This window comes from Zootoca vivipara, chromosome 1, assembly GCF_963506605.1.
Source record: "Zootoca vivipara chromosome 1, rZooViv1.1, whole genome shotgun sequence".
Lineage (NCBI taxonomy): Eukaryota > Metazoa > Chordata > Lepidosauria > Squamata > Lacertidae > Zootoca > Zootoca vivipara.
In genome coordinates this window covers 119,723,240-119,952,797 of record NC_083276.1, presented here as the reverse complement: position 1 = coordinate 119,952,797, position 229,558 = coordinate 119,723,240, and the positions used below count along the sequence as shown (strand labels likewise).

Genomic DNA, 229,558 nt, shown 5'->3' with positions numbered 1-229,558 from the left:
CATACATTTAAAGTGCATTCCCCTGCTCAAGAACCGTGGGAACTGTAGTTTGTTAAGGGTGTTGGGAATTATAGCTCTTTGGTGGATAAATGACAGCTTCCAGGATTAGGGTGGGTGGGGAGAGAATGTGCTTTATATGTATTTTGTGTACACCGTCCCATGTTTTGAGGAGGTAATACTGTGTGTGTCCCCCTCCCCCGTTAAGCTTAAGCACAATCTACCTTCCATATTTTTGCTGGTGTTATAGATTGGGGAGAACCCCTTAAACCAGGGGTCAGCAACCTTTTTCAGCCGTGGGCCGGTCTACTGTCCCTCAGACCATGTGGTGGACCGGACTACATTTTTTTGGGGGGGGGGAAATGAACGAATTCCTATGTCCCACAAATAACCCAGAGATGCATTTTAAATAAAAGCACACATTGTACTCATGTAAAAACACCAGGCAGGCCCCACAAATAACCCAGAGATGCATTTTAAATAAAAGGACACATTCTACTCATGTAAAAACACACTGATTCCCGGACCGTCTGTGGGCCGGATTGAGAAGGCGATTGTGCCGCATCCAGCCCACGGGCCTTAGGTTGCCTACCCCTGCCTTAAACCATAGAAATTAATAAATGGTGGAATTTTGATTAATTGAGATATTGATGAAAGCAGAAGCTGTAGAACACGCATAGGCAAACTCGGCCCACCAGATGTTTTGGGAGTACAACTCCCATCACCCCTGACCACTAGTCCTGTTAGCTAGGGAGTAGGTGAACAAACCAGATTTCTTAAAGCTACAACAGTCTCTGCCGTGTCTCAATTATCTGAAGGAGTACAGGCTCTGGGTGAGTGTCTGGAATGCCCTGGAATATTGTAGAGAGTGGGAGGTGCCCCCCAAACCTTTGTAAGACTATTATTAATTTCTAAGCTGCCTTTCAGCCCAGGAGGTGAAGAAGATGCTTAAAGGGACCCCTGACCGTTAGGTCCAGTCACAGATGACTCTGGGGTTGCGGCGCTCATCTCGCTTTACTGGCCGAGGGAGCCAGCGAACAACTTCGGGGTCATGTGGCCAGCATGACTAAGCCGCTTTTGGCATACCAGAGCAGCACACAGAAACGCCATTTACCTTCCCACCGGTACGGTACCTTGCACTGCATGTAATTCGAACCGCCAACCTTCTGATCGGCAAGCCCTAGGATCTGTGATTTAACCCACAGCGCCACCCGCGTCCAGGAGGCGATCAAGATGCGTACAACCTGGTTAAGGCACCACAATCTTATAAAATTAGCAGCAAAAATTCTCCTTGACTTCAGAATTGTAGAAAAGCTTCCACATTTGTCTTTGCTGCCTACCTAAAAGCAAGCATTGATGGGCCCATCTCCCAGGAGCCCATTCAAAATCTTGGCCACCTCTGAAACATCATGAAGGTCTCCCTTCCAATGGCTGGCAAGGGGAATGAAGGACTCTGGTCCTCGGCTGTTGCAGATCTTTAAAGGTCAAAGACAGCAAATTGGACTGAGCCCAGGAGCAAATTGGTAGCCAGAGAAGCCAACAGATGATCTGCATAGGCAGTTGCATTGCAGCAGCATTAATCTGGATCAAACATTCAGACTGCCTTCAATCTAACCTTTGGGGTTTTTTTTCCAGTGTCTCTCTCAGTGCTAGAAGTATTTATTTTCTGTGAAAATGCTTGATCTATTTAAAAAAATAAAAATGCTGGAGGTGGCAACAGAGGAGGACAGGAAAACTGCTTTGACTGACGGCAAGTGTGGCTCTGAACTCGAGAAGTGGGTGTTTGGCTTAGCAGCCAGTCACTTAGATCTCATCAGTTCCCCGGGAGCCTTTTTAGTTTGTAAGGCTGATCATATAATTCTCCCCCTCCCCTTGCGTGTGGGAGAGCAATGCACACTGGCGTGAAGGTTCTGTAGCCCCTGCCTTCCTCCGTATCGTGTGCACGCGCAGAGTGCAGTCCTTGTGTTAACTACAAAGTAACTAAGACATAGACAACAATCTTCTCTTTTAACTGTAGTCTGTATACTAAGGTAAAGGTAAAGGGACCCCTGACCATTAGGTCCAGTCGTGACCGACTCTGGGGTTGCGCGCTCATCTCGCATTATTGGCCGAGGGAGCCGGCGTATAGCTTCCAGGTCATGTGGCCAGCATGACAAAGCCGCTTCTGGCGAACCAGAGCAGCACATGGAAACGCCGTTTACCTTCCCGCTGTAGCGGTTCCTATTTTATCTACTTGCATTTTGAGGTGCTTTCGAACTGCTAGGTTGGCAGGAGCTGGGACCAAGCAACGGGAGCTCACCCCGTCACAGGGATTCGAACCGCCGACCTTCTGATCAGCAAGCCCTAGGCTCAGTGGTTTAACCACAGCGCCACCTGGGTCCCTAGTATACACCTAGTCTGTATACTAGGGGCCAGCAAACCTTTCCATCAGGGGCCAGTCCACTATCCCTCAGACCTTGTGGGGAGCCGGACCATGGGCGTACCCAGCGAGGGGCAGGGGGGCAGCTGCCCCCTCCAGAAGCAAAAAAAATTACTGTCTTTTACGGACCAGAACCCGCACTTTTCCCCTCCGAAAACTGAAGGGGAAAAGTCGCTGAAATCGGGCTGTTTTCGCCCCCTCCACGGCTGCAGCCAGCAACGGGAACCTGGGAGGGGGGAGGAGCAGCCTGAGCTGGGGGGGGGGGCGGACGGGAGCTCCATCCTTCCTTCCCCCCTCTTTCTTTCTTCCTTTTTCTCTCTCTCTCCCTCCCTCCCTCCCTTCTCTCTCTCTCTCTCTCTCCTCTTCCTTCCTTCCTTCCTTCCTTCCTTCCTTCCTTCCTTCCTTCCTTCCTTCCTTCCTTCCTTCCTTCTCTTTCTTTCTTCCCTCCCTCCCTCCCTCCCTCCCTCCCTCCTTCCTTCCCTCTCTCTTCCCCTCTCTTGCCCCCCCCCCAGTTTGATCCTGGGTACGTCCCTGAGCCGGACTATATGTTCCCATGATTATGACCCAATTTTTTTTGGCAAAACCCCATATTGGGACCAACCCCAACGTTGCCCAAATGTGATTTTTTTTGGGGGGGGGGTGTTCCCTCATACACCCACACTGCTTCCTTTGCGTTTTACACATTGACAGCTATTATTTCTCTCGTAAGGCGGGGAGGGGGCTGGGGGGGGGGTGAGGTAAGCGCTCCATTTCTGTCAGGCCTGGAGAGCCTTTGCACATGCGTGGGTGAAGGGAAAAGTCATTGGCCACGCTAAATCAGGCCAGCGCCACTCAAGCAAAAATGTTCTTTTCCCTGCGTGAGGGAAGATGAGGCGGCAGCGGCTATTTACCTTTCCATGGCTTGCACCGTGTAGCTAACGAACGGCCTCCCCTTCCTGAGGTCAGTCGCCGGCAGCTCCGTGGTGGAAATCCGAACTGTGGCTCCTTTTCCCTCTTCCCCACCCCTTACCCTGGAAGAAAATATTACAGCTCATGCACGACGGGTGAAGAAGGGGCTTGTCTTGAGCAGCCACCTGCCTCACCTTTGACCCCCAACCCTGGCTGAGTCTCAAAAACCATCGCGCATGCGCGCTGTGCCGGCTGCCTGGATTCCCAGACCATCCGCGGGCTGGATCTAGAAGACAATTGGGCCTGATCCAGCCTTAGTTTGCCAACCCATGTTGTATACTAAGATGGGTGTGAGCTGTGACACGTTTGTTTGTTTGTGTGTGTGTGTGTGTGCTTCTGTGGCTTCCTCTATTACTCTTTTAAAAAAATCCTCACTCCAAATAAAGATTCTTTTTGGCCTTTTTCAAGATACCACTTGTGTGAATCTTGACTGTAACACTCCTCTGCGTTGGTGTTGTCAAAATCCCAATTCTAAGGATTTTCTCCCACTCCACGTGGGCTTCTAAATGTCATGGAACATGACTCTATGCAAGAAAGCATGTCCCGCATGCACATACTGTACAAAGAAAATCATAGAATTGTAGAATTGTAGAGTTTGAAGGGACCCTGAGGATCATCTAGTCCAACCCCCTGCAATGCAGGAATATGCAGCTGTCTCATTCAGGGATCGAACCTGCAACCTTGGCATTATCAGCACAGGTCTTTACAGCGATGCATGCTTTGCTTGCAAACTATAATCGCATACCACTGCTTTTTTTAATGTTCCTTTTCAAAAAGCCCTGCCCTACAAACCATGTTTTTAAAATATCATTTGCATTTTGCAAAGGCCACAGCAGTTTGCACAGCATGGTTATTGCAGTCCTAACCATGTCTACTCAGATGTAAATTCTACCGAATTCAAAGGGGCTTACTTCCAAGAAAGTGGGGATAGGATTGCAGCCTAAATATTTGAGAACCTGAGGCGTTTCCACTGTGCTAAAAACAGGATTGTTTTCCCTTTGCAAGGTACGGTAAGCTCAACAACTTTGAGCTGATCCTCAAAAATGGAACTTTCCCCCTTTGCAAAAAAGATGCACAACTCTGAGCTGACCCCCCCCCAAAAAACGGGGCTTTTCCCATTTGCAAAAAAAGCTGCACAACTTTGAGCTGATCCTCAAAAAAATGTAGCTTTCCCCCTTTGCAAAACAAGCTTCCTCAAATATTTAATGGGGGGCAAAGGCACCTAGGCCTCTAGGAGTTGGCTGGTATGCCTAGGACAATTCAAGAAAGCAAAATATTTTTTTACCTGTTTTCCTCCTCTAAAAACTAGGTGCGTCCTATGGTCAGGTGCGTCCTATGGAGCGAAAAATATGGTGTGCCAACAGTTATGCAGAGGGCAGGAACAAATGAAAGAACTCTGGATTTCTGTAGACACCTTTTCCACCACACTAAGTCAGAAACAGCCCATGCATAAGTAGATGAGGTTTTACATTTCTATAACAGCACTTTTGGTCCGAAGCCAGAATGCCTGTCTGTTCAAAACCAGCTAAGTATACAAAGAAAGTGAGAGGAGGTGTCAAAAGGATTGGTGTCACTGTTAGATTGCTATTGTCTGACGGCAAATATATATGTTATAATTAGGGGAGATTGTGGGAAGATTATTATTTTTATAAGTCACTGAAATCCCAAATGTCAGCAATGCAAAAGGTCAAAAATGGCAAATTAACCTTCCCCCAAAAGAGCTGGAACTCTTATATACTAGAAATGGCTGTTTCTGGGTACCATTTCCAATTGAGCCAATGGCACTCCAACAGTGCCCTGTTTCAAATGGTGATACTTTGATTTTTGATTATTATTCCCCACCCTTTCCTCAAAACTGTACTTATGTTCCTCTAGAAAGAGGACCTTGCCGACAAAGGTCCATATAGTTAAAGCTAGGGTTTTTTGCGCCCTAGGCGAGATCACCTTGTGCCCCCCCCCAAAGAAAATAAAAATAGAAAAAAGAGAAAATAGAAATAGAAAAAATAGAAATAGAAATGAAAAATAGAAAAAATAAAAATAGAAAAATAGAAAAAATAAAAATAGAAAAAATAGAAAAAATAAAAATAGAAAAATAGAAAAAATAAAAATAGAAAATAGAAAATAGAAAAAGTAGAAAAAATAAAATGAAAAACAACTGAGAGGCGCGGGGATGTGGTCCCAGGATCCCCCTCCCACGCGCCTCCAGAGCTTCCTGTGGGAGCGCGAGTCTGAGGCCACCTCGCTGCGCCTGTCAGCTGTAGCCTGTAGAGCGGCTTCAGGCCACTTTCCGGAGGCACGTACACTGCTGACAGTGAGGTTGCCTCAGACTCGCACTCCTGCGCGCTTCCGGAGCTTCGCGGGAGGAGGCGAGCCTGGGGCCGCCTCCACTGCACCTGTCAGCTGTAGAGTGGCTTCAGGCTGCTCTCCGGAGGCACGCACGCACCTTGGGATCCCGGCCTGAAGCCACTCAGCACCGGAGGGCAGGGGGCGGTGGGCAGCAGGCAGGCTGGCCAGCTGGCCAGCGCCCCTGCATTATGTCACCCTAGGCAGCTGCCTAGGTTACCTGAATTGACGTGCTGGCCCTGCCTGTAGTGATGTATGGAAGTGAGAGCTGGACCATAAAGAAGGCTGATAGCCAAAGAATTGATGCTTTTGAATTATGGTGCTGGAGGAGACTCTTGAGAGTCCCATGGACTGCAAGAAGATCAAACTTACCCATTCTGAAGGAAATCAGCCCTGAGTGCTCACTGGAATGACAAATCCTGAAGCTGAGGCTTCAATACTTTGGCCACCTCATGAGAAGAGAAGACTCCCTGGAAAAGACCCTGATGCTGGGAAAGATTGAGGGCACAAGGAGAAGGGGATGACAGAGGACAAGATGGTTGGACACTGTTCTCGAAGCTGCCAACATGAATCTGAAAAAACTGAGGGAGGCAGTGCAAGACAGGAGTGCTTGGCGTGCTCTGGTCCATGGGGTCATGAAGAGTTGGACACGAGTAAACGACTAAACAACAAGAAAGAGGTAGAATATATACCGTATTTTTCCATGTATAAGACTAGGTTTTGTGTTTTTTTACCAACAAAATAGGTGTAAAATTGGGGCTCGTCTTATACATGGGTAGTGCTGAGGGGTGTTTTCTTAATTTGGAGTCCCCAAAAATAGGAAGCGTCTTATACATGGGACCGTCTTATAGACAGAAAAATACGGTAACTTTGGTTTTGACCATAAGTATTAAACTGGGAATCCACAAAAGGGAAAAGTACTAAATGGAATTGAGGGGTGCAAGCCCTTATGTTGTTGTTGTTGTTGTTGTTGTTGTTGTTGTTGTTGTTGTTGTTGTTGTTGTTTAGTCGTTTAGTTGTGCCCGACTCTTCGTGACCCTATGGACCAGAGCACGCCAGGCACTCCTGTCTCCCACTGCCTCATGTTAGTAGCTTCGAGAACACTGTCCAACCATCTTGTCCTCTGTCATCCCCTTCTCCTTGTGCCCTCAATCTTTCCCAACATCAGGGTCTTTTCCAGGGAAAGCCCTTATATAGACTTTGAAATTGCCCACCCTGTAGTTTAAGGCCACCCCCCCAGAAACATCACACATACATCACAGAAGGGATGTAAATCTGGGTGTGTTGTTTCTTCCTTTCTGCCAGGTTACCTGATTGGATTACCTGTAGGGCATCCTGGCCATTCTTTTGTTACTTAATTCCTGAACCCAAGTCACAGGTCACAGGCTCACACCCTATTCAGATCTAAAATGTGCCCTTAAGACAGGATTTGTGAAAGAGACCATGGGGAGATTTCCTATTTCCTTCGACCTTGCAGATAAATATTTGAGGTCATTTTGGGAGAGAGAAAATGGTTTCAGGACTTTTCTGTGGGTTTCAGACATATTTGTATGTATTTGCTTGGTACATTTATGAACATCTACCTGTATTTTATATATATAAGACCTTGAAATTCTTATAACAATGGGGATGAGGACCATGTTGGACCCAGAGAAATGAGGTCCTGGTCACTAATTGCCGTGTGAAAGGCTCAAACTGGAATTTAGACAGTGTCCTTCAGCTATGAGCTAGGATTTCTATACTGTACAAGTAATCCTAATCTTCTAATCTATGAGTAGAAAGAAAGAAGCCACCATGACTCAGGTCAGCATCATTATCTTGCTTTTCCAAATTTACTTGTTTGCCTTCGTTATGCATACTTTCGCTACCAGTTCAACATTCAACCAGCCTAACGAAATATCAGAATGAGGCCACGTGAAGCAGCTCTTCGGTGCTCGCCAGTGGAATAGAAAGTGGGTCTGTTTAGCAACAAAATTCCTCCCATTTTTCTCCTGCAGGCTTCCTACAGTCTCCAAATAGCTTTAGCTCAGGCCCAAACACCACAATCTAACCCTTGAGGGGGTGTTAAAGAGAACACAATGTGTCATGCTGCTATATTTACCCTTGGTTAATTGTTGGATTTGCATTGGTCACTGGAGAGGAAGAGAAGGGCCCAAATGGGTCATTGTTAAAAATGTCATGAGGAAAATATCCCACGAGGATTTCAGTGATAAACAAGAGCAGCCTCAGTCATATAAGGAGCACAGCATTTAAAAAACCAACAAGATGTCTACTGGTGGATTGAGGTATATCGTGTCCTCCCTCAAAGAGGTGCGACCTGGCAACCAAGCCCTGTGTTGTGGGTGGGTACGATTGGATAGCCACAGCACCCTATTGGTAGGTCCATTGATGCTGGGTTAATCAGGCCAATGGGACGCTAGCCAAACTGATCAAGGACATGACTCAGAGCTTCCTCTTTCGGTATCGGAACACCCGCCCACCTCTCCCTACTTTTAGGGCTTGCGCGCTTGACCTTGCTATGCCGTAGTAGTGTGTCGCCTGTCGTTGGGACAGGGGCACGGCAGGAATTTCCCCCACTTGGTTGATTGGCTGGTGCCACTTGGGTTTCGCCTGCCGCATAGCAAATTGTCACAACTTGTAAGGTTGCGGATAGGCTCTGGTTCAGGTGATAGGGATGGGGGAACGCTCTCGCCATCCCTATGTGAAGGGTATTCCGTTAAAGGAATCCAGGGACTCAATGATTTGGTCAACTCTGCAAGGGGTTGTGCCCGTGCCTGAGTCCAGGGGGACATCTGGGTAGTGGACATAGCATGTCCCTGGCTTTCTGGCATTCCAGGTGTTCACTCTTGGCTGACCTATGCTGGTGACCTGCGTCAGCGCTACCTGCAACGGTGCAGGGAGCTAGTCGAACCAGAGCCTATGCAACCACTCACCTGATTTAATCAATAAAGTTGTGACCTAAATTCTGCCAAAAAACAAACCAAAATTTGAGTCTTGTCTGAATTTATTTATAGGGATGGGTTTAAAGGTCTAAACACGCAACCGTAGATTGCATATTGGCTTCTCAAACATGTAGTTCTTTAAAGCACAATCAAAGCACATTCTTCTCCGTAAAGAATTCTGAGCATCGTAGTTTACCCTTCATAGAGTTGTAATGCCCAGCAGCTTTGAACAAACTACAGTGCCCACAATTCTTTAAAGAATTTCCCGCATCCCAGAATGGATTATAAATAATTGTAAGACATGATTGTGGCACTAGCTTATCCAGGAAAAGTACTACAGTATTGAGACTTTCCCAAGCTCTTGTCTCTTTCATGACAAGTTTCTTGCTTGTGGTGCCTCTCCTATATTTTGATATAAGGATGAATATAAAAACTCAGACGGAATAAATCAATTATAGCTTAGCCTGCTCACTGCCACGCATCTCTACTGGGAACAGAAACTGTCGCTAGAACAATTAAGAGAAAATATTCAATGAGTAAATTATAGACGAATCCCTTTTAATAAAGGGATGAAGAGGGATCCGTAGAAACAGGCAAGGAACTACAAACAGGAAACTTTTAATTAACTGCTGAGCCATTTGAAAATAATAGTAACAAAGCGTTCAGAACGCAAGATGTTCTGAACTTAAACTATGGGAGAGGAAGGGGCTTCGGAGACTTGAAAGTTCAATCAGACCCCATATCTACTGTTTGGCACATTGTTGTTGACCCACACAAGCTGCTGCCACACACACAATAAGTCATCCACAGTCTCTCCACCCAATCCCCCCCTTTAATAATAAAAGTTTATAATAATAATAAATGTTTATTACAGAAAGAGAAAGAGTGTTTGCTGTTGCGCTCTCTCTGTAGCAGAGTCACGAAACAAATACTAAGCAAAATCACAAAGGGAAATTCAAAGCAGCAAACACAACCTCTCGCCTGCCTGCGTATCATATGAACTGTGCTATGAACTGTTTGTAGGTGTGACCTTCTAGTGCAGTATGAGCTCTGAGCATGCTCAGAACAGAAGTATGAAGTAGGCAGGACAACTCATCTGTCAATCATCTGTTGTATACCCCTGCTGTACATAGAGCATGGGTAGGCAAACTAAGGCCCGGGGGCCGAATCCGGCCCAATCACCTTCTAAATCCAGCCCGCGCCCGGTCTGGGAATTAACACATCAGCAGGTTTTGCTGCTGTAGGTCGGTGTTGTAACCTTACCTTCCAAGTTCCGGACTGCAGAATCCGGGACCGGCAGCCCTGTGACACCGGAAGTTGCGTCGACGTAACTTCCGGTGTCGCTTTGCCCTTCTATGGGCACCAAAAATGGCCGCCGCCAACACCGGAAGTCGCGTCTATGCACTTCCGGGCATGCGTAGATGCAACTTTTGAAGCCGGCGGCGGCCATTTCTGGTGCCCATAGAAGGGCAAATTAGAAAGAAAAAAAATGGCCGCCGGCAGGAGAAAATAACAGAGAAAAACGGGAGACGAAGTGATACGGGGGACCACTGGGGAAAGGTAAGTAAAAACAGGGGTTTCCCGGGGAAAACGGGGTACTTGGCAGCTATGGTTGTAACAGTGGTGCTGCCTCAAAAAGGTTTTAATAAAAACACAGACCTCTTCTCAAAAACAGAGCTTGATAAAAACCTACATCTAAGTTCTGTACAGTATATGCTTATTCTAACTACCGTAGTTGATCATGATTAACAATTTTGTGTGTGTGTGACTAAAATGGCTGTTGTTTACCACACAGCTAGCTCCACGCAGCGATTCAGCAGTTTCCTCATTTCTCATGATCTTCATGTTCTCCACCCACAGAATGCCCACTGGAAGATGTTCTTAAGCATCACTTAATAAAAAACAAAGAAGGAATAAGAAGAGCTACGTTTCAAGCAGGCTTTATTCCAAAACAGCAGAATACTGAATATGACAGTGCATGAAAATAGCTTATACAAGAGTCTGTGCTAACCTATTATATCAAACAGATTGGGCCATTTGCAAAATCTCAATTTTCCCATACCTATCTCTTTATCTAGCTGATTGTCTTTATCCAGGTGATTCATGTTTCCTGTTACACAATCAGCCATACCCTGCAAGCATATAATAGAAATACCAGCAGTTGCTAAACAACATATTTAATGTCTGTGCCATCTGCAATCATCTACATAGACTCTAATCACTTCTTCGGGGCTCAGAAAGACAAAGAACACTTGCAAAAGCTGGTGGAAAGTTTCAATGATGACATGGCATCCAATATCGGAAATCCCACTGAATCGTGCCATTACTGGGGGTTTTTCTCTCCCCCCCCCTGCCCATAACTGTATATTACTTAGGGCACAGCTACATTAATACAGAAACAGCGATTTGAATGGACTATAAACATGCAACACCAGATGGCACCAGAGAGCAGTAAATTTTAAAACATGGTTTTCCATAGAGGTTTTTTCTTTTGTTGTAAAAGTCTAATTTCTGACTTAATTATAGTGTTGTTTTTTCGTGTTTAGATCTACTCTTACTGCATGTGATTTTCTGGGTGCAAATGTTTTATGTATGTATGTATGTATGTATGCATGCATGCATGCAGTGCTTTTTTTCTGGGGGGACGCAGGGGGATGCAGACCCCTAAACATTTTGTGAATCTAAGTTTGGCCTCATTGAGGGTCAGTATTTCAATATGAGTAGGAAATTGAGAGTACCCCTAAACACTTTTTTTAAAGGAAAAAAACCACTGTATATATGTATGTATGTATGTATGTAATTAACACTTTTGGGCCCAGAGACTCTCAAAGCAATGAACAGAGCTGAATTTTTAAATTCTTATAGCAAAACGTTTCAGCTTCCACCTTCATCAGTTGCTCTGATAAAAAAAATGATGCTGTTTCCAAGGTGGATGGAATGCTCAGAAGGGCTTAGAATCATAGAACTGCAGAGTTGGAAGGGACCCCAAGGGTCATCTAGTCCAACCCCCTGTAATGCAGGAATCCCAACTAAGGCATCCATGGCAGATGGCCATCCAGCCTCTGCTTGGAAACCTCCAATGAAGGAGAGACCGCCACCTCCCGAGGGAGTCCATTCCACTGTCAAGCAGCTCTTACTGTCAAAAAGTTCTTCCTGATATTTAGTTGGAATCTCCTTTCCTGTAACTTGAAGCCATTGGTTCCAGTCTTACCCTCCAGAGCAGCAGAAAACAAACCTACTCCATTCAACAAAGCTGAGCAAATCCTGGTGCTAATCCTGTAGGTTGGCCAGCCCAATACATTGTGGCACTACTACTACTACTACTACTACAACAACAACAACAACACCGTGCCCATCTGGCTGGGTTTCCCCAGCCACTCTGGGCGGCTCACAGCAGAATATGAACAAAAAAGTGATAAAACATCAAACATTAAAAACTTCCCTAAACAGGGCTGCCTTCAGATGTCTTCTAAAAGTCAGGTAGTTGTTTATTTCCTTGACATCTGATGAGAGGATGCCAATACTGAGAAGGCCCTCTGCCTGGTCCCCTGTAACTTCACATCTCGCAGCAAAGGAACCGCCAGAAGGCGCTCGGAGCTAGACCTCAGTGTCCAGGCTGAACGATGGCAGTGGAGATACATCAGAGGCAAAATACAAAATGCTTCCCACCCCCTGTTCAGGAAAGAAGGAGTGGGTGAAGATCTATATTAGGAACCGGGTCGGTGTGTGTGTGTGTGTGTGAATATCTACATTGGGAATAAGGGTGGAAGGAGACCAGCAGTGACTCCTATTCATCAAGAGGCTGATGTAGAGGTTGCCTGGGCAGGGGACTGCTGAGGATATGGCAGATCCAGCCATCTGCTGCCACTTAGGGAGCAGGCAATGCAGGCCAGATCTGTTGCCCTTGTAGATCCTGCCGCCTGAGGCGGTTGCCTCACCTTGCTTTATGGGTGGAACGGCCCTGTTTGAGGCCATTCCATGCCCGGCAGTATGTGCATCTCGGAATTTTCCCTTTTGGCTAACACATTTGGATCTGCTTTCACCTCTACAGCAATTACTGACAAGTCTGACAGGCTGTGGTTCTCAGTATTAAAGTGTTTAGCCTTTTTTTTTTTGTCGAAATCGCTGATTTGCCGTTTCTAAAGTGTGTGTGTAGGTCGGTTGTCATTTTACCTATATACTGGATATGACAGCCTGGGGTTTTCTGCATTCAAGGATATAAACTATATTGCAGGAACTGAAGGTGTTGTCCTGTTTGATGGAATATGTCCCTATCTGCCCTGGTGGTTTTGAAAGTAGCTCTCTCTCCATAAGATACACGCAGGTGATAACAGCATTTGAAATTACAAGGATGAGATCTCTGATAGATAGCTTATCAGTGTTTCTCAACCAGTGTGCCTCCAGATGTTTTGGGACTGCAACTCCCATCATTCCTGACCACTGGTCTTGCTAGCTAGGGATGATGGGAGTTGTAGTCCCAAAACATCTGGAGGCACACTGGTTGAGAAACACTGTAAGGCTTAAGTATAGCTCTCAACAATGGGTTGTGTAGATTTGGGGGCTAGTGGAATGCTGTAAAAGTAGTTTGTTGATGGGCAATTTCCAGGGTGGTAGTTAAGAGACAGACAGACAGACAGACAGACAGACAGACAGACAGTAGAGTCCAATAAAATGTCACACATCAATCAGCAAATATAGGGCTGCCATAAGTCTGGATTTTCCCAGGCATTACTGGGATTTCAAAGGCGGAATTGATATCTGGGCCAGGAGGAATTTCCAAAAGGCGGTGTGTCAGCAAGTAAATAAAAAAAAAATTGCTTTTTGGCATTTCTGTAAGAATTTTTTTTCAAGAATTTCCTGGGTGGCCTGGTTTTTACTTTTTGAAATATGGTAACCCTAGCAAATAAAAAATATATAAGACAGCACAATTGCAACATAGGAGGGCCGAAAGGGACCTTCTCCAAGCCAGCTGCTCTTGCCAGCCATACATCCCAGCCACTTAGGGACTAGAAACTTGAACAGACAATGAGAAATACTTTAAAAAACCCAAAGAGAATAGATTGTGGCGGCTGCAGTTCTCCCTCAGTCCTTTTGCTTCCAGGGCTAAACCATTGTTTGGTTTAGTGTTAATTTGAGCTCATGCCTTGTCTTTCTCTGAGAAACCACAAGTGGCAAACCAAGAATGAGCATTTTTTACATGTTCTGGTTTGTCTGGAACTAGACAAACCATCAGTCTGGGTTTGCCACAGGTAGTGTGACAACGGCAGGAGCAGGGAAGGTAAGCAGCCATTGCTACCCTCTTCTCTGAGAATCTGCCTGTTTGCTCATTCTTGCTAAAGTTTGGCTTAGCATTTAAATGCAACTCGGGTCATAGTAAATTATGGCACAGCTCACTGAAGGCTGTTATGGTTTTCAGAAGAAGAGAAACACTCGTTATTAGCACCGCCACTTCCTCCTTCAGGATTAAAGCACTAGGTGTTAAATAAAATGGTTCGTGAAACACCGCAAGGACAAAACTGCAAATTTCCCAAACGTGATTTCACTACCAAGAAGCTGATACACGACTGAGAGTGGGTGGAAGCAGAGGGTTGGACAATCAGCATTGTGTTTTCTTAGTGAATATAAAAGAACAGCCAGCTAGGGTGATGTAGTGGATAAGGGAATGAGCTGTAAATCAGAAAGTTCTTGTTTCAAACTTTATCTGAACTATGAATTCAGTGGGTGGCCTTTGGTGAGTCTTGATCGCCCAGAGCCACTATTCTTCCCTGTAATCAGCAATATGGAAATGCTAATACTGGCCTATCTTAAAGGGCAGTAGTAAGGATTAGTGACATCATATAGAATAGATTAAGCGCTTTGAAATCCTATGCACATCTGTGTAAAAGTCCCAGGGAGCTCTGTAGGGCTTACTCCCAGGTAAGCTATGATAGGGTCAGTGGCATAACATGGTGGCGGTTGCCACAGGGGTGGTTGCCCCAGGTGCAAAATTGTTAAGGGCACGAAATTTCAACACCTGGTGCTGCCTCAATATAGCTGCTCCTTTCGGTCGCTGAACTCCGTTAAAAGTGCCTTCTCCATGCGAACAAGGAATTTACCTCTCCAGATGCCAGAACGACTCTTCTCTACTTATCTCTATGGCTGCGATCTCCTGGGTGACACAGGTGCCATTAGGCAGTTGAATGTGCATGTGTACTCCAGCTGTTTCCCTCCCTCCCACCCTCTGTGTGGCCCCGTGCACTAGCAACCTATGCTACGCCACTGGGTAGGTTTGAAGCAACCCGGGGCTAACTTCCAGTTGTGCAATGATGGCATTAAAATAGCACACAGAGCTTTGCTGTAGCATTGCTAAGTCTGGCCAGAATGTGCTGCAGAACTGTGATACTGCTTCTCCATTGTTTGGATGGATGGAAACATGTACAGTATGTGTGTAGAGACCTTTGATTTATATGTGGCTAGAACAGAAATAGCATTAAGAATAGCATCAATCGGTTCACCCACTTTTTTCTCTGGCCCTGAGCAGTGCTGGCATGTGGCCCCCAGAATGTTCCCAGGATGGAATGTGGACTGGTAAAGATTCCACCCCTGTCGCCGACACATTTGTAACATCAACAGGAACATTACATTCAGCACAGATGCTTGGATATGGAAGCCTCACTTGTGAAAATTCCCTTAAGTCTTTTCTAGATAACAATAAAGTATCATGATTAGAACAGCCAGTGGTAGAATTATTATTATTATTATTATTATTATTATTATTATTATTATTATTACAAGGGACCCAGGTGGCCATAGCTGCCAAGTTATCCCTTTTTTAAAGGGATTTTCCCTTATGCTGAATAGGCTTCCTCGTGAGAAAAGGGAAAACTTGGCAGCTATGCAGGTGGCGCTGTGGGTTAAACCACTGAGCCTAGGGCTTGCTGATCAGAAGGTCAGCAGTTCGAATCCCTGTGACGGGGTGAGCTCCCGTTGCTTGGTCCCAGCTCCTGCCAACCTAGCAGTTCGAAAGCACGTCAAAATGCAAGTAGATAAATAGGAACCGCTACAGCAGGAAGGTAAACGGCGTTTCCATGTGCTGCTCTGGTTTGCCAGAAGCGGCTTTGTCATGCTGGCTACATGACCTTGAAGCTATACGCCGGCTCCCTCGGCCAATAATGCGAGATGAGCGCGCAACCCCAGAGTCGGTCATGATTGGACCTGATGGTCAGGGTCCCTTTACCTTTACCTATTATTATTGTTGTTATTATTATTATTATTATTATTATTATTATTATTATTATTATTATTATTACCCAGCCCATCTGGCTGGGTCTCCCCAACCACTCTGGGTGGCTTCCAACAGAATATTAAAAACATAATAAAACATCAAACATTAAAAACTTCCCTAAACAGGGTTGCCTTCAGATGTCTTCTAAACATCAGATAGTTGTTTATTTCTTTTGACATCTGGTGGGAGGGCGTTCCACAGGGTGTGCGCCACTACCGAGAAGGCTGGTTCCCTGTAGCTTCACTTCTCGCAGGGAGGGAACCGCCAGAAGGCCCTTGGAGCTGGACCTCAGTGTCCCGGCTGAGCGAAGGGGGTGAAGATCCTCCTTCAGGTATACTGGACTGAGGCCATTTAGGGCTTTAAAGGTCAGCACCAACACTTTGAATTGTGCTCACATAGCCCATATCCAGCTGTAACATGAAACCATGGTTTGCTTTAGCACATTGACCTGACCATGGTTTCTTTGGTGCCAGCAAATTGGGATCTTGAAGTCAGAGTTTGAAGCTGGTTTGCGAAGCTCAGCTTCTGCTAGGCATGGTTAGTTGCTGTTATGACTGAATTCCTGGACCATTGAAAAGCCACGTATGGGGCCATTGCTCTGCATTCAAGAGGCTGCCACACCAAGGAGCTGGGAGGGAACGTACGAACTTAGGAAGCGGAATCCTGAGCAGATCTGAGAGAAACAAAAGCAGACAAACAACTGAGAACGAGAAGCTGTGGTTTTGTAGTCATTAACTAGTCCAGTCTTGTAGATACTCCCACAACATTTACCAGCCCCGGGGGTGGGGTGGGTGACTAGCCTAAGTGCCTAAGTGCCCCAAGTGTCTGTGCTAATTGCAACCAGCATGTAAACCAATCCAGTTAGCATAGGAGCAATGGTTGTATTTCCAAGCTGGGTGTGACATAAGAAACACCCTCTCCTCTGTGGCAGTAGGATGGCAGGACAAGGATGGAGAACTCTACCCCTCCGTTCCCAGGCAGCCTGCTCACCTGCACAGAATTTCCTGTTGCCTATGGGAACCCGGTGAGACAAAGATTTATATTGTTTGATTGCCTTCTGAAAATATTCAATTCATTGTTGAATAGCGACACTAGCTGCTTTGGGCTTCCTTGAGGAGGGGAAAGTGGGAGCCATTGAGGGGTTCCCAATCTCCCCACTCCCTCCTCATCCCCCCCTCACTGCAATGGACAGGCGATCAGTGGGTTCTTTTGCGAGGGGACAGACGATAGGTGGTTTTTTCGACAAGTGTGAGTGGCAGCGTAGGTCAGGCGGATGAGTGGTTTTTGGCAATCTCCCCTTAAAAAAAGCTCCACAACTCTGGGCCATCCTCCTCCCCAAAAAGCTCCACAACTCTGGGCAATCTACCCCCATTTTTAAATTTTTGAGTCCCCCCAAATAGGGGGGGGTCTTATACATGGGGGTGTCTTATACATGGGGGGCATCTTATACACGGAAAAATACAGGTAGGTAGCCGTGTTGGTCTGAGTCGAAGCAAAATAAAAAAATTCCTTCAGTAGCACCTTAAAGACTAACTAAGTTTTTATTTTGGTATGAGCTTTCGTGTGCATGCACACTTCTTCAGATACACTTGAAACAGAAGTCAGACCCAGATGCCAACTTTGCTGCCACATACACCCGGACAACATCATTACTGGCCCCAACAACATCCAACATACCATCTCAGGACCATTTAATTGCTCATCTTCTAACATTGTGTATGCCATCAAATGCCAACAGTGCCCTTCAGCTCTCTCTATTGGACAAACAGGCCAAACCCTACACCAAAGCATAAATGGACATAAATCTGACATCAGGAACCACAAGACAGAGAAACCAGTAGGAGAACACTTCAATCTCCCAGGACATTCTATACAAGATCTCAAAGCAGCTGTTTCATTACAGAAAAATTTCAGGAACAGACTGGAAAGAGAAGTTACTGAATTGGAACTCATTACCAAGCTTAAAACCATGGAGCCACCTGGGATGAACAAAGACATTGGATTCTTATCTCATTATGCATGATCAAGCTTTCGTTAGCGCCTCAGCCCTTGCTTTTCCCCCGCAGGACCAATTGCAGTCATCGGCAGTCGTTAACAGCCATCTACAGGTTTACCACTCCCATCAGCCCATCACCCATTCCCACCCCCACCCACCCTCTGTATATACATAAGGGTCTGACCTCTGTTTCAAGTGTATCTGAAGAAGTGTGCATGCCCATGAAAGCTCATACCAAAATATAAACTTAGTTGGTCTTTAAGGTGCTACTGAAGGAATTTTTTTTATTTTACGGAAAAATACAGTAAACGAAGACTCTGAATGTTGCAAATGATCAAATGCCAAAGGACAACCAAAGACTTGCCACAGCTGAAAATGAAACTCAGCATTTCTTCCAGCTTCGACTGGAAGGCGCCCAAGCACGCGATGGTGTGGGAACCTCACTAACACCAACATTATTCCTTCGCTCAGCTTGAGAAGGAACCCAGCTTTGCAGCGGCTTTGTAATAAGTCTTGTTTTATTGCGCTTATAAAAAGAAGATGCTCTGATAATTACGGGCGGAATAAAGATCAAACAACGCCACGGGCGCTATTCCAGCAGCCTCACATTCTACCCAGCACAGAGCAGGAGGCAGAAGCAAAACAGAATCTTCCTCGATAACCAATGCCAACGTGTTTTGCATGTACAGTGGTACCTCGGTTTATGAACACAATTAGTTCCGGAAGTCTGTTCATAAACTGAAGCGTTCATAAACTGAAGCGAACTTTCCCATTGAAAGTAATGGAAAGTGGATTAATCCGTTCCAGACGGTCCGCGGAGTAACCGTTCATAAACTGAAGCGAACTTTTCCATTGAAAGTAATGGAAAGTGGATTAATCCGTTCCAGACAGGTCCGTGAAGTACTTAAACTGAAGCGTTCATAAACTGAAACATGGGTGTAATTGGTTCCGGAAGTCTGTTCATAAACTGAAGCGTTCATAAACTGAAGCGAACTTTCCCATTAAAAGTAATGGAAGTGAATTAATCCGTTCCAGATGGGTCCGCGGCGTTCATAAACCGAAAATTCATAAACCGAGGTGTTCATAAACCGAGGTTCCACTGTACCTACTTTACTAGGAAGGGCGAGTGTTCCACTGGGTTGCAAAGCTTCGTCCAAGGAGGTGAATCATGGTTACCCAGGGAGACCATGGCTGTGTTGGGATTTGAGTTACAGGTAGGTAGCCGTGTTGGTCTGCTGTAATCGAAACAAAAACAAAAATTCCTTCCAGTAGCACCTTAGAGACCAACTAAGTTTGTCATTGGTATGAGCTTTCGTGTGCATGCACACTTCTTCAGATACCAAATAATGATCTAGATAAGTATGACAGGGTGTTCCAAATTCTGTTAGGTTTCCTTGCCCCATTCTCACAAAATTACAGTCCCCAGGGTTCCTTGGAAAGAAGGAATGATTATTAAACCCGTTTATAGCCTTTGGCAGTGAAAAATTGCCCTTCCTTTGCTGCCCCAATGCTCCCCCCCCCCGGTAAATTGTGCAAGCAGAAATGAAGGGTGTGTTTGCAATTGTATAAATGAAGTATGGGACTGTACTATCATGGCTCTGATTTGCATAAAGTTTACATCTAATTTGCATGGTGTGTGAAGGAAGTTCCCAGACTGGGGGTCCTGAATATGGTGGTGCTGTGCTGAGACCCATTCAAAATTGGCAGGAAAAAACCACATGCAGATCATTAAAAGGAAACTGAGTTTAAATTTTCAGGTTGCGGTGGGTGGCTGGGAAGGGATACACAGATAGACCCCAACAACAATTGAGTCTAGCTCTCTTCATACATTATAAATTTGTATCTGTGGGGAAAGCCCTGCCCTTTCTTGCAATAAGCAAGAAACTTTAAGCACATTTGACTAGGCACAATAGAATTTCTTCTGTGATTGGAAACTGATTGCTTGGCTTGGAGGAGAAATTCGATTCCGTTCACAGCAAAAGGCAAAAGACCTACCTAATTTGCACTTTTGGATACAATATATAAAGTGAAAGATGGTTAGCCTTCAAAATTCTCCAAATTTTGCAATGCAATTCTCTAGCCAAGTACAGTGGTACCACGCTTTACGAACTTAGTCCGTTCTTAAACCAAATCCGTTCTTAAACCGAGGCACGCTTTCCCTAATGAGGCCTTCCACCACCGGTGCCTTCCAATGTTTGGCTTCCGCTCGGAGACCGAGGTAAAGTTCGCAAACCGGAACACTACTTCCAGTTTTGCAGAGTTCGTAAACCGAATAGGTCGTAAACGGGACTGTTCGTAAAACCAAGGTGCCACTTCATGTGCGCAAACCAGCATACAGTCATACCTCGGTTTAAGTATGGTACGGTTTGAGTACTTTCAGTTTAAGTACTCCGCGGACCCATCCGGAACGGATTAATCTACTTTCCATTACTTTCAATGGGAAAATTCGCTTCAGGTTAAGTATGCTTCAGGTTAAGTACGGACTTCCGGAACCAATTACACTCATACCTCGGGTTAAGTACGCTTCAGGTTGTGTACTCCGTGGACCTGTCTGGAACAGATTAATCCACTTTCCATTACTTTCAATGGGAAAGTTCGCTTCAGGTTAAGTACGCTTCAGGTTAAGTACAGACATCCGGAACCAACTGTGTTTGTAAACCGAGGTACCACTGTATTAAGGTGTAAGTACACACTAAAATGCATACAGTCATACCTTGGTTTCCGAACAGCTTAGTTCTCGAATGTTTTGGCTCCCGAACGCCGCAGACCCGGAAGCGAGTGTTCCGGTTTGCGAACTATTTTTGGAAGGCGAATGTCCGATGGGGCTTCTGCTGCTTCCTGCAGCTAATCAGAAGCCACGCTTTGGTTTCCGAACGTTTTGGAAGTCGAACAAACTTCCGGAACAGATTCCATTCGACTTCCAAGGTATGCCTGTATATTTGTGAAATTACACACATGTATTCTATTGGAGAAATTGCTGGGGGGGGGGGAATGTGAAACAAAAACATGTATTTTGGGGGGGGGATCTCATTAAGATGCTTGTGAATTTTCATAACGACTCATTTAAGAATAACAATAACCACAAACCAATGTAGAGAATTGAACTTAAGATAGCAAGAAATGAGAAACTGAAAGAAACCAAATTGGATAGAATTGCCGGCCCCTACGGATTGTACAAATCCATGCACGTGGGAGATTATAAATACATTCAAGTATACATTCAATGCACACTTAAAATCTCACTCCAGACCTTCCTGGTTAACCCAGGGTACAGCAGGTGTGAATGGCTCTTGCTTCGAATTCAGAATGGCTGAAGTGGATTTATCTGTCTCTTTAGTTAGTTTAATATTATAGCTTGTATACCCTGTATATGGTTCCTGTTTGGGGAGGGCCTTGCGTGTTGTGGGAAACCCCTGAGAGTGGAATGCAGTGTCAGAAATCATGTATGCAGCAGAACAGTTGGGAATGAATTGTATTGCGTTCTTGGACTCCAAAAATATTCCTCATCCCTGGACCTCTTCCTTGGAATGAATTTACCCCAGGGGAGATTGACTGAACAATTATTTAACTCTATATAAAAGAGAGGGGGGGGGGGAGATTTCCAGATAAGATCTGTAGGGAAGATTATCTCGTGTAGCTAATTGATCTCAGGGTTGGGCTTGTTTTTGAAAAAGAGACAAATCACTGCTTGTCCGACCTTTGGCTTGGAAGCCCTTCCTGGTAGCCATAGATAAGGGTGTTATATGGTCTTGGTGGCCACTCCCAGTCACTAGTACAGCTGCTGCATTCTAGATTAGTTGCAGTTTCTGGGTCACCTTCAAAGGTAGCCCCACGTAGAGCGCATTGCAGTAGTCCAAGCGGGAGATAACCAGAGCATGCACTCTGGCGAGACAGCCTGGGTACCAGATGGAGCTGGTAGACAGCTGCCCCTGAACACAGAATTAACCAGTTACCCCATTCGGGACCAGGGAGTCCTCCACACCCACCCGCCCCCCATCCCCCCAAAACAGTACTTCTGTGTTGTCAGGATTCAACCTCAATCTGGTAGCTGCCACCCATCCTTCCACCGCCTCCAGAAGATCTACCACCAGGCAAATATATGGTAAAAGGTTAAGAAACGGATCCCCGATTGCATGTTTAGGTTAAAAGCGGTATAGAAATTTGTGGTTTGCTTGTGTAGTTTTCTGGTTTTGTGCAAATATTAGGAAACAAAGCGGAGGTGGGGGATAGATTTTATTTATTTATTTATTTATTTATACCCCCACCTTCCATTCAAAGGGGATTCTTAGGATATATCCCATATGTGCTTAAGTCGTGATCTACCTCAGAAATTACAGAAAGGTGGAGAGCGCGAAGTGCGATCTATTTTGTCCCGAAGACATAAATGCAGTCCTAGCTTGTTTATCTTAGCCTTGACAACTGTTCACATTTGTGTTTTTTTGACAGCTTGCATCTCAACTGATGCATTCTGTATTCATTTACGGAATAAACCAAAATAATTAGCTAGTCTAATCAACAACACACAGGATTTGGTTTGCTACCAGGCTTGTTTTCTTTGCTAATTTGCTCTCTTGTCTGCTGCTCTCCCTTTCCTGCCACTGTCACTCAGACACTTTATTTTTACTACGAATTTCCACAGGTAAAGAAAATAAAAACTTGTGAGAGAGAGATTGCCTCAGTTACCTCTTTTGGTCCTCTTAACAGTAAACGTCTCATGAGGGGCTTACATTTTCTCAAGATACTTAAGTAGTGGATACACCGTTCATAAAAGATCTAATATCTTCCTCTCCTACTTTCTTTCAAATGTCTTTCAATTTTAATAGGCACCTTATTTCCAGTTTTAGTTCTGCATCTATCAATTTCTGAACCATGAAATTTGGTGGGAGTGTGTGAATCAAAGGGGGGGAGAGAGAATAAGAGTGGATCGTACACAGAATTAGAAAGCTAGACATGCAAAATATGTGGTACACGTTTTGATTTTTGTGGATATGGAAACAAATTCTCTCCTGCTGGGATTCCTAATTCAAGGAGTGTGGTGGGCACGCTTTGCTGAGGCCAAACACATATTTGAGGCGATAAAATTGCAGGACTGCCTTTTATGAGAGACAATTGACCTTTCCCTTCTGCATCCTCCCAAATTTAGTTGACTAAAAGGCATTGCACGCCAAGGAGTACCTTTGTACATTTTGTGTCCTTTGTATATATTTTTTCCCCTCCCCCCCCATAATTTTTATTAAATTTTATGTTTTACATTTTAGAATATTCATTTAAACCACCTAAAAATATCAATGACTTCCCTTCTTCTCTTTCCATGGTTCATTTTACATAACATAAATCCCTGCATATTTTATATAAATTAAACCATTGAGTATTCCATTATTACATCCATTAAAACTCATTTACACTGTTGAATTTATCTTAATGCTGCCCACGTTTTCAAATATACACTATTCCCCCCCCCATATATTCAATAGACATTTCCCAATCTTCTTTAAACATATGTTCTTCTTGTTCTCTTATTCTATATGTCAGGTCCACAAGCTGTGCATATTCCACCAGTTTAAGTTGCCATTCTTCTTTAGTTGGGACCTCAATCATTTTCCATTTTGGGGCTAAGAAAACACGGTCCGCAGTAGTGGCATACATAAATAGCCATTTTTGACACCTGGGAATTTCCGTCTGAATTATCTCCAACAAAAAGGACTTTTTAACCTGAGGCTCTTCTGACCTTCCATCAAAACGAGTTTCTCTTTCTCCCTCTGCTGGTCAGATGTGCTACTGGTTATTTCTTTCCTAAAAACAGAGGGTGCAGTCCCTCAAATGTTAGCCCTAATTTTAGCAATTCAGTGTACCATTTGTTGGCAATAAGCTCTACTGAACTCAACTGGGATTTCCTTCCATGTAAACACATGTAACCCCAGGGGGCTAATTCTCCAAACTCACAGCAATATCTGTCTGTATGTCTGTCTATCTATCTACAGTGGTACCTCGGTTTATGAACACAATTGGTTCCGGAAGTCTATTCATAAACTGAAGCGTTCATAAACTGAAGCAAACTTTCCCATTGAAAGTAATGGAAAGTGAATTAATCCGTTCCAGACGGTCCACAGAGTACTTAAACTGAAGCGTTCATAAACTGAAGCGAACTTTCCCATTGAAAGTAATGGAAAGTGGATTAATCCGTTCCAGACGGGTCCGCGGAGTACTCAACCTGAAGCGTACTTAACCCGAAGCATGGGTGTAATTGGTTCCGGAAGTCTGTTCATAAACTGAAGCGTTCATAAACTGAAGCAAACTTTCCCATTGAAAGTAATGGAAAGTGAATTAATCCGTTCCAGATGGGTCCGCGGCGTTCATAAACTGAAAATTCATAAACCAAGGTGTTCATAAACCGAGGTTCCACTGTATCTATCTAGTGATTTTTTCTGGGGAGACACGGAGGAATGTCTAAACATTTTGTGAATCTTTGTACTTTTCTCCATTTACTGTATTTATTTCCCCCGATTTGAACAATAAAATGGTGATTTTCTTGAATCAAAATGAGAGTACCCCTAGACATATTTTTTTATTTTAAAAAAGTACACACACAGACAAATACAACACACTCTGAGGTCAGCTATACATTTTCTGTTCAAACAGCAAATGAAATGATAAATCTGTTCAATTGTGGCACTTCAGGCTACACCAAATTCAAGGATGGAGGAGGATATCCCAAACTGAGAAAAGCTGTCCATTAATCCATTTCGGTTGGGGACCAAAGGAAAGCCCTGTCTTCTAAAGCAGGAACATTCTGGAACAGCTGCAAATATGGGGGGAGAGAGAAGTTCTTGGTACCTGCGAACATGCCTGTGGCATTTTCTTAATTCCTGTCATGGCTTCTACTGTTCATAACATCGTTGCCATGACTCCCCTGTGGCTCCCCCCCCCTCCCAAAAAACCTGTTCTGATGAACCAACAACCCCAGCGGTAATTATAAAGTATTATTTCAAAATAACGGAAAGTCATTATTGGCACTTCATGAGCACAAAAAAAGAGGCCTACTCTCATCTCAGAGAGGTTGACAGCTTCCTTTGAGCATGTCGTTAGGCTACCTCAACACTTGGGGGCTAAACTATAATTCTAAAAAAAATAAAGGACATTTTCCAACTGCAATTATCTTTCCCCGTCTTTAACAGTGTTAGGAATGGAATTTCCAAGCACATGCCCTCAAATTATCAACAGCAACTACTGACACAGACATGACAATAATAAGCAGCTACAATTTATTAAAATGCAAATGTGGAAGTGCAATGCAGAGAAAAGAGCAGATATGTGTCGAAGGAAGAGCAATGTTGTGTTGAAGAAAGACACACACATAGCAAATCCCAGTGAGTAGGCAATGTTGATTTAGATTTGCTTGTCAGATGGAAGAAGAAGAAGAAGAAGAAGAAGAAGAAGAAGAAGAAGAAGAAGAAGAAGAAGAAGAAGAAGAAGAAGAAGAAGAAGAAGAAGGGATACATATGATAAAAATGAAGCATGTATTCTTGGGACACCGTATTATTTTTGTCACTGCTTTCAATGGATGCTGGATTTCGTTTCATCAGTGCTCCCTGGAAGAGATGACTGGCAAAGACGTTCTGCCTCAGTCATTAACTAAGGTGCCAGTCTGCAGGTCCAAGAAAATGCATGCATAAATGCAATAGCTGCTGCCAGGTTATTGGTTGCTAAAAATTTGAAATCGGAAGAAGTACCATCAGTGGCAGATTGGCAACATAATTTTTTTTGAAATGATTGAATTAGCAAAAATGACGGCAACAATTAGAAGGCAATCTAACCAAAATCTCAAACAGGAATGGAAGTGTGTAAAAGATGCTCCAACAAAAAATTATTGATATGCATAGACTGATCTCACAAAGTGAATTTAAATAGATATACAATAATGTATGTTTAATTATTAAGATACAAGAATACAATCACAAGAACGAAGTTATTAAAAAAAAAAAAGGAAGTCACGCACGGGTGGAGGGAAGACATAGGGTAAGACAAGAAGTAAGTAAGATATGACTAAATGTTGATACATAATGATATGAAAAATGTGAATTTACAGCTTCAAGAAAAATGCAGAAAGCAAAACCAACCCCTGTATATGGCGTTTATTTTCCTGACTAAGGCTTTTGACACTGTAAATTGTAATGCTCTGTGAACTGTCCATCTGAAATTTGGTTGCCCAGATAAATTTGTAAACATCATTCGGCTTCTCCATGATAATATGACAGCAAAAATCACAGATAACAATGGCTCTCAAAGTGAACCATTCACAGTGGGATCAGGTGTTAAACAGGGTTGTGTTATTACTTTTCATTATTTTCATTGCCATGATCCTACACTTTGTCGAAGGGAAACTCCCCACCGGAGTAGAAATCATATATCGAACAGATGGAAAGCTCTTCAATCTGAGCGGGCTGAAAGCAAAGAGTAAGGTTACCGTAACTTCCATCATAGAGCTTCAGTATGCTGATGACAATGTAGTGCGCACACTCAGAGGATGACCTCCAAACCACCCTAAATATCTTTGCAGAAGCTACAAAAAGCTTGGCCTATCACTCAACATCCAAAAAAATCCAAGTGCCGCACCAACAAGTACAAAATAACCCCTCTGCAGCGCCAGAAATCCAACTCAATGGTTTAACGTTGGGAAATGTTGATAACTTCTCCTACCTAGGCCAACATTGATGCCGAAATTCAGCATCGCCTGAGCTGTGTGAGTGCGGCTTTCTCCCGATTGAAGTGCAGAGTGTTTGAGGACCTGGACATTCGCAGGGAAACCAAAATGCTTGTTTACAAAGCTATTGTACTACCAACCTTACTATATGCTTGTGAAACACAGACCACTTATAAACACCATCTCCAACTCCTCGAAAGATTCCATCAATGGTGTCTCCAAAAAAATTTACACATCACTTGGGAAGACAGGCAAACTAATATCAGTGTACTGGAAGAACCAAAGATCACCAGTGTCAAAGGAATGATTCTTCAACATCAACTTTGTTGGACTGGTCATGTTGTGAGGATGCCTGATGATCATCTTCCAAAGCAACTACTCTATTCCGAACTTTAAAATGGAAAGCGTAATGCTGGTGGTCAACAAAAGAGGTTTAAAGATTTTTCTCAAGGCAAATCTAAAAAAAATGTAGTATAAACACTGACAAGTTGGAAACACTGGCCTGCAAGCGCTCCAGTTGGAGAACAGCCTTTACCAAAGGTGTCATGGGTTTTGAAGACACTTGAACTCAGGACTCAAGGGAGAAACGTGCTAAGAGGAAGGCACGCTTGGCAAATCCACACCGTGATCAACTCCCGCCCGGAAACCAATGTCCCCACTGTGGAAGGACATGTGGATCCAGAATTGGCCTCCACAGTCACTTATGGACTCATTGTTAAAACCGTGTTTATGGGAGACAATCTTATTTGGCTACGAGTGATCGCCAAAGAAGAAAGAATAAAAAAGCATATTTATATATCCTTTAACTTATCATAAATTCATCATAATCTTTGTAGCATATAACATTGCAGAAGTTAATCAAAGCATGTCAGAGATTTCAAATGAGAACAATGTTCTTTTAAATATAATCTGGATAATTCCCATTCTTTGTTGAACTTTTGTCTGTCCCTGATTTTTCCTGTCATCTTTGCCAATTCTACATATTCAAATAATTTCACCTGCCACTCCATTTTAGTTGGTATTTTCTCGCCCTTCCACCCTTTAGCTATTAACATTCTCGTGGCAGTAGTTGCATACATGAATACCTTTTCTCTGTTCCTTCGAAATGTCTGCAGCTATGATGCCTAAAAGAAAGGCTTACGGTTTGTTGATAAAAGTTAGTTTGAATGTTTTTCTTTAGCTTATTATATATAGTTTCCCAAAAGCTTTTTTATCTTATTACATTTCCGCCACATGTGTTACATTGTTCTCTCAGATTCTTGGTGTAATGTACCATTGATAAAACAACTTCATGTTATTTTCTTTTAAAGTATAGCAAGCTGTGAACTTCATTCAAGCCCTTTCTCCAAAGTCTTTCCCAAGATGCTATCTGTATCTTATAACCAAAATCTTTAGATCACTGGATCATCACTGATTTAACCTCCTTCTACTAGAGAACTCTAGAATTCAGTTACAAGCCAATCAGATTTAAACACATAGCAATGCGTACAAGCATTTACAATTTCAGTAAATTAAATGACTATACAGTCATACCTCTTCTTGCAAATGCTTCATGTTGCGTTTTTTTGGGGTTGCAAACGTGGCAAAACAGAACATGTTTACTTCTGGGTATCACCACACGCGCAGAAGAGTTCTGAGCGGTTCGCGCATGCGCAGAAGCGTTCTGCACACTTCGCGCATGCACATAAGTGCTCTATCGCACTTCGCATATGCACAGAAGCGCCGCTCTGGTTGCAGACTTTTCGGGGTGCGAACAGCACCCCGGAACAGATCGTGTCCGCAACCAGAGGTACCACTGTACTGTACTTAACTGACTTTTTGGCAGGGAGAAGAAAAATGGGGATCAGAAAGGTCACTGATCCACTTCCCATGATCAAGGAGCTGGCACAGATTTTTTTAAAAAAGTCCTTGGAGGTATTGTAGTCCCGAGCCGTTTAAGGCTTTATAGGTCAAAACCAGCACTTTGAACTGGGCTTGGAAACTCATTGGTAGCCAGTGCAGTCGGACCTGGATCGGTGTAATATGCTCAAACTGTCCTGCGCCGGTGAGCAACCTGGCCCTGAATTCTGCACCTGCTGAAGTTTCTGAACCATCTTCAGAGGCAGCCCTACGTATAATGCATTGCAGCAATATAACCTTGAGGTTACCAGAGCATAGACAACAGTAGTTAGGCTATCCCTGTCCAGATAGGGGTGTAGCTGGAGAGGCACAACAGTCGTGGAAGGCAATTTGTAAGCTCCAATGCTTCAGCATTCTGCGGTTGTGCTTTTCAAATACAGTGTTGGCCTAGCTACCCAAGCACTATAATGGACTACATCATCAGGGGTTAACAGAAGGAAGGAAACAGAAACAAGTGAAGAGAGAACCATGTGCCATCTGAAAAATGCTGCATTTGCATACAAATCTTTAGTGGAATGAATAGAAGCTGCCTAGGCCCAGGGCTTCATGGCTTCTATTCTCACAAAACGTTTTACAACCCATTTCAAAACTGCTACATTGCTCAGCTTTCAAATAACCTCTCATTGTTCTGCTCCAGCATTTTGCAAGGGGGGGGGCAGCATCAGCCCACCTGAGTTATTACAGTAGATAGGATAAATGTTCCCAACAACAGAAGAGTCTTCATCCTGGTATCTATTAATGTCAAAGAAAACATAAAGTTTAGCATAAGAATACTATAAGGGTAAGCACAGCTGCCTATTTTCTTGTAAATTACCCTGTGGTTTTCCCCCACCCCCAGCAAAAGGAACATAAAAAGCAAGCCCTGCATTATTTTATCAGGAAAATATTTCCCTCTAACGTGCTTCTCAGCAAGAAATTAACATATTGTGAAATTACTTGGCCTAATTTTAACTCTGACGTTCAACGCAAGTCGGTTAACATTCCACATAAAAGGATTTGATGTATACATATCATCCATACCGGTAGATACACACACACACACACACACACACACACACACACACACACACACACACACATACACACACACACACACACACACACACACACACACACACACACACATACATACACATACATACATACAAGGACTCTCTTTTCTATTGCTTAATGCTACTTATTTTGAGAGTTTCATTCATAGAATCAGGATATGACAGAATGAATCCTCTCCCTGAGGTTGGAGGGGGATCTGGAAGGTGATTAATTACGGTACCAGGTAAATTAATTACTGGTAAATTAATTACTGGTAAATTAAAGCAAAACAGCAGCAGCAGCAGCAAGAGATTTGATTACTGGTAGGTACTGGTAAGTGCTGATTCCAGTGCCCAACAAGACCTTCTTAGTTGTCCTTTACTCTTTCCTTTTCAGGAAACCAAATATTAAGTACCTAGGTTACAAAACTGCTCCAAAAAGTCAAGCCCACTTCTTTTGACGTTCACCTCCTACGAATGACACACAATCTAACACCCACCTACCAACCCTGAGAAACATCTATCAAACCTGCATCCACTTTCCTTCCAGCCAAAGATAAAACGCCCCACAGCTCACAAAGCAAATATAACGAGCGCTTACGTAAAAAGGAAAAGTGGGGGGGGGGAGACCAAGAGGGAAAGTCCTTAGTCATCGGGAGGCTATGCAGCAATTTCTCTCGCTTTTGTATTATCTGTTATTACTTGCTTTCAAACGCTAAACAAGGGGCGATATTTCTTTTGGTGGGAGAGCCGGGCTGAAACCAGAATGGGAACGCGCAACGGTGACATAAATCACTTTACATACTTCGTTCCAGAACATACCATCCATTTAGCTGTGGCAAGAATCGACTGGCTAGGCTCAGGATTCAACAACATATTAAGAAAAGAGGGAGATGGGCAGCTCTCTTTTGGCCAAAATGGACCAGGGTTAGCTTGGTTGTGATGGCAGTTCAAGTTCCCCAACAGCCGACCAAATGTAGCATCCTGTTCCCCACAGCAGCCAATCAGATGCTTTTTGTGGAGCCCACTAGGAGATCACGAGGGCAATAGCCATATCCCATTGCTGCTTCCCAGCAACCGGTATTTAGAGGCCTATTGGCTTTGAACCTGGAGCTTACATACAGCAGCAACCCCACAAAACGAAGTGAGGCTGGTAACTGCAGGGGGAAAGGGTCTTTTCAGTAGTGGCTCCTGAGTCGCATCTGGTGTCATGGAATCATAGAATTGTAGGGACCCAAGGGTCATCTAGTCCAAGCCCCTGCAATGCAGGAATATCAGCTAAAGCATCCATGACAGATGGCCATCCCACCTCTGCTTAAAAACCTCCAAGGAAGGAGAGTCCACAAGTTCCTGAGGGTGACTGTCAAACAGCTCTTCCTGTCAGAATTTTTCCCCCTGAATATTTAGTCGGAATCTCCTTTCTTGTAGCTTGAAGCCATCAGTTCAAGTCCTATCCTCCAGAGCAGGAGAAAACAAGCTTGCTCCCTCTTCCATGTGACAGCCCTTAAGGTATTTGAAGATGGCTATCCCAGTCTCCTCTTTTCCAGGCTAAACATACCCAGCTCCTTCAACTGTTCCTCATAAGGCTTGGTTTCCAGACTCTTGACCATCTTGGTTGCCCTCCTTTGCCTGTCAACATCCTTCTTAAAATGTGGTGCCCAGAATTGGACACAGTACACCAGCTGTGCTCTGACCAAGGCACAATAGAGTGGTACTATGACTTCCCTTGATCTGGACAATACTTACTAGATTTCTGTTGATGCAGCCTAGAACAGAGTTAGCTTTTTATTTGGTGTCGTATTTATGGTCCTTTTAGCATCTGGTCAAGATGCTTCTGTTCAGCCAAGCTCTTACTTTACTGGTCTTTAAAGATGCACAGTGAAGAAAATTTTGTTTCAATGGTTCTTGTACTTATTTATGTCTTTTAAGCATATTTACTAGGAAATGTGCCCTGTTGAAGACTGTGTAACATGCATAGGATTGCATTGTTAATTGTTTTACTGCATTGTTTCTGTTTAACTGGAAATGTGTTTAATATTTCATTTTATTAAATTGTCTTTAAGGTGCTCTGAGCACCTTTAAATAAAAAATAAATCAGAAAAGTGGAACAGGAGGAGGATACATAATTCAACTTGCAACTGTGGCAGATTAAGCCCGGTGTGAGAATTTCCTTATTTATATTCCTGTACTTTGAAGTCTTCATTTTGAATACTTGGAATAGACTTTGTTTTACTTCAATGTATCAGCTTCCCGGGCAGCTGCCTTCTTTAGATAAGTGTGTGTCTTACTTAAGAAACAGGGTATGCGGGGAATATTGATTTAAAAATATATTATTCCAAACCAAGTTATTTTATTTTACTAAGCAGGAATGAATAATAATAATAATTTTACTATTTATACCCTAAAGTACAAAATAAAAAGGAAATAGGTACAGTCACATAGCATCATGACACTGTTTACATTTTGATAGCAAGCCTTGTCTTTAATATAGGTTACAGAAATAATAAGAGGTTATTCCAGGTATGGCTCCTCACCTGTTGAATGCCAACTTATCTTCAGCGCCAGGTAAAGAAAAGACCTGGAAAAGACCCTGATGTTGGGAAAGATGGAGGGCACTAGGAGAAGGGGACGACAGAGGACGAGATGGTTGGACAGTGTTCTCGAAGCTACGAACATGAGTTTGACCAAACTGCAGGAGGCAGTGCAAGACAGGAGTGCCTGGCGTGCTATGATCCATGGGGTCACGAAGAGTCAGACACAACTAAACGGCTAAACAACAACAACAAAGAATTACCTTTTTCTCCAAGCCTTAGATGGGCAGTGCTAATTCTGTTATATTGTTAGTGTGCTGCCCAGCTATTATTATTATTATTATTATTATTATTATTATTATTACCCACCCTTGTCCCTGGATGAGTTACAGCAATTTAAAAATTCTGCTTATGTTTTTAAAATGTAAGTCATTTGGGGACCTTCTAGGTAGCAAGCAACTAATAAGTCTAATTATTATTAATAGTAACAATAGCAACACGTAAAAAATATATGATGGCATAACAGACCCACAATCACAGATAATTTTTCCATAAAGATAAAACAGTAAGTTGCAATGCATTTTCCAAATGTTATCACATTTTCTTTTTCATGTACCAGCCTGATTACAATTAATGCAGCAATTTTCTTTTACTTTGATTAAGCCCATATTTTTACCATTAAAGTGGGGTAACTTTAGCAACATTTAGTGGAGACAGATAAAATACAAACAATTGCTACTTTAGAAACCATATGTGGCTAGACGTTGCAAAGACGTGCGATCAAAATCTCAAGTACTAATTAATTATACTTTCTGATATGTGTTTGGAATAGAGTGGAATTTCACATTTCGCTCGCTTTGAAAAACTGGCTCGTGAGTTTGAAAATAGCTGAGGAGCTCTGAGTTGCTTATCTGAAAAGAAGAAATATTGGCAGAAGCAAGAACTTGCTGGTCTGTCATGCTAACTGTTTCTCTTTAACAAGGTCAGAATAAGTATTTCAAAGCTTTCATTATTTGTTCAAGAATAGACGCTGTGTCTGGTTTGGGTTTAGGGGATTTGGGCGTCTGAGTTAATCTGACACCTGCTTTGAGACAGTCGACCATTTTCCTGCCAAACAAGCTGGAAAAACCTGTCACACAACATACAGAACAGCTTACAAAAACAAAGCCTCGCCCTGAATACATATATATATATATATATATATATATATATATATATATATATATATATATAATTTTCCATAGAAAAAATTACACTCACATCACAACATATTATATAAAAAACAGGATTCTCATGAGTCCTCTGAACTTCCCTCCTCCCCTTTGTGGTTCTTTTTGTTAAACCTTTCCTACTGCATCCTTTAATAGTCCAAAATTTTATATCCTCCATTATATCCGTAGTTCTTGTCAGTACTTTTTTCTGGGGGGACACAGGGGGATGCCGACCCCTAAACATTTTGTCAATCTTTGTACTTTTGTCCATCTACTGTATTTGTTTTTCTCAATTTGAACTATAAAATGGTGATTTTCTTACGTCAAAATGAGAGTACCCCTAAACATTTTTTAGAAAAAAAAGCACTGGTTCTTTGTTACATTACAAGTGTTATTGCAATCCCCCTAACAATTTTTTTAAAAAGACAATTTATTAGATTTTCCAATTAAACACATTTAAACAAAAACAAACCATACAACTTCAAACACAACACATAAACAAAATAAACACATTTTTTTTCATCTTAACATCTAATCAATTATTACAATTTTCTTTGCTATGCCGAGCTTTGACTTCCCTCCTTCCCTCCAATCGGTTTTCTTATCCATTCCTATCTCACAGTTTCTTTATTCCTTCTACTTAAAGTCAATTCGTAGGATTTATTTCAGTCCTGCAAGTGTCTTTAGACTTCTACAGTTCTTCATATAGTCCACAAATTTACTCCAATCCTTTTGGAACTTTGACTCTCCCTGGTTTCGGATCCTGCTAGTCAGTCTTGCTAATTCCGCATAGTCCATCATTTTCGTCTGCCACTCATCAATCGTCGGTAACTCTTGGGTGCAATCCCCCTAACAATTTCAACTGTTTACAATGGTCTTTAAGGTAAGTTATATTTCCCCCATTCCTTATTAAAGCTTTGGTCTTCCTGATTTCTGATTTTTCCGGTCATTTTTGCCATAGTCCATCAACTTGATCTGCCATTCTTCTCTCGTAGGGATTTTGTCTTCTCCCCCCCCCCCCTCTCTCTCACTGAATACACATAGCTGCCAAGTTATCCATATTTTAAGGGATTTTCCCTTATGCTGAATAGGCTTCCTCGCGAGAAAAGGGAAAACTTGGCAGCTATGTGAATACAGTACTTATATTTTAACTTATAAGAGCCCCTTTCTTCCAAAATGGTTATTATTTGCTGGCAATAGCTTGCTGGCTTTTTCTTAACCCCCATAACCTAGTTGGACTATTCTACAGGTTAAAGTTTAACACAGAGGTGAAGAACCTGCAGGTGCTTCAGATGTTGCTAAACTATAGTTCCCATTGCTCTTCACTATCGGCCAAGCTGGCTAGGCGCTAATGGGAATTAGACTCCAATGAAATTACTGTAAGAAAAACTGCTCCCTTTCCCTTATGGGGTATTCCAGAGCCTGTACAGAGTCCTTAATGAGTTCCCTACCGGTAGGAGAAAACAACAGAGGCCAACCAGAGTATATTGAGAAGCAAAGCGCCTAGTAAGCCTGATCTTTATTAAAGGAAATAAATTGTTGCAACAGGGTCTGCACTCACCACATGCAGGAGGGAGGAGAACCCTGAACAATGGTGTGCAAGCCCTTATATAGACTTTTGAAATTGCCCGCCCTGTAGCCCAAGAGCCCCCCCCCCTGAAACATCATATGTACATCACAGAAGGTGGCAGTCTCCAGCAGAAATCCTGCCCGCCAGGATACCTGATCACTGGTTGTATTACCTGGGCAGTCTGCCCATTCTTTTGTGATGGATTTAGTTACTGAATCCAGGTCACAGGCTCACCCTATACATACACAAATAAAGTGGTACCTCTACTTACGAATAACTCTATTTACGAATGTTTCTACTTACGAATGGAGCTCCGTCGGCCATCTTGGATACAATTTAGATAGGATTTTTTCTACTTACGAATTTTTAGATAGGGTTGCTTCGACTTAAGAATTTTTTCTCCCAATGCATTCCTATGGGATTCGACTTACAATTTTTTTCGACTTACAAATGTGCATCCGGAATGCATTAAATTCGTAAGTAGAGGTACCACTGTATGCCCTTAAGACAATGGGAAGGCTTTCCCCATTTGTCTCCCTTACTGCAGAGCAATATTTGTGGTCATTGGGAGAGTCAAAATAGCTTCAGGATTGCTCTCCCATACCATTTCAGACATATGGTCCATAAATTTAGATATGTGTGCATTTATGAATATTTATTCTATATTTGAGACCTTAAAATTCTTATAACAAAATATAGACGTCCACAGTTCCACCACCTCTGTCAATATAGGGATGATATAATAGTGATGTTTTCCCTCCCTCTTAAATGGGTCCCTTACTTTCAATAAACCTGAAAGCACTCTGCCTTTTGAGAGAATGGAGTAAAATATTTAGAAGTAAATAAAAGAAATTTGTCAGGAAGAACCAATTAACTGCAACAGTCAGAAGGAGGCTTCTGGTTTGTTAACGAGGCTGAAGAAATGTAACTTCAGTGACCTAATCATTTGGCCTTTATGTCCACCTCCTCAAATACACTTTTATCATGATTTCCCCCTCAGCATTTGCTGACATGAGGGAAGTGTTATTTTCCGACACCCGTACAAGTACCGTGGGACAGAATGCCAAAAGTTCAATATGTGGGGGATATTTTTGTATCTCAAAGCCTTATGTTCACCCATGCAATTCAGTAATGTCGGAAACGTTTTGGGCCCAATTCAATGCACCCTTCAAGTTTGCTTGCTTTGTTTTTACAGCTTGCAACTCCTGACATGGGAGCACTTCTGTCGAGCGACGCTGCCTCGCCGTTTTTTCATTCCTAAATGTTTGCACTTTGCTATCAATGCGATCTGCAGTAACTGTCAGAGCGCTGCAGTTTGCTTCTCTCAATTAAGAGGAAAATGTAGCTCTGGGGGATGGTGGCCTATCAAGAACGATTAGAAGCCTTTGCCTGAATCCCAAGGAGGGAGCTCCATCAAGCAGTATATAATAGCTATAGGGAACTGGCTTGTGTCTGTACAGAGTTACTTGATAAACAGGCTTCTAAAAGTAGCAGGGGAGCCTTAAGAGTTGATTCTTCTCCAACAGGAATGGAAAACGTTTCAGCAGGGACGAGGGACTTGTGGCCTCTCAGAAGCCGTGGAACTACAACTTCCATCACCCCTGGTTCTGGATTCACAGCTGTCCATGGAGGTGCAGGTCAATTGTGTCCAGGGCAGCTGTCTACCAGCTCCACCTGGTACGCAGGCTGAGACCCTACCTGCCCGCGGACTGTCTTGCCAGAGTGGTACATTCTCTGGTTATCTCTCGCTTGGACTACTGCAATGCGCTCTACGTGGGGCTACCTTTGAAGGTGACCCGGAAACTACAACTAATCCAGAATAAGGCACCTAGACTGGTGACTGGGAGTGGCCACCGAGACCAAATAACACCTGTCCTGAAAGACCTACATTGGCTCCCAGTACGTTTCTAAGTACAATTCAAAGTGTTGGTGCTGACCTTTAAAGCCCTATATGGCCTTGGCCCAGTATACCTGCAGGAGCATCTCCACCCCCATCGTTCAGCCCGGACACTGAGGTCCAGCGCCGAGGGCCTTCTGGCAGTTCCCTTGCTGCGAGAAGTGAGGTTACAGGGAACCAGGCAGAGGGCCTCCTTGGTAGTGGCACCCATCTTGTGGAATGCCCTCCCATCAGATGTCAAGGAAATAAATAACTATACAACTTTTAGAAGACACCTGAAGGCAGCGCTGTATAGGAAACGTGTAATGCTTTGTTATGTTTTTATATATGTTGGAAGCCCAGACAGCTGGGTGAGGTACAAATGATGATGATGATGGGGCCTGAGGCAACATCTGCCTCAGATTTCCCAGCTCAGCATGAGAGCTTCAATAGCAGTACTCTCCGTTTTCCATGTAATATGGACTTAGGAGTGCCGTTCCTTGGTGGGTTAGTTACTTGCACATCTTAGACAAACACTTGTGCACAAGAAACGAACAATTGTTTCTTCTTGTAGGTTCTGAACTGGCCATGCCAGAAGCAGATGTTTATGATTTCTAGAGAAATCGGGTTTTAATTTATTATGCCCTCAAATAAATGCATTTTTTAAAAATGTGTAAAAGACCACAAGTTTTCCAACCACCCTTTCCTTGGAAGCTTTTAACACACGTTGCTTGTATGAGAGGAGTACAGTGATACCTTGGTTCTCAAACACCTTGGTTCCCAAATGCCAAAAACCCGGTTCTGGTTCTTGAATGTTTTTCAGAAGGTGAACATCTGATGCAGCTGTCGGCTATTTTTTCTTGGGTGCCTGCACCAATAAGAAGCTGTGCCTGGTTTTCAAATATTGCAGAAGTCAAACGGACTTCCTGAACAGATTAAGTTTGGTGCTTTTGTTTTTGCTATTTATTTTGTGTTTTTGTTTTTGACGCTTTTCCGGTTAATTTGTTTTTGTGACTGTGTGGAACTCAGTTCAGTTACTGATTGATTGATTGTGTAACTGAGGAAATGGATAAAATCCCCACCCCCATCCAAACAATGACTATCAGCAGTGCAGGTAAGAAAAAAAAATAATTTTAATTTTTATAATCTACAATACTGTCTCATTTATTTTAAAGTACAATACATTGATTATTGCATTCATTTTATGGATCAATGGTCTCGTTAGATCGTAAAATTCATGTTAAATTGCTGTTTTAGGGGTTGTTTTTAAAAGTCTGGAAAGGATTTATCCGTTTGCATTACTTTCTATGGGAAAGAGTGCGTTGGTTTTGGATCGGACTTCTGGAATGGATTAAGTTTGAGAACCAAGGTACCACTGTACATTTCTTGTCCATTGTAACTATTTTGAGTTTTCGAACACCTGGCAAAAAAGCTCTTTATCGCCCTCACCTGGTAGTTAATGGAAGAGATGCTTGGGCGTCTTCATTGCACATTGCACAGCAATGAGTGACTCATACAGCCTCTGATGAGGAGGGATGGTGGCTAACGGACTGAGGTTGAATCCTGACAATACAGAAGTACTGTTTTGGGAGGACAGGGGGTGGGCTGGTGTGGAGGACTCCCTGGTCCTGAATGGGGTAACTGTGCCCCTGAAGGACCAGGTGCACAGCCTGAGAGTCATTTTGAACTCACAGCTGTCCATGAAGGCACAGGTCAGTTATGTATCCATGGCAGCTGTCTACCAGCTACATCTGGTACGCAGGCTGAGACCCTACGTGCCTGCGGACTGTCTCGCCAGAGTGGTGCATGCTCTGGTTATCTCCTGCTTAGACTACTGCAATGCGCTCTACGTGGGGCTACCTTTGAAGGTGACCCAGAAACTGCAATTAATCCAGAATGCGGCAGCTAGACCGGTGACTGGGAGCGGCCGCCGAGACCATATAACACCAGCCCTGAAAGGCCTACATTGGCTCCCAGTACGTTTCCAAGCACAATTCAAAGTGTTGGTGCTGACCTTTAAAGCCCTAAACGGCCTCGGCCCAGTACACCTGAAGGAGTGTCTCCACCCCCATCGTTCAGCCCAGATACTTAGGTCCAACGCTGAGGGCCTTCTGGAGGTCCCCTCCCTGCAAGAAGTAAAGCTACAGGGAACCAGGCAGAGGGTTTTTAGAAGACATCTGAAGGCAGCCCTGTTTAGAGAAGTATTTTATGCTTGATGTTTAATCGTGTTTTTAATATTCTGCTGGGAGCCAGGGAATAAATAATAATTTATTATTACTGGGCAAAAAGTTCGCTGCATTGCAGGGGGGTTGGACTAGATGACCCTTGGGGATCCCTTCCAATTCTGCATATTCTATGATGAGGCGGGCCAAAGGTCACCCAATGAGCCATCAGAGGGGATTCCCCAGGTCCCGGAAAGGAATTTTCCGCCCCGTTTCCCTGCCTCCCTCTCCACTGCCTCGGGCCGCGTTTAATTTCATAGCCTTGAACTGCTTTTCCCAAACTCCCACTGCGGGGTGATATCTCCTCCTACCTCGCTCGAGGAAGCGCCTTGATCTCCTCCGCCTCCTCCAGCCCCGGCTAGCCGATCCCCCATCGCCAGGGCGCCACCAATGCGCAATTGCGCGCACAACACAGGCGCCGGCCAAGTCGGTACTCTCCATCCAGGCCTCGGCCGCCGCGGCTCTCGGCGCTTCCCGAGGCATCGCTTTGTTCAAACAGCAACGGGCAATGCAGCTGGGATCCGGCGCGACCCGGCAGCGGCTGCCGCCGCATTTGGCACGCCTGCTGCTGCTGGTGCTGTGCGCCCTAGCGGCGGCCCGGCCGGTCCGGTCCAGTGGCGCGCGGGCATTGCTAGCAGGTAAAGCGGCTTGGAGGGCAGCGATCCTGAACGGCGTTTCTCAGCTTCGGGTCCCCAGAGGTTGATGGACTACAACTCCCATCGTCCCTCACCCCTGGTCCTGCTAGCTAGGGGTGATGGGCGTTGTAGTCCAACAAAACCTCTTGGGGACCCAAGGTTGAGAAAGGTGGTCGGATTTACCCCTGAGTAAACATGCATCTGATACCAGGGCTAGGCTGCAGTCCTAGGACCATAGGAGCCAACTCCTAGGGGGCTGAGGTCCCGTTGCCCTCCCCCCAAGTTGATGGGCCTTGCCATTCAAATGGTCAAATGGTGTACTTGTGCTGCCTCATGTTCAAGAGGAGCAGGGCTTATCCCAACAATAATTGTATCCAAGTTGCCACTCCTGCCTATGACTTTGGGGACGGGAGAATCTGTAGTGCTGTCAGACATTGTTGGACTAATGGGGGTTGGACTAGATGACCCTAAGGGTACCTTCCAACACTATGATTATATGGTTCTGAATGCCCATAGGTTCCCCATACCTGCTACGGCCATTCAGTAGGGATTTATGTAAGTTGTGTAAACATGGGATAGGCTTGTGTGTTTACTTTTTCTCTCTGGTAGTGTGTTCAGTACTTTGTCTTGGCAGTTATTGCTGCCCATAAATATTCTAGATGTGTGCAAATCTCAAATCAACCCTTGGCCTGTGATCCAGAACACGGGAGACTAAATAGCTTCATGTATATATTGCAGTAATACGATATATGTACATGTTTGTGCGAGGCACCATGTGATCTCGCAATCCACAATACTGACCCGAAGCTCTGTTAACCGCAAGCCTTGTATCCCCTCAAAGTCTCTCCCAAAGTTTTGTGCTGGTTTGTAACTTTGAGATTCGGTTCTGCATCATCAGGTGCTTCAAAACAATTCTCAGGGCACAATGATCTTGATCTAAGATATTATGTGTCAACTTGCATTTCTTAGTAATGTGTGGTGTAGTGGTTAAGAGCGGTAGACTCGTAATCTGGGGAACCGGGTTTGTGTCTCCGCTCCTCCACATTCAGCTGCTGGGTGACCTTGGGCTAGTCACACTTGTCTCAAGTCTCAGCCTCGCTCACCTCACAGAGTGTTTGTTGTGGGGGAGGAAGGGAAAGGAGATTGTTAGCCGCTTTAAGACTCCCTAAGGGGAGTGAAAGGCGGGATATCAAGTCCAAACTCCTCCTCCTCCTCCTCCTCTTCTCCTTCAGAAAGTATTGATCTGATGTGTAGAGATCTTTCCTATTTTAATTATAGAATCATAGAGTTGGAAGAGACCGCAAGGACCATCCAGTCCAACCCCCTGCCAAGCAGGAAACACCATCAAAGCATTCCTGACAGATGGCTGTCAAGCCTCCGCTTAAAGACCTCCAAAGAAGGAGACTCCACCACACTCCTTGGCAGCAAATTCCACTGCCGAACAGCTCTTACTGTCAGGAAGTTCTTCCTAATGTTTAGGTGGAATCTTCTTTCTTGTAGCTTGAATCCATTGCTCCGTGTCCGCTTCTCTGGAGCAGCAGAAAACAACCTTTCTCCCTCTTCTATATGACATCCTTTTATATATTTGAACATGGCTATCATATCACCCCTTAACCTTCTCTTCTCCAAGCTAAACATGCCCAGCTCCCTAAGCCGTTCCTCATAAGGCATCGTTTCCAGGCCTTTGACCATTTTAGTTGCCCTCCTCTGGACACATTCCAGCTTGTCAGTATCCTTCTTGAACTGTGGTGCCCAGAACTGGACAGTACTCCAGATGAGGTCTGACAAGAGGAGAATACAATGGTACTATTACTTCCCTTGATCTAGTTGCTATACTCCTATTGATGCAGCCCAGAATTGCATTGGCTTTTTTAGCTGCTGCATCACACTGTTCAAGTTTGTAGTCTACCACAAATTCAATTAATTCAAGAGGGTTCTGGAAGCTTCTCTGTGTGAAAGAAACAAGCCAAAGGTTCGTGATGTTTGTGGTTATTCCTTCAGAGAAGCTGAGTACAGCTGGTTTAAACTGGTTCTCTTCTTACGTTTCCTGTCAAGGTCATGCTGACTATAAAAGTAAGGCCAGAAGGAGCCTGGGTTTCACTTCCTATCGCGTTTCCTTCTGGTGTGGTGTTCTGTACATAGTATGCTTAGTGTTAAGGTTTAGATTTATTGCAAGTTATTGTAAATTTAAGTTAAGTCTGATGCAACTGGATTTCTTATGGATGGTGCCAATCCTGAATTTATTGGATTTGTGACCATTATGCTCATTTGCCTTCAATAGCAGTAAAGCTCTGCTGAAGGAAATATTAATTGCCTCTGGTCTATTTCTTGGGAATCCTGCAACGTGTTTAAGGTTTTTACTCTGCTAACTATACATTGGAATCTACTCTGGATCAATATTGGGTAGAATCCCATGACAATATGAACTTGTGCCCGAAAAGGGTTGGCCGATGTTACGGAAGACTTAGAGCAGTGGTTCCCAAACGGTTTGGTACAGTGACCCACAAATCCAAATTTACCTAATATCCATCCATTTATTGTCACTTGAAGTTAGACCTTAGGTCTTTGGCAGCTGCTGAGTTTGTGCATTTTAGCCACGAGCTTGCCTGTTTTTAAGCAGCATGTGGGGCACTGAAGCAAAACAATTATTTAATGGCCCTATTAATGTGAAATTTGTCGAAATATTTACAGCCCTTCCAAAGTCATTTACACTTTTGTTTGTGCGGTGGGTGCTGCGTTTAGGGGTACTTCTCAGCCAAGGAGAGCAATTTTAAAAGTAACAATCCCTTCTCTAACGAAATCAGTAAGATAAGATCCAAATATTTTAATCTGTTCAACTGCTGTTTCCAGTCATGTTGCAGTAGAATCATAGAATCATAGAGTTGGAAGAGACCACAAGGGCCATCCAGTCCAACCCCCTGCCAAGCAGGAAACACCACCAAAGCATTCTTGACATATGGCTGTCAAGCCTCTGCTTAAAGACCTCCAAAGAAGGAGACTCCACCACACTTCTTGGCAGCAAATTCCACTGTCGAACAGCTCTTACTGTCAGGAAGTTCTTCCTAATGTTTAGGTGGAATCTTTTTTCTTGTAGTTTGAATCCATTGCTCCGTGTCCGCTTCCCTGGAGCAGCAGAAAACAACCTTTCACCCTCCTCTATATGACATCCTTTTATATATTTGAACATGGCTATCATATCACCCCTTAACCTTCTCTTCTCCAGGCTAAACATACCCAGCTCCCTAAGCCATTCCTCATAAGGCATTGTTTCCAAGCCTTTGACCATTTTAGTTGCCCTCCTCTGGACACGTTCCAGCTTGTCAGTATTGTCACAGTGGCCGGAGTGGACTACTTCAGAGTAACGACGCTACACAGCTCTGCATTTTATTCTTTTATTGGTGCTGCGTATTTACAGTGCTCAAGTCATTGCTATTTACACGGAGCGATGTTGTCAGTCGGTTTCAGAACCTCCTAATGGCTTTTGGCGCGTCTTTCTCCAACACAAAAGCTTTGGCAGACCCATCCTCTTGCCCCTCCTCTTCCTGCGTAATTCTGGAGTTGGAGGGATGGGTCTTCCCCCCTTGCTTGCCCCTTCCTGTCCCACCTGGGACCCTGGCTCCTCTACCTTGCCTGAGCCTCGGACACGACTTCCTGCTTCCCCACTGGAATCGGAACTCTCCCTGCTTTCCCCTTTGCTCGGGGACGGGCTTGAACTCAGGAGGGGAGGGACTTCGCGATATCCCCTGTCCCTCACATCCACCCCCCTCCCAAGCTCTCCTTCACCCCTCCCCAGGCCCCCCCCATGTGTCGGTGACGACTGGAAGCCTAAGAACTCAGTGCTCTCCGAGCCCGTTGGTGTGAATACCTCCCCCCAGTCCTGCGAGCCCCCCCCTTCCGCCTGGGCGGACGGGAATCCCAAAAAGTCCGTGGCGTCAGAGCTGGTGGGGGTAAAAACGTTCTGCCAATCTGCTCCTTCCTCTGACTGGGTGGATCTCGGTGACACCCATACCTCATCCTCTGGTTCCTCAAACTCCGCTTCCCAGCGCCATGGTGAGCTGCTCTCCCGTGCCTCCTCCTCCTCCCCCTCCCTTTCCATGTGCCAGGGCTTGGGTCTGTGGGGAAAGAGGGCGTGAAATTCTTCCACCAAGAATTCCTCCTGTATCTGAGTGGCTGGGACCCATTCATTCTGGGACGGTGGAGCATCCTCCCATGCCATGAGGTACTCCAGTCCCCCCACCCCCCACCTTGAATCCAGGATGGCCGTGGCCTCATTGAGTTGCTCCCTGCCTTCCCTCTCCCCCCCTCCCTCGGGGGTTTGTTCGCTGTCTCGGAGCCTGCTGCTTTCCCTGTACGGCGACAGCAGCGATCTATGAAACACTGGATGCACCCTCATGTCCTCTGGCAGTGCCAGCCTGTATGCCACCGGGTTTACCTGTTGCGTGACCGTGAAGGGGCCCAGTCTTTTGGGTGCCAGCTTTTTGCACCTCCCTCTGGTGGGAAGGCCCTCCGAGGACAACCACACCTTGTCCCCCACCCTGATGACCTCCCCTTGTCGCCTGTGGCGATCTGCCCCCTTTTTGTACGCTTCCTTGGCCCTCTCCAAGTGTTCTCTGAGCTGCTGGTGCACCGTCTCCAGTTCCTCTGCCCAATCCTCAGCCTGTGGGCCCTCCTCCTCCTCCTCCTCCCTCTCCCTCTCTGGGAAAGATCTGAGGTCGCGCCCGTAATTGGCCTTAAAGGGCGACACCCCTGTGGAGACGTGCACTGCATTGTTGTAGGCAAATTCTGCTAGTGGCAAGCGATCCACCCAGTCCGTTTGCCGCTGGCTGACGTAGCATCTCAGGTACTGCTGCAGAATGGCGTTGACCCTCTCCGCTTGTCCGTTGGTCTGCGGGTGTCTAGCCGTCGACAAGCTGACCTCCACCTGCAGGAGGTTCATGAGCCGCCGCCAGAACCTGGAAACAAATTGGCGGCCACGATCCGAAATAACCCTTAAAGGTAATCCATGCAGTCTGAAAATGTGATCAACAAACAGTTTGGCTGTCTCTTCTGCCGAGACTGCCCTGGCACACGGTATAAAGTGACACATTTTGGACATGAGGTCCACCACCACCAACACTGCAGTCTTACCCCTGGACGAAGGCAGATCTGTGATGAAGTCCATGGACACCACTTCCCACGGCCTGTGTGGTGTGGCTAAGGGCTCCAGCAACCCTGGTGGCGCTGCTCTGACCACCTTCGCCCGCTGGCAGGTGGTACAGCCCCTTACATAGTCTCGAACATCTTCCCGCACCCCTGGCCACCAGAAGTGTCTCATGACTAGGTGAGCGGTTTTGTCCCTTCCAAAATGCCCCGCTGTAGGGTTGTCGTGCATCTGCTTGAGGACCGTACGTCGAAGCTGGGTGGTGGGTAGGTACAGCGCACCCTTGTAGAAAAGCAGCCCTCTGCGTTCTGCAAAGTCTTTTGCCTGCTCCCTCCCCCCTCTCCGTTCTCTGAAGATGCGGTTGGCAAATTCATCCGCTGCCGTCAGTGCTGTGAGTTCTGCCTCGCTCACCACAGCTGCTCCGCAGGACCATGCCGACGGGGGGAAAATGTGCCTTGGGGCTGGTGGCGCCTCCTCCTCCATGTACTCTGGCTTGCGGGAGAGGGCATCCGCCCTGACATTCTGCTCCCCCGGGATGTAGTGGATGGAGAAGTTGAAGTTCGAGAAGAACTCTGCCCACCGTATCTGCCGCTGGTTGAGCACCCTGGCAGTTCTCCAGAACTCCAGGTTCTTGTGGTCTGTGCACACCTGGATGGGGTGCTTCGCGCCCACCAGGAAGTGTCGCCAGTGCTGGAACGCAGCGTAGATCGCAAGAAGTTCCCTATCAAACACTGTGTAGTTGCGTTCAGGCTGTGTCAGCTTCCTGGAGAAGAAGGCACAGGGTCTCCACTCCCTGTTGGCGTCCAGTTGCAACAAAATTGCGCCCACAGCTTTTTCAGAAGCATCTGTCTCAATGCGTAGGGGCGCGTCCTGCACCACATGGAACAGGTTTTGGTCTGAGGCGAACACTCTCTTGAGGCTTTCGAACGCTGCTTGCGCCTCTGGTGTCCACTTGAACTTCTGCTTGCCTCTCAGGCAGTCCGTGATGGGAGCCGTAACGCGAGAGAAGTTCTTGATGAACTTCCTGTAGAAGTTAGCGAAGCCTAGTAGGCGTTGGGCATCTTTGCGCGTCCTGGGGCTGTGCCAGTCCAGGATGGCCTGCACCTTGTCCTTGTCCATCGCCAGCCCCTTGTCTGACAGCTTGTAGCCCAGGAAGTCCACCTCTTTGGTGTGAAACTTGCACTTCTCCAGCTTCACATACAGGTGGTGCTCCTTCAGGCGTTGCAACACCTCTCTGACATCTTTCACATGCTGCACTGGGTCATTCGAGTAGATAAGGATGTCATCTAGGAAGACCAAGCATTTCCTGAAGAGGAGGGACCCCAGGACGTGGTGCATGAAGGCCTGGAAGCATGCTGAGCCCCCTTGCAAACCGAAGGGCATCACCAGATATTCAAAAGAGCCCAGAGGCGTGAACATCGTGGTTTTCCATTCATCTCCTTCCCGGATCCTGATCAAGTTGTACGCCCCCCTTAGGTCCAGCTTGGTGAAAATCTTGCCCCTGCGTGCCGCTGTCAGGAGATCATCCACTCTGGGCATGGGGAAAGCCACGGGCTCTGTCACCGAATTCAGCCGTCTAAAGTCCACCACAAGACGGCGCTGTTGCGTGTCTTTCTTGTCCACCCAGAAGACCGGGCTGCCCCCTGCTGCCTTGCTTTCCCTTATGAACCCCCGCTTGAGGTTCTTGTCGATGAAAGCGCGCAGATCCTCCAGCTCCTGGTCTGACATGGCGTACAGCTTGGCTGGGGGTATCGTCGCCCCTGGCACCAGGTTGATCTGGCAGTCAAAAGGCTTGTGCGGGGGTAGGTGGTCGGACTCCGCTTCGCTGAAGACCTCCTGCAGGTCCCAGTACTGCTTGGGTATTGCCTCACCCCCTTTGATATGCATGGTGGCCACCGTGGCTATCGGAGGCCCCTCCCCTGGTTGGTGCTGCATGCAATGTTCCAGACAAAAGTCTGACCCAAACGTGATGCACCTCTGGTGCCAACTGATGGAGGGGTCGTGGCGCGCCAGCCAGCTCATGCCCAAGACGATGGGGGGGTCTGAGATGGTGGTGACGTTGAACGCCAGTGTCTCTGAGTGCCTTCCCACCGTCATTCTCATGGGGGGGGTTTGATGTGTGATGGCCCCTCCCAGCAGCTCCCTGCCGTCAATGGTTGCTACGTGCAGAGGAAAATCCAACTGCAAAAGCTGGATTTGGTGCTCTTCTGCAAAGCTTCTCGAGAAGAAGTTGGCGGACGCCCCACTGTCAATTAAGGCGAGGACCGTCAGGGGATAGCCATTTGGGAGCGTTAGCGTCACTTCTAGAACCACTCCTGCTCTGGGAGGGGTGGGCTGGCTCTGCACCTCTCTGTGCGGGTGGGCGGGCTGGGGCTGTTGTCTGCTGACTGTGCCTGGCTGCTGCCCCTTGTCTCCTGCAGCCAGGCTTTCCCGTTTCCCTGCTGTGGTGCTGCGTCAGTGGGGGAGGGCACCACCGTTCCCGCCTTTCCTTGCCACTCCCTGCGATGTGGGCAGTCTCTGACGAGATGCTGGGGTGAGTTGCAGAGAAAGCAATTCCCGCCCCTTCCCTCCTTGCGTCTTGGCGCCGCTGGGGTTTGAAAAGCCCGCGCGCGCGCGCTATCAATCTGCATGGGCTCCTGGTCCTGGCTGGCTCCAGGCGTGGCCTGAAAGGGTTGTTGAGGGAGTGGCTTCTCCTGCGACCGTGGGAACCAAGCCCGCTTTGCGCGCGTCGCTTGCTTGTCGTTCCACCGGGATTCCTGCCTCACCCCCACCGCCAGAGCTGCTTTGCTCAGCTGATCCATAGTACTGGGCTTTGGACCTCTCGAGAGTTCATCCTTCACCTCCTCGCTCAAACCCAAGTAAAACGCAGCTTGCATGGGAGGCGAATCCAAAACCCACCCCAGTCTGTGCACCAGCATGGTGAATTTCGCCCAATATGCGCGAACTGTCATATTTCCTTGGCGTAAATTATGCAGTTCCTCCTTAGTCTGGTCCAAATGACTATCGGACGAATACATCGTCCTCAAACCTTCTAGAAATTGTTGGACATTTTTCATGCAAGGATTCTTGGTTGCGATTAATGGTCTTAGCCACTCCCTGGCTGCTCCGGTGAGATGTTCCACAATAAACGCTACTCTGTGCTCATCATCGGGGAACTCATTCTGGTGCAGCTCAAGAGCATACACGATCTCAGTCTCAAAGCCCTGAAACTCCTTCGGGTCTCCATTGAACTTGCTTACAAGGGTCCCTGCTCTCCTTCCTGGCAGCACTTGGACTTGGGGAGCCCCTCCCGCCTTGTTTTTCTCTGCATCCAGCTTGTTTTGGAGGTCTACCGCCACCGCCCTTAAATGCTGCTCTTTTTCCTGGAGCTCTCTCACCTGTTCCGCAAGTTGTAGCCGGTCGTCCTGGACCTTCTTAGTCTCCTCTTTAGCTGCCTTCAATTCTCCCTGCGCCTGCAGCGACAGCTGTTGCAGTTCTAGCTGGGCTTGCTCAGCGATCTGCCGCCACTTCTCCGCCTCGGACACGCTCATCCCGGCAACTCCGAAGTAGCCCAAAAATGATTAGGAGGTTGCTGTCACAGTGGCCGGAGTGGACTACTTCAGAGTAACGACGCTACACAGCTCTGCATTTTATTCTTTTATTGGTGCTGCGTATTTACAGTGCTCAAGTCATTGCTATTTACACGGAGCGATGTTGTCAGTCGGTTTCAGAACCTCCTAATGGCTTTTGGCGCGTCTTTCTCCAACACAAAAGCTTTGGCAGACCCATCCTCTTGCCCCTCCTCTTCCTGCGTAATTCTGGAGTTGGAGGGATGGGTCTTCCCCCCTTGCTTGCCCCTTCCTGTCCCACCTGGGACCCTGGCTCCTCTACCTTGCCTGAGCCTCGGACACGACTTCCTGCTTCCCCACTGGAATCGGAACTCTCCCTGCTTTCCCCTTTGCTCGGGGACGGGCTTGAACTCAGGAGGGGAGGGACTTCGCGATATCCCCTGTCCCTCACAAGTATCCTTCTTGAACTGGACACAGTACTCCAGGTGAGGTCTGACCAGAGCAGAATACAGTGGTACTATTACTTCCCTTGATCTAGTTGCTATACTTCTATTGATGCAGCCCAGAATTGCATTGGCTTTTTTAGCTGCTGCATCACACTGTTGACTCATGTCAAGTTTGTGGTCTACCAGGACTCCTAGATCCTTTTCACATGTACTGCTCTCAAGCCAGGTGTCACCCATCCTGTATTCGTGCCTTTCATTTTTTTTTGCCCAAGTGTAGTACTTTACATTTCTCCTTGTTAAAATTCATCTTGTTTGCTTTGGCCCAGTTGTCTAATCTATTAAGGTCATTTTGAAGTGTGATCCTGTCCTCTGGGGTATTAGCCACCCCTCCTAATTTGGTGTCATCTGCAAACTTGCTCAGGATGCCCTCAAGTCCATCATCCAAGTCATTGATAAAGATGTTGAATAAGACTGGGCCCAAGACAGTACTTTCCCCTAAGCCCAGATATGACGAAGCTGAATGTTATTCCACAGTAGCAAGAGCAATGCATCTTCTCATCTTCAGAAACACACACAGATCTTATGGCCCCAGGGATCTTAAGATTGTAGCCTGAATAGTGTAGCATGATTTCAAGTTACAACATGAAAAGCCAGCTCCCGGTTTACTCCCAGCCTTATAGTGGGGCTGCAGGCCAGGCAGTTGCACCAATGCAGTTTTTCGTGGGCTGCATGCCTGCAGCCTAACACAGTCAAGCGCATTCATCTATTTTTTGCTGAGACGGAGAAGTGGGGAAAAACTGGAATCATATTATTCTGGCCACCTGTTGAAGATTGGACAGGAAGAGTCACAACAGCTTCTCTGTTGGAACAGTCTCAGCGGTAAAAATTTGGGGGCTTAGCAGTGGATTTTGCAGTGCCGGCATATCACACTTATTAAAAAATACGCTGCCTATCAGGGTTTGTAACTGGGGAAATCGGTGTATACTGCATATTGCAGCAGAAAAATGAGCGACTTGCATGCATCTCCAAACTTTGTGACGCCCTCTTCTTTCTCCGTCTAGAGAATAACTGTAGGCACTTGGAGATGACGGACGACAGCCGTAGTTCAGAACTGGCTTGCTACTGCTATATTCCGCATGGAAAGATACAGTTGAAAAATATTTGGTCAACTATTCAGGTACAGCCCCAGTCCTTGACTCATTTATCCCAAGGGAATGTAGTGACTGTTTTTCTCCCTAAAGAATACAGTTCTCACAATGGAGACTAATGTATTGGAAGACAACTGCCACATGTTGGCATTCGGAAATGCCAGAATGGGTGTTGTGTAGGAGAATATGGGAGGTGAGCCGTGCTTTCCTTTCTGTTGTGGGTAGGGAACTTTAGTGATGAATATCAACACCTTTCTTTTGAGTGGGCCTCTTTGCAAGACAAGCGCAGGAACAAATGGGAAAATCAGCGACAGCATAGGGTATCATAAATATTTCTCAGCTGCGAGTGTCTCTCTCTAACAGCAAAACAATATATTGAGAGGAAAGGCGGCAGCAAGAATCTTGGTACTGTATTCTATCCCAACCAAAGTGGAATGGCAGACATAATTATTAGAATTTACAGAATTAGCAAAGATCACGGGAAGAATTAGAGGTAATACAGAGCAAACATTTATTAGAGCAGGCATCCCCAAACTGCGGCCCTCCAGATGTTTTGGCCTACAACTCCCATGATCCCTAGCTAACAGGACCAGTGGTCAGGGATGATGGGAATTGTAGTCCAAAACATCTGGAGGGCCGAAGTTTGGGGATGCCTGTATTAGAGAGTGGGATATTTCCAGAAAATGTCTTAAAGATGTGAATTTGTAAATATGTGAATTCTCTGGCAGGCTTAGGAGGACCCCTGTAGAAACATAGAAAATCTTATAGAATTAATGATACGGGATAAGACTGGAGTGATAACGGAAAGTGTGTTACATAAAAGTAACCCAGAACCCTCGATGGTGAGACTGGAAGTCATAATAGAAGCTGTGTTGTAAGAAATCTACTTACTTTTTGGAATTTGTATTACCTTTTGGGTTTTCATTAGTTGACTTTTATCTTTTTTAAAAAACTAATAAAACAATAAAAAAAAAGAGAGGAAAGGCAGATGTACAGCTAAATCTGCTTTTGGGAGTCTGTGTTGCAGGTCAGCGAGCAGATTCCAGTGGAAATTTTGGACAATGGGATTTAAGGCATTGTGTTTGATGGGACTTAACTTCCCAGTATTCTGGTACGCGTCTTAAGGCGGAAATCCCAAATACTTTCCTGGGAGGTCTCACTGCACTCAATAGGACTTACCTGAGACTAGATATGTACAGGACCGCACGGCATGTAGACATCTCCACTGCAAGCCTAGGTTGATTTTGTGCTCAGAATCCTTGGAATTTTAGTTTAGGTAAGGGAAATCTGCCTCGTGCCGCAGACCTAAAGTTCCCAAGCTCCTCTGGAGAGACAGAATAACCGATAAATCAGTTTGTTGCATAGATCCGTCCCTCTGGGCTCAGTCAGAGTGCCTTCAACACAGAGACTTTCTGAAAAGAGTGGGAACATGGAATAAGTAGCTCCCACTTCTGGGTAATACAGCGATGTGGCTCTCCAGATATTGTTGGACTCCAACTCCCATGAGCCTCTGGCAGGATGGCCAGCGATCAGGCATGATGGGAACCATAGACTAGCAACAAGCGAAGAGTCACAGTCTAACTATCCTTGCTGCGAAAGGCGATAGCTCTCCACCCCCAAGGTATTTTGATCCAAGGTTCTCTTCTTCAGCTCTGCTATTTGCGTTAAGAGATAACGGCTGAAACAGAAGGCTGATAAGAGTGTGGCTTAGCATATTTTAGCTCGGAAATCAAACCAGCTTATCCTGGTCCCTCGCAGAAGCCCTATTGGGGCATGCTGCTCGCACATAGATCCTACACGTGAGCAAGGAGAAAGAAGCACCTGAAGTTGCTCCCCCTTTATTGCTATTCTCCTCCTGCTCCACAACTTGGAAGCTGAAGTAGAGCCTCCACGACTTGTGGAGCAGAGACTCCATGCTTCAGATTTTTCCCTCCAGTCCTTGGAGGTTGCTGGGAAAAGTGGCAGGCTGTTGTGCTCAGGGGTTGTGGGGCTTTCCAGAGGCATCTTCTTTGGCGATCACTCGTAGCCGAGCAAGATTGTCTTCCATGAACACGGTTTTAACAGTGAGACCGTAAGTGACTGTGGAGGCCAGTTCTGGATCCACACGTCCTTCCACAGTGGGGACATAGTTTGATCACAGTGAGGGTCTGCCAAGCGTGCCTTCCTCTTAGCTCATTTCTCCCTTTCATCCTGAGTTCAAGCGTCTTCAAAGCCCATGGCACCTTTGGTAAAGGCTGTTCTCCAATTGGAGCGCTCGCAGGCCAGTGTTTCCCAGTTGTTTGTGTTTATACGACATTTTTTAAAGATTTGCCTTGAGAGAGTCTTTAAACCTCTTTTGTTGACCACCAGCATTACGCTTTTCATTTTTACGTTCAGCCATGTGGTTGGCCACTGTGAGAACAGGCCGCTGTTCTCGATAGGCCACTGGCGAGATCTAGCAGGGCTCTGTTTCTCTTTTATGTTCTGCTTCTCTCTTATTTTGCACCCTCCAGCTCATGGAGGGCAATGGAGATAGCAGCATGTCTACCTACCTACCTACCTACCTACCTACCTACCTACCTACCTACTTACGGTATCTATCTATCTACAATTCCCATCATCCCTTGTCATTTGCTGCCCTGGCAGGGAATGATGGGAGTTGGAGTACCAACATCACCTGAAAGGTCACCGTCCCTGCTATAGGCAAAATTACATTGGAAAAGTTATCTCAGAGTTTCCCAAACTTGGGTCTCCATCTGTTTTTTGGACTACAACTCCCATAATCCCTGACCACTGGTCCTGCCAGCTAGGGGTGTCGGGAGTTGTAGTCCAAAAAACAGATGGAGACCCAAGTTTGGGAAACCCTGAGTTATGTGATTGTTGCTCATCCCTGCTCTGTTATTTCCTCCTGTCCTGAGGAATAATTCAGGTATCTTCTTTACAGGTGAAGATTAGCAGCACCGAAACATTCGAGGTGATGTCCATCCCAGAGGAACAAAATTGCCAAAGCTCTGAAAATCTGCTTGCCTTTTTCAAGTGCCTGTTTAACAATATTTGGCAACCGGGTGTGTCTAACGAAACCACAATATCAGTGAGCCTGTATGGAGAGGAAACCTGTTTCTGGGTGCAGCCTATGAAAAAAACACCCTACACTGTACACACAAAACTAAACAGTGAGTCACTTTATTTAATCTGTTCATGAAGTGCGCTTGTGTTATCGGAAGGATGCACAATAAGGGGGCAACTTGCTTTAAAATGAAGCAGCTTGGACTTCCCCCTTTTTTTTTTTGTTCTGTTCTAGTGTTGGATCGGACACTCTTTCTGCTGTTTCTCACCGGCGTCCTTCTCTTTCATTTTGCGCACAATCTGAGCAGGTGAGAGCCAGCTCTATTTCACTGGGTGTATCCCTTATGACTTTAACTTGCTGTTCACGAAAAAAGTGGTGCTCTGTTGGCTGGAAGAAAAGCACGGGTTGCGGTGGGGAATAGGCTTTAGAGACATAAACCCTTGTTAGTGGGCATAGGGGAAGGTTGAGGTCTTCTCCCCAATGCACCACTTTTGCTCTGAAAATCCAACCACTCGTCTCTCACTGTATATATATGATCAGGGGAGACCTGTGCCTTAAATATGTTGGCTTCTATTGCACAGAGTTTGATCCAGAGTTGCAGGAAATCTGTTTGCACAGACCTTCCCCCTTCCATCGCACAAAATCTGATCCAAGAAACATATCGTAGCCGTGGTGGTTTTTGAAACCTTTTTGCAAACAGTGCGCCTGCTGGGGAGAGACAGCTAGACAGCTCATCCATTAAGAAAGCGAGAGATGAGAGACAAAAAAAGGCAGCTAGCCTCGGTCTTTGGCTTTCCAGCCTTCCCATGTTGAGCAGGGAAAGTCTGAAGGGGGAGAGTTCTACCTGTTTGCTTGAACACAGGTAGAAGGCTCTGTACGATTGGGATCCTTGCACGGGATGGTTGGAAATGGAGAGGGTGGGAGTGGTGAATTGGAGTCAGAGGCAGCCAGTCACCCCATGCCTCTAACTCATGTTAATATTTCCTGAGCAGAGCTTAGGAGGAAAAAAAGGGGGGGTTGTGAGCTGAGACTATGCAGGGCCCAGAGAGAGAGAGAGAGGGAGGGAGGGAGGGAGAGACAGAGAGAGATTGAGGGTGCTCCCTATATTCAGGGAAGGTCAGATAATGTGCTATGTATAGGTATCCTCGCCCATAGGCCTCTAAAGTTTTAGTAAAATTGTGTTTTTGCATTTCTGTGTGTCTGAAGCCACCTGCCCATCCAGAAAAGTTCTAACAGCACCCCTCTGCTCTCAAAACAGGAGTATCACATTCTATTATTCTGCTGGAGTCACATTCGGTGTCCTTTCCACTCTAGTCTTTCTCCTTTTGATGCTTAAAAGATTTATTCCCAAGGTAAGTGTACCACTGATAACATGAAACAGGCTAGAAAAGTGTATCGATGCTAAACTCTTCTTTTCAATGTCAATTTGCTTTTCAATGTCAGTTTGCTTTTCAAAGTCAATTTGCTTTTCGTCTATTCCCGGGCTCCTGAAAGAAATGATGTTATTGACGTATGATTCCTTTAAACAGCAACACGTCACAGCCAAATTTCTGACCTTATTTGTGCAATTAATTATTCTGTCCTTCCAAGAAGCTCCACTGAAACAATGGTTCTTTATTTCGTTCCAACCTCTTCTTGGAGGAACCTGTAGCCCTGCAGACTTTGGCGGACTTCAACTCTCACCAGCCCTGCCAAGGTAGCAAGTCATAGAACTGTAGAGTTGGAAGGGATTGAACCGGCAACCTTGGCGTTATCAGCGCCATGCTCTAACCAACCGAGCTAAACGATCAGGAATGATGGAAGTTGTAGTCCCTCAACGACTGGAGGCCTTGGCTTAGTGGGTGAGTCTAAGGCAGGAGCAAGTGGTAAATGAAGCCTTTGTATAATTCTTGACATAGTTTTCTTTTTCATCATGGGACAAACGATTATGCAAACAATAGCCTGGTCACTCTAGCCCAGGGGTCAGCAACCTTTTTCAGCCATGGGCCGGTCCACCGTCCCTCTGACTATATTTTGGGCTGGACTATATTTTGAAGAGAAAAAAATGAACAAATTCCTATGTCCCACAAATAAACCAGAGATGCATTTTAAATAAAAGCACACATTCTACTCATGTAAAAACATGCTGATTCCCAGCCCATCCCCGGGCCGGATTTAGAAGGCGATTGGGCCGCATCCGGCCCCCGGGCCTTAGGTTGTCTGCCCCTGCTCTAGCCTGGAATCCCAGTGTGTGCTTTGCCCTGAATCCCAAATCCCTGGCTTCACCTATTCCATCCTTCAACTTCCTGTGTGGAGCAGGAAGTTCTCCTACAATCCCCCTTCAGAGCTTCCCACACAGGGTGGAAGGATGTTCAGAGTAGGCTTTGTGCGTGCAGCTTTACCTCCCCCTTCACGCAACTCCCAGCAGCCCACAACCGGCATGGCCAGTGGGGCAGAGAAGATGGGAAGTTGTAATCCAGTAGCATCATCCTGGCACTGGGGAATAATATTAGCAAACTGCCAACATATTTCACGTGTGACTTAAAGGGAAACGGCAGCAGGAAGTTGCACGAGAGACGTTAGAGGAGCTTTGAAAAATTATAGGGGTGTTGCCGTACCTTGGAAGTCGAACAGAATCCATTCCGGAAGTCCGTTTGACTTCCAAAACGTCCGGAAACCAAAGTGGGCTTCTGATTGGCTGCAGGAAGCTCCTGCAGCCAATCAGAAGCTGTGGAAGCCCAAGTGGACGTTTGGCTTCCAAAAGAATGTTGAAAAACTGGAACAGTCACTTCCGGCTTTGCGGCTTTGCAGCATATTTACCTGCTTCAGGCAAAGCTGCGACTCTTGCATCCGGTTTCCTCCACATTCCAGGCCGATGTGACCCCTGCGCCCCAATTGTGTTAATGTGTCGACAAGGGTGCTAACATGATCATGACAGCTCTGTCGCACATTCGCACAGCCTTTAGGAAATGTGATAAGACGTCCTTGTTCACTTGACTTCTGATTTACGAGACGGTTGTTTGAAACATACTGTCGGACGAATGGCCTGCGTTTTGTGTCAGGTTTTGGAGGGGGAGGGGGGGAGATTGTCGTATCTAGGAAATGGCGGGCCCTGTGCGCATGAACCTATATGTACACTAGTGGCCAAAACTGTGGAAACCTTTTGGAGAAAGTGTATTTCTGAGGTTTGATGGCTCATAACACCGCATTTTTTGAAGTAATACCATAAAATTACATATCAATGGAAAGATAATTTAAGGAAGAATGTAAGGCAACAAGGTTTGTTTAATTATCTGTATTCTATCAAAAGTTATAGCCAAATAACCAGAAAAAGGACTGTTTAGAGAGAGCCATCTTGTTTTGGCAATGATGGCTTATAACACCACTTTTTTGAGGGGGTAATACCATAAAATTATATATCAATGGAAAGATAATTTAATGAAGAATTATATATCTTTCCATTGATATATAGTTTTATGGTATTACTCCCCAAAAAAGTGGTGTTATGGGCCATCAAACCTCGGAAATACACTTTCTCCAAAAGCTTTCCACAATTTTGGCCACTAGTGTATGCACAAACAAACAAATTGCCATTTTTGTTCATCCTTTTCCCTTTTTATCTTCTCTCTCCACCCGTCCCCATCATTATTAGGTAAGCACTTTCTGGATTTTAATGAGCGGCTGCTGGTTCTCTTCCCTCTACTTTCTTTACACGTGGAAAGAGGATCTGAAATGGCTGTGGCATCACTGCCCACACTATGTGCTAGGTAAGAGAATGGACAGAAATAGAAAACTGAAAGTGAATGAAAAATTTAAAACCCCTCTAAGGTTTTAAAGTTGCAGCCACTGGCTTTGTTCACCCGTCATAGTTAATGGTTCCTTGTGAACCCAGCAATCTTGCTTATTTTGCTCCTTGCCGCAATATCTGAGAACCGTAAGAGAAGTTCTCCTGGCTTGGATGCAAGCCAGGTTTGTTCACTAGGGCAAGATGGTTTGAGCATATTCCACCGATCCTGGTCCGACTGCACTGGCTACCAAATAGTTTCTTGGCCCAATTCAAAGTGCTGGTTTTGACCTATAAAGCCTTAAACAGCTCAGGACCACAATACCTCAAGGACCATCTCTTTCCATATGAACCTACCTGGATCCTGAGATCATCTTCTGAGGCCGTTCTTCGTGTGCCTCCTCGAGAGGTCCGGAGTGTGGCAACACAAGAACGGAGCCTTCTCTGCAGTGGCTCCCTGTCTGTGGAATGCTCTCTCCAGGGAGGTTCGCCTGGCACCTTCATTATACACCTTTACGTAGGTGCAAGGCAAAAATGTTCCTTTTTAACCAGGCCTTTCGTTGATCTGTTTGACATCCTATACCCTTTTAAAATGTGGCTCTTTTCCCGAGGGGGGTGGGTGGGTACTATTGGGTTGTTGCTTTTATTCTGATTATATATGTTGTGATCTTTTTTGTGAACCGCCCTGAGGCCTCCAGGTATGTTATTAATAATAATAGTAACAACAAGTTCAGCTCCAGGTTTTCACAATGGCCAAACAGAGATCTATGGGAAGCTTGTAAGCAGGACATGAGCACAACTATACTCTCCTCTAGTTTAGCACTACATCTAAACTGAGGGTCATGGTTTTGTTTCACAAACCACGACCTGTAACCAAGGTTTGCACTTGCCTTACTGATAGTGGTTTGTTTGGATGTAACACTAAGCCAGCGATCATGGTTTGTTTCTCCCTGGCAATAGCAGGAAAGAGCAAAGGGGATGAGACCAATAGGGTCACAGTAAACCAGGGGTCCCCAGACTTACCCGGCTTTGGGCCAGTGCCCGAGGGCGGGGGAGGGCGTGCCCGTGCACATGCGCACACACACTTACTGGCGCGGTGGTGCGCTTCAAGGTCGGAAAAATCGCCGAAAATCGTTTGTGCGCATGCGTATGGGCCTCCCCCGACCCGGAAGTGCACCAGAAATGACCTCTTCTGGGTTGGGAGAGGCCCATACGCATGCGCACAAACAATTTTCAGCGCTTTTTTCCGATCTGGAATTGCGCCACCGCGCTGCGCGCCGTAAGAGCAGGCGGCGGCAGCGGGGGTCGTCGCGGGCCAGATTGGGAGGCCAATTGGGCCGCATCTGGCCCACGGGCCGTAGTCTGGGGACCCCTGCAGTAAACTATTGTCCAAAGGGACGCGGGTGGCACTGTGGGTTAAACCACTGAGCCTAGGGCTTGCCAATCAGAAGGTTGGCAGTTTGAATCCCCGCGACGGGGTGAGCTCCTGTTATTCGGTCCCAGCTCCTGCCAACCTAGCAGTTTGAAAGCACGTCAAAGTGCAAGTAGATAAATAGGTACCCCTCCGGCGGGAAGGTAAATGGTGTTTCCGTGCACTGCTCTGGTTCGCCAGAAGCGGCTTTGTCATGCTGGCCACATGACCCAGAAGCTGTCTGCGGACAAACACTGGGTCCATCGGCCTGTAAAGTGAGATGACCACAACTGCACTTAACGGTCAGGGGTACCGTTACCTACTATTGCCCACGGTTTACCGTGATGAGCAGGGTGCCCGATAAACAATGGCCATTGTTGTGGGACATTGCGATTAGGCTGAAATCCTGTGCACACTTACATTGGGGGTAAGCTCCGCTGAAGGCAATAGGGACTTGCTTCAAGTAAATAGGGAAAGAATCACGCTTTGTAATTGAGCTCACTTCAGTTTCTTTTTTAAGTTTTGTCCAAATGAGATGCTAAAATCTTCCCTTAGGTTTTTTTTAAAAAATGAATTGTTGTTTATTCATATAAAGGGGTTACACCGGAAACCGAATGTGTGAACTTGCCTGCAGGGGTCTCTTTATTCCACAAGATGGAAAGCAGACTTTGCAAAAGTCATTTCGCCTGGTCTCCTAGAACTGATTCTTAATAGGGCAAGGGGCAATTGGCTAGCTTGAAATAGGCTAAGGAAGTAGAGTTTCTTCCTTGTTGATCTTTGTATGGATTTGTCGTTTGCTTTTCCAGGGTATTGCCTGATAGTCGGATCCATCAGTTTTGGTTTCTGTTACAAGCATGGGCCGCTCAAGAGTGAACAAAGTATGAACCTTCTGATGTGGACGCTACAATTTATAGGCTTGGTTTTTATTTATGTTGGCATTTCCATACCAGTGGTTGCCTATGCAGTCATCGTCACCATGCTGTGTTCAAAAATCCTGCATTATCCTCTTAGAGGATTCGGCTACATTGGCAGGTTAGTATCCTTTGGGGCTGCTAAACCATTGGATGAACAACCCCCTTTAATGGACATGTTTCCTCCCACTGTGTATGGAATACAAGATCCGCCCACATGTGTTGGCTTGGATCATGCCACTTAATATTATTTTTATTGGTTCTGGAGAAAGCATGGGTTGGAAGGTGCCTGGGTGGGAGTTTGTCATGGTCATACTTTAATATGGGCCTCCCTCTGTTACATTCGATGTATTCCTTGGCAGAACAGTACGCTTCTCTTGTCGATAATACACAAGATTGCACAGACGGCGCATTCTAAAATAAATCACAAGCGCACCTTTTCCAGCACATCTTCCCTTTGGTTGTTAAGTGCAGCTGCTTTCACAACTCGCAAGAAGGGACTGTTTGTTTTCCATTCTGCCTTTTAAAGAAGGTGCCCAGCAAAGGATGTCGTGAGTGGTTTAAAGGCAGGTGCTATTTTAGGAGCACACATATAAAAATAGGAATATTGGGCAGGAGTCAGTGAATAAGTTCCATGCACAGAAGGACCTTGCAAGGACCTTGGCTCCCACAATGGGGCTTTCCCTCAACTTCTCTGGCCCCTGTGCCTTCCCCAAATTGGCTCCAGAGAGGAGAAGAGGACTTACTCCATTCAGATGGAATGGCCAACATAGCACCATGTTGAATTCCTCCCCAAAAGTAAAGCAGTATTTTAATTTTTATCAATTTTTTATTATATTAATTAGATTAAAATATAATTTAAAAGTTAATCAGTGCTTTAATTTGCAAATGCAGGACTAAGGAGAAGGGAAAACTTGGATTTTTTTCACCTTGTAGCATTTTTATTTTTTATTTTAAAACATTCCTTCCTTGTTCCCTAGTGTTATATACAGTAGTGCCTCGACTTGCGAATTTAATCCGTTCCGAAGGCACCTTCGTAAGTCGAAAAATTCGTAAGTCGAAAAGCGCCATTGGAACAGCGATTTCCCATAGGAATGCATTGAAAATTCGTAAGTCGAAGCAACCCTATCTAAAAATTCGTAAGTCGAAAAATCCCTATCTAAAACTGCCACGTTTTTTTCCGGATGTCGAGACATTCGTAAGCGCACGGCCATTACCCCCATTCGTAAGTCGAAAAATTCGGTTGTCGAGTCGTTCGTAAGTCGAGGTACCACTGTATATGGTCTGCAGCCTGATGGGGACAACACTGTCTTGTTTAGGATCAATTACAGTGCGGCTACCAGCAAGTTCTAATTCTCCATTGTCACACGCTTTTTTTGCATTTCAAATCCACAGAGCAGCTTTCGATCTGCCAGCTATAGCCTTTTGTTTTCTCCTTTTCAGAAAAGCCAGCCGGCTCTTCAAATCAGGAAACTTGGAGGTTCGTTACCTGACTGAAGAAGAGTATCGGGAGCAAGGTGAACAGGAGACCCTCAAGGCCTTGGAGGACCTACGAACCTTCTGCCGTCGCCCTGATTTCCCCTCGTGGGTAGCAGTGGTGAAGCTGCAGTCGCCACAAAGGTAGGAACTTTCTTCTTCTTTAGGCCAATCAAAATTTCACAGAATAGCATGCCAGCTTTTGAGTTCCGCAGAACTCTTCATCAGAGTTGCGCAGAACTCTTCATCAAAGCAGCAGGGGAGGTGTAAGTGTGGATCTTAGCTGATGGCAGTGCCACAAGCCTGCAGCTGGTGAGAGTCTTGAGGCAGAATTTATTCACAAAGTAGCTTTCTGAAGGAAAGGGGTGGCTTTCCCCCCAAAGCGAGTCTGTATGAGAAGGAAGTTAAGGAAGCATTCGTTTGCTTTAGGCCAGGGGTGCGGGGAAGCTGTGGCCCTCCGGATGTTGTTGGACTACAATTCCCATCATCCCTATTGGCCATAGGGCTGGGGCTGATGGGAGGTGGAGTCTAACAGCACCTGGGGGCAAGGACACTGGTTCCCCGTCCCTGGTGTAGGCTGAATCTAGGTCCCGCTTACTAAGCTGAGTTGTTGAGTTTTAATCAAGTTATAAACTGCCCTTCTGCAACAGGATTATTATTATTATTTGGGGGGTGGTGGATAAAGTTATATTGACTCTTTTCACATTGCAATAAAAGACAAACTAATTACACACACACACAAAAAGCAAAAGAATGAAAGAACAGAGAAAAGGTACGGGAGTAGAGACAGGTAAGTAGGCAGGTAAGTACAGAATCTTCTCTCACAGATATATCTTCTGTCCAATACAGAAAAGGGTGTGTCCTGCCAGCTCATAACAGTCCATTTCACCTCTCAGCCTCTCACCCCTGTTTAGGGAAATTTTTAATGCTCGATTTTTTTATCGTGTTTTTAATATTCTGTTGGGAGCTGCCCAGAGTGGCTGGGGAAACCTAGCCAGATGGGCAGGGTATAATTTATTACTACTACTACTAGTACTGAGAGATTTCCCCTTCCCTGCCGTTCACACAGGGGCCGTTACATCACCTTCACCCGCGTGCAATTCTTACCCAAATTCAGTAAGATAAAATAATTAACAAAACGGAAAGAGATGGAAAGAAGGTTGAGAGCAGGCATCCCCAAACTTCGGCCCTCCAGATGTTTTGGACTACAATTCCCACCATCCCTGACCACTGGTCCTCTTAGCTAGGGATCATGGGAGTTGTAGGCCAAAACATCTGGAGGGCGGCGGTTTGGGGATGCCTGGTTGAGAGCAACTTCCTACTATCCATCTGTTAGTTGTCCCAGCAAGTATTCCTCATCGTAGTCCAGGTGTAACTGGCAACCAGTGCTGAACTCATGCTTGCTTTGCGCATTTCCCCCCCACTTGAAATGTGCTCTAAAACGTGTATTGAAAGATGTGGGGAATATTGCCGGTGCTAAGAACGCAGTGGGTGTGGTGGACAAGAGTTTCCGAGCGGCACTTTTGTATACAGCGCTTTATAATCTCTCCTGCACTAGATTTGCAAAATTTGTCCTGGGGCTTCCGCATGTGTCGCCTGAAGAAGCGGCCGCCCACGATGAGCAGTACGGCTTGGGAGGGGCCGCCTTAGAAGAGCAACTTTTTAATCCAGAGGCCGAGGCAGAGCCCGACCGCCAAACAGAGCCCTGCGAGGTGGATGAAAACCCCAAGGAAGAGGAGCAAAGGCAAAACTTTTTCAGTAAAGACGTTCTCTGAGTCACACTCTCTGGAGGTAGTGAGGGCACTGCAGTTTTGCAAGCGGGTGAGAATTCGCAGAACAGACTTTGGAAGGTTCTGCTTTCTGAACTGCACGGCAGGGGGCAGCCAAGATTTTTCCAAAGGAGTCTCTTCTGCTGCTTCAGGTCTCTTTTTGCAACCTTTTAAGGTTGCAGAGATTTATCGGAGAACGCATGTGCTCCCCAAAGGTACTGGGTTTAACCAGAAGTTCAACAAGACTTTTGTTTTTTATTCCGAATCAGAGGCTTGCAGGGAAATCTCCTCCCTGCTGACACCCCCCCCCCACTTTTATATGGTTTTATATGGTTTGTTTGCCTGCTTGTCAAAAGACTCAACTTCTGAGGTGTTGAGCTGAGAAAACCAGCAAGAGGTTAAAGTCATTTTAAACTAATTTTCGAAAGGCGAGGGTGAACCAAAGTTGTCAGTCTTTGGTTTTAACATGATGCTGATGTTTAAGAGGGAGCCAATTACACCCATGCTTTGGGTTAATACGCTTCAGGTTGAGTACTCCGCGGACCCGTCTGGAACGGATTAATCCACTTTCCATTACTTTCAATGGGAAAGTTCGCTTCAGTTTATGAACGCTTCAGTTTATGAACAGACTCCCGGAACCAATTGTGTTCATAAACCGAGGTACCACTGTATGTGGATATGTAATTGATTTTATTTTTATTTTTTTGTAATTTTATATTGTAAAAACAAAACAAAAATAAAAATGATTTAAAGAAAAAATATACACTGTGGCGTACAAGCGCACAGCTTGGTCTCTGCTTCATCACAAGTGGTGTTGAATGTTTTATTTTAAATAAAACAAGCCTGTTTGTATATCACATGCATGATGTGTTTTAAATTCTCTTAATGTACTTTTAATCTTTTGCTGGAAGCAGCCCAGAGTGGCTGGGGAAACCCAGCCAGATAGGCAGGATAATAATAATAATAATAATAATAATAATAATAATAATAATAATAATAATAATGATGATGATGATAATAATAATAATGTGATTGCATGGAACCAATGGAACACTCTGCAAAGGAGCATTTGATATGGGTTAGGAGAGATTCTTGTAGGGGTGGGGTGTGCGATTTTGAGAGCTGTTGATCCCTTTATTTTTCCTTTCTCAGGTGGATAAACCTCACAAGGATTATTTGCAAAGCTAAAAAAAAGGGGGGGGAGATATAGTTAAGTACATCCTGAAATCTTGGGAGCCTGGGGAGGGGGAGAGGAGAGAGAGATCACAGCCAAGATTCAAATCCGTACGAATGGCTACACTGCTCATGCAAGACAGCTTTTAAAGCTGAGCTCGACTGCCCAAGGGGACTTCGAAAGGCAGGAGCTGCTCAGGCACAATATTCTCTTAAAAGTAGAGGAAGCAGAGGCATGAGCTGGAAGACTCCAATGCTGTAGCCAGGGGGGGAGTCTTGCAAAGAGCATCTGTATCCAGCAACAGCCGAGGATGAAGAGCAGCGAGATTTTGAATGGGCAAGGAAGCGGAGGTTACTCCCACTGATATTCTGCCCGCTCCCTGCAGGGAGTTGGGATGAGTAAATAGTGGGTCTGGAGAACAGCAGACAAACCATTTTGTGTTATTAAATACCAAGGGTGAGCAAAATGGCTCCCCAATAAATCACTAAGATTGTTTATTGCAGTAAGGTGCCTCTATGAGTGGTTTTCAGCGATTAATGAATTTCTGGTGAATGAGGCATAGGGGTGCTAACTATAGGGGGCTCTAGGTACCCAAGCTCCCACAAAATTTTCATTGTGGGTGCTCAGTCACGTCCGAGGCCTCGTGAGACCTCGGAGATGCTGTCCGAGACCTCGGAACCTGACTTCTGGTGGCACTGGAAGTCGGGTTCCAAGGCCAGGGGGCACGTGTGATGCCATGACATCACATCACAGTGTGACATCATGACATCGCAGTGTGACATCATGACATCACGGGCACTCATGATAGTTATTTGTGCCGACTCCATGCAGTTGTATGAGCCTGGGCATAATAATAAATGAGCAGTGCCAGAGATTGTTTTACATATACAGTGAAATTTTATTTCTCTCACTACATCTTAACAATTTTCACAAATACGAAAACCCGTGTACGGTCTCATCACCTGCGTGTAACGAAGGAACAAGTTCAACAGACAATTCAGACGTGTAAACGTTCACGCGTAAGCTCAAAGCGTCAAAACGCAGCTGCTGCATATTCAGGTGTTACTGGCAACATTAGCCATGTGAATCTCTAAGAATTAGCTAAAGAGAGGGTTTAATATTTTATTTTAAAACTGTTTTTAGCCTGTCATCTGCTTGGTTGTTTCCTAACCTCCACACACACGTACCCTAGCTGTAACATAATAAATACGATTCTGATTCTCTCTCTTTTAAAGGACACTTAAACAAGTCATTAGAAATTTACAGTACATTTAAGTGGAAGTGCAAAAAAACAAAAACCCAACACTTATCAAGTACTCTCTGTTGTTTGGTCCCAGGTGTCCACATCTAGATTCTGTAAGGCTTATTATGCATTGGGAAAACCCCATAGTATTCCATGCAAAAATCCAAGGGGCGAAAACCAGCTCTTTTGCCTTCCACACGACCTAGCTTGAGGTATTCTGTTACGTGGTCTGCATTCATGCCAAGTGTGACCCCCCATGCAGCTTTGCTTAGAACAGATCTGAAAATCTGACCTGCTTCCTTGCAAGCAGCCTTCGCCAAGTTCGACTACGTTCGGGACTAGACAGTTGTGTGGTTTGCAGAGGGAGCACGGAGGAGCTGTGTGTGTGCTGGCAGCAGGGAGACACGCTGCTATTGCCGGGACAACCCTCTTGGCTGCTTGAGCCAAGGAGGGAAACCAGCCAGTTTAGAGAGACCTATTTCATGCTTTTTAGCGTGAAATAGAAGCACTCGTTGGCAGCAGAAGGAGAGATGCCATCGGTCCGTAGCCAGGTGCCAAGAGCTACTGCGTGAGTACGTTCAAGCCCCAGGGGAGAGATGACCCAACCCCAGGAGAGTTTTGTTGTCCCGTTTGAGAGGCTGAATAGTCAAAACTGGGGTACCTGGGCAATTAAAGCCAAGGCGTGGCTAGCTGGGAAGCGTCTGTGGGAATGTACCCTTAATCCCTTAACCTCGCCTGCTGCGGGAGCTGCCCAAGCCGTTCTTGACAGGCACGAAGCTGCCAAGAGAAAGGACCAATGTGCGGTTAGTTCCATAGTGCTGGGTTGGGTGATTCTCAGCTACCCTACATCCAGAGGGTGGAAGATGTGCACGGGGTCTGGCAGGCTTTGGAAGGCGTGCACAGAAGAACCACAGCTGGCACAAAACTATACGCCACCCGACGTCTTTTTGAGCTCAAATTACAGCCGGGAACCAGTGTGACTGAACATGTTGCTAAAGTGGTTGCTGTGTTTAATAAGCTGCGGCAGTTGCAGGTTACTTTTGAGGAAGATTTTCAGGCGTGCATCCTTTCAAGTTCCCTGGACAAAAGCTTTGAGCACCTATGTCTCACTCTAGAAGTTTTGCCAGCTGGAGAGCTGACGCTGCAGTATATACTGCACTGAAGAACCTGGAACCCCGAGCATTTCTGCTAAAGCACCGTGAAGGAATTCTCGACAGAGACGGCCAGAGAGAGGGCCAAGCTGCAGATTGAAATTGGGAAGCTGCAAGCGGAACTTGATGAGCTTGCAAAGAGCTACAAAAAGGAAGATGGGGAGTTGTCCACATCTCAGGGCCGCATCAAGGAGCTGGAAGTCCTCTTCCATCGGAGCGAAGCAGAAATCATGGTAACCCTGACAGAGAAGCACGACCTGGAGGTGGAAGTGGCCAACCTGCATGCGCAGCTGGCCAAGTCAGAAGATGATCATGCTGTGGCAAAGCAGCAGCTAGAGAAGGAGACTCTAATGTGGGTGGACCTGGAGAATCGCTGCCAGAGCCTGCAAGGAGCTTGACTTCAGGAAGAACATTTTTGAAGAGGAGGTGCGGGAGACACGGAAGCGGCACGAGCGCCAGTTGGTGTGATGGCCTGGGATTCGGACTCAGATGCTGAACCTGAGGGGTCCCAGCCTGCACAGGGTTCCCTGCCTCCAGAACCAGCTGAGCCGGGTCTAGGGCATGAGCCTAAAGGGCCCTCACCTGCGCAGGATCCTCAGGTGCAGTCATCAGCCGAGTCTGCTCTGGGCCCCAATGTGATGGAAGGCCCATTGCCTGAAGCTGCTCCACTCCCAGCCCCGTCAGGGGAAGCCGAGGCTGCCCCTAGGTCAAGTAATCCACCAGCCTCTCCTGAGCTGCGGAGGCGAAGGGCAGAGAGGCGAAGGGAACTAAGTTCTTGCAGCAGGAGTGCTCGCCTCCAGGACAGAAGGAGAGGAGAGTCACTGGAGGATCAGGGCCTCCCCATGCCTCGGGGCAGATAAAAGCTGGCCAGACCCAGACCCAAGTTGTGTGAGCAACATAGTTGCTAACGTGAACCTGCCCGTGACCTCGTGCCTGTTCCTGACCTGTACCTTGCCTTGCTTCCTGCCTTGCTCCCTGCCGGACTGACCCCTTGCTGGACTCCTGGACCTAGGACTGGACTTTGACCCTGCTTTACGGATGAACCCATAGCATGTTTTTGACCAATGGCTACCTGGCTAGACCCATGGACTGTTTCCTGATTCTGCTTTCGCCCAGCCCCTGGACTTGGTTGTCTCGCTTGGACCTACCACTGTTGACCCGGACTGTTGACCATGCCTCTGCTCGGCCCCGGGTGAGTTTCTGGTCATCCCACCAGGTATCCACTGGGCTGGGCACCCCCGGGGCCAGCACAGTTGGTGGAGGTGGATAGCAACCGCCAGCAGGAGTGCGAGTCCAGACTCTCTCAGATGCTGGAAGACCTTCGCTGGCAGCATGATGAGCAGGTCCGGCTCTACAAGCTGGAACTGGAGCAGACCTACCAGGCCAAGCTGGAGAATGCCAAACTCTGCTCCGACCAGAACGACAAAGCTGCCAGTGCTGCTCGGGAGGACAATTAATAGAAGAGCAACAAGTCACTTATAGATTAAAGACATTCGAGGAAATAATAGGATTCGATGTGGATAGGTGGCAGTACATACAGCTTTTAAGTATGTTTAATGCTGATTTTTAAAAAAGGGGGTTCTCAAAAGAAAATTCTAAATTCTAAAGTGATTCAAAATAAAAAGAAATTATCAAGAACATATAATCTGCTTTTAGATTGGGATTTAATGGATGAGGAGGTGAAGGAAACCATGATAAAATGGTCAAAGGATTTTGATTTGGTAATTTACCTTGAGCAATGGGATAAACTTTGGAAAGAAAATATTAAATTCACAGCCTCGTATAATATTAAGGAAAATTTTATTAAAATGTATTACAGATGGTACCTAACGCCAATAAAGCTTTCTAGAATATATAAATTGAAGACCAAATTGTGCTGGAAATGCAATAAAGAAGCAGGAACGATGATGCATATGTGGTGGATGTGTGAGAAAATCAGAATCTTTTGGCTAATGGTACATGATGAAGATAATGATGAAAAAATCAATAACCAAAAAGCCTGAGGCATATTTATTAGGCTTGGTCAAGCTGAAATACTGTCCAAGTCAGAAGAACCTGGCAGATGGTTTCACGAAACCTTTGAGCTTCCAAAGGCATGGGGAGTTCTGTGAAGGGTTGTGTTTGGGGTAAGTTGTGTACACTTACTGTTCCCCCAGTGGTACAGGATGAGGGGGGGGGTGCTATGTGAACCAGAGCTTATAGGGTTAAGTGCTCTGCGGAAGTGCATCCTGTGAAACTGGGGAGTGTCTGTTCACTGTCTGTAATGCGAACTGCTGTGTTTTGGGTTTCGGTTTTACCATGAACGGAGAAGCACAATGCCGTGCCTTTCTCTGGGATGAACTGTATTGCTGCTGCAAATAATAAACGCTTCTTAGACTAGAATAAGTATGTTTTCCGTGCCTTATTCCTCCTGCATACCACACATCTGCTGCATGTTGTGTGGGGGGGGGCTGATGGGAGATGTAGTCCAAAACACCTGTGGACACCAGGCTGTACATTTCTGTTTGCCTTTTAAAAGGATCGATCGCCTGCGGCCTTCTCTTGATTACATGGAATGTAATGTCTCTCCCCGTCCTCACCCAAAAGCCAGTTCAGGAAATTAATCTTAGTATACAGGCTGGTCTGCCCAGGGGTGTAAGTGCCACATCGCTTGACTGCCAGAAGACAACCGTGGTTTGGTGCTGTGCCCCCTTTCTGTATGAGGGCAACCCTGCCCTTTTGAAGCAGCAGCTCCACACGAGAGAGAGCTTTTAGCAACCCTCTTGAGCCTCAGGGCTTCGGCCTGGAATAAATAAGAATGTTATTATCTATACCCCACCTGCCTGGCTGGGTTGTCCCAGCTGCCATAACATTTCTCAGCTATAAATCGGGTTTGACTAACATTTGGGAAGCAAGAAAAGAAAAAGAAGCCTGAATCTGCCAGTGTATTTGACAAGCAACACAAAGTGTTATTGCGACAGCTCAAAACGTACTTGTGCCGATTTTTCATTTACTGTACATAGGATGGCTCTCCTGTCATTCCAGCTGTGTTTATATTAATGATTTCACATTTTCCTAACCAAAAATCGTTAGGATTTGTGTCCCACCCCTTTTTGGCAGCCCACAGGCACTTTAAATGTACCCCACACATCGAGTGGGGAACTGGCAGTCTGCCGCCCCAAAAAAATGTTGGCAGGGGGGCTGGTGGTGGAGGAGGGGGGTGGAGGACAAACTCAGCTTTAAAATGGACCGCCTTTGACTCTCAACGCCTACGGGTCCTACTGGTGGCAGAAGTGAGCTGGTGGGGGGAAGGGAGGATGGAGGGACGGAGTATATATACTATGCTATGTTTTAAAATAAAAAAATTCCTTCAGTAGCACCTTAAAGACCAACTAAGTTTTTATTTTGGTATGAGCTCATACCAAAATAAAAACTTAGTTGGTCTTTAAGGTGCTACTGAAGGAATTTTTTTATTTTACTTCGACCCAGACCAACACGGCTACCTACCTGTAACCAAACCTATGCTATGTTTTGTTTTTGTTTATATTAAAATCAATAAAAATTATTTTTTTTAAAAAAAAATGTTGATGGACTCCAGCTGCCATCAGCCAGAGCCCCTGGTCAAGGATCATGTTATGTGTAGTCCTAGCAACGTCTAGAGAACCGCAGGCTCCTCACCCCTGCTATAAATAAATATAACCGCGCCTCCCAATAAAATAAATTTTACACTATCATGAGATAAAACATATTGGCCCTGATGTAGAGGTGCAGCAGGATCCCCTCTCTTGCACCAAGCAAAAGGTGCTGTCAACACAAACCACATGTGAATCTTGTTATGGGTATTCCCTGGCAAGACCTGGGGGTGTCCCAAAGTCCAAAGAAGGATTCTGACATCCTATGTGAGCTAGGAGAAGAGCCATAGGTCCCAGATGTGCATATGTGTCTCCTGCCTATCAGCATCCATGCAAATACCCCATAGCTGACTGTAACAGGGGGGTTGGAAAGGAAAGATTCACCTCCACACACAGTTTCTCCCCACGTTGGGTTGGGTCAACTGGGTCCCATATTCTCACAAACGGAACAATTACAGTCAAGGGTTTTTTTTATGCATGACGCCAAACCTACACAACACAAACACAAGCCCTAACCCACAGCCTCGTAAACAAAGGGTTGTAGGCGGCCGAATAGTTTTGATTCAGTCTCAGTGCCCTTAGCAATGCCCTGCAGCCTGGCCAGAGAGCAGTGAACAGCAACCTGGCCAGTTCAAAAGGATCCAAGAGTCGTTTTTAACATAGAACTCAACTGGCCCAAAGCTATTCAAAGTTCCTGAAAAGTCTTTACAAAAGACAGAATTCTCAGCCACTCCTTCATTTAGGTATTTAACTAGCGTAGTCTCTCTATAGAGTTTCAGTAGTTTATGCATCTCTCCTTGGGAAACTAATATGCCTCCCAATAAATTAACATAAGACTTAGGGTGGGTGGAGAGAGAAATACCTATGAATTCTCTTTTCCCCTTCCCTAAGAACTGATTTTAATAATAATAATAATAATAATAATAATAATAATAATAATAATAATAATAATAATTTGTCTCAAGCAAGAGAAAATGCAATGCAGCATTCTGCTTTCGGAACCGAAGCAGACTTTCCTTTCACAAATTAAATCCACTACCAAGTTAGATTTCCGTTTTGTTTACGCAGAAATGGACCCCAAACCTCGTTCCCGCAAAGGTTGAAGAGCATTTTGTGTGGAATATTTTAACTCCTCTGCTAGTTATTTTGACGCCGGCCTCTTCTGGCCTAGCCTTCCTAGGTTTTTAGTCCTTCCTGCCACAGGCCTATTGGGCTTTGACACAGAAAAAGGCCTTAAATATTTAAAAATGTGTGCTGTGTCAGGTTACCATCGCCGAGATGAAAGGAGCTGCAGTTTCGAGCTTTTCGTTTCAACATTCCTCTCAGCTCCCCGCAAAGAGCAGGATCCGGTGCAGCAAGATGAAGACAGGCATCCCTATTCCTGCCCTACCTCGGGAGGCTGAGCGCTGCAATCTGCAGGGTCTGGGTCTGGATCGGGGCAGCCTGGGCTGAGATGGGTTTCAGGAGCTGCCGTAGGTACAGAAGTCTCTGCAGACGCATCACTGCTTTGATTCTGTGTGACGCCTGGTGCAAATTCATGACTATTGTTGGCTTTCTAGGAAAGAGAAAGGACCCTGTATAAAAATGTATACTTGTGGTTTCCCTGCTGCTCAGGAAAGCGCACATATTCTTTCACTGCAGGTAAGCCAGGCAGCCTTGTCAGAACAGCAGCAACGAAAAAAATCATACACGGCACAGCACATAAGCATTAAAAGCAATTAGGGGGGGAGCGCTATCATATCCAGGTAAAAACGTCGGACAGCAATATGTCAAAAAACTTACCTTACTTATTATCTTTTCCTAACTGCTCTTCCCCAAGAAGCATGCATGAAAAAAACTTGTTGTATTTTAAGGCAAAAAACATTCTCTCAAAATGTTACATATGCAATAACGCAGCACATCCCTATGGCTTGTTAACACATTTTGGTGCTCCTGTGCACAAACTTTGCTTGACATATTTTCCGTGTAATCCTTCGCATTAGCGCCACAGAGAGTTAGGGTTTGCTATTTCTGGAGCCGAGCTATGAATATTTCAGGAGACTGACTAAGCAGCAGGCCATTTTCCTACTCATGAAAAAAGTGGGGGGGGGAGAGATTGTAACATTTTCTCAAATATTTTTAACGAGTTCGTTTCTACAATATGCAAATATAAAGCTAAAGCTAAAAGTTAACATGATCCCCCAAAATCCAAACACTAAACAAATCCCACAAACCATTATGGCATCAGGCTTGTGTATTCAGATCTCCCTGCTACCCTGTTTCTCCAAAAATAAGACGTAGCCATAAAATAAGCCGTAGCAGGATTTTTAAGCATTCAAGAAATATAAGCCATACCCCGAAAATAAGACATAGTGATAGGCGCAGCAGCAATGCCGGCCACGGCAGGAGGAGGAGGAAAAAAATTTAGACATCCCCTGAAAATAAGCCATAGTGGTGTCTTATTTTCGGAGAAACGCGGTAGCTTGGGTTGCAAACGGGCCATATTCTTTCCTAATGTGGCTGACATTGAGATCCAGTGCCGAGGGCCTTCTGGCGGTTCCCTCCTGGCGAGAAGTAAGGTTACAGGGAACCAGACAGAGAGCCGTCTTGGTCGTGGCAACCCACCCTGTGGTATGCCCTTCCAACAGATGTCAAGCAAATAAGCAGCTAGCTATCCTATTTTTAAAAGACATCTGAAGGCAGCCCTGTTTAGGGAAGTTTTTAAATATTTAATGCTGTATTGTTTTAATATTCGATTGGAAGCTGCCCAGAGCGGCTGGGGAGACTCAGCCAGATGGGCAGGGTACAAATATCAATTTTATAAGCTGAGATGCTTATTCCCGGGTGCTTTAGATAGTAGTGGAACAGATTATTGTGCAAAAGTATCAAAGAGCTATCATTAGTGCCAACCTCTGAAGGGACACATTTAATCTCATTTTTAAGACAGCTGCTCAAGCGCCTGCTTTACGAGGCAGAGACTGCTCTTGATGGCAAAACTCATAATTTTGTCATTAGCCGATTAAGCTGCTTGTGAAGATCTTAGTGGAAGTAAAGGGAAATGTTGCTTGAGTGTAAGAGCACATTAAAGAAGTACAGTTAGTACAGCATACTTTCAGGCAAACACACACCAGGTTTTTCAAAAGTTTGTATTCAACAGTGTTAATAGGCTCCCCCACTGCCTTACAACAATGTGAATGTTTTCCTTCTTTTGTTGCTGAAGCACGCCTGCAAATTACCGTACTAGTGGAATTTAGTAATTTTAGACTCTGGCTTTGCAGAGTGAGGGGAGCTCTATAGATAGCAATGTCTATTTGCTTATTTCAAAATGCAATGGCCAGCCCTGTTGTGTTTGGGGGGCCCTTATGCTTGGGGGGCCCCCCAGGACTTTTGCTCCAAATTTTGGCCCCATGAATCACTGCTGCAACTCACATAGGAGGCTGGCTACACCTTGGTCCAAAGTGGGGCAATGAACACTGTCAACAATCCAGTTAATTTATCACAAATATGTACCTGATTAATCAGGAGATTCTTATTAGTTTTTTGGGGGTATTCTTTTTTAAAAGGCAAGTTTTTAAAAAGTGATAGGTGCTATCTTATTAAGAAGCAACCTCTCCAATGTTGAGAAGGGAGCATGCCTTTTCTAGGGTGGTGATGGCCATGCACATCAATTAAAACAAATACAGGCATACCTTGATTCTCGAACACCTTGGTACTCGTCCGTTTTGGCTCCTGAATGCCACAAACCCAAGAGTGTGCGTTTCAGTTTGCAAACGTTTTTTGGAAGCTGAATATCCAAGGCGGCTTCTGATTGAGTGCAGGAAGCTCCTGCAGCCAATCAGAAGCCGCTCCTTGGTTTTCAAATGTTTTCGGAAGTCAAAGGGACTTCCGGAACAGATTCCATTCGAGAACCAAGGTACGACTGTAATGCTATTTTCTTTGGATTCTTTTTCCTTGCACACAAATGCATTTTAAGATTCAGTGAATTAAACATCATACATATATAGAGAGAGAGCCCTTATTTAAAGAGAACCCCGTGTGTGTGTGTGACAGAACCTTCTTCCCAAAATCCAGGTACTTATAAGACTGACTTTGTTTCCAGCCTTGCTCTGCATCGGATTGCCGCAAATATTTGGTGCTTAGAGGCTACATATAGCTGTTGTGGCTAATTTCTACTGATTATCTGCCCTTTCAAAAAAACAAAAAAACCACACACCAAAAAACCCACCCTTGTAAGATAAACACATTATCTCCTCTTGTGGTAAAGCATTCCGTAGATTAAGTCTGTGGGTGCATGAAGCAGAACTCTCTCTAGTCAGTATTCAAGCAACAGCTAATACCAGTATGTTTTGTTGAATAATCGCAATCGGAAAAGCTTCCATGTTGCATATGGAGACAACCCGCGAAGTTTGAGGGCTCAAGCCCCCAGATGCAACCTTCTGGGGCTTATATTGTTTACCTCAAAGAAGATAAAAGCACTGCAAGCCCCATAATTCTTCTCCAGAACCCAGCGTACGCCACTCCCAGACTGCTCCTAAACTGACAGATCTGCGTGGTTGAGATACCCCCACTGCTATTTCTTTTGGAATGCAAAGCTTAACAGCTAGGAATTCAGGGAGGCTTGCAAGAGACCTTCTCCTGTCAAAACAGGAGAATAGGCTAGGAAATGAGTTGAGCTGTTTCCCGCTTTTCGCAGGAGGTTGCCCACCTCTAACCGCGCAGAAGCCTTATTTGCAACCCATTTCTCTGCTGTCAGTTTGATTGCACGAACTAAGAAAGGGATGCCAGGCTCTAATGATCACGTCCGCCCCGAGAACATTTCCTTGGTACTCTAAAAACCTTCAGCAATGAGTCATATCCGCTCTCTCCTCCTAAAAACACCTTTTAGGCAGCAAAGCGCGGGTTACCTGCAGAGGCTGGTTCTCGAGCACCTGGTTGCTTTTGGAGAGCTGGACCATTTCCTTGATCTGATAGAGAGCATAGGCGAGAGTGACCCACGGGGAAGAGCTGACACTCCAGGCAGGCTTGTTGACGTCTTCTTGCTCTTCCTGGTGCTTTGTTTTCTTGGGAGGAAGCTTGGGCTCTGGGCGAGGCATGATATCTTCCGTCTGCTGCTGTACCAGGTCAATGGTAGCTATGGGCACGGGACTGGAAGGCACTGGGATCCGTTCGGCCAGCATGGTTTTTTCTGTAGTTCGAAATAACCATTTGAAAGGTCAGTATTTGTTGCCCTGCAGCAGGGGTCGGCAAGGTTTGCCTCGCCTGGGCCGGTTCACTCCAGCCGAGATTCCTCCGTGGGCCGGATCGCGCACGTGATTTCTGGAATCTGCGTAGATGCGATTTCCGGTGTCTGCACATGCACAGACGCGGTTTCTGGCGCCACAGAAGCAATTCCCCACATTGCGCGCAGGGACTTGCCAAGTGGGTGGCTCGGTTCAGGAGCAGCTCGTGGGCCGATTAAACGACCCCCGTGGGCCACTTGTGGCCCATGGGCCTTAGGTTGCCGACCCCTGCCATACAGGCTGGATAAAAATCAATGATAAAATAAGTAAAAAATTTGATTTTTGTTTTAATTTAAATCGGATTTTTAAAATAAGATGCTTTTGGAGCAAAAATCTTTCTAAAGGTAAGTTTTCTATTTAAAATTAAAAAATTCCTTCAGTAGCACCTTAAAGACCAACTAAGTTTATATTTTGGTATGAGCTTTCGTGTGCATGCACACTTCTTCAGATACACGTGTATCTGAAGAAGTGTGCATGCACACGAAAGCTCATACCAAAATATAAACTTAGTTGGTCTTTAAGGTGCTACTGAAGGAATTTTTTTATTTTGCTTCGACTCAGACTGTAGCAGGGGCCCAAAGGGCCCCAATTAAGGTGATAATGTAATTCCCTATAAATCCTGGAATATGCTTATAATAGTGAATTATGGTAACTTGTTGCTTTAAAGAAACTGATGATTCAGCAAGAAGCCGTCCCTACTGGGATAGAAGGTCAGCTAATACATAAATCACAAAGAAGCAATTCATAAGCTAGAACACAAATTGTTATATAGTACACGTAACACAGGTTCCCAACACGCATACTATCTCACAATGTAACATCTTATTGAGAATCAGAGGCCTAGCTAGCAATCCTTGGCCTAGTTAGCAATGCTTATTGCGCATGCGTATTAGATTAGGTAATGACATACGTATTAAATATGAAATGAGATGATGATGAATATTAAAATATTAAATGATGTAATGCTTTATGTGATTGGTTAAATCAAAATCCTTTGTCTGAAATGTTATAAATTCCTGCCCGACCTTTGGGCGGGGTTCCAGTATTCCGAAAAGATTCGACTGGAACCTTATTGCTTTGCAATAAACATAATGGACTCCTAACTCCTCTTGTCTCTGAGTTTTATTGGCTAACTCAGAAGATAAGCCATTTTTTGGCTTACAACAAGACCAACACGGCTACCTACTTTTTCTATTTAAGTTACATTACAGTCCAAAGGCTATTAATCAGGAAATAAGGATTTCTTTGAAGTTTGTGCTAAAACCCAGTCTTAAGGGTTGTTTTTTTAAAAAAAAAAAAAAGTTTAATTGCATCAGTTTCCAAACATGGATATATATGCTATAACGTTATTGTTTTAGTTAAATAAATTGTTTAAATTGTTATTAAGGAAATAATTATTTTTCTCCTTCCAATAAAGTACAGAAGAAAAGTTGTCCAAATATAAACAGTTAACTTAATAAACCTCACAATAATTTCATAATGATCGGTCTATGTATTTATAATAGTATAACCAAATCAGTAATTTATGATATAACTGCAAAAACGACTCTGAAAATTTATTATTCCAAAAATAAAACCTTCATCTGGTTGTAAATATTAAGATTACACTAGCAAGAATGAATCTTTCTGTAAAAAAATATGATTTAAATCAAGTCTTACTGATTAGTGATTTAAATCGTCATTTAAACCAAATCCACCCTGTTATACAAAATTTACTTCTGAGCAATCAAGGCCACTTTTCAGAATCCCCAAAACCTCAAGCCCTGAATGGAAAAAATAATAGAATCCACTGTTCTATGATTCTTGTTCTATGATTCTAGTGTAACCCCCTGTTATTGTCGGGGACTGGGAAGAAGAGGAATGGTGGAGACCGCCTCCCCATCCTGACCCTTCCAGGGAGGAGGAAAAGGAAGACAGTTTTACAACAGGGGGCTGAGGAAGGTCACAGAGGCAGATGAGGGGAAAAGTGGGAAATAATGGGAGAGGAGGAAGCACCAGGGGGGTAACCAGCTGACGGACACAGTGTAGATTACAGTTGTAGTAGTCCAAAACACCACAATGGCTTCCCTGGGTCCACTTGCTGCTAAGAATAACTCAGAGAGCTAGTTTTTTTTTACTGCAGCCCAGCTTATCAAGAATCAGCTCATGCTTTAAAATGAATTATACGTAAGGCTTAGCTGCCACGTATCCCGTTTTTCGCAGGAAACCCCTGGATTTTAATCCGTTTCCTGCTGTTCTCCCGAATGGAGAAAAATCCTAGAAATCGCCTGGATTTCCTACCTGCCAGGGAGCCTCCTTTTTGGGTGCTGCTCTGCCCATGTGTGGGCACCGGAAATAGGGCAGAGAGGCACCGGAAGTCCCTTCTACGCATGCCCGGCGGCCATCTTGGTGGTGGCCGCATGACGGTGGCCGTCACCAAGATGGCCGCCACCACGCGGCCACCACCAAGATGGCCGCCGGGCATGCGTAGAAGCGACTTCCGGTGCCGCTCTGCCCTATTTCTGGTGCCCACACATGGTCAGAGCGGTCCCGGAAGTTGCTTCTACGCAACTTCTGGTGCCGCGCCGCTGCTGATCCCGCATTTTTCAGCGGGAGACTTGGCAGGTATGACGTAAGGTAACAAGACAAATTCAACTATGGGGGCAGTGCTTATCCTTAGCAAGCTCTTTCGCTCCTGGACCCCCAGTCCCAGAGACATTTTTAAAAAAATCTCCAAGTGCTCCTGTCTTTCCCTTGTCTCTGGATCAGTTTGTCTTGTAGATAGAGGACCCGGCATTTTTGCTTATTAAGGATGTCTTCTACTGAAAAAGCCCCTGTGTGCCCAGCGTGGAAAGTTCTGCTTTAAACAGAAGAAAACACGAGGTCAATTAAAAGTAAGCCCAGCCCTATAGCATTAAGGTTATGACTCGAGTCAAATGATCAATGAGACTAAATGGGCACGAGAGGAAGAGAGTGCAAAGCAGATGAGGAGATCACCCCAAGAGGCAGAGGAAAATGCTGTTTGGTTGGATGCCTATACCTACCTTCTTTCTCATCAGGAACTGCCACCCACTGGATCAAAGCAAAAAGCAATAGGATCACAAGACAGGCCATTCCTATCCCTCTGAATGTCGAAGCAGCTCCTGTGGAGAGAAACAGGGAAGAGTGAGACCCAATTCAATCATGCAAAGAGTGATTTCTAGCCAGACTTGTAATGAACTAGATGGACCAAAGGTCTGGCTCAAAAGTAAGGTATATATATAAATTTGTCTTCTTATGCACCTCTGAGTAGACATACACAGGATTGCACTTTTAATGTGCTCTACTCTAAGTCAGTTAGACCACAACCTCTGGATGAAAACATTAGGAGAGAAATCGTAGAAGCATTTAAAACACCATGGCTTGAATTTAGAGTGGAACCACGGTGTGTCTAAGGATGCGGGTGGCGCTGTGGTCTAAACCACTGAGCCTCTTGGGCTTGCCGATCAGAAGGTCGGCGGTTCAAATCCCCGTAATGGGGTGAGCTCCTGTTGCTCTGCCCCAGCTCCTGCCAAACTAGCAGATCAAAAGCGTACCAGTGCAGGGAGATAAATAGGTATCGCTGTGGCGGGAAGGTAAACGGCGTTTCTATGTGCTCTGGCTTCCATTGCGCCAGAAGCGGTTTAGTCATGCTGGCCACATGACCCAGAAAAGCTGTCTGCAGACAAAAGGCCTGAAAGCGGATGAGAGCCGCACCCCATAGTCAATTTCGACTGGACTTAACCATCCAGGGGTCCTTTCCCTTTCCCTTTGGCATGGCTAACTTAAAGTGAATAAAACCTGCGCACAATGCTCAAAGCATTGAATTTATGCTAACAACTGGCGGGCAGGCTTCCTCCTCTGACCATGCATGCATGATTAAAGTCTCTAAATTATTGCATGAAACCCGAAGAGTACTCGGCAAGGGAAAGATGGAGAGTTGGGGGTTGATGTTTAGAACCTTTGATGCGTGCCCAAATTGGGTTCGCCACACCTGTGTGTATCGGGACTTGCAAGTATTTCAAAAGTATGGGATCATCTCCCGTTCTGTTCTTCATTTGTATACAACTGTTAAGGCCTTCTTGGTGGTGGTGCCTGCCCTGTGGAACACCCTCCCATCAGATGTCAAGGAAATAAACAACTACAGTGGTACGTTCACCTCCGGTTATGTATCCTTTGGAATACGTACGCAGCAAACCCGGAAGTATTTTTCCGGGTTTCGCAATGCACATGCGCAGAAGCTGCATCTCCGATTGCAAATTCCTTCGGGATCCGACCGGAGCTCCGGAACGGATCCCGTGTGCAACCGGAAGTACCACTGTATCTGACTTTTGGAAGACATCTGAAGGCAGCCCTGTTTAGGGAAGTTTTTAATGTTCGATCGCTTTATTATTATTAATATTCTGTTGGGAGCCGCCCAGAGTGGCTGGGGTATAATTAATAAAATAATAATAATAATAATAATAATAATAATAATAATAATACGTTTTGAAGATGACAGGTAAAAGAAATGCCTTAAAGATACAGGTACTTCTAATTTGGTGTGTCAAGTACCCACACAATTTCATACATAACCCAACCCTCCCCCAAAAGAAAACACAAGCATGATATCAACATATGGCTAACATAACTAAAGTATAGGGAAGGGAATGCCTGGGAAACATTTAATAAAGCAGCACCCAAAATGCATGAAAGGAGAGTAAATTGCTAATGGAACTATCCAACATGTTTCTCTTACCGAAATAGTTGACCAGCACTCCTCCAACCATTGCTCCGCACCCTCTGCCCAGGCCAAGGTGGAGACCCTGCAGAATACCCTGAGCGGAAGTTCTTAATTCGGGAGGAACAGCAGCACTCAGGTAGGAAATGCAAGCTGCCCAGATGGCTGCATGGGTCACACCTGCAGAAAAGGAAGATGTTTGGGAATTCAGTGCCTTGTGCTCCTGGAAAATGTTGTTTTTCTTCCTCTTCTTCAGCCAGATTCAGGTTGTCTTGGATGACATGGATTTTAGGCTGGGCTTCAAGGACAGAAGTTGCTTGCAAAATAAAAAAATTCCTTCAGTAGCACCTTAAAGACCAACTAAGTTTATATTTTGGTATGAGCTTTCGTGTGCATGCACACTTCTTCAGATACACTAGAAACAGAAGTGTCAGACCCTATATATATACAGAGGGTGGTGGGGGTGGGTGGGAATGGGAGATGGGTTGATGGGAGTGGTAAACCTGTAGATGGGTGTTAATGGCTGCTGATGGCTGCAATTAGTCCTGGGCTGAGGTGCTAAAGAAAGCTTGATCATGCATAATGAGATAAGAATCCGATATCTGAGTTGCTTGGTTACTCTACTGGTCTGCAGAAGATCGTGCTGGCAGATGACCTACAGCAGTTATGCTATGGACTTCCCCACAGAGGTCCATTTTATCGCCGATTCTACTCAACTTCCACATGAAACTGTCATGAGTCTGGGGGTGTGAGGTGAGGCATCATTAGGATGCAGGGGGCCCCAACTCTATACTGTATCTCTCTTTTATCAAATCAGGAGAGACAGGGGCTGTTTTGAAACAGTGCTTGGGAACAGAAGGACTGGACTGGTACGGTTAATGGGAGGTTCATCCGCCTACTTAGGCGGCAGCCTTCAAACTGTTATGGATGGGGTTGACACAGTCCTCCCAAAGAGGGGTGGTTAACCTTTGTTTTGTACTGAGGGCCACAATGACCATGGTGCCCCCCTCGGGGGGGGGGGTTGTCACATGGCAAAGTGTGTGTTGCCAAAGTATAGAAGTGGCCATGGTAAGAATCGTAGTCCTCAATGCTGCCATCCAAAAAACACATTTTCTACCAACTGTTCTACACTATTTTAATTGTTTGAATCATCTGTTATTAAATCCAGCAAATAAATAAATAATACAAATTTCCAAACGGTGTGTTTTTTGGGAGGGGCTGCTTTCTCCTTGTTGCAAGGAAAAGCTACCTTTAATCGTTTTCTCCTTTTTTAAAAAACCAATTTTAGAAAAGGAACTATTTCCTATTTTCGAAACTGCAGGATCAGAAAGGCTAAACAACAACAACAACCCACAATTCGGTTCCAATCTCATCAATATTGTAAAAGAGCCGCGTGTAATCGGTGTGTACAGTAATTTCAAATCAGCACTGCCAAGCTTCAGCTGCCTGCGATTCTCGTTGCTAGAAGGGGGGGGGGGGGGAACCAGCTATTATTACATTCTGAAATGCATTAGATGCAAACTAGAGTTATCAGGGTTTCTAATTCATTGATTCTGAGAGTCAGGTCAAAGGCTGCCAAGGCATGTCTGCTGCTGCCTGCAAGGTGACACACCTTTGATCTCAACTCTACTAGTTAACATTGTACACACACACACACACACACACACACACACCAAAAATCTGCAATTACAGCTCTCCCATTAAAGTTTACTGCCTCGTTTTGCATCACCTGTGCTTTTAAGTTTACACATCGGGCTGAGCAGTTGCGCTTAACGTGGCATAGGCTGCTTTCACACAACTTGAGTTTATTGAGAGCGCCTACAGTTTCTCTTCTGCATTCCAACCTTCATTTAACAAAATGTCAAACATGTTAATGTCATGATGACAAAGCATGCTGCTGCTGCTTTGAACCAGATATATTCAAGGAACGCCATTCATTGGGCGAAAACCTGTTCCGACTAATCATGTCTTTACAAGCTGTCTTTACTTAACTGTCAGGTGACACTGCCTTCTCCACCCTTGGCGCTGGCAAAGGTCCCAGGTAAATATCTACTTTGGCCGTTAACTATCTGTGGCCTTTTAGAAGCAGGTGGGATGCATTTAATGCATTTTTTCTTTCCTCTTGGTTTTAAAAAGGGGGCTTACCGTCCATTTGTATGGTTCTAGTTACAGGTAGGTAGCCGTGTTGGTCTGAGACGAAACAAAATAAAAAAATTCCTTCAGTAGCACCTTAAAGACCAACTAAGTTTTTATTTTGGTATGAGCTTTCGTGTGCATGCACACTTCTTAAGATATCTGATGAAGTGTGCATGCACACGAAAGCTCATACCAAAATTAAAACTTACCGGTAGTTGGTCTTTAAGGTGCTACTGAAGGAATTTTTTTATTTCATTTGTATGGTTGTTATATTGCTTTGGATTGCCAAGGGCAATATAAAGCGAGGGACAAATTTAAATAAAAACAAAATAAAAAATACTTCTGTGTCACAGATCCTGAGAGACTTGCATTGGGTCCCAGTACGTTTCCGAGCGCAATTCAAAGTGTTGGTGCTGACCTTTGTATGAGGTACGTTTTTTCAATGTAGTCGAAGCAAAATTCCAAGGATGGTTGATACTTGACCAATAAATTATTCTATTCTACTCTACTCTACTCTACTCTACTCTACTCTACTCTACTCTACTCTACTCTACTCTATTCTATTCTTTAAAGCCCTAAATGGCCTTGGTCCTGTATACCTGAAGAAGGATTGCGCAGAGGTGTCAGACTTTTTTGGGGGGGGATTGCCCAAGGTTCTTCAGCTTGGGGGGTGTGCTCAGAAAATCACTAACCCTAAAGACAAGAGCTCAGAATCGCTCGCGTTACAGAAGCAGACAAGCGTCTGCCCGTTCACAAACAAAAGCCAGAAACTGAACACCCAATTGCCGCAGCGGCAGACAAATCTTTGATGCAGTCTTTGATGCAGCAACCAAATTACACAGTCTTTGATGCAGCAACCAATCACCCACCAAATCGCCGCTTACAAGCTGCAGCTCGCGGCTGCAACCAATCACCCGGACCCCCAGTGCACTGCCCATGTATAAGACTAGCCCCATTTTTAAACACTATTTTGGAGTACAAAAAAAACACACCCTCATCTAATACATGGAAAACTACAGTATTTTTTCCCCAGCCTAGCCTATTGCAGTCTGCTTTGACCAGCAACATTTCTCCTGGGTCCCTGGCAAATGTGCCCCCCCCCCCCGGAATCCTTGAAAAGTGGCGATAACAGGGACTGGACCTGAATGCCACTGAGCTGCAAGACTACTCCTCCCCTGAAATCATTTGAAAAGGCCCTGCATAAAGTGCTCCAGTCCTCATAGCTGCTTCTCAAGGGCATCTGGAAATTGTATAGATGGCATCATTTGGATCTTGCGCGTATTAAATTACATTTCATTATCTGATTGCTTCTGCCTGAACAGAATGTACCTAAGAAACGAAAGGGAGGCAGCAGTGAAGGGAAGCGGCTGGCTCTCGGACACCAACTGATTTCATAAGGAGCCCAAACGGCACGCTCTGTTGGCATAAATAAAGGGCAGCAACTCAAAGGAGAACTGCTTAGGGGTTTTAAAAACGAATCTGGAGCCATATGCATCTCCTGGATATTATTGTCACTACCACTTGAAAAGAAGTAGTCTCATATCCAAGAGAAATGTTCGTATCAAGTTCAGGAGAAAATTATTTCTATTTACAAGGCCAACATCCTTAGCTGAAGGCTCTCTCTCTCTCTCTCTCTCTCTCTCTGTGTGTGTGTGTGTGTGCGTGTGTGTGTAAGACAAAGGCATCTTCTGCCACAAGGGATTCAAGAAGGAAGGACACATTACAAGGGAAAATATACTCATGTGTGTGGGCCCCCGAAACATAACCCCCATGTTATGGGGGGGGGCAAGCGCCTGCATTGAAAAATCAGGGCACATATTAAGGGCGCGTCCAGACTGTTGCCATTTTCAGGTGAGATTCTATCACATCCTGGCAAATTCAGGTTGCACAATTAAAGCTGATTTAATGCTCTCAATCAACAAACCTGCTACTCCTCCCAAACAGAAGTAAGGCATGCCATGTAACATCAGTTGCCCTGGGAGTGGGATTCCAGGGGAAGGGGAGGGGGAAAATAAGCTGAGATAGCAGGGGAAGAGAGGAAAATAAGCTGGGATTCCAGGGGAAGAGGGGTGGGAATGAGACAACCACAGGCACCTGCTCCTTCAAGGTGGTCCTCTTCCCCTCCCTCCTCCCACCGCCAACTGGGCCATCTCCCACCAAGTAAAGGTAAAGGGACCCCTGACCATTAGGTCCAGTCATGACCGACTCGGGGGTTGCGCGCTCATCTCGCATTATTGGCCGAGGGAGCCAGCATATAGCTTCCAGGTCATGGGGCCAGCATGACAAAGCCACTTCTGGCGAACAAGAGCGGCACACGGAAACGCCGTTTACCTTCCCGCTGTAGTGGTACCTATTTATCTACTTGCACTTTGACGTGCTTTCGAACTGCTAGGTTGGCAGGAGCTGGGACCAAGCAACGGGAGCTCACCCCGTCACAGGGATTTGAACCGCCGACCTTCTGATCAGCAAGCCCTAGGCTCAGTGGTTTAACGCACAGCGCCACCTGGGTCCCTCTCCCACCAAGTGCAATGTCAAAAAGATGCCAGGAGATGGAGGGAAGGAGGGGAAGACAATGCCTGGCACCTGCTTCAGTGTGTTTCCTCAGATTATCTGAATGATCAGCTTGCTCTGTGCAGGGGTGACCTGCCCAGAAGGTTTCTTGGTCCCAAATTGTTTAGGTCTTTGAATGTCAGCAGCCGTACCTCGAACTTGGCTTGGCATGCCAGTGCAGATCTGTCAGCTGTGTGCATAAAGTTAGGCACTATTAGCTTCGTTTTACAATAGCTGCAGCTTCCAAATCAGGTGCAAAGGTAGTCCTACATGTAGCTCGTTACTTGGGAGGTGACCAATGCATGGACCACCATGGCAAGGTTAGCTGCCACACAGACAAAAGTTGGAAAACGGGGGTCCTGAGCGACTGAGATCCACTTCTATTCTGGTTTTGTACACTCCAGCGTTCTCAATGCACAGTAGATAATAAATCTTGAAATAAAGAAAACAGTGACATTGATTTAGGCAGTTTTCCCCAACCTTGGGTCTCCAGCTTTGGGTTGGTTTTTTTTGGACTACAACTCCCATCACCCCAAATCAGCAGCACCAGTGGTCAGGGATGGATGGGAACTGTAGTGTGAGAACAACTGAAGATCCTAGTTTGGGAAACGCTGATATAGTCCCAAAACAGCTGGAGGGCCAAGTTTGGCCATCACTGGTCTAAGCGCAAGCCAAGATCTCATGGTTGGAGAGGAGACCTGGAAAGTGCAGTACCGTCTAGAAACTCAGAACCAAAAGTGGCGGAGTGGGGGGAGCAGCAGCAGGAGTCAAATAAAGGGTTCCTGTAGCCAAAAAGGGATGTGTGTGTATGTATGTGTATATGCACACACACACCCAAGGCCAAGTTCCTGCAACCTACCCCATATTTTTCTTCTTGAGTCAAACACTCTTCCGTTCTGGCCCTCGCTCCCTTAACTACAGTCGTACCTCGGGTTACGAACACCTCGGCTTGCGAACAGTTCGGGTTACAAACTGCGCACCCCCGGAAGTGTTTTCACCGCGCGTGCACAGAAGCGCCGTGCGCTGTCTGCGCATGCGCAAAATGGCGCTTTGCGCAGCGTTCGGGTTACGAACTGCGATCCGGAACAGATCGCGTTCGTAACCCGAGGTATTACTGTACAGTGGTACCTTGGTTCTCAAACTTAATTCAATCCGGAAGTCCGTTCTGAAACCAAAGCGTTCCAAAACCAAGGCACGCTTTCCCATTGAAAGTAATGCAAAATGGATGAATCCGTTCCAGACTTTTAAAAACAACCCCTAAAATAGCAATTTAACATGAATTTTACTATCTAATGCAGGCATCCCCAAACTGCGGTCCTCCAGGTGTTTTGGCCTACAACTCCCATGATCCCTAGCTAACAGGACCAGTGGTCAGGGATGATGGGAATTGTAGTCCAAAACATCTGGAGGGCTAGATGGGCCGAAGTTTGGGGATGCCTGATCTAACGAGACCATTGATCCATAAAATGAAAGTAATAAATAATGTACTACAGTCACACAATCAATCAATCTATCTATCAATCAATCAGTAGTTGAACTGGGTTCCACACAGTCACAAAAACAAAACGAGCTGCGAAAACAAAAATGGAAAATTAATAGGAAAAACAGACAGACCTCAGCTAAACACTCAAAACAGAAGTGTGGCACTCAAATCGGAAGCGTAACACTCAAAATGAGGCATGTTCAGCTTCCGAAAAAGTTCGCAAACCGGAACACTTCCAGGTTTGCAGGGTTCCAAGTTGTTTGAGTACCATGGCATTTGAGAACCAAGGTACCACTGTTTTTCTTGTCTAGGTTGGTTTCAGTGTTCATGATGACACGGTTGCAATTCAAACGAAAAGATGGATTAAAGGAATTTGTACGAATGAGCACTGATTATTCTGAGCACTGAGTTTTGGGATTGAATGTCTGAGTGCGATTTTTGGGATTCGCAACGAGTTTTGGGATTCGCAGCACGTGAGTGCAAATCTAACAAGGTTATGTTTATAAAACGTCAAACAGCAACTCATGTGTGAAAAGCACCATTAGACAGTCTTCCCCAACCTGGTGTCCTCTAGATGTTTTTGGGCTAGGCCTCCACATCCTCACTGACCCCAGGTTGAGGAAGTGCTGGCAAAATATCTTCAAAGCACAAGCCTTTTTGCATCCCTTTGCATACAATCTGTCCAATTATTTTCCACGCCAGTCATTTCTTTCCAGACTTCATTGACCTTCATCCTGATTCACAAAACGCCACTGATAACTGGGGAACACTGAAGAGAACCGGTTATTCCGGAACGTTTACCCGGGTGCGTTTTATTTTTTTAAGATCTGATGCTAAAAAGCAATGGCCTCCTTTCTGTTGCACAATGTGAGAAAATCAGCAAGTTTCAGGGATTTGAATGCCTTATAGACAGGAATAGGCTGAAGTCTGCCAGCAACAAAGGGTTATTGGCAGAAGGCACAAGCTTCCGTTTGAGCTCCTGTCCCCTTTGTTTGGTTATCAAGGTGTGTTCTGCCATTTCACTGTTTGCTTAGGTGAAAAGCCACAGAATTAGAGGTCAACTGAAGAAACCACCTCCAGATATTAAACTTGCACAGAGCTTTAAAAAAAGCATCCCTTGGGTTATTTACTGATAGGTACAAGAACATAGAAAAGGGACCCAGGTGGTGCTGTGGTTAAACCACTGAGCCTAGGGCTTGCTGATCAGAAGGTCGGCGGTTCGAATCCCTGTGACGGGGCAAGCTCCCGTTGCTTGGTCCCAGCTCCTGCCAACCTAGCAGTTCGAAAGCACGTCAAAATGCAAGTAGATAAATAGGAACCGCTACAGCGGGAAGGTAAACGGCGTTTCCATGTGCTGCTCTGGTTTGCCAGAAGTGGCTTTGTCATGCTGGCCACATGACCTGGAAGCTACACGCCGGCTCCCTCGGCCAATAATGCGAGATGAGCGCCGCAACCGCAGAGTCGGTCACGACTGGACCTAATGGGCAGGGGTCCCTTTACCTTACAAGAACATAGACGGACTTTTAGTTCATGCAACCCAGGATCAGAAGTCCACCACCGTCTTACCTTGAAGAACTTCCATAGGCAAAACTGTCCAAGCATTTTCCAGGTAGGAGATGTAAATATAACGAGCTGTGTTACAAGCAAGGCCGATATACAGGACTCTAAAGGTAGGAAAGAAAGAAAATGACACGGGCTAGTTTAATGTTTGCCATGTCTTGCACATACTAACTAAACGAACAAACGAACAGTTACTAGGCTGGCTTAGAACTATTTTACTGGCAGTTTTATACAAGGTAGAAGTTTAAATAAATGAATGTACTTGAGTTCTAATTTCCAGCTACTGCTCTATAACAGTTCTTCCCAGATAGCTCCTTTTCTGAGTTATTCGTTCATTGTGCTTCCTTGCATTAATATGGACCTGGCCATTTTCAAGTTAGGAAAAAATAGGGGGCAGGCAAACTTCAACGTTAGTGCTGTCTCCTGCCCCCACCTCCAAGACTCTTGTAAAAAAAGAGGCTGCGGTGCTTCATGTACCGAACTGGAGGAAGGAAACCAGGTATCAACTTAACCATTATGCAAGGGGAGATGCGTAGTTCTATACTGGGGAGGGGGAGGAGTGTACAGTCTGCAAGGACTGAAATAAAGTAAAATGAAGCATGAGTGTCAAGAATTGTTGCAGGAAGGGAAGGTACCTTTCCTAGACTTCCCATCGTTTGTTTCTAAACTTGCGCCATGAAAGGCTCCTCCCACAAACTAAAATGAAGATTATAACTTTCAAAAAGTATTTAGAGCCCAGTATGGCACAATGTTCAAGCGGAAAGACTGGGATCTGGGAGAGCAGGGTTCAAATTCTTACTCTGCCATGAAGCTCAATCTGTGACCTTTGGTCAGTCAGTGTCTGTCAGCCTAACCTACCTCACAGGTAGGTTGTTGTGAAGGTAATATGAAGATTGGGGAGAGGCATGTACCTCCTCTGAGGAAAGGTGGGCTTTGATATATAATAAATAAAAAGTTAGAAGGCAAGTATTGGCACTGAAAGGGGAGTTGCGAATACCTGGATCACCTGACAGAAGAAAAACAACAGCTAATGTGAAAATCTTTAATAACAATTTTAAAAACACAACAACTTTTAGCCATTACGTGCTGACAGCTGGTTGGCATGGAGAAATTGTATTATATGAATAGGACACAAATTATCCAGTGAAAAAGTACAATTAAGCATAACCAGTTATGCAGGGTTTTTAAAAAATGTTTTGTTTAAAAAACGTTTCATAAAATGTATTTGGGAGGTGGCAGAATGAAATATTTTAAAACCGTTTCCAGTCTTTAGAGACACTGTTTATGGCATTCACATGCTATTTACACAGCTCTGGTAGTCTCTAAGTTTATAGCATCTTAAGTGTCTAGTATAAACAACAGACTAGGAAGCATATCCCATATCCAACCAGTTACTCAAGAATGGACTCTTATTTGCTTGTACTCTTTGTTAACAAAGCCTTCCGAAGAAGACAATAAAACACTTAGCAAAATTCCTGGCTAAACAAGGTGAATAAAATAATAATTTTATCAACTGAAATTAATTATTTTCACACATTTCATAATGTCTCTTCATTAAAAAAACAAGACTTATGAAGTTAATACTGGAATACTCCAGAATACTCAGACAGCAGCCACTGATAATCACAAGAGCTATGAATAACTGCCCTGAGACCTCTGGGTATAGGGTGGTATATTATTAATTATTAATAATAATAATGGGTCAAGTCACTTTTAGATGTATGCATGCTGAACATCACTGCCAAGACTACCTCCCCTTTTTGTATACATTGGCCCACTGTGTGCAAGAGAGCTTTCAATCATTTTTTAAAAGCACAAAGTTTTCTTTGGTGATATGTAGTTCAAATATTGTGAGAAACAGAGGATGAATTATCGGCATTCACTTTTGCCCCACCCCCAGTGTCATTTCTGATTTGTGTGCATCCCATAATACCCTTGCTTACTCAGCTCTTTTCTATCTGCAGAATTCGAAGGGAAGTCCATCCGAAGAAATAATTTATACACACAAAGGAGAACAAAGCAGTCAGTCAGATATTACTCTGTGCAATGCTATTCTTCCAGAAAAAGGAGTGCTGGAACTCACGCCTCCCTTGTTCTCTTATACAGTGGTACCTTGGTTCCCAAACGGCTTAGTTGTCAGACAAATCGGCTCCCGAACGCCCCAAACCCAGAAGCAAGTGTGAATGTTTTTCGGAAGCCAAAGCTCCTGCAGCCAATTGGAAGCTGCACCTTGGTTTTTAAACGGTTCTGGGAGTCAAACGGAGCCCCTGAATGGATTAAGTTTGAGAACCAAGGTACCACTGTAATGCCATTGGTGCCCACCTGAGAGGTGCCAGAACTGAGTTCCGGCTGGAGGGGAAAAAAGCCTGTATTCCCAAAGAAAGAAGTGGCTATTCATTGTTGTCCCTTGCCTCTTTGAGAATCTTCAGAACTAAAGATTCACATTCCATTTCCTGCAGACCCAATTCATTAGCCGTATCGCACGGCTACCTTCTTGGCGAGTGATCCTCTCCTATGTCATAAATAACACTACCCCCACCGATACTGTCAAGTGTGACACATGTGTGCATCCTTATTTTTTTTAGATTTTAGGCAAAATATATTGAGCTGTCTTTGTGTGTAAAGGGCATTATTATACCCGCACAACTCGTATTTCTGTTACTTTTCCATTGCAGCTTTTCTGGTTCTTCTACATTTCTTTTGTACAGTCAAATCTCGGGTTACAGACGCTTCGGGTTGCACATTTTGGGGTTGCACACCCCACTGAACCCAGAAGTACCGGAACGGGTTACTTCCGGGTTTCGGCACTTGTGCATGCGAAGCGCCAAATCATGACCCGCGCATGCACAGAAGCAACCCGAGCATCCACTGTATTAGGATAGCTTAAGTGTATGCAAACACCAAGTGTGACATGATTTCTAAGAGGGCATAATGACATATGCTGTATCTATCCCCATTTCCAAATAATTGATTTTTTGTGTGCCATAAATAAATAAATGTGCTTTTGTTTTTCCACATACTGTGCTTTCTGGCTTCGCACTCTATCTTCCCACTGTTGAGCCATTTTCTGAAATGACTCCAGGCCTGCATTAGAGCTAGATTTTGAAATATTGTTGTCATGAGAACATTCCAATATGTATTTGTTTTCTAGCATACATACATTCCAATACGTATTTGTTTTCTAGCATACATTTCCTACCTCTTCCATCTTGGAACATGTGGAACTGAATGATAATTGGGCAATCCCTATCCTTTTTTTTTTGGCAACTTCAATATGCTTTGAAATCGTGGCAGCTTTCTGCCCATGTGCTCTACGTGGGGCTACCTTTGAAGGTGACTCAGAAACTACAACTAATCCAGAATGCTGCAGCTAGACTGGTGACTGGGAGTGGCCGCCGAGACCATATAAAGCGGTCCTGAAAGACCAGTACGTTTCCAAGCACAATTCAAGTGTTGGTGCTGACCTTTAAAGCCCTAAACGGCTTTGGCCCTGTACACCCGAAGGGGCATCTCCACCCCCATCGTTCAACCCGGACACTGAGGTCCAGCTCCGAGGGCCTTCTGGCGGTTCCCTCACTGCGAGAAGTGAGGTTACAGGGAACCAGGCAGAGGGCCTTCTCGGTAGTGGCACCCGCCTTGTGGAATTCCCTCCCATCAGATGTCAAGGAAATAAACTACTATCTGACTTTTAGAAGACATCCAGCTCTACAATTCTATAATTCTATGGTTCCCAGGTGGTCTGCCATCCAGGCAACTAGCAAGGCCCAGACATGTGTGCCATCAAACCATAACCAAAACCGCTACCTCATTCATTTCCCTTTTCAGATCATGAATGGGAAAAGCAGAAACATAAAGCCCAATGCAGATATATGTGATAGTCTTAAGTGAAAAAAGAATGCAGCTCGCCATGTAGGAACATAAGATGATGTTTTTCATCTAGTTCACTGTACTGACAGCGACTCTGAAGGGTTTCAGACAATGAGATATTGCCAGCCCTACTTGGAGGGACCTGGGATTTTTCCATGCAAGAACATAACTCTACCGCTGAGCTACGGAAACCCATTTCAACTATGGCGTGGATTGGTGCAATCTTGCTATTTGCTTGGTTAACAGCCAACAGCGTAACCTCTTAATGAAGATCTGCTATGAACAGCAAACTTTGAAAAATGCACGTATCTCTATAATGACACTGAAGTGAAACTGCATTTAAAGGAAGGAAAAATAGAATTCTTGCAGTGGGGCAAACTTTTCATAGTACAGTACCTTCAATACGCCAATCACACACTTTCTCCGATGCTAGAGTTAACCAGACTGGAAGATTATTTTATATTATGTTGCTACCAATAAAATAATATATATATATTTATATATAAACATATAAAAATATAAAAAATATAAAAAATATAAAAATATATAAAATATAATAATAAAATAAAATAGCAGCGAGTGACCTACCTCTGTGTCACAGAATATTTTGTTACCTAAGGCAGAAAATCTTCCTCAATCATTTGGCAAAACAAAATGGTACACATAAAATAATTCAAAGATGAAAGGTCATAAATATATTTCCTGGGATGTGGGGGCGGGTGTGTGTGTTATGTAGCATTTGGGAATTTGAACAGGAGCAGGTGAATTTTGTGGACCAAACATTTATACTACCGGTACATCAGAAACCAAAGTTCTTTTAAATCAACCTCCCAAAACTGGGTTTTCTTAAGGGTGGCATTGCTTTAAATGCATACTTGTGTTTTTTCTCCAAGCAAAACATGCAGAAAATTACAGTTTGGTCATTAGTTTTGCCAAGACTTTCCCTTGAAAGGTACTCTTATTTCTTTTATTTAAAAAATCCTTCCAGTAGCACCTTAGAGACCAACTAAGTTTGTCAGCGTGGCAGAGAGATATTGAGTCTATGTGATGTCGCCCAACATTACAGTGCTGGCCGAGGCAAAGTCACAGATGCCGAATATTTCCCCTGTGGCAGCTTTTGAAAGATCATCTTTCAAGGTTAGGCACTGGGAACTCTATTCGACCCCACTGACGGTTATTATCCATGCTATGGAGAACAATGCATTTGCGCCAGTTAAGATCTAAGCCTGAGGCTATAATCCTATACCCACTTTCCTTTGAATAGGCTTTGTTAAACTCAATGGGACGATTGCAAAAGGGCTCACTTTTGAGTACTGTACAGGTTTGCACTGTTAAGGTACAGGTTGGCTATATCCAAGTGAATTACACTCAGGGTGGGGCCCACTGAAATCACACCAAATATGACTCAGTGGGATACAACTCAGGCAATTCCAGCTGGTCCACTCACGGTCTTACTTAATAGCTGGTTTGCATGCATGCATTTGAAGGTCCGAATCATTTGCCCCACCCTGTTCAAAACATCTCCGCAGTGTCTGGTTTTATGCAAAAAAAAAAACCCCAACCTTTCTCATGCAGTTTCTTGAACTGGCTTCAGGCTGACAGTTGTCATGCAGAGCAATTTATTAATCTGTAATCCTAACAGTGGCTGGTACCATGTTATGTGGGAGAAATGAAACCATCAACAGGTTAAAATGTCTTTTAAATAAAAATAAAAATCTAGAAAATACTGGGAAAATCCAGAAAATAGCTCCTCAAATACTGACGTATCTAATAGATCAGATATAATAATACTGTTCAGATTTACATACAGTGGTACCTCGGGTTAAGAACTTAATTCGTTCCGGAGGTCCGTTCTTAACCTGAAACTGTTCTTAACCTGAGGTACCACTTTAGCCGCCGCCGCCGCCACACGATTTCTGTTCTCATCCTGAAGTAAAGTGCTTAACCCGAGGTACTACTCCCGGGTTAGCGGAGTCTGTAACCCGAAGCGTTTGTAACCCAAGATACCACTGTAGTTCTTTTAACCATTCAAAGAATTTCACAGGTATATTCCAAGTATAACCCTTACAAGAGCTCTTTAAGGTGAGTTATTATTATGCTTCAAATTGCACATCAGAAGAATGAAGCTTAGAAAGAGTGGCTTTCTTAAGACCACCTAGTGCGGTTTTGCCACATGTGAAATTTGAACGAAGGACTATCCCGATTCACACCTTAAGCTATGTACACACCCACCAATAATTTTGGAACTGTAGTTTCCCCCAAAAGAGCTGCAATTCCCAGCACTCTTAAACCACAGTTCCCTAATTCTTCCCAGATGAGGGTGGGACACAGATGTGCTTTAAATACATACACAGCTTCACTCCCCTGAGCTGCAATCTTAAACCCACTTACTTGGGAGTAAGTCCCACTCACTTTAATATAACTTGGTTCTTTGTAGATATGCTTAGGATTGCACCGTTTTGCCATCACAATTCTTTTGCACTTTCGGATGCGGCGGCAAATCTTTGGCTCTCCAAATGATCCAACCAACTCCCGGCAGCCCCAGGAATCAGGACTGATGGGAGCTCTAATCCAGCAACACATGGAGGGCCAAAGTTTCCTTGCACTGTTAAAGTCGTACCTTGGATCCTGAACGCCTTGCGAGTCGAACGTTTTGGCTCCCGAACGCCACAAACCCGGAAGTGAGTGTTCCGGTTTGCAAACATTATTTGGAACCCAAACGTCCGACGGGGCTTCCGATTGGCCACAGGACCTTCCTGCAGCCAATCGGAAGCCGCGCTTTGGTTTCCGAACGTTTTGGAAGTCAAACGGACTTCCAGAACGGATTCCATTCGACTTCCAAGGTACGACTACCTATTCCGGCGTATAAGACGACTGGGTGTATAAGACGACCCCCAACTTTCCCAGTTGAAATATAGAGTTTGGGATATACCGGCGTATAAGACGACCCCCGACTTTTGAGAAGATCTTCCTGGGTTAAAAAGTAGTCTTATATGCAGGAATAATACGGATTTTATCAGTATTATTATCACTTTATGTATGTTAAATTTTAAGGAATGAGATTATTAACTTATTTTTATTTATTACCCCCTGCTTATTTGGTTATTATTATCTTTCTCCTTGTCCTGACCATCCCCCTGTGGCCATATTCACAATCTTTCAATTTGGCTGGGCCCTACACTTAACTAGCCCGGAACAATCTACCAGAGAGAAGGTCGCCGCCCATGGGACAGAGGGACATTGATGAATGATAACCCAGCTTTTACCTTGGGTTTTAATAGGTTTAATAGGTTTTATTGGTAACCATGTATGTAATGTATTTTTGTTAGTGTTTGTCCTTTTGATGCTATGGCCTGTCGGCTACGCAAATAAAGTTTGATTTGATTTGATTTGATTTGATTTGATACAGTATATATCTATGTTTGGTGCAACACTGACAACGGCTAGTCAACCACCACCATACTGTTTGCTTACCTGATGTGTCCAATTAGCTCGATCAACTTGTGGCTGAAGAAATACGCGGTCAGTTCGGACACGTGACTCAGGACGGAGCAGACCCCGAAGAGCGTGGTGGTGCCGTTCAAGTCCTCCAAGTGCCAGTAAAGGAAGGTGAACACAAATCCGTACCCAAAGCCCATGAACCAAGCTACAAAGAGCACGGAGCCATATTGGATACTGCAGAGCAGCTTTATCAAGTCCCAGAAACTAAAGGAGGGCGACTGGCTTGTGTCACTCGGGGTGTCATTGGAGGAGTCGTGGGAGGAGTTCCTGTCCACCTGGGAGATGTCCCCATCTTTGCTTTGGTTCTCCTCTTGCTTGTAGTGGTTGTAGTGGAACCGGAACTGGGTGGCCACAACCAAGGAGAGTGTCATTAGCACACCAAAGACGATGAAAACAATCCTGTAGTTCTTGTATTCCGGGGCTTTGCAGCCTTGCCCTTCGATGAGCACATCGATACGGGTGGCGTCGATGCCGATTCCTACCGAGAGCATGGCCAGGCCCCAGCCCAGAGAGCCCCACATGCGCTGGAGCCCGTAGCGATCTCGGTGCTTGCCGAGGTACTGCAGGGTGATCGTGTCCACAATCGTGACCGACGACGCGCTGAAAAACTCCCCTATGATAACAACCATCAGGATGAGCAGGAAGATCGCCTCCACTTCCTGGTGATCGTAGACGAGAGTGGCAGCCCCGGTGGTGGCGGCAGGAGGCACTGTCGGAGGGGTTAAATTCCCCAACGATCCGGCAGTAACGATGCCTTTCGGAGTACTGTGAGTAACCACGCTCTCTTCGGACCTCAACATGTTCCGCGTGGTGAGAGGGAATGTGGTTTCAGGAGGAGCTGAGCTCGCCGCCACCAAGCTATAAGAAGAAACGTCTCTTTTCCTCCGGCCCTCTGGCGACGCAGCCCGGGTGGTAGGAATCGCCGAAGGGAGGGAGACGTTTTGCGTGGTTGCCGTCGAGAGGTGGCTGGCGTTGGTAGGAGAGACTGGCGGCAGGAACTTTGGTACGCACCTTAAGGTAGCCGGTTTGACGAACCCGATTCCCAAATTGAACAGCACCCAACACAAAAGGGAGAAGAGGAGGACGACTTTCCCTTTTTTGAAGCGGTCCGCCACCACACCCCAGAACGGAGCGCTGCAGAACTCAATGAAGTACCTGATGCCCACCAGCAGCCCGCTCTGGCTGGGCGTCATGCCCAGCTGCTTGTAATACACAGGAAGCAGTGGGTAGAGCGAACCGTAAGCAGCATAAAAGAAAAAATAAAAGACTTTGGAGATCAGGAGATCGTTGTTCACTTTGACACAGTGCTTTTCGAGCCAATCCAGTTCCTCGTCCGGAATGGTGGTGGTGGTCTCTGTCGAAGGTGTATCGCTTTGGGTTTGGGGGTCTGGCTCCTTGGAAATCCCGTTGAAAGGGTCAGCGAGCACATACTTCCTCTTTTGCTCCTCTTCGTCGTCGGTTAAAATAGCTACTTTGTCGTCGGCTGCCATGGCTTATTGTCAGCATGAGCTATGTGCCCAGATCTCCCAACTTTAATTCAAGTAGTCTGTGGAAACACACAAGAATCACCACGGTTAAAACACCATGCTTAAATATAGGCTAAAATATAGACCAGGGATGGAGAACATGGCAATGTTCAGACGTTGCTGGACTACAACTCCCATCAGCCCCAGCCAGAATGGCCAACAGTCGTGGATGATAGGAAATATAGTCCATTAATTTCCAGGGGGCCACAGCCTCCCCATTGTAATATACTCATTTCCTATGGAATAAAGTATGTATTTTATCATTTAAGGTTACAGCTCAGGATCTCAAGCATGACTTAAGGCTGAACACAAACTAATTAGTCCTTACTTAGAGAGATATGGCAGCAATGAATAACTCCATTTTTTACTAACAACCTTGATCCTTCCTACTGTAACATAAGACCCTTGGAACATCAGTAAATACAGAACTAATAAACCAGATGTAAAAGAAATAAACAACTATCTGATATTTAGAACACACCTGTAGGCAGCCCTGTTTAGGGACGTTTTAAATGACTAATGTTTTAATGTATTTTTAATCTTTTCTTGGAAGCCGCCCAGAGTAGCTGGGGAAGCCCAGCCAGATGGGCGGGGTATAAATAAATAATTATTATTATTACTACTATTATTATTATTAGCCAAGAAATCTCCAGTTCTTATTACCGGTATATGAATGACAGTAGCTACTCCAATAAGGAAAGGACAAAGGATTATTAAAGACAGGTACCTGAAGTGTCTCTGAGAAATTAATGCCAAAGTTTATTTATGCATCATTAATTACTTATTAAATTTCTGCTTGCCCACCTTCCTTCCAAAGGAGCCCAGCGCAGCCAGCAAGAAGGGATAAAACATTAAAAGCACCATTAAAAAATGTCTTCTAAACAATTTCCGGAAAAGTTATTATTCTAAAAATGAAACCTTCATCTGGTTGTAAATATTAAGATTATACCAGCAGGAATGGCCTTTCTGTCAAAAAAATAAAATAAAATTTAAATCAAGTCTTACTGACTAGTGATTTAAATTGTGATTTAGGGCTTTTCACCTCAGGGGAAGAGGGCAAAAGAGTCAGTAAGCAGGCAGCTTTCGCGAGCTTTTTACAGTCGCTTCCACAAGAGGAATTCATCCTTTCCACATTCTTATACAAAATGACAGGATCCGTACTTCTTGGACTTTGGGGGATATCAGAAAAATAAAAATGGGAGACAGCTATTCAGCACGCCCTAGTAAAACAGCGTCACAGCCTGTAGCACTTCGTGCAAATATATCGAAAAGATAGAATCGAGAGGCAATTAAAAGAGTTAACAGAGGCAGAATCACACTGCGGTTTCTTTCACTGTACAAAGAGTGAAGATAGAGATACGTTTAGTAGATGAAAAGTCGAACAAGGTCTGGGTTCAAATGCCACTCTTTTGTTGGGCTCGGGGGCAAGTTGCATTTATTTTCTGCACACAAAAAAAAGGGGAGTGTGCCCATAGGAAAAAACTTCCTGTTATATCACACACAATTACTATCCAAAGGCTGTGGCAAAACCATGAAGCCTATACTGCTTCTTTTTAGATTAGATCTATGTGTTTTAGGCAATAGATCCTTCCTTAGTTCTTCACAAGGTAAAGGTAAAGGGACCCCTGACCATTAGGTCCAGTCGTGACCGACTCTGGGGTTGCGCGCTCATCTCGCATTATTGGCCGAGGGAGCCGGCGTATAGTTTCCAGGTCATGTGGCCAGCATGACAAAGCCGCTTCTGGCAAACCAGAGCAGCACATGGGAACGCCGTTTACCTTCCTGCTGTAGCGGTTCCGATTTATCTACTTGCATTTTGGCGTGCTTTCGAACTGCTAGGTTGGCAGGAGCTGGGACCAAGCGGCGGGAGCTCACCCCGTCACAGGGATTCGAACCGCCAACCTTCTGGTCATCAAGCCCTAGGCTCTGTGATTTAACCACAGCGCCACCTGGGTCCCTACTAGTATTTGAGCCATATTTGACTGATCTGTTGGCCTAATCTTTATTGACCAATCTTGTGAGTTCTTCACAAGATTGGTCAATAAAGATTAGGCCAACAGATCAGTCAAATATGGCTCAAATACTGGGTCAGGTTTTTTTAAGCATTAATTTTATTAGAACAGCAACAACAAAAGAGGGATTAGTCTTCAAGGGCCTTGGTATTTCTGCCAACTCCTTAATAGTAATTTGAAACAATCAAATTAGCTTTTATAACATCATAATGTAGGGGTATCATCCAACTGGCAAGCTTTCTGGAGACAGGGTTTGTATAAATTAGCTTAATAACTAAAACAAGAACTGATTGCAATCTCTTCACTTGTATTACTGGGGATATGGGATGGGCAAAATGAAGGCAAATTGGATAAAGTATTGATTCTATTACTTTTTTTGTTAGCTGCTTGGATGTTTATCGCAAGACATATTTAGAAGAGCTAAATAAGGACGGTGAAATCTGGCCCATGGCTACTGATGACAAATTAATTCAAAAATTAAGATATAGTAGAGTAGAAACAAAAAATAATATTCAATTTCAACAACTAGGCAAAAAACTATTTTATGACAACAATGTTTATATGCCTCCAGGGAAATATGGCACTATTTGGAATTCTTAATAACTCTTCAGCTTCAAGTGAGAATACAGTGGTGCCTCGCAAGACAAAATTAATTCGTTCCATGAGTCGTTTTGCATAGCAAAAATCTCGTCTTGCGGTTTTCCAATGTAAAAGCAAAGCAAAAAAAAAAATGCAAAAAAATCGCCTTGTGAAGCACGGCCATAGAAAAATTCGTCTTGCGAATCAACAAAAAGATCGCAAAACGCTTTCGTCTTGCGAGTTTTTTGTTGCGCGAGGCATTCGTCTTGCGAGGTACCACTGTATAATAAAACTCTGAGGACAATATCCTGATATTACAAATAAAACATTTTATTTTTATTTTTAGAAAGGGCATACTACTACCCTCCAATATCAATAATTATCCTTCTCCCCAGTGGCTGTAAATGCAACAACCCCAATTTGTATGGTTTGGATATGTTTAATTTTAATTCAATTGTATGTTTCCTACTTTGTATATGTTATGGGTTACAGAATATGTTTCGATTAAATAAAAATAAATATTATAATGAATTCTTTTTTACTTTCAACAGTGCTAGGAAGATTTCTATAAATGCTAACCGAACATTTTTATTTTATACAGGAACACCAGGTCAATCTATAGTTTCCCAACCAGAGACTACAATTTCCTTTAAACCCATTTTTGCACAGCTATGTCATGTTTGGACTAATCAGAGTTGTAAGTACAGAAAAACTTCTGTGTGCCAGGTTGCAGAAGCCTGACCTATAATTACATGTTTTTAAAAAAATGAAATTAAAAAAGAACAGAAATAAATCAAAATACAGCAACCATTTTAAAGGAAGCTGAAAAAAGCTACACCATGGCATTCTTGGCTTTGTAGAATATTTGCAAAGACTGCAATCAGATATTAAGTAGTTAACTAACTGTTCAACCGAAAATATTTGACTGGTCAATTGACCAAATAAAATTCCTCCTATAGATTCTCTTAGAAAGCTAAAACTACTGAGAGTTTTGCTCAACTCTTCCAGGAAACCACACGGTTTCCATTTCTTAACATCTACCCCGGTTACCGATGACAGTGTGGTTTTCTACATGCGCTGAAATACAACTCCCTAAACCTCTGAAGGAAATTATGATTTCTCAGACGTTTCTGTAAAGGTAAAGGGGCCCCTGACCATCAGGTCCAGTCATGTCCGACTCTGGGGTTGCGGCGCTCATCTCGCTCTATAGGCTGAGGGAGCCAGCGTTTGTCCGCAGACAGCTTCCAGGTCATGTGGCCAGCATGACAAAGACGCTTCTGGTGAACCAGAGCAGCACACGGAAACGCCGTTTACCTTCCCGCCGGAGCGGTCCCTATTTATCTACTTGCACTTTGATGTGCTTTCGAACTGCTGGGTGGGCAGGAGCTGGGACCGAGCAACGGAAGCTCACCCTGTTGCAGGGATTCGAACCGCCGACCTTCTGATCAGCAAGCTCTAGACTCTGTGGTTCAACCCACAGCGCCACCTGGGTCCCTGTAAAGGGACTTAAAAAAATTAGGGGAATACTGCTGATATTGGATTATCGAAAAACCATTAGAAGCCTTGAGTAGAGACACCCCTGCCTTATTTTAAAGCCATTATACATTTGTGAATGAGCTCTTGCTGCTAAACCTATGTCACTAGTTGCTTAAATAATAAAATAATAATAATAATAATAATAATAATAATAATAAATAACAACAACAACAACAACAACAACAACAACAACAACAACAACAACAACAACAACAACAACATATTTATACTCCGCCCATCTGGCTGGGTTTCCCCAGCCACTCTCGGTGGCTCCCAACAGAATATTAAGAACACAATAAAACATCAAACATTAAAAACTTCCCTAAACCTAAGGTGAATGTCAGATACAGAGAGGGAGTGAGGTTACCGAGTTGTCTTAACGCTGGCTGTGCACACTTCTCTTTGCAATACATGCATTTGCATAACTCTGTGGGTTTTTTCAGTTTTAATGAAAATTCAGGATTTGTAAGGATGAGTCAAGTTTAAGTGCTGGAACAATCTTATTAACTGCAAATACGGTGATACTGAAGTTTCTGATTATATATAGTTGTATTTACTCTGGAGCAAGACCATAGTGAATAAGATGCTGAGTATAGGGCCTCAACCCATCCAGCCTTATGTCACATGATCTTAATACAGCAAAGACCCTTATTAAACAGAGGATTATAGATATAGAGAGACAGAAGGATTTAAGTAAAGTACCTCACTTTCTAATTGAGGAGGAAAGGAGATACTTGGCCCGCCCAGCCAGATATTTATTCCACCTGGAAATACCCTCTCATAGAAGAGCATTCACTTTGGCCCGTAACCGCATGCCTTCAGCAGTTCTCCAAGGGAAGTACAAACGGATCCCCTTATGTGAGAGATGCTGCCTGTGCGGATCAGGAGAAGTGGAATCTATCGGCCATATACTTTTGCGATGCTGCTTCTACATGGAGGTGCGAGGCGAGCTTATCCACACTATACTGGCAGAGCTACCTGGACGCTCGGATAATTTCTATATACAGTGGCTTCTTTCCGACGCTAACTCTAATGTGTCAGCGAAGGTAGCCAAATTCTGTGCTAGAGCCATAAAAATTCGGTCTAATCTAATTAGCAGTGTCCAAATATCTTCAGGACTAGCTAAAGAGGATCCAGTGATATTAACAGCTGTAGTCTACCCCCCTAAGTAGTAACACTACTTTTAATCATTTTCTTTTAAACAATTGTTAAAACTTATACTTATTGCCTATTTTTAGATTGTTATTGTTTTTCTTTTATTGTTTTTATGTACTGCATATTTATGTGTGTGCTGGTCAAGAACCGTAACAATCAATCAATCAATCTATAGTTGTATTTATTTATTTTATTGCACTGTATCAGAAGGTGATTTTTCTTACATTCTAAGTAAAAACCAAACCATAGCTGTCAACTTTTCCCTTTTCTCGCAAGGAATCCTATTCAGCATAAGGGAATTGCCCTTAAAAAGGGGATATCTTGACAGCTAGGAACCAAACCTTGCAGTCACTTTCACCACAGGCAATGGGTGGGGGGCTGGGGAGAGGAGAATGCCCACCATCACCCATCTTCACCCTCGAGATACTAAAGCAGCAATATCTCTTATCTACCCCGATCGCCCTGAAGGTTAGGGCAGGCTGAACCGGGCAACACAAAATCCACAGTCAACAAAGTATGATTTGCCCTTTGAACCTATCGATTCCCAGGTGCCTTCCAGGCTTACAGGTTGCATGCAGATGAGCTCCAACAGAGATCTTAGCCCCACCACCACCAACACACGATACTGTCCCTTGCACCTTTCAGAGCTGCAGACGTCACAGAAACCGAGGAATCCAGATGAACAGCAGCTATGGAAAAACAACAACCCAGAAATGGTGCTGTTTAGCCAGCACACCTGGCCGTAAGCTAACCCACAGATTCTTCTGCAAGAGTAAGCAGTGAAGAAAGAACTAAGCTGAGCAAATGAAACAAGTGTATATTACTAAATGTCAACCAGGCACTGACATCTACTTAATAAAAGGGAGCACGTCTTGCAGTATGTGTAGATATCCGTACGGAAGGAGCAAAAATGGGGACCGGATTTAGGTTTGATGAGGCCCTAAGCTACTGAAGGCAATGGGGCCCTTTATATGTCCAGCTGTCCTTTGTCAACAACAACAAATGGTCGCTGTTTTTTTTTTGTGTTGAATATATGCTACATGGTAATTTGTGGACCTACAGTCGTACCTTGTTTTGCGACTGGGATCCGTTCCTGAGCCCCGGCCGCTAGCTGAAAAGGACGCAGGGCAAAGCGCCGCGTTTGCGCACACGTGTGGAGTAGTTTGCACTTCTGCGCATGCGCAAGTGGCAAACCCGGAAGTAACCCATTCTGGTACTTCCGGGTTTGCCGCAGACATTCGCCGGAATGGACTCTAGATGAGGCGGACGTTCACGGAGGTATTGCTGTAATAGGTATCTACCGTAAAGCCATTTGCACGTGTTGCCATGCAACCAGTCCATGCAGAATGTAGGCACCCTATATATAGAAGTGCGCAAACCAGTGATATTTTAGGGAGCAGGCTAGCAGCTAAAATACTTGCATCATAGGAGCCTACACAACACAAAACACTGTTGCTGTATCTAGGTTTTATTTGTTTTTTTATCTTATATTTTGGAAATGTACATCATTGTTTTTTCTCTTTAAATTTTTTTGGGGAGCCCCAAGAGAGTGTGGCCCTAAGCTAATAGCTTGTTTAGCTTATACGTAAATCCGGCACTGAGCACCACCGACACTTAACAGAACCTATTATTCACATGTACCGGCTGGTCAGTTTTAGACGATCCCTCAAGGGACTTGGAAGCACAACCTCGTTGACTCAAAAGGAAGTCCCTCCAAGCTCCGTGGGGTTTTTCTTCCGAATATCCGTGCTTCAGACTGAAGCCTCGCTCAATGGAAATGATTATACCTTTGCTGCTTACAATGGTAGTGTAGCCTCGCTGAAAGTCAGCACGATCACATCAGCACAAATTATCATTCTTAAAGAACCCGACCTCCACTGGGGCTTAATTCCTAACAAATAAAAGAGTTTAAAAGACAGGTTTATGGGCCGCTCGGCTTTTAGCCTTCCAGAACAACAAATTCCCCATCTGAACTGCCATTACGAACGGTCTGCGTTACAAAAGCACTCCTATTCATTAGCGCAACCATGTGGGTCACTAGCAACATATACAAATCCACAAGTTAAGTGTTTCAATGAAAGCCTACCTTAGCTTTGACTTCTTCGAGCCACCAGTGTCTGAAATTTAGTGATTTGCCCATCGGCCAGTACTGTGACATCTATTATTATTACCTCACAGCCCACCATCTCATCCCCCCATTTGCCTCTGGTCAGTGGGTACAGGTGACTTGTCAAGTTGTAAGCCAACAGCCCCTTAGGCAAGCCTGACCTCCAACTACATGAACCACAAATGAGATGATCAGCAGGGAATAGGATTGCAGCCTGAATAAATGTTGCAGCTTTACTAACTAGATTTCGGAAAAGCATCTCTCTCTCTAAGAAAAGCTTCTCCGTTTTATTCAAAAGGGGGGAAAAACAAGGGTTTAAAAGTGGCACAAGATAATACTTTAACCAGAGACAGGAACTGGAAGATAGAAACTATCCCTGGGGACAAATGCGACATATGTCACACCGGGTTGGATATATTTTACTATATTGCTGCTAGATTGTTTTCGCAGCCTACCTAGGCTTCGCATGGGATTTTTACAGCATTGGTGTGAAATTAAAGTGAGAAACTTCTGGGAACTCGCAGGTGGGACTAGGTTATTTTCTTAACCACCAGTTTTCATCCTAAGGAAATGCTTCGAGCTAAATCAAGATAAGAAAAGAGCTCTTCCCTCCCCATTAGGAAATTCCTAGACGTTACAACACAGCCAATGGCGCTGCCTCTAGCATGACTGGATGGAACAATTATGCATGCAAACCTGCCAAGGGTTGAAGAGAAAGCTTGAGGGAAATTTCCCACCCTAAACAACAACATATAACATAATCCTAGCAAAAAGGCTCATATTATGAAGGGGTGCGAAAGAGGTAGATCAGAATTAAAAGCATCCATTTTTAAACCATTTAAAGGTCCAATTTAAACCAGCATTCGGTTTCCAACAGTGACCAACCAGTGTCACAAGCCAGCCAGCAGAATATCACACTGATCAAGTTGGAGTTAACTTTATTAGCAAGAACATGATCTGCACAGACTGGGTGGAGTGTCATGCCTAATGAGCACAGCAGTTCATCTCCAACAGGTCTTGCCCCCATGAAGCAGTTGCTGAGAATGAAAGTCCCCGCCTACCCACAACCGTCTAAATTCCCTCCTCTCCGGAGCTTTTCCCCAAGCAATCCGAGACTGTGCCGGCATGTAGCCAACCTCTTCTCCACTCTTTTCATGCCTTTTCTGGTTCTGGGAGATCACAGGGAAGGGAGACACCCGTGAGTCTTCACCAGCCTGACTCATCTCTGCTTCTTGGCCTCTCTCCTCCCACTTCAGCTTCTGCCTCCGATTCTGGACTTCTCTTTGCCACAAACTCTCATTAAGCCTTGTTACCTCTTCAGCTTCCAATACCCCCTCCCATTCTTCTCCCACTTATCACATTATCGTCCCACCACCACATCCTGGGCTGTTAGGAAACAACGCCCTGTTTCCCTCACAGAGCTACAATTCCCTGTGAAGAGGGGCCGGTTGTTAAACTGCAGTGATGTGAATGGAACAGCACTCTCCTAACAACTCACAGCACTCCTAAAAAAAACCTACATCTCCCAGAATTCTTTTGGGGGAAGGCCAGAACTTCATCAGAACATTTTAACTAAATGGTCCAGACAGTGTTAGAAACTGAGATACCGTACGAAAGCTAGGAGCCAAATGGCACCTTAAACCTAGTTTATGGGCGCAACAGCGGAATGCCTAGGCGCACATTTTTAACGGTAAATAACAAAAATACAAAGCTGAAAATGAATGAACTTCAGCCAAACTATTATGGTCATTTTTCAAATGGTCTAGTCCTTCCCCTGCCCCCCCACCCCCTTCAATATTCTTAAGAGGGTCTCTTCTCCAGTCAACAGAGTAGCTAGAAGTGGGGAGGCAGAAAAAGGTCCTCTTCTCCTTCCACTCTGAAGTTTTAATCTGAAACTGCTCACACTAATGAGATACCCTGTTGCAAAAGGCAACCAGAACAATGGGAGTTTTGAACACTGGGTGCAGATGTGGCCTTAGCCTTCAGCAATCTAGGATGGGTGGTAGCTACTTTGGGAATAATATTTGGTGGGAAAACTGTCCACCGTTCTCCTTCAAAACTTTAGGCTACAGGTGGGGGATCTGTGGCTCTCTAGATATACTGTAGCTAGGATTCCAGTTTTCTAGTGTTGTCTGTCCCCGGCGCTTGCTTGGGCCACATCCCATAACTGCAATCCAACAACAGGTAGGTAGCCGTGTTGGTCTGAGTCGAAACAAAATAAAAAAATTCCTTCAGTAGCACCTTAAAGACCAACTAAGTTTTTATTTTGGTATGAGCTTTCGTGTGCATGCACACTTCATCAGATACACTGAAACAGAAGTCACATACATAAGGGTCTGGTGACTTCTGTTTCGTATCTGATGAAGTGTGCATGCACACGAAAGCTCATACAGTACCAAAATAAAAACTTAGTTGGTCTTTAAGTTGCTACTGAAGGAATTTTTTTATTTTGCAATCCAACAGGTATTGACAAAGAGATTCTCAGTCTCCAGCCTCTCTCCTTCGAGGAAAAAAACACCATTAATAATAATAATAATAATAATAATAATAATAATTTATTATTTATACCCCGCCCATCCGTCTGGGTCTCCCCAGCCACTCTGGGTAGCTTCCAATAGAGATTAAATACATATTAAAAACTTCCCTAAACAGGGCTGCCTTCATTTGGCAAACATCCGGACTGAAATGCTAATTCAATGAAGTTGGAACCACAACACTCACAAATGTGAACTAACGCGGCCAGTTTGGTCAGTCTTCCTAGTCATTTTTTTTTAAAATGTTAATTAAAAGAGATACATCCTCCTTTCAGCCTCACCTGCTTGTTTTTAAAACGCTCACAAATGACTCTAACCTATTGACTTCCGATTCCCTGCTGAGGGGCAGGGGGAAAGCCATTCAGCTTGCTAAAAATAAAACTCATTAGGGCCGACCTATTTGAACGTTGCGGCAATTAAAAAATGCTACAGTGACTATTATGCAGCTGAAATAAAACCAAGGTGGGTGGGTGCAATAGTGAGAATGCAGACAAAGTCCCAGGAACGGATTTTACCTTTGTGCACAAAAGCCCTCCGATATTTTAGCTGCTTTTACAAGCAACAACACCAATTTTGCAAATGACACCAGTAACAGCAAGGATGACAGAGAGAGATGTTGTTTCCTTTTAGCAAATGCAAGCGCACGATTGGCTGCCTCTCTCTAACTAGCCCTCTCTTCCCATGTTAACCGCCCAGTTGCTTTTGCAACGTTTTCTCTTTCCACTGGCAATTAGATTTGCGGAAGTCCCCTGCCGGAGAACGCCAGCAGCTCCCTGGCACATCACAAAAACAAACAGGAGTCGGGTTTATTAACAGCCCCGCCGTCCCTCAAACATCCAGAGGACCTGGTGGAGCGGTGGGAAATTATGCCCGTCTGATCCTTGTCTTGTTAAATAATTTAATTTTGGTACTCATTTAATGTTTTGTTTTTTTAATTCTCCCTCTGCACTTAAAACTTAAAGCACCTAAAACAGAAGCAGAGGGCCAAGGATGACAGCAGCAGGAGCAATAAGCCAGAATTCAGGCACATGGAGCTTGCATTGTCATTATTATTATTTATTACATTTGCATACCGCCCTTCATCCAAAGATCACAGGGCGGTTCACAACGGAAAATGACAAAATGAGAACACAAATTGTATGTAGAGCGTAACACCAGGACTGTACACACTTGACACTTGACCTGGAGGCAGGTCCCACAGAACTCGGATGAGGTTTCCTTCCAAGGATACAGTGGGCAGGCTTGATCTATTGAAACGGATCAAATATTTTAGGGGGGGGGGACAAAGACCCCTCAGGCCTTAGGGCTTGGCTCCTATGCACCCATCTTCCTTCCAAACCACAGGAGCCAACTCCAGGGGGCTGTGGGTGCTTCACCACGACAATATATTTGTGGGGACTGGGACCCTCCCAAAAAAGTCAATGGGCAAAGTTGCAGGCACCCACAATCTTTGGCATGGGGTGGCACCTATGTTCCAAACCCACAGAAGGAGCTCACCCTGAATATGCAGGAGAAGCGACTTTGAGGAGATATGGAAGGTGTTTGTAGAATTTTGTACTGTTAAAACAGAAAGGGGTCAAACCATCGCAAGAGGTGTTGAAATTTTGGGAGGTTGGAAAGCTCCAATGGAATGGTCTCTCAGGGGTGGGCGTGCACATTTTTATTCTTATTTATTATTGCTTTGTCAAAATAACGAAACAAAACAAAAAGGAGCCCATCCTAGAATTTGCCAGGAGTCCCTTATTGGAAGGTATGGCCTCCCCAGATTACTATTTCTCTTTCACAGGAGGGAGAGAGAGAGAAACATTCAGGTTCCTCGACGCCACGCCTCTGCCGTTCTAATAATAATAATAATAATAATAATAATAATAATAATAATAATAATAATAATAATAATAATAATAATAATAGCACCAGCAGCAAGCCAGCCCTGGCAGCAGCGGGGGAGCAGCTCCACCCACCCCCCGGCAGCCCTTCCCTCAGCCTTTTGTTCCTTCTCCGCAAGGCGCGAGGGCAGCGCGCGCCTCTCCGCGCTCGCCTTCGCCTTCCCCGGGGAAGAGGAGGCGCAGAGGCGGGGAGCAGCGCGCGGAGGCAGAGACTCACCTCGTCTCCGCGAGGGGGGCGCTAGGCTCGCGCGGGGAGGCGCCGGCCGCGACTGCAGCTGGGGGTTGGGGTTGGGGCGGCGGCCCTGGCGTCTGTGCCTCGAGTGCTGCTGTTGCTGGACGGCGGCGACGGATGGCGAGCGTGGCGCACCATCTCTTGCTCGCCCCGGCGCGTCTGGCTGGCTGCCTGCCCCCGGTCGCGCCCCAGCACACCGGCGCCCTGCAGGGCCCGCCTCCCCGGGCTGCTGCACGCTGGTGCTGGAGGAGGAGGAGGAGGAGGACGCTTCGCTGGCCGCCGGAGCACCGCCTCGTCCGCCAGTCTCTCGGGGGACCCGCCGGGGAGGAAAAGGCAGGACCCAGGCGCGCCAGGTGCAGCCCAGCAGCGCTCCGCCTTCGCCGCGCCTCTTCCTTGCGCAGCTTTTCCTCCTCCTGCCGCTGTTCCTTACCTTCTTCTAGCGACTCCTTCTTCTTCTTCTTTGCCTTTTCCGGGTATTTATAATATTTTTTCATTCGTCCTATTTCACGCCCAAGGCCTTATTTAAAGGCACCACATCTCCACACTGTGGTTTATAAAGCTTTGCTTGTTGTCATTATTGACGACATAGTCCGACTTGGCAGGTAACGCAGAGGAGAGAAAGCGGTACTGATGGGTGTTTGCATCCCTTCAGATAGGTAAAAAAGCTATGCTTTCTTTCTAAAGGTGTTGTGGAATACTGGACTTAAAAAAAAGCATTTTTTAAAAAACATCTTTATTGAAAGTTCAAAAAGTACATAATTATATGTGCACTAAGCATGGTGAGATGTAAATGAAAGAAAAGGAGAAACAGAAACCATTTTTTTTAAAAAAATACAAACTTAGAGGTTTGTGGAATTACAAAAGCTGCAAGGCCTCAAAAAGACAATAACGTGAGTTTTTCCATGGAAAGCATTCCATAACTGGGGGGCCACCACTAAGGAGGATCTCTAGTGGCAACACATCTCAGATACATTAGTCCCTCCCCACCGAAGGTCTTAATGTGTGGAGACAGATGGTTCTTTGAGTATCCTAACCTGATCTAAACCATGAGTAGAATCATAGAATTGTAGACTTGGAAGGGTTCCCAGGGGTCATCTAGTCCAACCCCCTGCAATGCAAGAATCTCAACACATGGTAATTTAAATGTTTTTTTTTCTTTTTAAGTTTTAAGCATTGGACCGAGAAAAGGACTGGGAGTTGTTGGTATAGTACAGAGGTAACATGTTTAAAACACAGAGCCCCTCAGTTAATCTAACAGTTGTGTTCTGTAGTAAATGGAAGTTTCTGAACTGTTTTCAAAGGCAGCCCCACAACAGTGCACTAGAGTAGTCCAAGCTGCACATGGTGTGTGTGTGAGAGAGCATGTTGGAGAGGTAATGACAGTTGGCTGGTAATTAGAAGCATAAGGTGCCCGAGTGGTATCATTAAGTGAGGAAAAAATCCAGGTACTGTACATAGCTTCCAGCTTCTGTTTACTGAATGTTTGCATTCAAGGCTTCTGGTAACAAAAAAAAATGAATCAAGTCACACCTGCCCCCAAGCTGCAGATCTATTCCTTCAAGGGACATGTAGCCCTATGTAGCGTAGAATGAACACCATGTGCGAGGACAGACGAACCACCCACCCAGAATATATCAGTCTTGATTGGATACAGCTTCAGGTTACTGGCTCTCATCCAGACTACAGCCTGCCCATTTCCTTGTGCCTGGAATCGTGAAAGCAGGTGGCATGGAGGAATGTTTGGGTCCTCAATTTTATTCCATTATTATTATTATTATTATTATTATTATTTATTCCCTCCACTTTTGAGCCATTTTAGGCGAACTGATGTTCATGACCATAGGGTTTTTGTTTTTTAAAACAATTTTTTATTAATTTTTCTGTTTAAAATATCAATGACTTCTCTTCTTTTTCCATGGTTCATTTTGCATGGCATAAATCCCTGCATATTTTACATAAACTAAAGCGTTCAGTATTCCATTATTACTTCCATCAAAACTTATTTACACTGTTGAAACTATCTTAATGCTGCCAACGTTTTCGAGTGTACACAATTCCCCCCATATATTCAATAAACATTTTCCAATCTTCTTTAAACGTATGTTGTTCTTGTTCTCTTATTCTATAAATTAGATCCACAAGCTGCTGTGGTCTAAACCACTGAGCCTCTTGGGTTTGCCGATCCGATGGTCGGCAGTTCAAAGCCCCACAACGGGGTGAGCTCCTGTTGCTCTGTCCCAGCTCCTGCCTATCTAGCAGTTCAAATGCATACCAGTGCAAGTAGATAAATAGGTACTGTTCTGGCGGGAAGGTATATGGTGTTTTACCTATTCCATCAGTTTAAGTTGCCATTCTTCTTTGGTCGGGACCTCACTTGTTTAACATTTTTGGGCTAACAAAACACGGGCCGCCGTAGTGGCATACATAAATAAACTTTTTTGACACCTTTGAATTTCCATCTGAATTACCGTAATCCCAACAAAAAGGACTCTGTTTTTTTGTTTTGTTTTTTTGGAAATGTGCTTTTAAACGTTTTTTTTTTCAATTTGTTATGAATAACCTTAGAGTTTCTCCCTGCATTTCCCCCTGCTCCTCATTCTATACTAATAAAAAGTGTTTTTTCAGTCTCATTTGTTCTTACTTCAATGAACCAGCAGTGAACTACTGGTTTGGGAAGATGCATGTGCACAATGTTGACCACAATCCATATCTATCCTGTTGTTTCTTAGGAGGAAATACTACATTTTTCTGCATTTCCCCCGAAACCAGCTCAGCTTTGATCTAAATTGAGAAAATATAGACCCATCTGCATTTTGCTTCTCACAAGTCCTTCTGTGGATAACATGTTTTTAAAAGTTATGCTACAAAAATAATATAATGTTTTTTAGTTTCCTTTTTACAGTGCTTCAAGGCTATTGCTATTTGGGGGTGGGATTCAGCTCTGCACACAGGCAAATTCAAGTTGCGCAATTAAAACCAATTTGGAGCTCTTTCACAACAACAACAACCCCCACCCAATTCACCCCAGACTTTTACAATAAGAAAAGTGACAGGAAAATGCACTGGAACGTGCAATATAACAATTGCTTAATGCAATGTTTATCTACTTGCACTGGTGTGCTTTCAAACTGCTAGGTTGGCAGAAGCTGGGACAGAGCCATGGGAGCTCACCCCGTTGCGCGGATTCAAACCGCTGATCTTCCGATCGGCAAGCCCAAGAGACTCGGGTTTAGACCACAGCGCCCCCCCCCATGTCTCGGGAGTAGCCATGTGTACTGTACACATGTACGCCGGAAGATAAAACGTATCATAACTTGCTTTTTCTCCCACTGTAATCTCAGCCCATGGGCACTCAGACACCATCTTCTCAGTCCATTGGTGGAAGAAGTTGCAAAACATAGCACAATATACAGAGGGGTACCAGTTGGTCCTTAAAGATACCACTAGACTGACACTCTCTTTCTCTCTCTTTTCTGCTACAGACTAGCTCAGGCATCCCCAAACTGCGGCCCTCCAGATGTTTTGGCCTACAACTCCCACGATCCCTAGCTAACAGAACCAGTGGTCAGGGATGATGGGAATTGTAGTCCAAAACATTTGGAGGGCCGAAGTTTGGGGTTGCCTGGACTAGCTCTTCTGGAATTTGTATCTGAGGCAGGGCAGAGTTCGCTCTATTTGTGTAGCAAGGGAGAGACACCCACCCTTACTAAATAAACGTTGGGAGTGCCCTGGTTGCCAAGGAAGGGCGGTTGCTGGTTCCTTGCCTACGATGTTGGGTGGTGCTGTGAGAAGCATAAAATAAGCTTTGTTTTCCTGGATAGGAAGTGGCTTTGTAATACTGGGTGGTACGTCAAATGAAAGTGTGCTACACAACTGTGGGTTGTACTCACAGAGCATCAGCTGCCAATTGTGGTGCTCACATAGAAGCCCATATGTCCCGTGAGGTGGACAATACAATTGTTAATTCCTCCACTTGAAGCTGAAATATATCTATCCTTTGTAAATGTGAGGAGATGGCTCTGCAACAAGGATGGCGGGGGCGGCGGATTGTAGTAGTCAAGGTGATTGCATTCTGTAAATCTTCAAACGCTTCAAATGTTAATGAAATATGAAGGCCAGTTGGTTTTTTTTTTAAAATAAAGAACTGGGTTGTACCAAACTCAGATGATTAAACCCCACATAAAGGTATCATTTTGCCCATTGTAAATGTTATGTATTCAGTGGTCTCTGTTTGCCTGAGCTTGAGTCTGGACCAAGGAATCTGAGCTCCTGTGTTCTGATTCGATACATGATGTCCAGTCACAGAACATTTCAGGATTTGGGCCTCTGCCATTGGCCCTTAAACTCTGAGTCATGAGTCGCAGCTTGGAAGTTTAGAGAGCCAATCACGTTGGAAGTGGGAGGGGCCCAGGCCTTCAGAAACTTATATAAGCAGTTGCTTTGCCCCTGTTGTCCAGTTGTGTTAGTTCAATAAAGGTTCTTGGTGTTATCACTGGGTCTTGCCTCATGGGAACCCACCTACACTTCAGTAAACATATTTTTATCATACAGACAGGGGACTTAGCTGCGTAGATGTCATACATGTAAAGCACATTGCTTTCCCCAAAGAATCATGGGAACTGTAGTTTACAGAGCTATACAGAGCTAGAGAATTCCATACCACTCTTAAACTACAGTTCCCATGGTTTGGGGCCAGGAGGATGTGGTTTGAATGTGCTTTAAATGTATGGTGTGTGTGTGTGTATACAGGCATAATTCCACTCCTGGGTTTTCTTGCTGCAATCCCTCTTTGCCATTTCTCTAGTTGCTCTTACCAGCTCATATAACTACTCCTGTTTCCATGCAAGAGAGGCTCAGGAGGAAGGCTGTGGAAAGGTGGCCAGGGGTCAGAGCTGGTGTGTGTTGGCAGAACTGGGTAGGAGACTGCTCCACTTCATTTACCGTAGCTCAAATCAGTCCTGTTCATTACTCATGCCACTGGCATTAAATTAGCAGGTGGCACTGTGGTCCAAACCACTGAGCCTCTTGGGCTTGCCAATCAGAAGGTCAGCTATTTGAATCCCCCAATGGGGTTAGCACCCATTGCTCTGTCCCAGCTCCTGCAAACCTAGCAGTTCTGGTGTTTAGTTCTCTCTGACTCAGCTTCCAAGAACTACTGTTCTCCCCAAAAAGCTGTTGGGGTGGGGCTAAAAGCAGCAGTTTCAGGGGAGCTATTCCAGCAGGGAAAGAGTTAAAGAGCTGCAACCCCACCCTCCAGTATTCCAACTTATCCTCTGTTATAGCAGGTTGCTTTTTTTGCAAAGCCACGAAATCTGTCACAGATTGCTAAGGCTGCACATAGTTTGGTCCTTAGAGAAGTCTGAAATTCAGGTTCGATCCTCGTATGAGACAGCTGCATATTCCTGCATTGCAGGGTTTTGCACTACAGGGTCCACAGGGTCCGTTCCACCTCTACAATTCTGTATGATATAAACTTGTAGATTTGGGCTCATAACACAAGCTTTCTGGTGTCAAAAGCAGAAAATGCCTTTTGAAATATTAATTTGCTCTTATTGATTACATCTTTAATGGATGTCCCGGTTTATAATTATAGAAGCAAACTGAGAGTTGCCATGAACCCAGGATTATGACATCAATGAATGACTCAGTGCAATCCAGTGCATGGATCCTCAATAAGTCATTCCCATTGAGTTTAACGATGAGGCTTACTTCCCGGTAAGTGGAGGAGGTGGGACTGCAGCCTCAGTTACAGCAAAATTTCACTGGTTAAAATCTAAAACTTAAATGTTTTAACTGTTAGGTTTGCCTGCCACCTACCCCCCCCCCGGCAGGGCTCCTGTGCTATTAAAAAAAAGAATCATTTGTCATTTATTTATTTTTGTAATCAGGAGTGATTTTCCCATTGAATTTATCCAGGATCTAGGAACATAGATGAGTGCCTGGTGCATAGCTGCCAAGTTTTCCCTTTTCTCGCGAGGAAGCCTATTCAGCATAAGGGAAAATCCCTTAAAATAAGGGATAACTTGGCAGCTATGGCCTGGTGTAAGTGAAATTTAGTAATATGGGTGGAACTTTGAAAAGGGGACGAATTTGTCAACTACCAGGGCATATGATTAAATAATAATAATAATAATAATAATAATAATAATAATAAATGTATTTATATCCTGCCCTCCCCGGCCAGAACCAGGCTCAGGAATACATCTCTTTCAAATATTTTAAAGGAAATCGTATTGTAAAGGAGACATTGTGACAAACAGAATTCTGCAAGCTAACAGGACTCAAACAACAAATTCTTTTGAAACCCAGATTAAGGAGGAGTATTATAAGGGCATATGGGTTATTACTAACATTAAATCAGAAATAACATAAATTTATGGGGCAGTGGAATAAGGACAATTTTGGTACAATATTTGTTTCACATTTTATAAAAAATGTGAATGTAAAGATTGCGTTTAATCCCATAGAGCAGTGGTTCCCAACAGGTGGTCCGGGGACCCCCAGGGGTCCGCGAGCTATGCCAGAGGGGTCCTCAAGATCCTATTAGAATAAAAAATATATTAACTATATTTCGTATGAAAACAGATTTTTTGTTTTGGCCGCTTCCTGCATGAGCAGAGTCTAGCGCAAAACTAGAATTAGATAGAGGCAGTAGTTCTGCTGTATGCCGCAAGGACTACAAGAAACTTGGAGATGAGGCAATGAAAAAGATCCTTCCATTTGCAACCACATATCGGTGTGAGCAAGCATTTTCTTCCATGTGTTTCATGAAAAACAAATATAGGAATCGGCTCGACATGCGGTCGGATTTCAGAGTGAAAGTTTCAAGTTTGGAACCTAATATTTCAGAAACAATGGACTCAAAGGACAGATTTAACTCATCTCATTAAGAACTGAAAATTAAAACTAACTGTATACTGATGGAGTACTCTGTTGTAACTGTAAAAAACGTATAAATATAAAATATAAAAAGACTCTTAATTTGGCTCTCACTTTTTAATTTTAGGATTAGGAATTAATGGGGGTCCTTGTCACAATAGCGGCTCGATGAGGGGTCCTCGAGAAAATTTTGTTGGGAACCCCTGCCATAGAGGATAAAAACAGATGAATTGCTGGAAAGCTGTTAAAAGGCACAGCAATTCAGCAAAGAAAAGGTTGGCAACCCTGTTTTTAAGTTGCAGCTTCATTTTATGGCACCTGTTTCCCTAACCATTTCAGCAATTGTGCTAATCCTAGATACCATCAGAAAAGATCCTATTTCCAGAATACAATGCAACTTTAGAACCTGCCTAGCTAGTTACTTGAAAACGCTCCAGACAGACAAAATGTAAACAAGGCAGAAACAGGCTATTTTTGGTGAAGTGTGTTTTTCCCCCTGACCTAACTTTTTAAATTAGGTTGGTGAATTATAGCTAGAGGGTGGGCTTTGTTCCTACAAAAAAACACATTTGACTCTCAGTGGGAAGGAAACAGGACTACGTCCTTTGACATAATTTCAGTGCCTATACAGCCGTACCTTGGTTGATGAACGCCTTGCTACTCAAACGTTTTGGCTCCCGAATACCGCAAACCCAGAAGTGAGTGTTCCGGTTTGCAAACATTCTTTGGAACCCGAACGTTTGACACCACTTCCGCAGCTTCCGATTGGTTGCAGGAGCTTCCTGCAGCCAATCGGAAGCCGTGCCTTGGTTTGCAAACGTTTTGGAAGACGAACAGACTTCTGGAATGGATTCTGTTTGACTTCCGAGGTACTACTGTATATTGTAAACCACCCTAATCTCTGAGCGCTGTGAGATTCCAGGGGTCCTGGACGCTTACCTAGGGTTTTTTTTCCTTTTGGAAATGACGCACAGCAGAGACTGTGGTGTCTTTATGATACATGGTTTATTTACACATATACACCACCTAAGCCTACAGTGGAGGGGTTCACAGCATTAACATCTCAAAAGGGTCTTGTTTCTCCCATAGATGCAGCCTTGGATTCAGACAGAAATCAAACATTGTGCTCTTCCTCTCCAGCTTTCAGCCCGTAGCTTTTCCTCTAGGTCAGTGTTTCCCAACCTTGTGCCTCCAGATGTTTTGAGACTACAATTCCCATCATCCCTAGCTAGCAAGACCAGTGGTCAGGAATGATGGGAATTGTAGTCCGAAAACAGCTGGAGGCACAAGGTTGGGAAACACTGCTCTAGGTCACATTACAACCAACTCTCAATTTTGGCTTTGTCCTATCGAAAAGAGAGGAAGGACGAGCCCCACCCATTCGCTATCTGGTACAGAGTCCCCCTTCCTCATAATGTTGTTGTTCTTTGAGGATCTGTAGTGGAATTTTCCACACCACTGGTAGATTTTAATTCCTTTGGCCTCATTCTGTTGTTTCGCTGTTCACACCCGTCGGCAGATTATGATGGGGTGCAGCCATAGTTCATTGAATCCGCCCCACATAACTAGTTCTGTTTGCTGAGCATGCACATTGCCGAGCGTTCCATATACTTTCCCCCACTTCTTCTGCTTTTCTTCCATTAAATAAATAAATAAAAATAGTCACCCACCAAGACCGCCGTAGCCAATCTTCCCCTCCAGCTTTCCAACTGAACTCCCTTTCTTAATCACATTTGGCCTTGCAAATTGTACAATGAAGACTTCCTCTAACTTTGCCCCCGTAACATAGGGTTGCCATATTTCAAAAAGCGGAAATCCAGACACAAAAGTTGTTGAGCTCTTTTTACAAAAACTCCAAAAAATGGAAGTTTTTGACCTATTTTTAAGGAAATTCAGTGAAAAATCAACACTTCCAACACGGGTTGCCATACGTCTTGAGTTTTCCCAGAAATTTTTCCTGATTTTCGGAAATTCCACCTGGAATTTCCGAATTTCAATGGCTGAATCCCGAATATGTCCAGGAAAACCCAGATGTATAGCAGCTCTACCAGTGGCAACTGGTAGAGGGATTTATGGAACACTACAAACCCAGAAATAAGTGTTCTGGTTTGCGAACTTTCTTTGGAAGCTGAATGGGCTCCGTTTCGAGTGTTACGCTTATGATTTGAGTGTTACGCTGACTGAGTGTTACGCTTAGGTGTGTCTCTTTTTGCGATTTATTTTGCGTTTTTGTTTTTGTGGTTCTTTTTGTTTTTGTGACTGTGTGGAACCCAGTTCAGCTACTGATTGATTGATTGTGTGACTGCAGCACATTGTTTATTGCTTTCATTTTATGGATCAACTAGTGTCGTTCAGCCCGTTTAGCAAACGGGCGCTAGAGGATATGTGAGAGGAGCAGCAGGGCCGCAGCCTTCCCTCTCTCTCTCTTTGCGCTCGGCCGTGGGGCGCGCCGGGAACGCAAGTAAACAAACTCGCTCTCCTGTCGTGCCCTGCAGCTGAGCGCAGAGAGGGAGGGAAGGCCACGGCCTCGCCGCTCCTCTCACAGGCTCCTCCGTCGCTGCCCATGGAGGCTGCCCCCCTGAGGGCGAGGAGCTCAGGACGGGCAGAAGCCAGGGAAGGTGAGGCACGCTCGGCCCGGGCGTCGCAGCACACCAGCCAGCGTCGGGCGGCACAGTACTGTGCCGCGGAACAGCGGTTGAGAAACGCTGTAGTAGGAGATCACAGTCAGTGTTACCTGTTCATTAATTACTTATCCTAGGCCAGGGGTGCCCAAACTTTTTTCAAAGAGGGCCAGATTTGATGAAGTGAACATGTGTGAGGGCCAACCAAAGTTATTGAGCTTTTTTAGGATTGAAGTTGTTGAGCTTTTTGGGGGGATTTTATGCCAGGAAATAAACTGCCACAGGGGCCAGATGAAACTGACTGGCGGGCCGGATTAGGCCCCCCCAAATGGACTTTGGACATGCCTGTCCTAGGCCATGCTTCTGTACTTTTTAACAGCAGCCTCGCATGCAGAAATGTAGCAGGTGAAGCTTTTCCTGGCATGGAAATAAAATATGGGGCATAGAATTAGAGGGTGCCCTACGAAAATTGGTGACCATGTTGGGTAAGCAACTTGCCTACAACATCAGAGCATTTATTTAACAGATGATATATTTACAGGTAAGGGACGGTTTTATACCTGCCATATACCTGGAGATTCTAGAGTGGCCAGCTGCAAAGGAAAGCAGGCCTCCTGTACATGTAATCATTATGTAACTAGAAGAGTGGCGAGGCTCCGCGAGCACGGCGAGTTTCTTTGCCCAATTGCTCCCAAGACCCTACTCTTCCGTGGGGCTTTTTAAGGGGGGTGCTTAACCCTGGCACGCACCCCTGTCGCACAAAATGCCCAGCAACAGTCATCTCTTAGTCAGACAATCCGCTCTGTACCATTTCCCTCCGCAAACCAGAAGCCTCATCTGCACAAACGTTTTGAAATATGAAAGGATAGTCGCTAAAATGTGTTCTCCCCCAGTCTCAAAAACAGAGGACTTTAAAGGGTCCTGTACCCACTTGCTTAAGAGCAAGCCCAATTGGGACTTGTTCCTGAGGGGATATGCATTATAAGTATCCCATCTAAAGCATGATAAGCAACTGGGTTTATAAAGCTGCAATCCCGTCCCTGTTTGCTGGAGATTAAGTCCCATTCAAGTTATTGGATTTCATAGTACTGTATGCATAGGGCTTGCCTGTGGCATTGCAACGAATTGATTTATGGCCCTCAGTAATAATAAACCTCTGTCGTCCCTAAAGCTCCAATCCTAGGCAAACATATCTGGGAGTAAGCCCCAATTGAATGCAGCGGGACTCCTTTCTGAGTAAACATGCATAAGGTTGCGGTGTCAGGTGTTGTTATGTGTATTCCCTTGGGAGTTGGCACCAGATAATTCAGCGGGACGTAACTTCTGCTGCGTCGGTGTGCACAAGATCTTACTGTAAGGAGAGTTCATTTTTCCAACTTGCCTTGTGCTGTTCTTTATAGCTCTTCCCACACACCCTTCAACAACCTGCGGCTTTGTTTACAGAGAAAGGGAAGTGTGAGACACTTCCGATGGTGGCTTGCCTGCTTGGGGTTTGGTTTTGGGATTAATATTATTTGCTTGGCCCTGTTTTTGAATCAGAACACAGGGGCTCAGAATCCTTAATCCAGGCTCAAGCTCAGGCAAACACAGACCACTGAATACATAACAGGTGTGATTCAGGGACACATTCCAGCCAGGCAAAATCACCTCAGGGGATGCATAAGTTCAGGGCTGGTGGTGGTGGTGGGAACAGCCCAGGGAAGAGTCCTAAAAGCCAACTAGGGGCCAGGAGGGCTGTGAAATCAAAAACCCGCTCCTTTCCCCAGCTCTCCTTGCTGGTGCTAAGTTTTGGACTCTTCTAATTTGGCAGGGTTGTGGTGACCCAGGGTACATTTCCAAAAGAGCTTCAGACAAAAAGCATCCTAATTGTTCATCAGTGTGCATTTATGCTTATCGGTGGCCAGCTAATGTCAAGCAAGCCGAGAGAGAAGGGGGGGGGGTGCTCTGCAGCCTAGAACTGTATGAGTCACAACACGGCAGCGGCTGTTCCGAAATGCTACCAGGCTAAAGTTGGGCAAAGATCCAGGAACAGGATGCTGCAAGGCAGGGCGTGACAGAAATTCTGCCAATCAAAATTAGCAAAAATAAATAAATGTCTGCATACATTTCTTCCCTTATTCAAAAGAATCATTGTTGGGTTTGTTTGTGATTACATTTAGATCCCTCTTTTCCTCCAAGGAGCTCAAAGCTGCATCGGCATTTTATTTTCAGAACTCTGTAAGGTAGATTAGGCAAATAAAGGGAATGTGACTTGCCCAAGGTCACCCAGGGAGCATCATGGCTGGGTGGGGATTTGAACTCTCGTCTCCCAGGTCCGAGTCCAGCGCTCTAACCACTGCACCACACTGGTCTCCCTCACTTGTTCCTTCCTCTCTTCCCAATTCCTGTTTCTGTTGTGTAAGAAGAAAAGAAAAATAAATATATACTGTATATATATTTAAAAATAGTATTAAAAAGGAAGGTTGTATATTGAACTGTTCATCACAAATGTGTAACTATTGTGTAACTGTGTAGCTATGAGCCAGCCCCAGGGCTTGCCGATCGGAAGGTCGGCGGTTCGAATCCCCATGACAGAGTGAGCTCCCATTGCTCTGCTCCAGCTCCTGCCAACCTAGCTGTTCGAAAGCACTCCAGCGCAAGTAGATAAATAGGTACTGCTGTGGCGAGAAGATAAACGGCATTTCCATGCACTCTGGTTTCCGTCACGGTGTTGTGTTGCGCCAGAAGCAGTTTAGTCATGCTGGCCAAATGACCCGGAAAGCTGTCTGTGGACAAACGCCGGCTCCCTTGGCCTGAAAAGCGAGATGAGTGCTGCAACCCCATAGTTGCCTTTGACTGGACTTAACTGTCCAGGGGTCCTTTACCCCAGAGTTGTCCGAAAGTGGACCTAACTGTCAGGGATCCATTTACCTTTTTACCCCCCCCCCCAAAAAAAAATTGCACTGCTGACAATATAGGCCAGATCAAGGCTGGGGCAGGAACAGTTGTCTCCACTTTATCAATACATTGTCTAATTTCAGGGTTTTTATACCAGCTACCATGGGAGACTCATTAACAGTAAAATCCTTTTCTGACCCGAGCTTCACCTGCACAACTGATAATCTGAAACTGTGGCACAATGATACCAAACCTACTCTCTTTTCTGTGAGAATGATAAAAGAATGCTAGCAATGGCTGTGTTGAATTCTACCAAAGGGTTTCCAAATGAGCCAGACGGAGGAGCTCTGTTTTTAAGGGAAGAACAAGGTTGCCATCTGGGGTTTTCCCTGAGCATTTCCGAGACATAACAGCTGCTCGAGGTTGTAATCAAGCAGAAGTTTAGGATTTTGGTTCTGGTTTTGATTCTTCTTCCCGGCATGTAGATACTATTTGGAAGGTGCAATTTTTGTGCCCCGGATGGGTAAAATAAATATCAGAACCACATAGCTACGAATTTTTTAAGGGAATAGGACCAGCTGTGTACTGTAGAAGTAATGCGGGATGTTGCCTTGCAGTGTTTTGGTCCTTCAATTTCACAACCTGTTCCAGAGGGAGTCAGTCATTAGGACTTTGTAGGTCCAGCCCCAGGAATTATCTAGTAGGGTGTTGCAGGGTTCAATCTCTCTTATGCTAACTAACATTGGTAGATGAAGTTGCTGGGCTGGATTCTCCAGATGATTGAAGTGTGTCATCATCGATGTTCCAATATAGCACGCCCAACCCTATTAAAAATAAAATAAAAGTTATTTTTCCTATTTTTCAATTTTACAATGTTTCTACAACAAAAATTAAATCTAAACAAAAACCAACCTTCTTTACTAATTCCCTCCCCTCTGCGGTTTTTTATTTACTGCATAACTAATTCCAACCTATTTGTGAATTTAATCTTTTTACTCTCTATAAGTTTTTTTTTTACTGCTTGTGTTTATGTCAATCCTGCCAACGTTTTTGATTGTTTACAATTTGTCTACATACATTAGACAATTTGCCCACCGTCTGTTTAAAAAGGTCTCTCATCTTGAGCTCTTATTCTTCCGGTAAGTTTCAACATCTCTGCAAATTCCATCAGTTTTAATTGCCAATCTTCTTTTGTTGGGACTGTTTCTTATTTCCATCTTTGGCATAGAATTCAAATGAGACATTTGATGGTACTTCTCTTGATAAGGCAATATGGGAGTCGTCTATTCTGAACGGCTTATGCTAAGGTTACCAGATGTCCCCGTTTCCCGGGGACAGTCACCGGTCCCCATACAAGATCTATTGAAGTTGAAAAGTGTCCCCGGATTCATTGGGGGAAAAAATATCTGGTCTGGTAACCTTAGATTATGCAGCACTTGAAAGCTTTTCAGTTTAGCTTTTTTCATATATCGGTTTTCAGGGGATGTGTGATTTAGGAGAGCTGCTGGATTCTGATTATGTGCTGTGGACAGGAGTGCTTTTTCCCAGCTCAGGCCGGTATGTTAACTACACTCTTTGCTTTGATAAGAGATCGGCACATCCAATTTTGCCCCCTGAGTTGAAACAGGAATGTGCCCCTCCTGCCACCACCGTCCCACCGCTTACTGGGGTTGTGCGAGAGAGGTCTGCAAGAGCTGCTCCCTCTGGTGCTCTGCCCCATCCCCACCATAAATAGGTCAATAGCTGAAAAGCCTCTTAAAACCCTATTCATGTGTATCATACCTACAACCTATGTCAGCCATTAGCAACAGTTATTAATAGTACATACACAGATGTACTGTATGGTTTTTAAGCTCTGTGTTGAAGCCAGCAGCATTGTACACACTTCATAAAAAGATACATTAATAAAATAAAAGCATTTATGTTCTCCGGTGTATTGTAATCTACGGAAATCCCAGCACTCGTGCATACAAACACACACACACACCTTGTAGGATACCATTTGCATTTAACAGCTGTGTTGCAAGCAGAAATTCAGCAGGTGCAACTTTCTTCATCATTGCAAGATGGGAAAGACCTGCTGTTGAACTTCTGATGCTATGCTACAGTTAAAAAATACAGTATACAGTAGCTTCGGGGGGTGGGGGGAGACGACAGCCCTTTCAGTCTGTCCACGCAACAACTCTGTGACTCAAGTGTTGCACGCACCATCCATGGGCACTGCCAACGGGGCAACAGCCGAGTGGTGCAGCAAATGAACCGCTAGCTTGTATTTTGTTGGTGGTGAGAGAGGTTGGGGGTGACTTAGGGTGTGGTTGGTTGTCTTTGGTTGGCTGTAGTGAGAATTGTTTTTGACAGGAAACCCCACACATTCACTAAGTAGAATAATAGAAGCATAACCCCCCGACCCCACCCAACTTACCATTTTCCCTCTCCCTGTATTTCCCCCTTTTCTTTCTAATGGTTTAAATCAATTCATGAACCAATAACCTCCTTTTTGTAGTTGACCTCCTTTGTAATGCTTTATTTTGAAATCTTTTAAGATAATATTTTAGTTTTCTGTTAATTATATACACTATATTTGACTTTCTTCAGATTGCTTTATTGAGATTCTGTAAGCAGCTTTGAGATTTAAAAAATATAAAGCGATATAGAAATGAAATTATTATTATTAATAATAACTTATACATTGACCACTAATAATGAACCATATGTTGTAGATATTTATTATGCTATTTTTGTGATATACAAATTGTTGTAAGCCAAAAATGGCTTATCTTCTGAGTTAGCCAATAAAACTCAGAGACAAGAGGAGTTAGGAGTCCATTATGTTTATTGCAAAGCAATAAGGTTACAGTCAAATCTTTTTGCAAAACTGCAACCCCGCCCAACGTGGGGCAGAGGAATTTATAACATTTCAAACAATGGATTTTGATTTAACCAATCACATAAGTCATTACATCATTGTATATTTAATATTCATCATTACCTCATTTCATATTTAATACGCATGTGCAATAAGCATCACTAACTAAACTTTGATTCTCACCGTGATCTGTTACATTGTGAGTTAGTTTACATGCATGGGAACCTGTGTTACGTGTAGATGTAACAATTTATGTTCTAGTTTATGAATTGCTTCTTTGTGATTGACGTATTAGCTGACCTTCTATCCCAGTAGGGACGGCTTCTTGCTGAACCATCAGTTTCTTTAAAGCAACAGGTTACCATAATTCACTAATATAAGCATATTTCAGGATTTATAGGGATTTACATTATCACCTTAATTGGGGCCCTTTGGGCCCCTGCTACAAAATTACACAAGAAAACTTGGCATACTTATCTGTATAACATTATTCTAGTTTATAAACCCCCACCCCCCAAAAAACCTCTAGCACATTTGCAAAGCTAAGCAGGGGCTGATATGGTTTCAAATTGGATGGGAGACTGCATTGTTGAGAAGGTGTACTTAGATGACCCCTGGCTTCCCTTCCAACTCTATAATTCTGGAGGCTGGTGGGGGGCAGGAAGGCAGAGAGTCCTGTGAGGCGGAGAGGGGAACCAGTGGGGAGAAGGGAGACAGTCGTTTATCAGAGAGGCCTCCAGGTGGCGCTAATGCCAAGAAACAAGGAGGCCTCCCAAATCATAGAGAAAGGGAAAGCAGGTGATGGAGAAAAATGTTTCTACTCGCTTCCTCAACAAGTAAGGCATTGTTCCAGTTTCCGGTTTTAGGGAAAACACTTCTGCATGCAGCCGAACTCCTCCGATTTAGGGCGGGGAAGAATAATTGATTCGGAAGGGATCCCCAAAGGCCATCTAGCCCAACCCCCTGCAGTGCAGGAATCGCAACTAAAGAGTGGGCAATGGAATGCTGCAATCTAATGAGTGGGGTGGGGTGTTTTTTGTGGGGAGAGGGGAGGGTTTTGGATGGAAACGCAAACAAACCTCTGTATCCCACCTGTAGTATGAGCAGTGGGCTCCATTGCAGGGCCGTCGTGAGCCTCTGCCTGTCCGCAGCAACGTGGAGGCAACAGCACTGGCCTACACTGAAGGGTTGTTGTTGCGAGCAGTTTCCCGTGCAGTCTTATTAAGCGCAACTGGGTTCAACGGGACCTGGTTCTATGGGAGTGTGTGTGTGTGGGGGGGTTGCAGACAGCCCGACCCCAAACATGTAGTGTATTAAGAATGGAGTACACGGCAGGGTTGTCGTAAACAGTTCCTACAGTCACGGCCAAACTCACTTGCAAAAATATTTAAAGACTTAAAAAAATAAAAAATAAAAATTCGCGCAAAATAAGACCCATTGTCGCTGTCCAGTCGCAGCTACGTCATAAGGTTCTCCCATTGATACTTATGAGCAGCTCTCACGTTCAGGGGTGTGTTGCCAAAGGGAACTCGGAAACGCCGCATCCGGACTATGAGATGCTGTTCTTTCCTTTCACTTGATCTCTTGCTTCCTTTCCTCCACCTGAACCGTTCCCCGGCTTCTCTAGGCCGCGCGAACTCTGTGCTCTTATAAGTTTTCCAGACCGTTGACGAGCTACGACGAGTCAGCTGCGCAGCTAGGTGATGTCATCACCCCGCGCCTTGCCGGCCTCCTCCTCCTCTCCTCATACCCACCGAAGCCAATACGTTAGTGGGCGCGCGCGAGAGAGCGAGCACCGGTGGCGGGATGGGGCTGCCGGCTGTGGCTCCGGTGTTGAGGCGGAGGCTTCACAGGTTAGACGAGGCCGGCGGCCCTGCGAGTGGGGCGAGGGCCGAGAGCGGCGTCGAGAAGCGCAGCCCCGCCTGCCTTTCCTCAGGAGCAGCCTTGAACGCAGTGGGGGCTTACTCCCGAGTAGCGGGTCCTGCTTTGCGCAGCTTTCGCTGTACACTTTGATTTTCGCCGTCCTGGCAGAGGTTATAAACTTCAACCAGGCCATTGGATTACTAAGAGTCCTGTTAAATGTGTTTGAGGGAAGGGTGTGTGTGTATTATTTGTTTTGTTCTTGTACTTTGTTTTTACTACGTATTTTTGTGGTTTTATCCCATGAACCGCCCTGAGATCTTAGAATGAAGGGAACTATACAAATTGAATAAATAACAAACAACAACAACAATAATAAAGGTAAAGGACCCCAGGACGGTTAAGTCTAGTAGTCCAAGGCGACTATGGGGTGTGGTGCTGATCTCTGCTTTCAGGCCGAGGGAGCCGGCGTTTGTCCACAGACAGCTTTCCGGGTCATGTGGGCAGCAGGACTAAACTGCTTCTGGCGCAACAGGACACCATGACGGAAACCAGAGCACACGGAAACTCTGTTTACCTTCCCGCCGCAGCGGTACCTATTTATCTACTTGCACTGGCGTGCTTTTGAACTGCTAGGTTGCCAGGAGCTGGGACAGAGCAACAGGAGCTCACTCTGGTTTACAGTGGACAGTGTTAAGAGCAGGAACTGTTTTCTAGGTCACAAAAGCTGAGAAGGAAACATGGAAGACGGGAACTCGGCAGCTTTGGGTTGCCGAGATTCAGGATCTCTCTTTAAAAGACAGCTTTGTGGTTCATGCCCTTTGTTTTTCGACAAGTGTGTGTGCGGCGACAGGTATTTGCTCTCCTTGTGGTTCCAGCAAGTGTCCCATTGCTGCACGTCAAGGTGATCCAAGGTCAAGGGCGATGCCAGCTCATTGGCTGAATTTAAAGTTGGGGCTTTAAAGAGGGACCAAGTAGCTAAATGAGCCCTTTGAAAAGAAAAAAGTTTGGAGTGCGGGAAGGCTTATCCTGCTATGTGGAATGCTTCCTTCTTGACTGAAAATCATTTCAAATTTATTTTTTGGACATGTTTGTGTTAATGTTAAGGTGTACCTAAAGCACAACATAGGAAAGGTAATGTAGGGAAGATGTATATCCCCCCACCAGAAAGCTGGTCCATTTGTCCTAAAGTTTGCACATGAATGGTGCTTATTCGTTCGTTCATTTGGTATACCACCCTTCATCTGAAGATCACAGGGCAGTTCTCAACATGAAAATACAACATACATAATAAAACAAAAACAAACCAATAGCCCCTCTTCCACAAACACATTTAACAAGCCATAGAATGTTAATCAGCCAACACCTGGTTGAAGAGAAAAGCTTCTGTCTGGCACTTAGAACACAATATAAAATAGATGTGAGGGGAAAACCCATGTTAATAAATATGGAGTACTCTACGCACAAGCCTACAATTCCCAGAGTTTCCTGGGTTGATTCATAAACTACTCTAGAAAGTGTCCCCCCCTGCTGTTTCTGCTTTAAATGTATAGTGTAGGTGTGGCTGACAAAAGCATGTGCTTGATTTGCTTGACATTTTTACATTGGCTGTTGCAAAAGAGATGACTGAACTTGATTTTCTTGTTTCAGATTGAAGCCATTCAACAGGTTACAGGTCATTGTAGAACACTTGGTAAGTATGGAGGTCTCCAGGTTGGGGAGGCTAATGTGGGTTTGGTGATGTTCAATATGTAAACTGTTTTCAGAAAGCCCATGGGGGCTTTTGAAATGTGCACCAGCAACCTCTCCAGAAGGCAAAACCACAAGTTTTAAAGGCAATTTATGATACACCATGCTCACAACTTACACCTTTTATGATACACCTAAAGCCCAAATCTCATTGGGTGTAATGGCTGGTGGGTTTGGCAAAGTCTTTACCTGAATGTCCACCCCATTTTTAATTTTTTTAAAAATTATTTTGCCAAGTGCATAAAGCTGAATGCACACAAGTCAAATGTGCATAAGTTTTGGGCTTCCTGTATACTGTTCATATGGGGGAAAGGCAGGAGACAAGGACTTGTGGGTGTGCATAAGCTCACATGAGCCTAAAGTAGTTTGTTAAATAGGAACATAGGGAGTTGCCTTATACCAAGCCAAACTATTGGTCCATCGAGCTCCGCATTATCTGGCAGTGGCTTTCCAGGGTTTCAGACAGGGAGTCTGTCCCAGCTGGTGGTTCCCAGGATTGAACATGGGACCTTCTGCATGAAAAGCAGATGCTTTGGATTCCAACTCCCATCAGCACCAGCCAGAATGGCCATATAGAATGGGAATAGCAGTAACATCTGGAGAGCCAGTCTCCCCCCCCCCCACTCTAGAGAATTTGCATGTTGGAACCAACTACCAACTTGCAGATTAGCAGCTTGTTAAAAACCCTTGGGTGGATCTACACACGGGGGGGGGGGGACCCTGCTATAAATAAGTCATAAATTTAATCATAACAAAAGAAAAAAAACCCGCTGTGTAAAAATCACATTGTATTGTTTTGCTCTCTGGTGCCATCTGGTGTTGTGTGTTTATGACACATTCAAAACGTTGTTTTTTGACTAATGTGGCTGAATCCCTTGATTTTTGTTTGTTTGTTTGTTCTTGTGTCAAATATGCAGAGTATGTCCAAGACGGCAGCTTCTTCCTCTGAGGTTCTCTTGGAAAAAAGGGGTTGTGCTGGTGTTATAACCATGAACAGACCCAAGGCTCTGAATGCATTAAATATATCCATGATTCGACAGATATATCCACAACTGAAGGTTGGTGATTTTCTTTTAAATCAGTGCTGTCAGTGTCCCAAGGGCACAGTGTGTGGATTGACAGAGGAGGCCATTCAAGGGCAGCACCTCGAGCAGCCTATAGCCCATCACTTTTTTTCTACACTTCAGCAGCTGAATGTGTGAACTGCCTCTGTTGAAAACCATTGGGTTTGAGGTGGTGCGAAAGTTCTGTATGCAACTTATGATCTGTGATGGCTCATTCACAAACAAAAGCCATGTCTTGTCCTCGCATTCATTCACCGATGAGCACGCATGTGCAAACCAAGCCAAGGGCTCTGGATGAACCAGCAATCAGATTAATTTTATGGCCACCCTTTTGATTTAATTAGGGATGTACTGGGGAGTGGGGAAGTACCTGAAAATGAGAACAGCGGAAATGCTGTTACAGGTACAGCCATACCTCATGTTAATGTTCCGATCTTCTTATGGACTTTCAGCTTATGAACGCGGCAAACCCAGAAGTGTTTACTTCCGGGTTCGCTGCATGCGCAGAAGCGATCTGTGCGCTTTGCACACGCGCAGAAGCGCTCGATCGTGCTGCACATATGTGCAGAAGAGGCACTCTAGTTGCGGATTTTCGGGGTGCAAACGGCACCCTGAAACAGATTAAGTCCGCAACTAGAGGTACCACTGTAGTGGATTTTATCTACGCTCACTGAATAAGTAACAGGCAGTACTGAGACACACGCACCATGTTCATCTTCGCCATATTTACAGAAGAATACTGGTCATCTTAGTGGCAGCAACCGTACCCTGTGGTGTCCCACAGCCAAACTTGTAGCAGCAGAAATCCCTATTTAAATGGTAGAGTAGTAGGAAGGGGAGGCGGAAGCATGGAAGGAGGGCCAAGAAAGGCAGTATTGAAAGCAAGTGAATATTGCTTCAAGGGAGGGAGAAGAATGAGTGTGACCGCTCCCTCTGGAAAAAGGAAATGTCTTGAGGATTCCTGTGCAAGGTGGGAAGTGGTGGGAATGGATATTTCCCCTTGCCATCTGCAGAGTCAACATTATAGGAAAGGGTTCAGGCTGGCTGGGGGTTTGCTTGGCTTTGCAGCTTTCCTTAAGTTAGGCAGGGGGGAAGGGCAGGGGGAGGTGAGATGTGGCTTCCCTGGACTTCCTCTGGAGGAAGGGCAGGCTATAAATCAAATAAACAAACTTCACTGGGATCCTAAGAAGCCAGGGCCTTTTATCACTCTCCTGGACTTCTGTTCAGTCATGGCTCAGTAGGGGGAAGTGCAGTGCATGTGGATTCGGGGTTTCAACAGGTTACTGAGATTCATCCCTAAGGTGTGGCATTGCTGCCGTCTGTATCAAAAGGAGGAAGAGGCACAGAGTAAGCTGGAGAGCTTTTGGGGTTCTCCCCACAACCCTTTTAGTGCTGACTTTGCTCTGAACAAGGGAATGGGTCAAAGGTGGTTGTTCTGTGTTCAAGACGAGAGAGGTGGTATGGAGCCTCCTAGAGCACGTGGCTTTGGCCCAAGGAAATTAGGGTGAAACTATATGATGCCTTGTGTTTCCCTCCCAAATATGTATTGCTACCATACTGATATAAAGCGGGTGGAAGCAGCTTCCAGTGTAGAAGCAGCCAATGAGATAGAAATGCTGAACTGTTCCCAACCCTGCTGTTTTTCCTTAGCCTGGTTCATTTCTGTTATCAGAGCCCATATCCAACATGGATGTTTTATCTTTTGTAGAAATGGGAGAAGGACCCTGACACCTTTTTAATAATAATAAAGGGAGCTGGAGACAAGGCTTTCTGTGCAGGAGGCGATATCAAAGGTAAGGTTTTGAGTATTCAAAAAGTTGAGAGTTCAAAAGTTTCAGTTGTCATTGAGTGCTTAAACTTTCAAAAGCTTTTTGATGATGTCCCTCAGCAAAGACACCTGGGTAGGCTTAGCTGTCACGAGATCAGGGGGTTGTTCTGTTATGGGCCAGGAACTGGTTCAGAAATGGGAAGAAGAGAATAGGAATAAATGGATTGTCCTCCCATTGGAGGGATGGAGTCCCCCGAGGATCAGTGCTGGGCCTGTGCTTTTTAAATTATCTAGAGTTGGGATGAGCATTAAGTTAGCCAAGTTTGCTGCTGATACCAAAATGTTCAGGTTAAAATAAATTGGGAGAAGCTCCAAAAGGATCTTTCTAAACTAGGTTAATGGGCAGTAAAATGCATTTAATTGTCAGCAAGTGTAAAGTAAGGCACATCGTGGCAATGAATTCTAATTTCATGTATATGCTCTCGGAGTCTGAACTGGCAGTGATTGACCAGGAAAAACTGGCCTTGTAGTTGATAGGTCAGTGAAGTTGTCTCCGTTTACAGCGGCTGGGAAAAGATTAATTCCATATTGGTGATCATTAGAAAAGGTACTGAAAATGAAACTGCCCATATAGTAATGCTGTTATGCAGACTTGTGGGGCGACTGCACTTGGAATACTCTGTACAGTTCTGGTTGCCTTGCCTCAAAAAGGATATTGTAGTTCTGGAATAGTTTCAGGAAAGGGCAACCAAAATGATCAAGGGGTGGAGACTCTCTTGTAGGGAAAGGTTTTTTGTAGGGAAAGGGCATTTTTTGGGGGGGGGGTTAGTTAACAAAAAAGGAGAGCAGAGGGAGACATGACAGAGGTGTATAAGATTATCTGTGGTGTGGAGAAAGTGAACAGAGAGAGGGTATTATTATTATTATTATTATTATTATTATTATTATTATTATTATTATTATTATTCCCCTGTCATAATTCTAGAATCTGGTGCCATTTGATGAAGCTGAATGTTGGGAGATTCAGGACAGACAAAAGAAAGTGCTTCTTTACATAGCACCTAGTTAAATTGCAGAATTTGGATGACCACCAACTTGGATTGCATATATTGTGGTCATGAAAGTTTGCTGCAGTCACATTTCTTGGTATTCCAGACAGTTAAATGTTTTGGTAGCTAAATATGACACTTGTTTTGTTTCCTAGCTATTGCTGAAGCAGGAAGAGCGGGAGAAGCGCTGCCACAATATTTCTTCAGAGAAGAGTACGCCTTGAACAATGCTGTCGGTGTGTATACCAGTAATTTAAAAGTACAGGCTTAATTTGAGTAAGCGTAGAATCATAGAGTTGGAAGAGCCTGAGGATCATCTTGTTCAACCCCCTTGCCATGCAGGAATATGCAGCTGTCCCATATGGAGATCGAATCTGCAACCTTGGCATTATCAACACCACACTCAAACCAACTGAGCCAAGCATAACCCTTCCCTACCCCGCATTTTCACTAGTATTTCAATAGTATTATCTGTTTACACCAATACTCCACGGTGTTTCTTTTATACACTTTTATACACAGTGTATTCACTTTTATATACACTGGAAGGAACCTTTTTCGGTCTGAGGGCTGCATTCCTTTCTTAACAACTTTCCAAGGTCTACGTTTCGGGTTGGTGAGGCTAGAAGCAAAAGTAGGTGGAGCAGCACACGTACATTTTTCGTCTTGTGCAGTAGGCTAGCTTCTCACATGCTCACACACTCCCCACTAGCCTTTATCCTGAGAAACAAGAGGTGTTGTTGTTTGAGAACAATAGCACTCTGGGAGCGAAGCACAGCGGGTGAGGAGATGTGGCCTGGTGAGAGATACAAGAAGCTTGGGCTCTCATTGGACCCTTGACCCTGAGCTTCCCCACATCTGATCTATTATGCTGCTATATTCTGTGGAATGCTTTGGTAGATCTTCCTGGCGTCTAGTTTCAGATAATCTTTGTGCCAGGCAAATAACTTCCTATTACTCAGGCTCACCTCTAAGCCCTCCTTAATCCAGACATGCCCAAAGTCCGTTTTGGGGGCCTAATCCAGTACCCCGGCCGGTTTTATCCGGCCCCTGTGGTAGTTTATTTATTGGGGTAAAATCGTAATAAAAGTTCAACTTCAATCCTAAAAGAAGCTCAACAACTTTGGGGTAAAATTGTAAAAAAGAAAAAGAAAAAAAGGTTGGCCCTCATTCATGTTCACTTCATCAAATCTAGCCCTCTTTGAAAAAAGTTTGGGCACCCCTGTTTAATCAATTGGTCCGTCCCCCCCCGGCATCCCATCCCTGGTACTGCTAGGGTTTTTTTTGCTTTGGTTTTACTGTTCTCTTCTTCATTCCTTATTTTATCATTGTTGTGAGCTGCCCTGTGTGGTTTTTTTGAACTGAATGGCGGCATAAGAATGTTTCAAATATCCAAATCTTATATTCAGAAAGAGAGGAGGCACCACAGCACTTTAAAGCATGGATGGGGAATCTCAGGCTAAATGCAGCCCTCCATATCTCTCTGTGTGGCCCTCTGAAGTCTCCCCCGGCCACCCCCTTCACTGGTCCTGCTTCCCACCCTGAATGTTTTTGCCCGAGTGCAGTGTGTCTCCCAACTCTGATAATGCCTCTTGCGACTTGGATGGATGATAGAGAGGGGCTTGTGTAGAAATAATCATAGTGTACTAGGGTAAAATTTGCATTTGTTGCTCCACCCACTTGCCTAGCCATACCCACCAATGACTTGTTGCACCTGGAAAGGGTGCTTTGAAGGGAATGCAGTGATCAGTGCTCAGACTGAAAAAGGATCCCTGCACCTACTTTAAAGGTTAACAGATTTATTACAGCATATGCTTTTGTCTGCTGATCTTTAAGGTGCCGTAAAACTCTTGGCTCTCTTTGCTGCAATGGACTAACTTGGCTAATCTCAGAATTCAGAGTGGCATAATTATAATTTGGTCAACAATTTGAATATTCAAGTTAAATTATCAGGCTTCACAAGCTCTTTCCTTGCAGAAGTGTGCTTTATGCGGTTTTAAACATGTAAATGTACTTTCATTTCACTTTTAATTTGTATACCACCTTCCTATATTATCAATATAGGTTTACAAGCTGAAGAAACAACAAGATAGACAGAAAAGATCACACAACTAATAACAATCTGATCCAATACCAAAAAAGCCAGTATAAAAACATAACTTTAAAATAAACAACTTGTATCAAATAAAGCAATATTCAATAATCCATTAGAATGTAATAGTAAACGGTAAAATTAAATATCAGAAAATGATAATGAAACAGTTTATACTTAACGGTTACAATAAATAATTACTAAACTGTAATCAATAAAAATAACAGCAAGTCACAATGCATAAAATACCACAAAACATACCAAAACACATGAAAAGATCAATTGAGAACAAGGACACACAACATATATATATATATTTTAAAAATATATCCCTGAACTCCTCTCTTCACATCTGTTTCTGCTATTCTTAAAATCATGGTCTGGGGTGTGGCAAGGCAGGTGAAAAAGCTATTGCCTGATGGCCAACACAGAGTCTCTCTGCCCTCACACTTCTTCACCAGGAAACATCTCTCTTATGAAGACTCCACCTGGGGCAAGGCAGGTGGATAAAGCCATTGCCTGGTGGCTAGCACAAAGTCTCTCCTCACGAAATGTGTTTTTTCCTTCCTGACAGGCACCTGCCAGAAGCCATACGTGGCACTTATTGATGGAATTACAATGGGAGGTGTAAGTAGAAATATTTTCTAAGGCAGTTGGCTTGGCTTGTGCTTTCATTCTGTTTTAAAGTCGCCAGTGAAGTGACTATAGGGGTTTCGAAGAGAGATGTGTGAGAATAACATTGACCAGGGATAGTTCAGTCGGTAGAGCACAAGACTCTTAATCTTGGGGTTGTGGGTTTGAGCCCCACATTGGGCAAAAGATTCCTGCATTGCAGGGGGTTGGACTGGAGACCCTTGGTGTCCCTTCCAACTCTACAATTCTTATTTTCCAAGGGCAGTTTTCAGTCTTAGAACATTTACAACATCCCACTCCCTATGAGCTGAAAGAAAAGCACTTTTTTGTTGAGAACAGTGGTAGCACCAGAAAAAGGGGGCACAGAAGGAGCAAAGTATAATTCTTGGTGGGTGAGCTGTGTCACACACAGTAAAAACTCGAAGCCAATGTTAATGGTAGGAGTCCAGTAATTGGGGGGGGGAGGGAAGCTCCTTTTGGGGGGGGGTGCTTGTTCACCTCCTTTGGCGCTGTGCATGACTGAGAAGCATCTCTATGCAGACTTGGGGATGCGTGTGTGGGCTTAAGGGTAAGCGAAGATGAAGATATTTGGCTAGGACTGATGGGAGTTGAAGTGGAGTTGGTTCACATGTAGCTTGTAGCCATCAAGTGTCAAGTAATGTGTGAACTCACCCTTGGTTTCAAGGATGTTTGTGTGCCCAAGAAATAGTAAGTTTTGTATACTGTTGAGCAATGCAAAACAATTTAGCACATTTGTGGAAGTTATGCTATGTATTTGTTTCAGAATCCACTTCATAGTTTGTGTGACGTTGATTTTTTTCCTTCTGTGTTGGTGTTCCTTGACTCGCATTTAGATTGGACCTTGAAATGTAGTTGTTGACAGTAACTGCTGAATTAAAGCCAAAGCTGCTTATCAAACATATAGATTGTGTTAGTTTATACTTTACACATATTTAAGAATATTTGTGATGTGATTCTCATTGTGAAGATATGTATATTAAGGATCCTGACATATCACATATAGTGTATCCATTACAGAATTCTGTACATTAAATATTTTGGTTATCTGCGAAAGCCAGACAACACCAAAAAGTTATAAAGTACTCATTGCAAATGCACAAACTACTGGGTTTGATCCAATTGTGCTTTTTTATCCATTGTGGCTTTTGATTCTGTGGATACCTCTGCTATTGGAAGAAGCAGGGAGATGGTTTTTGATTATTTGCTCTTTCTCCCTGTAGTTCCCATCTGCCCTCCCCATCTTCAGGGGGTTGTGGGGACAGAACAGTAGTGCAGAGGGAAGGATGGAAACTGGCAAAATTTCATCCTCTCCCCTTCAGTTAGTGAAGATTTCTGATGGATCAAAGACGCTGTTATGCAAATAAAAGGTGTCCTTCCATTTGCCAAAGTGCACCACTGAATACAGCCCAGTATATCTGAATTTAAAAACAAATATGTCACATTTATAACTCCTAATGCTTAAGGGTCTCGCATATCTAAAGTGCATCATGGAATATTAGATGATTTAATCGTCATTTTCCTCAGTTATTGAATCAGTCCTGCAGATGTTTCCTTGTTTATACCGTCTGTCTTTGGATGACATATGCCAGAATGGAAGTGAGGCAGAAAAAGGCAAACATCTGTCAAGATAAAATATTGTGAGGTACGAAAGGATGGAAAACAGACTACTTCCACTTAAGTGAGGCATCAGGGTGCTTTTAAGAACATTGCATTAGCTTAGAGGCCATGGTTTCATCAGAATTCACGTGTACATGGAATTAATGGAGGTTTGAATATCTGGTGGCCTAATGTGACCTCCTGCAAATATTTATTAAGTTGGTTTTTAGGGTGTTTTTTTAAAGCTGGTGTGCCATAAAGTCATTAGTGACTTTTGGTTTATGCTAGCATTTTGTAAGCAAAGTGCAGGGAAGTGAGTGTAGCTTGGGTATCTTTATCTTTTTGTACAGTTTGGGGATTTCTGAGAATATTTCTTCTTCAAATATTCCAGTGTCTGCTTTTCAACAGTGAGAATGGTCTGTTATCACTGCTGAATATAATAAGTGGTTAATTGCATCCTTCTGCGATCCAGAGCAAACGTTTGAAGTGTTTGATGCTTTAAAAATCCTTTCTAGAATGTGTGTGTCCTAATTTTGCAGAGGGTTATATTAAACGTTACTCTATTCCCCCCCCCAATTTCTAAATTGATCTAAAAAGCAACATAAATCTGTTAACAAGCTTAGTACTCTTCATGCTATGCAGTAAAAGCTATATATTAAAGAGGGTCCTTTAAGGAACATTTCAGAGCATTGATTTTTGAGCAAAATTATAAGAGGTTTCTGGTTTCTACATGTGGTTTCTTCTATTGATGGAAAGAGTGGATTGTCCTACGAACCAGTAATTGGACTTGGCTCCTCTTGAGAATAATAAAAGCATATCGTTCATTTGTAAAAAGTGCGAAGTCATTTCAGAGGCTGCTTGACATGTGCACCCATTTTGCTGCATTTCAAAATGCCTTCATAAAAGATGTTTCTGGAGTTTGTGGAAGATACTTTTTACACCCACATCTAAAAAATGGTTCATCGGGGGTTGGCATGGTGTGAAAGGGGGATGACCTGTAAGCCTGCTAACGTGGGTGGTATTCAGCTACCGGTAAACAGGCCCACTAGTGCAAGGATGTTCTATGCACAGGGCTAGGGGAACCCCTGGACGATATTTAGGATGACACAGGGAGAGGAGTGGCTAGGAAAGTTGCATTACACAGCTAAGCATCCTAGCAGTAGTGGAACTGTTTAACTAGATAGCATCCTTTGGTCATATCTACATCATACATTTGAAGCTCGTTACTTCCCCCAGAGAATTCTAGCCCTGTAAGGCATAAACTACAGTTCCCAGGATTCTTGGGTTTTTTGTGGTTTTTTATTTTTTGGGGGGAGGTCACATGCTTTAAATGCATGATACGAATGTGACCATAGACCCAAATTGCCCTTCTCCTGTAGGCCTCATTACTTCTACCATGTGAATGTCTCTGTTTTTCCTGGCTCCACAAAAATAGCAGCCTCAACTTCTCAACTAAAATTGGAGTGTTTCTGGGAGGGATCCACCTAATGAATCCCAAGCTGTGAACAAAGGCTCCCACTCGTACAGCAGGGCTTCCTCCCTGTACCCCCAAAATGGGTTTGGTTGGGGGGGGCAGGAGAGCAGCATGTGGGGAGATGAGGTTGGATCATTCTATCTGGCATTTGGGATGCTTGTGCTCGCCTTTTAGTGCAACCCTCTATTCTTACAGAATTTTAAAGTTGGAAGGGATCTTGAGGGTCATCTAGTCCAATCCCCTAGGAATCTTTTGCCCAACACAGGGCTAAAATTTGCAACCCTGACATTAAGAGTCTGTCTCATGCTCTACAGGCTATACCTTCGCCTGTGCACTGGTCTGCCTCCACTTTTGTGTGCTTCTGCACATGCCTCTGGCTGCAAAGAGGCCAATATCAGAACAAACTCATTGGAAGATGTAATGTGATTCTTCTGTCTGTTGGATTTGAATACTCCAGTTTATCCCAGTGCGGAGACTCAACTAAACTGCCTGTGTCTGAGGAGGCTGATTGAAAAGAATGAAGATCAGAGAACCATGTGAAGATGCAGCAGAGAGCTGGCTCCATGGGTGGGAGCCTTTAATTCAGGCATAGGCAAACTTGGCCCTCCAGATGTTTTGGGACTACAACTCCCATCATCCCTGACCACTGGTCCTGTTAGCTAGGGATGATGGGAGTTGTAGTCCCAAAACTAATGGAGGGCTGAGTTTGCCCATGCCTGCTTTAATTATTGACACGTGAACAGTTCTCCCTTACAACAATTAGCATACCCTGGTTTGCAGTTTGGGGGAGACAGCTTTACAGGTTATGAATCTAAATCGGCTGGGGAACCTTTTGGGCTTTCACATGTTCTTAGACTCCAACTCCCATCAACCCTAGTCAACATGACTAGCGTTCTGGGATGATGGTAGTTGTAATCAGACAACATCTGCAGGGCAACTGGTTTCCCACCCCTGACCCTGAGTAGAGGAGAGTGAGAGCAGCTGTGTACCATTGAATCATAAGCAAAGTGAACCAAAAAGCTAGTTTTTTGTAGGTTTATTTTTTAAGCTTTGTAGGTCATTGACAGCCTTATGGTTGAACTTGGATTGGGTATTGACATACTGGCTTTAGCCATGTATCCCTTTTCTCCATCTCTTTTCCAACAGTGGTCTCGGGCAGAATGCTGTTCCCTCAGTCCTGTTTCCCCCACCTTCAAATTGTGGTGGGGAAAGAAGGATGTTGAAAGTAGGAATGAAAGGATGTTAGTGGTTGTTCTGCAGAGAGGATTTTGCACACTTTAGTGTTACAGTGAATATAGGTATTAATGCATTCAGAGCTGAGTAATGTACAATTAGCAAAGTTCTCCTTTGTTGTGCTAAGTGAATTCATTTCACAGTTTTCTAGATCTGTGAATGTAACTGTGCAGTTGTTGTGATCATGACATACAGGTAAATGCAGTTTAGCATCTTTTGATGAGCACTTAGCAGAATGTTCCTGCTGGTATTATCTGTCAGCAGCTAGGAGCTGCAATGCTAATGATACAGTTGTTGCCTGCACATTTCAGTAAACGGCTACTGACACAAATTATACCATTTAACTGGGTCTTTCTAGACTTGGTAAAACACTCAGCCTGTGTGCAGTTGATCTTTTACTGATGCACTTGACAATGGTAAGAAATTAGGGTCAATATGGAGCAGACATTTTAACTTGTTGGAATTTTCTGCAGATCCTCAATTATATGCACGTTGTGGAACTCTGGATATCCTTAGTAGCATTCGATACTCTGGTTCCACAGCTTGAGCCAGAACCCAGTATGCTACTAGGAAGATGTGCATAGGAGGAAGCTGAGGAGGACCTTGCTCAGCCTGCTTTTTACAGGGAGCTGGCTTGATCTGATGCTCCCAAGAATTTGTGCAGATCAGAACGCAACTCCTTGATGGATCACACATTTCTCAGGATCCTGTGACGTTGTTTTGATGTGGAAAAGCAAATACTGTACAAAAAATACGTGGTTTACAGGAAAGTGCATTGAAAAGCATTGAGAAGTGCATATTTTATGTAAAAAGTGCAAATAAAATAAGTACAGTTTAAAGGGGGACTTTATTATGCTTAAAAAGAAAAGGCACCATACTGTCTGGAGCAGACATACAGCTGAGTGTGAATGAAGCCAAAACTGAATCAGGCAGCTCAGTTTCAGCCCTACTCCAAAGTAAGGTCATAGGATCATGGAATGCTTCCCATGCCAAGTCTAGTCACGGGTCAGTATTGTCTGTTCAGCCTTCTCAACCTGATGCCCTTCAGACAATTATGGGAGGATAGCTCAGCTGGTTAGAGCGTGGTGCGGATGACGCCAAGGTTGCAGGTGCAATTCCTGTATGGCACAGCTGCATATTCCTGCATTGCAAGGGGGCTGACTAGATCAGCGTTTCTCAACCGCTGTTCCGCGGCACACTAGTGTGCCGCGAGACGCTGGCTGGTGTGCCGCGACGTGCGGCGACGAGAAGGGCGATTTGCATTGTCACGTGCCTGGCGGCCGCCAATAAACTACACTAACCCGCCGGAAAGGAAGCCGGCCGGGTCACGACGCGGGGCGAGCGCAGCTCTCAACAGCCACCACCACGGCCTCGGACGTGAGAGGCGGCCGGCGGGTGCTGCTGCTGCTGCTGTTTGTCTCACTCTCGCTGCTCTTGCTGGCGGAGCCCGGGGCTTGATCGGCGCGAGGCCACGGGCTGACAAGCAGAACAGCCTCTGGAGGGCAGCCAGCAGCGTCTACGAGGGAGTGAGCGGCCTCTTCGGCGAGGAGCACGTGCTGGCAGAGAAATCAGCGGCTTGTGAAGCCTTATTACAGGAGATTGCAACCAACACAGCAATTGGCAAGTGTTTCTTACAGTCATAATTCACTGAGATTTAGGACTTACCCCACAAACTAAACTGGGCTCTCTCTCTCTCTCTCTCTCTCTCTCTCTCTCTCTCTCTCTCTCTCTCTCTCTCTCTCTCTCTCTAGTCAATATAGGCACAGAGTTAAAAATTGTAACTTTTTTAATGGTGGTGTGCCTCGTGATTTTTTTCATGGAACAAGTGTGCCTTGGCCCAAAAAAGGTTGAGAAACACTGGACTAGATGATCCTCAGGGTTCCTTCCAACTCTATAATTCTATGATTTTGTACTATAGCTGCCATCATTCCATGCTGGCTAGGGATGACAGGACTTGTAGTTCAAAACAGTTGGAGGGAGCCAGGTTGAAGAAGGCTTCCATTGAATGGCCGTGGGAACTGCAGTTCACTTTTGCACATAAAGCTTGAATATTGTAGAGAGATCCTACAATCATTGGTGGTACTTATAATGCGTAGAAAATGGTGAATGCATAATTCATTGGTTTATCAGCCCTCCAGCAGGTAGTATGTATGGCGCTGGTTTGCTCTTCAGTGAAGCTCTAAACTAAGCATCCAATAGATGGGGGTGTAGAGCTTCTCTTTTATGTCCTTCGAAAGCACAGTTCTTTCAGTGGCATGCAGTTTCTCCTTTGAATACCGTTTTGTTTGTGTAATGGCTTCAGAACAAGTTGTTCAGTTCATAAGGAGAAGGGGGGGGGGAAATGAGTTCACACAATACACTTGAACTTTAAAAGGACTGGCACAGATTATGGTGACCTGTCCCAGTACCACTAGGCATAATGGCGGTTTGGCGCTGCTAGCAAGGCAATTTGAGGGTTGAAAGTCCATAATGCAGACATGTCTGGAGCACAAGTTCATTTTCTACATGCTGAATGATTTGTTTAAGCTTTTCTCTTTGGAAAACCATTCTGTCTCTAATCCAGTCCTGCAGTGGCTTGTTTAATAGAAAATGGGGGGGGGGGCATTAGCAGCCTCAGTTTCCCCCAGTGCTCCCTTTAGCCATGAGAAAACTGTCTAGAACTCGGTACTGAAAAAAGTGTCACATAATTCTAGAGCTGCAGACTTTGTTCTCGATTTTGATGGCTTGAAAGACAGACTCCAAATTAAAGCTGTATTTTAAAGCAGGTTTGGAGAATGCTTCCTTTGGCAGGCTGTAGGGCAGCCTGCTGCAGCTTAAGTAACGAAGATTAGTTTATAAGAATATTGACATTTGCATTTCACTGGAAGAGTGACACAGACCCTTTGAAAATGCTGAATGTTTACTGATCGCAGAGGTCCAGTTTTATGCTGCTTTGAAGTACTACATTAAGTTCACGCAAGTTGCAATTGCCCCAGTCGCTCAGAAGTTGGCAAAAAAGCAACTTTGAAGCCAAGGTTGTCTACGCCCCTTTTGGAAGGGGAAAGCCTTTCACTGTGTTTAACAGGTCAAAGTTCTGCTTGTCATTCCAGCTAGGTGTGATGTAAAGTGGAAATGTTTTTAAGCTGAACTGAAGGGATCAGGAACTTCTCTATCTGTGGAACAATGTGAGTTATCTCCACAGGTTTATGGCTTAGTATAAACATAGCATACATTCTATCGTCAGGCCAACAGCGAGTGAATCAAAAGCAGAAAGACTTTTCCACATGACTGTACAAAGCACTCTAATGTGGGAGTCAATGGTTTTGCTAGGGAACATGGAGGCAGTTCTTTGAAATTAAAAATAAGAAATGAAACCATCAAAGAATGATGGGCAAAAAGGTAGCCTTTCTAGTGTGCCATTTATTTTTCTTAATCGGAGGTGTGTTCCAGTGCTGGAGACACAAAATTTTCATGAAGCAGTTAAAAGGTGGTGGTGGTGTGTGTGTGTATGTGTTTGTGTTTTCTGTTACTTCTCATTTTTCTTGCCATGTGTCAAATCCATTCCGTGCCTGTAATACTTAGTGCAGCTACAATCTGCACAGCAGCTGTAATAGAAACAAGTTTCATTTGCCTGCAGGGGAAATGGAAATTTCCCTGGTATAGAATGTTCTTGGGAAAATGTGACATCCCTCACTCGGAAGGGGAGACGGCTGCATTTTGTCCAACAGATGAGTAGCATCTTGTGTGCTTAGGAGGAGGTGGAGCCAGAGGGCTTTGCAGATATTGGAGGTGGGTTGCTCCTCTGGAGTTGGAGATATGAAGCCTGGGTGTCTCTGCCCAACCCAGGAAGAGTTGAAAACTCAGGCTCTAAAGCCTGGGAGATTGATGATAGCACGTTTGCTGTGAGGAGGGAGTATCTCTGCTAGTCTCTGTCCCATTGATAATGCTGTAGCAAAATCTAAGTTACGCCTACTTTTGCTTTGAATATGTAATATTGCCCCCAAATGAATAGATTAGAGCCAGTGTTGGGTGTTTCCTTGAAAACTCAGTGTAATTGGGGCATCTAAACCATCTAAGGTAAGACAAAAATGCATTTTTGTCTTACAGGAAGCATCTTACTGCTCTCTGACTTCAGAAGGCAAATCTGTTGGCCTACAAACCTTGGTGTAACACCTGCTGCGTATTATTAGTTGTAGATAATAGAACACAGGAAGATTTCAGAGAAGCAAACAACAAAATCAAACCCCGACTGTGGTCCTTTGACTTCTGGCAAATGTACTGCTGGGAGACCTTGGAAGTTGCAAAATCTTTTTAAAAAATATTTCACCGTCTTTGTCAAGTATGTAATGAAACGTCACTCCTGAAAGATTTATTACTGGAAAGTATTTAGTAACCAAATGGTAGAGTTTTTTTAAAAGGGAAAAACAAACATTCTAACATGGGAGGCTGTTTGTAAAACAAGGAGCTAGTTCCCAAAAGGTAGAATCTCCAAACTGTCATAAATTGGTTATTGGGAAAATGCAGCTGTAGAGACTGTCTGAACATGTTATACATGTAAGAAGTACTAGTTTGATCTCCAGCATCATCTGACAGTAAGGGAACATGGATGACTTACGATGAGATAGGATGGTTGGCATTCCCCCCCCGCCCCACCCCATTAAGAAAGGCACAATTACGAAAACGGCCAATGTATTTAATTGGCCCTTAATTTTCTTCATTAAAAAAAAAAACACTGCCTCAGACGGTTGATGTGTCTTGGAGGATTTTACTATCTTCTTCAAGACTCCAGTACTGATGTTTAGGATTTATTTGATGAACTGTCCCTTTCTGGTATACCCTTGCATATTGATCTATAGATGACTTCTTACTAGGAAAAATGCTATTGAGCTGCTGCTGGGTTTCTACAATCTCTGTTCTTGAGTTTCTGGTATTGATTGTGGTTTCCTACTTCACAGAGGCAACGAGCAGAATTTTAATCACCTGCAGTTTTGTTTTGTTTTTTGGCAAGAGTATTGTTTTTTGGCAAGAGTATTTTCATTCGCTTACTAGAATGTAGTTTGTTTAGGTTCAGTTTAGGTATGAGGAAGCCCATGTAGGAGTACCTTAAGGTTATAGGTATAAAAAGTAATCTTCCATCACCCCCTTCGCCTAGATCCTTCCCGTTGCTATCTTCCAATATTGAGCTTTGCCATGTATTTCAGAACAAATTCTCTGCATCTAATTTAGGGCAGTGGCAAATGATTTTTTCCCACCTTATGTTCCAAATAAGATGATGTATGAATTCCCAGTTTATCAAGACAGCTACTAGCAAGTTCTTGAGTCTCGTTTTGCATACGAATGACCTCATTCTGGGATCATATGAAGTCCTTTATGAATGATAAAATATTTAGAATGGGTTGGCTAAGTTTGCAAAGTAATAACCTGTCATGCTGCTGATTTCTGCTCCTGTAAACAATAAATGTTTCACAGGTTATTGATAATATATTGCTAGGAAAACACATTCCTGGACAATGAGGTCTCATTTGCTCCCATTCTATCATTTCTAAGGGTTTATAAAGTTTTTTTTTAAAAAAATCATTTTTATTAATTTTCCAATAAAAACAGCCAGTTAACATATCCATAATCCTAATCCAATTAAAAACAATAAACTAAAATTATAAAAACCAAATCACAGTCCTAATTATTAATTTTTTCCGGGTTCCCCATAGTCTGGACCTCTTGAAGTATACTGTATCTCCAATATCTTCGTTCCTGCCTTCCTCTTGTTGTTTTCATATTTACGCATTCTGATCTTAACGCTTTAAAATTCTCCGTCCCTGGCTATGCGATTCTCAATCATGTTAGAAATCATATAGCCTTTCATCCATTGAATACAGCTTTATGTATGTATTTTTCCAACTGTCTATTTGCCAGCGCAGCTTTTCCTGACTTCATTCCAATCTTCCAATCTGGGCTGTTGTCCAAGTCTATCGTTTAGAGTTTAATGACGCAGCAACTCCCATGTTAAGTTTCTCCAATCCGGGCTGTTGTCCAAGCTTGTCATTCGATGTTACACATACTCTTTGCAATATTGCAATGTAAATGAACTGTATTCCAAAGATATAAGTCATTTGGCGATTGATCAGCTTTCAGAGACCACACAATCCCCCCTTCTGGGCCCTAGAAGGGGGGCTGCTAGACATCCATTTAGCCTTCTCTCTCGCTCATAATGAAGAAATTCTGCAAACAGATGCATTGTATGTTATCCCAAATTATTGTCTCAAGCCACTACAAAGTCAGCCATCAAGCATCTCCCACTTCCCTAGAAAAAGGGAGGAACTCTCATTTTTCTGTGCTGCATCATATTAACAAGTGCCATCTTGTTTCTTCTTTTAACTTTATCAAGTCTTTCAAGTCTAAGCAAAGCTGCGCAATTGAATACTTAATTATAAATAAAAGTCCATCTGTACTTTTCAAAAAATTAGGTTTCTTCATGAGGCTTGGCATAGAAGAACAGTTGTAGGTATTGAGAAGAGAAAAAGAACGTACCAGTCACCTCCGTAATCCAAACACCATGATGAGAATCTCTTTGACGTCCGAGCTTAAACACCAGGGACTGTGCCATTCTGCAGGTTTTATCTCAGTCATCTTTGGTCCAGACTCTGTCTGTTTATTGTCCAAATCTAATTTATCAAACAGATATTTCCAGCTATGAGAGTGCCTTTGGAGAGTGCCAGCCGTCTCGTGCTCTAGGACCCAGTGTCCTGCCGCTTGCACCTTGATGCAAGCTGACAATCTGAGACAACCTGCGGGTCTACTAGACAGTCCTCCCCCACCCTGGGGAGTCTGCCACGGCTAATTACCCCCATATCAGCCCTGAATCACTGGCATGGCTGAGGTCTGATCGTATGGGAGTCAGCCATTTCTCACCGCTGGGAACAGGAAGTGGGTTTATAATGTGATTTTGAAACAATTCTGAATAAACAGTGTTCAGAGGTATGCTCCATAAATTTCTGTTTCTGAGAAACGATTGGCAGACAGGTTATCAAAATGGGAAACTTACTGAACCTTATGTTTAACAATAATTCTTAAACTTTTAGGAGGCTTCAGAAAAATGTCAGAATTTCTTGGTAAGGCTAATCATGTCCCTTGAATAAAGAAGCAAATTCCTCCATAATTTCCCTCATCAACGCTCAGTCTCTTGCTAGCTCAGTTTTTCCTTTGCTTGGGTTTTTTTAAATTGGTGAATGTCAAAAATGAAGCTTGTTTTTGACATTTACCCACCAAGTCATTATAAATGATGGAATTAAGGGTAAGCTTTGAGGTCTTATAAAAAAGTGTCGGGATTTCCTGCTGGTCTCAAAATCTTAATTATATGTCAACATTTATTATTCATTGACACTGACATGATACACTCATACTAAAAATCAATAATTGCATGGCTTTACGGGTAGGTAATGGTTGGAAATGTAAATAGTATGGATTTGGTCTAGAGTTATTCATGCTGAAAGTGGACTCACTACAATCAGTGGGACTTGTTCCATTGATTTCAGTGAATCTGCTCTCAGCATGATTCAGTCTGGATCTAACTGTATGTAAACAGCTTTTAAGATGCTTCCCCTGAGCCGCTGCTGTTTACTTGGTCATCTTTAAAGATGGAGAAGATCCACGATGCAGTAGGTAGCTTTCTGTTCATGCACAGGGACTTTACATTGCCTTGCTTCCAGTGGCAGCTCCTCCCTTTCAAGGTTGGATAAGTAGCACCCTGTAAGACACATGGGGCAGTTTCTGGAAGAAATATTGGTCCTCAACTGTTTAAAATTTTAAAAGATGATGCTGTTAAGGTGCTACACCCAATATGCCAGCAAGTTTGGAAAACGCAGTAATGGCCAGAGGATTGGAGAAGATCAGTCTACATCCCAATTCCAAAGAAGGGCAGTGCCAAAGAATGCTCCAACTACCGCACAATTGCGCTCATTTCACACGCTAGCAAGGTTATGCTTAAAATTCTACAAGGCAGGCTTAGGCAGTATGTGGACCGAGAACTCCCAGAAGTGCAAGCTGGATTTCGAAAGGGCAGAGGAACCAGAGACCAAATAGCAAACATGCGCTGGATTATGGAGAAAGCTAGAGAGTTCCAGAAAAACGTCTACTTCTGCTTCATTGACTATGCAAAAGCCTTTGACTGTGTCGACCACAGCAAACTATGGCAAGTTCTTAAAGAAATGGGAGTGCCTGATCACCTCATCTGTCTCCTGAGAAATCTCTATGTGGGACAAGAAGCTACAGTTAGAACTGGATATGGAACAACTGAGTGGTTCAAAATTGGGAAAGGAGTACGACAAGGTTGTATATTGTCTCCCTGCTTATTTAACTTATATGCAGAATTCATCATGCGAAAGGCTGGACTAGATGAATCCCAAGCCGGAATTAAGATTGCCGGAAGAAATATCAACAACCTCAGATATGCAGATGACACAACCTTGATGGCAGAAAGCGAGGAGGAATTAAAGAACCTTTTAATGAGGGTGAAAGAGGAGAGCGCAAAATATGGTCTGAAGCTCAACATCAAAAAAACCAAGATCATGGGCACTGGTCCCATCACCTCCTGGCAAATAGAAGGGGAAGAAATGGAGGCAGTGAGAGATTTTACCTTCTTGGGCTCCTTGATCACTGCAGATGATGACAGCAGTCACGAAATTAAAAGACGCCTGCTTCTTGGGAGAAAAGCAATGACAAACCTAGACAGCATCTTAAAAAGCAGAGACATCACCTTGCCGACAAAGGTCCGTATAGTTAAAACTATGGTTTTCCCAGTAGTGATGTATGGAAGTGAGAGCTGGACCATAAAGAAGGCTGATAGCCGAAGAATTGATGCTTTTGAATTATGGTGCTGGAGGAGACTCTTGAGAGTCCCATGGACTGCAAGAAGATCAAACCTATCCATTCTTAAGGAAATCAGCCCTGAGTGCTCCCTGGAAGGACAGATCGTGAAGCTGAGGCTCCAATACTTTGGCCACCTCATGAGAAGAGAAGAATCCTTGGAAAAGACCCTGATGTTGGGAAAGATTGAGGGCACTAGGAGAAGGGGACGACAGAGGACAAGATGGTTGGACAGTGTTCTCGAAGCTACGAACATGAGTTTGACCAAACTGCGGGAGGCAGTGCAAGACAGGAGTGCCTGGCGTGCTATGGTCCATGGGGTCACGAAGAGTCGGACACGACTAAACGACTAAACAACAACAACAACAACACCCATGTATTCTTGTATGCACAAAAGCACTTCCTTGATGAGGATACCAACCAGAGAGGTGTGGGGATATGATTCATTGATGAAATGAGAGACTTTTAAGACTTCAACAGTTTTGACAGGCTTTTGTCTTTTCTAGTACAAAAGAGGAACAAAAGATTGCCATCATGAGATTTTACATAACACTTTAAATGGAGGTATAATTTAACAATTTATATGCATAATCCTAAATAATTTTGCTTACAGAATTGAGGTGAGAGAGCGTTGGCCTATCAAATTAGTTCAGAAACAAAGTGCTAATCTTGACAGTCTTATTAACTTGCTATTTTTTAAATGTGCTTGCCCAAATTTCCAAATAAATCACTGGAATAATTTCCTCCGTATCCATTAAAAACATTGTGCCGCTGAGTGATGTCTGTAAAGTGGGAGGGACACAACACATCTAAAGTACCTTTGGTACTTAAGCAGTATTCCCTCTGAATGCCAGAAGCCAAGCCGCTTCTGAAATTGAACAGATGCTCACAAACAGTATATGATACAGTGTGTGTCTCAAATAGTACTGAGAAATTATCGAATAGCTAGGATGTGTGTTTGTCCTGTTCAAAGAACAAAAAAGTTTTAAGGAACCACTTGATATTGTCCAAACTCTTAGGTGCTCCTACAGTAGCCTTGTGCATCCCAGCTAGTGTTGCTTCTCATGGAACTTTTAAATATACAAGTGCCCCAGATTTAGCTGATCAGAAGTTGGATCCCAACAACCGTGTTTACCAAAATACGTGTTTATAAATCACGTCCAGTTTTCTTACCAGTCTTTTCTTTCAGTGAAAAGGTTCATAAAGAGCATCTATGTTTGGGATACACTTCAGGAAATGTGTGCTGCAGAATTTCATCAATTACCTAGAGTAGTATTATTTTTTTGGAGGCGGATGTCAAACGTAGAATTGGACATTTAAGCCTACTACAGCTACTGTATATTCCTGCGTAGAAGACTTCTTTTAAACCCAGGAAAATCTTCTCAAAAGTCGGGGATCGTCTTATACGCCGGGTCGTATTTCTTATACGGCAAGTATGTCCCAAACTCTATATTTTAACTGGAAAAGTTGGGGGTCGTCTTATACGCCCAGTCTTATACGCCGGAATATACAGTAAGTATTATTTCTGCTTTTTATTATGCTAGCAAAGGTGTGTCTATAACTCTCAGTTTCCTCTCCAAAGTATACTTCAGTGGTCAGGAGGATCCAAATGGTTGGTACATGTGTGTCCTTTAGGTCAGCTCAATTTTTTACTTTTGTGAAGAGTGCCTTATTGCCAACTGCCTTTGAAAGATTTGACTTTTTTGTGAGAGAGAGCAAGCTGTTGTTCAAGAAATGTAAGCCTGATGTCGTGTGGAACTCTGCATATGGTTCTATGGACCCTGATCATTTCTTCACCATACAGGAGAATGTGTCATTTCCATGCACCAGCTTTTGAGCTGCGTATTCTTTTTTATTAATTTTCCAGCTATGAACAAAACCAAATGGATCAACAATGGTGATATCTCCCTCCTACTCAAAGTGCAGAGTCAGCATTAGTTGTAGATATATCTTCTGTAGAGCCTAAAGTGTTTGCCACAAATTGAAGTTAAACAAATGTATTGTTCCACAATGATCCATGAGAAGCTGGTGGGTGGAAGAGGTTGTGTTCAACAGATTGCACATATTCAATAAAGGCAACCCATGTATAAAAGGTTGACATTCCCTGCCACCCAATGTTGTATTCTTTTTTCATAGAATTGTAGAGCTGGGAGGGGCCACAAGGGTCATCTAATCCAATAGCCTGCGGTGCAGGAATCTTTTGCCCAAAATGGGACTCGAGCCCATAACTCTGAGATTAAGAGTCTCACGCTTTACCTACTTGATCTATTCAGGCATTCTTGTTGCAGTGCTGTTAAAGGTAAAGGTACCCCTGACTGTTAGGTCCAGTCGTGGACGACTCTGGGGTTGCGGCGCCCATCTCACTTTATAGGCAGAGGGAGCTGGCGTTTGTCCTCAGACAGCTTCCAGGTCAGAATTGGGGCCCATGCCTGTGAGAATTGCATATTCTTATGGAGCTTTCACTAATTACTTTACTGGTGTATCATTTTGAACACCTAGTTCCATGCTAAATATAACCTTTAACTGCATCAGACCGTTTAGTGCCAGAATAATGGAATGTGACTGTGTAAATTTAGAAACACGTAGTGTGGGGGAGCTATCATCAGTTAATGGAATAAGAATGCAGGTTTAAAACATAAGTAAGCTGGCATGTAGGTACTTGAATATACTGAGTTGCTTTGAACAAATGGATAATGCACAGGCTAACGAGGGGCAAGTTTTATCTAATGGAAATAACAAATTTAATTATTAGCAGACTCTCATCCTGCATTTTGTAAAATCCTTGTGGGCTAATGTCACACTGTGTTGATTTAAGCCCGTTTCCATTTATCACATGGGCCGCTAAAGCAGACTTTATCAAAAAGGAGGTGAATTACTTGTCACGAGGACAATATTTAGAGCAGCTCAAACTCACAGATGCTTCAAATGCTCAGTTCTTCCTACACCTGCCTAGAAGTTGCTGCCATCCAAACACTAGATTACAGTAGCTGCTTGTTGATCTCCTTCCTTCCCTGTTCTGACAGATGTTTTGTGCATACAGATATATAAACTTCCTGCTCTGTGTTCCTGAGTCTTTGTTTAGAGAACCCTAAAATACCCCAGATGTGCTGGAGATACTAATCTCCATGATAGAATTGGTACAAGATTGACCTGCATACAATTTTGCACTCACGACTGAAAATGTTGAAAGCAGCATTGAATCAAGACTGAAAAGGATTGTATCTTTGCTGATGCTGCAGTATATTCCCCATCTGGCATATTGGCTCGACCGTTAAGTCCCTGAATATTATCCTGCAGACAAATGGTGCAGTTAGTTTCCTAGCTAATCTCCGGCTATGCGTAGTAATTCCTGGTAGTGGATAAAAATGGCGTTAGCCCGATGATTCACGGAATGCTTGTATTTGTGTAGTCGATCAAACTTGCATCTTTCCTCAAGCGAAGAATTCTGTAGATGTGGAAATAGACTTCTGTGGAAGGTTTAAGGCATTGGCAAAAATTGGAATCACTTGAGCAGGGTTTTACATTACTGTAATGTGTCGAATACTTTAATTTTGTTCTTCTTGGGAGTTGGAATAGTTTTTTAAAAAATGATACGGAATGAAATAAAATACGTATTGAAAATAAAGGTTTATAAGGTAAATTGCCACTCATAATTTGATAGAACCCACTCATAATTCAACAGAAGATTCCTCCTTTAATCTTATATGTAGGTAAGGTGTAGACTGTCAGATCAACGTAAGAACTTTAAAGCATAAAGGCACTGTTAAAGTAGGCCAGGTATTCTTTGAGATCCTAAACATGCAAATTTTTGTGCGCTTGTGTTTTGGCAAGGTGCAAGTGTGCACATCTCTTGCTCTTGAAGAATTTTGAGAGCTCGCCTGCTGCAGCGCTTAGACCATGGGTAGGCAAACTAAGGCCCAGGGGCCGGATCAGGACCCATCGCCTTCTAAATCCAGCCCACGGACTGTCCGGGAATCAGCGTGTTTTTACATGAGTAGAATGTGTCCTTTTATTTAAAATGCATCTCTGGATTATTTGTAGGGCATAGGAATTCGTTCATCCCCCCCAAAAATATAGTCCGGCCCCCCACAAGATCTGAGGGACAGTGGACCAGCCCCCTGCTAAAAAAGTTTGCTGACCCCTGGCTTAGACTGACTAACTAGGCAGGACAGGGGAGATCAGGGTTCACATTCCCCACCCCAGCCATGAAGCTGGGCAAGAATTACTTTGGGCCACTCACTCCAGCCCAACCTACCTCACAGGGTTGCTGTTCTGGCTGCCCGAGCACTTAGGACAGCCAAGCTAAACATAAATCATGTTCTCTGGCCCATGTAGATCCGTTTGCCAATCCTTGAAGTCTGGGCAGCTCAGCTGCTTAGAGCATGGTGCTGATAACGGCAAGTTTGCAGGTTTGATCCCTGTTTGGGACAACTGCACATTCCTTCATTGCAGGGGGTTGGACTAGATGATCCTCAGGGTTCCTTCCAACTCTACAATTCTATGAAGCTATGTAATTGTGGTTTCTGCCACTCGCTGTTACCTCTCCTCCCCTTTTGAACCTATGAAGCTGCATTATGCCGTGTTAGATAATCTAGCCCAATACAGTCTACGGGTACCCGAGATAATTTTTCAAACATTTCTTAATCACAACTATTTATGATAAGAGGCTCCCTCACATCCAAGAGGCTAATGAGACGTCCTCATATATTTAGTTTTATCAATACTGCGCAGCGTCAGGTGATCCCAGGCCATACACTAGGGGAATTCAACTTTTGACACTCCGCTTATAAGGCATGTGTTGCTCCCTGTTATGCATCAGATTGGAAAAGCAGTTGTGTAGCAAGTCATTGACTTTTGGGGGATTAGAGCACGGAGCAATACCCACAGCTCCCTCCCTGTTCCGTTACACTGCATTAGTCTAAACCCATAAACCCGTCGCTTCTTGGCACTTTCCCATTTTTGCCTGATGCATTGTGTCCTGCATGTTACCCCTGACATTTACAAAAGTCCTAGCAAATTACAGTTCCCAGCGCAGCCTGAATGGAATGATTTGAGAATTTTCTCAGTTTGTGTTGCAGTCTGCTTTCCACCAGATGTCAATAAGAGACATATTTGTTGGCATCTTTCACAAATAGGAATCCAGCATAAAGTACAAACGTCTTTTTGCCCGAATGCTGAATCTGGCAGGTGCTTGACTTGCAGACAAAACAATACATCAGTCAGTTAACCTATAGCTGAGAACTCATCAGATGCACTTTTATTGTATTTCTAGGGGGTGTGCCCCTGCTCTCATTGCTCCACCACCACTAACCCACGAGTGGGGAACTGTCACTTATCAGTCACATGTGATCTTTTTGATATCACATAATTGATAGGTGTTTTTCCACCAACCTGTCAAAATCCCTTGTGGGGTTCCGAAGCTTCTGCTGAGGGATGCCAGAAAAAAGGCTGCATTTTGAAATGTGGGCTTCTTTCTTGCTATTTGTGATGGCAATGGCAGCAGCAGCAGCCTTGTTCCCTGTGCAACATTGGAGGTTGAAATGGGGTGTGCAGCCCTCCTCCTGCTGCATATAAAGGGCTTTTGCAACCTTCCCAGATGCAAGGAGAAGCGGGGGGGGGGCATCACAGTGAGTTTTCAGAGCCTCCTTTCGGAGCATCTTCAAAGAGCATTAAATGGAAATCTCCCTCCTTGAGTAGGCGTGTTCCTAAGACCTGCCCCTTTCCACCTCATGCTGCTGCTACAGCCAAATGGGATGAAGAACTGGCCCAGCGGTGGGAAGAGAGGAGCATGGGGAGGAGGCCAGAAGCAGTGGCCAGGTGGCTTCAGAAGGCTGCCTCTTCATTGTGTTCAGTGGCTTCAGTTGCAGATTACTAGGCAGCCCGGCGACTGCTTCCAGTCCCCTTCCAGCACTCCTAATATGCAGCAGTAGCAGAAGCAGCAGATCCCATGCTCATTGGAGAGGAGGAAAGTGGCCAGTAGCGATGCTGGCCAGCCTTGGACTCTGGATCCTGGAGGCAGGGACCCTATTTTTGGCAGATGTTAGCATATGTCATATTGAAACTCTTGATTCTGTGGATAACATTATCAGGTCCTCCTGAAAAGGTATTGCCAGAATACTATGGCGACAGAGTTTGCATCTGGGTTTGCTGCAGGCGCTGTCCCCGTGTCGATATTATGTGATATTTAGCCACAGTAAACCTCGCCATCCTTCCGCTGTTCACTTGATGCGCATCTGGAGACTTGATTGCCTGCTAAAGGGGTTCATTTATGTAGCAGCCTTGAAGTAAGGGAACCCATATCTTCAAATAATCTGGTTTCCCCACAGAGATGCACTGCAAGGGAACAGCGTAAGTGAATTAATTAGCCTTTTATTGTATTTTGAAGGTCATAATCACCATGGGCTCTGGCAGCCCAGTGGAGGTGGTGTGTGCTGGCGCCAGGGGAAGTGAATGTCTCTGCAGATACTTCACTCTTGAGGCTCTTGAGGCTGTTCCTCGAGAGCCCCTTTAACTTGCTGACAGATGTCAGGAAATACATAGAAAAGGCCTGCACAGCCTATGTGTTGGCTTCCGTAGATCAAAACTTCAAGCTGCGTTGATTGGTTTAATTATTACTGTTTATGCAGATTGATTTGAAACCCAGTATTTCCAAAGCACAACTCTCCTTTTTATATGATGCTCTCATGGGCAGTAGTAACAGGCTCTATCCCCGCTCCTGCCAGCCTAGCAGTTCAAAAGCATAGCAGTGCAAGTCCATAAATAAGTATTGCTGCAGTGGGAAGGTAAACGGCGTTTCCGTGCACTCTGGCCCTCGTCATGGTGTCCCGCTGCACCAGAAACAGTTTAGTCCTGCTGGCCACATGACCTGGAAAGCTGTCTGTGGACAAACACCAGCTCCCTCGGCCTGAAAAGCGAGATGAGTGCCGCACCCCAGCCTTTGACTGGACTTAACCATCCAGGGTTCCTTTACCTTTACCTTACCTTTTAGTAACAGGCACCATGTTAGCAGAAGCATTTCTTCTGCACGTGTGAAAGAAGTGAGATCTTAAGATGTTGCATACCATTGGCTGTTATTTTATAAGCACTTGTAGTTAAAAAAGCATATATTTGTTATCTGCTACCTGATGAAGATGCTGATGCTGATTATATTTTATTATTTGTACCCCGCCCATATGACTAGGTTTCCCCAGCCACACTGGGCGTCTTCCAGCATGTACAGAAACATAATAAAACATCAAACATTAAAAACTTCCCTATGTAGGGCTGTCTTCAGATGGCTTCCAGAGATTGTATAGTTATCTCCTTGATATCTGATCTAATGAGGGGCACCTTCTTAGTTGATTTTTAAAAGTAGACAATGAAACAATTTAAAGCTTGCAACCCTCATAAAACAGAGCTATCATGCACTCTCTCAGAGGTGAAGAAAGAGCGTAGATGTTGACTCAGCTGCTGGCAGCCATATTTGTTTTGGGCGGGGACAGGCATTTGGCTCAAATGCAAAGGGGAGGACATAGGGTTAGGCGGACCTGTGGGTCGTTCAGAAGGCTCACCGAGGAGAGGGAATAGCCCATGTTGGCTCCCATCACTGCCAGTTAATAGTCTCATAGCTCGCTGTGTTGCTCTGTTGAGTGCGTGGGGGGTGATGTCAGAGTTTTTGCTGTAGAGTCCTGGCTCAGCCAGGAGTTACATAGGAACTGAGGGGTGATAGAGTTGAGGCCGCTGCTGGGAACATCTCACAGCTTCTTAGGAAGCCCAGCCCGTTCTTGGAGAAGAATAGCTTTTAAATGTGTATTTGAGGGAAGCTCCATATTAGAGGTAGCCTCTTCCTACACCAGGAAGACAAATGGCTTGAACTTCCACAAGGAGAGAGAGAGAGAGAGAGAGAGAGAGAGAGAGAGAGAGAGAGAGAGAGAGAGAGAGAGGCATATTAAATGGACAAGCTTAATATGGTCCCAGGTTGCTTGACAGGAGAGTGGTACCATCAAGTGAAGTTACATTACCAAGGAAAAGGAGAAGAGGAAACATAAAAATGTAAAATGCTTGGAATCGTTCCGTTGGCGGTAGTTCTTGTAATTTAAACAAGAATTGTTATTTTTTTTTGGGGGGGGGAGGTATTCTTTGCATCACAACTTGGCTGTTGTATCTTAATTCCACATGGGTTCCAATCTCTCCACTTGGTGACATAGCTAACTCTCAGCCTGACCTAACCAACTCACAGGATTGCTGGAGGAAGTTGTTAAGCGGAAATAACAAGGATGGGGGCAGAATATGCTACCTGGCTAATTCTGGTACTATATCAATACTGTGTGATTTTTGTCCTTGTACTAGTTTGGGGTATAATGTTAAGTTTAGATTATTATTATTTTAAGCTTCAGTGAGCACCTCTTGAGGCTGTAAAATGGGGTATATAAGGATTTAAAACAATAGCTAAAAATACAGGGGTTGGGGAGAGCCAAGCATGCCATTTTGAAGAAAAGGAGGTACAGTGTTTCTCCAAAAATAAGACACCGTCTTATATTTATTTTTCCTTTTAAAAACACCACACGGTGGCTTATTTTCAGGGGATGTCTTATTTTTTTTATTACGTGTCCAGCCTAGCCTCTTCCTTGGCGCCCTCCAGAACTGCGCCTATCACTATGTCTTATTTTTGGAGTATGGCTTATATTGCGCAAATGCGTAGAAATCCTGCTACGGCTTATTTTATGGGTATGTCTTATTTTTGGAGAAACAGGGTATATGAATAAATAGACTTTGATAAGCAGTTGATTTGTGTTTGTAAATGCGTGTGCATATGTTGCAGATTTTTAGTATAACTTCTGCCTTTGTTTTTTATTTTTATTTTTGTTTTGGTAGGGTGTCGGTGTGTCTGTTCATGGGCATTTCAGAGTCGCTACAGAGAAGACGGTTTTTGCAATGCCAGAGACAGCCATAGGTAAAGACTGCATGTTAACATTTTCCGTTGTGCTACCTTAAGAATTTTGATAGAGAAGCCGTGGGGTGTAGCAGTTAAGATTGTTGACTTTAGCGGGGAATGGGTTCAAATCCCTGCCTTTGCATGAAGTTTGCTGGAGACCTTGGTTACACTCTTTCAGACTTACCTGCCTCCATGTATTAATGTATTATTATTATTCTCATGCTTTCTGTATTTCTGAGGCAGCTGTCAATAGATGTCCTTGCATATCATCAGCATCAGCATCTGAAATTAATACTGTAATAGTAATGGTCTGGTCCCTGAATGAATGGAACTCTCTCCCCCCCCCCCTTTTAATGAATGCAAATGGAGGTTCCTGGTGGAAAGGAGAAGCAATTTTTGATCATTCATGGAGGGGTAATTTAGGGTCTGAATTTGCTAGAAGAAAGGGCAGTGTGAGGAACATATACAAGAAGAAAACATAGAAGTCCCGGGTCAGCGTCATTCGTAAAAAGGTGTAGTTTTGGCCTTTAAAACACGGATCTATGAAGCATAGTGCCCATGGAAATCAGGCAATAGCAGAATGACTGTGCCTCAATGTGTTTTTTGATAGTGAGTGAAAAAAGGAGGCAGGGACAAACTACAAGGCCTGGAGAAGGTTTGGAAAAGACAAAAGAGCAGCAGTATGTTTTAATGAGAGGAATAGTTTCCCACCTTCATAATTTTAATTTTGCTTTCTTCAATTGCAGGTCTTATTCCTGACGTAGGTGGAGGCTACTTCTTGCCAAGGCTTTCAGGGAAGCTAGGATATTTTCTTGCCATGACTGGATTCAGGTTGAAAGGAAAAGATGTTCACAAAGCGGGAATTGCTACTCACTTCATAGAAGCAGAGAAGGTAAATCTACCTGAGCAGGTACCCGGCCATGCTGTAATCCCAGGTGAACACTGGGGCCTAGTTTGGGGCTGCTGGATTTGGGGGGTGGGTGGGTGTCTTCTCAGGCATCTTTTCGCTTCCTGAGAAGGAGAACAAGTCCTCCTTTCCCCTGCTAATGCTTCTAGAGGTATCCTGGCTCTCAAAACAAATTTCCAGGACACACTGCAACACCGAATTAGGCACACTGAAGCCTATTTATTTCAGTGGACTTTAGCACAACCTACTCTTATGCTGCACTGAGACTTCAGAGTTATGTGGCCTTCTTCCTTTTTAAATTTTTAAAAATATCCTGGCTCGTTAATGGATAGTTAATGGAAACTGCACTGTTGTTGTGCACTCACTCATGTTGGCCTGTTGATTAGAGATATAGTAATCTGAACATGGCTACTGTATTTGAGTCTTTTGATCTCCTTGTTGTGTATTTGCGAAGGCCACCTTCACTTTTTCTGAGAGAAGTGGGGAAAAGAATGTGCTTGCTAGCGGGGTTTGCCCTACCCCGTTTGATTGCCACGAGTTCTTTGCAAGGGAATATATTGAAATTATATCAGCATCTCGTGAAATAATGCATTTGGCAATTGTATTTTCGTTTGCAGGTGGCTGCCCTAGAAAAGGATTTGACAGAATTAAAGTCCCCATCGAAGGAAAATGTTGCTGATATATTGGATTCGTATCACAAGAAGGTAATTGGATAGCTAACAATAATAGAAGACTGCGAAAAAGGAGAACCTTCATACAGGACACTGAGTCTCTGTAAGTGTTGCTAATTGATCCTCCACCCCGTAGCACCTCAGTGACATGTTATAAAATAAAGTTTGACGATTGATCATAAACTGCACCCACTTACGGCCTATTCTCTTTGCAGTTCACCCCTCCCCTGATTGTTGCTCTTCACAAGGTCACTTTGTGTTTGAAATGTTGTCAGCTAAAGCAGCTGTTCATTTCAGAGCACTGAAGATTTTTTCCCCCTTTTGGTTTTGATAGTGTTCCAAAAATACTAGTGCCAAAAATTACTTGCTGGAATTACATCTTTGGTGTTTTTCCTATATGGGACACTTTATGGATTTGCTTTAGTTTTTCCGGCTTTGCCTATTACCTTTTAAAAATGTTTGTGGCTGCAATCCTATACACACTTACCTGGGAGATAGTCCCATTGAAGTAATAGATAGCTCAGTTGGTAGAGCATGAGACCCTTAATCTCAAGGTCGTGGGTTTGAGCACCACATTGGGCAAAAGTTTCTTGCATTACAGGGAGCTGGACTAGACGATTTTTGTGATCCCTTCCAATTTTACGATTCTATGATAATTGGGGCTTACTTCTGAGTAGACATGGCTAGGATTGTGTTGTAAGATGCTAATCTTCTGCTTAACCGATGTAACGTATGCAGCCTAATGGGTTTCACAGAATACTTCCTTAGATGGAAAGGAATGAAGTCTAGCTCTTGCCTTTGTATGCTTGAAACTTTGCTGTCTTCGAAGAAGTCGGACACATGAAAGGTTGATTCTCTTTCTCCTATATGGCTGCATCTTTCTGTACCAAGCTTCTCTGATCAACAGACAATGGGAATATTAATGGAATGAGTTTATACAGTAATTTTTCAGCAAATCAGGAGATAGAATAGTGATGTGCAAGCTGAGAGCTAATGGAGCGGAAGCTGTGCACAGGGAGCCACCAGAATACAAATGACAGGCATTAGTTTTTGATCCACAGCTGATGCTGTTGTAACTGAAACATATATTTGTAGCTTAACCTTGGCCCCTGCAGAGCCAGCAGGTTCAAGGCATTTGTCACGAGCCACAATTTGAATGCTTCATGTCGTGCAGGGCCCCTCTGGCCGTGAATAGTCAATACCAGTCACCTAATTGACGTTCCTTTCAATCGAAATGTGTATAAATATAGTTCTAGTAGCACTGTGTGTTGCTGTAGATAGAGAAGGGAAGGCTAATTTGCAGGGTGGCAAGGAGCGCCTTTCATACATAGAAATAATTTCACAAGGAGCAGCTTTTACCACAAACAGAGGGGAGCCCTTCTTTGGTTTGTAGGTTTGCTGACCCTGACGATGTGCCATGCCGCATTTGACAAAATTCCTCCTCCTACAGAACATAGAATCGTAAGGGTCCATAAGAATCATCTGATAAGAAGACACCTGCAATGCAGGAATCTTTCTGCCCCACGTGGAACATGAACTCACAGCCCTGAGATTATGTCTCATGTTCTACCAACGGAGCTATCCGGCCATACAGTCGTACCTTGGAAGTTGAATGGAATCCTTTCTGGAAGTCCATTCGACTTCCAAAACGTTCGGAAAACAAAGGGCGGCTTCTGATTGGCTGCAGGAAGCTCCTGCAGGCAGTCGGAAACTACGTCAGACATCCGACTTCCAAAAATAGTGTGCAAACCGGAACAGTCACTTTCGGGTTTGCGGTGTACAGGAGCCAAAACATTCAAGAATTAAGCTGTTCAAAAACCAAGGTATGGCTGTATATTGTAATGGCATGGGCTCCTAGCAGTCTCTCACCCAAAGGGCTGATCACATCCATACCTACTTAAGTGTCAGTACCATTGCAGCATCAGTGTTTCTGAGGCCTGTTGTTCTTTATATCCAGCCATCCTGTTCTTTTTGTGCACCGTTCTTATATTCCACACTGTGCAAAAGTAGATAAGCTGTTAAAACGGTAGATAAACTTTTATCTTCAAAGCATAGCTAGAATGTGTGAGGCACTTTGTTTTCAGAAGCACAAAAGAGACAGCTTTGTGTTCCATCAGCTATTTAAAAAGGATTCTGGAATCATGGACGTTGCTTTAGTTACGCTTTGAGCCAGGGGTCAGCAAACTTTTTCAGCAGGGGGCCGGTCCACTGTCCCTCAGACCTTGTGGGGGGCCGGCCTATATTTTGGGAAAAAATATGAATGAATTCCTATGCCCCACAAATAACAGAGATGCATTTTAAATAAAAGGATACATTCTACTCATGTAAAAACACCAGGCAGGCCCCACAAATAATCCAGAGATGCATTTTAAATAAAAGGACACGTTCACCGTCCGCGGGCCGGATTTAGAAGGTGATTGGGCCGCATCTGGCCCCCGGGCCTTAGTTTGGGGACCCCTGGTTTGAGTCCATCTGAGGATGCAGCACTGAATGTTCAGGGCTTGGTTGTAAATTTGAATGGGAGACCACTGCAAGCATCATGCAAAATCAAAATAGAAGTGTAATAAGCAAACCGAGAAACAAAAACAGGTTAGCTATAATTTTAGAAAAGTCGCTTGAACTCAAAATGAGATTTAATTTATTGCATTTCTTTTTTAAAAGCGAAAATAGCAAATAGCTGCTTTGTTGCATTTTAGAGTTTGGGATACGGATATGAAAGGTGTTGGTGTGTTCTGCTTTTTGTAACAGTGCAAAGTTGATCAAGAAAAAGAATTCGTGCTTGGTGAGCACATGGAGAAGATTAACAGGTACTTCCCATTCATTCATGTTTAGCGGGAGCTGTGGGTTGGGTTCAGTAAACCTTTCAGTTACTTTTTGTTGAGATTCTTGCAAAAATATTTATTCAATAGACCTCTTTTGCAAAAATATTTATGTGATAGACCTCCTTTGATTCGTTAGCTGTTAAATAATTGTGGTTCCTCACTGGCCAAACTGCACATAGCAAAAAGAAACTAGATTTCTTTCTATACGGGCCCTTTGCCATCATGTATCCTGTCCCAAAAGCAGGAGGCGCACAGAGGTAGGATGTGTGTGCTGAGCTCTCCCTCTCCATCCTCCTCCTTTTCCTCTGCAGTTTGTTGTTCTTCCTCCAATACTGGAAGTGAGCTTGGCTAGAGAGGAAGAGCCCTCCCTTGGGTGGGAAGCTCAGAAGGAGAGAGGATTCAGCATCCCTGTGCAAACGTGCATTAAATCGTGTGACACCCCTTCCTTCCCCAGTGGAAGGGTGACACGAGTTTGTCAGGCCAGATTCAGTTAATTGAAAAACACTGGAATAAGGCAGGTGCTAACAAAATCTTTTTAACTGATTACTGGACAGAAAGGAATGATAACCATGGCTTGTGTAAGTAATAATTGCCATGTATTAAACCAGAAATGCCTATGAGGATTTTTGTTAAAAAAAAAAAAGTTACCTGAATACCACTTTGACCATGTTAATCATTGCTGCCCCGGTAGTTATTGCTAAAACATGGTGTGCCAACAATTATTTAGGATTGAGGTACATTGTTTTCTATGTTATTGCGGCCTCTTTGGCACAAACATTAAGGATTGTGATTTAATCTCTTTAAAAATCTCTTTTTAAATGGGAAAAATCTTGCCAAGGACATTTTCTTGAAACGGTCAAAAGCTTCACATGCTACCTGGTGTGGCTATTTTAGTATATCTCTAGCTGATGGTACATGTATTTTCAGGTATACATACACCAGTCATACCATCAAGTATTATAAATATGTAAATAAGGTATATAGCTTGGGAGTATTATCCAGTGGTACCTTGGTTTGCATACGTCTTGGTTTGCATACATTTTGGATTACAAACTCGTCAAACCCAGAAGTGCATATCCTGGTTTGCAACCTTTTTTTTTGGATTACAACCCATTTGTTTTTTGATTACGAACAAAAAATTTTGGAGGCCCCATTGGCGAAAGTGTGCTTGGGTTACAACCTGTTTTGGTTTACAAACGGACCTCCAGAATGGATTATGGTTGTAAACCAAGGTACCACTATAATTGCTTCCAAAAAAATCCCTGTAATTTTTCTGACTCTTGACAAATATTTCTCTTCTTGATTGAAGTATGATATATTTTCTGTTTCAGCTTATTTTCAGCAAACAGCATGGAAGAAATTGTTCAGAACCTGAAGAAGGATGGCTCCCCTTTTGCACTTAAACAGCTAGAGGTGAGGTATTAGATTTTTTATCTTTTTTAAGGGTTGCATATGCAAACTACCATTTTAAAGCCTGCCACACTGCCGTGAGTGTGGCACAGGGCAAACCACAATGGGCTGTATTCAGCACTGCCATGCTGCTCTGGCAACAGACTTCCACTTGTGCAATTAAACTTAATATTATTATTTATTAAATGTATATACTGCCTTTCATATGAGAATCACAGGGCGGGTTACAATATAAAAGCACAAAAATACATACCATAGTAACAAACAACACACACACAGTTTAAAAGGCCAAAGGTAAAGGTAAAGGACCCCTGACCATTAGGTCCAGTCGTGACCGACTCTGGGGTTGCGCGCTCATCTCGCATTATTGGCCGAGGGAGCCGGCGTATAGCTTCCAGGTCATGTGGCCAGCATGACAAAGCCGCTTCTGGCAAACCAGAGCAGCACATGGAAACGCCGTTTACCTTCCCGCTGTAGCAGTTCCTATTTATCTACTTGCATTTTGACGTGCTTTCAAACTGCTAGGTTGACAGGAGCTGGGACCAAGCAACGGGAGCTCACCCCGTCACAGGGATTCGAACCGCCGACCTTCTGATCAGCAAGCCCTAGGCTCAGTGGTTTAACCACAGCGCCACCTGGGTCCCTTAAAAGGCCATAGATTGTTTAATTAGCCAAATGCCTGAGAGAAGAGGAATGTTTTTGCCTGGCGCCTAAAGATATGTAATGAAGGAGCCAGGCGAGCCTCTCTGGGGAGAGCGTTTCACAGCTTCCCTCTCCTCTCCTTGGCAAACCCTGCCCGCACCCTCAAAATCTGTTCCAGGGGGTTGGGGGCCCATCTGCAGCAGACTGGGAAGAGGAGAGGAAAGGAAACTGCCCACTGTGTGAGTAGAAAGCTGCTTGCACAACATTAGATACAACCTTAACTCTCAGGTTAGAAAAATGGCAGCCTACCTGACAGATCCATTAAATAATATCAACCACAACAATAACCCATTGTTGACTAATGTAAATAGCGAGAACCAAAATACCTTGTCACAACAGCTCCACTGGTGAGTGGTCCACAGTTACTGTCTATAGAACTTTATATGGCTTGGGTCTAGGCTTTCTGATGAACCATATCACCCTATATGAGGCAGCTCAGGTTTTGAGATCTTTGGGAAGACTTTCTCAGTCCAGCCACCTGACAAGACATGTTTAGTGAGGACATGAGGGCCTTCTCGGTGGCTACTCCCAGACTGGAACTGCCTTCCACAGGAGGCGAGGCTCGTCCCCTCTCTGCTTTCCTTTCACTGGCAAGCAAATGCTTCCTTGTTTAGGCCGGCCTTTGACCACGAACTGGTTTTTGCAGCACGGTCATCAATGGTGGGTGTTGTATATTTAATTCTTCTCTTGTTGTGGTTTTAAAAGGTTTTAAGTTGTTTTGATTCAGTTTCCCCCCCCCCCCAATGTGTGTGTGTGTGTGAATAAAATTATAACTGATTGGTATGTGTGTGTTTTTATAGCTGTATGTTTTTAATGTTGTGAACTGACTTTGGCCCCGCACTGGGAGAAAGATGAGGTGATAAATAAATCCTGGGATCCCCACTTGTCCTCTGAATGGCACAGTGGCTGGGATCAAAATAACGGTGTAGCTAGTTCTGTTCACCCACATCTTATACCTGAATTTCTCAAACAGCACAGCTTTTCTCAGCACCAGTGTTTTGAAGCCAGCCATGGTTGCAGACTCCATGGTTAGCATGAAGAGGACCAATGAAGGTATAATCCTGCACCATTGTTACCCTGGAAAGGGGAAAGGAGGCAGACATTAATGTGTGAAATGTGAGGACCTTGTTAGCCTATCGCTAGGAGTTTGAGGATATTTCAGTGTGCACCAGGTCTTAGCTGTCTGCAGTTTTAAAAGTGTACGTATTCCACTGATTTTGAGGGATTTTGCTTTCCCTTGTTGATTGGGTCATACTCACAATTTGTAAGTGTTGGTTGGTGAAGAATAGGATTTCGGGTTAATGTGGAATCTGGAGTACTAGTTTGTAAAAAATACACTGGGCCTCATGTGCAGACAGACACACCACGAGGTTTCTGAATCATGGCTACAGGAGACTTCCCATCTCAGTCCTTTGCCCTCAGACATGCACTGGGCTCTGAACTTGGTGGAGATGATGCTCTCATGGGGCTTATCAGCATGCCTTCCCACTTCCTTTTGCAAGTTTGTTTACACATGAGTAGGTTGAGCACCCCAGCAAGGCTACTGTCTGAAGCAGATAGCTAATTTTACTTAAGTTTAGCTATTCACGATGAGTTGTATCCAGTGGACTTCCTTTCTCTGAAAGCTCTGTGACCCAGCAGAGGCTCCCGTGAATAGAAATGAGGGAAGTGATTTCCCACAAATTCTCCCTTTCTCTTGCAGCCCTCCACCCACCCACCTCTGGAGGGTCCTCAAAGCCTCTAGAGCAGATTTTAAGGGGTATGAAGAGGACACAGAAGGAATTTGTGAGAATCTGCTTCCTCCCCCAGTGCGGGGTCAGAGAGCTTTCTGTCAATGGAAGAATGGTATTGGATTACTTCCCCCTCCGCCTTTAACATTTCAATTTAAATTTTGGATAAAAAGCACAAAACTTTACTATGAGGAAAGCTTCATTTGCTAACATTTTAATGTTTAAATTTTGTATTATCTCAATTTTGACCCACGGAAACTATAAATATAACCAAATTGAAGTATGCATTTTAACTTAAAATAAGTGTTCTGAGCGTTTGTTTAGTCAGTGTATCTGCAGAGAGGTGTCTGTTGCAATCTGGATCAAGGACTTTTGCATGTAGTTGTTGAAAATGAGTATGGACAGGAGACCTGTTCAGAGGTATCAAGGGCATCCTTAACTGAAAAGAGCAGCATTAAATTTTAAATCTCTTCCATAATAAAATGGCGTTTATTCAAACAATTGAGAACTTTTGGGCTGTTTTTAAAAGTAGCTGTCGCACCAAATTCTTGCTTGGCTTAGGTGGCAGAATCCATTAACATGTGTAAGCATCTGTTGATGGCACAGGTGTGAAATTGCTGTTTGTCTTGAATCACACAGCGGAAGGCAGCAGGTGTAAAAACACTGCTGGATATAGACTTGGCATGTTAGAGGGGGAAACATTCATTGCTGTGTTTTAAAACTATCAGCACAATTGATTGTGTTTTCAGCGTTTGCTCAGTCTTGCACTGCTGGATGGTGTTTCTGATGCTGAAATAATGGAGATCAAGCAGGTGAAGACTTGTCCCGCAACCTGCTCCAAGAATCCACATTCTGTGTGTCCAAAAGTTATACCACAGCATATAGATTAGGTAATGATTAACTTAGAGCTGCTGCCTGTTTATTCTTGTTCTCAAGCCCTGCTGTTCTACAGTTGCTGATAAGAAAATTCCTAGACTTCACTAATGTTTTGATGGCCTTGATTTTCTGTTGACCTTTTTTTTTTTTGAAGATTTATACCCTGCCTTTTGATCCTCAGTGCAGCTCACAACATAACAAGGCAGTGCACAGTGGAACAAAGTGTGTATGCACACAACAGCCAGCAGCCATTGTTCTGCTGCCTGTAGGAAGGGCTTGAGCAGGCATAGGCAAACTCGGCCCTCCGGTTGTTTGGGACTACAAATCCCATCATCCCTAGCTAACAGGACCAGTGGTCAGGGATGATGGGAGTTGTAGTCCCAAAACATCTGGAGGGCTGAGTTTGCCTATGCCTGGGCTTGAGGGCCCTTTTCTGTACTTCTGTAGTCCCAGGGCAAGGGAGAAACAAACAAGCTTCCTGCAACGGCTTGGTATAGGTGCTAGATGGGACTAGGCTAGTCTCCTCCTTGCCACATTGCTCTTCTTGGAAGGCAGATGCCCCAACTTCCCAGTGACCCTGTAGTCCTTTGGGTAACAAATGGGGCCCGAGTGTGTTTCCCGGGATGTATGTGTGTGTTATAGTCAGCCAATATAGCTTTCTTGAATTATAACTAATTAATATTATTTATTTATACAACGCCCATCTGGCTGGGTCTCCCCAGCCACTCTGGGCAGCTCCCAACAGAATATTAAAAACACAATAAAACATCAAACATTAAAAACTTTTAGATGTCTGCTAAAAGTCAGATAGTTGTTTATTTCCTTGACATCAGATGGGAGGGCGTTCCACTACCGAGAACGCCCTCTGCCTGGTTCCCTGTAGCCTCACTTCTCGTAGTGAGGGAACTGCCAGAAGGCCCTAGGCACTGGACCTCAGTGTCTGGGATGAACGATGGGGGTGGAGACGCTCCTTGAGGTATACTGGGCCGAACCGTTTAGGGCTTTAAAGGTCAGCACCTTTAAAGCACCTTTAAATTCTACAATTGAAAAATATATGAATGAATGAATGTTAGCCTCACTGTAGCTTATAGAGGTTCATTCCAACTTAGTTTTCGATTAATTTACACATGTCAATAATGAATTTATCTTTTGTTCTAAAATCACCCTTTCTTTACCGTAGAGAAGGTCTGAGATTGGATCAGGTGGGTAGAGTCAGTTCAAGTTCAAAATAAAAGTTGGCTTTTAGCAGATGCTAATTAACTTAGATGGTGATACCTTTAAATCCACGTCTAGACAAAGCCATGCAATTTGTAAGCCTAAGTCCTATTTACTGTCCATTTAATTGAACCAGTAACATGCTGGCTCTCATCCCCTGTTTTTAGGGAAATTAAGTGATGAATAGCTCAGTTAGTAGAGCATGAGACCCTTAATCTCAGGCTTGTGGGTTTGAGCCCCACATTGGGTGAAAGATTCCAGCATTGCAGGGGGTTGGACTAGATGACCCTTGAGGACATCTCCAACTCTACAATTCTATGATTCTATGTAGCTTTGCTAAAACAAAGGTGCTGGAACTGGAGGTCCTTCCTGCTGCCCCCCAGTGAAAAGTCTAAAAGCCTGCAAAGGTTGTTTTCTTTATCGAGTTGTTAATCAAAACAAATTAATAATTGAAGCTTGATACAATAATGCTATTCCTCCCCAGTTAGCACCGATAACTGTAACAGATAATGGAATATATGCATTTATTTTTGCCTTTGCAATAAAATCTAGTTAAAAACTGAAGTGTGGGCAAAAAGGTACATATTTTGTATGAATGCATGGTATTGTTTGTAAGTGGTAGCCACTGGCCTTGATTTATTTAAGGACATTCACACATGGATCAATGGCTGTATCAGAAACCATGTGTGCAAATCTGATTTGTGTAGAAATAGGCCATCTGTGTGGCATCTCCATTTCAGAACTTGTCACATCTAAATACCTTCAAAAATGGTGACTAGACTTGGGTTGGAGTGGCTAGTTTAAAAGCAGCGTTGAACTTCCTTGGAATTATTATAAAACACGTAAGATTGTTCAGTGTATATATGGTTTATTCTGGTGACACATGAAGAAGTGTTGAAAGCCATCACATGAATTTTTGACATCTGAGCTAATTTTAAAAATGCACCTTAGTAGAGAAACAGTGACTCTGATGTTTTCTGTCCCTGGCTGTCCGGAACATAACAAAGTTATCTATCAGAGTCTATACAGTACTTCCCTTGAATCAAATTTTGTTTTGAAGCAGTATAAAGAAAATTAATTTGTGTCTTTGAAAATACGTTCTACTAGTATTGAAAGCTCAAACAATACTGCTGATGCAATTAGCAATAGGCTAAAACAAACCAATCCAAATAAAATAATTAAAAGTAAAATAAGCAGACCAACAAACTAGGGGGTAACAAGTAGCAGTAGCTGTCAAGAGATCTCTCTCAGAATTTCCAAAATTCTCTCTGGATATAAAAATGGCTGTAGAAAGCAGGGAGGAGGCTGTCAGGATCCTCATAAGAAGAGAATTGTAGAAAATCCAGTCTGTTAAAGAAAAGGCCCTGATTCTGTTAGTGGAGACTTGTCTAGCCTCAACGTAGGATGGAATTTGGAGCAGTTAGTAAAAATCCACAGTGCCTTTATAGACTCATAGAAATCATTACAATGGTTTTATAGATACAGTCATACCTCTGCGCTTCAGGTTGTGCATTTTCAGGTTGTGCACCATGCCGAACCCGGAAGTACTGGAACGGGTTACTTCTGGGTTTCAGTGCTTGTGCATGCACAGAAGCGGCAAATCACGATCCCATGTGTGCGCAGACGTGGCGCTGCGGGTTGAGAACGCTGCGAGTTGTGAACGTGTCTCCCGCACGGATCATGTTCGCAACCCGACCGTCCACTGTATGTAAAACACACCGGATAGGATTGAACTAGTGAATACCATCAGTGGAAGCCCCAGGCAAGGACTTTTACATGCTTAAGGGGGCTCCCCCACTCTGTATTATTTGGGGCTTTTATTTCAGTAGGTCAAGTGGTATATTTCTTTATCTTGTGTACAGCTGAAATATAATTGAAGGCAATGGTTGTAGACAGGCTCATGCAAAGGTTAATGACGTTAGTGGAGTAGCACATTGGGATTTGTTTTGTATGTATGGTGTTTTTGAGAAGTTACAACCACTGTGAAAGATATTAGTTTGTACAATGCTTGGTTATGTGTGCGCTCACTACAGGAGCTAGCAGTTATAGCTCTGGCATTTTATATACGTGAGCTAAGCAGAGTTGGGATCATTCTCTCGTTCCTGTTATACCCACTTAGAGACTTAGTTTTGAGTAGACATGTTGTGGTTTCTGTATAATGTCACCTTAAAGTTGGATGCTGCTGCTTATTCCAGTTTTTAAACTTGCTGTGGTGCAGAGCCGGCATCCGTTTATTCCCAACATCCAGCCAGATGAGGATTTTACTATATACCCCACAAGAGAGCTGATAAAATTTGTCCCGCTGCTTAATGTAGATGAAGTTGTTGTTCACTGAGTTTATAAGTGGCCACCATGAGGCAAGTGAATAAAATTCGTATTACCATTGCCCAGGCTTTTTTTTAAAAAAATGTAAACTTCCTTGGTCGCCCATAACACATTATGTATTGTCACTCCAGACTTTAATTCAGTTGCCTGCTAAAAAGAAATGAATGTCACTGTAAATATTTTGGACTGGAAAATGTAAAGCTGAGTTTTTGGCTTGACAAAAGTTGGTGGGTGACAGCCAGCATGCTGTCATTACTGAGTAAGCTTGCAAGGATTTGCCAGTTTGGAGGCTTTCCACAGTCATATTCCCCCATGGATGCATTTTTCTAAACCATGGGTATGTGATAGTATTGTTTGCTTCCAGCTAGTCCTCTCACATATTGTAGTTTTGTCCAAGGAGTTTCCTAGTTTTCAACTTTCAGTTAATAAACACTGTAAACAGAAGAAACCATTGATTAGTAAAGCTGTTGTTTTCCAGGAGGATCCCTTAATCTGGGGCAACTTCAGTTCCACCCCTCCCTTGAAACCACAGCTGTTCATCTGTCATTAATCCGGATGCTTCTTTCCTCAATGAGATGGGAAGCGGGAATTGGGATATGCAGTTTGACCAAGTATTGCGATTGGATTGTTCCTGTGTGCCTGGATAACGCTTCGCATGCTGAATTTTCAGTGAGTCCCCCACTTGGTGTGTGCTGGGGTTTTAAACTTCATATGCTGTTTCTCGCCAGAATTCAAACTGGCCCAGCAGAGAGCATTTATCATCAGCACAGTGCTGTAAGAGGCAGGCTAATCTCACTTGAGAGATGCATTCTCTCTGGGTAGCTTCCAGTCTTCCTTATGTTCCACTGACTGACCAGTTTTTTCTCCATACTCCATTCATTTCCTAGGCCTGATTATAATTTCCTCTTGGCGCAATATCTCTGTTACGTTGCTGCCGTGATCATGTCCAGCTTGCAGGCTTTCCACAGGTCTGCTACCACTATGAGAACAGGATGGTGGACTAGGTGGGCCACTGTCCTGATCCAGCAATCTTGTAATAGGTTCTTAAGGCTCAGTGACTCACTTTTCTACAGCATACCTACCACTGATGCTCTTTTCACTTTCAGCATTTTTCTCCTTCCTGTCTACCATTAGATCCCTCCACCTTGAACCTCTTCAGCATTCTGCATACAGGAAGTTTTCAAACATGTTAACTCGTCAGGGATACCTTGCCCAGGAAAGTAGTGTGGATGTTACATCATAAAGATCAGAGATGAGCCAACCTTCCCTGACTTAATGTTGGCTCGGAAATGAGGCAAACTATTTCCCCTCCAAATATGGAGAAAAGGCTAGGCTAATTTCTGAACCAATCCAAGTTTGCTGACCGTTTTCCTGGTTGCAGCTGTTCAGAGTAACCCCTTTGCAAAATTGTGGAGTGCAGGAGTGGCTAAACTTTGTTGTTGGACTACAGCTCCCATCATCCCTGTCTGTTGGCCATGGTGGCTAGGGTTGATGGGAGTCTAAGTCTAGAAACACTGGGGGCCACAGTTTTCCCCACCCCTCACATGGGGTGCTTTGAAAGACTGCACTGAGGAAAACTCTTGCTGGGTGCAGGGAGGTAGAAAGTACTGCCTGGGTGCTCTTATCCCAAGGATAATCAGTGAAACGACATTTCCAATGATTTCAATAGGGAGAGTTAAAGAGGCTATTTTCCTGCAAACAGCTGGGAGGGGGAAGGTAGCTGACTGCAGAAGATTCTTTCCTCCATCAACCTTCAGTGGTGGGTTAGTGTTTGCCCTCCACTGAGTGTTTTTGATTTCCAGCGTGGTGGTAAACTCAGAAGTCTTCTTTGACCTGGAGAATTTGAGAGCTCTTCTGATGCAAACATCACAGAGCCCTTAAAGCTCATCCTCAGGCCTGAGCTTGGTGAACTTTGTCAGTGCATCTCTTAAGACTCATGGCTTTTTGTACATATTACTGCAATTTTTTGGGAGGTGAGGCAGCATTCTCAGGTTGCGGCCAACTTCCTCCATCCCACATTATATGCAGGCCTCTAGGGATTTAACTCTGGACAATGCGTAGGACAGGCTTGCAGCTACTTCAAGTTACCACTTGGCACAGCTTTGTAATACTTTCCCGATTTGAGACATGAAGATAGCATATACATGCTCCTCATCAATGACTTTTGCAAATTCCTGGATAGGAAGCAACTGGAACGTTAAAAAAGGCTGGAAGCAGATGCTGTTAACTGGGGTTTGTTTCCCCCCAATGCTTGTTCTTTCCTTGTCTCTGCTATCAAGCCAGCTGGTGGTGATTCATGTATACAAAACCAGAGGCACAGAACTGTGCTGCTAGTGCTTGCGGGAGTTAGCAGATGTAAGGACGCAGGCAAAATGGGTCACTGCTTTTATCAGCTGGCGTCTGGAGAGAGGGAGAGCCCTGCGTGATCAGGAGCCAGAAACACTGTTGATGCTGAGGCTGGTTGGAAATCTGCCATTTGCCCCTGTGGGTTAAGCGTTTAATATCCCCATTGAAAACAGCAGCAATAGGTGAAACTCACCATCTGCCACTTCCCATTTTGCCAGCAATGTGTATCTTTCAATGCTGAATGCTGTCCGCTTGGATCTTTCCAGTTTCTCTGTTTCTTACATTCCTGTCATAAGAGAGGAGATTTATCCCCTGATCTCTGTTCCTGGCTCAGCTAGGAAGCAGGCTTAAGGCAGTACTTCATTCCTCTGCTCCGGAAGTGCCAATTGAGACAAAGGCTGAAAGGAAGAAGCCCAGTTTGGTCTCCAAGGCTCATCTCTGACTCCTCTTCCAGGAGAGGAATGTTAAATGGAGCACATTCCTTGTTGTATGTATGCTGAAAGTCCATTTTCTCATAGGCCAGGGTCCCTGGAGGGCAAAGGTCTCTAACAGTGCTAGCCAGCTGAATTAAGAGGTATGAAGATGCTGCTAGTGGAAGTCTTGCCCTTTCGTATGCAAGTTCTAGTCCTGCAGAAGCATCATGGTGTCATTTTCCTATGGAAGATGTCTTGCCTGAGAGAAGTTTGTTTCATTTGCTGAGCATTCAGGATCCAACCTTTGTCAGTAGCCAATCCTGTGGCCTCTGGTTGTAGAGTTTCTCCACAGGATTTTGGGGGCATCAACTCTGAATCAGATTCTCCCTCTTGGGGGCTCTTTTGTATATGGCATACCCCAGAATTTCCCTCTGCCCCATACCTTGAGAGAAGATGTTGTTTTAAGTGGTGACTCTCTTTTCTGAATATTAGTGGAGAAACATTCTTTCCCCACTTGTTTTAAAAATTCTTAGGTGTGTGGTTTCCCACATAGGTATCTTGCTCTGTTTATACTTCTTCATTAAAAGTTCCGTGTTCTTATACTTTGCTGTTCCGGAGTGAGGGTAGGGGGTCCCCCGGTTGAGGCCTGTTTCAACTTTCTTCATCCTGGTCCTGTGGATGTGGACTTTCCACTTCCAGAATACCCCTCTGCTCATCCCCATAAGGGAGATTCACCAGATGAAGACAATATCTCATTTTCTGAAAAATTTCAGCCACACCCACGGCTTTTCTCCTCTCATAAATAAAATGCATGCTTTTCCTTTAGCATCTTTGATTAATGATTTACATGTTTTCACAGCAAATGGGGAAACAAACTTGATTTATTAGGCTTTGTCACTAGTAGTCAGATGTGCTGGCTGTGTCACCTGACTGTATAAAGTAGTAGTAAATCATAATTAATGATACCTAGGCAGAAGTCCAAAGAACTACTTTAGATGTGCTCAGGGAGACCCCCCCCCCCGGAGTGGCAGAACTAATTGTGCAGCATTCTGGATCCAGGTTTTAATACTTCTGGAAAGCTTTTCTTCCTAAGTGCTCACAGTGGTACACATCTTAGTAGTTCTTCCAACAACCTTTTGGCTCTTGATAACAAAAAAAGTGTACAGCCCTTTGTAAGGCTATATCCTCAAGCTTTCTTTTGGTTATAACGTCTGTAACGTGGACCGGAGAGACCAGGATTCAAATCCCCACTAAGCCATGAAACTGATTGGGTGACCTTGAGCCAATCACTGTCACACAGCCTAACCCACCTCACAGGGTTGCTGTGAAGATAAAGTGGAGAGGGTAGGAGGGATAGTCAAGTATGCCACTTTGAGCTGCTTGAAGGAAAGGTGTGATATAAATGTTATAAATATATAAATAATACATAACCTGATATTAAGACACACTGTAGTCATTTAGTTCAAAGAGCAAGCAGAGTCTCTAAAATGGGAACAGTGCAAATTCAGTTAATTGGAAATGCCCAGTCCTAGGTATGTAAACCAACACGATCGCAGAAGTCTGTTAACTAGTAGTTCTAGCCTGCTGTATCTTGTATTTCTTGTGAAATGGCCCTCTTGCCAGCTTTATACAGGATTGGATCAAAGACCTGTCTAAAGGTGTGGGTATAGTTTCAGCATTTGCAAAGCCCACCAGGAGAAAAATAATAGAACAAAGAGCTTTAGAAGGGAGGGTAGGAGAACTTTGAGAAGTATTCAGTTGCACTCTTCAGAAGTGCCATCTCTTTATTTGGGGGTGGGGTGTATATGGAATGTCAAAGAACAATGATTACCTTTCATGAATGAAACATTGGATGGATTTATTCCGGTCAAGTATTTTGAAAAGGAACAGCGCACCTAATGAACTTATACTATCACATGCTATGTGACCTTTACAATTACTTATGTAGCGTTAACGTGGAAAGACAGTCTTGTTTGTTTCCGGGTTCCTGCGACGTGCAGCTCCCCCTCCTCTGGAAACTGAAAATTTGCCTTGGGAATGTTTTATCTTTCCACAGACCATTACAAAAATGTCTCCAACGTCGTTAAAGATGACCTTGAGGCAGCTTAGAGAAGGAGCTTCCCTGAGCCTGCAGGATGTGTTCACCATGGAGTACAGGCTGAGCCAAGCTTGCATGGTAAGGCAGCTTACAGACCGGTGTCATGTATTCATAATTCAGTAACTAGGGTCAAGCACCTAGCTTCCTGGTTCAGAAGGGTGATTCCAGCTGATCTTTGTGCTCAGGGTTTGAGTAATAGCCAACCTTAGTCATACTTAGAGTAAACTCATTGAAATCAGTGGCCTTAAGTCCGTGGATTTCAGTGAGTCTCCTCTGAGTATGCCTAGCATATATAATCTTCTGACAAACTGCATAATGCCAAATGGTATCTGTGCCACTTCAGTCCATTTCTTTGTTTCCATGGAAGGATGTGTATTCCAGATTTATTCTGCTTTCATGGCACAGAATGGTTAGAGGAATTTTTTTTAAAAAAATGCTGAAGATCAGACGACTTTTCTATAGAACATTCTTCGAGAAAAGGGGGAAGAGAGACTTGGGAATGCGGAGGGTGGTACATTTCTCTCTCTGCCCCTTCTCCAAAGGAGATGTCAGCATTTGAGCAGGAGAAGATCCAGAAAGGATTCAGTAGTGGTTATTCACTAGTTAGCTACCAAGGGTATGTTTGAGGTATAGGAAACATTTATTAAAATAGATTTGATGCTGAAAATACTGTATAAGACAACTGGGTGTATAAGATGACCCCAACTTTTCCAGTTAAAAAACAGAGTTTGGGATATACTCGCCGTATAAGAAATATGACCCAGCGTATAAGATGTTCCCCAACTTTTGAGAAGATTTTCCTGGGTTAAAAAGTAGTCTTATACGCAGGAATATACAGTATTTATATTTAATATTAAAGAAGTGGTGAGACTTACATTCTGTTTGGATTACTGTAATGCACTGTTTGTGGAAAGTGTTGGAAACTGCAGTGAGCCCCAAATGCTGCAGCCAGATTGCTGACCAATAGTTAAACTGTTAATTCCAATAGCTCCACTGGCTATTGTCCATTTCCCAGCAAAATTCAAAGTGCTGTTTATGACCTATGAAGCTTGGGTCCAGGCTATGTGAAGGACATTATCTTCCTATATGAGTCTGCCCAAGTTTTGAGATCTTCAAGGGAATCTTTTCTCTTAGTCCCATCACTTTCACAGACATGTTTGGTGAGGACACGAGAGAGGGCCTTCTCGGGTGACTGCTCCCAGATTCTGGTTACAGGTAGGTAGCCGTGTTGGTCTGGATCGAAGTAAAATAAAAAAATTCCTTCAGTAGCACCTTAAAGACCAACTAAGTTTTTATTTTGGTATGAGCTTTCGTGTGCATGCACACTTCTTCAGATACAGTGAAATGCCTGGAAACTTCCATTTCACTGTATCTGAAGAAGTGTGCATGCACACGAAAGCTCATACCAAAATAAAAACTTAGTTGGTCTTTAAGGTGCTACTGAAGGAATTTTTTTATTTTGCTCCCAGATTGTGGAACTTCCTTACACATAAGCTCAGGCTCTCCTCCTCTCTGCTTTTCTTTTTGGACTTTTTTGTTCAGTCAGACCTTGGGTGCTGTGAGCTGCTTTGGGCCCTGCACTGGGAGAAAGTTGGGATATAATTTAAATAAATGAATACCATACTGAAATTTGGCTTACACGTGTTATCTAGACTACATTTAATTTTAATTGCAATGAGTAAAATATAGGACTTTATATCTCAAAGTGTGCTAGGAAATTACTGTATTATGACGAGTTATTTTTTCTTCCAGCGAGGCCATGACTTCTATGAAGGTGTCCGAGCAGGTAAAGTGGAGGCTGGAGAGGCCATTTCAACTTCCTAGCTTTCGTCCCACTTTTTTTTGCTTTTGTATAGTTGGTAGTAGCCCATTTGACATTGCCTTCTTGTGCTAGGTTTGCAAAATATTTGCAAAACTTAGAAAACCTGCTTCCTGACACCTTCAATCCCCAGGCCTGTTTTTTTTTAAAGATGCCAGGTCTATTGGGCATCTCTCTGAATCCTTGCTTTGTGGGTAGCAATTCATTTGCTTTATTATATATATTTTGTGGTGAACTGCAAAGTTCTCCTTTCAGCATTAGTGTCAGTTGTCGCATACGTTTTCTGCTTGGCGCAGATAATCTAGAACAGCAGGCTGAAGGCAGTTGGGTTAGATGCCCGGCTCCTAGTAAACTTGTCAGAATACCAGCACAACTCTCAAGACTGCATCACAGACCAGTGACAAGTGACAAATCGGAGGTTTTCATTCCCGATTGAACATATACTGGGGGAAAAACCTAAACGTGTGAGTTATCAGGACTCAATATTTGTAGCACCAAAATTGCATTTTGCTGTTCCTTAACTATTATATTTCAGGACACCTATGTTGTTCAAGGGAGAAAGGGCACAGTGAAGCACTCCTGTTGCATAGCCTCTTTGGTAATGCAAGGCAGTTGAGAATGGGAAGCAGAAGCAGGCAGGCAACTGAGATTTGAATGCTAATATAAACCATAGTGTTGACTTGGGTTGCTCTGTTTAGGAACATCAGTCAAATGCGTTGGGGCTTTATTTTAAAAATGAGATTGAACCGCTAGTGCAGTTGTTTTAGAAATTGCACCAATATGAAGTCCCACAGCAAATGCAGTAAGCCGTCTCGAGTCACAAATTTCTCTAGAATAGTTGTGAAATGTGAATATTCAGTGACCTTACCTACCTGACGTACGGTTTAACTTTTAAATGATGCCAATACTAATGATGTTAAAACAGTTATTGAGTGCTCCAGGCAGAATTGCTTACGCCATTGTTTTACATGGCCAGTCATTCTAAGAAATAAGCAGACAACCCAATTAACTTGTTTTAATTAATTCTTAACTCTTTCTGGAATCAGCTGCCTCTTCTCAGCCTCAGATCCCCCCCCCCAAGATGAATTGTGGATGTCAGGGCTGGAGAACCTGCCAGCACAGTTAACGTGGACCCTCCCCCACCCAAAATAGGCTTGAAAGAAGTATTGCTTCTTGTATAAGTTTCTCTGATTTGCAGACATAGATGATGAGATTGCCTAACACAGATGAGGAAATGGGACATAGTTACAGGATGGATATACTGTACTTTGAATTTTATTTTAATTTCCGTTTTGCTAAGTTTATTAATCTGCTTACCAACTGTGGATAAAGCAAAAAATTATGTGCAAGTATTGTGTTAAAGGATTAATAATGGAAGTGTTTCTAATGCAGTTGCTCTACTTCTAAGGCTACTAGCATGTAATTGACTGCATTAGCCATTGGGGGGTGGGGTGGAAATGCAAGCAGTGACAAGATGGAAGCTGGAGTCCTCATACAAAGCAGACAGAAATACCAATAACTGTGATTCATATTGCTAATGTGCCAGGTTATTAAAACCATCTAGGAGTCAGACAAAGGGCAGAACCAGATTACTTGTTGTGCTGATCTGCATAGCCCTGTGAAGTGCTGACTGAGAAATAAACATTCAGAGCAGCTGTAGATAATCCATTTTCTATTTGAATAGCTTGACTCTTTTTGACCTGAAGGTTGACTGCTACCAAACTAGGGTTAGAAGTGTCTGCTTTCACTCTCAAATTGTCACTAGGTCAATACAATTTCTAACCTTATTACACTGTGCTCATGCAAGGAAGATTGGCTAGTAACACCCCTCCCCTCACAATAAAGTTATTGGCACTTGATTTTTAACATACATTGATACAGCAATGAGGAACCTGTGAGCCTAATTCGGCCAGCCAGGCTTCCCCATTTGGCCCGCAAGACTCTTTTGGCCAATCCATACTTACCTGCAGTGCACCTGATGTTATATATAGCAGATGTGAACAGGTATAGATGTGGCTCACTCAGCCAAAAGCACAGTTTGCAGGCACTGCTGATCACTGGCACATGAAAAGCCTTGTGCCTTTGCAGTTTGATTTCAAATTCCTCGCCAAAGGAAAATGGGTCATTTGACATCATTGTGATATCAGGCTATTGGCAGGCAGGCAGTCTCATAATCTAATAATACAGCAGAGCTGGGAAGCCTTTGGGATGGGATTTGGAGAGCAGCAGCACCCGGAAGGTCACATTTCCCGCATTCTTTGGCAAGAGCAATGCAGCCCCCTGTAATGAGTGCTGTGCACTTTAAAGAGGGTTTGGTCTCCTACTTGCTGTTGGATAAACGAGTCTTCTTTGCTAGCTAAGCATAATAAGCCTTCAGTGAATGCTTTGTGACATTTTAGGGAAAGCTTCTCCCCACTTTTCCTGTGGCAGGTGTCATAACTAAGAGGCCTCTGTAAGTCTTGTTTGACTTTCTTTTGAAACATAAATCAGCAAGGATCCTTGGGCCCTTTGCATTGATATGGACTTGAAAGATTAATGCCCATGAAGCATAGCAAGTTTTTGAAAAACAAACATAAAAATGATCAAAATGTGGCTATTAGGAGTGAAAAGGGGAACCCATTATGATCACTTGGTCTGACACTTTGTATGGCAAAAGTTCAATGCATGCATCACAGGCTGCTGGGGGTTTTTTTGCTGACTGTTTTGTTCTCAGCCATTCTATTCCTGGAGATGGGAGTCCAAACAGTATTTACTTCTCCATTCTCTGCAGAGAATGCCCAGACCACCTGTTACATCCTGATGTGCTATAATAGTTTGTTCTCGATATTTATTGGCACCTGCTTCAAATATTAAGGAAGGTATCTTAATGAGAATATTATTTTTGTTTTCTCTGGTAGTGATAATTGACAAAGATCAGTCCCCAAAGTGGAAGCCAGCCGTTTTGGAAGAAGTAACAGATGAATATTTGGACTCGTGCTTTAAGTCTCTTGGAAGCGGTGATCTCAAATTATAATAGATTTGGACTAATACTTTGCCTGTTTTAGTTCTAGCTTTTGCTTAAAGCAACTAATGAATAATTTTGCATCTGGCATATTTGGATAACTGGCATTGAGTGAAATGCTCATTGCTGTTATGTCAAGTACTGGAGTCAAATATTGGTCTAGAGGGAATTGTTGGGGCAGTGCTATCCAGGGGTTAGCCAAATATCCTAGAGCTTTATCACCTGTGTGTGTGCATTTTTACTTTTCCATGTAAAATGAACAAGATTGTTTCATATAAAGACTCTGATATCCTTGAATCAACTAAATGTTGGGTTGTTTTAAAAATATATTTATATGCCATTCTTTAACATATGTTTTATAGTTGGCTTATGAGATAAAACAAGAATTTAAAATAATCACAATTACCTTTATCATAATGTATGGAAACTTAATCAATCCAGATGGATGAGCTGTGATCCAAAAGACTTGAAGTGAACGAAAAGAGTGTTCTAACCAAGATATCTTTGCCACTGCTAACTAGTTTGTCCTGATGAGTCAGGAGCTGATTTGTTGCTGAATGGACAGTACATGTGAGATACATGAAAACCTATGATTGCATTTTTGGGGGGCTATTAGATGTATGACTTAATTGATTAAACCTGCTTGAATATTTACATAAAAATAAGATCTGATGGAAAACATGTACTTCCTGTGTTTTTGTTGCTAGGTGTATGGAGGAAAGTCTCCAACAGGTCTTGTCAACACCAACCAATCACCTCATTGAATGGCCTCTAATGTTGACTTAAATGTCTCCATCTTGAATTATTTTTAGGCCACCCTCCTGTCCAGCCACTTTATGCTGAGTATTGCTTGAATCTCCCTTTGTTTTTAGCCAGGAAGAATAAGTACACCTTGTGCTTCCTGTCTCATTGTGGCACTGGCTCCATTGCCTGAATAGCTAAGAGATGGTTGGTGGCTGTGCTTGTCTGGCTCACTGGACTAATGAGTATTGATAAATTTATCTCTTGGCTGTCTGAAAAATCCCATGAGTAGTCAGAGGAAACGGCGTCAATCACTCACCTGTCAGATGTGCAGAAGCCTTGCCTCCTGGAGGCCCGGAGACCTGGCATCATGCAAACTGCTTTTTGGTTCCCTTCTGGAATTTCATGGGTGAGGAATACCCCAAGTTGGACTGTGGCCAAGCAGAAGAGGGGAATGTGGCTCACTGTTTGTGGTTCCAGCATGATTTGTAGATGCTTGAGGAATGTTGCTCATCGTATTGTGATCACCCTTCTTAATGCGCAGGAGTGCCTTCTGTTTGTCATGTGTCTCCAGTAACAGCTCCAGTAGCCCCTCAAAGAGCTTCCACCTGCTGTGAGTTAGCAAGCCATCTCTGTGGCATTGATGTCCCAGTTGCAAAGCCAGATGTTACATCTAGCCAAGATGGTTGCTGCCATAGCCCTGGCATTGGACTTCACTGCATCCCGCACAGCGTCTGCTTGGAAAGTTGCAGCAATGGAGAATTTCTTCACTTTTTAAAAGGTAAGAAAAACTTTCAAGTGACTTTAACTCTTTAAGGAGCTTTCAGACCCCAACTGTCCCAAACAAAAGGCATTGATGGGATGGCTCCACCCCCATGTAGGATCAGCAAATTGGTCCCTGCCTGTCCAGCTGGTGGGAGGATACATCCCAGCTTCATGACTGCCTACCAGGATCCCTTGGGGAAATCATAATTGAGTTTTACCACCTGACATGATTAATGGTATGTTATTTTCAGGTTTTGGACTATACGCAGCTAGTTCAGTTCTCAGGAATTCCCACCAAGTTCTGTAGAGGAAAGTAAGAGGCTAGAGATAGAGCGAGCCCTCAACCCCAGCTAGTGAGATTGTTGGTGGTTAGTTAGGCTTAGTTTGCATCCTGGTGAGAATCCTTTTATTTGTGCCATTCACTCATACTGGGAAAAACAAAGGAAGGATATTTTGAAATGCTGCAGTATTGTCCCAATGATGGTTGATAGTAGTAGATGGCTTGGCCTTCAGGAAGTCCCTGAGGGCTGGGGAAGCTGCAATATTCATATTTAAGTTGTGTGTGGACACAGACTTCTTCCTGTACTCTGTCTACACGTTCCCTGCTCTGCCATGATATAATTTTTGCTGACATTTAAATAGTTCTTCTGTTTCTTGGGCTTCTGTAGATGTAGCAATGCCCTGCAACTAGATTCTATTGATTTTAGTTACTGTGGTGGTTAGTTAATTAACATTTACATGCCACAGCTGGCTGTAGATCTTCCTTCTATTTGTTGCACACTTCTATAGGCTTTTTATAGTAAGGCAGGTCAAGCCACTGTTCTACTTGTTTCCATGGTAATAGATGATAATGTCACAATTTCAGAATTTCTATTTCTCTGAAGAATCAATATAGCTAAAAAAAACTTAGAAAATGAGGAAGCTCGTTTGAAAAGAAACATTTTTAGTAATAGTGAATGAGAAACCGATGGAGTAACGAAAAGGAAATACAAAGCAGCATTATTCATCAGTAGCCCCCCTTAAGAAATTCAGGAACTGTGATTTCTCAATTTCCATAAATTGGGAGCAAATACACATACAGACCAATCTAATGTTCTATAACCAAGATATGAGGGGGGGTAGGATTTCTCAACTTGTGTCCTTCCATTTCCATGCATGTTTCACTACATGACATGTAAGTGGAAGGGCCACCCCCTCCTTACTCGCTTCTTGAACCATCTCCCATCTTGGTTCTTGTTTAAGGCCTTTGATACAGTACTGGACCAGGCACATCAATTGGCCTTACGGTATATGCTAAACCACCATTCTACGAACATGAGTTTGAGCAAACTGCGGGAGGCAGTGGAAGACAGGAGTGCCTGGCGTGCTATGGTCCATGGGGTCACAAAGAGTCGGACGCGACTAAACGACTAAACAACAAACCACCATTCTGTCTAGAAAGCAAAATTCCATTGCCACACAATGACAGCCACCCAGGTTTTAAGTTCAAATTTAAAGTTTTTCAACCAGAATTCAGGCTCGATATCTGTAATTAAGTTTTTAAAAAAGGAAAATGAGAGAGAAAACAACACAGGCAATGTAATCATGGTATATTTCCACATTGATGTGCCATGCCTGTTCTTTCCTCATGCACCATTCAAGCTGCTGTATGTATTTTTACAGCTCTTACTCAGTTTCCAAATAAATAGACAAAAGTATGTTTTTTTTATTCAAACACAGTTGAAAGTGATTAATCATTTGGGTAGAAAGAAAACATAACATATACTGTAAAAAATATATAGTAATAAGCTATAGTTTAGGTTACCACTTCCTTGTGACAGAAATACCAGATTTACAAAGTTGTGCTGTAGATACCAGTAGTGCTTTAAAGCATGGCTTTTGCCATATTTACTTGGTCATTTTCCTGATTTAAAATAAAAAATATGCTCAAAATAAAGTGTATTATTAATATCTATATTACACAGTATCAAATAGAAGCTAGATCTTATGTGATACACTGACAGCAATATATCTTTTATAAATTATAATAGGGGTTGCATTCAGTTTTATTTTGGTTAGAGTCCACTTTAGTGATATTAAATTACATAGAAATGAAATATTTTTAGAAATGAAATATTTTTAGAAATATTAAGAACTTCACCTGGTGTTGAAGACCTGGAGAAGTCAAGCTCTTCCTTTGTTATTACTCCAGGACTCTTAAGATTATATCTTTGCAATATGCCTGCTTGGCATGACCAAAGAAAGGACTGTGGCAGGAGAAACAATGCAGCATCTGGGACAGGTGGCTTCTCACACATGTTGCTGCTATTCCTACTACAATGAGACACACCAGAAGGAATGACAGCACTGCTTGGGGATCACCCTCCCCTCCACCCCCACCATTTCAGTACTCAAATTTTACTAAATTGAAATTTAGTGTTCAGAAATGATACTGCATGCCATAATTGGTCCAAGAACAAGTAAAAGTTCATTACATTCATAATTAAATTTCTTTCCCCCATCAATTCATATTGCCAGCATAACTAAAGAGTGGGACTCCTATGTTGCCTTGCACATCACCTGCATTTCATTTGTCTTGTGCTAACTAGAACTTGCACATCTGAAAGTAATATTGAGGACATACCCCAAACATTTTCAGCAAAACTGTTGATCATTTGACTAAATCCTCAAATAACTTACCTAGTTCTCTCCTCTTCCAGTTCTGCCTTTCATTCTGTCTGCTGCATTTCCCCTCTTATCTCTCAAATAGTGTTTTAAACTGGAATATTGTGGTCTCAACAAAAGGTATTCAAATTAAAATGTGGTATTTTTAAAGGTATGCTGCCCTGCTGTTTACTTTGTTACCAACAAAAAAATAGGCTGGGATGCTTTACCCAAGAATTTTCATTATTTGTTGAGTATTTTCAGTGTAATTTGTTTCTTAACCATCAACATTCAATGTTAATTCATCTCCCTTACAGCAGCAAGTCTTTGGTCTGACATAGAATTTGTGTACTCAACTGAACATAGTTGCAAACAACTAGCCTCAGTACATCAAAATTATCAGATATGTCTAGAAAAAGAAGCTCTGATGGTGGTATAAGCACTTATATCCCTTGTATTTCAGTGGTAGAGTTAAACACTTAGCTAACTCTCTCCTATAAGTGGGACTTAAAACTCGGGAGTTAGCAATTCACATGCCTACTTGACCATCACAACTAATAGTTATATTCTTATTTCTTAAACCCTGGCCAAACTTAATTCAACTATACCCACTGTTCCAGAGATTTCAAAAACACGAGCACTTATGCATTTGTTCTTGTGCATCTTTAGTGCTGCTGCCAATACTGAACACAACTGATTGAAGCACTGAGTTACACACAAGTTGATGAACCATTTGATGCTACTCTGTGTGGTTCTGTTAAAAACTGAATAGTAAAGGCAAGGTGTTACATTACCAGAATCAAGGCTAGCTGCATCTGTACAACCGGTGTCTTTTAAAATCACAACTGCTGTTGTATGAATGTCGCTTTATTTGCACTAGCACCAAAAACAAGAGACGCCTGACTAAGTGAGAGGAGCCAAGCCTTGCAATTCATGAATCGTCACTTTCTATGTAGGGGATGTCACTATATTTGCTTTCAACCATTGACCATTGCTTCACAGCTTGATCCAGAATCTCTAGGGAGAGACGGTGAGCAAAGTCCATCACTGCAGGGCTTGCTGAAGACGGCATCCCAGACTTTGTCTGATATTGGGAAGATTTATCTACATTACCTCCACTATATTCGCTGACTTCACGGCTTCCATCATCTAGAATAGTGTGTGGAAAGGGGCTTTTGGATTTGATACAGCCCATGGTACAATAACAGTAAATGGAAGTTCAAATTAGCTGCACGGTCAACCTTGAAGTACTGTCCTTCAGAGGGCTCAAGAATGCCACTTTCTTGAAAGCCGAGATGAGAATATGTCTCTCTCCCAATATCTGTGGAGAAAACATTTTACATGGTAGGGTTTAGATAGGTTCTTGTTTTTGGGTTCTACTCTAAAAGCAGATTTTTAAAAGACAGATTTGCTAGATAGAGTTTAAGAAAAATATAATTTGTTTCTATTTAGGCAAATGGCAATCACTTACAACAAAGGACTCTCTCCAAACACACACCCCATTTAGGACATAAATACTAAAAAGTTTGGTTTCACAACTGTTACCCACAGTAGCAATCTACTAGCTAAATGTTATTTTCAAGTTTAGCATGAATTGCTCAGCACACCTCAAAGGCTGGTTCTGGATATGAATATAGGATTGTATTCACTGTTAGCCCTACTCAGAATAGACCCACTGAAATTAATGCCCATTAATTTAAATGGCTCTACTCTTAGGATTAGTGTTGAATACCACCCATGGGCATAATTTTAGCCTAACTGGGTTTAGACTGCTTTAGTACAGTGAGGGGGGAAAGTATTTGATCCCCTGCTAAATTTGCCCATTTGCCCCCTGACGAAGCAATGACCAGTCCATAATTTTAATGGTAGGTTTATTGTAGCTGTGAGAGACAAAATAACAACAGGAAAACCCCCAGAAACCTAGAAGACAAAAGTCAGAGATTGATGTGCATTATTATAATGAGTGAAATAAGTATTTGATCCTCTATCAACCAGCCAGATGTCAGGCTACCTTGTATCTTCACTGTATGTAACGAGCTGAGATTAGCAGAACCTGTTGTACGGGAGAGGTTTTACCTGTAATCCCAGCCCGTTACAGTACCTGTACAAAAGACATTTGTCGACAGAAGCAATCCAGCAGATTCCAAAGTAGCCACCATGACCAAGACCAAAGAGCTGTCCAAGGATGTCAGGGACAAGATTGTAGACCTGCACAAGGCTGGACTGGGCTACAAGACTACTGCCAAGCAGCTTGGTGAGAAGGTGACAACAGATGGTGTAGTAATTCGCAAATGGAAGAAACATAAAATAACTGTCAACCTCCCTCAGTCTGGGGCTTCATGCAAGAGGCCTGTTCGTAACACGGAACTGACGTAAGCTGAAGTGTTGCGTCTGCGCACGCGCAAGCAGCAAAATCCAGAAGTAACCCGTTCTGGTGCTTCCGGGTTTACGCGGGACGCAAGATGAAAACACGCAACCTGAAGCGGACGCAACCTGAGGGATGACTGCAATCACAAAAGACTCAACATCTCAAGTACTTTCAGAAACTTTATGAAGCCACGTGAAATTACTTTTGAGCACAACTTTTAATGTTCAACATTAAAGTGTGTGTTCGAAACAGCCATATGTGCTGCCACCTTACTGGTCCTTAATCTCCTCTAAATTTTTATCCTTGTAAAGCAAAAAAGAATTTCATTTAGGCAGCTAATTGCTCCCCCAGAAGACTTAAGAGGCAGAACAACCAACTAGGAGATGACAGCACTAGCACTGCAAGTGCCATTAGCAGCCACTAGCATCCTGAAAATACAGAAGGCTCAGCAGTGTCCAACACTACTACACAGTCGGGATTTTGCAAGCCTCTGGCAATGCTAGAAAATCAATGACCTCTTATTAAAGGAGGGATGAACCTCTGGCTTGAATTTGGCCTGGTAGGGGGTCCTTATTATTAATATAGCTGCCAAGTCTCCCATATTCCCCAGGAAACCCCCGTTTTTCCAGCTGTCCCCAGCCGTAAAAAATGTTTTTTTGTTTTCCCCCGGTTTATTCTGGCGCGGCGGCCATTTTGGAACTGGGCGGAGCATGCTCAGAAGCGACTTTTGATGCTGCTCTGCCCAGTTCCAAAATGGCTGCAGCGTGACTTCTGGTGCGGCGGCCATTTTGGAACTGGGCACAGCAGCATCAAAAGTCACTTCTGAGCATGCTCCGCCCAGTTCCAAAATGGCGGCAGCGCTACTTCCGGCCTGGTCCCTTATTATTCAGGCAGGAACTTGGCAGGTATGATTATTATTATTGATTGGTATGGAAAACAGGGCTTGCTTTTGATGCTGAATTCAATGCATGCACTGCTGGGATTAGATCCTCTTGGGAGTGGATCCCTGCCAAATGGGCCTTGCACTCAGCCATAGATTTAAATTCTGTGCTGACTGGAAAACCTGCTTTTGGCAGTGATCTTAGGAACTCTGACTTGAAATCAAATTAAAGCCAGGGCTGCAAATGAAGAGTAGTGAGCACAATCTGATCCAACCCCCGGTTTAAAGGGTTGTATCTAACTAAGTTCCCCCAGGCCTTTGGCTAATTAAATAATCTATGACATTTTAAACGGGGTGGTGGTGGTGGTGGTGGTTTTATATTACTATGTTATGTTATTTTTGCATTTTTAAATTGTAAACCACCATGTGATCCTTGGATTAAGATGGTATAGAAATTTAGTAAGTTTGTGGTGCTAATGAACTTCCATATGGATTTTAAGAACTGGCTGCAGTTTCTGTCAAGAAAGGAAAGGTGGATGAAACAGGCTTCTACATTCATAGGATGTACGTTATTAGGATCAATGCATTTTGAATTGGGAACTTTTTCAGGGGCACTATGCAGTTAAAATAACATAAAATCCCCAACCATTTATATTGCGTAGAGTTCTTGAAGAAGATTCCATTCTCAAATGCATTTGGCCTAATAAAGCTAACATCTGTGTACCTACAGGTTTCCAGTCATCTTTTGCCTCCATTGTCTGTCACACACACTTGTTCTACAACTATAGCCAGAATTTTAAAAGCTAACAACTGGTATTTTAAACATACAGTACAATACTCAGCCCAGAAAGCTCAACATCAGGTTTTAACACTTAACTGGATACAAGCAGCTATTGTCATATATGTCCCAGAGAGTGAGAGCAGCAGATGATGGAAAGATGGACATCCAGTAAAATTCAATGATCACCTTAACTTTGTCAGTTAATTGTTAATGAAACATCCAAGTTCAGAAGTATTTCATGGTAGGTGTTAAAGGAATTTCTTGGACAGAAGCTGCACCTGAAGAAAAGCTATCCTTTACATATTCAACACTACAGAACATTGAACGCTGTCTTATGACAAGTCAGACCATTTGTCCAACTGAGTGGCAATGACTCTCCAGGGTTTCAGACATGAGACATTTGCAGCCCTGATCCTCTGCATGCAAAGCAGATGCTCTAAGGCAGGCGTGGCAAACTTATGACCCTCCAGAAACTACATTTGAACTACATTTCCCATTATCCTTGACACTGGTTATGCTGGCTGAGGCTGATGTGAGTTGTAGTCCAACAGCTGGTCACCAATGTACTAAGGCAGGATTTCCCAAACTTGGGTCCCCATCTGTTTTTGGACTACAATCCCCACCATCCCTGACCTCTGGATGTTGGAAGTTGCAGTCCCAAAAACAGCTGCAGACTCAAGTTTGGGAAATCCTATACTACAATTTGGCTAAGAAAGAACTGACTCCACATGCAAGCTGTAGGAAAGTCTATCACTGTCCTGATCATATATAGGGAGGGTACTGTTTAAAAGCCACCATGTGCAAAACCCCTAATGCATGCACTGCTTGTGCACCAGTCATGCTCTCAGGACCTATAGTGTTGATGGATGCACAGGTTTTTAAACATGAATGAGTCTTATATATACTTTATAATAGAGACTTTTCTGTGGCATAGAAAAAATACAGTCTTAGCCAATTTAAGACCAGGTGCATTTGACAGCTAACAAGGGAAGCTTATTAACGGAATTTGCAGCAGTAGTTGTCAAATCAAACTGTCAGTCCATGTTCAATATTTTCTGACATGTTTTCAGCCTCCTAAGGCAGAGTGGCTAATCAGTGCACCTTCTACTTATCATACAGCAACTCCAGGATTAGTAAATTAACACAAGCCAATTTTATGACTTGAAAAAAGGCTTTTCTAACCAGTCTGAAAAAGCATTTTAATGACAGAAGTTCAGCATTGTTTGAAAATGAATGCAGACATTGGGTTATTGGTATTATGCTATAACTACATCCAATGTCTTAACTAGTTGACAGGTCAAAGAAAATGGTCTGCCTAGCAGTTCCTTAACATGTCTTAAAATATTTCTTTCAACCCTACCTGGAATACACAAATGAAGAAATAATTCCCTTATTCCTGTTAGCGAGGGGACTCTTTTCATTCCACTATTCATTTTCTTCATCTAGAAAACCACTGAAGAATCCTACTCCCAAGTACTAACCTCCAAAAAGACTACTACTGAACTGCATCTGTACTATATAATAAAAAGGCAGTTAGATTTTGGGATTTTGTACTAAGGCTGCGGTGTTCTGCAGCCAAGAACTCAAAAGTACTGTATATCAGATAAAATCCTATTATTGGTATTATGCAAATACACCACTTCTCCACAACTTGACTCAAATTATAATGCTTCACACAATGGCCTGATACAGATGTAATCAACAAACACTGGTTTGTTGTTACAAGCTTCAAGATTGCACATGAAAGGAGGATTTTTAAAACTTTATCTCCTGGTGTACATTGTGTACTTAAGACTTCTAAAAAGCTGTTGAGAATATCCCATGCCAAAGACTCCTGGGTAGACTTGGCAGACAAGGGGTAAGGGAAGAGGCCCTCTAATGGATCATTAACAAGGAACAGGAAACAGAAAGAAGTCTGTGGAAGGATGCAGAAAGTGGAGTCCCTCCAAGGATTGTTATTGGGACCTATGCTTTTTAACTCATTCATATATGAGCTAGAGTTAGAGGTGAACAATGAGTTAGCCAAATTTGCTGATGCCAAATTGTTCGGGATGGTTAAAGCAAAAGAAAGACAAGAAGGAGCTCTAAAAGTATCTGTCCAAACTGAGTAAATGGACAGTAAAATGACACATGTAATTCAATGAAAGCAAACGTTAAGTGATGCATGGGGTTTTTTTTGGGGGGGGGGGAGAGAGGGAATCCTAATTTCACATATAAGCTAATGGGGTCTAAACTGTCAGTGACTGACCAGGAACGAGACATTGGTGTCATAGTGGATAGCTCAATGAAGATGTCAATTCAGTATGTGGCAGCTGTGGACAAAGGTGAATTCCACATGCTGGATCATGCAGAAAGATTGAACAATAAAACTCCCAATGTTATAATGCCACTACACAAACTACAGTGCAACCGCACTTGGAATACTGTGTATGGTACTAATCACCTCACCTCAAAAAGAAATTTGTAGAGCTGGAAAAAGTTCAGGAAAGGGCAAACGAAATGATCAAGGGGGAAAAGCAACTCTATGAGAAAAGGTTACAACATTAGGGGCCTTTTAGTTTAGAAATAGTGTGAGTAAAGGGGAACCCAATAAAAGGTGTACAAGGTTGTACAGAGTGTGGAGAAAGTGGACAGGGAGGTTTTTCTCCCTCTCACATAATAGGAAAACAATGAAGCTGAGTACTGGATGATTCAGGACAGACAAAACAAAGCACTTTTCCCCACACTGCATTGTTGAACAATGAAATTTGGTCCCACAAGATGTAGTGATGATGGCCACCAACTTGAATGGCTTTAAGAGGATTGGATAAATTCATGGATGAGAAGACTATTAATGGCTGCTAGACACAATGGCTATGTACTGCCCCCACTGATGGAGGCAATACAAATAACAGTTGCTGGAAAATGCAGATGAGGTTCTGCCTGCAGGGTTCCCATGGGCATCTGTTTGGCCACTGTGAGAACAGGATGCTGGACTAGGTCCTTCTTGGACTTTGAAAGGGGGGGGGCAAACTTATGAGATATACAGAAACTAGTGAAAAAAGGGCAATAGGCATTCTAATTGTGGAAGTATGGCCAATCATTCCTTAGCTTTAGGTTAGTAGAACTATGTCATCACATAGTGTGTATCTGAAGAAGTGTGCATGCACACGAAAGCTCGTACCAAAATATAAACTTAGTTGGTCTTTAAGGTGCTACTGAAGGAATTTTTTTATTTTGCTTCGACTCAGACCAACACGGCTACCTACCTGTAACTATGTCATCACAAATTTCAGTTACATCTACTCAATAAATCCTATGGATTCAAAAGGACTTGCTCCCAGATAAGTGTATGTATAGGATTACAGATAAAATCTTTCACTAATTCCGTGGGGTTTAGGCTTGAATTTGGCTCATATTTTGAGCAACGGTTGTCTCACATTTCAGCATTCTTTCTATACAACTATGTGACTGGAAGCAACATGCAGTCTAAAATGACAAAAGCCAAGAACCTGAACATTCTGCTCAGGCTGCTATGTTCTACATTCTGTTCCATACAGTTTTTCTACCCCTGCTTATTTCACTTCATTAAATTAAGCATACTGAAGCCTAATTGACCAGCTGGGCATGAAACATTTCTCTCATTATGATTTACAGCTCCTAAACAAGGCCTTGTCTTTGCCAGAATACTCTGTCCTAAGACTATAGTTAGATGTGCCAAATACCTCTTTTGAAAAGGAAAAATTTAGCTGCAACCTTTTCCTTAAGTGTTTATGGAGGCCACTTACCAATTAGTATCTTGCTTTGAGTGTATTTCTCCAAATGATCCACAAAATAAGAGGCACAACTCGCAGTCTAGGTTCCTGTGTAACAAATAGAGAATTTGTTCTTGTTAAAACTAAGCAGCCTCAAATGAACAAAGCTGCCCTACCACAACCCCTTACCTCTTTGCCCTAACAGTTCTGACAGGTCAACTCTATTCATGTTTATTCAGATGCAAGTCCCACCAAGTTAAATGGGATTTACTTCTTGGAATGTATGTTTGTGATTGCAGTTTTAATTTGGCAAGCATTTTAACCAGAAATGTGTTTTGCTTTTAAAGTACAGTGGTACCTCAAGTTATAAATGCCTCAGGTTACAAACACTTCAGGTTACAAACTCCGCTAACCTGGAAGAGTTACCTCGAGTTGAGAACTTTCCCCCAGAATGGGAACAGAAATCATGTGCTGGCGGTGGCGCAGAGGCCCCATTAGCAAAAGCACGCCTCTAGTTAAGAACAGTTTCAGGTTAAGAACGGACCTCCGGAATGAATTAAGTTCATAACTAGAGGTACTACTGTACAGTCCAGAAGAGCCAAAGTACGTCGTGTATTAATTACTAAGCCTTTAATTCTATCTTACCATGCTTGCACCATATAGTATAATTGTACTCTTGCATTTTTTAAAAAAAACACCATTGTTATCTTTTAAGATTATGCCTACAACAATATTTTTCCCATGTAGAATATAGTGTACACCAAGAATTTATGAGGTTTGCCTTGAACTATGCTACAGAAATGCTTTTATCAGTATGCTAGCGTTTTTTAATCTTTCAGCATTAAAACGGTAGCTTGCGTATATACATACAGCATCATATGTCCAATGACAAATCTATGGTAACATTCTACCTTACTGTCCCAGAGCTAGTCTCTAAATTTTTTGTGTGTTTCTCTGGTAAAATACAGTTTTAGAAAGGATGTCAGGGTTTCCTTTTAAATAGAGCCCCATCTTATCAGAATATCTAGAAGTTGCATGTGACAGTGCTTTAAGTGGTGGGAAGATACATTTTGATTTTAGCACACACCATCACCACCTATCCAGATAGAAAACCTATAATGTGTTGAGATTATAGCTATTTTAGAGTAGTAAGGATAACTAGATCTATTCCCATATTAAACAATAGTAAGAAATGGTCACAATCACTTAATGCAGAGGTTTTAAACCTTTTTGAGTAAACAGTTCCCTTAATCAACTACCTTCTTTCTGCAGCACCCCTGTGGGGCCCTGTATGTCACCCCTTGCAGAGCTACCAGCCTCTCACCCTTTTCTGACCCACCCTTGTGTAGTGTTCCCTCAGCCTCCTCTCCTCCCCTATCCTTGGGAGTCCTCTGGGCAGTCTCTGAGTCCCCACCGCCCCAAAGAGAGGTGCCTCCTAGAGGCACCATTCGCCTGCGGAGCTTATAGCCAGGGCTGCTGCAATAAACAGCTGTGCAAGCCTTTGGTAGGCAGAGACATGAAAAGGTATCAGAGGAAGGAGGGAAAGAAAGAGGGACAGAGGTCAGTGTTGCCCGCGGCACCCCTGACCATCATTCGAGGCACTCCAGGGTGCCACGGCACACTGGTTGAAAAGCACTGACTTAATGAACACAACCCATTTGAGAAACTATGGATGATGAGCTATTGACAAGAAAATGAGTAGAGCTTATAATAGACAGAAGACAGCATTTGGAAATGTGTGGTACAGTAGTGGGAAGGGGTGTTCACATCTTTGGTGTGAAAAGTATTATTTCATTCTTGCCCCTGATATTTCCACTTGGTAGTAACTTTTCCAAATTGTGTGGTTATCAACAGCATTTTTAGAGTAGTCTTAGTATGTAAATATTTTTGTATATTTTTATAAAATAGTATATTTTATTTTGCCAAACTATTCTATTCTTTAGTACTCTGTAAAGTGCAACAACAGTGAAGTTTATTGTACTTTGAACAGGAAAGTCTGTACTAAATTCCACGGCCTTGGCTTCTAAACCAACTTTACTTTCTGTTGGCTTGCACAATCTCTGTCTCTCTAATCTGTGCAATCCACATGGATTTAGCAACTTTTTTTTCATATCAGAGATATTCCAAATATCCTGCACCATCTTGGGAAGATAGGAGCAGCTGTGCCACATCAGGCCAAAGATCCACAAAGTTAAGCATTCTGTTTCCCACAATCAATAATTGAAAGTAACTGTCCACTCTGCACCCCTCCCTCTGCAACTGGCATTCAGTTCCATACTGCCTCTGAACTTGGAAGATCCATACAGAGTTCATGACTGATAGTCGCTGATAGATTTATCCTTGATGAATTTGTCCAATCCCCTTTTAAATTCATCTAAGTTTTCCGTCATCACCATTATCTTGTGATAGCAAATTCCATAAAATTAATTATGGGCTGTGTGAAGAAATGCTTCCTTCTTATGTCCCAAATTTCCTGGCTATCAATAACATTTGATTACCCTGTGTTTTGATATTGTGGAAGAGGGGGGAAACATTGCTCTGCCTACTTTCTCTACACCATGCATAATGCTGCCCGTCTCTATCATGTCCCCCTTTAGTTACTTTTCTAAACAAAAAAGTTCTAAAGCTTGTAGACTTTTTGCCACAGGGCAAGTGTTTATTTTGACTGCAGTATTCTATGCCTTTCCCTAATCTACAATATCCTTTATGAAGTGGGGCAACCAGAGCTGCACACATTATTCCAAGTGTGGCTGAACCATGGATTTGTATTAGGCCACTATGAACTTCATCACTCATAACTCCTCACATGGATTTTACATTTATCACAGCTATCACACATTGGGTTGATGCTTTAAGTTACTTACCACAACCCTAGTATGTTTCCCCTAGTTAGTCACTAGCAGTTCAGAAGCCATTAGTGTATACAGTGGAACCTCGGTTTATGAACACCTCGGTTTACGAATTTTCGGTTTACGAACGCCGCAGACCCATCTGGAATGGATTAATTCACTTTCCATTACTTTCAATGGGAAAGTTCGCTTCAGTTTATGAACGCTTCAGTTTATGAACAGACTTCCAGAACCAATTATACCCATGCTTCGGGTTAAGTACGCTTCAGGTTGAGTACTTCGCGGACCCTTCTGGAACGGATTAATCCACTTTCCATTACTTTCAATGGGAAAGTTCACTTCAGTTTATGAACGCTTCAGTTTATGAACAGACTTCCGGAACCAATTGTGTTCATAAACTGAGGTACCACTGTATATGACATTAAGAAGTTTGGCTTAATTAGATACATTTGCCATTTTGTTACCCATTCACTTAATTTCATGAAATCCTTTAGAAGGTCTTTGCAGTCTTGCTTTGGTTTTCAACACCCTGAGTGATTTGGTTACCTAAATGCTCACCTCTAAATCCAGATCGTTTATTAAGAAGTAAAAAAGCATCGATTAAGAAGGACCCCACTTCCTATTCCTCTAGATCAGGGGTCAGCACACTTTTTCAGCAGGGGGCCGGTCCGCTGTCCCTCAGACCTTGTGGGGGGCCGGACTATATTTCGGGGGGAAATGAACGAATTCCTATGCCCCACAAATAACCCAGAGATGCATTTTAAATAAAATGACGCGTTCTACTCATGTAAAAGCACCAGGCAGGTCCCACAAATAACCCAGAGATGCATTTTAAATAAAAGGACACATTCTACTCATCTAAAAACATGCTGATTCCCGGACCATCCACGGGCCGGATTTAGAAGGCGATTGGGCCGCATCCGGCCCCCGGGCCTTAGTTTCAGGACTCCTGCTCTAGATTGTGAAAATCATTCCCACTCTCTTGCTGTTGAAGCTGCTACCAACCCATAATAATTCTCATTCTCATTTCCAATAATTGGCAAGAAGCCTTTGGGGCGAGAAGTATTTCATTAAAAAGAAAACTGGAACTATGCCGTTTCTATTGGGCCACACCTATATACATGTTGATGCCATCAAAGACATATAAAAGGATGGAAACACAAAACTTCCTTTTGCAGGAGCAAGGAATTTTCTCCTCAGCAAGACTTTTTACTTTATATGCTTAATAATCCTAATCTTAATAATGCTTTCCACCAATTTCCCTGGAACAGAGATTAAACTAACTGGCCTGTCATCCCATACACCTAATCTCTTTAACAATTATTACTGGTTTTACATCATGTATTTTCCAATTCTTCAATCCAAATACTAACTTTAGGGACAGGCTGCTTATTTTTGTTACAACATACATTTTACATTTTAAATCTGAATTCTTTAAGAATTCTTGCCTGGATTCCATCCAGATAGATGACCTGATAATTTATCAGTGAACTCTAAAACTTTTTCTCGTCTCTTGGACTCATTTTTTAGGCATCCATCTTAAAACAACAACAACAACCCAGATCCAAGCACATATATATGTCCTACATTTTCTACAGTAAAAAGAGTTGCCAAGATTTTGATTCAGCTTCTCTGCAGTCTCCACATCCCCCTTTGCCACTCATTTTATCGTCTCATGTTTAATTGCCTCTCTAGCTGGTTTATTCTGATACAATTAAAGAGATCTGTATCATTGATTTGATATTTTTAGCAATATACTCTTCAAATTCTTTTTTCACTTGCAGCGTCTTGCTATCTTGCATATGTTGTGCCAGATCTTTGGCTCTTTCTTCTCATTTAGACAAGAATTCTATTTCTGAAGACAACCTTGCTGTTTATAGCTTCTTTTAATCTACTTCTTAACCATGCTGGTATCCCCTTGGATTTATCGGTACTTTTCCTGCTCTTTGATATACATTCTAGCTAAGCTTCTATTTAAATAACCTTCAATAACCTTTCACTTATGGAGGAAGTTGACTCTCTTGACCCCTCCCCTTTCCACTTCTTTGTAACTAAATCCATCATTTTCTTTTTAAAATAAAATGGCTCCTTTGAAATCAACAGTAGCCATGCTGGACTTTCTTGGTACTTTTCCACTCAACTGATGCAACTCACAGTTTCCAGTCAGTTCAACATTTACATCTCACACCTGAGAAGTGAAATGAACATTTCAGTACAAGAAGACTCTGCTTTGTCCCGCCTCAGGGATTGATTGCCACCTACAAAGGCAAGGATGCCCATGGTAAACGCTCAGGTTCAGCACTTTTTATTCTCTCAATTCTGCATAACAATGCTCCAACCTTATTCTGCATTAGTTCACATAGGGACAATCTGCAGCTCAAGAATAAGCTCAGCCTTATTCTGTATATAACACCAATGTCTCGCATCTTATGTAACTGATACATAGAAAAGAATTTACAACCTGAAAAGAGAGACAATGCATGTACTGTACTTTAAACCAAGAAAATATAACAAAACAACAACCACCAAAACAACCAATGCCCAAGAGCTGCCACTGATGCCAATATCTCCCTAGTATGTTGACAATACTGCTATTCAGCTAAAATGGTCTATGTTAGGTAACTGGACTGGTCTACTGACTTAACAGACTGAAGAAACTTCCCAGACTCTTCAACCCATTGATTTCCAAGGCAAGAGGATTGGCATTTGTATTTTTTTGAAACTGATCAATAAGCTCTCCTTACACCTTTTCCTGGCCCATAGAACAGTGTACTAAAAGCATTAACATTTAAACAGGTGCTCCACAGCAAACTAAATACTAGCCAGGCTTAACAGAAACAGCAACCCAATCCCACCACTTTACTGTTACTCTTTCATATAAATCAGCTGCCCCACTCAGGGGCAGAGATGGTAATATGGCACCATGAGCAAGGACAAAATTTGCCCCCTTTCCCATAGCTATTATTTTCACAATTATTATTTTGCTTCCCCTCAGCTTGGTGCCCTGTGCAAGGAACCACCCACAATGCCCTAAATATGGTGATGCCCCTCCCCATTTTAACCAAACTCATGTGCCATTTCAATGTGCCCACAAACAACTGTGTCCAAGGAAAATGTTTACGTGAACTTAAGCCAAAAACCTATCAAGTCCAGTACCTGGTCTCACAGTGGCATATCACATGGTCTCTGATGATAATTTCAAACACAGCTCTGTGTAAGACACACTTGTCCTTGGTTTCCAAGTGACTTCAAATCAAGCAGCTGAAAGACTGCCCTTATTTGTGTATTTTCTGCAGATTTACATATGCCTCAGCAACACCTGTGCAACCTCCAGAACTTCTAGTTGTACAAATGTAAAGCTGCTTATTATTTAATCAGAAATGAATATGAAGCTGGAATGGGTGAAGCATAACCTGGTCACCAACCAGCCTAGTCCTATGCACAATTTATTAAATTTAGTAAGACTTCTCACACAAGTTGTTACAGGAGTACTTCATTTTCCCACCTTAGAAGCAAGCAAGAAATGATACAACTTGAACTAAGATACCGCTTTTAATGGAAGAATTTAAGCAAGCTTCTAAGAAAAGCACAAAACTTTCTAGCTGGACTATCTGCCTATCCTTGGTTACACAGCTTCGGGAGTGGTGGCACTTGCAAGCTACTGATTTGGGATTCTGTAGTCTGCCTTTAGCCCATTTGCTTAGCCAGCGTCACATTTTGCTGGTTTCCCTTCCATGAATTTCTCCTTTCCGAATTCCGTTGCTATTTTTTTTAAAAAAAATGAGTGGTGACAGGTGGAATCAATGAAGCTCCACCAAAAAACGGAAGACAAGAAGCAAGTGTCAAGACTCAGCCAGCCCGGTACCAGATGTCTGCTTTTCACCGCAGCACAGAAAAGGCGGGCGAGGAACTGCACGGCTGGAGCCTCGAGTCCTAAGCCTGATGGACAGCTTAACAGGCATCAAAGCCCTTTGACGTAGGGTGTTTTGCATCTAGCAGAGACTGAAGGATGACTAGCCCCACCGGCTCCTCCCGAAAACACAGGGCTGCACAAGTCACCAAGCCATTACTTCCAGCCTGCTGACAACTCCAAAGCCCACCTTTTGCAACAGAGGGTTGCAATTCTTACTGAAACCACTTACCCCGCCTTAGTTTTGTTGGCTTCAGAGAAGCTAAGCGAAGTAGGTGGTTTGTTCCCTTTCAACTACTTGGTAGGGGGTGGGGGAGGAATGGAGTGGATTAGAAATTAAGCACCATGGGTGGGGCTGGGGCAACCCTGTGAACGCAAACAGCTTCCCGGATACTTTTATCGTAATGGGCAATATCTATGCAGAAAACACGCCAGCTGTACCCGATCAAACCGCGCAGATCACTCTTCACCCCCTGGTGGCCCAGGAACGTCTTACAGCCTTATTTTGGGGCAGCGCCCTCTCCTCTCCTCTCCTCCCCGCCCAACTCCCTTCCTCCTCGGTGTCACTCACGTTGCTCGGCAGAGATATTGCTTCCCGAGAAGATGCACGCATGCTGCGGAGCTGGGCTGAAAGAATGCAATCCTCCAACTCTGATTTGCCAATCACCCACATTCCCAAAAGGGCAGCGGCAGCAGCAGCCCCTCCCGTAGTGGATAGCTTATGGAAAAGAGCAGGGATTTGGAGGACAGGGCGTCCTTCTGCTTAGGCTACTCACTCTCGTCTTCGAGGCTGTTGCTGCAGCTCCAAACGCCGCTTGCCTGGAGGCAAGGGAATGCATCTTTTACAAGTATACTGCGGGCCCAAGTTCGGGCTCACTCCAATGCAACAGATTTTAATAGATCATATAGACTAGTCAGATCAGCAATTGAAACTGCCGGTTGTTCAGAAAACCCCAACCACCTCCGTGCAATTCATCCGCCCCTTATTGCGCTTGACCTGCACGATTAACCGCCCAGTCGCCAAATCCTGCCAATCACACAGCACTGCAGCGACACCTGGAGGTCGAGCTAAGAAGCTACGTCTAATGAAACTGACAATTCAAGGAGGAGCCCAGTTGTTGCTGTTTTAAAAAAATCAATTTGTTAGCAAGAAATTTGTCAGAGAGAAAGGCAAATAAAATTAGAGAAGAATGGCCACACTTTCCAGAGATATACAAATCTAACATCCCATTTCTCTGTGTGTGGGGTAGACAGTGTGCAACCTTTCAACTGTAGTTAGTTGCAATCTAGTTCAATTGTATATATCTGTTGACTTTACTACTACTACTACTACTACTACTACTACTACTACTACTACTTAATTCCTTTTACCCCAGCCTTCCTCAGCTGTAGTCTAGGCTGGCTCACAGAAATAAAATCTTCAAAAATAAGTATAAAATAACAATCCAAAGTAACATAAAATACAATACAGCACTAACAGTCATCAATTAAATTAAAACAATTCCAGAAGGATCCAGAAATAGTGCAGGAGACAGCCTGATCTCAACAGGGAGTGAACTCCATGCTGCAGTATGCTGTAGAATGGTTCTGAGGAGAATGTGGTATGCAGAGCCTATATGTATGTAGTATGGAATAAAGGCTTACACCTGCTTGCACACCCCACCGAGGCAAGCCTGTCCTAGCAGACAGTCTCACACTGGATTTGATGAAGACCTACATGTAAAGCCCAATATTTGTAGGCCTGAGGATCCTGACTGTGTCCCTGATTTTTAAATTTATTTTTAGGTTAGGCTTTTTTATGATTCCAAACCTAGCCCTTCTCCTCCAGTTCAAAATTGGGGGCTGCCTGGCTGGGGAAGACTCGGATTTCGTTTGTTCCTTATACCGTATATCAATATTGCATTTGTATTCATTCCACCTTTTCTCACGGAAGCTCAAGGTGCCATTTTCTCCATCTTAATCCTGTGATGGAGATTAGGCAGAGACAGCAATTGGGCCCAAAGTCACAGAATGAGGTTGTGTCTGATTTTAACTTTGGTCTTTCAGGTCCACTTAATATCCCTTTACCTTATTCCTCAATTCTGGAAAATAGATGTACCGGTAGAAGTGAATAAACTCAGGGAGGGGTATAATCTATTCACATAAGTCTGGAAACTCATGGATTCTCATGCTAACAGTCCTGTTTAGCACCTTTAATATTAACCAGTTCAGGCTGCAATTGTGTCTTAGGGAGCAATCCCCATTGAATCCAGTGGGGCTTACTTAGAAATGGGATCCCTTTTTAACCAAAGCAAAACACCTTTCAGTTTAGCTATTTGTCAAATCACAATACTTGCGTGTCCATGGTAGCTTTACAAGGGAGGAGGATGGGGAGAAAACCAGAACAACTTGGCCAGACTTATTGCTTGTTGGCTACCAGTTCTAGTGGGCACCAGCACCACTGCACACATCCCAGTTATGATCCAGCTTGGGGTCCCTGTGCTAGCTAATTGTTAAAAATAACAGCAGCAAACATATACGGCCAAACTGATGAACAACTTGGCCCTTAAAGACATTTACTCTTTTAAAAATCCAATATTCTCTTTGAACACCATTTCAAGTTAGCATTGTGGTGATACAAAATAAGTTTGGTTCATTGTCGGCATATTGTATTTAAGTTATTCAGTAGTGCCCTAATTCAGAACCATTTTAATGAGATACAGACAGTAATTGTCTCTTACATAGTAGCGACAAACCTAGGGGCACATCATTGATTGCTAGACCCAGTTATTTTGGAGCAGCCAACTCTTCTCACTTAAAAATTGGTTTGATCCAATGTATGCCGGATAATGCCGGATAATGCAGAAAGCATTCAGGATGCTTAAACGAAACATGCCTAAAGCAGCAGTAGTCTTTCAAGAGTAATTTAACTCACAAGGTTCAAGTGATGATTGATTTTGCTATATAAAAATGTTAGTTAAGGTGAAGAATAAACCTGAGATTTAAAGTGGTTCTCCCCCCCCTCCCAATAGCTACTAGAGATATCACACAGTGTATTGATTTGCTTGGTGCTTGCATTTCAGGAACTTTGGAAAGCAGAGTTTAGGAATCAAAGTATAAATTGCAAAAGCTATGCTGCGACATTACAAATTTATAAGATCAATTATCACCAATGTTTATGGCATATCATTTACTGGAGAGTGCCAAATACTTGATGCTGATCAGCATTAAACCTTAAATTTAATAACACTTTTATGGTTGCTTTTCAACTGGAGCTTGCTGTTGTCCGTTCCTTACAGCAAAGTCTTTTCTGCTTGTTCTTAAGAAATAATAGTATGAGACCTGGATAAATATGGCTATATGCACTAGCTGTTTTACCTAGGTTATGTCTCAGGACATACCAGAAAGTAACAGGAACAGCAATCTGGTTGTCATTGATATTAATTATTAGACTCCCGCTTCCATTGTTACAAGTAATTACTGCATTAAATACAGATAGACATCACAATACATTTGTTCTGCTTATGTGAAGCAGCAAGCTGGAGCAATTCCCTGCACAAATATCTAATTGCAACACAGTACTCTGCAATGTCACTTCCATTGAAGAGGCAGGGTAATGTTTCTCTCTGAAACAGGTCTATTTGTAAAGAAGTGTCTCAGTCAAATGTTGTAAATGGCAGATTGGATGTTTTACCCAGCAATCCATTTATACAAGGAGAAAGCTGAATCTTCTGCTTCAAACACAGAGCTGCAGTGCTTTCTCACAGGTATCGTATGGATCTCATTTGCTAGTAGCAGATTAGTAACAAGCATATAGACTCTGCCCCTTGCCTTGGATACCAGCCTAGAACTACAATGCAAATCCTTGCATGCACGCTTCAATTTATTATAAACAAAAAGCATTAAAAAGTATAACTGAAATCAAAGCTTGAGACAGATCCTGTAGCATTTTAATTGCCCATTTGCAGTATTTTAGCCATATTTTGTGTGCAATTTTCATAATTGTTTTAGGTTGAAGAGAGTATATGGCATGTTATCTGCCAAAAAGCAAAGGGATTAAGTGAGCAGAGGCCATTAAAATACTCCAAAGAGGATCAAAGTGATTTATGACTGAGAAATCAGAAACTAGGAACATAAATAGCTGAGAAGTCAGACTGACAGCTGGTAAAAAAATAAATAAATCAGGAATCAACTGGTAGATTGCCCAAAACCAGTATGAGGGCCAAACCTCAATGAAATTTAAAGGAGCCCCTTGCCCACGCAGGCAGTCGAGGGAGGAACAAACTACATTGGCCCTGGCCTATGTAGCTTCTTCCTCCCTCAGTGGTATGAGGACCAGAGCGCAATGGCGGTTTCACCCGGCGGTATATCACAGGTGAAAATGCTGCCACTTCTGAGTCCCTCTGCCATCAGTGCCAGACTGCAGTTTGTTTCCCATCAGTATGATGGGAGCTGGTGGCAGAGAGACTCAGGAGTGGCAGCATTTCACTCACAATTTATTGCCAGGTGAAGCAGCCATCAGTCTGGGCTTGGGCGATGTATTGACATCGCCCAGGCCTACTCAGGCCCTGCTTTCAGGCTTCTTCTAGACATCTGTTTGGCCACTGTGAGAACAAGATGCTAGACTAGATGGACCACTGGCCTGATCCAACAGGCTCTTCTTATGGTTAGCAGTATATTTTAAAACAGAATTAGAAACTGTAGTAGAAATAGTTAACTTCTGTCCAGCTAGATGATGCTATAAGGGAGGAAAAGCTGTGTTTGGACTTAGAAGTAAAGCACTGGAGTAAGTGAGATCTGTTTCAACACTCTTAATAATATAGAAGCAAACATTTTATTGATGAATACCGACTGATTCCTAGAGCTACTTTAGGTGTAAACAACTGCAATCCCCCCAGGGCCGTCTTAAGCACATCTGGTGCCGTGGTGCGAAGATCGTTCCGGCGCCCGCCCCTTTTTCCAGTGTGGCTGTCAGGCGGCCCTGCGTCACCCAGCATTGCCATAGGGGCGGCCCTGATCCCCCCTTGAGCAGCAGACCCCATGTCAGGGCTAGTTCTACCAACAGGCAGAGGGAGGCAGTTTCTCGGTTATAGGGGACATGATGATTCTGATCCTACCTGCAGGACTGTTTCCTAAATATGGAACTTGGAAAATTGCTATGGATTCTATGGTATCCTCCAGGCATATTAACATCTACATGAAACTACTGTAGGAAGCTGACTTACACCAAATAAGACCATTGGTCCATCTAGGCAGCAGAAGTTTGGGTGCTGGCTGCTTTTGTAGGAGCTACCACTAAGACCTTCCCAGGTAATCCTGCCACACTTCAGATGTGAACTTGGAGAAGGGTCTTTAATGAAGTGGAGTGGAGGGGATAGAGGATGCTTTATCCCATGTTGACGGCCTATCGGCTGATTCCCTAGTGGCCTGCTGGAATGTGGCATTAACCAGGGCTATTGACTGTTTTGCTCCGAAGCACCCTCTCCGATTGCATGGAGCCAAGACAGCCCTGTGGTTTTCCACAGATCTGAGGGCAATGAAACAATCGCTGAGACGGCTAGAGCACTGGTGGCGGATAACTCATTCTGAAGCTGACCAGACACAGGTTAGAGCTCAATGTCAAACCTACCAAGTGGTGATAGCAAGGGCAAAGAAGACTTTCTTCACCGCCTCTATTGCATCTGCAGAAAACAGCAGCAAGAGACTCTTTCAGGTGGTTCGCAATTTAGCGGAACCACCTGCTCCATCAGGGCGCAGTATGGGCCACATGATCTCCTGCAATGATTTTGCAAAGTTTTTTGCAGATAGTCGCTCAGATTTGGGAAGAGGTAGACTCCACAATGGGAGCAGGGCTGGGGCGGGAGCGTCCTAGAGTCCTGTCTAGTCAAGCTGCATGGGATCAATTCCAATCTGTTACCTCTGAGGATGTGGACAGGCTGCTTGGGCGAGTGAAACCAACCACCTGTCTCCTTGATCCTTGCCCATCCTGGCTTATAAAAGCTAGCCGGGAAGGGCTGGGCGATGGGCTTCGTGTGGTGGTGAATACTTCTCTCTGTGAGGGAGCCTTCCCAGACCCGCTGAAAAAGGCGGTCATTAAACCGCTTCTTTAAAAAACATCTTTAGACCCGGCCAATATGGCCAACTATCATCCAGTCTCAAATCATCTATTATTGGGCAAGGTGATTGAGCAAGTGGTTGTTGAACAACTTCAGGCATGCCTGGAAGGAGCGGGCCATTTGGATCCCTTCCAGTCGGGATTCAAGCCTCATCATGGAACTGAAACTGCCTTGGTCACACTGGTTGATGATCTCCGGTGGGCTAGTAACAAAGGTGAGAGCTGTTTCCTAGTTCTGCTGGATCTCTCAGCGGCTTTTGATACCATCGGCCATAACATCCTTCTGGACTGTCTAGAGGGGATGGGAGCTGGGGGCACTGTTATACAGTGGTTCCGCTCCTTCCACCTGGACCGTGTTCAGAAAGTGGTGGTGGGGGGGTGAGTGTTCAGACCCCTGGCCTCTCACTTGTGGGGTGCCTCAGGGTTCTGTCCTCTCCCCCATGCTTTTCAACATCTACATGCAACTGCTGGGAGAGATCATCAGGGGGTTTGGGCTGGGTGTTCATCAGTATGCAGTGTTCATCTACCTCTCTTTCAAATCAGAATCAGTGACGGCGGTGAAGGTCCTGTGTGAGTGTCTGGAGGCGGTTGGAGGATGGATGGTGGCGAACAGATTGAGGTTGAATCCTGACAAGACAGAAGTACTGTATTTGGAGGACAGGAGGCGGGCAGGTGTGGAGGACTCCCTGGTCCTGAATGGGGTAACTGTGCCCCTGAAGGACCAGGTGCGCAGCCTGAGAGTCATTTTGGACTCACAGCTGTCCATGGAGGCGCAGGTCAATTCTGTGTCCAGGGCAGTTGTTTACCAGCTCCATTTGGTACGCAGGCTGAGACCCTATCTGCCCGTGGACTGTCTCGCCAGAGTGGTGCATGCTCTAGTTATCTCTCGCTTGGACTACTGCAATGCGCTCTATGTGGGGCTACCTTTGAAGGTGACCCGGAAACTACAACTAATCCAGAATATGGCAGCTAGACTGGTGACTGGGACCTGCCAGCGAGACCACATAACACCGGTCTTGAAAGATCTACATTGGCTCCCAGTAAGTTTCCAAGCACAATTCCAAGTGTTGGTGCTGACCTTTAAAGCCCTAAACCAGGCATTCCCAAACTGCGGCCCTCCAGATGTTTTGGCCTACAAGTCCCATGATCCCTAGCTAACAGGACCTGTGGTCGGGGAAGATGGGAATTGTAGTCCAAAACATTTGGAGGGCCGAAGTTTGGGGATGCCTGCTCTAAACAGCCTCGGTCCAGTATACCTGAAGGAACGTTTCAACCCTCATTGTTCTGCCTGAACACTGAGGTCCAGCGGCGAGGGCCTTCTGGCAGTTCCCTCGCTGCGAGAAGCCAAATTACAGGGAACCAGGCAGAGGGCCTTCTCGGTAGTGGCATCCGCCCTGTGGAATGCCCTCCCACCAGATTTCAAAGAGAAAAACATTTACCAGACTTTTAGAAGACATCTGAAGGCAGCCCTGTTTAGGAAAGCTTTTAATGTTTAACAGACCATTGTATTTTAGTATTTTGTTGGAAGCCGCCCAGAGTAGCTGGGGGAAACCCAGCCAGATGGGCGGGGTATAAATAATAAATTATTATTATTATTATTATTATTATTATTATTATTATTATTATTATTATTATTATCTTAGTGTACCGGGCTACCTTTACTACTAGATAATGGGACCTTTGTTTATAAAACTTGATAATCCAAGATGGTGTTAAGATTATTGCAGTTCCCCAACAAGTGCCTAGAACAGTAGGCTGGTCCTTCAGAATAGAGAAACTGATTATCTCTAGATACAATGACTAATAGAACTGGATCTAGTTACTTTTCTTTTCTTCTGATTCTATTCACATTTTGCTTTCAGCAGTCATCTGCTCAAAACAAATATTTGCATTATTTAGTGCACTTATACACACACATGCACGTATACAAATATGCACACTCCAAATGACTATAGTGACTAGTGATTTTAAAAAGCTGTACCTTAAACAAGAGCTGTAGTAACTTTTCAAACTATTTCTGTTGCTGGTAACAGTTCTGACCTCTGACAACTTCTTGCCACCACTAACTGTCATCTCTTGACTAGCCAGGAAAGGTTTCCTAGGCAAGCATTGTTTATACAGCCATTGTGACACAATTGCTAGCTTCAGGGCATTTTAGGATGAGTTTCTGTGTTTAAGAGCAAGGACTAACAGTTAGAGCCATGAAAGGTAGTATTAGCCCCTAAGTGAGGGCTCTAATATATCTATTTGTGAATTCAATCGTAGCTTTTAGCTTCTGCATGTCTGTCATAGAGATGAATGAGGTATCAAAGCACAGAACATGTAGATGTGCAAAAACTTATTCCTTGCCAACTAGGCTGGGCAAGGCAAAGGCTCGCATATGGGTTCCATTGTGCTTAGGGAAGTTTTTGGTTCAGCCCTAGCTGACACACAGGCAGAGAAAGGGAATCACTACAATTTACAAGTACTGTATTTCGTCCTTCTTACTAGTTGCACCAGACAGATTTCCATATCTAAAGAGGATGGAGGGAACACACTTGATCTGGTTTGTGTACCTTTCATACAAGTCAGTTCCATTCTACTTCATGGCAAGTCAGTTCCATTCTACTTCTGTGTAGATTTTTTAAAGAAAAAACAAAACCCCAAACCCAGAAGCTTTAGTGAAAGCAATTTTTAAAAGTCCTTATGGAACACCTTTTTCTTTCTTTCTCCTTTTAAAGGTATTTTCAAACCGCTTGAAAGAGTTCATAAATGCAACATGTGGAGGTACTGTATTGGTCCAAATATAAGCCGCACCCACAAATAAGCTGCACCTTTAAAATTCAAGGAAAAAAACAACACAATACCTGAATATAAGCTGCTCCCTTAAAATTAAACAGACACTCACACCTGTAAATGGCAAATGTAGAAGAAAATCCTATCGGTACCATTCCCCCGCGCTCCTGGGCTGCTTCCTGGGCGGGGAGGGAGCCATGCCGCTTTGCCAACGGCCTTCCCACCTCCTTTATGGTGGCTCGGGGGAGGCTTGGGAGCGGTGGGTGGGCTTTGAGCTGTTGCCCCACGCTCCCAGGCTGCTGTTGGGGGGGAGCTGCACCACTTTGCCGGAGGCATAAGGCTGTGCATATAAGCCACATTTTAACTTTTAACGGTCGGAATTTGGGGGGGAAAGTGTGGCTTATCTTCGGGCCAATATGGTATATGGGGAAAATACCATTTGAAATGCCTCAGGAAGTGACCTGGCAATTGTGCAGAGAAAAAGCTGTCTGCCCTCTTGCACCTATGAAATCCTCTGTGACTTTCCAAATAAAATAAATTGTATCCATTCTGACTTGGATTCCTCTTCAGGAATTCAAATCTTCTTTGGATATGGTGCTGTGTTCATGGCCTCATTTTATCCATTTTGTTTACCAAATGATGTGGAGAAACTGCGTGCTATTGTTCAGACATCCATATGTACTCAAGATACTTTCCCCATGTTGAATCCTTTGAGAAAAGATGGCTCCCAGTCATCTGAAGGAAGTTGTGGTGAGGCCATTATTGAAGCCATCACCTTGGGACAAAATTCATGGTCTTTTGTAATCTTTACTGGCCATGCTCAGAATTACATAACTGTGACTACCAGTGTCCACTAAAGAACATGTAAATTAAACATGCACCTTTTGCTTGCAAGCTGCACAAAAGTCTCGAAAGATGACATAACATCATTCCATATCAAAACAATTTATTTCCATTTTTAAAATAAGAATCACTTTGTTTACAATTATACTGATTTGTTTAAAAGTTTCATTTTAGATGAGTTGGAAGGTGGAATGATGGACAAGGCTTTACGAAGTTGCCCTTTTGGGCACAATTATCTTTTCCTTTTTAAATATAAAATTATATTAAGTATAAAAATATAAACATAAATTTGTTTATTTATATAATTCTGAGCCTAAGGAATAGGGTAAGCAACAAATTTAATACACAAAATAGGGCTTGTGGTGTAGCAGATGATGTCACACAGGGACTTGGGTTCAAGTCTCACCCGGGGGGAAATTAATAAATTAAATGAAATATTATTTTCCAATAAATTCTGCTAAGAATCCCGTGTCTTTGCATCCTCTCCAGGATATGAAAGGAGAAAATAAAGTAGCAAAATCTTTCAATTAGCAGCCAAAGCCACTTACCAGTTGTGCCGCAGGGAGTTTTATCCAACCCCCCCCCCCCAGAAAAAGCCTAATTCATTGGTCGCAGAACAGAGGACAGGAAAAATAATACCTAGCTGTGGCCACACAGATATTGTAGACTATGAGAGAGCAAGATCTTGAAAGTCTTCAGATAAAGACACATAAATATACATTCCATTAAGCATTATATACGTGTAAGTACAAGCAAAGCAATACCAATAATAAATAAATAAAATCATGAAAATGGAGACTTATGTATAAAGGGTAACTGAATAAATAGAGACGTGGTTGAATTAATTATTGTTAATGCTACACATGCTTGTGTTAAAACACTAAGTATGAGCTGAATTATAAAAGGGTTGAGTGAGTGGTGAAAAGGACTTTGTTCAATGATGTTATTTAAAATTGAGCATGCATTTTTACTGTATTTTATTTTTACAAAGTTTAAAATTTAGTGAGGGAAATTCAGAGATTTTCTAACTAATGCATATAGAAATCAAAAATTCCAGCAGAGGTCAGTATATATACACAGTACTACAAAACTCAATGGTCTCCTTTTGATAATGTGCTTTATAGGAAATCTTCAGTATCAGAAGAAATGCAAGGGCACAGATTATAATACTGAAAAGCTTTACAGTGAAAGAAAACTTTTCCCCTTTTATCTTTTTGGTGGTAAGGTGTATTTCGAAATCCAAAGGATTCATGATGCTATGTAAAGGGGTGAGCTTACTTCAAAAAAAGCCTCAGGCAATAAATCAACACTATAAGTGAATGTTTTTTCACCATTTTATTATAATGATGCTTAATAGTTGTACAGTGAAACCTCAGTTGCTGAACATAATCCATTCCGGAAGACAGTTCGACTTCCAAAATGTTCAACAACCAAGGCGCAATTACCGGTCGGCAAATTCCTTTTTAAAAATGGAGAGACACGCCCCGGAAGCTGTTTGAAACAAGTTTTTGTTGCCTATGAAACCTAGAGATGACTTGGAACGAAAAAGAACTGCCCTTTAGGAGCATGGCTATTTCTTCAGGATGAATAAGATGAAGAAGTAGATCTTTAAAAAGGCTTCTCTTGGAGGAACCAGTTCTGTGTTCAGCTGTACAGGGTTAGTGGACTGAATTATTACAATTAGGGGCAACCACTAGATTAAAGTTAGAGGAGATCTGATCATTACTGTGCTGAAAATCCATTGCAGCTGGAGTAGGCTGAAGGGTGGGGGGACACCATAAGTTGTTCTGGCTGCACTGAGGACTGTGTACCCATAGGCTGCTGACTAGTAACGCCTTAAACAGGGTCCCAACCATCCTCCCCATCCACAGGAGCTGAAATACCACTGATGCCTTACCAATGTATTGGGCCCTTCTGACATCAGTAGGATCTCTACACCTCTGCTAGTGAGTGCTCTGGGTATATTGCTGCTGCTGCTGCTGCTCCAACTGCTTAATCTTTTTTGTGGCCTTGCTGGCTGTTGCTCTCTCCAGAACACCTATTGCCACTGAGGCAGGGTCCTTGGAAGCCATCTCTGTTGCATTTCTGTGTCTAACTGGTATGCAGGTCTAACATACAGTACATGCCCAAGATGCAGTAAACTCAACGGTTGTAAAGGAGGACAGGCATAAAAATTGATGCAGTAAGGGGCTGACTGTTCAGAACCCCGTCATAGAGCTGATCAAAAGATCAGGATGGAGCACTACTGCTCCAGTGCTTCAGAATGTAGCATTAGATCCCTCTCCTTTGGAAAACAACATTGGAAACTCAGGTGAAGAGGGGAAAGGGGGGCAAACACAATGATCTTTTCTTAAGAGAGAGGCAGAGATCAGGAGAGTGTGCAGGAAGGCAACAAGATGGTGACTGGGGAAAAGCTGAAATGGCGACCAGAACAACAAGACAAACGACAACCATACAGTCACTCTCTAAGGGAGAGGGGGAAACTCTGGACTCACACACAGACACAAAATGAACAGGAACTGATTCTAGAAGAAAAAAATACTAAGAAAGAAGCCTGAAGAAGAAATGCCCAAGAGAAAACACAGCAAAGATACAGGAATTGAAGACAAATATGTGATTGCTTTCACAAAGGCAGAACAGACTATGGGAGTCACCTGCATCCCAGTACGTTGTGCCTGCCCTTGACTGCTTGGTGGGATCACAGAACCCAACCTGACCTGATAGGCTTAATCCCACCATGGGAAATAGTGGGGGTTGCTATAATCCCCTCCTCCCATATTACCATGTTTGTGCACAGGTACAAGTGGACAATATCACACAGCATGGCAGCCATATGTCCACTCCCCACCACCATCATATTGGAGTTTCTGTTTAAACAAGCAATGCCTTCGAGCAATCTTGGCCTTTTTTCTATTAAAGGGCAGGAGGCTGAACTAGATGACATTGGGGAACCCTTCCAGCTCCTATCTTGTATGCTTCTATAATGATAGAAATAGAGAAACATGAGTCCCAGGAATAGGAAATTGCCTAAGGTTGCTAAAACTGTCATACGATTCCAAGTGGCCCAGTTGAAGTGGGTTATGTTCTGAAGGTAGATAGTTTACACAACTCTTTCAGCAAGTGCCAGTTGACACTGGGATATTAAAATACAAATGTCATAGTAACAGCCATGCAAACTTGCTTCTTTTTATTAGTAACATTCACCTTGTTTTCACTTTATTATAAATAATAATAATAATAATAATAATAATAATAATAATAATATGCTGCCCATCTGGCTGGGTTGCCCCAGTCACTCTGGGTGGTTTCCAACACATATAAAAACATAATAAAACGTCAAACATTTAAAACTTCCCTATAAGTAAAATGACATCATATAAAACCTGGAATGGCAGCACCAATAAAGCATGAATTGTCCCGATTGCATGATAGGGTGTAATACACTATTATAAAGTAGTCATATGGCACAGAAATGGGCAACTGCAGAAAGGGATTGAAGTTGTTTCACTGATGCAGCATCTAAATGATATTTTAGTCACCACCCACCAATTTAATTCAGCAACAACTCACACTTTATACATGGCGTTAACCTATTACAGTGGCACTGGAAATTTTGGGCAACATAGCTTGACTTACTTGCTGCATGTGGTCTGTTTAGGACACTGTTGCAGTAACATTAGCACATATATCTTTACAACTAAGATGTAAATGTCATAATTTTTAAAAGTAAACGAATTATAAAGTGTTAAGTGTGGCCATGATGATTCACATCCAACGTCTTTTGCTGGCATCAGAAAGTTGGCTGAGCATGGACCCTTTTCAGTGAATATATTAGCCTCACCAAAGCAGAATAGAGTGGTTGTTGGTTGATATGCAAAGTTACTGCGCAGCTTGGAGGCTTTCAGCTTGTGAATCCTTGTTAGGAGAGAGCAGGAAAAATAAGAAAGAGGTTTATTATTGGAAATACATACTTGGGTGGTAAAGAGTTCTCTAGTTTTAACTAAGTTGGAGTTCAAAGGAGCTATGTTCCTTGATTTGTTTATTCCTTTGTTGTGGGCCGAGTCACAGTGCCGCCCCAAACCCAGGTCAGTGCCAACTGCGCTGTGGCAGATTGTGCTGCCAGCTTTTGTGCCTCACCAGCTACAAGGACATGCAGCCAATGCCCTCTCAGCCTGTAAGGCACGCCCCCCCGAAAGATGACTCATTGGCCAATTTGGGGTGCAGCAGCTGGCGGCAACTCAAGGGGAGAGGTAACACAGCCACATGTTGCGAACGCAATTCAGTGAGACAGTAAATGCATTCCTATGTTGCTAAGTAGGGATTCTTGAGGAATTCAATTTTTGGAAATTCCAGTATGAATAGACCTGATATCCATCACCTAGACTAATGTATGGATCAAACTAGTTACCCTTCAGATTCCATATATCTTGGAGTTTTGCAATGCAGGTATTAACTCAAGAAATGATATTAAAATCAAATTTAAAATGCTAATTTCGAGATAAAGTACATTTAGAAATGTGTATTTGAGGAGAAAATATAGAAATGTTTATTCTGAGAGGAAGCATTCAAAAGTATTTATTTAAATACAATTTTGTAAGAAAGAAAGAAGTACAGCTTAATGCAGAAATAGAACAAGAGAAGCTTTTCAATGTACTGTACACACAAAAGTGGTATGCAAAGAGACTGATCTGGCCATCCCTCTTGCCAAGGCAGGCAAGCAATGCTCCCATTCCTGTATTCAAATTCAACTAAACCTCCAATGCAACATGGGAAGGCAATTTACCTTGCTTCTATTCAGTCCCTTCAGCTCCCAGATTTAGCCAGCTGAAAGCATGCTTTTGCATACTGTCCTCTGCCGCCAGGTTTCCTTTCACCTGTTTGTGGGTTGGTGGGAGGTAGGACTTTCTCCCAGTCCTTCAGTATAGGGTAGCTAGCTTTTTCCAGGCTGAGATCTTCATTGATCAATGGCCCTTCATCAAAGTGGGAATGGCCAAAGTGTAAAAATTGTTATAGGCAAAGTGTAAGTGCAGGTATGACCAAACAGAAAAAAAAGATTTTTAAAAATAAACTACAATTTGTGGGGGCAGAGGTTCACAAACATTTTGACATCACAAAATTGCAGCATGTTTCCCTGTTTCTCTGCGCTGCTGCTGCTGCTGCTGCTGTGGTCGCCGTCTCCTCCTCCTCCCGCTTCGACAGCCCTCGCCGCGGCTTCCCGCCTTGGCGCGCACTGGCCTCGCCAGCAGCCACGCACGCACGCATGCTACCATCCCTCCGCACGTTTTCCCGGTCTCAGCCTCGGCGCTGGAATTCCCCCGTCTTCGCCCAGTGAACTGCCGGAGCAGCAGCAGCTGTTCCCATTAACGGGCTGCTCCCCCATTCCGGCCGCAAGCAACGAGCTTCTCTCTCTTTCCTCCTGCTGCTTGTGCCCTTGGTGCTCCGTGCGGCACTGCTGCACGCTTTATCAGTGCTGCAGCGGCCGCCGCCGCTTCCGGGCACCGACCCGACCCGGCAGGCTTCCTCCTGTTGCGGCCGGTGTGCTGGGTCCCGCTAGCTGGCTGGGGCGCTCGGTGGTCTTGCTCCGCGCGGCGCGGAAGTATGGCTTATTTTCGGGGTATGTCTTATAGTTCTCAAATGCTTAAAAACCCTGCCATGTATTACTTTATGACTACGTATTAAAAAGGGGGAAACACGGTATGTCCAGTCCTGGGCATTACAGTTTAAGAAGGATACTGACAAACTGGAACAACTCCAGAAGCAAGCAACAAGGATGGTGGGAAAACTGGAGACCAAGCCATATGAGAAAAGATTACTTCTCAACCTTTTGGAAGCAAGGACAATTACTGATTTGGGGGAAGAACAGACTAGGTGGATAATAAAAAACTTATCACAATTTCACTCTACGTAATTTCCTCGATAAACATGTTATTGGTAAGAAAATGTATTTTATGCTTATAAAGTAGACCCAGTTAAGGTAAATAACTTAAGACCACTGGTTTCAGTGGGTCTGCTCTACATACTCAGTCTGACACATACTAACATACATCACCCCATGTGAACAAATGGTAATACAGTGGTACCTCTACTTACAAATAACTCTACTTACAAATTTTTCTACTTACAAATGGAGCTCCGTCCGCCATCTTGGATGCAGTTTAGATAGGATTTTTTCTACTTACGAATTTTTAGATAGGGTTGCTTCGACTTACGAATTTTTTCTCCCAATGCATTCCTATGGGATTCGACTTACAAATTTTTTCGACTTACAAATGTGTGTTCGGAACGCATTAAATTCGTAAGTAGAGGTACCACTGTATTTATATTAGTAATGATTTTTATTCTGCTACAAAACTTGAGTGTCAGATTAGAAAGGCATGGAAAACATGGGCCTTCGCAAAATCAATTATGTAGAGACTAAAGTGATAATTAGTAATGGTGTACAAAGCCCAATAAAACCTAGCAAAGTACTTAAAGGCACACTACCTCTGATACTTTCAGATATCTACAGGGTTAAGTCCTGTTCATGGTGCTGTTGATGGGCACAGCACTGGCATGAGTCATGGCATTCTTGGCAATGGTTCACAATGTCTGGAACACATTCCTGACTGACATCAGAATTTCCCCTGCATTCCTGACATTTAGTTGCCAGATTTCCCCAGACTTTTTCTGCCTGATGCTGTTTTGAAGGTTGTTATGATTTTCTGTAATTTTAAATATTTTCAATGGTATCTACTATATGCTGGGCTCTGTTTGTAATAAAATAAATGCACATTTGGATGCAAGAGTTCTTTAGCTCTTACAGACTCTGAATGTCATCTCAGAAATGGGATGTTCAGCAGTGAATTATGTTGTCCACCAATGTTTGAGCAGAGATGCACCTAACTGCCATTTGTTAGTTGGAAACCAAGGACAGGAGATGATTCAATCCTCATGTCTTTGTGGTTCATGACTCACTTAACTCACACCTATTTCTATCAAATTGTGCTACTCATGCTGCCCAACAGGTGGAACTGCATCTTGCACGACCTATTTGAGCTACATACAACTTAGAGCAGGCACCCCCAAACTTGGCCCTCAATATGTTTTGGGACTACAATTCCCATCATCCCTGATCACTAGTCCTGTTAGCTAGGGATGATGGGAGTTGTAGTCCCAAAACACCTGGAGGGCCGAGTTTGGGGATGCCTGGCTTAGAGTTCTCTTTGTGGGAGATTCTGATCTTATTCTGCTGGGGCTTGGAACCTGTGAAAAAGTAGTAATGAATACCAGAGCCTCTTCCTGTACATGGATGAAGCAGGACCCTGGGCTGTTCCCAGCAATTCCTGATAGCTGAGTTTGGGATGATGTTTCAGCAAAGGCTTAAATCAGGGACAGCGAATCTGTGGGCCTTCCTGTTGTTGTTGGATTCCAACTCCCCTCACCCACAAGCAGCATAGCCAATGGTGAGAGATTTAATTTAATTTTGTGCATTGCTTATATCCCATGTTTCCTTACTAGGGAAAGCCCAAAGTATTAAAACAGAAAAATAAACACAAAATATTAATAATCAATAACCATGACCCCATGTAGATGTTTTATTTGAGGTTTTAGAACAGGCATCCCCAAACTGCGGCCCTCCAGATGTTTTGGCCTACAACTCCCATGATCCCTAGCTAACAGGACCAGTGGTCGGGGAAGATGGGAATTGTAATCCAAAACATCTGGAGGGCCGAAGTTTGGGGATGCCTGTTTTAGAAGGTCGCATGCCGGGAGGGGTTGGGGGGGAGATGGGATTCGAGAGTAGCAATGCATTCTGAATGAACCAGAAGATATAAATTCAATGGGTTAAATCCCAAGAAAACAAGCTGAAGTATTAATGAAATGATCCAGAGAAATAATGCTGGGAGCCGAAGGATATCACAAAACCATTTCTCCTTAAATTACTGGGCAATTTATCAAATTATTGGTGGAAATGGTGTTTCTTCCCAGCCCTAATTGCAGCTACAGTGGTACCTCGGGTTACGAACGCGATCCGTTCCGGCTCGCAGTTTGTAACCTGAAAAAGGCCCAAACCGCCGTTTTGCGCATGCGCCGCTTCTGCGCGCGCACGCACAGCAAAAACACTTCCGGGGTTGCGCAGTTCGTAACCCGAGTTGTTCGCAACCCGAGGTACGACTTTATTTGCACCTTGATCCTAAATCTGTTCATCTCAATCAAGGAAATATGATGTGAATGTTGAAGCAGGATCCTGTGTATGATGATACTATTCAAACTTTCAAAAGTGTGTTCCACAGGGTAACAGCTTGGTTTCAGAGTTATGTCAGCATATGCATCTCTGTTTGGGTTGGGCAGAGATACTGAATCTAGTCCTCCACACTGCACCCCTAAACAGGTGACTGGTGTGCTGTCAAAGGATACCACACAAGCCAGCTGTCCTGGATATATGCACAAGAAGATTCCTTCTCAACAGCACATGCCTTGTGTACTACTGCACTTAATGACCTGTGTATAGTGGTCATTATGTGTTTGTTCCCTGTAATGTATTTAGTATTAGGATGTAAATGAGGTTCTATCTCCTTAATTACTTATACCACCTGAACTCAAACATAATCAAATTAATAAAACATGCATATGTAGACTGGTTAGGATTTTGGTTTTAAATTCTTAGCTATTACCTTTTCACTGGTTTATTTCACAGTTCATTTTTAAAAATCCATATCATTAAATAAAATATTTAAGAACAATTTTAATGTATAATAGTGACAGTCTTTACACTTATTAAATGTTTTCTTTTTCAATTATTGGCCAGCTTTTTTTTAGATATGGGAAGGATACATAGACTGATTCACAATAAAAGCAGCAGCTGATTCACATTTAAGAATGGTAATACTATCTTTTGATACTGCTGGCCATGCTCCTTGGAAATATTCTTACAGCCTGTGAGGAGATACTCTCTATGGAATAGTCAGAAAATCAGCTCACCCTTGGCAGTAACAAAATGCGGTCTAGCAACTTATGAGGGACATGGCTTTAACATCTGACAGTTAGATTCATTGTTGGTTTAGCAGCCAATCATTGGTTTTGACGACACAAGTCTAATGAAGGTTGGAATATAAAAAGCCCTCTTGGAATATACATGATTCACCAGAGTGGTGAGTTGTCTCAGATTGCATTTGCCTTCAGTGATTCACAGTACGGAAAGATTAAAAAAGGAACCAAAGGAAGGAGAAAGGAAGGAAGGGAAAGCACTGCACTGAATGTGAGATCCTGCAGAAATAAAAAAATGTATCTTTATATTTACCTTTTCATGTTAATCATACCTGGTCCAGTGGATCTTAATGAAAGTAACCAGGCAAATGAAAACATGGAAAAAGATGGACTGTGCAACGCATGTACATGGAGGCAAAGTACAAAATCTTCAAGAATAGAAGCTATAAAAATTCAGATCCTCAGTAAACTGCGTCTGGAGCAAGCACCTAACATTAGCCGGGATGCTATAAGGCAACTTTTACCTAAGGCTCCGCCACTGCAAGAACTGATTGATCAATATGATGTCCAGAGAGATGACAGCAGTGATGGCTCTTTGGAAGATGATGATTATCATGCTACAACTGAAACTATTATTACAATGCCTACAGAGTGTAAGTACGTTTATTCCTTTATAAGATACTACTCTACTGACAAGCACTTGTCTTAGCACTAGAGACCAACAATCTCCCTTTGATCTCATCTAACAAACTGCTGCTGGAAGCATGAGGGGGGGGGGAGTTTTTTTTTTAATTGAATCATGTTCTACTGACAAGTAATTTCTCTTTTAATGGTATTTCCCCCTTTATATACAAACTATTCCATGAAAAGCATTTCTAACAATTAACTTGTTTATTGCTGTTGGTATGTAAATAAGTTATTTAGTTAATCAACCTTATTATTTCAGTAATTTATTGTGCAAAAGTAAAAAAAGGCATATTAATGCATCAGTTTGCATTAGCAACCTTCTGGGGACACTTGTTTTTAGGAGTTCCTGAAAACAGGGGGTAAGGGGGAACATCCATGTAACTGACAAAATAAAACATTAAGCTTCAATGTACTGTAGTAATATATTTTTTACATGTTTTCACATACAGATATATAAATTATAACTGTACCAAATATTCTGTGTTAAAATTGTGCAGAGGTAAAATAAAATGAATTTACAATGCAATTCATTGATTCAATAATTATAATATTATGCACTCCCCAAACTCCTACTTTTTGTATTTTGGTGCTTATTCACAATCATTCTTCTGATCTTCTGTTGCACTGGCACAATTTTTATATTATAACAGATATTTTGTTTCTTCTTCCTTACACTATCTCAGCCAATCATGTATCACATAGTGAATGTGATAGCGTCACAGAACCAATTAGATTTGGCTACCTAGTGTTGTCAGTGAAGGCAAAAAACCCAGCCTGAACCCCAAATTCAGCTCTAGCTGCACCCCAAAGTAATTGATTGAATTAATGTACTGGAAGGAGCCCAGGTCAAACATTAAACACTTCCCACTATAGTGCTTGCCTTCAGGTGTTTTCTAAAAGTTGTATAGTTATCTCTTTGACATCTGATGGGAGCACTTTCCACAGAGAGGGTGCCACTGCCAAGAAGGCCCTCTGCCTGGTTACCTGTAATCTCACTTCTCGCAGTAAGGGAACCGCCAGAAGGCCCTCAGAGCTGGACCTCAGTGTCTGGGCTGCACAGTCGGGGTGGACACGTTCCTGCAGGTATACTGGGCTGAAGTTTAGGGCTTTAAAAGTCAGCACCAACACTTTGAATTGTGCTTGTAAATGTACTGGGAAGCAGTGAATTATATGAATTATATGGTGATATGGTCCCGGCGGTCAGTCCCAGTCATCAATCTAGCTGCCACATTCCAGATTAGTTTTAGTTTCCGAGTCACCAAGTCAATACTCATTCAAACACGTGTCCTGTTCAGGCAACATAGTACCGAAAGGCAACGTTCCTGTTCTGCCAAAGTGTGTTCGGCGGCAAAAATGTTACCAGACAGGAAGGCTTGGTTGAGTTGTCAATACATCCGGAGCCACATACTCTCTCCCCAACAAACGTTTTCATGGCATTTTGCATCCCCGCAAAACACTAAACATGATGGGTACTTTCAGAGTGGCAAAAATGTTCAAAACACTCAATCTCTGTGCTTAGCACTAGCATGCATTTGCTTTCCCCTAATCTAATTACTTTGTCCACAATTGTTAATACAATCTATATATTAACCACATTAAGCTAATGCACTCATTAATGTAGCACTTAATAAATGCCAATGGTGCTATATTTTAAATAATGAAATGTTCCACAGCTCTAGGAATTCTATTAGTTGTGTTAAGAAGGAATGAAGATATTTACTGAATGAGCAGATTCTTAGTTATCTTCTTAGTGCTGAGCATCTGCCATGGCTCCTATCAAGTATCTTTTGCACAGCTTATATTATAGTATCTTATGTTCTTCATTAGCTGAAGTATTTGACTATGGCAGCTGCTTTCGGAATAACACTTAAGGCGATGATAAAATAAAGTAAAAGGACAGCTTGAGCACACACGACTTAGATTTGCTACCAGCAACAGTGGCATAAAATATTCAAGAGGAGTGAAATGGTTATTTTAACATTTCTTTTGGAAAGAATAATCAAGAATTTATGTTTTAGAAATTCATATTTAAAGAAACATGATTTAATTATTTGTGCTGACTTATCAGAAACATTGCAGAAAATACTTTTATTCTATTTATTTCACTCTTCATTGATGGTATTTTAAAAATGCAAAAACTTTTTGGTAACTTAATATGAAAATGACTTAAGAGTACATGTCTACTCAGAAGTAAATCCCCTGTGCTAAATGAAGTTTACCCTGTGATTAGGATTGCAGCCTTAACATATTTTTACTTCAGGCACAGGAACTTGGGTCTGCAACCACATCCCAATTAGAAGCAGGCCCATGCACAGAAAAGAATGCTATTGTAAATCTGTCCTTTATATTGCTGTCTCTGGAAAAAGCCACTCATATAGGGGCTCTTTGTGGTACATGAGTGCTAGTACATCAATATGTGATATTATTTTACACTAGATGTATGGAGAGTTAAAATGTATCTAACGGCTTATATAATCTCACTGTATGCTATAATAAGATTTCCTACTATATTGCAATTCCTAGTCTGACAAAATAAGTCAGATATGGCAAATTAAAAATCAGAAAATTAAAATAAAGTTATTAACAATACATTTTGTTGCAATGCAAATGAAAGCAACTTGGTTTCTGCTATACTTACTCTACTATATGTATACAACTCTACTATATGTAATTAAAATAGAAATAACACTCACAAAACCTGAATGAATGTTTGCCATTCGTTGTGTTTTAAGTGGATGTTATATGTCACAGCCACTTTCAGGCTGAGTACACTGTACAGTGTGTTCAGTACCCTTGGTAATTTTGACTAGAGGGTGGGGAGAGAGAGACTTTATTTCAGAGAGTGATTTGTACAGCTGGACAGTTAGTATAACTACACAGACTCTCCAAGATTCTCAGGGTATATTGCCTTATGATTTGTTTTCTTTTTAATAATCAGTATAATTTTAAAAGTTCGGCCTGTCCTTTTCAGCAGAAATCAATGTAATCACATAGTACAAACATGACATCATATTCATCATATCCACTTAGCAGTCCATGGAATTCAGTGGTATTTACTTCCCAGGTAAATGGTATAAGATCAAAACATAAAACACAATACAAAAAAAGCAAATAGTGAAATTATATATATATATGAATCATTTTCACCTAAGTCCTCAAATGAACATGCAATTCCTTAAGATTTCAGTGGATTTCCTCCAAGATAGGTCTTTTGAGTACTGGAAATTAAAAAAATATCCAAGTTTTTTTTGTTTTGTTAAGTTTTTTTTCTTAATCTACGTTCAGTATTTCCCCCCTTTTCTTTTCCTCCTACGAATAATCACTTATTTTGTGATTATGTTTTTTTTTTATTGCAAGCTAATGGAATCAACGTGTTTTATTGGTAGATCCAGATTTAGTTAGTGCATGTAGGTATTCAAATCAATATGAAAACTTAGTTATGACTTAGATCCCACTGAAACCAACAGAACCTAGATGCAACTAATTTAATTTGGACTCTGGACCCAACCCTATGGAAACTGTGGGGTGCTTTAGAGACTCCAGAAGGTGGTGGAATACAAATTAAATAAATATAAATAAATACTGGATCCAAGGCCACCACCTATTGACAAGGGAGAATTTTAAATGTAAAAAGTGACTGGATCTACTCCAAAATATCACTGGAACACCAAACTTTATCCATGGAACTATACAAATTGTGCATGGGGATCTATATGTGTTAAGGGCATGGATTTATTATGTGCTCCTTACCGTATTACTGGAATGCACTCACTCAGACTGGCCATAAATGTTTGCTGCGCGTCAAGAGGTTGTGGGAGGGGGATAGCAAAATTTTGATGGAAGTATTGGATATTGATTAAAATGGGGCAAAGTGTGAAGCAGTTAAAAAAATAAAAGTGGTATACCGGTACATCTTAGATGGTCACATGAGATCTGAGCAACTGTTTCCACTGCAAATTGTAAGTCACTGCTAAGAAATTGTCTGAAGAAGTTATAAAATGTTTACATGTTTTCTGATGTTTGCAAACAAGTAATATTTTCTATCCATTTGTTTATAGCTGATTTCCCTATGCCAGTGGAAGGAAAACCCAAATGTTGCTTCTTTAAGTTTAGCTCTAAAATACAGTATAATAAAGTAGTGAAGGCTCAGTTGTGGATATACTTAAGACCAGTCCAGAGGCCTACAACAGTATTTGTACAGATCTTGAGACTCATCAGACCCATGAAAGATGGTACAACCTCTACTGCAATTCGATCTTTGAAACTTGACATGAACCCAGGCACTGGTATTTGGCAGAGCATTGATGTGAAGACTGTGTTGCAAAATTGGCTCAAACAACCTGAATCTAACTTGGGTATTGAAATCAAAGCTTTGGATGAAAAAGGAAGAGATCTTGCAGTAACATACCCAGGACCAGGGGAAGATGGTTTGGTAAGTTTCACTTGGAAATTTTGCAGGAACTTAATTGTAATTCATTGCTTAAAATGATGTTTTCAGACAAATGAAAGAGGAATTTACAAAAGCTGTGATTATTAATGCAGTGTGAAAGCTCCAGCAAATTAATGATACCAGGAGCTGGAAATTGTCCTCCGTGCTCCAGCAGAACAATTAAACCAGAATTGTACATAAACTTCATGTAGTTGTTTCCTGTAATTGGAATTATCAACACTTATTTTTCAGTTCTTCAAGCTGAGTGCTATATGGAAGGTGCTTATATAGGCCATTTTTAATAGCTAAAAATTAATAATATAAACAATTTGTGTGTTTGATGTGTTAATGCCTTCTAACAGGACAATGAAAAAGTTTATGACTAGGAGCCAAAGAGTTCCTCTTTGTATGTGTCCAAGAACTTGAGCATTCACAGTGACATTTTAAAATTTTGTCCTTTGGGCAGTACACTGTATAACAAATTGTTTTCAAAATCATCCTAGGTTTGTTTGGTTTTTTTAATGGATTGTCATGTAACATTGTAGCTGCTACAATGATTCTAGGCTTTATTTTATTTTTACCACTCTTCTCCTTACTCATAAAAGCCCCCCTCCCCCTAGTAAAAAGCTGGCAAGGTTTTTTTTTGTAACAAGGCTGGTTACATCATTACAGCTCTTGAATGCTATACAATGTTTAGAAAAAATAAATTTTGTGTGTCAAATGTCAATCACTTTACCACAATACTATTCCTTTTTCTTTATTCATAGACTCCATTTTTAGAGGTCAGGATTACAGATACACCAAAAAGATCACGCAGAGATTTTGGCCTGGACTGTGATGAACATTCAACAGAATCTCGATGTTGCCGTTACCCACTGACTGTGGATTTTGAAGCTTTTGGATGGGACTGGATAATTGCACCCAAAAGATACAAAGCAAATTACTGCTCTGGAGAATGTGAATTTGTATTTTTACAAAAGTATCCACACACTCATCTTGTACACCAAGCAAATCCAAGAGGTTCAGCAGGCCCATGCTGCACACCTACTAAGATGTCCCCAATAAATATGCTGTATTTCAATGGAAAAGAACAGATAATATATGGAAAGATACCAGCTATGGTGGTAGATCGTTGTGGGTGCTCATGAGTTCTTCATTAGGTTTGCTACTTCATAAAATATGGAATCTATGAAAAGTATTTCCCTTGAGCATTTTTGAAACTGTGAATTTTTGTACAATAGGCCTACCTCTGATAGGCTATACTCTAGGCTATTGTAAAGATTTTGTACCAGACAAGCTACAGTATGTGAATTGAAAGACATTTTTATGCAAGGGCTGGTTAAAAACCAGTGAAAAAGATAAGCTACAATCAAACTCACAGGATTTCACAATGAATTTCTTATTCTGGGAAGGTATTTTTTCATTTATGCAAACAACATAATCATATACAAGTTTCAGCAGATAGAAGTAGAAAAAGGCAACCTCCTTGTATTCCAGAGAATGAAAAGGAGCAGGCTATTAAATATAGTCTGAACAGTTGAATTCACTGTTGTACTTGCATTAGAGGATATATTTGTGACGTATAGAGTAAACAGAGTACCAGTGAATTTTTCTCAAACACTTGAATTGAGTTTAGAGTATAAAAACTGATAAGATGAAATTCCACAAAACAGATAAGTTCACAAATTAGGGTAGGTGCATTTTGTTTCCATTCCTTTTATAATTAGTATGTTCATTACTTTCTGCCAATGGTGCTATCATAGTAGACTTACAATCCAGTCCCAATAAGTATTTTGGATGGGATGTACCAACAGCTAGATTACAATATTGTCACAAAACTGGATATTGTATTGGAACTGCAGACACCAGGAGAACTGAGGTTCTGACAGCTTTAAGTGCACTCACGACAATGAATCTCCATCTCCTAAACTACAGCTTGTCATTCACAAGAATTTAAAAAAATTACTTTAGCAGGCAGCTGTATTACAAATGATAGACGGCAAAAAATTGTTTTTTATTGTACAATTGTTATAGCCCATATTGCAACATTACGGTTTGCACTATGATAAACCAATTGAGAGAATTCATAAGTACAGTACTGTAAAAATAAAACATGAATATTTGTGTAATATTTTATATATATATATATATATATATATATATATATATATATATATATATATACATATATATATATACACATACATATATATATATATATATATATATATATATATATATATATATACACACACACACACACACACACAATATTATATTGTAAATAAATGTGTTTTTTTAAGTTACTATGACTATACCATATATATGATGCAACAAATTTGGAATAACTCAAATTAAAATTACACTTCCGTCAATGATATAAATAAGTTATTTTATTATTTTGCAACAAATATACCCAGATTCAGTATTTATTCTAATGCTCTTGAGAACATTGTTATATAAATGAAATCACCCTAATCACTGATTGCTCTACCCACTTGTTGTATACTTGTTGCTTATATGGGTTTTTTTTTCTTTTAAAATTAATGAGTGAGCCTACATGTAAGAGTTTCATATGCACATGACTCAGTGCAGGGTTTGCCAACCTGGCACCCTCCAGATATTTGTTGGTCTCCAACTCCCATCATCTGCGATGGCAGACATAAGGTTGTAAACAATGTTATCCATATTAAACACAAATGCCCTGAAATTAATCAACATGACTAACTTATGTCCAGTAAATTCAATGGGCCTAATCTGAGTAGAATTTAGTCTGCTGCAACCAACTATTATTGCCAGATCAACTATGTTAGCATTGTATGCCAGGAGATATTGTGGGCTGGATCCAAAGATAACCTTTCAGGGATGGAAGGGGAGGGCTGTTTTCTCATGCAGTGCTTAAACACAAAGTAAAGAGAAACTAAGTCCCAAATGTTCCTTCACTTGCACAACAGCATGAACAGCCTTTTTTTCCTTCACTCAACATTCTTTGCATTCAGTCCTATGTATCATTAATTCAGTGAAAAACTTAGCAATATACCAACACACTGTTGACAGCACAAATCCATATATTTTCACTAACTGTATTTTTCTTATGAGCTAGAATCTTGCAAAATATTTTATTACCTTCATTTTATAAGTATGTAATAAACTTTAATTTTCATGTATTACTGTATATTTTGCTCAGCATAATCAGTAATTTTTAATCAAAACAAAGTTTAGAAATCTATTTCCTATTAAGAAACTTTATCTTCAAATGTGAAAGACAATTGAAAATACAAACCTTGTTCAATAACCACTATAATGTCTGTTAAAATATTTTCACTTTTGTATAATATCAAAACTCTATTTGTTGTATACTGGATTTCAACTTATCATTTTGTGTGAAATTACAGCAGAATATCAGTCTCTGGGTTTTCTTCTTTCTCTCAGCTGTGAAAGAGCTAAAATGCTAATTTTCTATTTATTTTTATTTCAGTGGGATTTAAAGTTTTGTGGGTTGCACAAAGAGGCCACATTTCAGTGCAGTTAAGATCCACTATCACAATCCATGAAATATAATGCATACATGCAAAGCACCTCCCCTTGTACACAGTGAGCCTAATTATTTTCTCTAATCGCAACAGCACCTCCTCAAGCATAACAGAATGTCACTATGGAAGGTACCCTGACCTTGTGCACAGCTATCTACATGGGAGGGGCTAAATTAGGAATGGCATGACTGAGAGGTCCTTGCGCATGTATGGAAGATCACACATGGCCCTTTGTATTGCAGCCATAGAAATCAGTGAGACTTAAGTATATCTAACCCTGTAGTGTACTGAATCCAGAATGTGTATGCAATATTGGAGAATATTACAGTAGGTATATTACAATATGTTAGGTGAGACATGTTGAGCATGCAAAACACACATTTTCCCATACACATATAAAACAGATTTGGGTGGCCTGCTCTTTACACCATGGGTAGTTAACCTGTGGCCCTCTGGATATTGTTGGGCTACAACTCATGTCAGTCCTGCCAACTTAACTAATGTCACAGGTAATGGCAGTTTTACTTCCCCAAAATCTGGAGGGCATTAAATACTCCTGCAGTACACAAAATGGAGTACAAGGAACAAAACCAACTCCTCACCTGGCCTTACTTTGCTGTGCTCCCTACTTGGTTCTCTTCCGGTACTGAGGCCAAGCTAATAAATATTTGCTTAAAAGCTACAAAATACAGCAAGATAACACATGGGTGTGCTTTAATATCACTTCCCCCACATGCTCCATTTTGTGTAAAGTGTCAAGCTCACACCCCTGTGAGAAGGGGCCATGTTTAACAATCGTGTGTGCCTTAGCCATTGTTTTGGTCTAGCCCCTTTTTATGTAGACATTCTTAAGGAATAGGCCCTTAAAGCTAAACATAGAAGGAATGCATAAGAAATCTTGGCAGATCTCAGATGCCTAGATAACGCAAATCTGATTTTCTAGAAAGCGCATTAGCAGCTAGTAATTTGTTTGAAGAACTAGCAACATTTTGATCAAATGGATTCAAAACATAGCACAGGTCCTGGATACAATGGTAGCTGCTGTTGCAATAAATTATATATACAATCTATGATAATAAAATAGGTCATTGTCTTAAAACTCACACAATGACAAGATCTTACACGTCTCTTCTAATGCTGAAGAATTTTTTTAAAATAGCTAGCTTCACATTAAATCGCATGCACCACATTCTCCAATTTATGTCTTCAAGAGAAACTTCTCTTCAAAGCACTAAAGCCCTATTATTTTGTAAAAAAAAAATTCCTTCCAGCAGCACCTTAAAGACCAACTACCGGTAAGTTTTTATTTTGGTGAAAAATATTCCATATTATGGAAATGAAAAAAAATATCCATGCTGATAAGCTTGGGTGAGACAATTTTTCTTTGATTTGCTCAAACGATGGGCCTAAGTAAGATTTATCAGTGTTTTCACTGCCAGTTATAGCCAATATACTTGACATACTGAGTTTATAAACCAAAACAATACACACAAACGCATTGCTTCATCTTCATTACACTACTATTCAGCATGATTCAGTAGAACTGTGCCAAACTCAATGGCAGTGAAGGAATATTACATAGATGCTTTTTGGCTGTGATAAGATGTTTGCTGTGTCATGATGCTATTGCCATGTGCTATTACTACACAGCCTGGGTGATGGCCATAGAGAAAATGCCACTCATTTTATTGCCACGGATACATACCACAAAATGCAGCACCTTATCTCATATCCTAAAAACATTTCCCATTAGTTGTGATTTCCTACAAGCGATATGGCAAAAACAACCTGCTAGCTCAGTGTAAGTTTTTATTTGAAAATGTTTTTAATAATGTCAAAATTATTTTCTATTGTTCACGTTGAACACACTCCAAGGCTTTCTAACCTTTTCTACAGTTTGTAATAAAAGACGAAGAAAAAAGCAGACCCCCTAATTTCCAAGCTACAGTGCACAGGCAAAAGAATTTATTTTCAACATCAATTACATCAAGAGTCTATGAAACTTCACATCTTAGTCAATCATCCTCATGCAATTATTATATAATTGCATACAGAAGGAACTTTTTCTATCAAGGACTACATTATCTTAGGAGCAATCTGCAAGGGGTTGTATGCTGGTAGTGGGTGGTGCCAAAACCAAAAGTGGTTCTCTTTCTGCAACACCCCTATTTCACTCTTTCTACCACCCTGTTTTCTTAAACTCTCTTCTTCTCCTTCCTCCGACTTCCCCTTCACACATTCTTACCACCCGTTTTCTCTCTTCTCGCGTACCTAGGTTCCGTTGCGCCCTTTTCAAAGAGCTGTATTGCCACCCCTCCCACCCTGGACCATGGACCAGAAACTCAGAATTTTTGCTTTTCGTCACGTTTCACAATCCACCGTGACTTTCTCCATGGCCCAGGGCAACAGGGAGCAGCTCAGAGAGTGTACGGATGGGCAGGCGGGCTCATAGCCACTCTGAACCACAGTGGAGAGGTGCCAATTTTGCACCCCTTCCCCGAGCTTGTGCCTTTGGTGGTTGCCAACCTCATCAACTCCTAGCTTTGCCCAAGCAGAGGGACTGGACTCTCTTGCCGGATATCTGAACAGCTCACTTGGCAAAGGGCCCCTGCCTTTTTCTCCTTCCATCTTTTGATTACATCTATCCTGCATGTCATTGGGCTGAGGGATAAAATATTCCTCCACCCCTGGCTTTCCATGATCCATTCATGTACCTGAAGTGCGCCAATATTTCCAGAAACCGAATAGCTGAAAATTGCCCGCACCTGCAAATTGAAATGGTACCTCTGATTTTTCCATTCCTCTGTGTTCTAGCACACACACCTGCTACTTCTGCTTCTTTCCCTTGAGCGGTTTTCACATTTTCTTAACTAAGTTTCTTTCTTCACACTTCCACACTTTCCTTCCTAGGAAACTTGTTTGCTTTATTTAATCCCCTTGCTGTTGCTCACTTTCTCTTACCCTTTATCTCAGGCCACTGCCTTCTCTGTGCCTGCCCAACTATAATTTTCCTGAAAGGCCATATTTCCATTGGAATAATCATGTAATGGCATGTAGCATAGAACTGCACAATATCTATGCCATTAATTGAGGCAAAGCAGCTGAAAGGGTCAAGCAGATTAAGGATCTAACATTTACTTTAAATTCAATTTAAGAATCACAAAGGATAAATGATGATGGAGCAAATATTAATCATAGAAAACACTTAGAATTATAAACCTATTTTCTTCCCAAAAATAAAGTAAAAGTACACTGATTACATTGTGGATAGGATCTTAAAGGTGAAGGAAATGGTGAAATTTTCACATAATCTGTGTGCCAATCAAGTATTCTAAAGCAGAAAGAATATAAAAATAAATAAAGGCAAGGACATTATAAGAGTGCATATTTTTCCTTAAGAACAGATGTTTACTCTAAAAGTAATACGCAGTGCCGGCAGGGTATATTTATTTTCCAATTGTAAATATAGTTACATATTTCAGGGATATGTTTTCCTCCCAATGTGAGCACGTAACTCCTATTAACACTAATTGCAGTTACACATGCACACTGAAAGAAGATATATCCCTTTCCCTTTTATGTCACTATCCAAAAGCATTAGAGTATTGCCAGCTGCCTGAAGGATCATAGTGCAATTGTGGTGCTAATGTTAGCAGAGCTATATCAAGTACTATATGTAGAAATAAGGCAATCTATGCAAACATTTAAAATAGAAAAGTTTTCATTGATGGCTAGTGTAGAAAGAAGATGAACATGTGGTATATTCAGTGCTAGTTTCTCAACCCTGTGTACAGCAGTTCAAGGCTCCAACACAGCATTTGCTCTCCCTCTGCTCCTCTTGTTTCCTTAACATCTCATTCCCTTACACCTATGTAAATATTTATCCTGGCCAGGAGGCAGGTCTTTGGTTCTGTGTGAATGTATGTCAGTGTGCAGTACCAATCAATATATAATACCAGTTGGCTATCTGAATATTACAAGGTCTAAATATGCAATATCATGCAGTTATCGGGGGGGGGGGGGGACTGGAATAAACACTTTTGCAAATCAGCTTAAGTAGCATTGTTATTTCAAGTCAACCACCAGAAACACACAGAAGAAACCAGATGATAGCAGTAATCAATTAATGTGTATAAAATGGTAGATCAGTCTTAAACATTATTTGCAATTTAAAAATCCTGATAAAATCTAACACAAAGGTGTATCAGTTTGATACAACATGTTAAAAAGTTTTTCTCAGTTTCCAACTAGTACTACCACCACTACAATTCATTTTGCAAACAAGTTTTGAGATCAAGATAATACGATCATTTGAAACTTACAAAGTGTAATAGATCACATCTTAATGGCATCACTAAAATACTCTTACTTAAGATTTTCCGTTAGTTTCCATTAGATTAACATGTCTGGAATGTTGAGACCTGGAAACTTGCCTCTCACTATGGTAGCTATGCTTGGTCGAGGCAATGCTTGATTAAGAAATTAATTAATTGCCATTTCGTTTATTACATTTGCACTGACGATCTCAGCTTAATAAAAAAGATTCCACTGCAGAATTATTTTCAAGACATACATAGGCTATATATAAAGAATGAAATCTATAAATGCCTAAAACCTAATATACGTGCTAAGCTTGTGAATGTGATATTTTGAGGCATCTGTAACCCTCTGCAGGAAACAGAAGGAGCTTCTCATCTTCCTAAAGTTTCTGCTGATGCATTCAGTATGCCGTCTGGGATTAATCCATCTCAATGTGTCTTCAATAGACTAATAATTACACTTGGAAATAATAATTATATAGATTACTTTTTCTATATAATATTAATAATTTTAAAAATGTAAATACAGTTCTGATGATGAATTAGAAATCAAATGACAGGAAAGAAATAAAAGGACGCACACACATATACACAGCTCATAAAAACTAAATATACAAAATTGAATGAAAAATAACTATGTCCTGCCAGAAAGTCAATTTGGGGGTCTGAAAGAGTAGAAAATTCTAGATTCTGCCAAGCTCCACCCACAAGTGACAAGTTCTGTAATGGCGCCACCTGCCCTAGTTGTGGTGCTGCAACCCTACCCGGGGGAGAGTATTTTTGCAATAAAATTTTAATCAAATCTATTAAGAAGTATGTCCTGCTGAATTTAATGGGGTTTACTCACAAGCAAGTGGGGCTAGGATTGCAGCATAAATCAACCATCCTGCATATTAATCAACCACTTGTATCTTCAACTAATCAGATAGCAACAGATAAGTTTCTTAAAGTGAGTGCTGATACAAAAACACACAATGTTATGGTCCATGCCTCTAAGATCTTATATCAAAAATATTTTGTTTTGTTATGTGGTACTTTAATGTTTATTATTACGTGACTGACAGTCACATTCATTACTATAATTCAAAATATAATTCAGGAACATTTCCCTTTCATAAAATCATACGTAGTTGGTCTAAAATAATGTGAAAAAGTATGCCTAGTTGCTATGTCGACTCCAGAGAAAAAATGGAAAAATGATAAAGATATAGGGTTGTAGCCAACATTCTGCAAGTGTAACAGAATTTCTTTCTTCTGCCCTGCAACCCCCCAGATACCCACAAAATCTGCTCCAGAGATTCTACTAG

The 229,558-nt window shown here is 43.3% G+C and overlaps 4 protein-coding genes, 1 long non-coding RNA gene and 1 pseudogene across 10 annotated transcripts; 4 read left to right on the top strand and 2 right to left on the bottom strand.

Annotated features, from left to right (window-relative positions):
* Window positions 1-39,150: 39,150 nt before the first annotated feature.
* On the top strand, window positions 39,151-63,004 carry NEMP2 (nuclear envelope integral membrane protein 2). Its single transcript, XM_035136164.2, has 9 exons — window positions 39,151-39,588; window positions 49,781-49,896; window positions 52,791-53,019; window positions 53,148-53,220; window positions 54,172-54,265; window positions 56,545-56,659; window positions 58,894-59,119; window positions 60,442-60,618; window positions 62,033-63,004. Exons 1-9 carry the CDS (start codon window positions 39,459-39,461, stop codon window positions 62,247-62,249), a joined length of 1,377 nt encoding a protein of 458 aa, XP_034992055.2. The 5' UTR covers window positions 39,151-39,458; the 3' UTR covers window positions 62,250-63,004.
* A 509-nt stretch (window positions 63,005-63,513) lies between these two features.
* MFSD6 (major facilitator superfamily domain containing 6) lies at window positions 63,514-108,451 on the bottom strand. 2 transcript variants are annotated; one of them, XR_009558443.1, is made up of 8 exons: window positions 108,047-108,451; window positions 94,468-96,040; window positions 87,133-87,230; window positions 79,416-79,577; window positions 77,704-77,802; window positions 74,306-74,586; window positions 69,310-70,977; window positions 63,514-69,129 (listed from the first exon to the last, which is right to left on the bottom strand). XR_009558443.1 is itself a non-coding variant. In XM_035136152.2 (7 exons), the coding sequence occupies exons 2-7, from the start codon at window positions 95,982-95,984 to the stop codon at window positions 70,798-70,800; spliced, it is 2,337 nt and encodes a 778-aa protein (XP_034992043.2). In that variant the 5' UTR covers window positions 95,985-96,040; window positions 108,047-108,451; the 3' UTR covers window positions 69,228-70,797. The 2 variants fall into 2 exon arrangements, 1 of the variants encoding a protein (XP_034992043.2); XM_035136152.2 differs by lacking the exon at window positions 63,514-69,129 and having other exon boundaries at window positions 69,228-70,977.
* On the top strand, window positions 65,191-67,375 carry LOC118084122 (lamin-B2-like; annotated as a pseudogene).
* Window positions 108,452-124,909: 16,458 nt separating the features above from the next.
* Window positions 124,910-187,265, top strand: HIBCH (3-hydroxyisobutyryl-CoA hydrolase). 5 transcript variants are annotated; one of them, XR_004693798.2, is made up of 15 exons: window positions 125,011-125,157; window positions 126,815-126,857; window positions 127,831-127,971; window positions 129,686-129,770; window positions 130,950-131,030; window positions 133,461-133,513; window positions 155,538-155,616; window positions 156,345-156,490; window positions 157,123-157,209; window positions 159,925-159,983; window positions 161,330-161,411; window positions 173,072-173,191; window positions 174,866-174,899; window positions 177,830-179,455; window positions 183,085-187,265. XR_004693798.2 is itself a non-coding variant. In XM_060281387.1 (14 exons), the coding sequence occupies exons 3-14, from the start codon at window positions 127,834-127,836 to the stop codon at window positions 177,943-177,945; spliced, it is 1,080 nt and encodes a 359-aa protein (XP_060137370.1). In that variant the 5' UTR covers window positions 124,910-125,004; window positions 126,815-126,857; window positions 127,831-127,833; the 3' UTR covers window positions 177,946-182,274. The 5 variants fall into 5 exon arrangements, 3 of the variants coding, with proteins under 3 accessions (XP_060137370.1, XP_034991990.1, XP_034992015.1); XR_009558442.1 differs by lacking the exon at window positions 183,085-187,265 and adding an exon at window positions 180,682-182,274; XM_060281387.1 differs by lacking the exons at window positions 125,011-125,157; window positions 183,085-187,265 and adding an exon at window positions 124,910-125,004 and having other exon boundaries at window positions 177,830-182,274.
* On the bottom strand, window positions 183,332-197,611 carry LOC118095123 (uncharacterized). Its single transcript, XR_004693800.2, has 3 exons — window positions 197,381-197,611; window positions 189,879-189,953; window positions 183,332-183,403 (listed from the first exon to the last, which is right to left on the bottom strand). It is a non-coding gene; the product is annotated as an uncharacterized LOC118095123 (long non-coding RNA).
* A 17,131-nt stretch (window positions 197,612-214,742) lies between these two features.
* Window positions 214,743-222,509, top strand: MSTN (myostatin). Its single transcript, XM_035136086.2, has 3 exons — window positions 214,743-215,936; window positions 220,029-220,402; window positions 221,167-222,509. The coding sequence occupies exons 1-3, from the start codon at window positions 215,432-215,434 to the stop codon at window positions 221,545-221,547; spliced, it is 1,260 nt and encodes a 419-aa protein (XP_034991977.1). The 5' UTR covers window positions 214,743-215,431; the 3' UTR covers window positions 221,548-222,509.
* The last annotated feature ends 7,049 nt before the right edge of the window (window positions 222,510-229,558 follow it).

Excerpts from the sequence above, each read along its gene's own strand:
- MSTN (XM_035136086.2), top strand. The coding sequence starts at position 215,432 with ATGATTCACCAGAGTGGTGAGTTGTCTCAGATTGCATTTGCCTTCAGT. Across the intron at positions 215,937-220,028 it reads TATTACAATGCCTACAGAGT|CTGATTTCCCTATGCCAGTG; the intron begins GTAAGTACGTTT and ends ATTTGTTTATAG. Across the intron at positions 220,403-221,166 it reads GACCAGGGGAAGATGGTTTG|ACTCCATTTTTAGAGGTCAG; the intron begins GTAAGTTTCACT and ends CTTTATTCATAG.
- NEMP2 (XM_035136164.2), top strand. The coding sequence starts at position 39,459 with ATGCAGCTGGGATCCGGCGCGACCCGGCAGCGGCTGCCGCCGCATTTG. Across the intron at positions 53,221-54,171 it reads TTTGCGCACAATCTGAGCAG|GAGTATCACATTCTATTATT; the intron begins GTGAGAGCCAGC and ends CTCTCAAAACAG. Across the intron at positions 54,266-56,544 it reads TTAAAAGATTTATTCCCAAG|GTAAGCACTTTCTGGATTTT; the intron begins GTAAGTGTACCA and ends CATCATTATTAG.
- MFSD6 (XM_035136152.2), bottom strand. The coding sequence starts at position 95,984 with ATGGCAGCCGACGACAAAGTAGCTATTTTAACCGACGACGAAGAGGAG. Across the intron at positions 79,578-87,132 it reads GCCTATGGAAGTTCTTCAAG|GTGTGACCCATGCAGCCATC; the intron begins GTAAGACGGTGG and ends CCTTTTCTGCAG. Across the intron at positions 74,587-77,703 it reads AGTTCCTGATGAGAAAGAAG|AAAAAACCATGCTGGCCGAA; the intron begins GTAGGTATAGGC and ends TTCGAACTACAG.
- HIBCH (XM_035136099.2), top strand. The coding sequence starts at position 125,111 with ATGGGGCTGCCGGCTGTGGCTCCGGTGTTGAGGCGGAGGCTTCACAG. Across the intron at positions 125,158-126,814 it reads TTGAGGCGGAGGCTTCACAG|ATTGAAGCCATTCAACAGGT; the intron begins GTTAGACGAGGC and ends TTCTTGTTTCAG. Across the intron at positions 174,900-177,829 it reads CTATGAAGGTGTCCGAGCAG|TGATAATTGACAAAGATCAG; the intron begins GTAAAGTGGAGG and ends TTTCTCTGGTAG.